This window comes from Anser cygnoides, chromosome 17 (genome assembly GCF_040182565.1).
Source record: "Anser cygnoides isolate HZ-2024a breed goose chromosome 17, Taihu_goose_T2T_genome, whole genome shotgun sequence".
Classification (NCBI taxonomy): domain Eukaryota; kingdom Metazoa; phylum Chordata; class Aves; order Anseriformes; family Anatidae; genus Anser; species Anser cygnoides.
The window spans coordinates 12,411,919-12,655,711 of NC_089889.1; the positions used below are offsets into that span (position 1 = coordinate 12,411,919).

At 50.1% G+C, this 243,793-nt stretch overlaps 2 protein-coding genes and 2 long non-coding RNA genes across 13 annotated transcripts in view; all 4 read right to left on the reverse strand.

Moving 5' to 3' along the window:
- Positions 1-10,942, reverse strand: part of LOC106031375 (uncharacterized) — a 21,997-nt gene extending 11,055 nt beyond the window's left edge. For 2 of the 3 annotated variants that reach the window (XR_010825559.1, XR_010825561.1), the window contains exons 1-2: positions 10,464-10,934; positions 7,937-8,166 (exon numbers count right to left, since the gene is read on the reverse strand). This is a non-coding gene — a long non-coding RNA (uncharacterized lncRNA). Of the gene's footprint in view, positions 1-7,936; positions 8,167-10,463 lie in introns of all 3 variants that reach the window. The other variant, XR_010825560.1, reaches the window with a different exon arrangement.
- A 22,854-nt stretch (positions 10,943-33,796) lies between these two features.
- Positions 33,797-54,220, reverse strand: LOC106031377 (uncharacterized). 3 transcript variants are annotated; one of them, XR_007163402.2, is made up of 6 exons: positions 53,928-54,220; positions 52,929-53,118; positions 49,968-50,104; positions 49,195-49,338; positions 36,430-38,321; positions 33,797-35,323 (listed from the first exon to the last, which is right to left on the reverse strand). It is a non-coding gene; the product is annotated as an uncharacterized lncRNA (long non-coding RNA). The 3 variants fall into 3 exon arrangements; XR_001204270.3 differs by lacking the exons at positions 33,797-35,323; positions 36,430-38,321 and adding an exon at positions 42,950-47,707; XR_007163403.2 differs by lacking the exons at positions 33,797-35,323; positions 36,430-38,321 and adding an exon at positions 47,779-47,858.
- A 26,088-nt stretch (positions 54,221-80,308) lies between these two features.
- On the reverse strand, positions 80,309-206,441 carry TBX5 (T-box transcription factor 5). 6 transcript variants are annotated; one of them, XM_048064008.2, is made up of 9 exons: positions 206,358-206,441; positions 114,437-114,612; positions 113,337-113,431; positions 110,652-110,771; positions 109,925-110,072; positions 107,633-107,785; positions 100,019-100,110; positions 89,325-89,551; positions 80,309-81,359 (listed from the first exon to the last, which is right to left on the reverse strand). In XM_048064008.2, the coding sequence occupies exons 2-9, from the start codon at positions 114,581-114,583 to the stop codon at positions 80,776-80,778; spliced, it is 1,566 nt and encodes a 521-aa protein (XP_047919965.1). In that variant the 5' UTR covers positions 114,584-114,612; positions 206,358-206,441; the 3' UTR covers positions 80,309-80,775. The 6 variants fall into 6 exon arrangements, with proteins under 6 accessions (XP_047919965.1, XP_066835072.1, XP_066835070.1 ...); XM_066978971.1 differs by lacking the exon at positions 206,358-206,441 and adding an exon at positions 121,860-121,879; XM_066978969.1 differs by lacking the exon at positions 206,358-206,441 and adding an exon at positions 119,592-119,919.
- Positions 206,442-215,909: 9,468 nt separating this feature from the next.
- TBX3 (T-box transcription factor 3) lies at positions 215,910-229,120 on the reverse strand. Its single transcript, XM_066978725.1, has 8 exons — positions 228,704-229,120; positions 227,648-228,092; positions 225,516-225,783; positions 224,067-224,213; positions 222,086-222,162; positions 220,627-220,784; positions 218,588-219,285; positions 215,910-218,165 (listed from the first exon to the last, which is right to left on the reverse strand). Exons 2-8 carry the CDS (start codon positions 228,040-228,042, stop codon positions 217,719-217,721), a joined length of 2,190 nt encoding a protein of 729 aa, XP_066834826.1. The 5' UTR covers positions 228,043-228,092; positions 228,704-229,120; the 3' UTR covers positions 215,910-217,718.
- Positions 229,121-243,793: the final 14,673 nt, after the last annotated feature.

The window sequence follows — 243,793 nt, forward strand, 5'->3', positions numbered from 1 at the left end:
GGCACTGCAGCTCGCATTTCCAAACCCTCATCGCAAGGAAACTGCTGATGCCCAGCTCTGGATCTTGCTGCCAGCCCTTCAGACACGCGACCCCATCAGCCCCCCAACCCCAGAGGGTGGAGGGGAACAGGGAAGAAGTGCCGAGCCCCAGGGGCTTCGCTGCGCTTCAGCTGTGAAGGGAGGGGACAGAAAAGCAACAGCCCCGAGGAGAAAATGTCCCCACCACCCGCACCTTAGACATCTGCCTGAAAAATGGAAAAGGAAAATTAAAAATAAAAACAATGCCCAAGCCTCATGTTAATTGCTTTCCTGGTGCAGGCTCCTGTTTCCTCACTTGCTGCTCATTGAGCAGGTCAGTGCTGGAGAGCTGCAGCGGTGCTGCTCCCCCCAGCAAGGACGATGCCCCCATGCCGCCAGCAGCCCCCAGCCCCGATGGGGATGGACGAGCGATGGGCGCCTGGTTATCGCTGCCTGCCCCCCATAGCCCGTGGCTACGTGCCCGGCTACGTGCTCTGGCCCTGCTGCAGAGCTGAGCACCAAAATGAGCTGATTTCTTCCCAGGACTGTCAGCGTTTCCTAGGCCACGCCACACATCCATTGCAAATTGAAACTGGCTCATTCAAAAACCTAAAATGCCTAAAATTTTCTTCTTTTCAATCAAAAAAAACCCCAAAACACCAAAACAAACAAAACCAAAAAAACCAAACCAAACCAAACCAACATCCTTCAAAACCAAAACCACAGCAACCCAAGCCCCACAGAAATTTTCCTCTGTGTTGGATATAGTGGAAAAGGGATTTTTTTTCCCTACCAGCTTTAGCTGTGACAAATTCGCTCACGTTTTCCCAACGTGGGCAATGCCCTGATGATACTGTTAGCCCTTGGTCCTGGTGCCACCACGGGGATGATGATAATCTGTGTTCCCGAGCCACCAGCATCGCCTCTGACATTCCTCTGAGAAAGTCCAAGAAGCTGGGCCATTCACTGCTCCCTCCCATCTGCTTCCAGCAAGAATCCTGCCTCCCCAGCTGGGTTCATTCTGGTAACCCCAATTCAAGGAGTTTAGCCCCAGATGCTCCCCTAGGAAGGTGCTGTCACACAATACAGGGCAAGATTCGGGTTGAATTCATCCCGCATCATCGCGGTGGCTCACGAAATCCCAGTCCTGCAACACAGGTGTGCAAAAAGCATCCTGTACGTGATCAGCACACAGAATTATTTTCCCTCCCTGTGCCATTCACACAGCACAAAAAAAGACCAAGGAAATTCATTGCGATCACTGCTAGCAGCCCGCTCAATCAGTTTTCACTTCCCAGGCTCTTCATTATGGCGCTCAAAGCCTGCTGCAGGCTGCTCCCCCTGTCCCTCTCCACCTCTGGAGCACCAGTAAATCCATTTACTGGTCACATCCCGGTGCCCAGACTGGGCTGGCACAAGGAATATCCTGCCCCAAATAATGACCAGCGCCAGCTGCCTGAAGGCTTCAGCCACAAACCTTTGTGGGGCTGCAGGGCACCTCCTCCTCCAGGGAGCCAGCCGCAGCACTTCAAAAGGAGACTTCATGCATGGGTAAAGGCCCTTTAAAACGGGATTAAAAACTCACATTTTTGCCCCATATTTTTTTTGACATTTCTAATCAAACCTATCCTGAGACGGATACAAGAACTGGTTTGGCTCACCGGGTTTGTGTGATAGGACCATTGGTTTGGGGAGCCTTTGGTGGGTATTTCTAATACTATATATAATATATACTTTTAACTCTCCTAAGAATACCCTTGTACAGAACACCTGACTAAAGTTAAAAAAAAAAAAAGTATTTAAAACAAAATTGAAAGCTTTTCATTAATTATATATGTGTATATAAGATGTAAATACTCATATATTAATGCATATAAATGCATCAACTATATACAATATATGGGATATATTACATAAACTATATACAATATGGTACATATTACATAAACTATATATAATATATGGTACATATTACATAAACTATATATATATGGTACATATTACATAAACTATATGGTATTTATTACATAAACTATATTTATATGATATAAATAGTATAATATATCCTATAATATATATAGTGCACATGCAAATATGATCATATATGTACCCTTATCCTCCCCCCAGCATTTCAGATGATGCTTTCCCACCAGTCTCACCCGAAATCCAGCCCCGCCACCTCCTCTCCTCTCCCCCAGAGCTCTCCATCCAAAACCCTGGCTGGGCTCAGACGATGCCCAGGAGCCCTCCGGGGCCCTCTCCCCGTGCCGGAGGGGCGCCAGGACCCCCCGGGGGTAGGTGGGCGCCCTTTGATCCCCCGGGGCAGCGGGGCCGGGGGATGCGGCGGTGCGCAGACGGGCTGGGCAGCCAGCCCTGCTCTGCTAATTCCCTTCTGAAGTGCTGGAGCCACTGTCACGTCTCATTACAAGAGGCCAGTGCCCTTGTTTTAATTTCTAACCGGAGCGAACGGGATAATAATATTAACCCCAGCGGGGGGTGGCAAGAGAAGGCACCTCCTCGCTTCAAATGTTTGGACAAAAAATTTGCTCTCATTAGGGCAGAAGGCCAGGAGATGCTGCCTCTGTAGGGAAGGCAGAGCCACGGGACTTTGTTGTGTTTGAAGTGCACCTCGGCTTCTCCCAGAGAGCCTGGGCTGTAATTGGGGCTGGGCAGGGACTTGCTGGGACCAGAGGGAGACAAAAAGGGGAAGCTTTAGGTCTTCCCAGCAAAGGGGTTCTGCCCTGTAGACCCATACTCTGCTGGAAAAGGGGCTGCCTTTTCTTGAGGAAAGGAGCTTATCTTGCAGGTTACCCAACATCAAGTTCAAGGATCGTAGCATCTCCCCAAAGACGCACCAGGGTCCAGACCAGGAGCTGAAACAAGGGTGCAAGGAGACACTTGGGAAAAGGAGCACCATGAAGCAAGAGCTGGCACAAAAGGGGCAAAGAACTGGCCAGATCAAGAAGGAAAAAAAAAAAAAAAATCACCGTGCACCTTCCCTCTGCCAGGAAGCACATTGTTAGCCAAAGAGATACGAGATTGGTTCAGTCTTGGGTAAGGGGGGAAATTAAAAGAAAGTGTTCAATTAATTCCTCATTTATGACCAAATACTAGGAATATTGCTTCCCTCATTCACCTAATTGCCCACTGTCAGTATGTTTAGAAACAGGTTGGAAATGAACGTTCTTCCTGCGGGTGGCTGCCAGGAAAGATAAGGGATTTCTGCAGAGGGTCACTTTTTTTGTTATTATCATTACTGCTACGTGAAACCCACAAAGCTGCTCTGGGTGCTTACAATTCCAGAACCCATTGATTCAGACCTGAAAGAAGAACCTGAGCATGGCACCGAGCTCCTGAACACGAGAGGACCCGTTCCCACAGAGTTTTTGCTTAAAGCTATTGAGGCAGCATTTGGGTTGAGATCTTGTTCTTCCAAGTTAAGAAATATATAAGGCTATTTACTTGCCTTCAGAAGAAATGAAGATGAAAAAGTCAGGTTCCTAACGCTCCCTTTCACCTTTAATCATTTTTAAATTTCTCCGCATACCAAAAACTGAGTTATTCACTCATTCTGTTCAGCCTTGCTGAGTACTACAGAGATTCCCCCAAAGGTGAAACCAGGCACTTTAAAAATAAAACAGAAACCCGTGCTTCAGCCCTCAGAAATTCAGCCAACAACCCACCCGCTGCGGATCTATTGAAGGTAACTCGATGGGACAAACCTGACCCGTGATGGGACAAGTGACGATTGTCATGTTGTCCTGAGAGCGCTCCTTCTGACACCGAGATCAAGCAGAGCCTCGGGGAACGGGATACAACCTTCGTTCAACCCCGCGTCCTCTCCAGGCCGGTACCCTCCCTCCATTTCTGAGTGCTGAGCGGAGCCGGAGGGACGTGGATCAAAAGCATTCGGTCAAAAATATTATTGATGGAGGCCAGTCTTCTAAAACCACATCTGGATCCAAATCAGAACTTTTTCGCAATAACTTGACATTTCCTACAATTTTTTTTTTTGAAGTGAGAGGGTCAAAGCGTTCGCTTTGACTTTTCCAAGGGCAGCGCTGGAGCATTATATTTCATTTTTGACATTATTCTTTTGGAACATTTTCTTTAAAATATACTAAAATATTTAATGACATATTATTACTTATTAAAGGCAACAATGTATTTTATGATGTTAAATTCAAAATACCTATACAGGAGTCCAAACAAAATATTTTCTCTTATTAAAATGTCAGATTTTTATTTAAACTAATGGATTTTTTTTTTTTCTTTTAAAAGTGTCAGGAAGCATTTGAGAGTTCCAAAAAAACTTGTTTGCTTTTGTCCAATTTTTTACTGCGTGAAAAATGCTGACTTTAATTGTTTTTCAGAACGCGCAAGCTTCCTTCTCAGTTCTTTTCAGGCTAAAAATTGCTATTCCCAGTCAGCTGTCAAGTGACTGAAGTTACGCAGATTTTCCCCCCAGCCCTCAGAAGGCAGCGGGGAAGGAAAGATGTTTGCTTTCATCCATTGGTTTTTGAGTCACCAATCAAGCAAAAACTGGGGCAGTTTATAGAAGAGATTTCAGCTCCTGACAACCCAAAAAAGTGGAACCAGTGACAAGCATTTCTCTTTTCTTAAAAAAAAAAAAAAAAAAGAAAAAAGGCCTAAAATCTGCAAGTGCAAAGGATCTTTGTCCATCTGCATCCGGATGGATATCTGTCCACCGGTAGGGTCTCCTGATACCATGACTCCCAGCCCAGTTCCCTTATTTCCAGCCCCATTTTGCAGGCTATGGTCCAGTTTGGATCACCCCCAAACCCTGGATGCCACTGACCATCAGATCCATTTTAACCTTTCTGGGACAGAAGACATTGGGGCCCCAGCCAGCCAGGGCTTTAGCTGCTGATTCCTGATGTTACCTGGGGGAAGGACAAGGAACAAGCCCTCGGTGCATGCTTATGGTTGGGAAAAAGAACAAAGAAATGCTACAGCTCCTCGTCGGGAGGGCAGCCTCTGTGTGAGTCAGTGGGCAGGGGACAGGTGATGGTTATCAGCTGATAAATGTGCTTACACCAGGGCTGCAGACAGCCCTGGGGGCTTTTCAGGAGCGGGGATACAGCTGGCACATGGGGAAAATCTGTACTCGTGTCCCACCTGTGGGGGTGACACCAGACTCCAGCTGCAAGCTTGCAGTGCTGTTTTCCATCCCTTATCTCATATAAATGAAGCCAAGAAGAGAGATAAAAACACTGGTGTAACTGTCCCCTTGTACCCGCATCCATGCCTGCTCGCGGATGAGATTTCGCAGAAGTGAAAGGCTCCTAAACACCCCCAAAATGTGTAGTATTTCAATAGAATCACAGAATAAATCAGTTCAGAAGGGATCTCAGGACACCTCTAGTTCATCCTCCTGCTCAAAGCGAGACTGACACTGAATTAGGACCAGGTTTCTCAGTCTTTCTCCAGCTGGTCCTTGAATACCAAGGCTGGAGATCCCATCACCTCCCTTGGTCCCACAATGAGCATTCCTCAGAGTGAAAACTGCTTTCCTCAAAGCCAGCCAGACCCTCCTGCCCCAATTTACACCCGCTGCTTCTCATTCTCCTTTCACACACCTTAGCAAGGGGCCTGGCCCCATCTTCCCCACAACCTCTGGCAGGGACAGAGGGGTGCTCCAGGACCCCAGACCTGGCCCTGCTCCCCCAGACTCTCCTCATGGGGCACATGCTCCAGCCCCCAGTCCAACAAATGTAAAACATGGGGGGAAAATCCCATTCCTTCATTTGCTGGCTGTGCCCATGGTCATGCAGCCCAGGATGCCATCAGTCTCCAGTACTGCTCAGCTACCATCCACCAGGGCCTCCAGGTCCCTCTCAGCAGAGCTTCAAGATACTCCTCCAACATTTTCAAGCCAAAAAAATACTAATAAATAAATAGAAATCCTCAACCTTTCCCCATGTGGTCATGTTCATACATGGTTTTCATTCACGACTAATGTGTTTCTTTTTAGCGTTTTTTTGGTCTGACGGGGACTGCCGGCTCCCCAGACCACCAAGCACTACATGACACCACACTCAGCACCCCACCCAGAACAGAAGATGACCCATCAGCAGCACCGTGCTGTCACCCAGCTTCGGGTGCCTGTTTTGCTTCCCTTTTCACAGCCCGGCTGGTGATGCTGTTTGCCAACATCAGCCTCAGCTGGGGGAACTCCATTCCTCGCCCCCAAGCAGCTGGGAAACGTTGGCATCACCCTGCTCTTGTTCTCCAGGGCAGAGCTATCGCTGTGTGCCCACACAGCACCTAGAACCTCTGTACGCTGTGACATCCTTACACCAGGATACGGCTCTCTCTGTACACACACATATATATATATACAAGGATATTTAAGGAAGCGAGGAAAAGGGCAGAAGGATAGTGATATCCTTGGAGAAGGTCAAGCTTTGCTAAAGAGCTGAACTGGAGTCTAGAACCAAAGCAAACCCGAGTTTCAGCATCTCCACCCTGACATATCACATCCCCATGCTCCTCAGAAAGCTCCCGCCTTGGACCAAATTAAACTAGGAGGGAAATTATTGGCCAAAAAATACACAAGTCTCCACTTTAAATGAGGTGAAAGAAAGCAAAGAACTTGTTTTTGAACGGTTTTAGGATGGAGACCTCTTGAATGTGTCCAAGGAGGACATCAGCCCCAGATGAAGAAATATTCCTAGAGCTAGCCAGAGGGATATCTATGCTCCTGCTCCTCTTGGGGTGCTGGCTGCAGGAAGAGCAGTGCCCACAGCCAGGCTGCCACTAACACCTTGGGGCTGGCGGGTGTCTACGCTGGATAGAAATGGTCCTCACAGCCTTGGCTAGAGGCTTGATTGCCTCTCGGTTCCACCATGAGTTCTTGAATGTTTTCATTATTTTTTCATTTGTAATTTTATTTCATAATAGTAACAAGACGCCCCAGGGCAATGTGTTTCCAGGGGATTATTGCCTTCAGCTTTTTGTTTTATGACACATGCCATAATCGCAAAGCAATGTACAACCTGTCATATCTCGTTATTTAACCACGGGTCATATATCCATGTACTAGGCGCGAGGGATAGGCCAGGGACATAAAATTATATGGACATTTGGTGGCAAGAGTTAGTTTGTGTGAGCAGTTCTCAGGAACAGCTTGCAGCTGGGATAGCTCAGCTCGGAGCCATCCTCAACTGCAGAGCACTTGCAAGTTGTTTTTGCACTTACTGTGCCCACAGAGCCTCTGCAGAAGGTGCAACAGCTAATTTTACGGTCTCCCCTTCCCCTTGGCAAGGTGTGCGCTGCCTGCAGACACTGCCAAAAAACCTTGCAAAACTCAAAATCAAGGTGAAGACAGTGACAGCAGGCTGGAGGGGACTGCCTTGGAAGGCTGCAGGGTGGATAACCCTTTGTTAGGGGGGCTGAAATCCTTTTGTGAGATGCCAGTGGATATGAGAGACAGCAGAAGAAATCCCTCGTATCCATATAACTGCAGAAGGCAGCTATCAGATGCTGCAGGAGACACTCCTAAGCCCTTGCCGTGTGCCCACAAGGGCCTTTCTCTGGCTGGGGATGCTCACAGTAAGGCTCTGAACACTGGACCTCCAGGAAGAGCATTGCAAGAGGTAAATTCTGATTCACGGGCTGCCTGGCAGGCTGAGCTCTCGCCCCTTGGCTCTGAAAGACAGCTCTGTGCTGGCCCGAGCAGCCCACACCGCTGCAGGTCTGCCAGCCCAGTCCACCCTGGAGGCAACCCAGGACCGCGGGGAGGCTCAGTCCTAGCTCAGCTGGGCTAGGACAGAGACTTGGGTTGGAGGGAGTCTGTGCCCAACCACAAAACTCAGCAGAATCCACGACCTAGCCCTTCAGAAACACAAGAAAAATTCACAACGTGGCCTTTCGGCTCCGGGGACATTCTGCTTACCTGGGCTCCAGGACAATGACACGGGGACGGGGCTGTTCTTGGTCCGGGCAGTGCTGGGACTCTCAGTTTTCCTTGCACTGTTCCTTTAAGCTCGTTATACTTCTGCCTTAATTTCCAAACAGCAGCCTTTTTGTTCTCCGGGCTGCTGCAACTTGCGGATACATGCACCATGCCCTCTTCTGCAGGGAGATTTTTTTTTTTTTTTGATCTTTCTTGCTGTTCTTCATAACCTAAAGCAAAAGACATTCAGGTTAGAAATAAATGGCTGAGATTTTTTTTTTTCCAGGCAGCTTCCTCACCCCACGGAAACCAAAGGCGCTTTCTCAGTTGAGCAGAATCAGCCTCCCCCAAGTGCCAAATCAATTTATTAAGATATAAACTACAAATACACACCACCGAATGCTCCTCTTGGATACATGAAGACAAATCCCATTTGCTGCCCTCCTTGGACGGACACCCCACAAATAAAGTGCCTACCTCGCTGCTGCTTTACCCGCTCACACTCAAGTTTCCCTTTATTCTCTGCTCAAGAGCAGCGAAACATAAATCTCGGTCTTCCCGGTAGCTTCTAAAGGTTTTTCTCTGTGCCAAGTTTCCTCCCAGCTCCCGGAGGGCAAACAGCAGCCACACAGCCCCTTTTGTGCTCCGGGGCTGGGCAGGCGGGGTGCCCTTGGCACTGCTCGGGGGCTGGCAAGGCATCAAAGGGGGCTTTGAGCAGGAGCTGCTGCTGCTGGGTCTCTGATGGGTGAAGGAGCAGGAGGGGGCTGCAGGGTGGGTTTGGGCAGCCCCGGGGTGCTTGGGGTGCCTGGGGAGATGCTGCTTGTAGGTGGGAGGCAGCGGGGCACAGGAGACCCGGCTGGGTGGGCAGAGCTGGCTTCTCTCGCTTGTTTGAAAAGAGAAAAAGGCAAAGCTGAGTCTCACCTGGCCCAGTGAAAGGGATGAAAGGCTACAGCTTTAGAAGTGGGACTTCTTTGCCCTCCGTCTCCCCGAGATGTACAAATTCAGAGCCAGATACAGGGTGTGGGCAGTTCCCAGCTCCTCCCGGCATCCCCCAAACCTCCCTGTTCTGCTCTGCCCATGGAAGGGGCCACGAGGGCTCTCCCTGTATCGCAAAATCCACCCAGGGGATCATCAACAGCAGTTTAAATCCACTTTAAAGGATGCTCCCGTGCCCTTCTCTGCCAGCACGCCCATGAGGGCAGCACCTTCCAGGAGGGAATGGTTGTACCAGCACCCGGCATCCCAGAGCAACTGCAGCCCCCACAGCTGCTTGGAGGGCTCAGACAGGGCTTGGGCACTGCTGCTGGCTGCTGAGCCAGTGCCTCTGGATGGTGATGGCCACTGGGGTCTACCCTGGAGATGCCATTTGGGGCAGCCGGCAGGCTCAGGAAGCCTTTGGTTATGATTCTTCTGAGTTTCCGGCCCTGGGAGTAATGTATTTATTTATAAGTGGAAAATGAGCCCAATAACGTCCGGGATGAAGCAGGTCCTAACAAGTCACACAAAACGGCGCAGGGACCAGAACAGCAGCATGCAGCCCGGGGCTCTGCTGGCGGACAGATTAGCTGCAGAAGGACGCTTTGGGAACGTGCTCCGGGAAGAGCAGGGTATTTTCGGTTTCCAGAGGGTCCTTGTGTATTATGGTAAAAGGAGAGGGCAACGAGGAAGGTGGACAAATTGTGCCATGCACGGTCCTTCCAGCATCCTCAGAAATACACGGTGATTTTCCAGCCTCTCTCTTTCCCCTGCATTTCCCAAGACCCTTCATGGAGGGAGGGCCTTCTATCAGTCCCAGATCCATTCCCTGTACAAGTATTCCCCCATTCCCAGAGCTTGTCTTGCTTTTCTGGTCCCCAACTCCTGCACAGCCTCACCACCTCCCTCTTGGCCACATCATCAGGAGAGCGCCAGGTTTCTTAAATGTGCATTTTACCAAAAAATAAAAATAAATCTTGACTGGCTTCAAATGCATCTAAAATCAAGCTGGGGTGCATTCCGAGACACACTCCCTGCTTCAATTATCATCACAAATCTCAAACCTGAGATTCCCAGCTTGGGCAAAACCACCCCCAGCCAGGGAAACAACCCGCTGAGAGGCTCAGGCGCATCCCTGCACGCCCGGGGGCTGCGAGCCAGGTGCGTTTCCCACAAAACCTCGAGAGAAAAATAAAAAAATACCCCAAATACACCCACCCCAACCGAGCCCCGCGGCCAGCTGTGCGGGGGGCAGCCCAGCCCAGGCGGGACGAGGCGGTGCCGGCTGCCGGGGCCGTGTCCGCAGGGACCCCGCAGGGACCCCGCAGGGCTCCCCGAGCATCCCCCGGCACGGTGCGCTCCCGGCCCGGCCCCGGGGCCGCTAGAGGGCAATAGCGGCTTGTCCCAGGCCAGCACCCGCCGACAGCAGCCCAGGGGCAGCGAGGGATGCTCGAGGGATGCTCCGGCGTCCGCAGGGAAAGCATCGGGGCATCTTTTCTTTCCCGGAGGTAATAAAGGCGTTTGGGAGGTTTTCTGGGGGAAGGGGAGGCACCTTCGTGTTGGCAGGCGGCAGCCAGGGCAGCGCGGCTGCTCATGAGCTGTCGTGGTTCCGAGCCATCCCTCCAGCAAAGCAGAGAGCTGCGGGCCCAGGTGAGCAGCCTTTTATCCCCCGCTGATTAGGCTAATTAGGGAAAACCTGTTCCCGTCCACGATGGGCAGGTGCCAGCAGTCAGTTTCCCCTTGCTAGGAGCACCAGGCTCTCCAGCACGCCTCCCATTCTCCCAGGGATGCCTTTCCTCGCTCCCACGATCCACCAAATCCCCCATAGGGCATGTTCCCTTTACCCCAGGCCTGGAAGCCCTCTGCCACCCATCAGGGAGGGGTCTCTCCTGCTGCCCCCCCATCCCCACGGGCTCCACACCTCCACCACATCCGCAGCAAGGAGGAAAAATGCCGCAGCCCCTCCAGCTTCGCTCCCATCCCCAGCTCCGGGCGCTTCTCCTGGGTGCCACCAGCACCTCGGTTTATCAGGCCAGAGCAGTGGGAGATAGGGAGGGAGCCGATAAGCCCTCAAGTGGCAGCGTGCTGTAAACATTCCCACTGGTGCTGTTAGATTACAGCGCTGGGAAAATGCCTCCGGCCCCCCCAGGCCACCAGCGCGGCGGGCAGGGCCAGGGGGGCCGCAGAGCTGTTGAAAAGCTCGGCAGGAGGAGCCGTGTCGGGGCTGAAGTGCTTCTCCGGAGGGCTGCGGGGCTGCTGCACCTCCCAGGCTCCCAGGGAGAGCCCAGGGAGCTCCGACAGCTCACTCCCTGCGTGCTGGGGGCTGGTTTGGGGAGGGAGCCCAAAGCCTTCACCGACCAGTTGTGGAGAAGGGGCTCTCTCCTGGCTCAGTTTGAGCCTTCAGAGCCCACAGTGTCCGTGGGCTTCACGGGGTTGGGATGCCCAGGTTATAAATCCCTGGGGATGACACCTCTGCAGGGAAAGAGATGTGGGAAGGGATCTCCTGGTCTCCTTTAGGTGGCTTTCCAAGGACTGATTCAGGCATGGTGTCACCATCACTTGTGCAACAGACCAGCCCAAGGAGGTCACAAGCTGGGCGGGTGATAGCTGTAGGGCACAAGACCATGGGCTGAGGGTCATTATGAAGGAGGGGACACGCTCGTGGCACCCCCAGGAGCTGAGCGGTGGTGGCCTCATACAGCTCTTACCCATGTCTATGCTTGTGTGGCCTCCCACTGGGAATCAGCCTCACCCTGCACCCTCGCTTTTCAGAGGGGTGAGCAAGGAGCCCAGATCTGGACCCAACCCAATCCTGTGGATGGCAGCTCCCTGCGCACCTTTTCCTTTCCTCTTTACCCTGGGAAAGCCCCTGGAAGGCTCAGGCACATCCAGCAGCACTGAAAGACGGGTGCTGAGCAGAGCAGGAGGCAGCCTTCCCTCCCGCACCCATCCCCGGCACCTCCTCAGCTTCAGGCAGCTTTTGGAGCTCGCAGGCAGGCAATGCCGAGCCACGGGAACCTCCCACTCCCACTTTCTCCGTTATATTTCCACAGCAAGTAAATCTCCATCCTTTCAGGGCTCTCAAATCTATTATTTTTACATTTGCAGTGGATTCCCTGGCCCTGTTATTAATGAAAACCTCCAGGAAAACTCCTCAAATACAGCTTTGACATTCTGCCCAGGACCTGTGGACAAGGAAAAAAAAAAGAAAAAAAAAAAAGGCAAAGCAACATTAATAAAGCAGGAGGTTTCTATTAAGTCTGAGGGACTGGACTCTCTGGCTTTCTTGGATGCTGAAATCCTCTAGTGCAGGATAAATCTTATACACTTCATTTTCCCAATCTCTCTTTCAATATATTTTAAGGGAACGTTGCTGGTATCAGAGTAAATAACGTCCTAGCTGCGAGCGTGGGGTCTGCAGTGGCGTGGGGTCAGCCTGTGGGCTGGGGCAGCCTCCTCTGCGGTCTGCTCGTGGTCTCAGCCCTCTGGCAATCAGCGGCTCGAGCGAGGAGAGGTTTTAATTAGCTGCCCATACAAAACCCAAGCGATTCCTCGGAGGCTGGGGGAGGAAGCGGGTGAGCTAACGGAGAGGAGATGCGGGCTAATTCCCCAAATGTGCAAATGGCCAGGCGCTGCAAGCAACGCCACCTTGGTGCCAGCGAGCCTCCGCCAGCCCTTGCAAGGGCTTTTTCCCACTTGGATGCGAGGGAAATCCCTGCCAGCAGGATCTGCCAGCATCTTTGTGCAACACCTGCTCCTTCTGCCTCTCGGTACCTCCTAAAGATGCCGGTTGTCGTAGGGAAAGCTGTTATCTGCAGGCGTGCATGCCGGCTTTCACTGCGGAAGGGAGCGAGGCCAAGGCTGGGTGGGATATGCCTCACCTCTATATGCCTCACTCTGCTTTTACGCCTTTCGTTGCTCCACAAAGCACGCTGGAGGAGAGCTAAGTGCAGTGCTGGTGGTGTGAGGGGGGTGGAGGAGCCCCTCGGGGGCTCGTTTCAGCACCGAGGGCTCGCACGCAGCCACCGAGCCATGCAGGCTGTGATGGATGCTGCAAGCACGGACCCCAGGGCTGTGGTTTTTTTTGCACTTCTTCCATCCCTGATTGCTGCACGGAGCTGGGGATGGGGATGCTGTGCTTGCAGGAGACGTGAGAAACTGACTGGTGCCTCAGGTTGTACTGCAGAATAAATGCAGGGGACTTTTGCTAGCTGGAAATACACAGCCCTCCTTGGGAGCAGCAGCTTGCGTGCTCCTCGCTGGTGGTTCCGACCCAGCAGGACTCTTAGGTGTTGCTGCAACACAAATACCCATGCTTTTTGATGCACGGCATCAAACCTAGCTTTCTCCTTCCTGAAAAATGCCAGGCCAGCCCCATCTGCACAGGCAGCAGGGTTCAGACAATGCAAAGCCGAGGCACCAGCAGGAGCCTTGAACCCACTGCATCTCACTGCTGACACACGTGCAACCAAAGCCCCCCGCAGAAAGTGGTAAATGAGAAAAGGGGATGGCACGGAGTCAAATTAATAACATCCATTGTAGCTTATAAGAGTGACCTGGGGCTTAAAAAGCTGCTCATGAAGGACTCTGGCCCAAAATGGGGAATGTGGGGCTGGAAAGCACCGCTTGGACGAGAGGCACCGGTCCACTGGCAGTTCCGAGTACCCAAGAGAGGGATATTTGGGGCTATTTATCCAGTTCAGAGGCCACCTAGTCTGCAAACACATCCCAACCCCCTCTAGGGGATCAAGGCATTCAGATCACAAGGCAGGTTTAAATCACGCTTGGAAAGCCTGAGTGGCCCTGCCCCGGGATGTGCTGCCTTCGTCCTGTATAACACCAGAAACCAAGGTGTAACCATAACTTTTCGGACACAAAGGTGAAGAAAGACCATCTTCTCCAGCTGAACTTTCCTCCGGTGGAAAGAGGCATCCAGGAACAGCACTGGGATGGGCAGTTGTAGCTCTTGGATGGAGATGATGCATTCTAGGGCTGGAGCAGTGTGGATCCGCTCCATTCCTAGCCCTGCCAAAATCGGAATAGGCTCTGGCTGCTCCTTGTCTGGCCAGCACTGGGAGAGGCTGAGAACCGAGCCTGTAAGCAGTGCTCTGCAAAAAGCGCTTGGTTTTGGGGATGGGTTTGCAATTTCAAATGCTGTGTGGCTTCAGACATGCAGTCAAAGCTCCCTTCCATTTTCCTGTAACCAAACGCGCCTCCCATCCTCGGCTCTGTCACCATCCATCCTGGTAAATCAGAGTGTCTTCTCAATTAAAGAAGCACAATGGTAATGGCATATTTGTTACAGCCATCCTCTTTGCCCCCTGCCTTACCTGAGCCGTCACAGGTCAAACCCAGCACCACCAGGATGAAATACACGTCCTGCTGCTGCTGGGGATGCGGCCACGTGGGCGCCCACCCTGGGTTGAAGAAGCACAGGATGGAGCCCCGCGTGGATGGGACTGGGAAATCGTCCCACCACATCCCTGTGGTGGCTCGGCCAGGTGGGACTGGTGGCTTGGAAAGACATTTCCTCCCCACAGGCTGCGGGAAGCCCTGCGAGGAGCTGAAATCGCTCTGGCTCCATCCCCCTGCAGCAGTTTTACGGGTCCCAGCAGGGCCAGCATTCAGCGTAAGCATGTGAATTTAGGGGAGGGGGCAGACAGAGAATAACTCCCCGCAAGTGGCCAAATGTAATAAACACAGTCACTAACCACTTTTCAGAATACACACATAATAATATGTGGTATTTATATTTTTACCACCCCAGCGGGACTTTGGCAAGTAAATCGGATTTTCCCACCCTGACCCAAATAAATGTTCAGGAGTGGAAATAACAGATTGCTTTTGCCTGAAATAACCACGCACTAGTTCCAGGGGGATGTCAGCTGAGCGATCCTCATTTCTCTGGACCACTTGGACCTTGCAAAGTTTCCCCCTCTCCTCTCGGAGCTGAGCGAGGACCCACTCGCGTTGGGCCTGATCCAAATTCCACCGAAGTCAATGGAAAGCCTCCAGCTGGCTCACACACATCTCAGCAATCCCCCAGCCACTGAAATGCTGAAAAGGATGCATGGGTAGAGTCCAAGCAATTCTGGACCTTGTCAGAAAATCTTCATCCGTGTTTCAGCCCCCAGCCCTGAAATGTCCCTCTGTCTTCTCTGGATTGGCTTGAACAAGTCACCAGTGGGAACTCTGCTTTCTTCCTCCCTTTCTTTTTATATACCAAACCCAAACCATGCTCCTCCTCCCTATGCTGCTTCATATAGAGCAACGGTTGAGAATTAAAGCAAGATTAGGCAGCACCAGGTTTTTCTGTCTCCCAAAGGCTCTGTAACCACGTGCGCTGGATGCACACATTGTGCATGTGTCTGGCCTGCAGCTCCCACGCAGGTGCAGTGCCTTCTGCAGACACGCAGCACACGGCTGTGTTTCCATTGGGACCTTCCCCCTTGATGCTTCTGGTTTTGTCTGAAGACACCGAGCAGAACTGCTCTTACCCCATCCCACTGTGGCTGAGTTCCTCCCCGGTGCTGTTGGAGTGGACCTGTCCATTCTCTAAAGCACATGGGCTTAGTGGGATGACCAAAAAAGATTTGCAAACTTAAGCAGTTGCTCTGTGAGGTCCCCTATAAACACTTGAACCCTGTTGTTACCTCCTGAAACCCATGCTCTGCTTAAGCTAGGTGTCCTTTGAAGCCTTCAGGATCTCCATAAGTTTCAAAGCCCATAAGTTTCGGCATGGGCAAAGGTAGAGGATTAAAGAGTGAGAAATTGTTGCCTCTGTGTGGCACGGAGACCTCAGCTGGTTCATCTTCAGCCTGGTGGTCCCCTGCTGCTCCTGAAGCATCATCATCTCAGTTTAGGTTCCATAGCGCTGAAGGTTCCTTAACACTGACAACAGGAACAGCTGTTGTCCCCCTTCTTGCCCTTGATCAATAGCGTCCCAATCTCACGTTCGATGGCATAAATTATTTATCTCTAATTGGATCGGATGCATCCTTGGTCCTAGAGAATCAATTAATGAGTATTTGCCACCAGAGTTCTCGGTGCCCCCCAGGGAGGCTTGTCACAGCAGCACTGGCAGGAACTGGTGCTGGAAAGGCAGGGGGAGCAGAAGGGGAATCTCTCAGGAGTTCTTCCTTTGGGGGACACTTGGCTGCAATCCGGTCTGGAAAAGGAGTTGCAAGAAACCTTTCATCTCAGTGCAAGACCTTTCCTTGAGAACCAAAGCTCCTTGAGATCCGTGTGAAACACAGAGGAACCTCAGGTCAGCCTTGCCGACACCACATCTTCACCACCTTCCTGTTCTGCCTGTAAATTAACATTTTCCACCCCAGCTTTTATACCATCAAGGTACGTTTCAAGGGCAGCAGCCATCTGTCCTACTCGTCTCCTAACATGCTTGGAGTTGATGATCCAGACGAGGATGTGCTCGCACTGATATGCTTCTGGGTAGCAGTGATCCACTGCATGCCACCAGCTGCCTTTGATAATGAAGGATCTTCCTTTTCAAAGTTCCCATTTTACGCTCCGTCAATGTTTAAGCATGTGTTAATGGTTTAAAGAAGCAACCCACTAGAGAGTCTCATTTGTCAGGAGCAGTTCCTCTAAATTTCATCATAACCAAAGTAAGGCAAACCAGAATGGTGCAAGCTACAGCGAAGACAGGAGCACTGATGGATGTTTCACACCAGCTGCTAAAATGGTCCTTTGAAAGCTCCTCGAGCTGAGGTTCTGCAGACCAGCATCAGTGACTCCTGAGCAGAAGCAGGCAGCTTAGGAGGAGGAAGGCTGGGCTGGATTTCCGAACTTATTGGGCAGACCTACACATCAACACGATGCCTGATAGCGACGCCCCTCAACACACCGAATCATCCACATGCTCTATGAAATCAAATGATGTGCTGCCATGGATGGCGATGACTGGAGAGACTCAGATATCACCTTCAGAAGGGCAGCGTAGCTTCTAGAACTGCTTACTTAAATATAGAAGCAAATCCACCACGGTTGCAGTTCCAGGAGATCTTCAGCTAAGAGCCTTTTCTGTATTTTTAGCAGCGAGGCTATGAAATACCCCTGCAGTCCTGCTTTTCCTGATTCCTTGTACTGTGGTTAACTGAAAATGCTTTAAAAAAAATAAATCAGAACACCAGGTCTAAATTATAGCTTAATGCCCCTGTGACTGATACACGTGAGAATCAGCAAATACCCCACAAGGAGTTGGTCCTCCAGGCTATAAACAAGGAGGGCCATGGAGATTAAGTACTAATGAGGCTAGTCCAGGAGGGAAACTGAGTCAGAAAGTCACTCCTAAATTTGTCCACAAGCTTGGTTCCTCTCTGAGGAAGCCGAGAAATCTGAGGCTCTCGTGGCAGCCAGGGCAAAGGAGGTCTCAGCGCAGGACAGGATAAATAGTAAGAAGATCCTGTACCTTTTTGGGCTTGTGAGGAATCAGAGCATTTTGGTGTGAGCACACTGAGAATGGCCACTTGGGTACACTTTAAAATTTCAAAACATAGGAGATGGCACCTTTGTCCCCCATCATGGCAAGCGTGGTGGTGGCACACATCCAACTTGCTGTGCCCTGCGAGGAGCTGCGCCCACACTAGCAAGAGACTACGTGAAAAGGGTGAGAAAAAGGGAGAAGACCCACCTGAAAGCACGCAGCTGGGCAGCCCTGGGACCTGCAGATGTGGGTGACCGACATCGTCACCAACTGCATCGCACGTGCACGGCACCTGGGGAGCTACAGCAGCACCCAGGAGGGCAGAGGAATTGCTCTGCCTGTGGGGGAACACGTTCCCTGCTCCCATCGCGAGGCTTTTTAGCATCTGCACCAGCCCTCTCCATGCTGATTTTCAACAGATGTTGTGCTAATGAATAACAATGTAATCTCAGTGCCTTAATATAGTGCCGGGGTGTGATAAGTCCGAAATTGCTGTCATCATTGGTGTGAGGACGATCTGGTCATTGTTCAGAACTGTCCTCCTCTGATGATTACATGAAGGGGAATTTATTTTCTTCCATCTACTCCCACTCCGCTTCCAAATTTAAAGCTATTCAGGCATTAGATATAACTATTTTTCTAAGGGCTTAATAAGAGGCCAGGATGCAGATGTTCCGATAAGGCCATGACAAATTGCAAGCGGAGAAGCCACATTAAACCTGACCTACTGCAGGATGCCAGACTCAGCTCTGCCTTTAGAAAAAGGCCCCGGTAGCTCTCCTAGACCAGCTGCTACCACCATGTGCAGCATCCTGGTGAGGGCAGAGGAGATGGCTTCCAGCCCATGCAAATACTGCTACTCCCAGCTGAAAGCCAGAGCTGAAATACGGGGCTTGCGGAGGGAACAGCTCAGCTTCTTCACTGGTTCTGGGGGTATCACACACCCCAGCTCGGATGAAAGCCTGGGAAGGGTTGAAGAGATGTCTCCAAATACTTGAAAACCATTCTCTCCACTAGAAATTAACAGGTTATAGCTTCATTTGCAGCAAGGGTGGTGCAGGTGAGACCCCAGAGAAGCCGCCCTGCAGGCAGGAATCACTTGGGTCTGAACATCTCCCACCCTGGGGGGCTTGGGAAGAGATATTCCAGACAGCTCTTGGCTCCCAAGACATCACCAACCCTGCTCTTGTGCCCATCAGCATGAGGCAGAGCCTCACCATCCATCACAGGCTCCCCCACCCCATTGTGATGGCTCCGCTGGACTTGCCAGTGCTTTTCTTCTACTGGGAGCCCTCAACTGGCTGATGTGCTCCAGCACAGCCCCCTGTATTTGGGGAATGGTCGCAGACCTCAACCTGCTGCCTGTACACTTATACCACCCAGCTCATCTTGTCTGAGCAAGGACTCACCGCCAGCTCCTGCTCAGCTTGCTGTGCACAAGAAGCCAGAGAAGATGGCCCCAGCCTGCCCTGCCATGGGGCTGAGTCCCTCCTGCAGGCAGGGGTTTGCCTTTACTGATCTTCAGCCTGTGGAGGCCCTAAACAGCAGCCTTGTCGCCCCGTGTAGTGCCTATTTCCCTCGTGTTTGGCACCAAGAAGCAAAAAAAAAAAAAAAAAAAAAACAAACCAGTAGGCACTGATATAGTGAACAGCTGCTCCAGGAGGGTGGCTGTGGGCTGACAGCCTGGACCAGCCCAAAAAAAATCCAAAAAGAATGCCAAAAATCCCAACTACTGAAGGAAGACAGGGCCTGAAGGGATGACTTCTGTGCAAAGTCACCTCCAGAAAAAAAAGGAAAAGGTCCATAGTCAAAGGAACGCACTGGCCCTGCTGCTTTTTGCATAGCAGATGGTGCCACCATGCCAAGAGCTGCAGACGTCCCTGCAAACACTCACGTCCTTCCCTGCTGCACCCGTGGCAGAGTCTGGCCAAACCCAGGGCTCGTTTCCATAAGGGAGCGTGGGCAGCCACCTGCCACAGGCTGCTCTTGGGTGCCAAACCCTCCCACAGGAGAACTGGCTGGTCAGAGAGGCCGTGGGCTTCCTGGGCCACACCAGAGGCTGCTCTTGGACAGCAAGAGAGCAGAAGGGACTCCTCAGAGTCGGAGCCAAGCCACAGAACTCAGGCTGCAGTTTGTCCTTTTCCTAAAAATCTGCTGCTAAAAAAATAAATAAATGAGGAGGCAGAGCTCAAATACTCCAAGCTCTGGTGCTCAAGACATAACTTGCATCCACAAGCTACTTTTCTTTAAGAAAAGTCTCCCCGGACATTATTTCCAGTCTGTATCTCCCAATTCCAGTTGCACACAGACCAGCTCTCACCCAGAACACAGACAGTCAGTGAGGACTGGTCCGTATCCACCAGCATTTAACAGCTTAAAGGTAAGAAGCCATAAAAATACATACACAGCCCCAGAAGCCCAAATTCACCCTGCCAGAGCAGCCTGGGAGGAGGTACATCCACCTGCAGGCAGCTCTGGGGTCCGTCTCCTTCCTCTGCAGCTTCATGTGGACAAGAACAGCTTCACACCCGACGTGCTGAGCCCACACCAGCTCCCCTTCCAAACTCCAGAGCCCCGAATGTCATTCTGGAAGCCAGCAATTAAAAACCCACAGCCTGGACTCCCTGCAGCTTTGCCAGCAGCCCCCTGCACAGTGAGGGCAGGGTGGCGGAGGAGCCAGCAAGCAGCCCAGACATGCCTCTATTACCCAGGGAGGGCAAAAAATTGGAGATTCATCTCATTCTACAGTCCTGGGGACTGGGGAAACGCTAGCTGTGCTCCTTTTCTTCCGGACTCCGCTAGACAGCTAAATCCCATTCTAAGCTTATGAAATATCACCTGCTCTTTACTTATACCTGATGTATTTGCTGACGGCCAGACCCGACATCTCCGCGGAGCCCTCTTCCCAGCCCCGCAGTTGTTGGTTTTGAGCACAGCCCTGATGGAGCAGATGAAAATGCAATGGTAACTCAATCTACCTCGCTCGGTGTAAAATGTAATAAAAAGAAGGCCCAGAGCCCAAGGCTGAGGCTGTAAATTTTCTGCCAGCACCACACCTGTCATCCTGCTCGGGGCTTCTGCTGCATCTCCTCCCTGCTCTGCCTGGCCCCACGTGCTGCTGCTTTGCCTCTCCGAATCAGGCATTTCAAAGGAGCTGAGGCAATAGGGCTTTCATTCCGGCAAGGGTAAAGTGACCAGAGGAAAAGGGGGGGAAATGGGGTAGGCTCAGGCTGTTTTCGCCAAGACGCAGGTGACTGAAGCAGATCTGGCAGGGAGCACGGGCTGTGCTGTGCTCCGTGCAGACAGCAGGGACAAGCTTGGCAGCGCTCATCCCTGGCTTGTCTGCAGCAGAGGAACGCCACAATAAGATGCTAATTAATTTAACGTAGCTAATGGGTTCATTATATACTGGGGAATGGAAAGCCACATGTGCTACACACTGTCCCAACTTCTGTCTTGCATCTGTGTCTGCTTTGGCTTGTAAAGAAGTGGATTTAAGTAATAAAGCCTTACCTGCTGCTGACTCCATGTTGCATATGCTCTTACTTCAATACCCGTTTTCACCTCCTTTGCCCAGAAGTGAATCAATACCACATCAGTTCACACCTTGTTCTGACTGGGCCGTGTCATCAGAGATGGCCAGCATGTGTTGGCAGCTGCCACGATGGGTCAGGGCTCGGGAAGTCACGGCTCAGTTCCCCAGGCTGCTGGGGACACCGCTGCCACCTTCCACAGGACCTGCTCAGGCAGCCCTGCATTGCCAGCAGCACCCCAGCGCCTCCTCCCCAGAGGAGCACCTGCAGCACGAAGCTCCGTCTCCAGCCAGGAGAAGAAAAACAAAACAATTGTGGAAACCCTCACACTTTATCTAGAGCAAGTTTTTTATCTGTTTGACTGAAGCTTTCTTGCAGCCTGCTGGATGAACGCAAGGGAAGGGGGTGCTGCTGCTCAATGCAGTCACCTTAATTATGCAGCAGAAGAGTTAAGAGCTGGGGACCCTGATTAGACAGTGGAGAGAGAAACAATCAGCTTGTCAGCTCCCTAACACCCCCCTTCCATCCCATCTGTGCCTAAAATCCCGCAGGCACAACATCCCAGCACGCCCCTCCCCAGGCAGGGGCAGGGACCCCAGCCCACATCCCTGCAGGTCTTCCACCAGCCTTGCAGAGATAGAAGCACCTCTCTTCCCCCTATTCCTGCACAAGGGTTGCTCAGCCCTGCTACCAAGAATCCAGTCCCTGCAGCTCCCCTTCGCTACCAGCCTCCTCCCCTGTCTTATCACATCCCTGCACCCAGCTGAGCCCTCTCCAGGGATGGTGGCAGTGATCCAGGGCTGCGATGCACGGCACCTGCCTGCACCCACCCCAGCCGTTACCAGCACCCAGGCACAGCTGTAACTGGGGAGAGAAGGAGCTGGGAGATTGAATGTCCCGAATCACATCATCCCCATTGCTTTGCATTAAAACATGCCATGACGCACAGGGCAATAAACACACAGCTAAAGAGCTGTTTTAAAACGTGATCCCTGCAAGCTGTTCTGAAAAGGAATTATCGAAGCAGAATGCTAGCTAGAGTCACCCCTGGTGCTCCATCCTCTTCTGCCTCCCTTGCTGGTATGGCCCTGGCCTGGTACCTCCTGATTTACAATGCTCAAATACATGATCAGCTTCATTAGGAGAGCTGGTTTTAAAGCCCTTCCTTTATAGCAACACAGATGTCAACCCCAGATTTGACCTCCAGTGCTATGACAATGCCATCTCTGGGTACAACATGTTTTCTGGGGGCTAAATACCCATCCAGAGGGGCGCTGGGGGTGCAGGAGCATTGGTGGTCCCTATCCAGGAACACCTGTGCTGTCCTCAAGTCTTCCCTGCCCTCAAATGCTCAGCTCCATCCTAAAGGTGATACAGTGGTTAACCAAGAGCTGGTGAAAAAGGAAAAGGAAAAGGAAAAAGGAAAAAGGAAAAAGGAAAAAGAAAAGGAAAAAGGAAAAGGAAAAAGGAAAAAGAAAAGGAGAAAACAAGGTCCCTTCTGAAAATGGGGTTTTGGAGGTGGCAACTGATTTTCTACCGTAAAGTGTGCTGATTGACCACAGTTTTTGGTTTCATCACGCACAGCTCTGCTGGAGATAACAGGGTTTGAATTGATACTTCATAGCAGATTGTAAAGGTTTGATTTTAATTTTTTTTATTTCTGTTACTGGACACATAAAAATTTCTAGCTGGAGGGTATTTGGAATAAAAGTTTGGCTCAATTTCTGAAATGTGCTCTTTCTCAGTCAAATCCCTGAAGTCAAAAGCATTTGATTTAAATGAGTAGTATTTCTGAAACATCTACAACTTCCATTTAGTAACCAGTCATCATGTCATCTGACCCTTTTGTACCAAAGAACAGAATCCCATTTCAGTTCAGAAGTGGGAAATACAAGATGTAAAAAATAAAATAAAATAAAATAAAATAAAATAAAATAAAATAAAATAAAATAAAATAAAATAAAATAAAACAAAATAAAATAAAATAAAATAAAGGTATTTTTCCTCATTGCCTTTCTTATTCTGTCTTTCCACCACATAGAAACACTCCTAAAATAAAGAATAGAACCTGAATATGTAAATAAATAAATAATCTGGAACACATCTGTGGGCCCAGCAGCCTGAAGGCTGGGCAGAAGGAGGGCAGTGGGGTGAAGCTCAGGAGGTCTGGTTGTCCTTCCCTGATGAAAGTGGGCACAAACCTGGTGTCTCGGCACAAACCTTGGGTCAGCCCCTAGGAACAGAGGAACCCAAACGTGGTCGCTCCAGCTCCTACCCTGCAACCACCAGCCTTTTGCTCCTCGGTGTCGCAGAGCACCCCGCTTTTCCCAGGAGGATTCCCAGAGCCTCCTCTCCTTTCTGGGCCACCCTCCTTGTCCACCAGACCAGGCACTGCTAGGGACAAGGCCGATCCCCGGGGACAAGGCCGATCCCTGGGGACAAGGCTAATCTTTATGGACAAGGCCGATCTTTAGGGACAAGGCCCATCCTTGGGGACAAGGACGATCTCTCGGGACAGGACTGATCTCCGGGGACAAGGCCGATCTCTGGGGACAGCACCAATCTCTGGGGACAGCACCGTCCCACCACAGCCACCTCCACCTCACAAAGACCAGGGAAGTGGGCCCAAAGCCCCGCGGGCTGCCCCGCGCCGGCGTGCCTCTGGAAGCCCATTACTGTTTTATGGAGGTCACCCTCACCTAATTATGCCACTGTTCCTCCCAGCCCCGGCCTGACCCTGCCTGATCCTGAAACGGATTAACATGTCTTGGTCACTTGAGCGTGTGGTGTGTGTCTGCTCCGGGAGGGCAGCGGCTGAAGGTCTGGCCGTATCTCAATGTTATTTTGACCCCGGCCGTTTTTTTCCACGGCAAGCCCTTCGCAGACCTGTTGAATGGGGCTTTCATTTCGCTGACCCCCGGGGTCATCTGTTTTCGGAGCATGAAATATGGCTGCCGGTGGACAGGAGGGAAGAGATAAACTTCACTGAGGAGCCTTAACAGGCCAATGAGCCGTGACTAATGATGATTGTGGTTTGTCTTTTGAGGGCATAATTTATTGGGCTGCTGACCACTTAGTGCACTGGCTGGGGAATTAACTCTTTCGGGGGAGCACTGGGGCTGATGGAGCTGTGCCCCATGAGGGTCGGTCTGCACGCTGCTCATCCTTTCCCCTCTCTGCAAGCATTTCTCTCCATGCATTTCTCCTGTTTTCTTCATGGCTTTTTTTTACTCTGTGTCATCAAAGGCTGGCTCTCACGGCTTTCCTAGCGCAATGTGCTCGCTGATGTCCTCCTCATTTCCTGTGGTCAGAAAAGGGGCCATGAAGCACCATGACCCAAAATTATGCCAGAAAAGGAGGCCAAGTGTCCAACGTTGCTCTCACACCCTCATCACAGGGCTCCTGCAGACCCACAGCTTCATCTTTCAGGGAATACCAGAGCCTGACAGCATGTTCCCAACTGGACCAGCAGAAAGAACAGGGGATGCAGCTGCTGTGCAGACAGCCCAGGGAAGGATGGCAGCAGCCCCACAGCCCTCAGGGTGTGCAAGAGCAGGCTCCAGCATTAGGTCCAAGCTCTGCTGTCACCCTGCTTCTAACTTGACATTCAACTTTTGGAGGGGTTAATTGCAAAAATGGCCACTGGATCGGTTTCAGTCAGAGGAGAGACTAGGATAGCAAGGAGTTCATGGGAAATAAGTCACTTTATGCACATCAGTGTTTGTGAGACACCTGTGTTTTCTCCAGCACTCTTAAGATGTTAGGAAAAAATAAATCAGGGGCTATAGGAGTATCCTAAATCCTTTAACTTATTTTAACAGAAGGTTAAGATATCAGGAATCCTGGGGGAAGACTGGGAGAGTTCTCCAATGACTTATTTGGGTCCAAATCCATTCCATCCTTTAAAAAAAATATAAGTATTACCTATGAAGAGCCATCCAGGCTGAGGAACTCTGTGCCTTTGGAGCCATGGGGCTATTCCCACATCAGCAGCACCCTGCAGCGGGTGTCCCTCAGGCCAGGGGGAGCCAGCTGCCCTGGCACTCTGCAGGCTTGCTCAGACTGCATATCACTCCTAGGAGATATCCCCATCCTGTCCAGGCTTGCTGAAGGTTTCTGGGAAGGCACAGGAGGACTGCAGCCTCCCAAATGATCATTTAAGGGAAGATTTCACAGGAGACTGGGAGGCTCAACCACTTGGAAGCTAAAGCAAAGGCAGTTGGAGTTATAAGCACCTCCAGCTGCGGTGAGGGCATGCCATGAAGCTGAAATTCTGTGGTTAAATGGGTTTTGGGGGGGGGGTTAGGAAAATGATGTTCTACGTGAATAGTTAGGATAAGTAAATGAAATATTATAAATAAAAATAAGATAAAAAATAAATTGTTGGCAAAGTCTAGCAGCTTTGGTACATGTGTGCCTTAATTTTTCAGATTTTTTTTTTAAACTGCTACCCCAAAACTCATATAACTAACCCTGGTACCTCTCCTTTGCATATTTTTTGTTAAAGGACAGGCAGCTGGGAAGAAAGGCAGACCGTGCCTCCTTGCTGCCTGTGCTAGCACCTCCTGGGCTGCCCTCTCAGTCCCATGTTCCCCCTTCTATTTGATCTCTCCTTGCAGGAGACCTTCCTCTGACTGTTATTGTTATCCCTAAATAGTGCCCGAGCAGGAGAGACAAAATTACACCACTGGGCCCGCTCGCTCCCAGGTGGAGGACCACACACGAGCACAGCCAGCGGCACAAGAGCTGTGCAACCTGTGTGCCAAGGGATGGGGCAGCCCACGGGGATGCATGAGACATGGCAGGCATAGAAACAGCGTGAGAAATGTTAGACTGAGTCAGCAAAGGCAGGAAAAAAAAAGAGAAAAAAAAAAAAGAAAAGTGGAAAAAAGAGCCAGGCAGGCTGTGAAAGTGAGCTCAGTGCATCCCACAGTAGATGGAGACCTTTAGGACTCCGATCTGCAGCCACGGTGATTAGCCAAGACATGATCCAGCCTTTGCTGGCCTGATCCAGGGTAAGAGGTCAGCAGCGGACTGATAAAACAGAGTGTCTTCAGCTCCTCTCGGGGGGTGAGATGGCTAAAACCGGAGCTGCAAATGTCTCTGGACAAACAGCCCTGCGGTCCCTGCCATGCAGCCCCAACAGCATCAATGGCCATGGGGCTTGGCTCTGCTTTTGTCCCCGCATTTGGGAGCTGGGTCTTGCAAGGAAACAGGGCAGCTGCTTCTTCCTATGTCGTGCTCAAATGCTGTTTGCAGAGAGTTTAATTTAGGGGGAGTCAGGGGGAAGGGAACAATTTTGTCCTTTTGAAGTGATATCGTTACCTGCTGTCACGCAGCCTTAATGGAGGGGAAGATGGCTCTTGGCTGGGCTGAGATTCCCAAGCCCAGCCTTGTAAAAGAAGAGCTGAATGTAAAAGAGAGGGGGAGATGTTTAACAGAGCCAAGACCTGGGGATCAGGAGGAGAGAGGAACGTCCTTGCACACCCGGTTAACCCTTACAGTACCAATCCCTGCAGCTCTGAAAGCTGACCTGGGAAAATCCCAGCCTAGAAACACCATGCAACGAAGCAAGAAAAAAAAAAAAAAGGCCTTCCACAAACATCCCAGCTTGGTTTTGGGGAGAACATCGTCTTTCCCCTCACATACTCTGAGCTCCACAGCAAGCGGGTGAGCCACATTGCTGCAAACTCATCAGCTCTGCTACAAAGGCTTTGGCGAGTTTGGATAAACAGCCTGCTGTTGTTCTGCACATGTGCGTTACTGTAAGAGTTGGTGAAAGGTTCTGGATTTATAGCCTCGGAAAATGATTTATTTGTTTTAAGCCCCACAGCTGATAAAGCTGGGGAAATGCCAGCATGTGATTTCCCCGTGCTGCCTCTCGCTCAGGCTCATCTGGGAGAGGCCGGGGCTACAGAGGGGGGACAAGAACATGAACAAAAAAAGCCACAAAGTCTGGTGTTCACCGCAGTGGTAAATGCTGTTTTTACAGATCCGTGTCCATCTGGGCACAAACCCAGCTGATGTGCTCCATTTCCACCACGGAGCCATCTTCAGAGAGGACCGCGAGCAGGCTGCAGGTGGGACAGATGGAGGTCTCTTATCCTCAGGGGGGGATCCGCAGCAGCCACCTTCTGGCACCCCAGATGCTTCAGGATAACACATTCAAACCTCTTTCACCTGGGCAAAGCAGTTTTATGGTCAGCCTGTCCCTCTCCTTAGAGCACCACAGACCCTCTCACACACCCCTGTGGCACCCAAGGGTTCTCCCCTGCCTTCACACAGCCCCGTCCCTCCAGAATATCCTGCCTTAGGTCCTGCTGTCTAGAAGCAGAATATGTGATCTCAAGATTGTGCTGGAGAAGCTGCCCAGAATCTGCTTGGCACGCAGCATGAAAAGAAAAGCCTCACACCCAACACCAGCACACCAGAGGGACATCAGTGCTTTATCCATTTGCAGCACTGTTATCGGGGTCCTGAAATGCCGGAGCTCAGGTAAAACCTTCCCCAAGCTCAACCATAGCTAAAGACACGTTGCCATGGAAGTTTGCCAAATTACGCTCATTACAGATGAGAAAAATCTTAATTAACCACAAGGTTGTCTTACCTGCCCAATTCCCCCTCTGCCCCGTGGGAGCACCGGGAGGTGTTGCTCATTAGCGCCGGGTAATTTCACCCACCCCAGACTGCAGCACTCAGGTGACTGTGGGAAGCTGCTGGTGCCTCTGTAATTCCCTTTAACCCCTGTCTCCTGCAGGATTGGCTGCATTAAATCAGCCCACAGGTTCACTTACCTTGGACACAGCCCCTGTATGCCAGCCAGAATTACCAGCTGTGGGAAGGGTCTCCTCCCTCTGCCCCTATTCGGTAGGGATCCAGCAGAAAGAGCAAGCGAGAAGGTGGAGAAAGTCATTCCCTATCTGCAGAGTCCTTGAGGGAGGAATTTACACTCAGCAGGTTCTCGGTGTGTGAGGGAGAGCAATGCTGCCGCAGAGCTGTTGGGGCTGGGCCTGTCCCCCCAGGACAGACACTCTGGGGATGGGCTGCAGCTCCCTCCTTGCCCCATTTAACTAAGACACTGTCATCCCAAGATGACAGCTGTATGGGCATGATTTTATTTTCAAGGAACATGGCACACTTTGCATCTAACAGATAATTCCTGGTGAAGAATCTGGTTCTCCCACCCTAGAGCATCCTACACGAAAGGGGCAGAGATGGGGGAACCCCCCAGGAAAAACCTTTTAATCGCATCATTCCACAGCTAAACCTTTCACCAATTTCATTTCCCTTCCCTGGCCTCTGTAACAACTTGGGAATTGCTGCAGCCACCTCGAAAGTAGGTTCACCTCATCAGTCCCAGCTGGGATAAAAGGTGGCAAAATAGCACTGGGACCTACTGGGATGAAACCGGTAACAACACTTGGTGCTACGCATCAATAACCAGAGGTTACCAAAGTCCTCATTAAGCAAAGTGGGGTTGGCTTTCCAGAAGATGGGATGAAAGGCAAATGTCTCCCTTTACAAGTGCAATGTCCAGAAGAATAATAATCCCAGCCTGTTCTAGATAAGGGAAAGAGTAGGTATGTCTTAAATATTTCTATTACTTCAAAGTTCATAAATCTATTGGTTTAAAACTGTCAACAAGAAAGAGGAAATATGAGCTAGAGACATGGTTATCACCAGGAAAGGAATTTCCTCCAAAGGGAGAGCAAGACAGTAAGTCCAGGAAAGAGGGACAGATAGGGAAATACCTCTATGAGATGTTAGGAATCTCGACGAGCCTGATCTATGAACATCTTTTCATTGACTCCAGCAGACTTTGTCTCTGCCGCAGTGCAAGAGGGATGGCCGGGGAAGATTTGTTTTCAACTCACCAGAAAAAGAGTAATAGAAACCGTATGGTTTTGTTGGTATTATTGTGTCTTTTGGAGAAAGTCTTTGAAATATTTCAGGCTTTTGTCAAAGGAGGAAAAAAAAAAAAAAAAGCCCTTGCCTAGTCGACCTGGTCTTACCTTGGGGTAGACTGAGCTGGTGTCCCCAGGGAGAAAAGCCATATGCCAAAGAGGGTGCGTGGTCCTGGAGGCACAAAGAGAGGGCGGAAACCCTGAGAAAGAGAAGGAAGACTCTAAAGAATGAACTTTTGGTCTCTGCCTGTAAGGTGGGACAATGCAAACAGGAGGAGGAAGAGAGAAGAAGAGGGACTGAAGAAACAAGTGCTGCACTCAGTGCCTGCTTTCGGTTTGCACAGGATGAAACAGAAGTGGCACTGACCCTCAGAGGCAGCTGTTTCACTCAGAAGCATCCGAGTCACCAGAAAAGCTCAGTTTTGTGCTGCAGCATCAGGATCTGCCCAAACACCCTCCCCATTTAAGACCCTCTAGACTCTCTCTGAACCCACTGATGCTCCCCATCCCTCCCCAGCTGTGGAACATCCTTGAAGCATTGCTCCTAGTAGCAAAGGTTATCCAAGATACTGAAACAGTCCCAAATAGCGATGGGAAAAGAGCAGGGCTTATATCATGAGCTGCACATGAAGCAAGTTGTGTGACAATCATTGCTCCCAAGGGCAATGTGGTACCTGTGTAAAGGTGCTGAGGCCCTGTGGCCCTACAGGTGCATCAGCAAATCCTCAGGTGATGGAAACCGTCTCTATTTTGTGCATGGACAACGACTTGCAATCCCCACGGGTCTGTGGCCTGCACAGCCTCCCAGTAATAACGGTCCCAAAAAACAGGTATTTGAGAAATTGACCTTTTTGTACTCAACAGGCTGGGATGGTTGTGGGCAGAGCCCAGCACCTCCCCATCGCCCCTCGCAGTGCTGCCTGGCGCATCCCTGCTGGGAACGCAGGGAGGACTGCGGTTCCCAGAGCTGTCAGAGCAGCACTAAACCCACTGAGAACATGTTCAAACAAACACGTTACAACAGATAAAGGATCAGATAGCTCGATGTGTCCGTCTCCTACCTGCGAGCAGCACGACACTGCAAATTGCACCCCACCTGAATTTCACCCTCTCTGTGTGCATCTCCAAATGGCTCTTTAATAAGCCCCATCCTTCCCTTCTCCTTTTATCTAATTCTGCCCAAAATCACCATCCTGCCTTAGGGCAAAGTTCTCACCGCTGCCCACCCCTCCCCTTTCCCTTGATAACTGAAGCATTTTCAGCCTGATCCGCCTGTGCTCCGCTCTGTGGGTAAGCAGTAACTTGCTCATATAAGAATGTTTACATTTGAATATAAGTACAATTACACCAGCCGATCTAATAGTCTTCTCTGTATATGTTACCGAGTACTTAGGGCCATTTTTTTGAAAGCCATTATGCTCATGTGATTTTCCTCAAAGCCTTTCGAAGGGATTTTGTTTTGACAGGAGGGCATTAAGGGGGTGAAACTGATAGCATAAGTACCACTTACAGACTTTGATCAGCTTGGGTCATAATTCTCCTAGAGAAAGTCTTGTATATATTAGAGAAGGAAATTAATTTTATTGCCGCTGTGGCTTTTTTTTCTCCCCGGTAACGTCCAAGCCCTTGTGCTCACATGTTGGTGGTTTGTTTTTTTTTTTTCCTCCTCCTTTCCAAGTCCTTCGTGCACTGAGCTGATGCACAAGGTGGGCTGCCCTCCTTCTGGGGGGAGGCGCTGGCTATGGGCTGTCAGCATGGGCTGTGCCCTGGTCTCTGTGCCCAGGCTGATGGTTCGGTTCTCACCACCACCACCAAAAATACCACCATGGGGTAGCAGGAGAGACTTGCAAACCTCTTCCTTCACATATGCTGGATTTAAGTGATGTAGGGATGAGCTACAGCAAAAATATCCTTTTATTTTGGTCTGTAAGCATTCAAAGATAAGCAAGTAACCAGACCTCATGGATACCTATGAAATATTATTTGGGATCTCCAATTCTCAAACTAATGGTTTGAGAAGAGATACTTGAGACTAGCCTAAATATTTCAATGCTTCTGTCCCCCTGATGCAAGGAGGATGGTTTGCTTTGCCTCCAGCCCAGCTGGGACACACTAGGGAGAAGAGAAGCAGAACTGACTGGCACAGAAGATTTGGGGGTGAATATATGTTTTCACACAGCTTCCCATAACTTGAGGTCCCTGTAACCTTGAGTACTGTTAGATCCTTGCCACAGGCTTGGCCAGCAAGCCACAGGAGCTCAGATGAATCTCTAAAACATGGCGAGTTGGATTTGGCCAATTAAGTAATGCCAAGGAACAGCTGAGCCAAGGGGGAAATGGTGGCACATCAAAATACTGCACACATGAGCTGGTCATAGAATAATAATAAAAAAAAAAACCTCTGAAACTTTCCCTTTGCATTTTTGCTGGTGTTTTTGTTGCCTGGTCAGGCAGTGCTTCAGCTGTCACTTTCCCTTGGTGCCACTCAGTGAGACAAACGGGCAGGGGATGGGGACGGGACCCTCCAGGAGCTGATAGCCATCTGCGGTTGTCACACATCGCAGCGGCACCCTGTCAGCAGGTAGGAGCTGGCTGGGATTGGTGGCCTGCAGTCACCAAGGACGTTCCCTTCTTAAAGGCAAGCTGGTGGTGTCACCCACAAGGGCAGGGCTACGTGGATCTGTTCCTTCCTTCCCCAAAAATCCGACACCCACCCACACCATGGTCTCCTCCAAGATCCACATGCTCACCCTGCAGTCACTAATGCTTCTCCTCAAGATGCTTGGAGGGGAATTAATCTCACTTTGCTTCAGCAACCTAAAAGTGATGTCTAGTCTAAGTTAATGTTTATTCTCGCTGTAATGAGAGGACAGACGGGTTCCCCAAGGCCTTTCCACCTCCTCAGCCACCTCTAGAGGTGCCAGCCTTTTGCCAAGGAGGACAGAAGCAGCAAAGGAACCGCTGAAGCAGGTGCTTGCCTGTCCCTCAGCCGGAGTCAGAAAGGTTCCTGTCCTCATTTGGTATCTCATCTGTCATCCATGAACTACATCACAAAGAAAAAAGTATAAGCAAGCAGGTATTGTGGCAGAACACCATCCCAAACACACACAAGGCAGAAATGTCACTTATTACCCTTGCTGGCCTGCTCAGGTGAGCTACAACTGCACTGCAACCCAGCTGAATCCTGCTGACTTTGCTCGCAAGGATATTCCAGTCCACATTGCCAGATGGAAGATGCCAATGGGCTACAGCCTGAATGACACCCAGATGCACTTCTGAACTAGTCCTGAACAAGACACACACACCCTGAGACACCCACTACCACTAGTGGCTGTAGTTAGGTTAGTGCAGAAAAAAAGTACTGGTATGCCACTCCATTTCAGGTCTAAATCAGCAGCTATCAATCCCTAACATGATTCACGTGTGAACATTTCTCATTAAAGGTTTTTCCTTTAATTCCACGCAGCCAGACAGAGCAAACCCAGGTCTAAGCACTCTGGAAGCAGATTGCTTCTAGCAGCGCTGGGTCCTTTGACAGGGTGAGACATCCCTGATGGGTAACCAACAGCATAGCCCCTCTCCATCCTTACCCCCCGCTCCCTGCCAAATCCAGATTGGAATCAGGAGTGGAAATGTTTGTGCGTGGCTTGTGAAACTGGTTGGAAATTTTTTTTTGTCAAAACAGATTTCCATCAGCAAATCACACCCTGTTGGCTTTGGCAAATTTTTGTTCGGGAACAAAGTAGAGAGAGAAAAAAAATGTAAATGTCAGCGTGCCCTTTTGACATTTTCCCAATGAAAAGGATGGACTTTCTTGCTTCGAAGTGACTTTTCTTTGACATTCATTTTCTGCATTCAATTCAAAACAAATCAGTTTTTCTACAAAAGTGGAAGTTGTTGACTGCTCTAAAAGGCATTTTTTCCTTTTGGAATTGAATGTGCAGAAATTCTAGGATACTGGCTTTTTTCCTGATTCAGGATGGGATCAGAGAAAAAAAAAAAAACAAAACACTTTCTTCCTCATTTTTCACAGCAGCCCTCATCAAGCTCTCACCTACATTTATCCATTCATTGCTCATCCTGGAGTGGCACCTACCTGCAATTCAGCAGTTCCCTGAATCCTCATCTCTAGCACTGATATTTTTTCCTGCTTTTCTCCTAATCCTATGTCAGCCCCATCTAAAAAGAATAAAATAAAAAATAAGCAAGCCCAGGTAGCACAGATTCAGCTGGAACCCAGCAGACGTGAAGCATTTACCCTGCAGATCACCATTACCTCTGTACTCCCACATCTCTCCCAGGGTTCAGCCGTGTCTCTCAGCCCAAGAAGAGCAGCAGCAGCTCTCAGTGCCTTCTCCCAGTGCTGCTGGGATGCAAGCGACAGCCTTTGCTCATTCTGCCTTCACCCTCACTCCCTTTCTCCATCAGGGGCTGCTCATCTGCAAGGATTCCCCCCCAGTCCCCATCCTCTGCAAAAGAATAATACACATTGGGAGAAAATTATCCGTGTTTTCTATAAAACCAGTTCCAGTTTTTCATCTCAGGCATCATCTAATGAAATGTGATCTACTTTTTCCTTTAAGCAATAGGTTCCCAAAACGACTGGAATTTAGTTCAAGAGTGTGTGTAGCGTAGATGCATTTTGCTTAAGCTTAACCATCTGCAGAGAAGTGTCTCATCTCAGCTGACTGCGTGGCTGTCCGCTGCCATCAGGCAGTAGATCTGCAGCTGCAGGGAGGGCCATCCCCAAAACATTGCTCCGTTGGCTCTAAGAGACACACGGTTCGCAATTCAATAGCGAACGTAAGCTGTCTGTAAGTTAGCTAAGGCAGACAGCACATCATTTCTTACCTTGGAGAGCGGTTCTGGACTTGGACCAGGTTTGGCAACGGGTGAACTGGGACTCTGCTCTGTCACCACTGTTTCACAGTCTTTGCTGTAAAAGAAGAATAAAGTCTCAAATACTTGCTTGTCTAATCTCAGCAAACACAACTCCCAGCTACTGAATATTGACATTGCAAGTAGACTCTGTAATGAACCTGTAGAACAAGCAGTCATCAACACAGTACCCAAAACTTCAGGATTTTTGGACACAGGTGCTGCTAGACTTGAAGGTAGCACACACATATCATAAGTCAGAGAGCAATGTGGCTCAGGCAAAGCAGAAGCATGGCGTTAGTGTGCCATCCTACACAACAAAGCTTCCAGCCTACACTTATCAAACTCTCGTGGAGCCACAGGCACAAAGGGATCCACGAGAGATGCCCGAGGAGAGCAGAACTGATCAGAAACTCAAAATGCCTGTGCAGGAACCCAGAGGAATTGTGTGTGCGGAACCTACAACCCCAAAAGGGCTGAAAACAGCTGGACTAGAACAGCTAGGCTGAAAATAAGTAGTTTTTTTAAAACCTGACTGATGTTGTTGAAATGTCTCCTTCCTCATCCCCACGCCTCTCCTCCAAGCAGCAGATACATCTTGCTGGAAACAACCCGAGTGTTCCCACGGAGACTTTTCAGCACAGGTCTGCTCTCCGGGAAGCGAGCCTGCAAAGCAAAGCTGAGCCCACGTCCTGCCTTGCCCAGAAGCACAGGAGTTTTTGGAGACAGTGCCAAGGGTTTCCCTTGGGTTTGCAGCTGATGCAAACCGAGTTGGGGCCAAATTCCAACCACATTCCTCTGTGGACAAGACCAGGCACCTTGCAAAAGAGCACGCCAAGCCCTGTGGGAAGCCCTGGGCAAGGCGCACTCTGGGGAAGAGGATCCTGAGCTTAGGGCTGAAGTGTGGCTGCAGCATTTCGTGGTCAGCCCAACGTGCTCTGGGAGAGGTGGATTTTACCAAGAGGCCACCAGGTCTCCCCCAGCATGAGGGAACTCAGCTGCTGGAGGCAGGAGAAAGCATTTTAGATAACAGGTCAGCAGAGAAGGGGGGGAAGGAGCAAGCACGCTGGCTATTTGATGCTGTCAGGCACAGATCTCACAGGGTCCCCATGGAAGAGGCTGCAGCTCAGAGCCACGGATGTCCTCACCCCTGTCCCCCCAGGCGGGGCAGCCGATGCTCTCTGCTCCGTGCTGCACGCTCAGGATCCTCCTTGCTGGCTGCCCCACACCTCCCGGGGGAAAAGCGCCTGCAACACTGCAGCCAGTGACCCTCGGCGACACAAGGAAGCTCAGGCTGACAATTTATTGATAACATCAAGCGACACTTGAGCTTCTCCTTGGAGCCGAATGCTCCCTGCTCAGAAAGGCATGAGCAGTGGGAGCGAGGGATGTTTGCTCAAGTTCCACCTGGCCTCACACTTTCCCTGCTGCCACTTCCAGGTTCCTTCATCGAGGACAATCGATGTGTCCTGGTGCGATTGTCACCTTGTTCTGCTCTCCCTCCCCCAAAAAACAGCCCTGGCTTCTTCAGCACCTTGCTCGGGTGCCAACACAGGGGCAAATGCTGTGCTAGCAGAGGCAGAGGAGGGAGAGGCCCCAGGCTCTCCATACAAAGCAGCCTTTCAGCACTGTTTTGTTGACTTGTTCCTTGCTGGAAGAGAAGAAAGAGGAGGAATAAGGGTGAATAATTATTTGAACAAACACATGTTTCAGCAGATCAAGTCAGCTTCCATGAATCAGTCCAGGCTGCAGATTTGCATAGCTATACTGGGTGCTACCAAAAAGAATCTAGTACTAAACACTATTTAAAATATTTAAGTTAAAAGTCATTTCTCTCCCCAGATCATCACTGTTAGAATTACATAATTCCAGCCCTCGCATAGGGAAAGTTGATGGCAAAGAGCTGTAATCCCCTTGCTGCATGCCCCCAGTGAAAGGCACTGACGGTGGTACCCACAGGCTCGCAGGGAACCCTCTGCACAGGCTTGGCAGCATCACAAGGGCACATATGGGAGTGAGCCTGGCCACATTCTGTGTTTGCATCTCAGGAAGAGCAGCGTGGCCAACTGAGCTTGTACAGCCCCATTCTCCTCACCAGCAGGGCAGCACAAGTTGCTGAAAAGTCCTTGACTTAGTGTCAGCACTGCTCAGCAACTGCTAAAACATCAGTGAGTTATCAGCACCGTTTTCCTCCTAAATCCAAAACACAGCAACATAGCAGGTACTATGAAGAACATAAACTCTGCCTCAGCCAAAACCAGGACACATTTCCAGCCTTGTTAGCAGAAGTACAGGTGCTTCATGGCTCAGGACCTAGGCTCTTCTGCATCGAGGACACCAACACCAGCCCGAGCTGGCCTTCTGGAGCTGCTCATCCCTCTCCAGGGGCTGTAGGGGACACATGAGAGCCCAGCAGAGGGGACATGCTGCTGCCTCAGGTGGCTTCAATTGCAGGAGATGAGCCTGCTGGGGAGCTGCATGAGGTGGGCAAGCTGGGAGCTGAGGGTTATCCCAGGACAGGCAGCACCCTTGCCAAGGGGATGCTGTCTGCAGTGCCAAGCACAGCAGGGCCATTGGCAGCCTCAGACAAGGCAGTGATGAACCAGGTCCAGAGTCCACCCAGAGCAAAAGAAAAACCAGAGACAGGGCTGGAGACAAGGCTCAAACGTACTACAAGGGCTCAATCTAGAAAATAAGAGTGGAGACACTGTCTACAGCAGAGACTCTGGGTCCAGCCAAGACAGACAGGTTACTTACAGTGCAGGTCTGAAGCCCAGCCAGGAGACAGGGCTAGGGACAGACTCCCTACAGAAGTTGTTCCAGGTCTGGACAGAAAGCATGGCAGGAGATGAGAACATGTCCAAGGTCTATCCAGGAGGCAGGGCTAGAAACACACCTACAACATAGCTCAGGGACAGAGGGAGGGGTAAGGCCGAGGGCTCTCCTTAAATACAGGTCCTGGGCCATGGGAAGAGCTGGTGGCTAGGTGTCCCAGGTGAAGCTGGTGAGTGTAGTTAAGGCCAATTAGTGCCTTTAGGGCACTGCCAGAGGCATGTCTAGGAGCAAAAAAAGGGATGGTGACCTAACAACAGGACAAATTTAGGACCACCAGAAGGACACCCAAGGTCACCAGCTTGTGCCTGCTCCCATGGTGGTGCCTGCCCTGGCAGGGGAGAGGCTGGCGGGACACGCACTGGGGGTCCTGGTTGGGGCTGGAAAACCCCACTGAGGAAACACTTCCAAGGGCACGACCATCACCACAAGCAGATCAATGATCCTGCCCCACCAGTAGCCTCACAATACTGGTTGCTATCCCTGCCCATCCAGCCTGGGCGGGTGCCCACACAGTAGAAAGGAGAGGTGTTGCCATCACCACGGCATATGCAAGAGAAGTGCTGATGCACGGGGGATGCACAGTTGCTGAAGGCACACAAAGCCTCCTACAGCCTGAGATCTTCACCTCTGCATCACATCTGTGAGAAGCGCAGAGCAAAGGCAGTAGCAAGGAGGGGAGGAGAAATTCGGACCGCTATCTGCCGATGGCGGAGCCGCCAGCCACGAGGGCAGCTTCCAGGAGCACATTGCCGTATTGTGCAGCAGAGGGAGGCCGTCAGAGCACGCTTTGACTTCGTGCCAGGCCTAGGCAGTGTGCTGCTTTGTATTAATTTGTGTAACTTCATGAATAAACTGTGCTTGGCTTGTATATGAATTTTAAATGAATTGTTAACACATTTTTATGAATTGGGGAGGAGGTGCTAGCCGGGGAGGTTGACTGTTGTTTAAAGCAGAGGAAATCAATCATGGTTTTTCGCAAAATAAAACTTTATTGAGCTGTAATAAACAGATACTTCTAAAAAACATTTAAAACCACATAAAAAGCAAGTGGAAGGTGCTTGACTGCTTCAGCATGAATTGCAGGTCAGCAGATATCTATTAAGCTGCCTCATTTTTTTCCTGACATGCAGGAGGAAGATGCGTTAATGTGCAACATCGGCGCCTTCGTGGTGGGTGGAAGATATGTCTATGGCTTGATGCTGGGTGTCATCAAGACCCCGTGCAGCAGCTGCTGGGTGCCAGTCTGGAGAATTATGGATGCAGGATGCTTCACTGTGCCAGAGGGCTTTATAGTGTGGAAATACGCCCATGGGCTATGCTTTCTGCTCCCATCCGTCCCCTCCCTTCCTTTCCAGAGACTTTTGACTCCTGAGATGGTTGGGAAACACAGCCTCCCACGTCTATTTCTTCATCCTTCTTTTAGCAGTGGCAAAGGGGATTCTGCTTAAGGTTGTTGCTGAGGAACAGGGAAAACAGAAGCGAGGAAGTTCTGCAGGATTTCTGCTTGGTTAGTTGTTTGGGTGGTTGGTGTTATTTTTTTTTTCTCCTATGAAGAGCCAAGCAGCTGTCTCTACGGTGAGTCCCTCTCTCCTGCTATCCATCCGGAAAGTGGGGTCACAGCCACACTAAGGTCACTCTGGTGGCCTTTACAGTGGAGTGGCTCCTCTTCCTCCGTCCCATGGCCTCAAGAATGGAAAACTTCAGATGTCAGTATGGGTGCAAGAGGGCCAGAGAAGAAAAACGTGCGTCTGCATCTCCAAGGCTTTGGCTGCTGCATGGCAATCAGGCCTCCAGCAGAGGGAGGAGAGCATCTCCTGCAGTAGAAAGAAGGGAACTTCCTGGTTATGTAATAGAGGTGTAAATAATAGAGGATAAAAAGGAGATCCAGCCCGTGAGAAACCTCAAATGGAGAAAATCCACATTGCTGCCTGTTCCTGCCAGCTGAGGTCTTCAAATCCAAGCTGGTCCAGCCAGGGGACAAACCAGTTCTGCCGTTACCCCCCACCAAAATCAAAGTTGTTCCTCTTGGAACAGGAAAATCGGACTGGAAATCCAATAGGCTGGATTTGGGGCTTTCATTATGGGGCTTGTGCTACAGCATTATTTGTAAAAAGTCCCGCAGAACAAAGGACTGATTCCTGGACTACTTCCAAGGATTATTTAAACTTTTCCGTATTTTGTAGGCCTCGATTTGAACGTGTGATTTTGGCCATTGCAATGATGGATGTTGCTAAAAATGCTAGCAACCCAGCATCCAGAAAGTATGTGTTTGGGAATGTCTCTGGATTACTTCTAATCGTGTGCTTCTCGCTCGCTGGAGATCACCGGTGCTTGCTGTTAAATTAAGAGGATTGCTCCAAAAAGCAATGCCCTGGGCCACTGCCCATGCACTCTGGCTACCATGATGGGGGGCTGAGGACAGAGTTAAAATATTTGAAGCTCATCAACAGAACAAGGAAAACACCAAGTTTCTCCTGCGTGTCTCGTGGCTGCAGTCCCTGCTGTCCCATAAAGGAGCTGGAGAGCTGCCTGGGATGGGATCACTTCATCGCATCTCCATCGTGCTCATGTTCCTGATGCTTTATTGTGGGTGGGACCAGCAGAGTTCCTCCCTCGCCTCCGGGTATCCCTGCTTCTCCATAGTGCATCCCAGCATCAAATGATCGTCTTTGTCTCACCTAGTGGTCGCAAAGAGACTGGGAGGTCTTGGAGCTCCTCCTGGACCAGAAAGGTGCATTTAAAAGGAATGGGGAAACAAGCTGAAAAGACTGGACAAAAGATTTCAAACTCGGGCCAAAGAACATTGTTGTGTGGGACAGGCGCAGCATGGGATCACGGTTTGCCTGTAGCAGGCAATGAAGAGATGCTCAGCAGAACTCAGCTCATAAAGGTCTTGGGCCCTTCTGGCAGACAATTAAACCCAACCAGCGTAAAATCAGGGTTTTCTGATGGGGTTCAAAACAAGGGGTGGATCCAAGACGTGCTCATGCAAGACAAGTCATACCAGCAAATGTCTGTTGCATACAGGTTGGGATTTACTACCTTTCTACTTGCCCTCCCTGCCTTTTGCACAAAATTGTGCATCACCAGGTAGAAAATAACAATAAATTATCAAAGTGTCCGGACCTGAGATGTCAACACACCTGAGGCACAAACGTGGGATCATTTGCAGCATTGCAAGACTCGAGGGATAGAGAAAGAGGACTTCCAGCAAGCCCAGTCTGCAAGAGCAAATTGCGAAAACCGTGACAAGAAGAAAAAAAAAAATGAATAAAGGTGGGGTTTTCATTATGTGGCCTGTGAGCTCATAAGAGGTCACATTTTTCTGCCTCTTCTTTGAAGATATGACTGTTAGAAATGGGCTTTATTTAAAGAAAATGAAAGCTCAAGTAATTACATGGCTCCAGGAGCCAGGGCTCTAAGAAAAACAGTGAGTATTTAGAGAGTTGGCAAGAGCGCCCGTGGAAAAGCAGTGAGTCACAGTGTCTTTTTGGACTCCTGGGTGAGGGAGGGAAAGAGACTCAGCTGCTCACATCCTGCTGGCCACATCCCCAAAGCTGTTGGGATGGGATAGCAGAGGCTGAGGTGGTCAGGACCAGGGAGGCTGAGCATGGGGTACACACAGACCTTGCCATCTCCACCCTGGCACCCACCTGGTTTATTACAGGTTTTGTTGTTGGCCCACAAGGTGCAAGATCTTTATCCACCTTTGCCATTTCACATCAAGTTTCAAGCATTTTCTCAGTACCCACAGCGTGCCTCAGTTTCCCCGCCTGCCAGCTGGGAGCACAGCGCAGCAGTTACACAGGAGAGGCCAGAGGGAGGATCAAGACATCAGACACAAGCAGCACAGTGGGGGCAGGAGCACGTTATGCCTTGCTGGAAGATTGCAATCAATATTTTAGCAGTCCCCAGGCTGGTTCACTGTTTTTCTTGTATCTAATATCCTTCCAGCCTACTGCCTCCGTAGTCCTCCCTGTCTTCTTTGTCCTGCAAACATCCCTGGTCCTGGTGCTTCTCAGACAAATCACTTTTCCAAAACCAGTCCCCGCCAGTCAAAGAGCCCCCCCCAGCCCAACTGCACGCTCATCCCTGGGGCTGGGTTGTTGTTCCTTGCTCAGGTCTGCAGGAAGGACCAGCCCCGTGCCAATATCTGCCTCTGCATCCCCCAGCCCCATCCAGTTTGATGCTTTTTTGTTTGTCTGGGTGTAGGGAGCTGCCAGCATCCCCTTCCCATGGCTGTACCAGGGATTTTCTGCCCCAGCCCGGAGAGGAGGCAGGGAGAAGCTGCTGGGTGATGCTGCACACGCAAGGACAGTGAGAGCTGGGCGAGCAGCCAGCCCCCACGAGCCACCAGACCATTACTTACATGGGTGGGATGCTCTGGGTGCCTCCCCGGGCATCCAGCTCCCCGAGGCTGTGTAATCCATCTCAAGGACATGTGGAGCTGCTGGTTACAGGGATTGCTTCCAGCCAGGCTGCTGCACGGGCCAGCAAGCTCCCCATTGATTTCTGCTTGCCCTTACTCCCAGCGGAGGGAGTTTGGGAGATACTTCTGCATTGATCCAACCTCTTGTTTCCATAATGGGGTTTTTGCCAGACAAAGCTCGTGTTTAAAAAACAAACAAAAAAAACCACCATTACTTTCAGATGTGTGGAAGCTCCCACTGCTCCAAGGAGCAAGCAGTGGCACCATGGCAAAGAAATGATCCCACTCCTTGACAGCCCAGCAAGCAGGGTGACAGCTTCACTGATTACCATTGCTGATGCTGGCCTGCAACATCCTGAATTCCTTGGATCTGTTGCAAGCAATGTCCACGATCCCATGGCTACACCAGTGCAGAATCAGCCCAGAGAGCCCCAATGCCCCCACGATGCTCTCTGCACAATCAGCTTGCGCATCTGTGCTAGACCTGGTGGTAAAGGAAGACACTGAGGACAGGACCCTCGGTGGGGACGGGGTCTCACAGCCTGCGACATGGCAAAACAGAGCTCTCCAACTCCTCTGGGACCCCAAGAGGACCCAAAGGAGCCCTGGTGACTCCGGTGGGTCCCTACAGGTGAGTAGGGTCCTCCTAGCAGAGCTGCCGGCTGGATCGAGTCAGAAGAACATGCTCTCCAGCCAGAGATTTAATTTGATCCTAGGAAGCCCACCCTCAAAGTCATGCAGTCATTCTTTACCCAGACTAAACTAGTTTCTTTTTCCCCCCGTTGCCATTTAATTATCTCCATAGGATGAAGAGATACTATTAGTTTCTGTCTTACAGAGCCCTATGTCTGCTCACACAGCAACTGAGAATGCTAATAACTCCAACTAATTATAGAGTGAGTGATCCCTGTTAAGGAGAACGGCAGATATGCTGGTATTATTTATGTCACCTGCTTTGCTCCACTCGATGCTCGAGCCAGCTCCACTTGCTTTTTTTAGCAAGCACATTTCATTTTTCACTCCCCACTGTCATCCCCTTCCTTGTCTCATTCAGAAACTTCTACCGCTGCCTGTCTCTCTGCTACCTGGCGATATAAATCAGCATTAATTATTCTAGTAAAATCCTCTAAATCACTCATTGTCCTCATTATTATTATTTATCTTAGCCTGAAGGTGACACATGTTAATGCAAGGAGCTCTTCTGCTCCCCCAGTAAGGATTTTAATGGGCTTACTGGCTTGGCACCCCAACTGCAACACCTAGTGCAGAGTTTCCTAGTGGGGCTCTGTTCTGTCCCCCTTGGTTTGGGTCCATTAGCTCTCTGTGGGGTGATTCACAGCCTGGTCCAGCTGTGTCACTCTTGGATGGGGGCAGGATGAAGCTCTCGGGGGCACGTTTCCCTGTGAGCATCAGGGATCGCTCCCCATCACTGCTGCACACTGGACTTGCATGTGGGATTGCCTAAATAAAACCTGTATCCCCACATATATCTGCAGGAAAGGCCACCCAAACTAATATTTTCTGGGATTTTCAGGGCAGTTAACTTTGCAAGTGTTAAGATTTTTTTTCCTTTCTGGGTTATCTCATAAACAGAAGCAATTAAAGCTGTGTAATTCTGGGCTGCACAGCGGAAGCGGTGCGTGTAAATAAACAAACAGCCCAGCCTCTCTCCTCCTCTGCCTCCCCTCATCAGGAAAGACAAATGTAGGAAGTAAATTCTCACTAAAATAAAGTTGGAAGCCAGCTCGTGCTCCTGGAGAGAACCCAGATCAAGCACAGAAGCCAAGGTGGGAGCTGCTGGTTTGGAGAGGGTCCCCGAACTGCAGCTGATGGCACGCAGCCTAAAAAGCCAGCTCCCTCCTCCCCTGCTGCCAGCCAAATGGCATTTCTCTGCCCTAGGACTCTGGGAATTTTATTTTCCAGCCTTCCTCCCCCACAGCACAACCCAGGACCTGAACTCTACCCCCCACCCCCCCCCCGGATCAATAACGCACAGGAGCATCGATCCCAAAACTTGCCACTGCAGGTGGAGGTGCCACAGCCGCATCCCCAACCTCCCGCTGTGCCTGCAATCTGTAACCTCCCACCCTCTCCTCCTGAACACCGTGTCCAACAGCCTATTAGCAGAAGAACAGCCTGTCCCCTGTCAAAACACACAAGGTGCCACGGTCCCCGCGGGAATGCCGGCGGCTGCTGACAGCGCTCTGGAGTGCCTGCTCCCCTCCCTGCCCGCACCGGGGGACAGCAGCCCTGGGGTCTGGGCTGCTCCAGCCAGATAGCAAAATGGGCCTCCTCTTCTGCAGCCTGGGATTATTTTCAAGCATCAATGTCTCAAAATGGTACCAGGAATATTTCTGTAGCTTGTTTCAGGGGAAAAAATGCAGGGAGTTGGAAGAGGTAAGCAATGAATCCAGGTGATTTATTTCTAGCAGGCACCTGAAAGTCCCACAGCTTGAAAATTGTCCATTTTTTAAATAAAGCACCCTTCCAACTCTCCAGAATAAAGAACTCTTCTGGAGCTTAAACCACTCCTGCAGGGCAATTCCTTTCCCAGGCAGCAAATCCCACCCCAGTGCAGGGATATTTTGGCCAGCACGTTCCCATGCCCACGCATAGGTAATCAGTAAGTCAGTGCTCATCTCCAAGCTGTGGGGCACACCAGGAGGTGAAAGCTACCTTCCTAGGCCTGGTTTTGGTGGGGCCACAGTGAGACAAGCTCCTATCTTATGCGCAGTGACGGTCCCATGTGCTCAGAAGCTCAGAGAGCTTCTCCATCCCTCCAGCCTCTGTACCAGACAGATGCCAGGGCAGCCCCTGCAGTTCATAACTCTTGTCCTAAGGTAGGTCTGATGCCTTCTCGTGGCTCCATCTCTCCTTTCCTGGTCCTAAATAGTCACTTACTATGTCCAGGCTTACTATATAGTGTGTTAAACCCTGTTAGAGTTGAAACTCCTTCACTGTTTTCCTTCATGTGGGAGCTTTCTTGCCCAGCTTCCCTCTGGGGTGAAGCACACCAGGTTTGATCTCAACCCAAAACTGATTTCTCAACTATTCATAAAGAACCGTACCGTTCCTGTGTGTCCCTCGGCTCCCTCCAGTCATAATTCCTGAAATCCACGGTTCCATTTCAATCAACTTAGATGGAAAAAAAGCCTCAGAAGCATTAGGAGTTCGCTGGGTTTGATGGCTGTAGGCAGCTGGATGGAGGAAAAAGGCTGTATTTCTGCCCTCGCTGGGAGAGGGGCCGCAGCTGGAGCTCAGTGGGGCTGTTAGACGCTGGAAAGGGCACTTGGGAGAGAAATATTCGAAAGGCCCCAACCTCAGGAAATGTTTCAATCAGGGCTCACACCTTATTAGGCATGCGATAATCCAACCGCGAGACACCGAGCCACAGGAAACCGAGCTCCATAAGCCCCACTCCTCGCGGATCAGCCCAGACCTTAAGAAAACACCATGAAAAGCCCTCCACAAACCAGAGGCTTCTGGAGCAGGCTCTTCCAAGTCCTCCTGCCATAACCGAGCTGAGCACCGGGACTGCTAGGAAATGCAAGCACCACTACTGAAACAGAGAGAGAGGCGTTACGAGAAGACAAAGAGGATTTCCATCCAGATCTAGAGAGGATTTTAGGTGCTAGAGTCCAGTTTAATGAGACTGGGGAGCTAAAATCTTTGAGAAGCTCTACCTAATTTAGAATGACTTTGTTTGAAGAACAATTCTTGCCCAGATCTTTTATTCTGATTTTATCCTATTTCTATGAAGGTTGTTACAAGACCAATAAAAAACTTTTAATTCCTATCAGAGCTCCATTTCTCTACCTGGAGAAGATTGCCTTTGCTAACTTGGTAGCTAGAAGCCAGTACCTAAGTAGGTTTGATCAATTTGAACTTGATTAGGGCTAAATGACTTTTTTGCCACAGTTATATTTTGAAGCAAAATAAAAGGCAATTCAATCATTTCAAACCATTCTATTATACATTTTTAAACACAAATAATTCTGAAAACTCAGCAACAGAGAAAACCCAAACGTTGTGTTTTATTTTAAAGCAAAGCCTCTAATTACAAACCAGTTTTTAGTTAAAAATGTCTTTCCATTTTCTGTGAAAAATGGTTCTCGAGATCTCCTGAATGCAGAATGAAATTCATTTCAAATTGAATAGAAGGGTCTTGGCTGGAAAATATTGTTGCTTATTTTCTAATTCATCCCAAAATGTAGCAGCGCCACCAATTATTTTTCTGTGAACTGAAGGGAAACCAAACCTTTCCTTAGCCCTGCCCTGAAGTGCCAAGAAACCCAAAGCCAAGGGCTGAACAGCAAAGACTAACAAACTTTTAGGGTGGCCAAGAGGGATTTAAGTTCTACTTTTAATACTGCTTGTTCTCCTAGCTGCTATGCGTGTATGTAAGTATATTGTTTTGCGAGGGAGAGAACACACAACAGCATTTTCATTTAATATATCACTGATCTGAGAAGGCTTATGAATCATGAGCTGCGACCTCCTCTGTCACACAACGCTGCAGGCAGGTCCCAGCATTCACCAGACTGGCAGCCACAGCCAGGAATTCCCTCTGATTTCCTACTCGAGCCACTTGATTCCTCCTGCTTCCTTTATTATTACGTCTAACGATCCCTGACATGCATTTGGCAACCTCCTCAGAGATAATCAGGTTGTAGCGCTTGAGACCAGCTCCGCTCAGATAAAGAAAAAATGAGTGATAAAAGCCAGTGATGTATTTGCAGATCAGAGGCTGGGCAGGGAGAGCACGTTGTGTTTCAGACTTTTGATCAGAAGAGAACGCGCGTTCCTCGTTAGTGCTGTAAGACGGCAGTCACAAGATTTTTCTCTATCAATTGTCAAGCTGGGGTTAGAGCCGGAGCCTGCAGCCCTGTCTGCAAGCCTCAGCTCCTTCCCTGGTGTATTGTACACAGCTCCTATTTTCTACTCTCACAGACATTTCCTAGCACAAACCATGCCAAACACATTACATCCTTGTAGACCTCGACTCTCTTGCAGCTACCCTTCAAATCACAGCCTTCCCAAGGGTTAAACCCGAAAAGTTTTCAATAGAACAGAAAACTTGGAGGGAAAGAGGGGGGCATGATACCACCACAGCGTCTCTGGATCCACAAAGATCTCCACTCCAACCAAACAATAAGCAAACTCTATTGATTTCATTACACTTCTGCTGCCTGACCCATTAAGCATGGCTCACTGGTAAGGTGCAAGATATTCAAGTCACACTTTGTTACATCCTGAGACATCTCTTGTGCCTGGAGATGCTCAACACCTCCCCAGCTTTTAAATGTTCTCAGCTTAATAGCAAAGTCACCAAAAACTCCAAGTGAGAGGGATTTGTTCATAACCTAGTTTGAGAGTGCTCCATCCCATCTGCATCTGGACTCAGGCTTGATTTTGTCTGTGAATCATTTACCCGACTTTGGCCATCAAAATTTGGCTGTCCCCAGGCCATGGCTGTAGGCAGTGGGAAGAGACCTGAGAAGTCAGTCCTTCTCCCCACCCAAAAGTGGCAGCTGGTTTGAAGGATGACCTCTGGAGGTGCTAATCACTCTCCACTGACTATGGATGGAGTGTGGACAGCAGGAACCTCGTCTGTAGATGGGGAGAGCAACTGGGGGAGAATCCCTCTCCCTGGGCATAGCATCTTCCCACGTCCCTCACTGAGGGGGCTCCAGAGGTGCTCCCAGATTTTGTCAACCAGAATACATTGGGACACAAAATAGGGTTGCACATAACAGCTTTTCCTTACAGAGTTCCAGTTAAGGTCCTTTTTGGGGAGGGACCGATTTGCACCGCCACTTTTCCAGCAATGTTTTCTTCCTGCAAAGAACGGGCGCTCTTTCTATGCCCACATCTTACCCATGTGCTCTAGGATGTCATTGTCCGCTTCTCCAGGACACCAGGCAAGCTTCAGCACTTCTGCAGAGAACGCTGGACCCTCTGCCCCCTGACAGAAGAGCAGGGCAAGGGGTTATCCGCTGCTTTCCTGGGGAGTGCACAGAGAGGCAATAGGCTGATTCACATCCTTCCTGGGCTCTGGCTCTGCCCAACACCCTGGTAATGTCCAGATGCCATTTAAAAAAGGAAAGGTATGGGGAAAACCTCGCTATAGACTAACTCACGGTCATCATTCCTGGTGTCCAGCTTCCTACACCCCCTGGGTGCACAACCACACCCTGCAGAAGGACGTGCCTGGATTCGGTACAGACTTGTTAGGACTGACACGAGAGAAAAGGCAGCAGATCAACAGGGAGGTACCGAAACAGAAGGAAAGTCCACCAGGCACAGGTCTAGCTTGCATTAAGCCCTGCCTTTGCAAAGGGTTGACATGAAATCTAATGCAACTCTGGTATCCTGGATACTCCAAGGGCAGTAAATCAAGGCCTTCTCAGTGCTGTGATGAAAACTTCACTGGAGAAAACTCCTCCGCACGAAAGCACTTTGGAAACACCCGCCCCAAGTCTGCAGCGGGTCCCAGAGCTTCCAGTGGGAGAAATGGTCTGTCTTTCCCAATTTTCATCCCAAGCCTCTCTGTATGCTTTCCAATACGTGTTGCCTTTTCCTGGAAGATGGTTAGGTCAATGGTTTTCCATATAGCTGATAATTCAGCCTCACGGGTCAACGCACAGATCTTTATCTCAGCAATGAGTTCCCATCAGCCTGGCAGCTGAAGCTCTGACTGCCCGTAATGGATGTGGCCTTAGCTGGCGTGTCAGTTCCATCCTGCTTTTCACCCAAAGTGAATTGCAAGCACTAGCTCAAATAAGAATAAAAATAAATAAATAAATAAAAAGAAAGAAAAGTAAGATGCAAAGTGCATTTATCCCATGACGATGACTGTGTCCTTTCTGGTGCTGGGTCCCCTAATAGAAGGTGCTGGCTAACTTCAGGATCTGGTTTTTGGCTGGAAAAAAAAAATTGCTGATAATACCTCAATTGCTAAAGACTTCAGAGAAGCAGTTACACAAATGAGGACTAGTTGAGAACTGAAGACCTCCTGTAATGCACATTTACCAGCGCATCTCCCACTTACTGCAGAGGAGTAACAGGGGTGTTTTGCTTTTATTCCTCAGGCAGCAGAGAATAAATAACACATTATGGAAACTGCTTATCATGGTTCAGGATCAGACGCTTTGCAGGAACAGATGTTTCCAGGCAAATATCTTATATTTCCTCGTTGTCCCCCTTGTTGGAAAGTCTCTCTCTTTCTTCCATTATTTTGGAGCTTCCATTGCTAGTCTCACCCACAACCAAAATAACAACAAAACTTTTGGAGTCTGATGCAAATGTCTGCTGTGTCTCTGGGTGCAGTTTGCCATGGCTCCTCACTTAGCCCTCCTTAAACGCCCAAGGAATAAGAGGGAATCCACTGATTTTGCGACACCTGCTGTAATCCGCTCTGGAATGCTCCCAAAGAGACGCAGGAGAAATTCTTAAGATATATTTCCCTCAGACCACAATATATTCCATATGCTCCAGAAGTGGAGGAGCAGGGAAGCGGTACAGCGAGCTACCTCTGGTAAATGTATCATTCCCAGCTGGGGGGACCGGCGGGCAGGGGGAGCTTATCAGTGTTTTCTCTGACTTTACAGCTGGAAGAAATTTACAGCCAAACACACACTCCTGTTGGGAAGGAGGGATAAGCCCTCCCCAAACGTGCTTACAAGCCACTGTTGTTATCAGAGGATCAGGGGCTTTGGATCACCTTTCTTGCACCCACCACGGGCTCTTGTGGTGTCCACGCTTTGCAGAAAAGCCACCAAGGGGCTGGGATGCTGCCCTTTCAGGAGCATCACTCTCGGCCATCCTCTTGGAAAGCACATTGAGGAGATTTAGGTAATCCATCCATGAGCAAACACCTTTCTGAGAACTGCTGCCAAGGTTTTTTGTCCCCTCCCTCCAAAGCTCTCTCTTTTGGAAGTCCACAACCAAAGAACTTTGCCTGCACATGACAAAACCACTTTCCACCCAGGAGCTTGTAGGTCCCTTAGTCATGCAGAAGGCTGGGTGCATCACTGTGGCTTTCCTCTTCATGTGTGCTAAACACTAAACACGCCTGAGACCCAAATGTCTTCCTAATTTGTGGCTTCCCTGGGATCTTACTGTTGGGCAGGGAGCATTCTGCATCTGTAATTCACCTCCTGCTTTTACAAACTAGCAGCCACCAAGCTACAATCTCAGTTACTGAACTACTGATAGGCATTAAAAATGCAACTTGATAGGCTTTTTTCATTACTTACCATTCAGCAGCTTGGCTCAACCTTCAGTTTTTAAAGCCGTTGTTGAGCTCTCAGTCCCATCTCCTTCCATCGAGAGGCTGAACTCACCTCTGCTCAGGTGATGGGGGTTGAGCACCTGCTTCAGAGTGGCTGGGAACTGGGGGCCTAGGGAGAGCAGAGAGATAATTAAATGTTATCCAAGCAATTAATTACTCATAATTTAATCAATCTTAATTGATCACTCAATTAATCATCAATTGTTATCTAATTCAAGGCAGGAGTGCTTAAAATCTCCGCATTTAATTTCTGCTATTAAATATAGGACTTCACTAAAACCGAAGAAGCAAAAGGAAAAAAAAAAAAAAAGCAAAAGATTTCACATGTGCTGTTTTTCCTTCAGAAGAAATTTTTCTGTATTTAATTTTTTCCAGCTATATAAAAATACTTCATTGCTGATGAGTGACTCCAGAATGACAAACCCGGTATATACCTGCACAAAAAACCTGTTCGCTATTAAACAAGGGCTCACAACCCAGGCCTTGTGAAAGGCAAATACGAAACCAAAGCATGTTCATAATAGGAGGAGAGAAAGTCCATGAGGCAGCAGATGTAAAACTCCGGCTTTCAATAGACTAGCAAATAACCAATGAAAGAATAATGACTTGAAAGACGCCGGGCCAAGCTCTGTGCTGGCGCAGCTCCATCAAAGCTGGTGGAGATAGGCCAGCAGCGGATGTTTCCCACTTCGTCAGCCGAATGTGAAGAGTTTATTTTCCAAGCCACCCTCCTCTTACTTTAATTCCCTGTCGTTGATCGATGGGTGTCCCAAAGATGCTGAGTGGAGAAAGCTGTCTCTTACAGAACTGGTACTTCGCTGAATGAAAACAAAAGGTCTCCAGTCTGGAAATGGCAAGGAGATTTCTTCAAGCAGCTGCCAAAAAAAAAACAGATAAAAGAAAAATTATAAGCTAGAGGCTGCGCTTTCTGAGGACGCTGCCAATTTTTTAAAAGGATAATCCCAGTAGATATGGCATTATGCGACAAAAGTCCTGTTGTGGAAATACTGCCAATTTTTTACATGTCGGCATTTAATCTCTTGGCAGTAATGTGAGTCAAACTGCGCTTTTATTTTTATTTTTTTACAGTCACTAATAACATATTTGCATACTTTGCAGCAGCAACATATGGTCTGAGGAAGGTTAATTTGCTCTGCAATTAATAGTCAGTGGTACATGAAGCCACGCAAGGCTAGTAGGGACCAGACCGACAGAAAGCTGCTGATGTTGGAGCATGGAGAGGAGGGGAACCTTTGCCAAGCACCTGACTCTGCTGCAACCTGATTTTCCCTTCAGAGCAGCTGATAAAGGCAACAACAGGTTAAATGCCTTTTTTTTTTTTTTTTTTGAGGCAAGACTACTGGATTTTAACAGCCAAAACATTGTGCTATTTGCAAAAGATATTTAACTCCTCCTAGCTGAACCAGCTCCGGGGCACTCAGGCAAATAACTCACCCTTAGTTATGAGTGGCTTTAAGGAGCTGAGACCTGAACTTAGGGCAGGGCTTCCCCAGGCAGCAGAGCACAAAGTCACCAAGGGGAGTGGGGATGCGCTGGTGAGAGGTGAGATGCAATGAGAGGCTGTGGGATGGAGCCCAGGTGGAGAGCTCGGAGTGACCCTGAAAACAGCGATGGGGGCACTCATGTCTAAGAACTTTCTATTATAGGCGAAACGTTCAAAGTTTGGTAATACATAGGGATACAGCACTATTGCAAGGCTATAATGACAGGGAGTGACTCAACACAGACAGACACCTTTTATCTGTAATATATTCCTCCAGAAAATGATAGCACGCCTAATTGCAGCTGGTTCACAGCATCCCAGCACCGCTGCACCGTCCCACCCACCGCCCGCCCAGGACAAACCCGGGCATTCATTACTGAGCCCCAACCCTCCCATCCAAACAGGAAATGTTCACCTGTCACGTTATTTTGCTCCAAGGCCTTTTTACAAGCGGGCAGGGCTGGCTGCAGAGAGCTGGGCTTTGAAAATGGGGGGGTTCCCATGGAGGGGAAGGAGGGGATGGATCCCTCCCCTGTGTGCATCCCACGGGGCTTTCGCCTGGCAGCAAAGCAGCAGGAGTTGAGGAGCAAGCGAGTGGAAGGTCACCAGGGTTTGAAGACAGAGTCTCTGCAGGAGGAGAGGGATGTCACTGGCCTGCCTGGCTATGGGATTTCCTGGGTATTTTATAATGATGTGTTTGCCCAGCATTGTCCGACTTTAATGAAGCAGCTCATGCCTGGTTCACTAATCGCTTTGGGGAGGTGTGGGGCTGTCTCTGGCTCCTGTCTCTTGCTCTGGGGTTGGGTATTTTCCATCTTGACATAAGGGAAATGAGGTGGGTGAGACTGTTTATGGTGCACAGCCACTCCCTGAGCCCGGGTGGTTGTGCAGAAGCACAGCAAGCAGTCCCCAGCAGACCGTGAATGTCCCTAATGTCAAAACACCCAATTCACCTGATGTAACTGAAATTGCTCGTCTCCAGTCTACCAGGAGAAAGGCTCCTTCAGAGACAGGCTGACCCTGGGAAAGAACCCTTGTCCCCTTCATGAACCACCTCATGACACCAGACATTTGTGCTTTTCCTCAAGGCCCAGCTTCTGGAGTCACGTAATTACAGGGTAACTCATCCCTAATTAGAAAACCAGAGCAAAGTTCTTCTGGATGGGACAGGAGCTCACGGCCACCGAGGGGAGCAATAGGATGCAAACCCAGAGACAAACCTCACTAGGGATTTCCACCATCCACATCTGCTGGGAGGGAACCGAGGCAGAATAATTCCCCCAAATGCAGGTTTCATCACTTAAAAGGACCCCCTGAGTGGCAACTAATCCAGGCCACGCTACGTGGCATGGAAAGGGTCAGCAGAGATGGGCACCATCTGCCTGACCTCGCAGAGGGGCGCAGGGAGGGGACGAGCACCCAAGGGAGCACGTCCACGTGCACAGCTGCTGACGGGAGTAGCTGCCCCGCTACCGTGCGTCTCCAAAGTGAAATGGATTAGCAGCTCACTTTCAATCAGGCTGAATTATGAGTGCAGCGATTTGCTGGACATGTTACATGAACCAGAAGATGTGTTATCTGATGAAAATTGCTTAATTTAATAACCTGGCCTGACAAGCAATGAACTGTACATCTCCTGGAGAATTTGCCAGCACAGATGATTTTACTTAGCTTGAGGGATTAAGCAATCAGGCCCCCTTTCTTCTCCCCAAAATTCAGGGCCAAAAGCAGCCCAGAGAAATGCTCAGGAGCTCATGGTGCCAGGGTTACCACCACCACGAGGAAAAAAAATAAGTTTGTTTTTTTTTTCCCCATCAGAAAATGTTACAGAATTACATGTCCCTTGTCACTGTCACCCCAAAAGTCACTTGCTGGGAAGGGGAAGTGGCAGTGCCAGGAAGCACAGCAGATCCAGCTCTCTGAGCTGCCTGGAGGACACAGCACATGTCCCCTGCTCTCTGAAGACCAGGCTCCACAGCCATGGGACCCAGATCCCCGTCACGTTGCTCTGATAGATGGAAGCCCACTTGGGAGCTGTCTACGGGGTGGACCAGAGCTGAATCGGGCAGTTCAGGCTCACTCTCATCCTCTTTGGGCTTTTCTCTTCCAGCAAGCACTTGTTAGTCAGTCTTGGCACAGAAACAAACAGGCAATGGTTGAGGTTGGTCCTCAAAGCAGGCATAAGCTCTCCTTACCTTTCAGTAAGGATCTGGCCAGCAATTAATTTCCCAGCGGAGTTCTGCAGCAGATCCAGGCTTTCCTACTTGGTCTGTGAGTAGCAAGCCCAAGGCTTGTGCTTGTTTTCACAAGGAAGCTCCTTCAGGCTGCGCCATAGCTGGGGAATCAGTGGGTAGGTTTGAAAGAACTGCAGAATTGCTCAAAAGCCTGCAAATTCACGGAGAAACAAAAGTCACGGGAAAAGCATCCATTACCCTGACCTTTCCCCTTAAACACAAGAGACCACAGCAGCCTGCAAAGATGGATAAACCTTTCCTACTAGCTGCTCCGGGGAAAAGAAAACAGATGGACAGCTCTGTATAAACCAGACCCTGCCAAAGCACATGCCATCGGGCAGCTGAGAGCTGAAGAATCCTGAACGAGCCCCTCTTGAAGATCTTGCCATAAACGAGTTGCACGCATCCCCTGCACTTTGGTATGAGGCTCCCATTTCCGTAGACATAATACACAAAATGTAATTATGCAGACTTTATCCATGCTGGCAATCTCATCCAAATGCAAGGCTTTTATGATAATTGAAGACTTATGATTTATGGCCATATTTTTAAACTGCACATAATTAAGTGGTAGAATTCATTGTCATGCAGCATCGTGGAAGCCAAAAGCGCAAATGGGTTCAAACAGCAATTAAAGAAATTGAAAGATCCATCAAGGATGATTACATACAAGGATGCAGATATGACTCGGAGCTCAGGAAGTCCTTCGGCTGCAAATTGCCATGAGTTGGAAGGGCCATGGGAAGTCTCACATGGGGCTTGCTGTGAGCTTATATTTTGCCCCAAATATTTGCTACTGGCACCATCAGAGACAGGATATTGGGCCAGATGCATCTCTGATTTGAGCCAGCATGTCTATCCCGATGTCTACATAGCGAGACCTCTGACAGACCTACTCTGTCCAAAAGGCACAAGGCCAGCACAAGCCTCGATTGTGGTTTAGGCCCGCGAGATACAGACCTGACTTAAAAGCTGTGTCTTCTCCATCTAGAAGACGGAGCCAGAAACTCAGGTCAGGAGATTGGCACATCTTCCAAGTTTCAGTCCCAGGAAGGCCTTCAGAAGGAGAGCTTTCGTTAAGGGAGTTTTTCATTGGGGAGAAAAAAAAAAAACAACTTGAAAAACAAATGTTGCAACCTTTGCTACAGTTTTCTGATTGCTTAAGTTGGCAAAAAACAGATTTAAAAAAAATAAATATCAGGGGAGAACATGAACACCCACCTGTTTCATAAAACATGCAGCTGAGTTCCCAGAATTGTGGTGATCAGCAGGGTCAGCAAAGCCAAAGGGCAAGAGATGAGCTCCAGCCTGGGGAAAGCCCCCTCGGGGGATGATGCCCATGGGGGGTTTGCAGGATTCATCAGAAAGTTCCCCTCAAGAGAAAACCTGACAGATATTTGGTCTTACCTGCTTCTGGAGATGGTTTTATGTTGTCCTAGGCAGACACGATGACCGAAACCAGTTTGATGGAGTTGTTCATGGACTTAGGATAGCGTTGGAGGAAAATCTCTCTAATTTCAAACAAAGTAACCAAAGAATGAACCAGCCAAGCCCTTCGCTGCACTGAATTGACACAGCCAGGAGTAAATGGAGGGAACTACAATTTTTCCTACCTGCTGAAGAGCTGCCTCTGGAGCATCTGTTCCAAAACATCTGGCCTGGAGGTGACACTTTGATGTATGTTAGATGGGGCAGAGCTCCAGACCCCCTTTCCTCTGAGCAGTGACTTACCAGGAAGCCCCCGTGGCACAGGGGAATTTCAGGTTGCTGTCACAGGGGCACAGGATAGATAGATAGATAGATAGCAGGAGAAGGGACTTCAGGACCTATCATAGGTGATTTGAAACACCATTGCTGGTAGTGAAGAGTCACTCCAAGGGATCAGTAAAGGAGAAAGCCTAAGCATTATTTCTTAAGTGAAGGAGTAGCTCGCGATACCTCATTGAGTCAAAGACATTCCTGTTCAATAAGCTCAACTCTTTATAGGGCACAGCAAGGGACATTCCAACTGGGTCCACATTTCCACCATGGCCAAATGGAGCCGACTTCTCAGCAGCCACCTCTGATTGGATTAACACTGATGTTGGCGCAGGAAGCAGAGACCCACAGGTCTCTTGCTGGTTCCTCAACGTGGCACAAAGCCAACACTGAATGGTCAGCAGCAGCAGGAGAACTGCATGTCTGGAATTTCCCAGGCCTGAGGACTCCTCCAGACGCTGCAGACACTCTTGTGTAACATGGATGGGATGAAGCAAAGCAAGTCAGACCCAAATCTGGTGCTGCACGGGCATCTAGCCCCTGCTGGTGAAAATTAGGTGCCTAAAAGCCTTTGAGATCTTTGACGGGATCTGTTCAGCCATGTAGACATTGCATAGGAGAACGGAGTGTGAAACCAAGTGTATTTACAGGCATTTTTCAGAGCTGTAAATGACGGCACAAAATAAAACAAAGGAAAATCTGTCCCTAGGATTCAGGCCTATGCCTTTTAGCGGTGGGGCATTTTGCAAGGACAGAGAGATGTCATAATCAAAATTAGCTCTTCAGCTTGTTCTTAAATGGAAATCAAAAGGACCATCATCTGAGAAGTCTCAACAGTCAGTCTCTGAAGATTTTCCACCCACCCACTGATTTTTTGGCCAGCTCAGGCCTGGGGAGGACTTCCCTGCAGTGTCTTGGGCTGGCTAAAGAAAGCCTTAACAAATAATAAATGTCAGGCTTGTGGGCACGGAGGGGTGGGATTTCACAGCACCTCCCTGCCATGAGCCTGGGAGCATGCACATCACATTAGGCAACATCAAAGGGAGCTGACAGCGCTGGAGAGGCCACAGCGCAGGGTGGCAGGGGAAGCTGGCAGGATCAGAGGAGGGATAACAGCAAACTCAGGCCACGACTGAAGAGAAGCATCCGGCCAGAGCTTGGGCAGGAAGCAATGACATGAGTTGTGCAGGAGGGTGTAAGTGGTGGCGAAGGGGATGGGAAACATTCAGGAGCACGCCAGGGAGGTAATGTCATGCTCTGGTTTAGCAGCAACCAGAACAGTCTCAGTGCAACCCAACCAAACCCTGAATAGGTCCTCAGGAAAACACTGAGGACACCAGCTGGTACACGAGCAGGCAGATCTGAGAAGCCCTGCATCATCCAGGACATCATCCTAAATCCCTGTACTTCTGTGCTCCACCACATTAGCTCTATTGCATCTTCCAGGTGGGGCTAGGACACATTTTCTCTGCCTCCAGCCCAGAGCCTGCACCACGAAGCTCTCCCAGGCTCCTGCTGCAGCCACGATGATCCAGGCTGGTCACTGAAGCCAGCAAACCAGCCTCCTTCTACCCAAACCTGCTCCAGCAAATTGGGCAAGTCGCCCACCTCTATTTATGAGGGGTATCACCTGGACAGCCAGGCACTGCTGTAAGGAGGTAGCTGTTGTAACCCGGCACACCAAGATGGGAAGCTTTTATTTCCCTTTTGCCAGGGAGATTTGGAGAGGCTGCTTTTGTCAGCAGCTACAAGACAGAAGGTCAGGCTAGAGAACAAATGTTTTGGCAAGTGAACAACTGTGGCACATAGCTGGAAACTAAGGTACTCCAAAAAGAGAAATATTTTAGGCTCACGAGAAGGCGGGCTTCTTTTCAACTTTCCAGACAGAGAATATTTGCCAGTTCACGTACCATTTATCACCTTGCCTAGCAATTTACAACCTGCAGGGTTTGCTCTTTTTGTTGCTCTTTTTAGCCCAACAAAAGGCTCTTGGCTTTGTGTGCCTCGTCTGGGTGAAGTCACTGAGCACAAGTCAGACTGCTCTCTGCCCACACAGCGGTGTCTATGTCTGAGCAGCAGCCTCAATTTCATCACAACGAATTTGCTTAGCTAAGATTTCCTATTGCTGCCCATTGCAGGGAATCTAACTGCTTCTATATTCATAGCTTCAAAACATCTTCTGGATGAAACATCCCTGTTCGGAGAAGGAACAGGAGAAATGATTTTTTGTGTGTGTGGGTGATTTCCTCCCCCATTTCTGATTCTACTGAACATGGGAGTGTGCTCACGTTGTCGGAGGTGACTTGCTTACCCGTAGAAAGACTTTTTCAAAGGAGCAGCCTTTCCCCCAGGCAGCTGAGCTATGACTTTACCCACTCCTCTCCCGAAATCGATTGTACAGCCAGATCCCTTCAGCCAAGAATGCGGACCTGTCAAATCTCAGGCACCGAGCAGGAGACACGCAATCTGCTTTGACCCTCTGCTCCCTTCCAGCACAGCCCCCTTCTCTCGCCTTCACCCCTGCTCTGTGACCCCGGGTGCCAGACATGGCCCCACTTCTCTTTGGCCAAGCACCCGTGCCTGGTGCTGGGGGTGGTGGTGGCTGGAGAGCTGTTGGGGCCCGCTCCTGCTGCTAGAGGATGCTCAGTGCTCAAATCCTTTATGAACATAGCTCTCCCCGGTATCTTTTCCCTCCTGGCACGACCTGCATGAATCTCTCCTTGCTGTATGACTGAATGCAGTGTGGCCTCGATGCTGGAGAAACCTGAGATTGCTTCTCCACTTCATGGGCACTTGTGTCCTGGCTTGCGCGGGGTATCCCAGAAGAATGCAGCTGTCTCAGCCCAGGATCGTTTTTGTAAAGCAGGAGAGAAGATAGACTCTTCCCCTTGCTTTTCCTGATTTATTTATTCATTGCATAATGGCTTGTCCACAAACATCCCAGCTTGGTTAAATCTTTGACATGTAAAACATTTCCAGAAATTCTTGCTGCCATCCAACAAGAAAAATGGGTAGGACTTGGCTTTTTTCTCCCTTCTCTCTCCCTCTTAAAAAAAAAAAAAAAAAGGAAAGAAAAAACACAACTCCTCACTTTTCTTCAGTTTTCTTCTTTCCAGCGCGACTTTGTCTCTGGCTTTCCCGAAGCAAGGCGCTCATTTATCAGGCTTGCGAGTTCTTACGCATTGGCAGACTCCGCGGCTTTCCGCTTGGCTCAGGGCTCCCAGCCACCATATGGAACGAGTTGCACGTTTTCACTCCTTATCGCAGTTTAAGATGGAAATATTTCCTTGATTCTTCTCGGGGTATTTCTGCAATTGCACACATGCTGGGAGTATTTAACCCTGACATTGCTGATGAGTAGCTGTTCCTATTAAAGTGCCATCAGAGATTGAACTGAAAATCTTTTACAGTGAACTATGCCAGCAGTTTGATCCCATTCCTGGTTACAAATAGTTCCTTTAATAGTTTTGGAGTTACATGCATATAACAGAGAAGAATCTGGCTAGCTGTCTATTTGTCTGTCTGCTTGTCTCTCTAAAGAGACAACTTTGTCTCCCTCTCCGCATACTGATCCAGTTTTGCTGTAGGGCTGCTGTAGCTGCGATAGTCTAAGGAGGTAAGAAAAGTCATTCCCTCTCCATCCTGCCTTTATTAAGCTAGATGACAGCTGAAGACAGACAATTTTTCAGGCACAGATCTTCCATGCACGAATCTTCCACTGCTATGTATCTGGCTGAGGGATTTTTTTTCCTCTTCCATGCAATAACATGCCTCATACTCAGGGTTTCTTCCAGCACCCTTTTCAGCATGGGCTACCAGTTGGCACAGTAAGTGGAGTGTGAGCCCATCAAAGTCAGGATCAAGGCTCAGAAGGTGTAAATATGTGGCTGACCCAGCATAGGTGAGGGGAAACAAGGTGGGCAAGATCTCTCCTGGTCTTTCCCCTGTGCTCTCTCACCAGGAGCAACCCCATTTTCTGTTTTAACATCACTTCCAAAGTCTTTCCTCATTAGATATTCAAGCCTAGAAGCTCTTGGCATGTGCTGAGTTACACATCTTGGGTAGGCTGAGAAGGAAAGATGAAGTCATAAATCCACTTTCAGATGAGAGCTGCAGCAAAATTTAGGGCCTAAATATGCTGCAAGGTCTGTTTTTTGCTGGATGCAAACCTCGGTGCCTCTTTTTCAGCATCTCTGTCAAGGAGTTAAGGAACTTCCACAATTTCCCACAACAAAGGCTGCAGTCTGGATCCATTCAGCCTGCATTGCATTTGACAGCTTGCTGCAGCTCAAATACAGCACTGGGCTCTGCAAGAACGGACTTTTCACACTTGTCAATTCTGCTTTTCTCATTGCGATTTCTGGACATCTAAGGACTAGCTCATTATTATCCCAAAACTCAGTCCACAGTGGTAGAATACATAGGCCTTCAGTGGGAAGGGAATTGAGTGTGACTTTAAGGTTAAGGAAGGCTGCCAGAAGGTTGTAAAACAATGTTATTATAAATGGAAAGCAGGGTCTGCTGTCCATACATCTGAGATTGGATATTAGCCCTCCATTTGGTTATTCTTGGTCAAGTTCAATATTTTCTTCCATATTGGCTTTACCTGCTTGTATGGATGGCCTTACAGCATTTCAATACGAGCACCGTGTTTTTCCATCAAGTTCAACATTGGCCCCACGCTGATTTCCATGTTAGATCCTCTGGTTTCAGCTTTAGCACCAGAAATTCCAACACGAGCTTCAACTGTTTCAACCTTTACTGAACGTACATCATCATCAGTCCCCAAAGTTGTTTAAAATAAAGGTTTCCATGGAAATCATTGCTGATACTAGTCTAGGTGTCTTTCTTTTCTGTGCCACATAGCAGGAAGAGAATCAATCCTTATTTTTCAAAATCCTACTGTAGCTGAAAAACAAAATGTCTAAAAGATTGAGAAGAGGGAGGGAGTCTGATATCCACATCCAGGATCCAAAGTTGCCAGCATCTGAAGCCCCAGTAAGGCTGCAACAGGGACAGGAAGATTCTGGCTTCCCTACGCATCCTGCTACCTTGGGACAGATGCACAGCATCCATTTGTCCATCCACATTTGCCTGGATCCAGAGACCAGGGAGGTGGGCAATACCATGACCTCCATAGGAGGTGGAAGATCTGCTCATGGCCAGAGAAAGGCACTGAGGTTGCTGGCAGAGGACAGGTTGGGTAGAGTTGGTGCAGACTCACTGAAGGACTAGAAAGCAGGAGCCCACTTGTGCCAGCCTTTGGAGCACATGCACCACCTGTGGCAGATCCAACTGCACAGCTTCCCCCTTTGGATCAGAGCTGCATGCAACACTGCCTAAAAATAGTCAAATCTGGGCTAGCCAAAGGATCTTTCCTTCTTTTTGCTTCTAACTAATGAATCCATGAGAACACTGAAATCATGGACCACGTTGGACACTAAGGCAAAAGTCATAGGAAACAAAATACCAAACCATTTGCCAAACTTTAGCCTCCATTATGGGAAGGCCAAGTGTTTTAAAAGTCTCATTCAGCTTCCCATGTGCTTGTCTCCTCCCACACCAGCCTGCCCAATGCAGAGAGGCAATTGACCAAAGGGAAATTTTGGGTCGAGTCCCCACAAAGCAAAAGACATTTCCCCATCACGGTAAGCCTGGAAAGGCACTACGTTAGCAGCATCCAAGTCAATTTTTTCCTTATGTTCAAAGGAAACCCTAGATATGTTTTCTAATTTGCTTTCCAGCCCTTTCAACGAACAGGAGGCTTTGAAAACACGCTCTGAAATCCTTCTCTTCATCTCAACGCATCTGTTCTTTTTCTCCTCCATCTGGACAGCAGCGCAGGTACACAGACTAGACCCTGGCCTTTGGCCGACAAGATCTTTCCAAGTAATTTTTGGACATGGAATGAAAAATCAATCCAAAGCTCACTCTGCAAAGGAGTTTTATTTCCATTTGAGTCCACTTCAAGGGGCTGCAGTGGGCTTAGTTTTGTTATTTTTGCTCCCCCTTCCAAAATAATAACGCAGCAATCCAAAGTTTGGATTTAGAGGATTATCGGACTGTTGCTGAAAAAAAGTGAATAGCAGAAGCCTCTTCACTTGCATCTCTAGAGCTGAGTCTTGACCACTAATTGTGCACGAGATTAAGTCCTCGCTGTCATTCTCTAATTCAGAATCAGGCTCCTGGACTGACTTCAGACAGCTGCATTAGGCAGAAATAAGAGCTGGCACAGCCAAGTGATGCCATTATCCATCCAGCAGGAATAGCAGGGCTCTGGAAGTGACATTGGCTGGTGCAGAGCAGGCACCACTGGCAGGCAAGATGTGACTGCAGACTGGGAGAAGGTTCATGGAGTGAGGACAGAGGGCTGAATTTGACTCATCCTACGCAGGTAAACTTCCAGGTAAACTTCAGCAATTAAAATATGGTAAGGGGAGAGATGCTGTTGGCAAGAGAGGAAGAAGAGATAACTAATAAGGCATCACACCAGGTGCTTCAGGAGGGAAAGTATCATATTTACCTGCAATTAAAAAAAATAAAGACGCCAGTCCAGGAAGAACATTTCTGCCAGCTTCCTGAATGATCTGAGTTCACTGAACAGGTGCTTTGGCTTCTTGCAAAGCTCTTTGGAAACTCATGGAAGGACCAAGCGACCCAAAGTGTGGGAAACAGAAGGAGCCAAGGCATCCCAGCAGGGCAGCACCACAAGGAAGTCAGGAAGAAGAATGCCATTTATTTCACCATCCTCTGCCAGGCATCTTCTTGCCAGCCAGTGGCAGTGACAGCATTACCCCAGGGTAGAGGGGCAGGACTGCTGGTGCACAGCTCTTCATCCTCCAGGAATGCTGCCTGGAAAGGCATGAAAGAAGAGGGGCTGGAAAAGGCAAGGCAAGTGAAGTGCATCCGTGTGCAGATGAGAGTTGGAGCTTGCTTTTCCAAAATAAATGCTTGGTCTTCCAAGCTTGACATCCTGCCTCCCCAGGCAGCCAGGACGTGATTCCTCCTGTGTAAAGAGCCACCCTTCCCATGCACAAAAACACCACTCGGTTCTCCCTTTTCAGGGCCAGATGGGAGGAAGTCTTTACTGATGGATTTGAAGTGGACAATGTCTTTTCCAGTCATGGTAGATGCTGTCATCCCCCCATGCAGAATGCATAGCCCCTGCCATGACCTAGAATTAGACAATTTCCTCTTTAAAGGCAGTTTCTACCACTTTATTTTTTATTATTTTATATTTTATTTCCCCCTTTGAGTTAGGGAGGGGCATAAGAGGAAGAACAATGTTGGGATTTTAGCACAGATTAACTTCAGATCTGGATGGAGCTAGTTCTGCTCAAATATCAGTTGCCTATTCATTGACCTATGCAGCAGCAAATTTTTACTGCTAGTTCCCCTTTCCCACAGTGTACTGCCTGCTTTGCAGAGGAGCTGTTCATGCATTACTCTTGTTGATGTCCAGGTTGAAAACTAATGGTTAATCCAAGTGCAGCAAGATTGGGAGCCAGGTCCTAGAAAGATTTTTGTGGTTTTTACACACAGCCACCCCCTTTCTTCTCATGAATGGCCTTTCAAGTTCATCTCTGATGACAAGCAAGACCAAAAATATTCCAGTTCTTGACTCTGCAAAGCAAAATTCTCTCTCTCAACTCACTTGGTCCAGCAAGAAAGTTTCCAAAGATTTTCCTAGGTCTCTTCCCTAAGGAGATGGCTAAACTATCCACAGAAAGTGGCCCTTTTATTGCATGCATGCTGAAATGTTTGCTTTGGAGGGCAGAGGAACATGCATCAGTGGGATGGAAAATGGGGATTGGGTCTTCTTATGTAGCTGTTGGTCTCCTGGGTCCACCTCTTTGGAAGAGTTAAACAGGCGCATAACTGAGCTCTCCTCAGGAAAATGAAGGTGCATGGTGAGGTGTGTGCTGGACCAAGAATGAGAACATTGCTGGTTAATATGCTGTAGCACAGGCTCTGTGCATGCCCGAAGCCAGAGGCTGTGTGCACTACTTGCCAGCTTGTGCAAGCGTATGCGGTGACCTCACCTCACTTACTTTGTGGCCAAAGGCTGGATGGTCCCCTTGAGGTCAATGGATTTAAACAAATGCTTGAAATTAATAACTAGGGTATTTTACTGGCCTAAAACTTGGTGAAACAAGTGCTCCCTAAGGCTGGTCTTTGGGCAAAGATCGTGGCTGTACAGAGGCCATCTCCCTCCCCTGTGCACCTCGCCAAGTACAGGGAAACCAGAGAGTCTGGCACTCTGTTGGTCCTGCCTGTCCAAGCCCGCATCTGCTGGAAAAGTTCTCCACTCCATCACCTAGCACGCTTGCCAGTCTCTGTAGATGTTGGTTTGGAAGGGATTTGCCATCTGTGGGATGAACCAAAAGCAGACTCTGAGGAACTATAGGAGCCCAAGCAGGGCCACATCCGACAATCCACAAGCTGCCCAAGGTTCCTCATCCCTTCCAAATGGGAGGAGGAGGAAGAGGAGGTGTTTTTTTTTTTTAAATTGTCATCATATATAGGTGAACTGTGGGAATTTTTCTGATACAAGATACCAAGTTCATCAGGATATTTTCTTAAGGAATCCATTGTTTTTCTACTACCATCAAGTCTACAGCTGCCTTATACCCAAAAAGGAAAAGAAAGTCCTAGACCAAAGGGCTTCAGCCAAAACTTGTTTTTTCCAGGGGTATACATGCCATTTACCTCACTGATGTCTTGATCCCAGTATATTTGGTTAAAGAAGGGCTGTCTCCATTCTGACTAGCAGATTGAGCTACTGCCCGTCACAGAGAATGGAAAATTTGTCCTTCGTTTGCAGGGGTACATCAGGCTCCTGGGTGTTGAACCACCATCAGCCCCGGGAAAGCCTGAAGCCAGCCAGTTTCCTTTTGTAGCACTGTATCTCTTTCTATTTCTAGTGCACTTTAAAGTACAGGAGGCTGTGTGCTCCTTATCACTCCTGAGCAGCGCTATAGCACAAGCAGCGAGCAGCAGACAGTCCGTGCCAGAGCATGAGTTAGGAAACAGGCCCAGTGAGGATTTTTGTTGTTGCTGCTGTGATTACTAGAGTTTGTTGTCTGTCTCTGCTTTAAAACAATGTAAACACCACCGAGAGCAAATATCAGAATAGAAGCTGATTTTCTGTTGATTCAACCACCATTTCTCACTCCTATTTATCTTTCTGTCTAGGCATGAGAGACTCAGAACAGAAACCTGACTCTGTGCCAAGGCCATGTGTTCACCCAAAGCCAGCTCACTGTCTTGCACTGCTGGGGCATCCCCACAAGCTTGCCCTTCATCCGTACTTCTGCTGCGGAATAAAACCTGCAGTGTCCCTAGGATCCAAAAGTTATGTGCTTTGCTTAAAGAAAAGCATGGATAGGTAGCATGGGTAGCATAGGTTCCACACCTACATTTTAGATTGCTAAAATTAGATGCAAGGACAAGCTCTCCTGGACACAGAGCTTTCATCCACAAGGAAAGCATATTTGGGGATGGATTTGCATGACTATGCAATGTGAAAGTTCCCAAATCTTTGATGATTACGGTACTTGTAAGAATATATATCAGCCAGATGCCAGTACAAGATGCAGCTCACAAGCTGGCTCCCCCAGAAAAGGTTGTACTCTGCTTCAAGTGGACCTGCTTTACCTAGGTCTTGGTTCAACACAGCATCATACACAAAGAGCCGAGAATGTGAATTTACTGGAAAAGCCCCTCTCAGGTGGCATTAGGGTGGTCAGGACAGGTGTACAGGTAGCTCTCAAGAAGGGCTGTGAGTGTCAAAACATCCCTGTTGCACCTTATCATATCCTGTCCCACTCCTCTCATACTCCCATTCACTTCCTTCTGAGCTCTCCACACAGTTCTTTTTCTATAAAAATGGTCTTAAAAGCATATAAGACCTTCGTAGCCTTGTTTTAACTGCCTCCATCATTTTACCACCTTACCAGGGAATAAATTTGTCTGAAGTTCCTTTCTGGAAAAATGGCCAGACCATGGCCCCAGTGGCTTTGAACCTCCACCCCAACAACAGTGTGAGCCATTCCCCTCCTAAATAGGAAAAAAAACTGTTTAGGTCCCCTACAAGAGAAACCTTTGGCCCTGGACTCATCCTGATTGCCCCAGGCCATAGGTCTGTAGCATCCTTCTCCACAGCCACAAGAAATATAATCATTATTTGAGGTGTGCTCACCTCAAACACTTTCCCAAGGTGGTGCAATATCCATAGTCTGTCTTTAAGTCCCCAGCTGATGCCTTAGTAAAGGAAACCCTGAAGTCCCACATGCTTTTTCAGGCTGTCTTTTTCCCAGCCTTAGAGCTGAAGGCATCCAAAGATTTGTGATTTATGCAAAGACTTTGTGCTTTCCTCCTTTGCCTTTTGCTTTAATAGCTTGGCTTCTTGATATGGCCTTGCAAACATTCTGATGTCTCATCATGTGTTTCCAAATGTACACATTTTTACGCCAACGAGAGTGACCATTGACCAGGAATGAACAAAGTCTTGTATTTTAGGCCATGGAGAGCAGAACAGAAAGAATGGCATGGAATATTTCAGTTGGAAAAATCATCTAGTCCAACAGCCAGAAGCAGGTTGGTACCTTGTGTCTTGAGTAGAGCGACAGCAGAGCCTATAAAGCTGCCTGTCTGCCTCCCTCCCTTTCAGAGGCATCTTTGAAAGCTGCTCCTCAGAGTGAAATTCCAAGAGCTACAACCTTATCAAAGGAGAGGGAACACAGCCCAGTCATTGTCTTTCCCCAGAGAACTCAGAATGACATAAAAACAAAGAAACTCAAAGATTACAGACAACTCTGATGTATTTGAAAGACAGCATATGAGGCTGCATATTCCAGACCCTTGGGCATTGCAAGCTCCATGGATGCTTGAACTCCCCCATTTTTCCAACATTAATAAAACATAGCTTGAGGTCATTGCTGACACCAAAAGCCAAAGCTATCCAACTTCTCTTATCAGTTCTCCTGTCTTTATCCAGCTGGGAAACACTGCATATTCATTTTGCCATCTCTCAGACATCTTCTAGTTATTCATCAAATCATAAAGAGGAGGCTCCAGTGCCTCAGAGCACTGAGCACTTGAAAGAGGAAGGTTGAACTTATCGGAGCTGTGGTTTTCCACTCGTGGCCACTGCTCTCTGGGGGCTCCCTGGCTTACATTCAAAGGGAAGGGCTGGTGCCAGTGGGCCCGCAGCTCACCCCTGCATGAAGCTTTTCAGAGACCCTGGAGAGAAAGGTGATCAAAACAGAGGTAATGGAAGAGGAAAAGGAGGGGGTAGAAGCCTCTCAGGAGATACAGACAGGAGCAGAGATGGGACCAGAGTACAGCCCAGCTGTATCTTTCATTTCCAGTGAAGTTTATGCTTTCCCTCCAGGGGTGCCAGCCTGTATGGGCAGCCAGGAGACCTGCAGAGCAGGCCTACAAAACCACAGCAGATGAGGCAAGATCCTCAGCTCTCTTGGAGCTCACACTCCCTTCAAAACCTTCCTGGGGGCCAGGTCCAGGTCCCCAGGCCATAACCCATCTTCACTGCTTGTTGCATGAAGCCCAGCCAACATGCCAGCTACTCAAAGGGCTGCTCACCAGCTGCTCTGTCTCAAAGCGCTGGCTCCCAGATTCCAGCTCCATCAGCCAACCCCCAGGAAAACCTTCCCTCTCCTCACATAAGAAAGCTCAAGTCCCACAGGGCATCCCCAAAATAATCTCCCAGGTGAAGCAGCCTTCCCTCCACCCCACTGAATTGCTCCCAGCAGGGAGGAGCAAGAATCACCAATGTTGGTTGAGTAAATAGCTAGATGGACAGACAGACAGACATACCTACACTGGGTTGGATGTATAGAAAGAATTGCAGTGTCTTGAAGGAAATTTCTGTCCCACAGCCCATTCAACCTCATATTCAGTTTCTCCCTTGCTAGGCTAATAACCTCACTCGGGGAACCTTATCAAGTGCTGTTTGACAATCCAGTAACTATATTGCATCCAGGAGTTTCTTTGTCCTGCACCATAGCAGCAATACCTCCAAAGAACTCCTACTAAAGCCAGGACCACTCCTCATAAATCACAAACACACTTCGGCTGTCTCTTAATCAATCTTCCCCAGGTGTTCCCTCAGTCAGCCTTACCATGATCTTCTTGAGGCTTTTTCTGGCAACGCTGATTTTTTTTATTATTTTTTTCCTCTGAAGAAACTGCCTGGCCATGTTCAGGGTCCTTGGATTTTTTTTTTTTTTTGCTTTCTCACTAGGTAAAGCATCCTGCTTTACCACATCTCCCTTTGCAGAAGTCTCACTTGTCCATAGATACCTTCTTCAAATACCCGATGAAGTTGCAGTTCCCACAAAGATATCACGTTGGCATCTTTACCTCAGTGTTTAGTTGCCCACCAATCAAATAGATTAGAGATGTAAGGTGTCTATAAAATATGTATCATCCCACTTCATTTCTTTTCCCTATCATCATGGCAGGCAGCTACATATCTCCATGAACTCTTCACTGGTACGCAGGGGAAGCTTTTCCTCTTGAAACTTTGCTTCAAGGGAAAATGTAGTTTTTCAACTGAATGATTATTTTTAAGTTAAATTGTCTGATATTTGAAGACAGTTGATAAATCATTCAAAAAAAGTCAAACATTTCTCAGCATTGAATCATCTCACAGTGAGAAAGATGAGTTTTGCCATAGCTTCATTTATGGACAACTTTTCTTTTTGCTTTCATATAAGTCTCACAGGGAAAACCATATAGTTTGCTAATTAAACCTCTACTATTCATTTAAAAACAAAGCATCAGACATTTTTAATTCCTATTTTTGGTAATAGCTCTGGCTTAGCACCATGCTCACAGAGCCACATGCCTGCTAGTGCGGAGCTGGCTGACATCCAGCGAGCCGAGGGGGCAGGCAGGGAAGGTCACGTCTGCTTCCAAGAGACCACATCAAAATCCCTTGAAATTCCTCTGAGGTCCTTTGCCTAAATGCATGAGGGGTGTCCAAAAAAGCCTGAGATAGCCCTGATGGCCTTTTACGGCCAGGTGCTCAGAAATATGCCGGGGCTGCTCCTGGCTTTGTCCCATCTCCCAGCCTGAACCAGGCTTTCTGCTCTTCTGCAGCTCTCCCCGCTCCCCAAACACCATTTTCATTAAGGAAACAGGGCCAACCCTGCCCAGACACCACCACTTACTGAACAGGGATGAGGGTGCATGGAGGAGACATGCTAAAAGCAGGAGCATTACTGGCAGCATCCTTGCAGCAGCACATTGCTGGCTTGACCTGCCTCCCCCAGCGAGCACGGGGATTCCCGGACCAGCGGGCTGAGAGCTGCTTGCGGTACACAGACCACTTCAAAGAGGTATTTGAAGTGCTTGAACACAGCCCCGGGGAGCTAAGTGCCTTCTCCAGGACAGCACGTGGTCCCCACGCAGTAGCTGCTGCTACTGTTGGCCACCGCTTCGGATTTGCACAAGCGGCATCGCAAGGCCTGCACCGGGCTAGGGACCAGGCACTGCCCTCCCTGGCCATGGCAAAGTTTTGGGGGCTTAAGAAATACAAATACTCCCACAAGGAAGGGAATAAAGTCCTTTCAAAGTGTTATCTCTGTGTTACTCCTCCGAATCCCTTTGCTTGGGTCAAAAATGGACATTTGTCAATTCTCAACTTTTTTTTTCTGGTTAAAAATAAAAGCTCACTGTGCATAGGAAGTTACCTCTCCCCTCCTTCTTCCAGAACCATTTACATGACAGTGCTGCTCTCAACCATCTTCATCTTGGGATGCTTTAAAACAGAAGACTTCCCCGAGGGGGTGTGGGAGGGAAACATGTTTCTAGGCAGCTTTAATATATAGTCAGAGGGAGGCCAGCTCCTCTAAAATTGAGCCTGTTGTGCCTGAAGTGTTAGCCACTTTAGATAGCACAGAAAAGTCATGGTCCCTGCCCTTTTTATATCTATTGCCTAGTTCTGGAAACTATCTGGTGAGTAGCCACTTTGACTTTAATAGGATGAATCACTGTTAAACCCATCATGCGCTTATAAATGTTTACACGAGTGGGCCCTAAATGGAGATACCACAGCAGGGGGAAAAAAAGAAATGAAGCTAAAAGCGGCGGTCAGAGCTGAGTAAAAGACACTTGTCTGGAGGGTTTCAGATCTGCTGGTACTTGCTTTGAAAGCAACCTCCCCACCCAGGTGTGGAATTACTACTATCCCCAACATCTGGGAGATCCCTAGCAATATTTCCTTTGTTAATAAATGACACCAGTAGCAATACTGCCTGGTACTAAGGTAGCAGCAATAGTGAAGAAAGTTCAAGGGAATAAATGTCACCTGGCACTGGGAGTCACAGGCTGGGAACAGCTCAGGGCTAAACCTGCCATGAAAAACCCATGTCGACCCAAAAGAGATGACTGAAAAACAGCAAAGGGCAGTGTCTTTCCCCTCAAGAGCATCCAAAGCACACATGTACACACATTTCACTCCAGTGAAGGATTTTGCCCCCTGCCATCTACCTTCAGGAGAAATCCCCAAGATACCCCAGCCATCACTCTGCTACATCTTTCTTGCTTTATCCTTTACTCAGGGTATCACATTGTTTTTGCCTTTGTGAGAACAATCCTAACCTTGGACCAAAGTTTAGGAGACTTTGAGATTGCTTCTTGTAACCACAAATTATTTTTAAATGACATGTATACTCAGGATACACAGCTGGCCAGATAGGCAGGGTATGTTTAAGGGCATGGTCAAGAAAAAAAAAAAACATGCTCCTCTGGGTTAGTGGTAAGATTCCCACCAAGTGCAGCAGCTCTCAGATGGAGCCGTTTATGAGATAAACTTCAGGACCCTACCAGACTTCTCTGGCATGGGATCTGGGAGCTTTGCCATTGGCTTTGAGACTTTGAATCGGGGCCAAATGATTGCAGCTCCTGGTTTAGGGGAAAGAGGAAGCAGAAAGGAACTACAGGCTTAAAGGATTAGAAGGAAGAGCTAAAAATAAAGTACCAGTAATGCCAGACCCCAAACTTTTACTGCTTTCCTTGCAAAGGGATGGGTTTTCCTGTTGTTTTACTGAGGGGAATCTGCCTCCTGTGTGACCTGGGGGAGCAGGACACTGATGGAAAGCTTTGATATTTCTCTCCAAAAGCAAAGCTGTTCCTGTTGTCCTTCCTTCTTCCTGGGACTCATCCCCTGGCTAAACACTCAGAACAAATGATCCAGCCTCTTCCTGTAGCCATTTCTCAGCTGCTTCAGCTCATTTCACTGAAATGAATTGCAATCATTAAAAAGAACTGCAATTATGAAAAGAACTTGAGTATTTCTACTTGTGCAGCCCATGACGGGAAACTGAGAGCAGGGAAATATCCCTGCCCCTACTTCCTCCTGCATTGCTGTCCATCAGCTCCTGCCTTTTCCCTCAGACCTATGCTGTCCTTTCAAAATCACAAACATGACACTGGAGAACAGGGATGGAAAACAGAATGGGGGGGGGGGAGGGCAGTAAACTGGGTGGCACCAGGGTGTTTGGAAAGGACGTGGAGTGGGAGGATAAGGAGGGGGAAGATGCATAGACGATGCTGTTCTTGAGATGGGGAAGGGCAGTCCCTCAGGTACCATGAACTGGGGGAATATTGTCCCTAAAGATCAGCAACTAGGCATGATTTCAGCTGCAGGGACAAGCAGGATCCAACAGAACAGCAAGCCCAGCTCCTGGCTGAGCATCAGCACAGTCCTGGGATGCGAGCACGGCACCTACTGAGCTGCTGACTTCCAAATCCAGTGCTGTGTGAGGGCTAGCTCAAGCCTGGGATTACTGAAACCCTACCAGAGCCTTTGGACTAAAATCCCAGTTTTCAGTCTAGTTGATCCAGCCTTGGAGCCTGGCTGACCTTTTGGGGTCCTTTGGGTCACATCTCCCACCCAATCCCATCCCAGGGGACCCCACCACAGACAGGCAGGAGCAGGTGCCACAGGGACAACCCTCAGCCAATTAATACTCAACGGGGGAGTTTTCTGGGAGGAAAGGAACAGCAGAAAACAATGTTCAAACTTTCCCTGAGCAGACAGTTCACTCTTGAGAGGGATCCCAACGCTTGGACCTAAAAACTATACAGAGATATGTTACATATTTATTCGAGGCAGAAATTGGCCAGGAAATGGCTATAAAACACACATTTTGAATAAAAGGAGGGAGATTTATGGCTCTTTTGCGAATCTGAGTCATATCTTTCTGCATCCCCCAGGCAGGAATACCCTAATCACTAACATACCCCAAACATGTACGCACAGTGGGCCGAGAATTGCTTCCTTCTGGCCACAGCTCCAGCTAAAGACGTGATAGGGATTGAGCTACTTTATCTGACAGTTGGTAAATGAATTGCCAATTCATTCTGAGCTTGGAGGGGGATTTTTTCCCCTTTAAAAAAAGGGTCCTTTTATATGTGTCTTTGATCAGTCAGGGCCTTGACAAATTATTTTCCAAGGAATTTCTCTAGCTCTAATGCCATGAGGAGGGGGGGAAAAAGAAAGGATTTGCTCTCAAAGAAAAGCTTTTATGTCTCAAAAAGTTACAGCAATATAAGGGGCTTTCCTCCATTTCCCCCTCACTTTTCCTGCTTCAAGAAATGGAGGCAGGTAGCCTTAGGATTTTTCCATCTCACTAAAGGGGAGGAGGAGGATGGAGAGGAAGCACTGCCAGGTCTTCCAGCCCCATCTCTCCTGGCATGGGGTAGCACTGTGAGCTCCAGCACAGACTGCACAGAAAGGCCATGATCATCATTGATGCTAATAAAGAGGTGCTTTGGTGTTAACACAAGCAATAGGAGCAGAGAACAGCTCAGCATCATGTCAACAAAAAGCCACTTGCTCACCACAAACAGCAGGATGAGGCACTTTCGAGGGGCTGAGATACCAAGAATCACCTCCCCACCCGTACTGCCAGATGCTGGGTTCACTGCCAAGGGAATAAAATATGTTTTTCTTCTAATAGAGTCCAGGGCAGGCAGGTTGTCTCCTCCATTTTTGCCACATTATGATTTTATCCTATTGATTAGCTCTGCATACTCCTCCTCTCCAGACAAGCATTGCATCTTTGACTGGACCCCAAGCAGTGTGGGCAATGAGTGGCACAAGCCAAGCACGGGGCATTGTTATTATTAACATACAAAGAGCTTATCACCCACTTATCCCCCTTAGGTGTCCTCCTGGAGGACAGACTCCCAGTAGCACAGGACCCCAGGAGTACAGTCCAACAATACCGAACTTCACCAGGATAGCTCAAGCTCAAAAAATGTGCAAGATTTACTTCCAGCCTAACCCTGTGTAGACTCATACAGAACTTGTCTACAGAAATATTCACACTGGAATCCCAATAGCAGCCCTGCTGCAGACAAGGCTGGTGGATAAAGCCTTTTGGTTAGGGGCCAGTTGGTCCAGACATCCTGTTGTAGCTGCATTTCCCAAAGAAGTGAGCCTAATCAAATCACAGCAGCTGTCCCTTGGGAGCTCTCCAACTTCTGGAGCCAAACTGAACCACCTTCAACATGAAGCTGAAAACTTCAGGCTGAGCATCCTCAGCAAGAAGATGCTGAGCTTGAAGAGTTTTACGAGCTATTTTGCTCTCTCAAGAGTACATGTTGAGCTTGTCTTGGCTCACAAACCCTTCAGATTTAGGTTATATATCACTACCTGCACCTCTCAGACCCAGGGCCACCTCTCCTGCGCTTGGAAGTTCATCCTCCTGGAAATTTATCCTCCTGAAGGGAGCAGCAGCCATGTGTCAACAGGCTGGACCCAGCTAATGAAGGCTGAGCCCAGGGGGCTCTTGCCCCATCCATCAATAACCAATCAAGTTGTTAAAGCTGTCCTAAAATCTACCCCAATCAGATGGGGAAGGAGATATCATACACAGCTTTCCCCTGCTTTATTAGCAGCTGTGTAAATATGAGTAAAATTCAAGCAAACCGACATTAATAATCCCATGGAAGGATCAGCAGTGCCCTGTGTGGGTGATAAGCCTGCTCAGACTTCCTTACCAGCAAAAGCCTTCAAGGGTTGGCATGAACTGAAGCACCTTGTCTGGAAGATAAACATTAGGAAAATATTTAAGACTTGTTTTAGATTTTGTTTTTAATGCTGCAGCACAGCTAGGAATGAGGTGACCCTTTTGGTTACTGATGCTGACTTTGCTGTTTTTCTTTTGAAATACCGGTTGAAGCTGAGCAACATTTTGGATGTCTTCCCACACACACAAGAAGAGGCATATTAGATCAAGTTCTCTTAACAAAAGGATTCAGCAACTCTTATAAGAGCTACCCTCAACTCCCATCCCAGCAGCAAAGTTTTAAGTCCGTGCTTAAGGAGCTTGGATGTTTCCTATTCAAGGTGATGCTTTACTTAGGAACATACTTTATTGTTTCAGGTGGTACGTTTAAAAATGGAGGGGAAAGTACAGTTATTTCTCTGGAATTAAAGTAAATGAGGTCATTCGAGCCCAAGCAGTGTTTGGATGCTGGTTAAATACACACACACACACACACACACACACACACACCCCCCCCCAAAAAAAAAAGTTGCCCATATTAGTCCAGTAGGGGTATCTAATTTCCTTTCTGAAGTGTTTTTGGGGGCTTTGAAGGTCACCCAGCAATGCAAAGTTGCCAGACGGACCTGCAGCCCATGCCCCTGGCTGTGTGATACTGCCTCCTTCCCTGGCTACACAGTCTCCACGGGAGACACTTGGAAACAAACCAGAACAAGGTTTTATGGTTTGCTCCCCACATGGGCAAATGCTGCAGTCACTGCCAAGCTGGTTTTGTCATCACCACCTTGACTGGCGTCGACCCAACAGTAATATTGGTGCCTGTCACTCAGTGAGGCTGTTAAAGTGTCTGTGTACGTGTGTGCACTCATAACTCACTGACCAGCTCCAGACTGATTACAGCATCATGGACCATCCGTGGTCCATTGCCCCACTGCCTTAAATTACAAGCTCTCCCAGTCTGGAATCACCTCTCAACCCCTGCCTGGGCACAAAGAGAGCCAGACTCAGGCAGGGTAGCCAACACTACTCAAACAGCAGCAAATACATCATGCTAGTCCAGCTCTCCAACCAGCTTGACTTGCGCCCCACAAAAGCCATCCTGTGTTTTAGCAAGGCACCGTGTTTCTAATTAAAAGCTCTGATAAAGAAGGTGCATGCAGACTCCTATAAGGTTTGCAGTGATCTTGAGATGGAAAACACTGGGTGATCCCCAGCCCAGCTTTCTGATGAACGTCAGGACCTGCAACTGCTAACAGGGAGACAGAGAGGCACCTGCCCTCAAGTAGGCAATGAAACATTAGATGAGAGTACACAAATCTTGACTTTTCTAAGCCTTTGGCAGTCTCCTATAGCATTTTCACAGCCAAATCAGCAAGCTATGGACTGGATAAGCAAACAATTAAATTGGTGGAAAGCTGGCTGGACCATCAGGTGCAAACAGTGGTGATCAGTGGTATCTCTCAAGGGCCAGAACTGGAACCAACGTTCTTTGGCATCTTTATTATGCCCAAAGGAAAGAGGGCAGAGCACACCCATCCAGTTCACAGATGATACCAAAGCAGGGAGCAGTCAATATGCTGGAAAGCAGAGCAGCTGCTCAGAAGGATCCCACCAAACAAGTAGGATGGCAGGAGCCTCACAAAGCACAAGAAAGGCAAAAGTGAAGTCCTGCCTCTGGGATGAGCAACCCCACGCAACAGGACAGACAGTGGAACTACCTGGAGTACCGTCTTACTGATCATAAAGGATATACTAGAAGTCCAGACGCCAACAGGAGGAAAAGAGGAAATAATACTCCACTGTGACCATCTCATTACACCTCTCAATGAGAGTGTTCCACTGAAAACCCCAAAGACAACAAACACATTTCTAATCCACCACAGCCCAGGTCCAAACAAAAGCTGAAGTGAGATACTGATGACTTGTGGTACCCTAGAGCTAGCAATGGGGTTAGCACAAAGCCTCACAGTGCTGCAGACACACACTGATAATTGCGTCCTCCACATGCCAGACCACACAACATAGAGTATGAGCAACAGTACGTTATTATTGTCATGATAATAAAAATAATATGCATGTTTGGCCTTACACAACAAAAGCATCTCAAACACCAGCATTTATTAACATAAGTACAACCTGAGCTATTGGTCCCATGCTATTAAAGAGCTCTATGTGCTGCAACACCAATTTAGGGTGGAAATCTGCATCCAGAATTCAGGTAATTTTTTTTTCCTTGAGACAGGTTAAAAAACATTTGTTAGGGCTGAAGGGGAGAGCAACCCCTCTGCACACACACAATTACCCAGCCCTGAGTGAGGGTGCTGCCCAGACCACATAGAGACCCAATCATAGAGACCAATTCCCATCCCCACATCACATCCCCATTTTTTACTTACTTAGGCTTAAAACATGCTCTAGCACAGCACTGACATGAGCAGCCAGGCTCTCTGCTGAGCTCACACATCCACAGGAGCTCTGGCTACCAAACCTCTGCCTTTAATCCCCGTGGTGGAAGGGCTCATCCAGGTGATGGCTCTCACCACGGATGATGCTGGTGCAAGCCTTGGGCACTGTCTCCAGCTGCTGCTGCCTAATTCAGGGCAGCTGCAGGTCCCACTGACCTCTCCGCATGCTGATGGGAAAGCACGGACATCACCCAGGTGTTCCCAGGAGGGGGAAAATGCCAAGAGGACACATGGCCAGGACACCCCTGCCAAGCAATTGTCCCACCAACAGCCCTTCTGCCCCAGTGTACGAGCCATCACAACTAAATACATATATTTATCTGTTCAGGGAGATGTGACACATGCAGTTTGTGGGCTTCTCGCTATCCATTATCATAGCTGAGTCCTCCCAGGTGCAGGGTGAAGCCTGCAAAAGTGACTGCAAAGCAGAGACTGAAGCAGCCGCCGGGGCCGAAGGATTTGTTTCAGCCAAACAAAGGAAGTGGAAGGCCTGGGAGCTGCCGGGCGCAAGGGCTTCCAAGTGAAACACATCAGGGTTTCAACCTGAAGTGACTTGGGACGGAAAAATTTCCTTTGAAATTTCAAAAGGGTAAAATGCTCTAAACATAAGCAAAATATTTCTCCATTTTTTCAAGGGGTCAGGAATGTATTCAGTCCATTTTCTGAATGTTTTCCATTCACTTAAACTTTGAAAACTTTATTACTTAAAAAAAAAAAAAATGAAGCAAAGGATTCCACTTTTCCAGAGAGAACGCAAAAAAAAAAAAAGAAAAAAAAGAAAGCAAAATATTTTTGTCTGGTGATGAGCTCTAGTCCCACCTCCAGACAAGCCATTTCTTTTCTCTGCCTCACTTTCCTCTCCAGTAAAATTTCCAGCCTTATTTTATAGCCTAAAACTCAACAAAGAAGATGAAAAAGAAAATAAAAAAACAGAAAAAAAGAGAAAAAAAATAAAAACCCTCAGCATCCTTTGAGAGTCTCATATAATCACAGGACTCCAGGAACTTTAAAAGAGAGGAAAAAAAAAAAAAAAAAACACTTTGCAAATCACATGAGACCCATCATAAAATTGTCAGAGTCGGCAGCTCTCTAAAAATCTATGGTATTGTGGGCTGGATTTATGGGCAAGAATCCTGAGGCTTTGGGTTGTTTTCTTCCCTCAGCCCTGGAGGCTCAAAGGGTGGCGGGGAGGGAGGACAGCAGCTTCGGCGGAGGCTGCCCCGCTCAGGTGGCCTCGTCCTGAGGAGGAACCTCTCTGGTCCCAGCTCCCGAAATGCCAGCTCCCAAAAAACGCCCCGCATCCTGGCTGAAACTCGAAAACAAGCTGATAGGGACTAACAAAGAGGTCTCTGTTTGCCCGCCTGGGGCATCTGCAGCCTTCCCGGGTACAAAGGATGGCAACTGCAGGAGGGTTTTAGCCCAGGAAGGCAGCTGAAAAAACAGCTTCTGCGACCACAGCCTGCGAATTGGTGCTCACTCTCTGAAAGATATTTTTTAGTGGAGCTTGGGTTTCTCTCTCTCTCTCTCCTCCTCAGGTTGAAGGAATTGCACAGCCTGCATTTATTTATTATGGTTCGTATAGAAAGCCCTGTTTTTCTGCCTGGCGATGGTTCGTGGCTGCTTTCCATGCCGCCAGAGCAGCTCCAAGGTCATCACTGAGAGGTTCGTGGAGAGGGTGGGCCACGGCCACCTCCTCCACCCAGCTCACCGGGGGACACCCTTAGCCCTCCAGGCCCCTTTCAGGATGTGGGACCAGCAAGTCCAGCTCTCCAGGGTTCTTCCTTCCATCACCTCTGTCCCCAGGCCCTGGGCAGAAGGACCCTCAGAGGTGCTTGTGGTGGTGGGAAGCCACCAGACAACTCCAAGGACCTTTTTATTACACCTGGGGCTTGCAGGCAAGAAGGGAAGGGCACATGGTGGCCATAGATAGTCCCTTGTATCAGGTGGGGATGGTCCTGCTCAAGTTTCATGGCCTTTAATGGCTGAATTACCAGCTTAGCTCTGAAAAGGGTAAAATCTGCAACCTCTTCTGTTTCTTTCAATGACATTAACTTGCACATGATTTTCCCCATTTTTCTTTATTATTATTATTGTCATCATCCTCTGTTGAGGAATAAGTCCCTAAGAAGACAAATGAGGGAACTCACTTCAGGCTCTTTATATATAAAACCACAACCAAAGGGAACAAACACCCCTCTCCTTGCCAGTTCCCCATATTGTTAGGTCCCTGCATTCAGCTGATGAGCTGGGAAGATGCACAAGCTATTTCTCCAGGCTCCGCACAGGGAAGGCATGGTCACAACCAGGCTGGGACTCACCATGGGCCTCTGGAAGAGTCACAGTGGGCTACACCGTGTCCTCCTACCCATCCTGTCTTTGTCCCCGGTGTGGCAGGCCCACCCTGCTCCCACTGATCCCCTCCTTGCTCTCCAAACCACGGTGCACCCCAAGGCTGCTCAGGACCTACCCCAATATTTGGCAGCCAAAATCCAGCCATCAGATCCCATTGCGGCACTGCAGAACCCACCGAAGAGCCCTGGCGTTTCCCCGCAGAGCTAAAATAATAATGCAAGGAGCTCAGAGGAAATTAGTCAAGTTGAAGGCTTGAGGCTTTTACTTCTGAAGCTTGAGAAATAGTTTACCATGTGGACTTAGTTTCCCTAATGCTCTTTGAGATGCATGGCACACATTTCTGGTAAGACCTCTTTACTTATGGAATAACCACTGGCCATTTAATTACATGTAAATTACCATATAGTGATAAGATGATTACATGATTAGCAGTGGGATAATGAAGCCTGGAAAGTACAATGTAATTGACAGCTAAATACAGTGTAATTTTTTATTCCTTAACTTGAAACACAATTTACCCCATCATTAATCTTGGGTAACTGCATATTCCGGGGGAACAGCATGTGATTTACTGAGCAATGTGACATCCGAGTCCTTCCCCGGGGGTGGCCCCATGAAGACAGGCAGCTTTGTGTGCAACTCCACATCCCGGCCGTGCCCACAGAGGGCATACACGATACTCAGGTCTCCTGCCAGCAGGCACAACCGGTACCCCCGTGAGACTCCTGTGGGACTCCCGTGGGTGCACTGAGGTCAGTAGCAGGATACCATCCCCAGGTCCCAGGTGGGAGCATCATCAGGTAAGGGGAGCTTCAAAACCTGTTCACTTTCATGTTAGGACATGAACATTCCCAGCACCTGATCATGCTGCTCACTGGGGCAGCCAGGGCCATGTGGAGGACACCTTCAAGCTGGACCTCCTGGATGCAGCCTATTTCAGTCCAATCTCTTTCTCTGGCACTGTTTTTCCATCTTCTTCCCATTCACAAAGCGTGCAGCATCCTGCCCTCCCTCGCTGAAGCTGGGGCACAGTCCCACAGCTCCCCTGGGCCAGACGTCCCCACAGACTCCATCCAGGTGGGAAGAGGGGGCAGCTCCACCTCCACCAGCTCCTCCTGGTGCCATCCCTGCACCCACCTGGGTTTTCAGGGTTGCTCCTAAATCTACCTTGGTGGGAAAGAGACCCTGAGAACTTCTTTTGCCCAGAGAAATTGTGGATGCCCCACCCCTGGAGGTGCTCAAGACCAAGCTTTGAGCACCCTGGTCTAGTGGGATGCATCCCTACTGATGGCAGGGGGTTGGAAGTGGGTGGTTTATAAGGCCACTTCCAACACAAGCAACTCTATGATAAACCTTAGAGTTGGCAAGGGAAGGTGGTTTGTGTGGGAAGGACCTAGGTAGAGAAAAACATGCAGCTCAGGATGCAGCAAGCTCAGCCTATCACTGCCTAAAAGCCTTCCCCACCAGGATGGTGTTTATTTCACCGTAAATAAATAAAAAAAACAAACTTCCAGGCATCGAGCAGAAAGAAGAGAAAAAAAGGGGAAAAAATGGTGGGCAGGTCCCTTGCACTTTGTAGCATGTGGTATTTATTAGATATAAATTGGCACACAAGAATAGGAAAGCATAGCTAGGTAGGGATTTTTTTCTGAGCTACATGGTTTGGGTATCTGTCTGCGGTCCCTCCCGCACACATACCGGCATTCCCACTCATTCACACCCACATTCTCCTCTGCTGACACACAGGTATACCTCTTCTGTTCATTAGAATTGCTTTTAATTAAAAATATATGTAAATTATATAGAGAGTGTGGGCACAGCTTGGAGAAAAAAAAATGAAGAAAACAAAGTTCAGTTTCAATAAACCATGAGTCCCTCTGAATCAGCTGCTTTGCTGGCTTCGTGACACATTAGGACTTACTCAAACTCCCATGTATAAATAAATAGTACCAGTAAATTTTACACCTGAAGAGTCCTTGCAGTAGGCATTTTTACTTACAAGCATTCACTTTTTCCTTTCTTCTTGCTTCCCCCACTCCCAGCCTCCCATGATCATTTTCTGCTCCATTCAAACACATTTACTAAATGTCTCAGCATACCCAGACAGTTATCCCTTTCTCTTTATTTATTTTTGTTTTTATTTGTAGAGGGGAAGGAAAAGAATGACCGACAAACTGAAAGTTGAGGATTGCAAGCAATTGCCACCATCATTCTTACTGATTTTCCTTTTGCTCCCTGCATCCTCTCCCTCTCTCCTCCCCTTTGCAGCTGGCTCACAGTCTCACTTTCCACGTGCCGGCAAAAAATTCAGCAGCAGACGAGCTGTGGAGGTTTTCAAGTTAGAAAGATACTCCACATTTCTGACAGAGATAGCTGATGGACGGAAAAGACCAGGAGGTGGGAAGGAATGAGGAAGGAGAGAAATGGGAGTGGGCCAGGGGTTGAGGTTCCTAGGCTGGTTCCCACAGAGATGCATTTTGGGGGACATGTGGCAATTTTAAGGAAATAGCAGTGAGCGATTTCACTTGTGGTACAACACCTGGGTGAGGTAGGTACCTGATTTTTCTTATTTGTGGGTTCAGAATACCTCTTTTCTGTTGAAAAGCAACAACGATAACACTAACGAAAAACAATAAAAACACCACTCCAAGCTCCACCCTTGGTAAAAAGGGCCCATGTCTTTTTTTCTTGAGAAAATTGAAAGAAAAAAATATATATATTATTATTTATTATATAACATTGTCAACATCAACACCACAAAAAAAAAAAAAGTAACATCCTAGTTGTTTTCATTCAAGCACTCTGGCCGTGTTGAGAAAGGCAGCAGGAGTCTCGTGTCCATTTGAGAACAAAAAGAGCAGGGGCTGGGGAGGGGCGATGGGGAGGGGGCTCGCTGTGGCAGCAACACAAGTCGGGTGGGGGGCATGGCGGGGGGCAGCCTGCCGATCTGTTGGTTTTTCACTTATGAACCAAAAGAAAAAAAGGGGGCAAGTCACGCCGAGGCCGATGACTGCTTCATCCGTGGTGTCAATCAGCATCCGTCCCTCTCGAGTGCTAACGGTGAACATTCACTTCAAGGAGTCTTGCAAAACGCTCTTGTTTGTATTACCAACGGGGTGTTTTTTTCCTTTTTTATTTCTTTTTCCTCCATTTTTTGCCGTGGCTGATGCTGTGGCCTCGGCTGCCTGGTTAGCTGTTCTCGCTCCACTCTGGCACCATGCCCACGCCGTGCACCGAGTGGTACTGGTGGGGCGAGAGGGTTCGAGGCACGCCGTGGGAATAGAGGAACTCTGCGGGCTGGAGGCTGCTAGGGGGGGACTGGATGCCCGTTTGGGGTCCACACTGCCGGACAATGGGTTGGTGAGAAACCGAGGTCTGGTGCTGGAACATGCTGTGGGTGTCTCCTATCTGGGGGGAGGTATGGTTGGCCACGCTGCCGAGCCGGGGCATCAGCGGCCCCGAGGTGAAGTGGGCAGAGAAATGCTGGTAGGGTAACCTGTCCATCGGCTGCATGGCAGACACTGTGCAACTGCTGTAGGAGGGCACGCTGGGCCACGTGTTACAGCTGATGTCTTCCAGGCTGGGCACGGGGTCCGTGGGGGGAGCGGAGCTGGCGTACATGCACGCTTGGCGCTGGGCTGATTCAGTCCTGTATGAAGTGTTCAGTCCCTGCTGCTGGGGGTAACTGGACCTGTAGAAGGGATCCTCTTCCGCTGGAGAAGTCTCCATGTAGGGCTTCTTGTAGGGATGCTCGGTGGTGGAACATTCCTCATCTGTTGGGAGAGAAAACTCCTGGTAGCCAACACCAACACCGTGCCCTGCAGCCCGGCAGGATTATCCTCCTCCTGCCAGGGGCACAGCCTGCACGCAGCAGGTCCGGAGACGTCCCCTGGCTGTGTCACAGCCCTTCCTTGGGATCGGTCTGAACGGGTCCCACTAAAGCTGACCGCTGTTTTTGTCCCTGGACTGGGGAAGGAGGGGTTAGCTGGGAGCTCTGCGAGCAAAAGCAACGCTGTAAGATGCCAACGGGACCTTGAGACTTAGCTTTTTTGGTGATACCCCCCACTCAAGCCACCACATCACCAAATTGATCGTCTCCTTTTGCTGCCAGCACTTTGGCCGGAGCAGCACCTCCTGCCTGCAGACACAATACCCTAGCAGAGGTCCCCACACCCAGAGCCTCTGAACCGATGCTGTTAATTAAAAAGCTTTAACAATGATACATTATTTTTTTTGTGATAAGTGACAGAAAAATAGAGATCACAATAAAAATCCCACCGGGAGGGCACCAGCTACGGCAGAGTTGAGGCAATCAAGATTTGGAGTTCTACAGCCTTCAGCTGTGCCAAGGGGCACATAAATCCATGCAGAGCTACGTGCTGTGGCCAAGCAGAAAGAAAAAGAAAAGTGAATTTCCCGTCTCAAAACAACAAGGCGCAGCTTGCAGAGCCCTTTGTTTCCCACAACAAACCCGTGCCAACCGAGGGAAGGAGATAAACAATTTAGGTGAAATCTCTTGGGGGCAGCAAAATGAATAAATGAATGTGTGCTTATTTATTCATTTGCAGGGTCATCAAATGAAATCCAGCTCTGCTGGGATGGATGGCAAAGTGCCCGGGGACAAGCAGTTCACCAAGAGATTTTAAGGACAGCAAGGCAGGCGAAGGCGAGCTTGTTCTGACCCAGATTAACTTTGCTGCTGCTGCTTCAAGAGCAAGATTCCTGGTGCAGGCAGAAAAACATCCCACTTCGACTACAGCCTCTCGGGACAGAAAGCTCTGAACCCTTTCAGCAAGGGTAAAATGGGAAAGAATACTGCAAGAAATAGCCCTCTTCAAATTTCCTCAACTAGCATGATTTCGAGCATGATTTGAGTTGCCTTTTCTTTTTCTTTTCTTTTTTCTTTTTTCTTTTTTTTTACCCCCAAAATACAAAAGAAACAAACAGCTCCATAAAAAGGAGGACAAAAGCATCTGCCCCCACCAGAAGGCACTTGCACAAACTCCTGTGGTTTTGCTCTACGTCTCAGCTTCAGGAGGTGCAGACTGGCACTGTTTGTTTCTGGCAAACTTGCACGTACCCTTGTTGCTGTAAACAGCCATGTGTTTCTCCAAGCTGCACCCTCTCTGCTTGTAAAATAACCCATTACTCCCACTCAGGTGCCTACCAAGGGCAGCCACTACAGCTGGGCACCAGCAGGACAGGAGAACCAAACATTGCAATAGCATCTTTAATGCAGCTGAAATGGTGAGCAGAGCAAAAGCATATCACTGCCCTTACTGCTGATCAGGTTTGTTTTTATTTTTTTATAGGGAAAATGATGAAGTTCCCTGAAGGATGAAAGCTGGAAGCACTGCCTTCAGCTCCCTGCTGAGCACGGGTCTATCGCAGGAGGTACATATGGCTGGAGTAGCTCTAGCTTTTACAGACAGCCTAAAAGTTTTGGATCCCTAACCCAACACTGAGTAATAAGAGCACTAGGGTGGAAAAACAATATCTTGTAAAATGAAGCATTGTTCTGCTAATAAAGTTTTCAGCATTAAACCGCATTACTCTGCTGGCATTGGAAGTCACTGGCTTGGGGTTTGACTGTTTATTTTATTTTTTAATATATACAACACAAAACAGTCGAACCCTGTTTTTCCATTGTGCAAAAGTGTGCCTGACTTACAACCTGAGGTTGCTGATTTTTCCATTTAGCCCAGACATTTTTCTCCCTGCCACAGCACAGCCAGGCAGAGCCACAGAGCCAGGGATCTGCTTCCAGAGCACACCGCAGGTGAAGAGAGAAAAATAAAAACAACCAGCACGTCGGTGGAAACCTTATGGGTGCCCCCTCTTCTTCCCTAAGCTCTACCAATTGCTCTGCTGGCCTTTCTAGACCCATTCTCTCTGATGTTGAGCATGGAAAGGGCACTGTCACTCCAGGTCTTAAGGTGTTTAAGGGCAGCATGCACGTCTCCAAAGGGGATGCTAACAAAGGACCACAGCCTATCCTAACCCTAACACTTCTTGCCCACCCTCTGGCCCCTCCTCCTGGTGTTTTTCCCACCTGTGTAACCTCAAAGTGCTCAAGAGAAGAGAATGGTCCATCCTGAAGATGGAATGATGCAGAGCAGAGATCCTCAGCTGATGGCTCTGCACCGGTACATGGTCTCTACTCTGACATGCCATTACCCCACCACCGCTCAAAGAGGAAATCAGAGCCAGTACCAAGCAGGTGAAGGTCATCCCCACAGATCTGGGGGCAGGCAGGAGACTTCTTCAAGTAAGAGCGTGGCAAAAAGTGGAACAAGCCAAAGAAAGCTCTCCTGCAATGCTGGAAGGAGGTATTCCCATTCCATTCTTATTTAGAGTCATCCCCACCTGCTCTGGAGCCTGGGCACTGTATCCCAAGGCTACGTCCTCTTCCCGAAGGTCCTCTCACCTCCTCAGCATCAACAGGACATAGCAGAGAAGTATCCACTTTGCCCTGGTTTCTTTCTTGATCCTGGCTCCTTAACAGCCTTCCATTGTCCTTCCCCTGGTAGCAAAGCCCCAGGGGGAGCTGTGCACCTTTGGGAGATGCTGGAGGTCCTGCAAGATGCTGCCCATCCTCACTGCTATTCTTGGAAGCCGAGAGGGGCAATCAGCTCCTGCGACTAGCCCCTCGATACTGCACAAACCTCAAAAAGCAAAGGGCTCTGCCAAGCAGGGGGAAGCTGCCAGCACCCGGGAGAAGCTGCTCCGAAGTGGGTCCAAGGAAAACGGAGCCTGCAGAACGGGGTGGAAACTGGCTCCCATGCAAGGAATTTGATGATCTATCGAATGAAGGAGCTTGAGCGAGAGCGTAAGCAGTTCCAAGGTTTCCGGTATTTACTACTTCCAGCTGGGTTGTAAATACCACACAAATGGCTTTTTAAATGGAATTTTCCCAATACCAAGATTAGGGCCATCCAGGATGAAATGCAAACATGCAAAATCTCTGGACTTCAGGGTGTCTAGGGCCCACCTCTTCCCTTGGTGTAAATCAGGGGAGCTCTTTTCCAATTCATGACAATCAGCTCCCTGGGATGGAAGACAATGCAGAACGGGACACGATTGTTTGAGCTTTTAACGCTCACCCACACTTCCAGGACATTACAGTAGGTTCATCCCAACTTTGTTAGGGAGACACAATGGATGATTGTCATTAACGCTGTTGTTTTGCCCAGTCTGGTTTCTCATATGAATCTAGCATGAGCATGAATAGCTAATCACAATGTGCAAAGCTGACAAGGGTTGTCAAAGAAGAAAAGAAAAAGATGGATTTAACCAAAATGTGCATCTTTAAAGGGCAAGCAGGACACATGTCCTAGGACATGAAACCTATGACAGGTTGTGGCTATGCTAGTTGTTCTAGCAGTCACAAGGTTTGCAATGGCTGTGATGCATTGCAGGGGAGCAGAGGGGCAGAAAAACCCAACACCAAAACCTGGAGCCACTTCCAGGGGCAGCAAATGGCTGCACTGCCTGCAAAGGCACAGAAAGCATCTCCTGATGAGACAGTGGGGTGTCTACATGAAGCTACTGAAACAACAGCCCCACCAGCAGGGCTGGACACACACCAACCCCCTGAATATCTCCCCACCATGCAGGCATGTTACTCCTCACCCTCAGTGCCCGAGCAGCCCCCTTGCTCCCGGCTGCATCTACCCAAGCTGCGGACACCTCTGGCCACAGTGTAGCTCAAGGCTTGGCAAACTCATTGCATCTCCTAAACCGTTGGCAGGACGAGCAGCGCATCCTCCAAGTAGACCTCCCAGACCTGACTCGTGTTCAGCCCTGGTCCTGGAGCTTCCTCAAGTGACAGAAAAGCTGGGCAGGAAGAAATCAGCTTGGTAAATGAAGAGGTCAGTCCTCCCTAACAGCGCCTGTTTTGGAGAAGGGGGAAAGGCATTGCTGCATCTCCACCAACCTCAGCAGAGCAGGAAGAGGATGAAAGATATATTCTTCCCCATGGGCAGGGTCACGTCCAAGCTAAGAGGCTGAAGGATACAGTCCTCACTGGCTGAAGCCGGTGGATTCTGCCACATCCCTCTTCTCCCTCAGAGTGCCAACATGACAACTTTTATAACCTCCCCGGGGAAAGGCTGTTCCAGTTGCCTCCTGTTCAGCATCGCAAGCATCCCAGAAATCTGCCAAGTGGTTGAGATTGTGTAAGGCCGGGAGGGAGCAGGGGTTTAAAGGGATGACTTTTCAGTTCACAGGAAGTCTGAGGGGAGAGGATAACACAAGGGAAAACAAGCCCCGATGCCCTAATTGGGATGTGGGGCTAAAATCAAAGACAGAAAGCCAGCTGCCTGCTGGAAAGTCCTTTTGGGCTCCTCCAAGCACAGCAGTGAGAGAGGGATAAGTGGAGAACTAGAGAAAGAGTGAAGCTTTAACAGATCTTTGTTGCAGCCTAAAAATCCACATCAAGAGTTGAGGCCACTCCTTAGTAGGACAGAGTTTTGGAGTTTATACATCCACCCAAGTCCAGCCTGAGTGAAATGCCATAAGCGATCTCAGTGTGGAGCTAGGACACAAGGCAGGACAATTCCTGCCTCAAGGACTGCATTTAGCATGTCCAGAAAGTGCCTGGAGCAGCAGCCTCGTCATGCCATGCTGGGGTCATTCCCAATGCTGTGACCCCAGGTTCCCAGCCAGGCACCAGAAATTGCCAGAGCTGTGTCTCTGGGATGTGTCCTTCCTTCCTCGCCTAGAGGAGGATCAGCTCCCTGAGACAGAGGAGCCTTCGGAGATAACATCCCCTCACAGCCCTGCTGCTCTCCCCTAATGTAGCTCCGTATCAGATCCCCAGAGCGAATCCATCTTGACTTGACAGCTAAGAACAACACTGTCAAACACGGAACTAAATCTTGGTCCTCAGTCACCAAGAAAGTAGAAGTCAAACGAGGTTCTTTTTAGCTGCTCGAATACAGATCTATTCTTAACCAAGCCTAAACGAAGACTTGCCCTCCTGATTAAAAGGGCTCCAGAGAAACATCACGAGATGTCAAAGCTGGAAGGAGCAGTATTCGAGAGACTATCTTGGAAAACAGGGGTGGTGTTTGTTTCAGAAGATACAGACACCAGCTGGTCTCGAACCCAGGCGAACTGCCCTCTGCCCCTGCAAGCACTTACCCATAACCACAGCCTTGTGGAGGGGAAATAACTGCTGAGACAAATCCTAAACTGACTGAAGAGGAGCCAATGTTTGGGAAGTCGATGATCCAATGAAATCAATAAAATTCCCAGTCCAGAAAATAGACAGAGGTACGTTAGAACTCAACATGCTGCTACATTTTTTTCTGAGATCGTAAGGCTTGTTAAAAATTGTGCAGAAAGATTAAAGCAGGAAAGCGGGAGAGGTGTGAGGAAGAGCTTAATATTTCACTGGAAAAGGGGAGGCTGGAAGAGGAAGATAAAGAGAAATATTATAGGTAGGATTATTTTCCCTCATTTAGTAAAGACTCTTGCTCAGCACTAGAAGAAAGTGCCACGCACAGCCTGAGTCCGAGACGAAACCTTGGATCACGTTCTGATTTATCTGAACAGAATTGCTCATCTCTAGTTACTTTTTTTTTTTTTTTTTAATTAATTTCACTTCGCAAAGAGCTGCTTGGCAGCTTACGTTGGCTCTCTGTTTCCCATTAACTTTGTGTTTCTTTCCTTTAAGCCCTGGTGGCTGTTTTCGATTTGCTTGGATGCGTGGGGAGGGGAAAAAGCACAGCGAGGAGAGCCAGGGCTCGGGCTCCTGAGACAGCAGCCTCGCGGAAGAAGCCGGTGGTATCGGACAGGACGCTGCTTCTCTTTGATTAAAGCATTTGGCGGCTTTGATAAAAGGCCCTTAACTGCTTGTGCCACTCAAGCCATCGGTGAGATAATGAGGGGCCATCAGCCCTACAGACAAGGACATGCTCCGCCGGTCTCCTGCACTTTGGCAAGGGCCACGCAGGCCAGAAAAGGGCCAGGGAGCTTATTACGGGGCAGATAGTCGTCTCTTTTGTGACAATAAGAGGAAGTGAGATAATTGGGGGATTGAGGGAAACCACCCATGGAGACACCACTTAGCGGGAATCCCAAAACTGGAAGGAAACCTCTGCTGAGTCCTTATCGCTTTACAACGCGGAGGCGAATGATGGATTGCCCCGCGGTGCGGGGACACGCAGCAGTCGGAGGTTGTCCAAAAGGGCTGCTGCCATTTGGGCAGCTCGTTTGGGTTAGTTTTTGTCAAGGGGAAGAGGAACCGTGAAAGCTCAGCTCCCAGGGCAAAGGAGCACTGAGGCAGGAGCTCAGGCTAAGGGACACCAAGGGTAAACGTGACCTCCTGCCCCATCACCACCACAGATGGGGTTTTGTGTCCCAGCATCTTGCATCCATAGCTCTGCACCAGTATGGGGGGAGCAAGGGTGACTCGGCTCACCTCTGACCTTAGGGGACACCCTGGGAGGCCACTGCTACTCCTTATTCCCCACCTGACAGCTAGCCCAAGCATAGCATTGCCATTTCCCACCGCAGCTTTGACGCAGGTTTTATGAGCACAAGGATGCAGTACTCAGAAAATTACGCCTCCATTTTCCACCATTTGCTTTTTACACCAGGAAAATATTATAATTCCTCAACGTTTTGCATTTATACACGTACACACACACCCACAACTGATGCTACAACACCCAGAGGGTTCCCCAAGGATGTGAGAGACCCCAATTTCCACTGCCCTGCTGCCCCATCTGCCAGCACTTCCCAGCATCCGCTACCTTCGCCCTGAGCCTGCTCTGCACGTCCCAGTGCCCCCGGGGTTATGCTGCTAAAAATAATGACGTGTCTGATAGGACCATGCAGGGAAGCAGGAAGGGATCTGCTGTAGGAAGAGGCTACCGGGCTGGAGCAGTTCTTGGTGCATTTGCCACGGTGCACGCTGTCTCCTGTTGGCTTTTCCTGTGCTAAATAGTGGAGGAAAGGGAAAAGGGGCAGGCAGCAATGATCTCATGCCCACCCTATAGCACTCTACCCTGGATATTCCCTATTCTTCTGAGGGTCTGGGCTTGATCTGAGGATTTTGCTACCTCAGCCCTGCAGCTGGGCACTCCCATGGCTTTAGGAGAGGAAGGGAGAACCTGCCAAGTGCTTCTCCTGCCCAAGAACAATTACCCCCTCGCTACCCCGGGTCCTTCACGCCAGGACGAGCTCAGCAGTCAGCGTAAAGCACTCACAGTTGGATCCCTCAAGCTCTGTCAAAGCAGGTCAGTCACACCGGAGGGGAATGAACATGGATATCATGGTTTTCAATCCCATGCCCCGCTCATTAGACCGGGCATTTAAGTGGAAATGCTTTCTGCATATGGGCAAATATCTCCCAACCGTGAGACTCTCAGTCCAAAACTGTGCAAAATCCAAGCTGTCAAGGTATCTACACTCAGAGATTAACCCCGTCTGAGGGACTATGGAGCCAGATAAGCCAGCTTTATCTCCTGCCCCAGCTATCTAGCTGAATGTGGATTCAACGGGGGTGGAAGGTACGGCCACCCCTCCAAACAGCTCGCTCCCAGCCCAGCAGCAGGGAAGGGGATTTAGGCTCACACTGGTGAGATGAGTTCCCCAGCCCAGCTCGGCAGATTGCCTTCACCCCTTGTGCATCTTCAAGTCTAACAGCAAGGGGAACACCACAGAATAATGCTGATGGTCATGCTAGGAAGAGGGGGGAAGTTGCTAAGCGAGAGCATCTGGGCTCTGACCTTTTCTCTTGGTGCAGTGGTAGATCTGGCTGTGCTCCTGGGAGATCGGGTAGGGGTTGGCGGGCGGCAGCAGGTCCTGGGAGGTGCTCGACACCCCGTTCTCGCACTGGTACTGGGAGCCCAGGTTGGAGGAGGCGGAAAGGACCCTGGTCTCACCACTGAAGGGGCTGTGATTCGAGGACACTTTCTGTCTCACCGTGCTCCTGGGAACAACCGGGTACTCCTTACTGAAAGCAAACAAACAAACAAAAAATACAAAGCAGAAAAGTAATCAATTAATAAATAGATCAGTGAATTAATAAATGAAGGCAGTACATTAGTGTCATGGTGTCTGAAGAGTCTTTCAGGGAAATAGAGACGTCCCTCCCAGGAGACTGCAGCCCCATCATGCTTTATCGCTGCAGCACTCTCCCCTTTCGCTTTCCGTTTTGTATCTTCCCTGTTACGTTCTTGCCTCTTCCACCACTGCTGCTGTTTGACACACACACATAAAATAGATACACGTACTCTTAGCAAAAGACACAAGATTAATACATGAATATTATAACAGCATTTATAAATTACATACTATTTATATTGTGTATGGGAGCAAGCGTGTAAATAAAAACCTCATCTCTGCCAAGTTGCTTACAGGGAACCAAGCTGACTTGTGGATGGATTAAATATTTAGATCTACTTTTCCCCCTTTTGGTTATCATCCCCATTCCTTTTCCCCAGGCTCCTCCAGCCTGATTCTCCTGAACAGGGGATCTCTGGGCCAGAGAACAAGCTCCCTTCCAGAGCACTCAGGGAGAAGAAATAAATAAGTCATCGAGACCTAATGCACGCCAGAGCCATGTGCATGAATGGAGACGAGCTGGAAGGACAAGCACTGATAGAAAGTCTGGTTTGTTCCCTTGTTTTGAAATTTGGTTTGGAGCAGGGATGTTTTGCCAGCCCTGGCTACAAACCCCTCTCCTACAAGACCCTGCAGTTCTGGAGACATTTCTCCAAGCACATCAGTTGCTGGACAAGGTTGTTCCTGCTTTGTAGGACTGAGAAGTGAACAGGGGGTCTCAGAGACCTCAGGGGAGATACTAACCTCCCTCTGGTCTTCTTGCAAGACAGCCAGGCACTCATCGAACCCAAGGGCTGCTGAAATGCCTAAAGAGCAGGTTGCACAGCAGCACCCTGTGAATTGCCACCAGGCTCAGAGTAGCCAGAACCAGAGCCCAGGTTACAACACAAGCTCTCCTCTTTGAAGCTGCAGCCTTTGGACCAAAGAGGCTTTGGGGTACCATATTCACCTGCCCAAGGCTGCTCTGCTGGAATGAGGACAGATCCTCAAATCCACCTTGAGCAGGCTCACTTGGCCACCTACATGTAGAGGAGAAGCCCCAATTCTCCTTCTAGGCCCCTTAGAGAGGACCTATCGCTGTAGAAACTCAGAATTTATTTACAAAATTTAACAATACCAATTATATAAACCTACTCACAGTAGGGAGCTTTCATCCAAACCACTGCTGCGGTGACTGCCAGAAATATTAGCAACCGAGCTGTTACGGAGGGGAAACTCACCCAGGAGCTCAAAACCAAATGAATGCGTCTCTCATTGTGCCACAAAAGCTTTCCAAACCCCGGGCACTGGTGGCTTGCCAAGCAGAGCCTACTCAAAATGGGGGTCTCTTCCCCTGGAAGCCCAGCAGCTCCTCCCTGCAGGAGCAGGGCTTTCCACCCACTTGGGCTGGCTGACCAGAAAGCTTTTTTGTCCAGAAGTTCAGGCTGTGCACAATGAATAAAAGAGATGGACTGGGAGGAATGTGGGAGGAAGCAGAGACTTGTCCTTCTCATACACAAGCCAGCAACAGATGCCAGGGGACGCAGTGGGCTTCAGGAGACCTCTCCATCAGTGGACAGCCAGAACTAGTGTTTCCATCCCAAAAGCTCCTGCTGGAAGGTGCAGGAAGGTTGAGAACTATGGCCTTCAGACCTCCCAAGTGATCTCCAAATCTGCTAGGTGCTAGGAGGTCTCCCAGCCCTACCAGATCACGGTTTTCAGTTGTCTGCTCCAACCATGCTCCACTTTCAAGCAAGGATATTCATGGAGATGATACTCCAAAGCTGCATCCTCACCACATTTCTCTTACGAGGAGACAAGCTGCCAAAAGGTGACACACACCCCTCCCAAAAATGGCATAGCCTTGTTTATTTACTTTTTTTTTTTTTTTAAAAAAAAAAAAAACAGTGTGTTGCCTACAAGCTGCCATGGAGGAGGAGGGGGACACACTATGGCCTGATGTCACACCTTGTTTTCTGTGGCTCTTTTGGAGGATGCCAAGGTAACTGCAGTCATAGTTTCTCACTGCTTCAGTGCTGGGAGAATTGGATGTCCCCTTTGGACAGAGCCATCCTCTCCCCTTTTGCAAGTGGGGTTAGATCTGCATGGGCATTTCTTACAGTAAACTCTCCTGGTAGCTCACAGGGACCTCCACCAACATCAGCCCCTCGCTCTGCAGAGACATCCGAACACTGAGAACAGCCCCCATCTGGACACTGCTCACCTAAATCAACGCTTTCTGACCCAATGGAGAGCTGGGGGAAGCAGGGGAAGAAATAAAATAACACAGTTGTTTCTCACTGATGAAAAGCATTTCTTTTCTATAATAGAGCTGTATGCCTTAAACTGCAATGTTTTTACCCTGGAGTGCCAGCACAGGTGGTGTCAGGGTCCCACACTGCTGCTGCACACTGGGAGCCAAATTTTTCCCCGACTGCATTTCCCCAGGGAAACCACAGCCCCCCGTGGCTGTCAAAAAGAGCGTGGAGCAGCCAGACCCCCGCTGGAGCCAGCACAGGTTTGAAGCACCAAGTTTCCAAGCAGCAGCTCCCAGGAGGCACCGCTAGGACTTCTCTCAGACCGAAATATTTCCATTTCAGTCAAAACATGTTGGGTGCTATTTTTGCCAAAAAATGAACTATTTGAAAGGGAGAGGAAGGAAAGTATTTTCTAACTAAATATCAAAAGTATTTTCTTCCTTTTGCTTTGTTTTTCTGTGCACAAAGGCAGTTATCTCCACATTTCTACATTTTTCTTCCTTACAGGAGCTGTGCTCTAATAAAAAGATTGCTTTGGTACCTTATAACACAACAGTCATCTTGAAACATTTATACTGTTTCCTGAGCACACAATATGGAGTGTGCACAGCTACCATTTTATATTGTCCTTTGGTCTTTAAAAATGTATCAGAGTTTTTTTTCAGTGCCTAAAATTCACTATTCCCAAAATAGCTGGTTGAAATCCTGGGCCACAGTTTAATGGAATGAAAGGTTTTGTTCACTGCTGGCACAACATGATTGTTGTGTCCAGCACAGTTGCTGTCCAAAAAAAAAAAAATAATAATAATTGCAGAGAGGTTGGGAGGAGAGAAAAAAAAGCCTGATTTAACACTGGCAATATAGGCAGTTGTCCACACAGCACAGGACAGACTGCTGTTCCTGGGCCAGAACGCAAGTTATGGTTTCATATTTATGTGATAATGAATGATTTTTTTTTTTTCTCTCATTGAAAATTACAAAATTGGAAGAAAAGGAAAAGTTGGTTGGGAAAGGATTTACAAGGAAGGAAGCTGTTTCTGGTCTATTTAAAGTCTGTGAGAGGTTAATGATGAATATATGGATACCGTAGATCGCGTACTATGATAGCAGAGGGGCACTGGGAGGAAGGGAGAGTTGTACTGGGCAAGGTGGAAATCTGTCCCGTTTTCACATCTCGTGACGTCTTCCCCAGCCAAATGACGCCTTCACCAGGACAGACTCGGGAGCTGGATGAGGTCACTTATGCCACACATTCACATCTAGCAAAGGATTCAGTGGAGGAAGTTCAAGGAGGTTTTGTAATCTCACAGCTGGAAACCTCAGTGACCTCTGCAAACCAATAAAAACTGTGAAAAAATTAGAAGTCTTCAGAGAGCGGCATCCAGCCCATTTTCTTGCTTATCACTATGTTGTAAGAGACTAATAATTTTCAACATATTTTCATGTGCAGACTTGAAGTTTCCTAATGTACTAGCCAGTGCATAGTAAATGCAGCTGGCAGACAAAAGAAAAAAGTTTAAAAGCTCTTCAAAAATCCACAGTTTATAACTGGGAAGCTTCCATGTTGCAACACCCAGTCCCTAGTGGCCCTAAGCAAATGGTTTCAGAAGGTGCTTCTGATTTTTCCCTAACAAAGCAAATATACCAAGGCTCTCCAGAGCTGTTGTAGCTCATGGTAACAAGACTTCAAAAGAACTATTAAATATCAGCCCTCAAGGACTATGCCAATACCTCCATGAGGGGCATGAAATGGAAGGGGATTTCCCCATGGTTGTGCTGCCCTGTTCTCACAGCATCCTTTGGAGACCCTAATCCGGGTGCTTGTCTAGATCTTATTCATGATGACAGTTCCTAATCTAAAGGCTGGTTTACGGTGTATCAAAAACCAAAACCAGCCATTCCCCTCCACTCTTTCCAAAGTGTCATGAGATTTTTAACTCCTACGGGTGCTTGCTATGGAAGGACAAACGCCTGCTGTCCTACCAGCCCTGCACTCTCCATCCGCTCAGCACCCACGGCTACACATCCGTGGAATCACACCCTTACTCCAGATGTTCAAACATGACTCAAAGGCATTTGATTTTGTATTTCCCAGGCCACCAATTTTTGTCCTTCCTGCTGAGACTTAAGAGTGGGAAAGAAATGGAAGTCAGCCACAAAAGATATAGAGAGGAAGAGAAAAAAAATGTGACTGGAATAAATATAACACCTCCCAGGAAAAAAATAAACCAGCAAACAATTGTCAGTTGTCACTGTGCATTCATTTCAGCTTATTTCCAACATCTTGTAATAAAATCGAACCATTCTCGGGAGACTGTCTGGAGAGCTTGAGGTGGATAATCTACAGTGTGAGAGGACCTGGTGAGAAAGGGACTCCTGAGTACTTCCTTCACTCTTACCTCAAATCAAATATGAGCTCTCTGTGCATGGGGACCGCAGGCCAGCCCCACAAAAAATAATGCCCTAGGCTGGGTGTCTAGGAAAACAATGCAAAACATCCACAGAGAAACATGGAAGGTTGTGCACAGCATGCTCCAGCAACATATCAAATGTCCTGAGCTGAACACATGGAGAGGGTTCAACTGATCTGGGTGCACATTACGAACCAGTGTTCCCATTTCTCGAATGAGCAGCGCAGCCCAAAGAAAGCACTGCAAGGAACCCAAAGAGAAAATGCTACAGACCTAGGGCTACCATAGTAAGGCAAGTGAAAAGCTAGGGTCCCGCAGACAAATTCTGCTGACCACATAAGAAGAACATGAGAGTAGATGGAGGGTGGCTGTTGGCCAGAGATGAAACCAACAAGCATTGATGCTGGGCTGAGCTGCTGCAGATTGGGTCCTGCTGGACAGAGCCAGCAATGGAGGATATTGCAGCTACCCTGCATTTCTTGAGCTGACTCTCTCACTTTAAAAGAGTTGTGGATACCCTCCAGTGAAATCCATAGAGCCTTATTTTGGATTTCATCTGATTTACATCAGATTCTACAGAATGGTGTTCAAGTCTACAGTTTCCACTGGGGCTTTGACCAGGAAACTTTCCTCAGGGCCATTTGCCGGGGGAAAACCTCATCTCTCCAACAGATGTTACAACTCTAAGTCTCACACTGAAAACATTTCAGACAGCATTTGACTCTTGGGAGATTTCAGTGACAAAACATGGGAAATGAAAGTGGATGTAAAGATGCAATGAGAAGATGCGATGAGAGCAGGGTCATTTTGCAGTGGACTGAAACCCACTTGCATTAGGCAGAACAGGACCCGTCAGTCCAACGTGATAGCAGCATGACAGGGTAGATGACACTTTTAGAGCCCAGCAACTCATCGATTTATTCTACTGGCAGCCAAAAATGCACCAGCTTCTCCGCTGTGCCAGTTCTGAATCACGGTACTGATTTTATATCCTTTGGGTCTGGCCCAGTTTCTGTTCTCAGTTACACCGGGAAATACTTGGAATAATTCCCTTGGAGCCAGGAAGATTACTGTGGATTGGTGCCAAAGGAAGCAAGCTACAGCTCGTGATCTTTGACGGAGAAAACACATACATAGCGTTGAACTATACTGCCACTTTCCTTCACTTAGCACATCGCTCTGGATCTGGCTCACTTTGGAAAGGCCCGGGATAGCCATCCAGGGAGCCAAGAGCCACCCTTTCATGTAATCGTCTTTCTACTCAAAAGCTTTCCCAATGAGGAGCTTCAATGACTAATTGCAGTAATTTGAACGAACAGTAACTAGGGCCTGAGACTTCCAGAAGCTCTTCAGCACCCATAATAACCGCTCAAGACAATGGGAGTTGCAAATGAACAGCAAAATTAGTTAAAGGGTTTAACAGAATTGCTCTTTCACATTGCTCTAGCCCCAGATGCACAAACATTTGTCCCCTGCTGTCTTTTGGCAGTTACAGATTAAAAATACATATATATAACTTGCATGCAACCCTACCCGAATCACTCAATAGCTAATAGCTACGCTTTATTAATACAGCTCCGTTGACTCTCATGCATGGGGAATTTTTTGGGGAAAAGTTCTACACTGGCATCTGCAATGCAGGTCTCATCTTCCCTCTGCAAACTTCACCCTCTGTGAATTTCTGCTGCCCGTTTTGCTCTTATATTTCCAGCATCACAACTACAAAAATTTTACCTCATTTATGCCTTTCACTTGCAGCATGACCACAGGATACAGATGCAGTATAACTCACATTCCTCTCCATTCTCCTCTAACATGTCTTCCTTATTTTTTCCCCTTTTCTTTTTTTAAGAAAAAAAAAATCAAGAAAGCAACAAACTTGATCTGGAAACTTAAAAAGCATGCTGCCCCAGAGCACTCATCCTATCAATGAAACTGCTGAAGGGGTCCCGCATGCCTCAGGAAAGAGAGGGGAGGCGGGGGGAAGTGAACATGTACCAGAAGGCTGCCTTCACTGGAATTTGGGTCTCTCTGGAGCTCATGGCTCTTCATTCTGAATGAAATCATCTGCTGCTGAAAGGCTTAATAATGCTCCTCAGTGAAGTCTTCTACCTGGACAGACTTATTAACTTCTCTTCTGGGAAACCAGAGGGGAAAAAACAACGTGGAGGCCTTGCAAAGGAGATCACGGAGACGGCTGTGCTCGCACACACATCCACTAACACACAGCTCTTCCTTGGCCACAGTATGCAAAGATATGCAGAGAGAGAGGAGAGAGTCCTCAGCAAGGTGCCTGAGACCTCTCTCCTGGTGTCAAAATTCACCTTTCTTCCCTGCGTTGTCCTCCTTCCCTGCAGCTTCTGCCACTTGCCAAGGCTGGGTGCTAAACAGCTGAATCGCCCTCACCTAGGGCTGCTTCTGCTACGCTCACTGCACGAGCTGGGATGCGCAGAGGTAAATGGTGCTGGGCTCTGCAAGCTGGTGTCCTGTCGTGCCTTCTCCTCTGACAGCCCAAGGTGCAATGCAATCACCAGTACTGGCTGGGTACAACTCTTCTGCTCAGGATGGGGTCCCTCTCCTGGAATTTCAGCTATCTAAACACCAGGTGTCTGCTCTAAGGAAATCATTCAGACTCTGCAGGCATACAGAAGGTTCCTCAGCCCACCCTGCACCCATCTGATAAGCTGATTTCTCACAGCAAAGCAGTCCTGCTCTCTGAAAGCACCCTTTGCACAGAGGGAACCCAGAAACCCAGCCCAGCCTGGGGACATTGCTCCTAGGTGGCACCTTCAGTCAGTGCACACCTGATCCCACCAGGTCCATGTCCCAAGCAGCGCATTAGGACCTGAAGGATTAGTGCTAGGAGCATGTCTTCACGGGGCACATGCCTCCTAAGCTGCTTTGAGGTGTGCAAGTGCTGAGGAGGGGATGTGCCTTGACCACAGCCTTTAGTTAAATGGGTTTTCCCCAAAACCAGGATGCTGTAAGCCAGCCTGCACACCCTGCAGGGCAGCACTGCCTCCCAGACTTCTCTGCTGGGGTTGGCTTCTTCTGGGTCTGCTATCAGCTTGGAAATGTCCCTCCGTGACGGTCCTACGCAGGGACTTAAGGCACAGTTAAGATTCAAGTAAAGAAAACAAAGGTGCTTTCCCCAGCATGAAAAATTCATTCCCTCCGTGGCTGTACCCCCTAATGAGATCAGTGACCTGATGAATGTCAGGTCACTGGTTTCCAGCACTAAAGGCTGTGCACTGTTTTGTAAAAGCATGTTTTTTTCCAGCTACCTTTTTTCTATAATGAAGGAACTGCTCTAAAAGTGTGTCCCACCATGTTCTCCAAGGACGTATACAGCCATCACTACCCCAAAGCCAATGGAGCAGGATCTGCCAGCCAGGGAGCGGGTTCATGGAGAAAACTTCACTACCTATGTGCACACACATATATTAAAGTGTATTTAATCATGTTTTAATATATATATATTTCTATATTAAACATAAAGGCCCAAAGGTAGGTCATACTTTTCCAATATACAAAATGCTGAACGTTTCTTCCTTATATATTTTTTTGTTTTAATATATTAATAGATTTTGTATTAATTCTGATATATAAAAATCCATGAAGGTGAGCTTATATTTGTCTACGCTTTCAGCCTTGAATGGGTCTTTATTTTAACACAATAACTTACCCTGCTTTCCCTTAAAAAAAAATAAATAAATCTTTGTAAAGGTATAGAGTTATTTCCCTTCTATGTGCACAGAGGATAAGTTATTAAGGAAGTGAGCATCAAAAATTACCCTGCAATGTCAACGCTGGGGATTTTAACCCTTTCAACCGCATCAGGTCTGAGCACGTGCATTTATATATTCCAAGTGCTTCTGTTCACTGTATCATTGACTCTGACCGCAGGCCCCGCACAAAAATGCCAAGCAATTTTTAGCACAAGCTCTGCATGGCTGGGTGCCATGCTCTTCAGATGGCATGAAGCCCTTCTAATAGTCCTCGCTGTTCTGCCTCCTCCCTCCAAAAACCCCACGATGAATGTAAACCTTCAAATCTTTCCATCGACCATAATGAAAGGGTAGTTTAGCAGCAAAAATGTGCTGGGAACATCGTTACTCGAGTTCCAGCAGAGGTCAGGGGGCTGGCACCGGGGGGTGGGTGGGTGAAGCTATTTCAAGTGGCAGTGCACAGGAAAATAAAGAAATAAATATTGACTTGCAATGCCAGCATCTGTGCAGTCATTGGAAACGGCAGGCAAGCAGGGAACACCAGGCACATTCAGAAGACCACAGAGATGATTTAGATTAAGAAGAGTGTTATTTATATATATGTGTATATATATATTTGCTTGTTTATTGGCTTTTTTGGATCTGAGCCTTAAAACATTTGTAAGTAGGCATGTATTTGCCCATTTGGTTGGACCAGATGATCTTGAAGGTCTTTTCCAACCTTAATGATTCGATGATTTGAGTGAGGATGGGGGTATAAGCATTTGCAGGATAACAGGCATTATTTGTTGCCCACCAGCAGGATTTGTGAGGCTCTGAGATCCACAATCAGGTCACTAAATACAGCAAAGGGAAGAAATTTCTGCATCTGTACTGATATCAGCACTCCAGGCAGCAGCGACCACCTGCAGCCTGGAGAGATCTGCTCCAGCTTCCTGGGCTGGCCACGGAGGGACACATGCCAGCACAAGGTGACAGCGCACGTCCCTGCAGCCTCACACCGAGAGCCAGCTCTGCTGGTCCCGGAGAATAAGGGATCTGAGTCACTCCTGCCCTCCTGGATGGAAAATGCTATATTGAGCCTCTACATCTGTCTTAGGTATAATCATGGGTATGGCAATGTTCCTGCAAAACATTTGCACCAGGAAGTAACTTGACACATGGACGGAGTTCCAAGTTCAGTGAAAGACGTGAAGTTAATTACCAGCAGGGCCTGACATTTAGAAAAGGACTTGAAACAGGATTTTTAAACAGGCTTTAGGTATAGGTTTCAGCTTAAGTACTTACATCCAAAACTGAGATCCAAAAAAGACCTCTTTAGTCACCTGGCCCTGGAGATCCAACATTTTCTAACACCTTCCTTTTTCAACCTGAAACCACTGTGTCTATGCTCCTGCTCCACACATCCAGAACCAACCAGGCAAAGTTTCCCCTCCTGCCAAAGATCCTCTGAAAGCCAGCAACCAGCACAATGCACCAAGGTCTCCAGAGGCATCAGGAGAACCCTTAGCAAACCTGCTCTCGGAGGTTTGACTTCAAAGCACTGCCACCTGGGAAAAAACATCCACCAGCTCCCCTGCAAAAGCCTGATGAGCAGAGCTTCTCAGAGCTAGTCCAAGCCTCCTGCTGCTTTAGACAAGTTTAAACCCATGTACAGCAGCAGACAGAGAGGCTAAAGGTTGTTCCAGATGGAGACAAGTGACAAAGAAATACGAGGTCCCTGTGGCCAAAAGGACAACCAACATAAGATCATGCTTCTGTAACTCCATGGTTAAGACATTAACCTCGGAGCGGGAAGTCCTGGATTTTGGCTTTGCATCCTGCTGCTATTTCACCAGCGTGTCCTAAAATGCACAAGCAGGTGCCAGAGAAGGGCCTGCTGCTAAGTCCTTGCTTAGCTCAAGCCACAAGTGACACGCAAAGCGAAGCCTGGACAGTTGTCCCAGACCCGAGGGGTCCCCGCAATGAATGCGCGCATTACCTCTGCATCCTGGACATCCTGTGGAGCTCCATGTCGTCGCTGCCACGGAAACCTTTGGCAAAGGGATTGTTCTCAATCTTTAACTGGGTGATCTGAAAGGGAGGAAATGCAACGGGTTCATCTCAAGTCCAAGGCATGGCCCGAGAGAGAGGGGATATTGTTTATTAAACCCAAGCCAGTAGGGATGGGGGAGAAAACAGCTTTCAGGAACTCAAGTCATCCTTCAGCTCAGGCACTGACCACTCCAGATGGGTTTTCCTCTAGATCTGTCTGCTGGAAAAATATCACCTGTCAACAACCTCTCACTTCTTTCAGGCTTGGCCCATACCTAACATATGGGGCTGCACAGACAAATATTTCTCGCTGGAGGAAAGCTGGAAAATTACTTACTTTTTGCTGCTGGGATAGAAAGGGCTGTGCTGACCAGAAGACCAGCAATGAGGGCGGCACTGCCCAAACCTCATGGACACCAACAAGTATTGGCTCATCAATGCACAACCCAAGCCTCATATCTTAGACCTTGGAGCCTCCCTCAGGCTGCCAGGCTCACCCTTGCCGTATTTCAGAGCAGTTACCTGGATTGCAGGTGCTCTGCAGCTGATTTTCTTCCCCACCCAGCCCCCACACCTGGAGGCACTGCAGGGACTAACCACCTGAGGCACTTGGAGGGCAACTCCACTTCTGACCATCTGCCTTGGGGGAATATTTCTCTCCCAATTTAGAAGGATTTAAGGGGGACTACTTTGCTACCTTCAGTGTCTAAAGATTGCTAGCTTGAATCCTCCTCAAGCACCCAACTTTGGTCCTCTTGCAATATCTAAATTAAACATTTAAAGCAGCTGCTAAGGAGAAGGTACCCTTACCCAGGGTAAGGTACCTTACCCATGGGGCTGGACCAGGTGTGACTTAGCTGCACTGCCCCAAGTGCCAGCCTCATGCCAGCTGCTGCCCCAGGGCTGGCATGGCAAAGCAAGGGCAGCTCAAGCTCTGGCTCATCCAGCAGAAACACAGCCATAAATTCGCAGGTATAGGAAACAAATTTGTCCACAACACACAGCTGGGGGCAGAAATCAGGGACCCCAGCCTTAGGATGAGAGGAGAGGAGCGGTCTCTGTGCAAAATCCCATACAGCTTACTTTTAATATTTAGGCAGCAGTTCCCCTTCTTCCCTTTCTCCATCACAGCCCGGCAGTCCGAGCCCTCAGCAAGTGCTCGGGAGGGGACACAGCCCCATGTTTGCCCCCGGAGGGACTTCACGCTCTCACCGCCTCTGCTGGGATCACGGTCCTGCCGTCCCACTGACGGCGGTGCCAACGGGAAGGAAAGAGCCTGAGGTGGATGGCTGGAGAACAGAGAGAGGCTCGTGTTCACCAGCCGGACCCATCCCTTCACCAAAATTCAAAGAGAAAAGTCTGGCTCGCCTCGTGTCAACAGCAGACCTTGCCAGGTGTCTGCACAACCAGATTATTTTGCTGTTTTCTCATCTTTTAGCATATTTTTTTCCGAAGGCCGTTCGTTTACTTGCCCTTTTTGCCTAATTCAGCCCCAAATCTCACACACGGCCCCCGTCACCCACATGTGCTTGTCCCCATGGGTGTTCCCATTAAATCAGAATCTGAGTACACAAACAGACATTGTTTTTTTTTGGTCACATATTCCAGATTTCAAAGAGAAGGGTGAACAAACAATATTTTTGGACCAATACGCCATTTGAGATGTATTCTAGCAGTAAAACCGGGACAAATTTTATAATTAAAACCCTGAATAATTAGACAACCAGCTTTGTATTTTGCAAAGAAACTGCCTATCGGTTTTCACTGTCAAGGTGGTGGCTCTTTTATAATGAATAATACGTATTATTCAAACGTTGAATGCTTGTGCTATTTAATCTGCATTCTGAAGCGCACAAAATGTACAAGTTGTCCTCACTTGCTGATCCCAATGGCAATATTTGCTTGCATAAGTGAAGTCCTTCACGGAGTGAGGATTTACAGTATTGGCACGGGCACACCGCTGTACAAAGGGCCAGATTCATCCCAACCCGACCGTAGGCATTTTAACCAAGGCGCCTGCACTAGTCTCCCGGCATTCCTGCTGGAAGGGATGGAGGAAGATGGACACTGCCAGAGGGCACGCGGGCCCTGGGGTGGGCAGCATCGCCTTCGCGGGTCCCAAACTCTCCGCTAACTGAAGGAGGAGACATCAACATGTTGGCCCTTTATGTAAGCACCTTGGTTAAATAGCCTGTTCGATGAATCAAGCCTTTAGTCACCCACAAACGTCAGACAAAATATTGTAAGTGACCTTGATCTTGTGAACATGTTGCTTTAGGAGAAGTCCCCTAACTCTCATTGGGAGCACTCTTAGAAACAATGGGATTAACATGTGTTGGTAGCAGAAAGCCCCAAGTGAAGCACAGCAAACTTTAAACAGCCTAAAATTCAGGATCTGCTACCTTGAAGGTATCAGAAACCATGGTTCTAAGAAGGCTTTAAGTTAGGCCTGCGCTCTTCAGTGTGCTTCAGATGGATTTCAGCGGGAGCTTTCAGAGCAGCTTCTCTAGGTGATAACCCGGGGTACCAACCCTAGCACCAAGTCCAAGCCAGTTATAAAAAAAGTGCACGCAACAAACAGAAATTAACAAGCAACCTGGTGAATCTCTGCTTTAGAAAACAGCCCTGCAGAAGGTATTTTGTTTGGCTTCTTTTTGTCTGACTTACAAACTATTCGAGAGGTGGAAAAGCAAACGAATGGGTGGAAATTACCTTCTGGATCAACTTTGCCACAGCAAAACTCTGTTTAATTGACTGTAACTCACTGGGGATGGGGACAAAAAGCTGTCAGAAAGTCAAATGACAATTACATCATTAAAAATAAAAAAAATACCACGTCCTGCAAGGTCATTAAGACAGAACACCTGGGGGTAAATTATATAGCATAGATTCAATAAAACTGTAGGGCTTTGTTTATTAATTTGTTACTGCAAGAAAGTGATGGCAAAGTTAGCTTCTGACCACTGACTGCTAACGCTGCTGCAGATCCTCCTGAAAAGAGAGCTTTCCCCAGCGAAGCCTTCCTGATTTACACTTCTCAGTGCTTGTCTGACCCATGGGTTCATCTTCACTTTAACAGGAAGCGACAGTTCCCAATGAAATCTCAGTGCCGCTCCTCCACGCGCCTTTCTCTGGGCTAACTGACCACAAAACACATCTGCTGAGACGTTTCCAACGGCATCTTTCGCTCCAGCATGATAAAATTTAGCCTTGCATCTAGTTAGATGGAAGAAACATGCTTTCTTTACTTTTTTTTCTTTGCACATCCAAGTATTTATACAAGTACATGTCTCTACAGACTCATAAATATTGCTATGGCCATGGTTAAAACTATCAATTAATACTGATAAGTTTTTTTCAATTGCTTATAACTCTGCAAAACTTTGTTAGGACTGAAATGTTCCACACCAGGTGTCTGCTCTGGGCTCCTTTTTATGGACTTATTTTCCTATCAGCCAAACCTGATCCTTGCTTTCTGAGCACTGCAGCCAAGGGAAAACATACAGCTCTGCCCCCCGGGGCTCTCCTGGAGGCTATCCCGAAGCTATCCTAAAAGCTGGGCATTTTGGAAAACTACCTGCAGGTGACCATGGCCCTGCAGCCACTGTGCTCGGAGCAACTGGGAGGCCGGGCCTCCAGCTTGAAAGCACAGAGGCTTTTTCTTCTGCGCTCTCACATACCACAGGTGGAAACCAAGTCAGCGTGGAGGAGAAGGAAGCCAAGCCAGGGCAGTGGGAAGGAAAAGAACTGGATGAAGACAAGGTGGCTGCTGAGCCTACGGACATCTGGCTGGGCCACGTGGAGGAGCTGGATGGGGAACGGGGGCTCAGAGCCCAAGGGAAAGGCCAGGGGAAGGGGGAGGCTGCTGGCAGGGGGGAGGATGCCGAACCCAGAAGCCAGTGAAGGAAATGGGAGGGACTGGGAGCCAGTGGCTGGTCGGAGTTACTGGTGTGAGACAGAAGGGCCCATTGAGAAGGCTGTTGGCTGAACTGGGAGGGCGAGCAGAGACAGACCCTGCACAGTGCCTGGTGGGGAGGAGGTGGGGAAGGGCCAGAGTGGAGAGAGGCAAGGTGCCCGTGTTCAGCCTGGGGAGGGGGCCTGGATTCAGGGACCCAAAGGGGCCAGGAGTGGGCTCAACACCCTGTCCTGGAGCTGCTGGACAGACAGGGACAAGACTGGGACCAAGAGGCAAAGCAGCAGCTCAGAGAGGGGCTGTGAAAGCAACAAGGTCTCCTGATGGAAGCATTTTCCCACCAAACCTTTGAGAACAGGGATGCAAAGAGCCCCCACGGGGCTCAGTGAGAGGGGAAGAGCTCAGGTCACCAGGAAGGTCCCCAAGCCACCAAGAGCTACCCAAAATGCTGGTGACAAAGAGGAAACGTGCTCATCACCCCACGGGATGCCAGCCAGGCCCCCATGTTCATGGCCTCTGACGGACCAAAGCGATGGATGCAGCCACCTGCGACCAAAGCCAAGGAGAAGTCATCTCCCAAAGCAACAAATCCTGAGCCCAAAGACCTGCCTGTGCCCTGCAGCACCTACATCTACAATGTCCTGTCAACAGAGCAACAAAGGGCCACGCGCTTGGAGCAGAAAGGCTAAAAGTCATCATTGCCCACCAGCTACTTGGGAATGCACCCGACCTGTCTTCAGGCTCTAAGCATCACTATGGTGTCCACAGCATCCCAGCTAGGGCTGATGTTTCCTGAAAAGAATTTGGGCTACCAAGAATGTTAAATAACTTAGGGGGTTAAAAAAAAAAAAAATCAGCATAAAACCGGATATCCTAAGGGGGGAAAAACAATATAAAGCCCAAGTCCAGCTAACAGGGAAAAGTAGGTTGTAAAAATTAATGAGAATAATTGTTGTGAATTCTTGCTTTTGAAAGAAACCTCAAGAGGGCAGAACCTTAATTATTTCTGTCTATTAGGGTTCATTTCCTGGTCCTAAGTAGAGAGCTAGTACCTAATAAATATGAGCTAGTAACACAATGATTTAAGCTACAGCGAAACGGTACTTAACTGGGGGGGGAAGTTAATATTTGGGAATCAACCTGATTGCAAGCACCCATTGTGTAAATGGCAAGGAAATGAAATGCGCATGTGACCTATTTTAACACCTCCATATTTCTGGGGTCTTTTCTCAGGGCTGCAGAGAAGGGGGAGGTGGCCGACCGAGCTGCTGACAAGCACACTGAAAACTTTACAAAAACTTTCTTCGTAGCTTAACCCTCCGTTTGGGGAGCAGGGCTGGGGTAGGGGAGAGCCCAGTGGGCTTAAATGTCTTTGCAGGCTGCCTAAAATATCAGGGGAAATAAGTACAAGCCCTGTATGGGGATTGCAGCTGTGCTATTGAAATAAATTGACTGATCTGAAATCGGGCAGGTATTTCTATAAGCTGTGTAAGCATAGACTCAAACACACTTATGGGCAAGTCATACAATTAATACTGTGATATAATTCACATATAACATAGCTCTTGAAACCTAAAACATGGGTATGTATAGATTATTGTGTATATATGCGAGTAAAACATGTCAGTGAATAAAAGCTGCGTGTATAAAATGCTTCAGCGTATAAAAACTGTGTGGATAAGAGGATGTGTGTGAAGAGTGTTCTCCAGGTGATGGGTAGAAGTGGGAGCTGTAAATGGGAATAAATAGGTAGTGCACAGACAACGAGATGTGGGGATGGATGGACGGACAGACCCTCCCTGGGGAGCTCTGTACAGACAGACAGCCTGCGACCACTGATGGCAATGGGAAGCAGTCCCCACTGCAACCTGAAAATGTGCTTTGCACAAAAAAATCCCATCTCAGCTGTGAAAGCCGTGCTGGGGTTTCTGCCTGTGGACAACCCCCCACGGCCATCACCCCTCCTGTGCCACTGTGCCGACAACAGCATCAGCTGCGCACCGGTGCTGAGCTTCACCCACACTGGGGCAAGCTGCAGATTTTATTCCCTTCCCTGGAGGGAGATGCCATTTAGGGTAGATCATTCCCTGGTTTATTTTTATGGCCGTATCTTTCTCAATTGGGGCTTTATCTTGGGGCTACGGCCTCGCTTTTACTCGCTCCCCCAAGCAATTCGGTGCTGCAAGAGGAGGAATGCACATGTCGGGGATGGAGGGATGCAAGTGTGTGTAAAATGTGTAGGGGGTGTGTAAAATATGTAGTGGTGTCTGCGTGTGTGCGTGTGCATGTGTCTGCTGGGATGCGAGCGCGTGTGTGTCTGTAGGGATTCATGCGCTCGTCAGTGCGTGTGTTTTGACAGAGACGGATATGCAGATGTCATTTCTTATCAACCAGATGTTGTTGATTTACAATCAAATATTCCTGCTCCTCCTAATATGGCAGTTTTCCCAAACTACTGTGCTTACATGTTTTTGCTTCGCTTTGTTTTATTTGCATGCTCAATTTTTTTTTTCTCTACAAAACAGTCCTATTTTTCTTCAAAGGAAAGCAGTTAACTTCAGGTCTGTTTTCTCCTAGGGAAATGCATTTAAAGCAAGCAGTGTGTCCTGTTTTATTAACTCCCAGTTCTATTAATATTATATTCTTTCTCCGAATCCATCAAGCAGAAGTTAAACTTGATTTTATAGCATCCACAGCGGAGTTATAATTTAAGGCATAATTTGGCGAGGGCTCAACTTGGATTCAGTTTGCCTCTCCTGGTCGTGCCAACAGCTCCTATTTTAAAGGGCAGGGAAGTATTTTCTTTTCTCCCTAGCTACGGTGAAACACTCTTTCTTCTCCAGCCTACCTCTGCTCCCCACGGCTCCCCGGCCAACCGGCGGACGGAGGAAACGCGACCATTTCATGCACGTTTAGGAGCTTCCCTGTTACATCTCCAGGAAAGCATCCAGGGTGTTAAATGACCTTTCTCCATTAAAAAAAAAAATAATAATCACATAATTCACTATGTCAAGCATAAGGGAGCTATCCTACCTGCCTGTAAGGACAAGTAAAAGCCCTGCTTTCTACACCATTAGGGGAAACCATGCGGAGGCACCATGGGACAGCCCCAAATGGCCACATCTTCACATATTTTGCTTTGTTTTGTTGGGGCAGGAGCAAGCGACTGCAGGCACAGAGCCTCCCTTCCTGCCAGGGTCTTGCTGCCAACCCCGCAGCCCTCGGCCGGCGGGGAAGGAGCCGGCCCCGAACAAAGGGACGAAGCGCAGCCAGCCCGGGTTATCAGGGCCCCCTGGCCGCCGAGGGGAGCGCCCGGCTCCCTTCTCCAGCGCCAGATTACGAGAGCCTTTGACCGATGGGGGGAAAGGAGATAAAGCCAACTTCCTCGGTTGGTCGTCTCCTCTCTGAGCAAACCATCCTGTTGAGCTCATTCCCCCTCGGCTCGCCCTAAAGTCTTTGGATGCTTTGTGCGCGTCGCCAGGAATAACAGGGGACGGGACAAAACCCGAGGGATGGGGAGGGCGTGCAGGGAGAAGGAAGGGAGCAAAGAAGAAGGGGAGCAGAGGGCCTCAAAAGGAGTTGTGGCAGGAGGCAGAGAAGTAGAGGAGACACAGTTTGCCCGGCACGAAGGCCAGCCCAGCCCCTCACCTTGTGGTTTTGGTAGGAGGTGACGGCGATGAAGGCTGTCTCGGGGAAGACGTGGGTGCAGAAGGCAGTGTTCTTGGAGCCGAAGCCATTGTTCTCGTCGGCCTTCACGATGTGCAGCCGGGGCTGGTACTTGTGCATGGAGTTGAGGATGATCTGGGCATGGGGAGAAGGAGAGGACATCCCGTGGGAATGGAGGGGGCACAACGCCATGCAGTCCCCAGCCCACAGACACGGAGAGGGGAAGAGAGGGACCAGCAGGCCCTCTCAAGAAAGCTTTTTTCCTCCCCAAAAGCTTCTCCTCTTCAGCCCCCCCCCCCCCAGCACGGATATTACTTGTGCTGGGGGCATCTCTCCCCAGAAAAGCAGCCTCGCCACAGCCAAAAGAGCCCATCAGGGGCTTTTTTTTTTTTTTTTTTTTTTGCCAACCCCACCCCCCCCCCAAAGCAGCATTCCTTTGTGGCTGCAGGGCAAGTTGAGTCCTTACCTGCTGCCCGCCCTGAAGCCCTGGGTTGTGCTGCTGTGTTCCCCCCCCACCCCCCCCCCCAGGAACCCTAATATGTGTTGCCACAGCCAGTGGGGGCTGTTCGTACCCCCACAGCCCCCACCACGGCAGCACGGGTATCTCAGCCCCCCTCCCCAGCAACCCTACAAGATATGGGGAGAGAAGCAAGGGGGTGATTTAGTGACCCCCCCCCAACCCTGCCACCCCCACAGGACGAGGACAGGAGGGTGGCGGGGAGGGAAGCGCTGTTTCGGAGATAAAAAGCGGCCCCTCCTCGGTACCGGGTTAATCTCTGGGGACGGTGGCGGGGGGGTTTGGGGAGGGGGGGGACACTGGCGACAGCGAGACGCAGCGCGCCCCGACGCCGGGCCCCGACGGCCTCGCCGCCTCCCCCGTCCCGGGGGTTTAAGCAAATTGCTTTGACATCCGGGAAAGCCGCAGACATCAACGGTGAACGATCTAATGGGTTTTAATTTCATTACCGCGACGCTAATTGAGAGGCTCCCGGTGCAGCTCCGCCTCTGAAGTCCCTTTTGTCGTCCCCCCCCAAGAGCTTTGGCGTTGCTTGCAGGGACTTTTCCCCAGAGCCGCCTGCTCGCAGCGGGGGGATGCCTTCCCCCTCCACATACACCGCCAAAAAATAAAAAGCACCCCCCCCCCCCCCGAAAAGAAAAAACCGTCCCGGGGGTGGGAGAGGTGCCCCCCGAGCTCCCCACCCATTTCCTGGCACGTCCTGGGCCCTGGAAAGCAGCGCTCGCAAAGCGCCTCTCCCCAAGTCCCACGGTAAAGGCAATAAAACACAATAAAATGAAATAAAATAAATTAAAACACCCCCCGCCTGGAGACGGAACGGGGGCTAGGCAAAGGATGCTCGGCATTGGGGTGGGCTGAGGGCTCCGCCGGCCGCTTCTCAGCCCCCACGTGGGCGTGTTTAAGAACACAAGATTTAACATGAAAAAAAGCGAAAAAAGAGGGGAAAAAAAAAAAAAAAGCTTGGGGAAAAAATGAAACTGAAGTGTTGAAATGAGACTGGAGAAAAATACGCTCTTGGAAGGGGGTGGTGGGATCTGGATTCGGATACCCGCTTAAGTAATTATATATATAATTATATACATATATTATTCATGCATGCACATATACACTCGCTCAGAGAAACACGTATCTTTGGAGACTTTCGAAGGCGAGCTGTTTCTGGCTGCAGAATTCACACAAGCTTTCACGGTCCCTTGGGTCTAGCAAAGCCTTTTTTATGTCCAAGAAGCTCTTGCGGGATGTTTTTTTCTCCTTTTTTATTGTCTTTAATTATTGTTGCCTTTTTTTTTTTTTTCTTTGGATCGAGGGATCCGCATGGCTTTAGGTCCTATTTCCTCGAATAATTACGCCTGATAGATTTTACCTGTTAGCCAAATTCGCGGAGGCAGCGAGCAGATTTTACCGCTCGGAGACTCCCCATGAGGTTAAAACCAGGTAGCTAAACAGTCAATTAAGCCGGGCCCTGGGGTCTGTAATCAATTCCCACGCAGCGCTGCGAAATACTTTTTTTTCTTTTTTTTTTTTTTTTTTTTTAATAATTTATGGAATTTCTGGGGGTGCCGATCGCTGGGGTTCATCCCACCCCAAAAAGGCAGAAAATAACACCCCACCAAGACAAAGGGTTCGGACCGTGACCTTCGTGGCTCTGGGGGGATGCCACGCTTGGGGACACCCACGGGAGCACGCGTGGGTTGCCGGCCGCCCTCCCCGGTGGGAACCCGCATCTCCCGACCCCAAACCACCGTGGGGGGACTCACATGTCCGAAGGGGTCGAGGTGGTTGTTGGTGAGTTTGAGCTTCTGGAAGGACACCAGCTGCCGCATCCAGTGCGCTCCGGTGGCGGGGGAGTCGGGGTGCACGTAGAGGCGGCCGGGCATGGCCGGCTCTGCCTTCCCCGTCACGGACCTGCGTGGGACAGGGACACTGAGCTCCGGCGGAGGCACCCACACCCTTGGGTGTCCCAGCACCGCGCAGGTGGCCCCGGGTTTCAGAGGCAGCCGGGCGGTCTTCGGGAGAAAAGACATTTACAGACACACGCACGGCGCGGAGAATTAATTGAGAGCTTTGGCACTTTTCCCGTCCCAGATCGCTGTTTCCCCGTTTAACCCCATCCTTCCCCCTTCCTAATTACCTACACCCCAGCCAGGAGCAGAGCAACCGCGGCGTACCCATCCTTCACCGTTTCCCCGCCCGCAGATATTTAATTACAATTAAACCATCCGCTCCACAATAGCCAACAGTCCCCATCGTTAAACGGGATTGCAGGTATTGTTAGCTAATTGCAACTTTTTTTTCCTTTTCCTTTTTTTTTTCCTTGTTTATTTTTATTTATTTATTTTTACTTTCCTCTCCTGAGGAGCAACCCGAAGCCCCAGCACCGACAAGAGGTGCTCGCCGCCGGTTCGCGAGCATCTCCCAGCCCGTGCTGCCCAGGTTTCCCGACATGAAGCAACCCTCTGTCCCCTTCCCCCCGGGCTTGCGTACCATTTATTATCTGCAAATTTGTATCTGTGGTCATCCGCTGGTACAATATCCATCAACAGTATGTACTTAGTTTTTGGATTAAGTCCAGTGACCTTCACTTTGTAACTGGGGAACATGCGCCTGTAAAAAGAAATAAGTACATCAGTATAAAAAGGAGAGAAGGGAAAGTTTCTCAAGGTGATTTTGTGAGTGTGTTTGCGAGGACGAGCCCGGGGAGGGGGCATTTAAGAAAGGGGCGATGCCGTGCTCTGGGGTGGCCCCTGCAGCCGGGCTGGGGCGTGGGAGCCGGGCGGGCTCTCGGCTGAGCCGTAGTTCCGAGCCTGGCAGCTTTATTTGTTTACCTGCTCGTGTATTCCTATCTTTATTATCACCTATTTCGCCAATACTTCGATACTCCTTTAAAAAAAAATAAAATAAAATAAACTAATCCGGTCGTGAGATCTTTTGGAAGCAAGTTACTTTCCTGTTTGTTTAAAGTGTTGGAACAGCAGGGGAGATTTGCCAAAAAAAAGAAAGTAAAAATATATTTCTGTAAATGTGCGTATTTCAAATACGTATATTTCAACAAGCCTCCGTGTGTATCAACGGTTCTGTGTTCAGATATGGAAAAAATACAGGCGCTCAGGTGTAACACCGAATCTGTGCGCATACAAAGACATCAGCAAACACACCTGACAAATACTTGGAAACATTCAGATACACGCTGAGGACAGGGGTTTTTCGAAATATTTTCCATTACTGCGAGGCAGAGACTTAAAACACCGATGTTATTTTAGTTTGAGCTTTCCAAATATTTAAAAATAAAGCAGATGAAAACGTATCCCTTGACTTAAACCACGCATAAACAAAAAACCCCACACCTCTAAAAATACTGCACTCCTCTCCAAGGCTTGGGCTCTTATCTCTGCGATAGGGCATCTGGGCTGGTTTTTAAATTCACAGTAAAAAGCCGAAGGGGGAGAAAAAAGGGCAGTAACGGACAAAGTGGGGGGTTAGCCTTAGCGTTTTGAGGGCGAAGAAACCAAACTCCACCTGAACGACGATCTGTAACTTCATCGAAAACACCTGACCAACAAGATCCCGGGCTTCTCCAACAATAAACAGAAGGAATTATATAAATAAGTAAAACTATCCTGTATCTACCCCGGTGAAGCGTGCGCTCTCCCCTGAAGACCCCGCGCTGTAAATGTCTATTTTATTGCTCTCCAGACGAGGTTCCTAGCCGTGGAGATATTTGTTTGAAATTTCTGCAAGGTGGTTCGTGTCTGTCTCCCTTCGTGAGCTGCTTTTTGGGAAAAATAAACCGCTTTTTCGCGAAGTCCCCGCACCCCCGAGCGGAGCCGGCGCCGAGCCACCGGCTGTCCCCAGCTCCCGCACCACCGTTTTTCCTTTAGAAATCGCCATTTTCAGCTTGCAGGGAGCTTCAAAAGCTAGGCGAGCCGTGAGACAAATCTATTTGTAAAACTTTATGCAGCCGGCTCTGGTTTTGTTTTTTTTTTCCTCCCTCTTCAGGCAAATTTTGGAAGACCACAACAACTACCAGATGACAGAGCAAAATGAAAGTTTGGCTCCGCGTGGTTTGTTGTGCCCTCGCAATCTAAAGCTGTTTTTAAATCTATTTCTGTGCCGAGGCGGTGGCAGGTAAGTCGCTGAATTTAACATCGCGACGAGAAGAGCCCCGCGACAGGAGTTTGCGGATGGGACCGGAGAAACTGCTCCTGGGTTTCTGCCTTAGGCACTCCGTTTAACAGCCCTCCAGGACGTCAATATTAGGGATAATGTTAAATCGCCTCAAATATATTCGCGTACACATATAAATATATCTGCGGATCACGTTTACTCAGCCGCTCATGGAATCGATTACGCCCAGTCCCAATAAAGTTGGGTTTGCGAGGCTGTATATTTTTCTACACACCCACGCAGACAAACACACACGTATAGAAATGTGTATCTGGCCACAGCTAGATACGCATGCTATTTATTTGCGGGCACATCTATCTCTGCATCTAAACAGCCACGATATCAGTACATAAACAGGAGCTTCAGACCACATCGACTTTTAAATGGGGTGGCGTGGGTGTTCTGGTTATATTCTCCCCAACGAGCACGTAATAAATAAGAAGCCTCGGGAAACAGCGGAAGGCATTACAAAATCGCAGAAGGACGGGGCTGCTCCTTTAATTAATAATAATAATAATAATAATAATAATAATAATTAATAATAATAACGAAATCGCCCCGCGAGATTCTCTAAACAAGGTTAGCTTTTGGCCAAGTGGTTGCAACTCGCGCTTGCCTGGAAAGCTTCCAAAGGCCTGAAATTGGGATTAACGATCCAACTGTTCTGGTTAAGAAAAGAGCCAGAAGAAACAATTTCTCCTCAATATATCCTCGCAGGGAGGGCCCGGCAGTGCCGGGGCAGAGCCGAGCAGCCCGGGCAATGCTGTGCGGGCTGTCCCGGGGCCGCGACACGGACCCGTGGCCTCTCCCACGGGAGACACGAACATCCCCGGGGCTCGGGGAAGCAGCGGCTGGGCACCCACAGAACACGCGAACACGCGTGGGGAGGCCCGGAGGGGCAGCCCGGTGCAAAGTCATCCCCGCAAACACGCGTGAACCAAGGAGAATCCGGCCCCACGGCCCCAAAAAGGGGGGCGAGGGGCTTGCTGGATGCTCGTTGCTTACCTTCCAGCCTTTGTTATGATCATCTCCGTCCCCACTTCGTGAAATTTCAGCCACAGCTCCCGCTCGTGCAAAAACACTTTGATTCCTTCCATGCCCTGCAAGGGAGGGAGGCAGAGCCGGGTTACCCGGCCGGGGAGCCTCGGAGCACCCAAACCCCGGGGGGAAGCCGGAGTTTGGTTTGCAGAGCCGGGGGGAGGCCGAGGGGGACCCCGGTGGTGCTGAGCAAGGGGAGCCCCGGGGCAGGATCCTCGGTGCGCTGGGAGTGGGGAGCAATACCCAGCTGTTCCCCCCCACACCCTAAACCAAGCACATTTCCCCCTCCTAAATAAAAAGGAAGGCCGAAGGCCGAGCAGGCACTGAGCGTGAGGTCTCCCGGTGAGGATTTACCCACGAGGAACACGCGGGAGAGCTCGGTGGTGAAACCTCTCCTCACCCCCCCCACCCCCCGATGCCCCCAGCCCCCTCCTCGGCAATGCGGGGAGCAGCGGCCGGTGTGCCCCCGGGGGAGTCCACGCGTGTCCCAGCACCACGCAGAGCCCCGGGGGGGGGCGAGGGCTTGTGGGGGGGTGCGAGGGGGACCGCCGGGGGTGCCTAACCCCTCGTGGCTGCTGGGGTGCCCACGCGTGACCCCCCATTCGGGTGCGTGGGTGCGGGCAGAGCAGTGTAAGTGCGCGCCCGGCCGTGGGGTGGGAGCTCGTCTGCGTGTAAATGTCACGCTGAGAGGCACGGGAGTCCGTGGGACGTAGAAATCCGTGCACATGGCCTCAGGGGGGCATTTGCACACCCAGGTGTGGACGCGTGGGACCGTGCGTGTCAGTGCAGGAGGGGGTGCATGTTTCGGGTGGGTTTTCCTCCCGTGCCCCCCCCCCCCCACGCACCCCACGAACACGTTCACCATTCGTTCAGCGCCTGACCACGGCCCCGGATAATGGGAAAGCAGAGAAAAAAAAAAAAAATAAAGTTTCCGACAACCAGGTGGAAATTTTCTCTCCCGTGGGGCCTAAAAGGACTCCTCGCTGCCCAGAGCTGGGGGGAAAAATGCGAAGAAAAGGGGAAAAAATAAAAAGCAAAGGGGAGGCTGGCTGAGGCCGGGTCCTTACCTGCTGGGTGAAGGCTGCCTGGGGAGAGGTGGGGGGCTTGCTGGGGGCCCCCAGCTGCGTGTCCTGCTTGGCGTCAGCCTGCAGCTCCTTGGCCTCCGAGTCAGCCGGCGTGGTGGGGAGCCCAAAGCCTTCCTCGCTATCCGCCATGTTACGAGCTTCCTTCACCGAATCCCCCACTGCAGGCACACATCGGGGAGAGAGCAGAGATAAGAGGCGCACAAGTCAAGGCTGACGTTTAATAAAATAGATATATATAAATATAGAAATTCACATGCACGGAGCCCGGCGTTTGCGGGGCTGGTGGGCGAACCCGCAACTCACTTCCAGCCGCCCGGGGAAGGGAACGAGGCCCTTTAACTTTAGGAGGGGGAGAAATAAAGACTTTTATTTATTATCGCAGCCCGCAAGGGATGATAGGATTTGGGGGGGGGGGGGGGGGGGGGGGGGGGGGGAGAGGGGAGGCGGTATTATTAAATGCATCTTTTGGAAAAAGGTAAACAGCCTCTCTCCCGCAGCCCGATGGCAGGGCGCACCGGGGGGCTGCGTGGGGGCACCTGGCCGGGGACCGAGGGACTCATGGCACGAGTGGCCGAGGATTTGGGGTGTCCCCCCCCCGGGGAGGGTGGCAGAGCCTCCCCCCGGCCCTGAGAGCCTCCCAGCCCCCGGGCCGAGGCCGGGCTCGCTGAGGCCGAGGAGGCTCCAAGCCTCCCCGGTCCTCCCAGGGAGGTGGAAGCCCCTGGAGAAGAAGCTTGGTTGCCACCAGGCAAATGCCCCCGAAACGTGATGCCGTTTGTGTGACCCCATTTTCTAAGAAAACCCAACTCCCTGCACCCCTGCGAAGCGCGACCTTTCTGGGGGGATAAAAAAAAAAAAAAAAAAAAAAAACGTTTATTCGTCCCCAAACCCAACACCCCCGGCCCGAACAGTTGCAAGACAAGCAGCGTCGGATGGACGAGACGACTGGAAAATAAAAGTGCAAGTAAATCCATCGGCCCAGGTAGCGTACAAGGTAACCTGCGTACAGGCTTGGGGACGCGGGTTGCGCTCGGGGCTGAAGCGAGCAAAGCCCTAACGCGAGTAAAACTGCACCAGCAGAGAAAACCGAGCTTAAAAAATACGGCTTACATCCGATGCGAGTAACAACGGCGGGTTTTAAAGGCAGTATTTTGATGGAGCTTTAAAGGCTCCATCAGGAACGGCAAAAGTTTCAAAGCAGGAGAAAAAAAAAAAAAAAAAGATAAAAGCGTTTGAATTATCTGTTAGTTTTTTTTGTTCTTAAGGAGTTTAGAGTTTTAGCAGCTTAAAAAAAATATCTCTCGCATGTTTCAAAGAAGAGGATTCAATTTTGAAAGGCCAACCATATGGAGACAATATTGTTTTTAAGTACACGAGAATGGTCTGAAATGAGTTCTCCTTCTCCCTGCAACAATATGTAAAAACCTTTAAAATTAAAATAAAATGGCAATTCTCCTTTAAATGTAGAGGAAAATTGGGAGTGGGAAGGGGGGGGGGGGGGAGGCGGGAGAGAAAATGATCTTCCCTGCTAGTGGTGGGCAATTTATACATACACCATATATAATTTAAAAGGACAAAAAGCGAAGGGACTCCGGGTCCGCACCTCTGGAGCCGAAGATCATTCCCAGCACCGGCCGTGCCCCCCCCCGCCCTTCCCGATGCTCCTTTCCCACAACGCCGCAGGCAGGCGGGCTGCGCTCGGGGGCTGCAGGGCAAAGCAAAACCGCGCAAAGTGCGCGGAAAGTGCGCGGCCGGCAGCGGGAGCAGGGCCCCGGGCTGGGCACATCGCACGGGCTCCGGGGCAGCCCCGAAGCTCCCGAGACAGAGACCATGTAAGGCTTTTCTCTTCCCCTCCTCCTCTTTTCCCGAGCTGTTTTTTTTTTCCCTTTTTCTTTCAATTTCCCCCCCCCTCTTTTTCTTTTCCTTTTTTATTTTTTTTCCCCCTGGTGCAGCTTCGGAAATCCCAGCTACTCATTTTTAATCGATTTCCCTCCAGCTCCGATCCCTTATTCCCCCCCGAGCCGGCAAAGTTCAGTGGAGGGCGATGGAAAAAAAGCATGTTTTATTAAAACAAAGAGGGACCCAGCTATGGGGAGCCCGGCTCCAGCGAGCCTCTGTGCAGCGCTCCGCACGTCGGTGGGTCCAGGCATAATTAAACAGATTTTTAAAATAATAATAATAATCGGGGAGGGGGGGGGGGGGGTCAAAAAAAATAACCCACCAACTCGGAGCAATTGGCGAGCCGCGGCTTCTAATTTTTTCCCCTTTAAAGAGCTTCTGAGAAGAAATGGAGCTTGACAGAACCAGGCCGCGGCGGCTGTATGAAAAATGCATCTCGCTTTGCTAAAGTAGCACCAAGTGGGTTTGCAATAAAGAGAAAAAAAAAAAAAAAAGAAAAAAAAAACACCCTAAGCCTTTTGTTCCAGCCTGTGCTCGCTTCGCCCCGTACGCCGCGGCCCCCCCAGGCCCCCCAGCCAGCCCCGGGAGCGCTGCAGAGAGCGGCCCCCCCCCGCACCCCGCGGCTCCCGGGGCCTTGCAGGCTCGGCACAGACAATTTGTGTAAAACAATGACCCCAGCCAGGCACTTTCGCTCTCTCCCGGTCACACACGCACGCACACACACATATTACAGACACCGACGGACATACATGGCAATGGAAGAGCTGTTACCTTGCTTGTTGAATTCCATGCAATCAATGCATCTCCATATATATATGTATGTGTATATTTTCCCCTTTGGCAATGGAAATTACAATGGGATCAGGCTTCTCGTGTGCATATTTCCTTTTATTTATTTATTTGCGGATCAGCATGTGAAAACCCAGCCTGGAAGAAAAAGATCTATCCAACGCAAGCTGCTTGCCTGCTTCTCTCTCTCTCTCTCTCTCTCTCTCTCTCTCTCTCTCTCTCTCCTGCTCTCTCCAAACACTTCCAGGTTGTCAGACGCACTAGAAAGGATCCTGAGACCAAGATAAAGCCCCCACCCCCACCCCTTTTCTCAGCCTGCTCTGGAAGACAGTTTTCCCCACCCCACTCTTCCTACTCCCCCTCCTCAAAATAGCAATAATAATTAAAAAAAATACTAATAATTTAAGGAAAAAAAAAAAAAGAGGGAGGGGACGAAAGAGAGGAAAAAGAGCACCCTCCTTTAAAAATAAATAATAATAATAATAATAAAAAAGCAATTTGCAGAAAGTTCCGGGCGGGCGGGCAGGGGCTGCGCGGAGCGGGGCGCGCTGGGCTACAGGGCGCTGCGCGGAGCGCGGAGGTGCCGCGGGCTCGTCCAGCTCCGCTCGCCAAGTGCCGGGCCCCGTTGGCCAACCAGCTGGGATCCTGCTCCGAAGAGACTCGCTCTTCTTCCTCCCCACCCCCCCCACCCCCCAAGCCCTCCCTCCCGCCCCCTCCCCCCCAAAGCTCCTTTTTTTCCAGCCTATTTTTCTGGCCGGCAAACAAGAACAAGGCACAAAGACAATCGCCAAACTCCCCAGCAGCCCTCCCCCTCTGCCTTACCTCCTCTCCCTCCCTCCCTCCTCCATCCATCTCTCCCAACCAAAGAGAAAATTCAGCGCCTGGGAATATTCACCCCCCCCCCCCAACCATCCACCCCCCCTTCTCCTCCCTCACCCCTTTAAATAAATCGCTGGCTCCGCTAACCTCACACCACCCCCGGCCCCCCCTGCCCTCAAAGGCAGCCTGGAGGTGTGGATTTGCGCCCATCTCCAGCTTTGCTCACAGAGGCCTTTTTTTTTTTTTTTTAATTATTATTATATTTTTTATGTGTATGGGGGGGGGGGAGATGTCCCCCGAGTGGACTCTCCTAACCTGGCCAAAGGGATGAAACACGGAGAAGTGGGGCTAAAACACAGCCGAGGGGGGACCCCTTGAGCTTTCCACCCCCTCGAGCCCCTCTCCATCCTCTTCCTCGCCCGGCTGCCCGGCCGAGGGCCGCAGCCCCCGGAGCCTCCGCTGTGCTCAAATAATCAAGCCGTCAGCGAGGAGCGGGGATGTGGCTTTATCTGCATCTTCCTTCTCTCCCTCCTCGCTCTCCTTTTTTTTTTTTTTTAATGTATTATTTTGAGGGTAAAGTTGAATAGGTCAGCGCAGGGTAAACAGCCTCCCTGTCGCATTCTGCAGCCTGAAGAGAACCAGATTGGCGAGTCGGATTTTTGATAAGACTTGGAATAAATGGCATGGTTTAGATCTGCTCTGCCCACCCTCCTCCTCCTTCCCCCACCCTCTCCTCGCCCCCCCCCCCCCCCCCCCAAACCTTCGCTCTTTTCTCCCTCTCGGACATTTCTCGTGCATTTCGCCGAAGTTTCAGCAAATCGAGCCTTTTTCCGAGCCCTCGCAGGGCGCGATAACGCCGCAGCCCCCCGAAAAGTTGGAGGTGAGCAAAAAAATAAATAAAAAGGCACCAGGCGCAAAGTCCGCGGGGGTCAGAGGCTCCGGGGAGGGGGGGGGGGGGGGGCGTGTGTAGGTGTAAATTTGGCATCTCCCAAACCCTCCCCGGGCGCACGCCAGTTCCACAGCGACTCGAGGAGACCCAGCGCACGCTAAACGGTTGCAAATCAGAATAATAAAATAACTGCACTTGTAGCCGCAGAGAATTAGCCAGCGAACGCTACTTAAACAAACAGAACAAAGCTAGTCCCATATTTCATTATTTTTAGAGGGAAACGAGCCGTGGAGCCCTTCCAAACACAAACAAACGAGGGAGCAAACCGGGCGGGTCTTCCCCCGCGGGTGCCGCAGCCCCGGCCTGGGTGCGGGCACGGCGAGGGCTGGAGGAGCCCTTCCATTGCCTGGCCGCCCCTCGGAAAGGTGCAAATTGGGGGAAAAAACAAGAAAAGTAGCAGCTCCCGTCCAGGCTGGGGGAAAGCCGGGCCGAGGGGGAAGCAACGGCTGCTGAGGGAAGCTTTCCCCAAATAGCCAGCCAACCCGAGATTTATTTTTTTTTCTCCTTAAAAAATAAATCCGAGCAGCAAGGGAAAAAGGTTGCCCGCAGCTGGGAGCGAGAGAGAGAACACCACCTTCCCTCCCCTCGCCAGAAAGAAAGGGAAAAGTGTAAATCTCGAAGTTTGCAGGAGCACGGCTGCTGCCCGCTGCCTGAAAGCACTGCTAGCGCAAAGCAAGCACTCACCTCTCCAATGCCACACTAGCTCTCAAACACCTTGAAGACAAGTTGAAAACGATGCAAATAAATCGAATTTATTTCCGTCTGCAGGTTGGGGGGGGTGAAGAAGGAGGAAGAAAAAAAAAAAAAAGCTGGGAAAAGGACCGCAAGTCCAGGCTCTCTAGGACTGTAATGTCAAGGCGAAGGAGCCTTCCAGCTAGAAGCCGATTTGTGGTCTCAGACAAATTAAATATTACTGTTTATTACCAGCCATACTCCAATAAAATAAAGAGAGTTCAAGGCGATAGCTGCTATCTCACGAGCTTTGCTCCTATAGGACACGGAGACGTCACCAACCACGCAACTGGCCTATTCTGTCATGGTTGACTGCAGCAGTAATGGAAGGTTAATTTGTATTATTCTCCTCTTTTAAAGCCCTATCAGTGAGATTCCTTTTTTTTTTCTTTTTTTTTCCTTTCCTTTTTTTTTTTTTTCAAGAAACCATTCGGCGCAACGCACAGTACGCTGAGGCTGGCCGTGCTCCTCTGCGTGTGTACACCCTCCCCATATAGATGCGAGTGCACGTATAGACATGAATATATAAGACACACAATGCACGCACATGTATACATGTGGGTGTGACGGAGTGCGTGTTATATATGTGTGTGTATCACCCAAGCAGGCATCAAGTCTCTGGAAACTCCAGGAAAACCCACTCCTTCTTGGGGCGGAAAAAGGGGAAACCAGTAGCAAAGCTCCCGCTTCATCAGGAGCAGCCCGGTTAATCCAACGGCATTGGCATTATTCAGCCTAATTTTTAAGGGGGGGGGGGGGGGGAAAAAAAAGCTATTAGAGTGAGCAGGAAACTTGTCAAATGAATGCTCAGGCGCCTCTGGAAGCAAACACTCTGGGCTATATATAGTAAATGATAACCTGGTTATTTGCACAGATTCAAGCGTGCTTCGGGAACCAATTATTTGCTGTGATTAAAAAAAAAAAAAAAAAAGTAGTAAATCGAGGCGATTATTTGCCAAATGAGATTGACAAGCGAAGGGAAAAAAAAAAAAAAAAAAAAGCCCCAAACCCCCAAATCCCTCCAGCGCAGCCAGTGGCTGCAGAGGAGCCGCGGCGCTCCCCGCGTCCCAGCGCCTTTCCTATTAACCTGCGGGGATTTTTGCGATGCACTCGCGGCAGCTTGCAGCAAACATTTCGCCAAAGATGCTTAAACCGTTCTTTCCTCCAACAGAAAAAAAAAAAAAAAGAGAGAGAGGAGGAGGAAGAGGAGGAGGAGAAATAGGGAGAGAGAAAATAAAGAGCATCACCTAAGGAAGAACGAGAAGTTGCTGCAGGATCTGGACGCCGGGTAAGTGTTCCCAAAAAGGGCCCCCCCCAGCCCTGCCGACACCCGGGGCTCCTCGGGAAGCAGGCCCTGGCAAAAAGCAGCGGAGAGGATGGCCAAAAAACAAAAAAGGGGGTCGGGGAGGAGAAGCCCCCCCCACCCGGCCCCGATTTGCCCTGCACGGCCCTCAGTTGGGGACACCCGAACAAATGAGCGGGGTGGGGATGGCGAACCCCCCCCCCCCCCCCCCGGCAGCCTAGGGACGACCGTGCCCTTTGCAAAGCCTGCCCCGCTGCTTCGGGGCCGGCAATTGCGGCCCTATGCGGGCCAAACCCATGCACTCGGAGCGGAACGGCAGCATATAGGAGCTCATATCTATATCTATCTATCTATATATATATATGTGACCCAGAAGTGTGCGCGCACGCCCGGGGGCGAACACACGCGCGGTTTGCCAAAAAAATAAACCACGTTGGCACGGGGCCGTGTCCTCGGTAAAGAATTGATGCGAATTTTATACATGGAGGCTGCACGTGGGACGCACACGCGTGCAGAAATACATCGGTGAGAGAGAATATAAGTGCTGCATGGATGCTCGGACACGCGCATCGCCAAGACACACGTGCAAATAACGAGGCCACCGTGCACACGCACACAGCAGCATTTACGCGTGTGCAAGCCCCCCTTGCCCGAGCCGCTACCCACGCGGGACTCTTTCTATTCCCACCTATATTTCCCGCACGCATTTTGGGTGAGCACAAGCAGAAATCCGCCTCCCCCCCCCCCTTGGATCCCGCTGCTCGCTTCCCAGAGTGCGTGCAAAGCCGTGCACACCCAAAAAAAAAAAAGCAGGGGAGAGGACAGATGTGCGTGCACCGCCTATACACTGATCCATAGGCGCTATAGGTTCCCGCACTCGCTGAAACCCCCGAGCATCCCCTCACGGGGGCACTTACCTGCGTGGGCTGGGAGTGCGTGGCCGGGTGGGGGAGCCCTCTCAGCCCCCCCCCCCCCCCCCCCAGCTCGCTCAGCTCCTCTCCACCAGCGCAGGATCAGGCCCCCTCAACCCGGGCCCGGCCTCCCCGCTCCCGAGGGTCGCAGACCGCGGGGAGACCCCGCTTTTGTGGGTGGCATGGCTGGAGCCTGGAGGAGCCCCCCTGCCTCCTCGCCGCCTTCAGAGGGTGGCGGGGGGGCCTCCGAGGTTTCTCCTGGCGGGTTTTACCCTGGAGAGGAGGAGGCAGGGGGGCACGGCCGGGGTGCCGGCTTGCAGTGGGGTCGAGGTGTCAGCAGTAAGAAATAGTGCCGAGCGTGAACTCGCCCCCCCAGCCCTGTTCGCTGCCTTTAAAGCCACTTTTTGGGGCCGCACCACAGCCCGGAGCCTTTCGCCCGCAGCTCCCCGGGAGCGCCCCTGCCCAGGGCCGGGGCAGCGCGCCGCTGACCGCCTCGGAGCTTATAAAACCTATATACTGCGGCATTTTTGGCTCTCTAACTCCCTTTTTTTTTTTTTTTTCCAGCTCCCCAATAGCAAGAATATATTTTTTCCATTTTTAGGTAATTTACTTCTCTCCGACCAATTCTCCCCTTTTTTATTTCTCTCTTTTTTTTTTTTTTTTTTTTTTTTTGGCCTCATACCCTCTTTGGCGAAATACGCACCTGGGAGAAAACAAGTATTTAAAATAATCATCTTCTCTGGAAGTACTTAAGCACTTCGGTCCATTCACTTCCCCCCCCTCCGCCTTTTTTTTTTTTTTTTTTTTGGGCAGTGGCTCTCTCTATTGATTTGAGGGTTCGTCAGGAAGATGTTTGTCTCAAAGTAACGCAAACGCGGTTCTCGTCGTGTCACTGTTTCCACTGCAAAACCATATATTCGGTGGTCGAGAATTTCTGCGCTTAGAAGACCCTTCGGCGTAGATACCTGGGTCGAGCTTTTTGTTTGATTTTTCGTTATTACAGGTGAACAGCATTTTTCTTTAAAAGTTTGTGGGTTTCGGATCTTTCTTCCCGCCCTTCTTACTGCTTAAAAAAAAAAAAAAACTTTGCAATTAAAAAACATCCCCTCCCCCCAGCCCATTAATTTCCCAGGAAAAGTCCAGGCTTTAAAACACTGACGAAAATGAAAAATAACCAGCGGGGCAGAGGCAGGGCTGCAAAACGCGGCGCTGTGCAGGCACCAGCGCTGCCTCCCACGCGTGCCCGTGGGATGGAAATCCCTTTTTTCCCCTTTTTCCCCCCTGCAGGTCCCAGCTGGCACCCGGGGAGCGGGTGAAGGGGTCCCAAAATCAGACTAGGAGTATCCCCGGAGCAAGAGGCACCCATTCTCCCAGCCCTCTCTGCCTCCAAAAAGGCATTTTAACTGCAGCCCGGGGGGTGCCCGCGGCTCGGCCCTCTCCCCAGATTTTCCTGCTCGCACAGTGCAGCCCAGGGAAGGGGAAATAGGCTTTTTTTTTCCTCATTTTCCCCCTTTTCAGGGAGCCAGCCCGGGGATGACTTTTTGGCACGGGGTGCTCAGCATCCCCCTCCCCGCCCCAATCAATGCGTCCCGATGGAGCGAGGCGCGTTATTGATGCCAGAATAGAAACGCTAATCTGCCATCGCCAAACAGGGTGTCAATCAGGGCTTTATCTCGGGCCGAAGGAGAAAATAAAAGAAGATAAGGCCTCACTCTCGCCCTGGGAAGAAAGCTAAAGGGGGCAAGAGGGGGAAAGTCTTCAGCGCCCCGTGCCTTTCGCTGAAAGTGATCTTGCAATGACCTTGGCGGGGGAGCCGGGGGCGGGATGGCCCAGGATGGGCTGGGGAGAAGGGGCCCGAGGCCACCCCAGGGCCACCTGCCAGCTTCATCTGTCCCCTCCCGTGCCCCAGCGCGGCCCCGGCCCCCGGGGGGGACAAGGGACGGGAGCGGGGACAGCACCCGGGGCACGGCGCAGCGCCCTCGCCCCGCCACGTGTTCTCCCTCCCTTGCTTCCCAACACTTTTTTCTTCTTTCCCCCTCTCCCCCTTTCCGTTCCCTCTCGCCTTCTTTCTCCCTTTCCCCCTTTCCCCTCGTTTTTCCCGTCCCCGTCCCATTTCTTTCCCCTGCCCTACATAACGCAGAGCGAAAGTGCGGCCAAGCCTGGCTGAAGGCATCCTTGATAATAACGGGATCCCCACGCGTTTTAGGGTCCGAAACCCCTCCCCAGCACTCAGAAAGGCGGCTGCGGTCCCCAACCCCACTCCCATCCCGGGGACAGCGGCTGGGAACCGGCTTCAGAAGGGGGGAGAGGGCATCCCTCAAATCCGCGTTGTCCTCGCGGTGAAAATACAGCTCCTATGTGTTACCCAAACGGCTCCTAAATGGGACGGTTTGGTGGTGGTGGTGCTCTCCAGCTAACGTTAGTAGCATAATAATAATAGTAAATAATATAAATAATAATAATGTGAAATATTCACAGAATGAAGAGAGCAGGACAAAACGAACCTTTCCTCCCCCATCCATAGCCTTGCCCCTTGTGCAAAGGCTGGATGAGGCCGCGATCTGTAAATCTCAGGGCCCTGCGCTGCGGCACCGAAACGGGTTTGGGGGCTGGGGGCTGCAGGTCGCTGTCCCCAAGGGGTTTTTCTCCCTTCAGAGTTAAGGAACAGGGCTGAACGACTGGGTACAAAGAGCTGCTCAGGGTGGCACTCGGCTGGGTGAAGCCGATTTCGTACACACACTTGCGTGCTCACCTATACGTACATAATATATATATAGAAGAGTATATCGCCATATATTTATACCTGTTTCACCTATATTAAGCGTTCAAGCTGGGTACGTGCTTGTCTGTTTTGGTCTAGGTGTAGCGGTGGATGTACACACCCCAAAAAAGGACGTTTTCCCGTGTTTGAGACAATATCAGCAGCTCCTTTTGTGCCCGGCAGCTAGTTTTTGGAGGCAGCCGGGTGCCTTTGCTTGCTCGCCCGTGCATCTGCAGGCTGCCAGCACAGCCCCTGAGAGCACTTTTTGGGTACCATGCGCTTGGAAACCGTTCATTTCCAAAGAATAAATATTTTATGCTTTGGAATAATAACAATAATTTTTAAAAAATGAAGAAAAGAGCTCAAATCTCCGCGTAAAGCCCTCCCTCGCTGGAGCCAAAAGCCCGGGCGCTACCTGCGGCTCCGAGCCCGGTTCCCCCCTCGGCTGCCGGCCCCCGGAGGCCAGAGCAGCCGCCGTTCGAGACAATGCCTATTTTCTGTCATTAATAACTCGTTTCTTAAAAAAAAAAAAAAAAAAAAAAAAAAAAACTCGTTTGGATCCAAGATTGTTTTTTATGATTCAGTTGGACAAGACGGAACACATGTTAGTTTAAGCAGGTTCATGAAATAGCTGTAAATCAAATAAAGTTTACGAGTTTAGCAGGAAATACTGAATAGATGAAAAAAAAAAAATCCGCCGAGGCAGAGAACAGCAGGCTAAAATAGTTGGTGGAGTTTGTCCTGCTCTGTGTTTCTCTCTGTTCTCTTGTGCATCTTGCCGATTAAAGGCCTCGAGACCCCGTGTTGGCGCCAAGTGGCATGTTATTAATCAGTTATCCGTAGGTTCAGTCCACATAAGAGAGAAATTTAATCACCAGAAACCAGACCCGACATAAAAGAGAAATCTAAAATCAATTCCCGCCCGCCTCTCCACCCCCCCACCCCCCCCCCGCCTCCGAAGCGATCCGAACGAGCAGAAGCAATCAAGATCTCGCTCCCTCTCCCTCTTAATTGCACCGGGCGAACCGCAAACTTCTTAGAGCTTTACCCCGAAGAGAGTTTAGGAAAAAGAAAAAAAAAAAAAGGGGGTGGGGGGGTGGAACCTAACGACCCGCCACCACAACGCAACAAGCTTGTCCTTGATCTCACTATAAAAACGTGATGGGGGAGAAACAACCCAGGCAGAGCCTTTCATAATGGAAAAAAATACATATATATAAATATAACAACGAAACACACTGCTAAAATGATCTTTGAAGGCTCCCCGGGAGGGGTGCCCCCCCCCAGGTGCTGGCAGGGGGTTCAGCCCCCCCGGTTCCCCCGGCAGAGGTGAGAAGCGCTGTCCCCTCCTTGTCCCCTCGCTGTCCCCCACCACACGGGCATCAGTGGTCCAAAAATGGGAGGAATCCACCAAAATCCCCCCTCGGGGGCAGGAACAGTGCTGGGGGGCTCTCCCCCCAAAATTCTGTCCTCCCCCCAGCCCCGGAGCTGAGCGCTTCCTTCGGGCGTTCCCCCCACACCAGCACTGCGCCCCTTTTTTCTCCAAGGAATTTTGGGTGGAATTTCCCAGGTTTTGGTTAGGCCGCGTGGTTACGAGAGGAAATTCTTGGCCCTCCGCTGCGTGGGTATCACGGCAGGCGGGGAAGGTGCCCTGCTTTGGGAAGGAAGGGAGAGGAGGTGACAGCGGCGGGGGGGGGGGGAGGACCCGAAAAATCAAACGTGGGGACCGCAGCATCCCCTTCTCCTCCTCCAAAATAAATAAATAAATAAATAAAATAACCCACTTCCCAGGGAAAGCGAAGAGCAGCTGGGCTCGGCGACTTTCCACGCGTGTTTTGCGTGGGAGGCTCGACCCCTGCGGCTACCCGGCTTTCCCCCCCGGCTACCGGGCACGGCCCGGGGGGGGCTGCGCTGGTGAAGGGCATCGGGGGGAGGCCGGGGCGGGGGGGACGGCCGCTCCGGGGCTATATTTGGAAAAGTATTTCCAAGCCCTTCCAGCAAATGTGTGCGAAAGGTACGGGCCCGATGGGACAGGCTGCCCCGGGGACTGCCCCTTCCCCGTGTCCCCCCGCTGCCAGCCTCCGCGTCCCACCCGCGGCGGGGACGGCGTTTATTCCTCGAAAGAGGGTAGGAAAAAAATCCCGTGCAAAGTTTTGCCTGCCCAAATCCGAAGAGAAGCGCTTCTCCCCGGTGTAACCCTCCAGCCCCGATGGCCAAAATTTAGCAAAAGCCCTCCCCGCGACAGTGGGGACCTCCGTGGAGCGGCTCTGAGCTTGCCTATGCCAGTTCTGCCGTAAAAAAAAAATAGCAAGGGGCTATTTTCGTGTCGTCCCTCCCTCCCCGACCTCGAGGGGATAAGGGGTGAGGAAGACGCCCCACCTGGGCAGACCCGACTAGGGGATTTTAACCCCAAACCGAACTTATGCCCGCCTTTTCCATCATCTTTTCCCTCCACCGACACTCTCCCCTAAAAAGCCTCGAAAGCAGTCATTTGGCTTTAGACGCCTGACCTTTTTTTCCCCCCTCCACGCTGTATCTGATCGTTTTCCTCCAGCCCAAATAGACTGGAAACCACAGAGAAAATAATCAAAGTGCAGCATGTTTTCCCACAGTAGGAATGCATGTTAGCACTCTCTCCACGTCTTGATCCTCTGTTTGCGTGTGGGTATTCCTGGGGAGATGCGTGCAGGGCGGATCTCGCCCAGATGCACGATGCCTTTTTTTTTTTTTAAACCTCCACCCCCCCCCCCCCCCTCCCCGTGCCTGCAGCCAGCCAGCGGCCGGACAGACGGACGGCTGAGAGCCCCTTGGCCTCGGGGTGCCAGCTGCAGGGAGCTGAGAATTTCTATGGAAACAGAAAAAAGGGAAAGAAAAAAAAAATGCGTTCATGGTTGGGCACCCAGCCAACAGCTACACATCCGAAGAGGGGTTCTTGGTACGGACCCGCACCCATGGGTGCCCCCCTCCCAGTGGGCTCACGCCCACCCATGGGTGCCCCACGGGATCCCCGGAGCCTTGCCCTAAGCACGCGCGGGCTCAGCCGGAGCGTGATGCTTGAGGGGGAATGGAAAAATAAAAGGGAAAAGGATGGGGGATGCCCTCCGTGCCGTGACCCGAGCCCACGCGTGCCCAGGCACCTCTGCGAGGGGAGGAAGAGGAGGGGAAGAAGGCTCGCTGGGGAGCACAAAACGGTTTTGCAACCCCCCCAAGCCCGTCTGTAACCCCTCCTCTCCCCACCCTCCCGCAGCTGCGCGGCGTAGGTAGCTCCAGATAAGTGAAAGTGGTATTTTTATAGGCTGATAAAAGAGACTTATCTCGGCTTGCCCGAATCTGACAAAGATTCCCTAATTGGGCATTTGCCCACACCAGCTTCCCCAGCCCGGGGCTTGGCTATTTTCAGCCCTCGAAGGGGGTGTCAGGGCCCCGGCCCCCCCATTTCCAGCCCCATCTTGGAGTTTCCCAGCCCGACGACCCCCGCAGAAATCCCACCTCAGGGCTGCCCCAGCACCCTGTGTCCTAGCAGAAGGAGACTGTAAACTGCCTAAGGGGGCTCCCTGTGACACCTGATTTGTTTCATCAGCTGTAACACTAAATAAATTAATTTAAAAATCACAAAGAAAGGAAACGAATGGGCTAAAGCTCTCTTATGTATAGGTGGGGATGTGCTGTTTTGCACGACTCTGCCTCCTCCGGCCCACCGGGTGCAGAATTTAAATAGAAATTTAAAAAAAAAAACATGAATTTAAATAGAAATATAAATGTAAATATGAATTGAATCTCCATTTGCATCCCCAGGCCCGCCATAGGGCTCGGCAGCCACTACCCAGCCCTGAGAGGCATTGCCAGACCTGGCTCCCCGGCTCACATCAGCTCCACTTTTCTCCTCCCATGCTTTTCAATCACCAGGCTACCAAAAAACCCAAAGTACAGAGAAAACACCCTCAATCCTAAACACTCAGACCTTGCAGCCAAATCACATCACAAGCCTCAAAGTGAGCCGGGAAGTCACCCGCTAAACTTATTTCTCATTTTCCTTCCTTTTTTTTTTTTTTTTTTTTTTTCTGGGGAAGGGGGAAGGGATGGGGGATTAACGGCCCATCTGACCTACCAGTGGTGTACGCACATGAATCAAGCACAATCAAAGGGCCCAGTGTCAACATTAGCTTGACCCCTATGACTGGCGCGGGACTCAGAGCACAGCAAGGCCTGCTCTGGCCGCAGCAGCAGGAACCTTCCCTGGGTTATTAATGCCTGCCAAGGTCTCTGCCCAGCCGGCTGGGTTGGGGTTACAGCCACACAGGGTGCGGGGAAGCACCAGGGGCTGCCCTGGATAGACCAACTCCAGCAACACCAGCAGGATGACCCCACTCGGCGGAGCCCGAACGCATCTCACCGCATCAAACTGTCCTCTTGGAATCACAGAGAAGAGGAAATTGGGTGGGTTTGGTTTCTTGGTTTCTATTTTTTTCATCAGGAAGTACAGAGAACTGTATGTTCACTCTTTTTGTCACTCTGTTTCTCATGTGTGCTTTCCCTGCGGTGGTTTGGAAGAAGATGATGATGCTCAGGTTCCCCTTGGCCACTCTGTGGCTGGGAGCAATACAAACCCCATGGAAACAGGCAAGGGTCTGGCCCCAGGGACTGGGGACCCACAGCGAGATCCAGATCCAGCCTTGAGGCTCAGCAGGTGCTGAACATGGAGGAACTGAACCCTTCTAAAGTCCAGGCAAATACCCCAAAGCCAAACCAGCTTTCATGGGTCTTCATAAAAATGGGTGGCATTTGAGCATGTCCTTTAACACTTTTTCTCACAGAGAGGAATGAAGAGCGCATCACTTCCAAAATCAAGTCCCCAGCAGCAGAGCAGTTTGATTCTGATGTGACAATTTCAGAAAATAGCCCACGATCCCTCTTCTCCCTCAATTTTCCCCACACCCAAGAGGAGCACACTAATTAACAAGAGATCACCAGCAGGGAAACTGTGTGGCGGCTGCTCTGCAGGAGCAGGCTCTGGAGGGGATGTGCACAGTCCTGTCAAAGTTTCAAGTTCACCCTCCATGTAAATGTCACGTTTAACGGAAATAGTGCGACCTCCTCTTCTCCTCACCCAGTCCAACCCGGGCTATTTTTATTTCTTTCATGCTTGCTTGTACTTAACACTGACTTTTGCTTTTAGCCTCTTTTCAAATACACACGTGCACACACACACATATATAATCCTCCTATTAAAAATATTGATGTCAACACTCAGCAACACTTGTCTCTTTGACTGTAATGGCTTAGCTGTCATTAAATCTTGTCATTTTTGGCTTTGCCATGAAAACTGGCTGGGCAAGGGAAGAGCTGGTGGGATCTAGGCAGGGCGATGTGGGCTGGGAGGGCTGGCACACCTTCTCCTGCCGCAGCTCCAAGCAGAATGGTGCTGCTCCTGGTTCTCAGCAGGCACTAGAAGGGAGCCTGAAGCAAGGCTCCCATCTAAGCCAAGCTGCCAGGAAGCTCAGCCTGCTCAGCAGCCAGCCTGAGCATCCTGACAGTGAATTCAGAAGGAAGCTGGCCCTGGATGCCAACCGCGAGCAGACTGGGGGCCAGGAGGAGCCGTGAAGTTGTCTCTCATCTTGAACTCATCTCCTGTCTCAGAGAATCACCACCAGGCAGCCAGGCACGTTGAAAGCACCACTGCTGCTCACAGCACTGCCTCTGCCAGCAGATTTTGGAGGAGAAGCATGCTGCTGGACCACAAACCACAGCCCTGCCCAGGCTGCCTGCGAGCCACCATCCTGGGGGCAAAGCTAAAACAGGATGAAGCAGGGAAGATGTTCACTGGGGCTGCATCCTCACCCTGTGGGAGTCCCCAGCTTTTTGTCCCACGGCTGCGCCAGGGAGTGCTCACAGCACCCAAGGCACTGGAAATATCAGCCCCCTGCACACATTGCCAAAATCACAATACAATCAATAATTAGGTGTCCACTTCAATACCAGTGGGTTGCAAATACCTACAGCCCTGATGGCTTTCCATAACCCCGAGCATAAGAGCTGTGGCTTGTCCCGTTGGGTAGCTCCTGAGTTGGCCTGGTGGTGTCTGTGCAGTCCCTAGTGCATAAGTGTCCTTATTACACCCAGGGCCAGCACACGTCCCATGCTCGCAGGTGGTCCCAGAGCGGTTCCCTGGTGAGATCTGGGCACAGGCTGGTCATGTCAGCACTGATCCCCACATCTGGTAAGGGCAGTTGTGCCTAAGACACCAGTCAGGAGCTCGGAAAGTCCAAGGCCAATGGCTCTGTCCAATTTTGGGCCATGCTTTGAAGAATGGTGGTCCCATTCATAAAATGGTGGCTTAGGAGCTAAGAGATTAAGGGAGCATCTGCCCGTGCCTTCCCAGCACCAGTCTTGACTCTATCTAGAGCATATAGCTGGCTATATTAGTAATGCTGGATACTCAGTAGCCCTTTAATTTGGGTAAGCCTTCCTAGGAAATGCTTTAAAATCTGTATGCTTCTACAGACGTGGTTAAACTGCAGCCTAGATAGCTCTCGCTGCAATTACTGCCATAACCAAGAGTGGAAAGTCAAATCACAGAGAAGAAAAAAAGATGAACTGGGTTGGGACTGCAGGAAACAGAAGCAAATTTGCCTTAAGAACAGGTCCTTCAGTATCCCTGAGTTAGATTTAAGTGGCACTTAAGACTTTTACAAGCCCTGTGCATCGCAGAAAATTTTGTGGGAGGCAGAGAGGAGCTGCACTCTGCAGAATCCACCACTGCAGATGTACCAACACCAAGCAGGGTTCCTCAGGCCAGGACCTCGAGTAAACCCTCCATAAAGCTTTGTCATCCTTTCAAAAGGCTGAGATTGATTGTAAGCCATAAATCCAGTATACCCTACCTGTCAGGGGACCCTGGCGAGAGAAAAAAGCAGCTCCAGCTGAGCAATGCCTCTTCCCCCGAGCTAGCTGGGGTACCTGCAGAGGGGCCTCCAGCCAGGTTGTGGTGGGATGGAGCCACCTTACTCATTGCAGCATTTCTGCAGGAAAAAAAAAATAAAATAGCCTTTCAATTTCTACTTCTACGGGAAGTCCTTAGTGCACATTTGGCGCAGTTTACAGGATGATGATGACAATGTGTTTCTCCTAAATAAAATCCATTTTTAAAGAGTACATGTGCAATTACTTTGGGTTTTGGCCTGTATTCAGGAAAGAATTTCCCCTCGGGTCAGATTTGGCAGGGGCTGGTAAGGTTTTCTTGCTTTCCTCTGTAGGGTGGGCCATGGTCCACTTCCTAAGATCATCTGGACATTTTCACCTAACAATTTCCCTGCTACTGCCGGGACCTGGGACACTGGCAATGCCCTTGATCTCTCCTGCATGTTAGAGTTTTTGTGGCTTTTGGTCTTTTGTACTAAGGGTCTTAAATTTGTTATAGGGTGTTGGGAAGTGTTTTATGGCCTGCAGTGTATGCAGTGGATGTTCTGGAGACCCTTCTGGATTAAGCGGCTATTACATGGTCACCTGTAATTGTGAGCGCCTGTGCTTGGTGATGCAGGTGGTCCTTCCCCGTGCTGTCACCCCTCCCTTACCTTCCAGTAGCAGGGCTCTGACATCAAACTACGAGGGAACTGCGCATGCAGCGAAGTCACGTGTGACACCTCTCCTCTCTTTTATTTGAAGTGGGATGCTTATAAACCAAGGTGATGGGGGATATTAGGATAATAAACAAGGTTGAAGCCCTGGGACTGGGAAATTACAAAACCTGGGCTCCGCTCCTGTCTTGCTACTGGCTGGCTGCATGGGACCCTTCCCTCCTTCACCCTCCCTTGGCTAGGCATTTAGCCTGCTCTGGTTACACCGAGATCCCTCTGAAATCAAGAGAGAGACTGGGGAGGGTGTTTTGTCCAGTCCTAAGACACCTTCTAAAGCAGTAGGGTTGACTTGCCCCTACCCAACCACTGAGAGCACAGAGAGCCTAGACAATCAGCTTAAACTTTCTGATTTTTAGATGTCTTAGCCCTGATGAATGCACATGATGAGCTTAGCACTGTGGTTCTGACCTTGGCTGGGTCTCCACAACTCCTGCAGAGCAGGTGACCAGGACAGATTCATCCCTATTTAGTGCCAGACCTTCGAAACCAAGCACTGCATCAAGTGGTACAGCCTGATGCTTCCTGCTGGGTGACATGGGTACAGATTTCTGTACTCAGTTCATTCCTGGTTACATCATTAATTCATCATCCATGCAGCAACACCCTAGTGCAGAGGGTAGGACGGGTGCTGCTACGGCACCGGTAGTGTCCAGTAATGGAAGGAGACACAAGACAGACAGACATCCTGCACGGCAAACTGGTCTGAAACCACTAAATTTAAGCCCAGGCAAAAAATGCCTATGAATCAGGACTACTTTATGGATGAGGCTTCGTCCTGAAGCTCACACCTGCCTGATCTGGGTGCTTCTCGTGACAGCAGTGCTGCTGATAGCACACCACGCTCCTCAGAGCCCTATTCTTGCTCACAGACAGCACCGGGATTGTCTCCAGAAACACAAAACACCCAAAGGACCGAGCTGCTGTGGCTTCCTTGGGATCCAGGGGGTCTGTGCACAAGCCCTTGGCCATATCCCGAGTTTTGCTTGTGCAGACACACTCTGCACAGCCAGGAAATCTGGTCCGAAATGAGCAACAGAACCCCACTCCCAGCTCCAATGTGCAGCGCAGATATATTTCCCCCTAATCCTCCAAAGAGAAAAACAAACAAGCGCACCAATGCCAAAACATTAACTACACCCCAAATTACTCAGACTACTGCTAATTAGTATAAATTTACAGCAGCTGCACTACTGGAAGTGAGCTCAGCCTTTAGCCCTGGAAATTACTAGGGAGTATAATTTTTTACATTTTTTTTCTGAACTTATAGAAATCTACAGGAATGTTCCAGTATACTAACTAACTTCATCAGCATTTCTAAGCCTTCTTTATTCTGTGCATACTGGGGTAACCATGAAGTTTGCAGGCATGAAATCCACAAATGCATTCACTCTCAAAGACTGCTGTACACAGCAAGTTTAGCGACGTATGTCCGGAGAACCACATAGGAGAGGGTGGGGAGCTCCCTGGCCTGATTTCTTACACCTCGTTCATCAGCTCGTAGTGATCAGCACAGATCAATGCTGAAGGCCTTGGAGGTGTTCGTCGTGTTTGGATTTCATTTCTCCCTTTTCCTTGCGGAATTACTGAGCAGTGATTTTCTGCGTGTGCTACGAAGGCTGGGTCTCAGCAGAATACGATGCAATGCGTTTTCTCGAGCTTGTCCTGCCAGATCTGTTTGTCACTGCTCTTCAGAAAGGTGGGAAGGTGTTCTGGGTAATGCTAGCCTGGAGTGGGGCCTTCCACCTGCCTGTGCACATACACATCTCAGCGAGAGAACTTCTACAGTAAGTAAAATACAACCATGAACCTCACTGACCAGCAGATTATTCTCCTATCTTGTGTCACCAACCACTCCAAGCTAGCAGACTTTCCTCCCTGAGTAATCCTCATATATTTAGATCCCACTTACTGCTCCAAAACCAGAGGTAGGAACATACAAATTTTATTTGTCCTTAAAAAATTGATCCTGGAGTAACAGCAGGTAGGCAGACAGGTAGGCAGACAGACAGACATGATGATAAGCCATACATCTGGCATGCAAGTATCATGGCAGTGGAATTACCATTCCCCAGCCAAGTTTCACGCTTTGGGGAGTTGTTTTGACATGCTGTCAATGCAGCACCAGAATAACCTGATTTATTTCCCTTGTTCTCTTTGAAAAAGTCTATTTGGTGCCATTTATTTTGCACTCACTTACTTGCCATCCTATCAGGAGGTGGGAGGTCAGGGGGGTCACTCCTAAGAGAGTATCATGTTCTGTACAGAATAGAGAAAACGCTCTACATTAGTGGGAAGGGAAGAATTCATGTTGGGGCCTCCTTTCAGCCTCTGCTCTCCCACAGTGGGCTCGTATACCTCTTCCCTTCCCACATCCTCGCTCTTCCTTTCAAATGGAAAAGCCAGGACCACTTTTGCTGCTATCCCACCAGCAGCAGTCCCCCCTGCCTCAAATAGCCTGCTTCAGTTTTGCTTCATTTGCGCCTCCTCTGATCCTTGGCTGGGAATTCTCAGGGTTCCCATCTCCATCCATCCTCCCCGTTTCACACAATAAAATCCTCTAGGCTTTTCTGCCTTCACATATAAAACCCATGTCACGTCCCAAGTGGCCGTAAGAGGAACTGAAGCCGCAGCGGCAAACAGAAGAGGGACACGTTGCTCATTTTGAGAGGGATCATTACAACAGGCCAAGCCACTTTTAGGCAGAAAGGATACAATGCCTACCTGTATTAGCCTATACACACTTGCAAAAAAGTACTCGTGCCTAGTTCACACATCGGCTGTACTCCAAGACAGCAAACCTCACGCACACAGTCGTGACAACAGAGCTGCTGCTGTGGCACAGCGAACCCAAAAACCACAGCAGCAGAAAGTGGGCTTGGTGCGATTGCTGCAAAGGCAGACAGGCGAGAGAGAAACCACGAATGGCTACGTGACCTTTTTCTTCTTCTGGAACGTGACACAGATGGGCAAAGCTGGCGCAGGAGTGGAAACAAGAAGTCAGAGGCTGATAGATGCAGCAGGAGGAGCAGCCCGCTGAAGCGGAGAGCCCAGGCAACAATCCAAGCCACTTGACTCCCACAGCAGAAGCTCAGACCTGCTCAGTAGCAAGGCAGGATCTCCCTCCCACTAAATATCGCCTGTTTTATCATCGCCTCCTGCACACAGCTAGCCCCGTGCACTCTTTACTCACTGTTACATCAGTCAGGACTATTGCCTACACTTCCTATGAGTGCGGCTACAGCTCTAGCAGGACAATTTTACCCAGCGACTCTTCACCTAGCACCTTTGCTTTGTTTAGTTCATTAATTGAGGAACATCTAAGCTCGGTACTAGGGGGTGACTGGCCTGGGCATTAGATCATGGAATAACACGAGCTCCATGTGCAGCTGAGAGCCAGCACTTGACACCTGCCTTCTTCCATCTCCGCAGCCCGGTACTTCTGCTCTCGCAGCCTCCAGGCCTCCGTTCCGTTAATCACCCTCACACTTGATAGCTACTGCCTGGCCAGCTGTCCTAATGTTTCCAAACACATGAACCCACTCCCCTGGTCCTCTGCATCGAGGAATGAGCATTGCACTCGCCACGTTGTGCGTGTCTTGGAAATCAGTGGAGCACTGGAAGAATTATGTACAGCTGAGATAAGCGCAGAGGCAAAGCACTGACATTTATGCAAATATCTCCTTTGCCTAGGCTGAGCCAGCAGAGGAAAAGGCAACCTAGTCGTCTCCAAAAAAACATTTTAAAAATGGGGAAAAGAGCCAATGTTCAAGAATCAAAAACAAATATCAATAGGAATAATAAGAGCACCCCAGAAGTAGTCATATGGTCAGGGATTGGGGAAGTAAAAATAGCCACAAAGTCCAAGGGAAAAGGGGGAGATATTCCAGCATGCACACTGCAGAATTCCCCCTGGAAATGCAGACGGGTTTGCTTCATTTCCTCTTAAGCTTTTGCTGAAATATCAAGCAGCACAAAAGACCCCTATTTGCTCTGAGAATACAACTGTTGAGTGCATAAGCTCTCTCCACATCACGTTAGGCACATTTCCATTCAGCAACCAGCCTTTTTCGACTCCCCTTCCTATTTCAAAAAAGGAGAGAAATCTGAACTGAGGAGCTGATTTTGACAGTCCTTTATTTGCAAATCTGCTTGTCTTTCAAAGGCATTTTAGCTAGGAAACCACACCAAATGAGAACACGAAGCTCTCACCAATTCTTCCATCTGCCTAGAGCAAGACTTCCCCAGAGGAGGAACTGAGCTTGTCAGGGAGTCACTCTCCCCCTGCTCCCCACTGACCTGCCCTCTTCTCCCTTTCCCACTATCCAGCCTGAGCTCTTCCACATCCTTGTTATTTAAAATCCAGCTGTCTGTCCTACCCAGACCTGTCTCCTCTTCCACTCCCAGAGCTGCGTAAGGACCATTTCCTATTCTACGCGTTCCCCTTAAACAACTGTAGTAGAAAATCCAAGTTAGGAGGAACCCAAAGTAGCTGAAAACCAAGAAGGAGGAAGAAAAGCAGATGAGCTTTTAGGTGGGCTTTCAGGCCACGAGTCGAGAGCCACACCTGATGGCCACTGCCGTGAATCAAGGAAGGGCTGAGGGGGTGGCGGGCACCAATTCAGACCCAGGAGCAGCGGTGGATGACAGCTATGTGGTGCTTAAAAAACACCAGGCTGCTGGAGATCCCCAAACTGAATGAATACCTGAATGCACTCACTAATTAATATTTTATTACCATGTTTTAGTTGCCTCAAAGGCTTTGGGAGCACGCGAAGGGATTAGTAAACAATGTTTTCCTTTGTTAACCTTTCTGTCTGCTTTACGCTGCTCTGCCAAGATCCGACATTCTCCAAAACAAACAGAACATAATGAAAAAATACAGACCTCATCAGCCCCGTGAGATATTGAAACAGGAGTGGTGTAAAAAGACTCAATCACGTTAAGCATTTGATGGATACAGGAGAACATCTCCAGCCTTCTCACTGCAGGATCTTTTACGAGCAATCAATATTGTAGGACTAAGGGAGTTGCAAGACCCTACAGGTGTGATTTTGTATGATTTTCTGGGGCTCAGAGGGTATTCTGTGCTTCTTCAGCATGGCAGGGCTGGTAAAGCTCTCAGGGGAACATCAGTGTAATGTAGCTAGCACTGCTACAACTATTTACCTTGGACCATGGGGGATCCATGGAGGACGTCCCAGTAGCCTGAGCAGGGCTGCCTGCCTTGCTACCTGGTTTTAATCTTCACTGCCCTATGCCAAGCTGTGTAATCCTAGGCAGCTAAAACGCCACAGCCCACTTTCCTAATGGGTTTCTGTGAAAGCAAATACCGTTATATGGACAGCTCAGGCATGGAATAAGGCAGTGCTCATGGCAGAGAAGTTGTATTCAAGACAACCTTCCCATGAAATCGTGGGTCTGCGGAGAAGCAGTGACAAGGATGGTCCAAAGGGCCACAGCATAGGCAGCTCCTGCGATGAGAAGGGACCCATAGAAAGTTTTTCTGTTTCAGGATGACAACAGCTTTGTGCAGCTAGGGCAGCACAAAGGCCACTGCACTCAGGGCTAATTTTCTCCCCCTAATTCTGTATTGCTACAGCAGCCCCATTTCTTGCCAGTTTGCAGAGCGAGATGGAGCCTCAGTGCCCAAACCCCGAGGTCCTGCTGAGAGCTTTCTCCTGCCGCCAAAAGTCCCTTCATCATCCTTAAAACTAACATAGAAGCGGCCGAGGTTAATATCAGAGAAGCCAAACTATAAACTGAGAATTATGCTTTAGCCTAAATAAATCATCGCCTGTGAGGCTGGGTGGGGAGAGGAGGAGGAAAGGCTCTGGGATCAGGGAGCACCGGGACCCCCCTGGGGGCTGGCAGAGAGGGATGCAGGATGGCAGCACCAGGGATGTACACCCGGAGGCCTCATCCTGCTTGCTGGGAGAAACCTCCCCAGTGCAGCCCTGCTTTGGGGACTCAGCTCCCTTACAGAGAGCCTCCCCCCCCACCCCAGGGCCGCTTCCTCTCTCCCTGCGGGAAATGCCCCTCTAATGATTCCCCTGCTCTGCAGTTTGTCAGGCTGGCTGACTTCAAGCCATCCTGCATCTGTTTCGCCTAGAGAGCCACGCTCGCCTACATTTTAATAAACCCTATAATTTACACGTTTCCCTCATACCCTGTAATTTCACCACCCCGAGACGCAGCGAAGGGAGAAAGCACAGAGCTGGGAGTGCTCGTGGAAAGAGCTGCCAGAGAATCAGAAATAAGTAGAGGGCTTAAATCTGCAGCAGTAAAATAATCCAGGGGAGGGAGCCAACAATGACTGAAAAATAAACATCTCCCCCTGCACAGCCCGCAGCCAGCCCCGCTCCTCGCAGCCGCCTCTGCCAAGAGATCGGGTGCACTGGGAAACGCGCCGGGGGACTCCGGGAAAAAAAAAATTGCCGTGGGTTATATGGACCCTTTTTATAAGGCAACTGTTAGCGGTAACTAAGTTTAAATTTATATGTTCAATAAAGTCTCTTTTTTTTTTTTTTTTTTTTTTTTTTTTTTCTTTCTCTCCCCCCCCCCACAAGTGCCAGAACCACTCGAGGAAGCCGACACACGCTTCCCATTTGAAAATGTGTTATTTGACCATTTTTATTCTCTGCTTTTGTTCTCGGGGCAGCAGCCCCTCCAAATGTGAGGGGGGGGTATTTCTGCACTGAGATCAAAGGGGCCCTATGTATACACACACTCTCACAAATTATGTATTTGTGATCAAGTAACGCAGCATCAGGAAAAGCTAGGCGGGCATGTGGGAGAGCGAGATATTTACACAGGCCTGGCCAGAGGCAGAGGCATTATTTTAAGTGTTTCTCGCCAGTGCCAAGTCATCTGTTCACATATATGTGTGCGCGCGTAAAGATGATCGAGAGACCATCTCGCCAGAGCCAGGAAATTCAGCATTAAACCCCCAATTCCCCAACACTTCCTGCGTGGCCAGGACTCCTGCCATGCTCCAAACCCGCGTGTCCCCCTCTCCGCTCATGGCTGGACACACACCGGCCCCACTTGCTTCCCCAAAAGTAGCTTTATAGTCCACATAAAGGAATATATATATTTCCCCTATAAAGTCACGGCTTAACCAGAGGATTTCAGGGTTTTCAACATCAGAGGGAGATAAAAAAAAAAAAAGGAAAAAAAGTAAAGAAAAGAAAAAAAAACTAGGTTGTGCTATGGACTCTATAGATGAGAAATGAAATACTGCCTCTCGAGTTTGGGCCAAGAACGGTAAAAAGCAGAGGACGAGGAGTGAGGATGAGGCCAGAGCTGCTGCGTATCCCTGGGGGTGGCCAGGCAGGGGGGGCCATCCCGAGGCACCCCAGGGCAGACCCCGTGGGAAGCCGGCAAGCTCCAAGGCATCGGAAAGAGGAGCAAGAGAGAAGCCAAGTCTGGCAGCGTGTTTACGATGTAAAATCCCGATAAAACTTACGCTGAAAATATTTCCAACCCAAGGAGGGCTTGGGAAGGGAGCTCAAATGGACTCGAAATGTCCTTTGCAGGCAGGCGGCTGCAGGATGGTCGGAGGAGGGGGGATAAATGCCCTCGGGGGGGGGGGTTCTGAAGCTGAAAAAGCCTCTCCTCTGCGCCAGCACCAAGCCGAGGAGGTGCAGGCAGCGTGCAGCGGCTCCAAAATAGCGCGCAAGCCGCGGCGCAGCGCCCCGGAGCTTGGCGCAAGGCAGGGAAACGGGGAGACCCCCCCCCAACCCCCCCACGGGGAGGAAGCCCCCAGGGCGAGGAAGGGGGCTGCGACCCACAGCGGTCCCGTGCGCCCCCTTTCTCTGCCCCAAAGCGCCCCCAGCAGCGCGGAGCATCCCCGGCGACACCGCGCACCCAGCCCCAGCCGGCTGCGGGGCTTCTCCCCCCACCCGCTCCTTCCCCTCAATCTGCATTATTATTAGCAGTATTTTATCCTAGGAAAAACAAACGTCTCCCTCCTTTCCCATCACACGCCGGGGGGGTAGGGGGTGGCAGGCCCAGATAACAAAGCAGCTGGTGTGGAACGAAGTTGTAAGGAAATAATTGATATGTAATAAGGCTGAGTGAATCTATCCCAAAGAAAATATTGCGTAAGCGGTTATGATTAAACATGCCCGGGCGAAAGGCGCTCTCATAAAGGAGTAATGGAGCTAAGGAAACAAATGATCATTGGGAATGTTAAACACAGAGGGGCATTTCATCACACAAACATAAATTCAGCTTGAAAGAGACTTAGGAAAAAAAAAAAAAAACACACCACCACTACCACCACCCCTTTACCCTCAGGTTGTGCGATGGACGCTGTTTGACGGTGCTGGGAGCTGCGGGCGACCCCGCTGGCCGAGGAGGGCCCGATCCTGCCCCTCGTTTTTAGACCTGGCACAAATGCGATTTTTCCACCCCACGAAGGGATTTTGTTCTGCTCCACGAAGGGGTGCCCTCACCCGAGCAGCGCGCCTCCTTCCCCTCTTCTATCGCAAATCCAGGCCCTTACCGAATTTTTGTTAACGAGCAAAAATAATAAAAGAGACCGAGATTATCTCCCATAAACGAAAAATAGAGCAACCAAACGGGCAGGCCCTCCCTTCCTTTTCACCTCGCTCCCCTCTCCCGGACAAATCCCAGCTCCGGCGGCACGGAGCGCATCCGCCCGGTGGGAAATCTGCGCTCTTTATTCCTAAATCTCCGCTTGAATTGTTTCTAGCTGGCGGCTTTACAGGCGGCAACGTGCTCCTGGCTGAAGCCCTGGCACTCGGACACAAGAGCCCGAGCTCGGAAATTCGTTCGGAGAGAAATAATTTGGTGTGGGGAGGTTTGAGCTGGGGGGAAAGTGCCCAAGCACAGCCGGGGACCATTCCTCCGACACTACCGCACCTGGTTGCATACCCTGGCGGGGTGCGGGAGAGTTATCGGTCATTTCCACCCGTGCTGTTATCAGCCCAAAGCAGAGCAGTTTCCCCCCTCCAGCCCCAAAACGGGCACCCGCTCGGGGCTGCGGGACCGGTCCTGCGCGCCCGGTCCCCGGCTGTTCTCGGGAGCGCGGCTCCGTTTGAATCAAAAAAAAAAAAAAAAGACTAGAAAAAAGGGGGGGAGGAAGGAGAAAGGAGGGAGATATTTGTGTAACAACTTGAAATAATTTACCCCAGAAAAAGGAAATCTGGGCAAGAGTTTATCAGGCAGTTCCCTTTGCCAGCATGTTTAAAATGTATAAGTAATTTTAAAGTGTGTCTTCACTTAATATATTTTCCCCTTTCTCCTTCAGATGACAAGGAAGACCAGTGATTGCAAGATGTCTACAGATAGCGCCCTTTAAGAGTTTCCACATTGTATGGTTAGGGGAAAAAAATGTGTTTGTGGTTCCTACGTCCCTCCCGACAACTTTCTTATACTCGTCTCGTTTTATGGCTCCTATTGTTCAGGCTGCGCACGGCGGCTTTTCCATTTCACTCGTGTCCCCCCCCCTTCAAATCGGGACCCCTTTGGGGGGGGGGAATTCTGGGGTGTCCGCTTGTGTCTAATGGGAGAGAAAAGGATTTCCTTTACAAACACGTTAAAGCAGAGCAAAAAAATAAAAATCCCCCAAATCCATGTCCAAAGCGACTCCCAGCAGCTCGAGCTCTACGGGCAGTTTGGGTTTGGATTTGATGAAATATTTCGGGGGCTGTTTGGGGGGAGCTTTAGAGAAAAATCACCGAAGCCTTGTTTTGCTGGAAAATAAAGCAGTTTACAGGCAATATTAGCGAGGGCCCCATTTTCTTCACAGACGTGAAGCCGGGCTGCGAAGGGATAGAGCTGCAGTGGCCTCGATGCGAAAAAACATTATCGGGCTTGCTACGAACTCAAGTGATAAATTACAACGGCTTCATCACACAAGAAAAAGCAAATTTTTTTTCTTTATGAAATAAAAAAAGAACGGGATTTCTCTGTTTTCGACACAGAAAGCACTTCTCTTTTTCTTTCCCCATAATTTAAAACACGAACGCCTCCCGCGCCGCATTGCACTTGCCGGAGAAAACACGACGGTGTGATGGGCTGAGGAGCTTTTGCAGGACTTTTACAGGGCGGAGGGAAGATGTTTCTTTGCAGATTTCCTCCAAAAGCTTTGCTAGCTCTGAGGTAACCCGCTCACACCACCCTGCGCTCGCATCGAAGCCGGGAAGTCACCCAGAGAGCTGCAGGAGGAAAGGGGCTGGTTCCTTCCCTCGGCTTCAGGGTGAATATTAAAGCGTCCCGACAAATTATCTTAGGTTTCTGGGGATGGAGCAGCCTCGTAGGGCGCTGGTAGAAAAATTGTCCTCGGCTTCAGAAAGGCACGGCTCCCCTGGAGCTCGCAGCAGTTACAGCGAGGAGTCTGTGCACAAACACCTCCAGCGGGGGCAGGCAGGAGAAAGCGAAGCCCCAAATAATTGTGCGAGGAGATGCGTGTGCCCACGGGCTTCCCAGGGCATCCAAAGCAACCTCTGAAAACAGCTGCAGGATCGGGCTCATGATTTGCGAGATATTTGGTTAATTTTGTTGGGTTTAGGAGGATATCCTATATAGTTTTTTGCTGGGTATCATTTAGGATCCCGAATCCAGTTTATCCTGACATCGAAGACAAAAGCCATAAGATGCTTGCATTTTAGGCGCATTCAAAACCCCGATTTAAAACCAGCCCCGAACCCCTCGGCGTGCCAGGGTCTCTACTATCGCGTTTCTATTCCGACATTAATTCCCCAGCCACCGTTTTTGCTGCAAATCCGCCCAGCGAAAGGCACAATTTTCCCCCTACAACGATCCGCCTCAGCCCTACCCACTGCTTTAGGGATTCACGAATCCTCGGACGGGCAGGGATGCACCTCCGAGCTTTGGGGCGACGCGAAATCGATCAAAACGGGATTATTCCAGCAAACAATACTTTTCCTAAAACTGGGTGAAAATGCCCCATATTCGCAGTCCCTGCCTGCGGACCCCGCTCTCTCCCAGCGGTAACCGAGCAGCCGTGCCGGGCTTTATGTGAATAACGGTTTTCATTATTTTCGAGGTGGGAGAGAGGCGGAAAGAGGAAAAATGTATATTTTTGCTGAGCTACTTTTTGGACACGAGCAAACGCGGAGTTGCAGCAGAGCCCTGCCAGGGTCGGGGGCGGCTCGGGAGCAGCTCGGCCACGTTCCTCCCCCCACGGTTGTAGGGCTGGGAGACCCCCAGGCACCCGGCTGCATTTCCCTGAGCTTTGCCCCATCCCTTGCAGCTGTCGGGAGGGAAAAGCCAGCCCCGCAGCCTTCGTGACAAGCTGCTAATGCGCATCACCCAAAAATCGTCTTCGAAAAGAGACCAAAAAAAATTAACAGAGCCAAAACGCCCCAAGTTTTGTGCCATCTATAATCAGGGGGTGCTGGATCCCACCGATGGTGAAGGAAAGGGGAGGCGGGGAAAGTGGGTGGGTTTTTCTTTGATGAATTCCTAAACAATTCCTATTATTACTTTCTTCGCCAACCCAGGGTGAATACGGGGTCCAAATGGCAAGATTTGCGTTTCAAAGAGTAACATGAAATCAAAACACCTGTTATACATTAGCCCTCTCCCACTTCCACCTCCCCTGTAAATGAAATCATTTAAATAAAAAAAGAAAAGGAAAGAGGAAAAAAATGAGAGAATAAGCGTATTGTTTTTCTCCCTTGACATATGGGACCAGAGCTGGAGAACCGGGCATCATTTAAGGTGAATACATGAATAATAAGGCATTTGGGAAGCAGCTAGATGGCTTCTACCACTCCATCTTCAAGCGCTTTCACATCCAAACCCTGGCAGAGGCAGCCCCAGCCACTCTGCCCACTACAGACACCCGGAGGGTAGCCACCGCTCTGGGCAGCATCCCCCAAACCCTCCGTGTAGTCCCAAACCTACAGACAACATCCACACCCATGCACGGGCACCCCCCTCCACAGCCAGCACCTGCCCACTCCATCAGCTCCACCCCACACCCACCCAGTTCCCCCCCACATACCCCCCCTCACCCCACTCGTGTCCAACTCCACAGGGCCAACCCCAGGCGCAGCCCTAAAGCCTGTGGCCAAGGGAACCCCCAGGCAAGGGGGAGCCGGGGGGGGCCCAGGGGAGCCCCTTTACCTTGGTGGCAGGCAGGGTCTCATGGGTGCTGAGGCCTGGCAGCAGGCTGGGCTGGCTACCAGCCCTATTTCCGCTTGTAACTACGAGGAGACCCCAAGCCTCTCCTCGATAAGGTATCACAGTGTCTCTGCAGTCCGCGGTCAGCACCTTAGCTCGGAGCTCAGCGGCACCGCTGGCAGCCGTGCCGGGACAGTGGGGAGATGTCGAGGCATTTCTGGGAATAATCACATCACACAAGTGCTTACATTCCGGCTTCCTTTCTCTTTATCCCTACCACCAAGTTTGAAGTCACACCTTCTACCGGATTGTTTAAGGTCTCTGGGTTGGAGTGGGGGTGGGTGGCAAGGAAGAAGTGGGGGAGGTGGGGGGTATTGCTGGTTGTTAATCTATAGGGTTCCTCCAGGCCAATAAAAGTAGCATGGTCAGAAATTTCTCCTTTTCAATAGAAATGTCTCCCTCCCCCCCCACCCCCACCCCCCCCTACCCCAACAACCCCCAGCCCTTTCTGTTTGTTTTGTGCCTGGACTTCAGGGTCTGCCAGGTTGGGAGTCCTGAAAGCTGCTCAGGCAGAGCTGCAAAGTAACAAAAAGACTTTGTTTTCTCCCCGTACAATCACGTAGGGGTTCTGTTATACGCATACACATCATGGAAAACACACCTGGAAAGGAGACTTTATAAAAGTATCTCATACACAGGCGCAGGCACCAGGGTAGGTCTCCCAAAATGCAGCTCAAGGCCTTAAACCTGCAGCATCCGGGAGGCTCACGTGTGCACTGGTACGAAAATAAACCACAGCAAACATCTGTGCACACAAGGACCGAACAGCTAAGTGTGTACAGAGCAGCACAAACACCCCTGTACACTTCTAACACACATTTTGCATATACAGGCAATTATCTTCATTAGCTTTAATTTTTAAAAATCTGAAAGGTGAGGTTGTCACCAGGAGCTGGGTAGCTCAGTGCTGTAAGCAGCTCTGGAAATTCACACCTTTCCTACAGAAAGTCACCCACCAGAATCTTTTCCACCAGCATTTTACTGCATGCTCCCTCTGTTCTCTCTCCAGATCACCTACGGCTGTGTACTACCATCTCCTGTACGCTACACGCTCACCTCTCCATCCCCTTCATTCAAGCAAGGACTGGAGATCTACTCAGAAACATTAAAATCAACCTGGTTACTAATGCGAGTAACAGATCACCAGAAACAAGCTCTGATGCAAAGTGCTGGCGGGTCAGCTGAATCCCCTCTGCTTAGATTTTATACCTGGTGCTTAGCTTGTCTCCCAGGCAGTAGCAGTCCAGAAGACATAGGCTGGTTTATAGCTTTTCTTTTTTTTTTCCCCCCTTAAGATTTTTACATTTTCTTCTCTAAGGTTTTTACTTTTTACAAAAATGGCAACTTTGGGCAGTGGAAGCACTTCTGAGAATATGCCCTGTCAGGGCTGGCCATGAGGTATCCGGTGCTCGTGCGGTTTAATGGGGAAGGTAAAATCAAGCAGATGGAGACGAGTGCTACCTGACTGAGAGGCAGCGGGGACTATTGCATGGCTACTGTCAGAGGGCGAAGCCTTTGGCAGTGCCCTTGATCTCACTGTCACCCTTCCCATCCTTCATTTAGGTCGTTCTTTTCATACTGCAACCATCCTGGGACCGACAACTGCCTCTGCTTCGTGTAGCTCTTGGGCTCAACCAGGACCCCCATCACACTGGGACTCCGCTGTTTTCTCATAAATAATTAGAGCATGTGTGCACCATGCCTATCACCACAAAATCTGGGCTTTGGCTTGGCTTTCTGGTTATCTCCTAATGCCAATAATAATAACAATAATAATAATAATATGAACATTGCTTTGTGGATTCAGACCTGCCAGAAAGGGCAGTAAGCCAAGTATTACACTTGTGGGAGGTATCTTGCAGAGTACTCCAAGGATCTTTTGTTAGGTCTGGTCTTATTTAGTATTTTCATTAATAGCCCTGTAAATGGATTACACAGCCCATTAATAAAATTGGCAGATGCTACCCAGTTTGGGGAACTTGTGAAAAGCAAGAGAAAATTTAAAAGGGAGAAAAGAGAAGGTCAGAGAAAAATGGGGAAAAAGAAGACGACGACAAAGCACAAAATAATCTGTGAAAATTAAATTCAGGGAAAGGTGGCTGAAAGATTATTCAAAATCCAGATTCTTCAATTGTGGTTTTATCCAAAATCCAGTAAAAGTAAATGATTAGTCCCAGAGAGAGTGCAGGGCAGAAAGGGGGTCTGAAGGCTGCAGCAGCAGTGCTGGGAGGCGCAGGTGCCGCGGCAGGAGCACAGCTCTCACGCAGAGGTGGGACACAAGGGACAGGCAGCCCACGGGCATCTCTTGCACCTTATTGCTGGGTAATCACCAAGAAACAAAAACAAAGCAAACAAAAATACACAACACTTCTAAAATAACCCACAACCCAGAGGGTTTGAGCTGAACATAAAGAAAAGTTCATGATGAAAGGGGCAGAAACTGCAATTCTAAGGGCAGGAGACATCAGCCAAGGCAAAGAAGCCCCCATCTTTTGGGATTCCTGTGCCTTCACCATGTAACATCATACAGATCTATTAGAGCAAGTGATGATGATACAGAAGGTACTAAACCACTGCAGATGTGTTAGAAACAAAGCAAACTGAGCAGGAAAGTCTATCTGACTGCCCAACCTTCCCTCTTCAGCTCTGCCATGGGCAGCTTGTGGAGCACCAGGGTTGTCTCACAGCCTGAAAATAACACTTCCCAAACACAAAGGGTCTGTGAAGATAAGAGTACACACGGGTGGTGGTGTGTGGAGGAAATGCACTTGTTCTCCCTCAAGGAGATGCCTGGGATCCTTTGCTGTGGTCCACCTCTTGGCACAGCAGTGACTGGTGGGGACTGAGAGTGCCGCTGGGCTAACAAGAGCTAGGCTATAAGCAGCCCAGGAAAGACAAGAAGGCTCAAGAAAGATTAGGCAAATTTAAGATGAATCAGCAGAAAAATCCTCCCAGAAAGCTCCTGTGGGCTAAGAGCAGTGGGAAGTGTTGCAGCTCTCCACTGTCTGGATATTAAAATGAGATGGAAGCTCATGAACAAGAAGTGAATTGATCAGATACAAGGAGGAAACAAGGAAAAAAAAAAGATGAAAATATAATCTAATGGGTGTTTCTACCTCTTTAGCTTCTGATAGCCATTTCAGGATGTTTAGATGGATGCAAAGCAAGCAGCAGCACAGGCTCTGTGCCTATACACGTGCCAGCAGAAGAGTTGGGACACCCAACCAGGTGTTCAGAGTCCCTTTGTCAGGACAGGTCACTTGATTTAAACCAAAACAGGAACAGCACCTGAGTGTGTTGCACTAGTAGTTTCACTGAAAGGGAATCAGAACAGATCTAGTGACACTGTGAAACCTACAGCAACACCAGATGGGACTGCGGATCAGGTGCATTATTTATTAAAAGGCTATGCATTTAAGTATGTGTCCTGCTTACAGAGACAGGCAGGCTTACAGGTCCAAAGTACCGATGCCTTACACTTTAACAGGTAATTAGATCTTAACTTTTGAGGATCTGCTACATTAAAGACTGTGGTTTGATCAAAACCTACTTCCTTTTGTTATATTTTTTCTAAACAATAATGATAACACTACTTCCAAAGGCAAAGAAGGAGGAGAAATACACTGGACCCAGTTTACTTCTACATTGCACCTGTTTTACATCTCACACAAAAAATGAATTATACCAGTATAAAACCTACCTGTATCAAAGGATCAAATCTCTATTCTAATCATTGAATCCCAGAATGGCTCGGGTTAGAATGGACTTCAAAGATCAACAAGTTCACCCCTCTGCCATGGGCAGGGATGTCACCCACTACTTCAGGTTGCCCAGGGCCTCATCCAACTTGGCCTTGAGCACCTCCAGGGATGGGGCATCCACAGCTTCTCTGGGCAACCTGTTCCAGTGCCTTACCACCCTCTAAGTGAAGAATTTCTTCCTAACATCTAATTTAAATATTCCCTCTTTTAGTTTAAAATTACCCCTTGTCCTATCACAATCTGTCCATGTAAAAAGTCACTCTCCATCTTTCTTAAAGACTCCTTAAAAGTTTTCAATCCTGACTATTTAAACATTTTCTCTTTCCCTTTCAGCGCTTGCTATCTAACTGCTTGGTTTTTTTTGTTTTGTTTTTTTTTTAATACCAGGTCATCACTACAAAATCTTAGCCAAGCTATTTGAAGCCATGAATATGATTATGGCCTGCTAATGTAAACAGGCAGGAAGGGGTAAAAGAGAGTTGGTGTGTGTGTGTTTGTGAGAGAGGGAGAAAGGGAGGGAGGGAGAGAGGGAGAAGGATCCAGATCCAGTTTATAAACATCCATCTCCAGTAATGAGTCCGCTAGGAAGAAATGAAAAATAGCCCAGGCCTGGTAAAGTCAATTAAGTTGCTTTTAAATAAGAGGTTACCCAAAGAGGCCAAGAGTTAACATGTAAAGGCTTATTGCCAGTGCTGTAAAAAATAAAAGGAGGCTTGAATATTTGAAGACATTTGGTTGCTATTATAAACAAGTGGATCTAATAGTGTGGGTACATTCATAGACTAACTGTAGAAGTTGGGCATCTTATAAGGACACATTGAAAGGAAAAACTGCAAGGTTCCCTGGCTAAATAATTCCAAATGGGTCATTATAAAACCACTGATAAAACACGTGTGGTTGGGACACAGGGTATTTATAAGGAAAGCTTTTCAAACCAACCAATAATGAGCAGCTAACAACAAGAGCACAGCCAAAGGTGTATGTAATCTGCAGAGAACACATGGCAAAGCTTTACGGTGCAAATTCTTATAATGACCTGGAGAGCAGATGGCCCTGACACCAGTTCAAGCCGCTTGGAAAAATCAAACAAGGTTTATCACATTCTTGAGATGCAGAATTGGGAAAGTGAGTTTAGTGACGGCACCTTCCAGAGAGAAAGGGGCTGCATTTCAGCAGACAGGAAAAGAAAATAAGTGAAAGGAAAGGCATAAGGAGAACAAAGATGTTCATCTTTTCTCCTGCTTGCTCATCTAAAAGATCTGAATTTTTCTCCTGAAAGACTTCTTTTAGTTTGGGTTTGCAAGATTACAATAAGGGGTTGGCAACACTTTCTGCAAAGTAAATTCTTGCAAAGACAATTAACTTGGAGGTGGAGACACGACATAAGCCCAGGCAGCAAAGTCACATTCTTGCAGAGGTCAGTACCACAGTCCGATCTCCACAGCCTCTCCCATGCAGAAGAGCTTCCCAAAACACTGGGGTCTTTTGCCTCTTTCTTTTGAAAACGATGGCAGTGTGCTCTGTGCTCCAACAGCCCTGTAAGGACTGATCCATTCCAGCGCTGTCTGGGATGCAGCACTTCTATCAACACCAACCGAACTGTGTTTACAAGATTTTCCCATTTTTCAAGGAAAAAGAGTCACAGCTTAGAAAAACTGAGAAACAGCCACACCATCCCTTCCCAACAGAGACCCAAGACATCTGGCATGAGAGCTGACCACCACAGACCCTACCTGCCACAGCCTGGTGGCAGCTCCAAGCTGGCCACCAACCAGACCTCTTCATCTCCCCCAGCTACCCTGAATATCTGAATCTCTCCTTACCCTTCACACAACTGTCATTGTATCACACAAGTAAAGGATGGTAGATGGGGAAAACGAGGTCTGAAAAAGAACAGAGACCATGTTTTAGGATCCTAAAGAGGCAGAGACAGCAAAGGATGGAATTCTCAGAAGCACCAAGATAAACATGAGATTAGCGTTTGGCTGCTCTTGACTACCCAACGGCAGCAAATTGCCCTTACCCTTCTTAGACCAAGAGGGGAGTCTGCTCCAGGTGAGGCTAACGTGAATTCCCAGGAGACCCACTATCCATGCACAGGATGCACCTCGTCAGCATAGCAAAGGGGAATGCTGCCTCAAAATTCCCATTTCAGGATTAAAATCTGAAGAATGGACCCTCAGCACGGATGACATTGCTGCTCCTGCCGGGGAGCAAAGCACTTATTTCCTGTGTGCTCAGTGAGCAGTGGTGCTGCGGACCACGTGCCCTTCCTACCAGAGCCTCCTGCCTGCCTCACACCCGCCTGTCAGCTGCACGGGAAGGCGAGATCAGCAAACACGAGGTCAAGCGAATTAACGTCACCAGAAAGGAAATGGGGTCAGAGCTAAGCACCCTTCCCCGCACTGACTGCAGGCTGGGAGCGTGGATGCAGACAATTAACTCAAGCAGCTTGACGAGGAGGCAACATCTTCAGTCCGCTCTTCCTTCGGAGGGAGGGGAAGGAAAAGGGCAGTCACCAGAAACACTGTCACCTTTCTGCACCTATCCAAAGGGCCATCAAGGAATGCAGCCCCCTCATACCTGGCAGCAGACAGAGCCCTGGTGACCCCAGGGCAAAGGTGGGTCCCACACCTCATGGCTGCCCCGGCTGCCCTCTGGAGCACATTTTCAGATGGCAGGGGAGGAGGAGCGGTGCAAATCTGCCTCTGTTTGCTCAAGCCACCAGTAAATTAGCACTGCAAGTCTGCCAGTCTGCCCCTGTGGTTTCAGCAAGATTTTTTCTGGCTTTCTGGTCTGGTGTATTATATACACAGGTTTCCTTCCTAGCCCTTGATAAACATTTCTGACCAGCTACTCAGGAGGAACAGGGTGGGGGGAACATTCCCAAATCCCAGCACGAAAATCCCAGTGCCTCCCCCCTCATGTAAACACTGCTCTTGCCACTACACAGCTCTGAACAGGGGAAGAGCTCTCCGAGCACAATACCCATGTGCTGCAGGGTGCAACGAGGGCTAGGCTGGGAGTCAGAGGGTGTGCACAGCACCAGGGAATTCCTGAGCTCATTTATGAACTCAAGCCAACACCACCAAAGAGGAGAGCAGCAAGAATCTGGATACACTGCAGGAAAAGGAAGGAGTCCATGGGGCAAAGATGATCCAGGTCTATGGAGGTGCAACATTAGGTCTCAAAAGGTGCCCAAAATTTGGGTCCAGAAGTTGTGCAGAGCCCAAATCCTCTAGAGACCCCACGAGCACCTCAAGCCAGCAGGCACAGCAGGCATGGCGTGGGCAGCGCTCCCCATCCTTGCTTGCCACAAGTAGAGGAAGCACTGGTGGCTCTCCCAGAGCTGCCACGATGGGCTCCACGGACTTCCTCAAGTTGTTTGGCAGGAGAAAAGCCCTGTTTCAGCAATGTGCTTAGTGTCACAACATCCTTTGCTATGTGTCATAAGATCTGGGGTCCCTTCCAAGGACTCCAGCTTGGTGTGACCCCCAGCGGGACAAGACCCCAAGGCTCAGCCTATTCCCCAAAGGAAAGGAGGTGAGATCTGCATGCCCACACTGCCTTACTGTTAGCTCCCTTGTCTCCCTTCACAGCTGGAGAATGTTTTGTCCTGTGTCCACCACATTTGGCAGCCTGCTGCTGCTCTTACAGAACAAAGTTCTCACACAGCATGAAAAAGGAAAAAGCCGGTGACCTCACTTGACACAGCCACACTACTGGACATCAGAGAATCCACAAATGAGATCATCGTTAGGAAAGCAACACTTGCAGCAAGAAGTTCACTCGAGTAGACACCAGAAAATCTCTCTCTGAGAATGCATGTTTGACAACTGAATTTCTTTGGTTTTTGTACTCACTTGCCCTTTCCAAACGTGCTTTTGAGGTCTCCTGTTACATAGTCACTAGGGAAAAAGGGCACTTGCAACATCGTAGGGTTGGTCCACATAGACAGTAGTCTTTCTGCTCATTAGGGAAGAACCACAAGTCACCAGTTTTTCTTCAAGATCCCAAGGGTAAAGCCTCATGTAGTATTGACCATGGAGGTTGGGAGAGTCGTGGCACCAGCGGAGGTCTCACCAGCGGGGCAGGGAGAAAAAAGGCTCAATCCCGCTCTGGCTGCACTGCTCCCAGGTAATATCTGTTGCACAAACTGCTCTATATACACCTCATCCCTTCTTTCCCCCTCCAGCATCTCTCCTAAATCCCCCTTGTACTAACACACAAGAGCAGGAAGGAAAAAAGAAACAGATGCGTATATAAGTTACAATTTGGCTGCCAGGAAGGGCTGAGTCAGGTCCCACAACTGGAAGGGACTGGATGGTGTCATAAATCCTCAGATTCTCCTTCCTCCAGTACAAAAACTGTCTGCTCAACTTCATTCAGACCCCTAACTGCACCTCCAGCCATCCCTGGGATGCTCTACCTGGGTGGCAGGAAGAGCCAGGAGCCAACTTGTGCTTCCTCCTTGGCAGAGCAAACAACTAATCACCCTACTGTGACCCTGGGGAGCCCTGCAGTCCTCCTGGGGGACAAAAATACCCAGGACCAATGCATGGAGCCCCCCATCCACCAGGTGATGTGGCCCAAACCCAGTTTTGACATCACTGAGCACCCCAAGGACAGGGCAGCCACCACCTTTAGCTGCTAAATGCCTGGAAAAGGGTAGGGTTTTATTGCACTTCACCTAGATATAAATAAAATATTTGCCCTTCTTTGGGATGAAATATTTGGATTACATATCTGACATCCACTGCTTTGTAACTGAAATACACGTACTCACTCTGCCCATATATTACTGCTCTGCTCCTTGTCAGGCATCTCCCCCAAGCTGAGGGGGAGGCAGGCAGCTGAGCCACCAATTAAAGCCCAGCTCTCGTTAAAGGCACCATTGTAGGGAACAGGGGGGGAAAAAATAAAAAGATAATTCTGTCAGCACAGATGTCTCCTACGCTGAGAGGTTTGCAAAGAAATAAAACCCGAGCAGCTATTATACCATTTCCCAAGTTATAGGCTGCAAGAAAAACAGAGCAAAGCAGTTCCCCCACCTATAGGATACCACAAGCCAGTGGGCAGCACTGACAGGCCTGAGTCTTGCTGTAACTGCCTTATCTTCCTAATCCTCTGGATTATTAATAGTAGTAGGGCTGTGATGGAGTCCAGAGGCCATGCCATGACAGGGCATCACCATGTGAAGCATCCTATGAGCACGGAGGGAGAGGCTGCTCCTGCCTCTCATGCAGCCGGGGGCAAGACAGGCACACGGCTCAGCGAGGTGCCTGGGTCCACATGGTGCTGCAGTAGTTGCATGGAGAGAACAGCTGCTTTCTCCCAAGCCATTTGCCTACCTCATCATATCTAGAGCAGGATTCTCACCGATCCTGTCTCGTTTTCCTCTCCATCATCCTTTGGCAGCATCCTCCCTTGGCTTGGTCACAGAGTGAAGCCGCTCTGACAGCGGAGAGAGTATAGAGCAACAAGGTGTTCAGTTCAATACCTGATCCGACACAAAATCCAGTCTCTTTGCCCTATTTTCTAGGGGTTTGGTCTGCCATCAGACCAGCCAGATGAACCTGTCCACCTCACCCTGTGAGGTCTGGTGCAAGGGAATTGGTAGGAACTGAGCACAGGGAGCAAGGCGAGGGAAGGATTAGCCCACCCCTCCACACAGCAGCTCGAGCTGAGCTAGGACATCAAACCATGCAAAAAGCTAGGGAGAAAGAGCAACAAACTGAGATTAATTAAACTGCCCACAGTATGGAAAGGGAGTCCCTTCTCCGCTCTGATATTTCCTAATTTCTCTCCCACCAAAATGCCTGAAGTTTGTGATAAGCTGTATATGGGGGCATAGGGAGGTGGGCAAGGAGCAACAGCATCTGCCGTGAGACCAGGCGTGGCGGTCCTACCAGACAGCACATGCAGACCTGGAAAGAGTCATCACCACATGTTCTGACTCTGCCCATCTGCGAGACTGGTCCTGAGGACCGCAGCATCTCGTTGCTGAGGCCAGAGACAAGAATGGGACGGGCTAGGAAGGACAGATGCCCTCCAGGGTAGGACTTCAAGTTCTTAAAAACAAAGGAAAAAAACTAACAGTGTTTTCTAAGGGCCTGGAGTAAGGGCAGCAGTAAGAGGAGTCTGTTCCTGCTTCTCATGTCTCACTGGGACTCTCCAGGAGGATCCCAGACAGCTTCTGAATATTCAAAAGGAGAACCTAAAGTCCAATGGGAGCTCACAGCAATACCAAACCCATAGCTTCTGACTGCCTGCTGCCCACCTCTTCTTACTCCTCGCTGCTTTATGGGGAACCTTTATGCTTGCTCCTAGCTCTGCTCATCCTTCTGGGACCACATGAGCCCGGATGAATCGGGCAACTCTTCCAGGAGTTACCCTCAACCCTCAGAGGGGTCACCAGACTGAGTGCTGGTGCGACATCATGTACTTTGGACACCTCTGCTCCCCTGGAGGCCATGGCCAGAAATCCTCATCAGCCTCCTTCCTTCTGAACCCACTGTCCCTGAGAGCACTCCCCCTGCCTCCTGCTCATTTAACTTGGCTGCCGCGCAGATGCCCACAAAGCCTTGAATTTCCTGCTGGCTCAGGGCTGCTCAAGCTCAGCTCCGTTTCCTCCAGAGGCAAATGGGTGCATTCACCATAGCAATAAAAACCGAGCGATGTTCTGGGCACGGGGCCTAATCCAACTCCCAGTGAGGTGGAGAAGGTTATTCCATTCAAGGGGGGCTGAGGGGAAAGGCAGGAGGATGAGGAGGGTCCAGACAGCAGGGATGGGACAGGGGCATTGCCAACCTGGGGGACCTCTTCCGAGGTCACCACGGGGAAGGCAACAAGTGGTAAATGCTTTTTCCCTTGCACGGATGCCCCCTTCTTCTCATTCATGTTTTCTCAGTGCTACCTTGTGCTCCTCAAGCAAGCCATAAATTCAGTCACACGGGTTTTCTCTGTCCTCGATTTTTATTTTATTTTTTTGACATCCATTTAATGACTTTTCTCTTTAATATATGGCAGGCATTTTCCTTCTAAAATACCTGAGGTTTAGGACAGGTAGTAAATGGAGACCTCTCACAGAACCACTGGCCCAGAACCCAGTCTTATTGGCGCTTAGAAAAGGAGATCCATTTTTCCTCTCTGCTCTTCAATTAGCTGTAATGTTTGCCTTTAAAACATAAAATTAGAAGCCTTTTTGGAGGCACAAAGCAATATTATACTGCAAAACACATTTTTATTCTCCCCTCCCCGCTACAAGTTTAGCGCAGCAGATATATTAGACAGCTGGCTTCTAGGCACTGCTCCCTTCTGAAGATTTAGGGTCCAATGCTCAGTTCCTGCAAAAAGTAATGACCTCCCTCACTTTTGGTCAGTCTGTGCTTGACCCTACACTTACTAGCAGGACCTTTCAGGTTGAATACTACAGGATTTAGTGCTGGAGAGCAGAGGCATTGAGCAGAAGAACATCTCAAAGTCCATCCGACTGAGCCAGTCGTGGAATATATAGGTCACAAGCTCCCACTAATTACTGTCAGGACTTCTCACATATCCAAGAGCTACTTTCACAAGGAAAGGTAAAACATACTCCTCCTCACCCCCCAGACACCTCTCTACAGACAAATCAAAAAGCCAGGATAGGGAAGGCTCTGGTGGGACATGCTGGTGGGGATCCCAGGACTCCATCCTTGAAGAAGGTCATGCTGAATGTGAGGTGGGGCCTCGTGCCAGCCCCTCCAGCCCAAATTCCTGCCCAGACCAGGCTTACAGAGGTAACCTCAGCCTCTCCGTGACAAAGTCCTAACACAGGAGCTACCTCCAAAATACCAGAGAGCTGCCTGCAGCTCACGAATCACAGGTTGGCTGCTCTTGGTTAAAAAGACCAGACTGCAATTTAGCATTTCTGCTAAACCTGAGCTCACACAAACCCTTCCATCTGAATCCCCCCAAAGACATCTTCTGCATCCAGCCCAAAGAGGCTTTGAACCTATCCACCACTCCAGGTAGCTACATGAGCTACAACAACTGAATCTCTTCTCTCTGGCAATCTCTGCTTCTATCACCACTGGGCTGTCCGACAGCCACAGCCACCCATACATTTCTGCGTCTCTATTTGCGTGGTACAACAGCAAAGCTAACAAAACTCAGGGGAACAACTCAATCTGTTGTGCTTGGTGGGGGTATACAGCTGGTCCATGCCATTCTCTTCCTGGCATTAGTGTTACTGTCACAGATTCATAAACAAACACATTTAACAAAAAAAAGTTGACATCCATATTTTCTTAAAGTGGTTCAAATCACCCACGCTGTACGAAGAAAAACACCCCAGGATGGGAGCTATTGATCTCAAAAGGCAGCGAATTGTGCTCCATGTTGGATCAAAGGGGAGTACAAAGCAGAGAATAGCCACTTTCTCCACCACACGCCGATGATTTTCCAGATGTCTTTTATGGGAAATAACAGCACTCAGAGCACTGTTAACAAAAAGCAGCCAAATCACGGGAAAGGCAGCCTTGACTCTTTTATCTCGACAGTGTTGCTCATCCATCTCTAGAGCTAGCTGATAGCAGAATGATTGATTCAGAAATCACTTTCAGGAAAAAGAAAAAAAGCCACTGAAACCTCTAGGACATACTAGCAGATGTACCTAGCCCAAAAGTTCTACCTGTGCCCCCAATTCCCCTTCACCTTCTGTATCTGGTGGGACAGAGAATACACAGTTGGTGACAATCAGCTAAAAGAAGAGGAGGTTGGACAGGTTAAGGGAGCTTCAGCTGTCACACAAGGACCCTATATTTTTAGAAAACCCACCAAACCCTAGAAAAACTCACGAGAAATCATGACCTAAGTATGACAAGGGAATCCTTGATGCTTGCCATCTCTGAGTAACAGAAAAATCCCTCTTGCCCTTTCCTACAGAATTTGACAGTGGGGATGGAGAAAGAAGGTAGTTTTTCTTGCCTTTTCTCATTTTTTACCAGAAATTTTGTTTCCCCACAGTTTTCTGGCTTCTTTAGCCTGAAAAGATGGAAGGAGGTCTTTAGAAAGACAAAATACTGAAAGAAAACACAAAAAACCTGCATACATTCAAAGTGGCGGAGCCCAAGCTTCAGCAGTGATGCTGGCCCTTGGGGTCCCTGCTCTTGTCCTGGGGTCCTACACCCCTCGTTCTTCAGCCTGTCGATCTGTCCCAGCAGCCCCAAAATTCTTGTTCCCGGCAATGGGAGGTGTTTTGTGTGCCGACGGAGCGGATGCTGGGGGAGCCCTTTTGGGACCCGTTACGGGATTGCCTGGGAATGCGGGGAAGGGGCTGAGTGGCCGAGGTGGTTACCTCCAGCCCATCCACACGTCTAACATAAAGCAGGTGTGCTAGCCCCACCGCTCTCAAACCTTTTGAAGTTCACCAAGCACTTCAAGTCCTTTATTTCTCTGAATGCAAAAATACTTTTTGTGCTTCTCCAGGTCTTCTCTAAGAGAAAATAGTAAAGGCAGCTGAACTCAGCAGCCAGCCTGAGTGCCTGAAGTCGCATTTGGGCAGCGGGAGAAAAGGGGACTAGCTTTTAGCAGTGATGAACAAGAGCTGTCTTCCTTGTCTTCACCAAGATTTGTTAGAGCTCAGCACTCCCGAGAATGGCTCCATTTATATTTCAGTGCCTAAAAGTGGCTGGAGATGCATAAATTCAGGTTTGCCCCTCAAAAGTCTTAGCACTAGCTCTACGTTCAAGAGCTCATTGAAAAAACATGGGGGCTTTTTGTGTATGTGTGTGCGTGTGTGTGAACAGTGCTCATTGACATGTCTGAAGAGCTCCAAGTTTTCCACTCCCTCTGAGTTGTTTCAAAACTATGCGTTTTCACCAAAATCATTCACCCAAAACAAAACAAAACAAGTGGACTGTTTTCTGTCAAAGTTTCAAAAACACCAACCCACACCGCTTACAAGACATGGCTTAAGAATAGTCCAATTAATGAAAATGTTAAATCGGAGGGAAAAGAAAAATCTTCAGGAAAACCGAAGAGAAGTTAAAAACAACTCCTTCAGGAAAGAGAATTTTAATTAAAAATAATATCCCTGTGGATAATTTATGTTTCTACATAGGGATTTAAATTGCAGAAGCAGCAAAGTGGATTTTTTTTAAATGCCATCAACATCCAAGAGTGGAAAACACGAGATTTCAAATTCATACATTCTATATTTGAACATCTTGTTTCTATTTAATAGAAAAGGCCTTCTTTCTCCGAGTTTCTCTCTTCCCCCCCCCCCCAAACATATAATTCATCCTAATATATTACAAATGGCACACTAAAAGAGCATGCCCGGAAAATATTAATAATTGAATTCAAATGAGTTTTTCCTAAGAGTCTCTCGAATCGAGGGGAGAAATTCCTGGTACATTTGTGAGAGAAAAGAGGGGGAGAAAACTCGAGACAGTTTTTTTTTTTTTCCAGGCGCTCCACGAAGCAGACCGTGTGCTGTGTGGAGTCTCTCCGAGCATGACAGAAAAGGGATTAAAGCAGGTGACACTTTGAACTTAGCTTAGATAAGTGACCCTCAAAATCAACAGTCCAAAAGTTTAGTACACAGATTCCGCGGACACGTCTAGTCGGGTCTTCGTCAAAACCTTCCCGACTTCAGTAAGGCAAATTAAAATTAAGCAGACAGGTTGCTCGGGTTATCTTCTAATATTGTTTTAGCCACTTATTAGCGCTAATGGACAATTAGTGGCCTGCGTAGATACTTTTTCTAATACGAAGCAGAGAGGAAAATTCTTTGTTTGCTTCTGTGTGCGGGAACCTCTTCTGCGGTTGGATGTATAAAAATAGCAGCCAGAAAAGAAGTGTGAAAGACACTAGTTAAACAGTCCAATTTCCAAAGAAGAATATAGTTGAAAACAGATTCTTCTACAGAGTTAAGAAATCCTCCTGATGCACTTGAAGCATAAGGAAGTCTGCACTTTATAAACAACCAAATATATGCCCAGGATAAAAGGCGAGGCTTTTTGAACTCCTAGCTGGCGTGTTAGGAAGACCTTTAATGACATTAGCAGTTCTTCAAAACCAGAAAGGCCACATTATTTCTGATCCTATATGGTCACCACATGTAGCTTTATAAAGAGGAAAAAAAAAATCCTCTCTTCATGCCAATAAATAACTTGCCAGAAGAGAAAATATTTACCACTGCTTTTCAAAATTCTTTACGCATGCAGTAAAATCCTCCTCGGAGAAAATGAGCCCGTAAAGAAACCCAAGGCGTTTCCTACAGCACTACCGGCGGCGCGGGCCCGCTGCCCTCCGCGGGGCTCCGCAGCCCCCGACGCTAACTGCGCGCTATTTTGCGGGGAGGGCAGTTTGCGAGCTTGCGACGGCTTCCTCCAAAGCCGGACCGAAAACTGAGAATGGCGCGGCTGTTCTCTCCCCTCCGAGCCAGAGGTTGGGGGGTTCAAATTAAATTCCCCATCCCGAGCAGCGAGGGGAGTCCCCTCCCCAGCTCCCTACCCGGCCGGGGCTCTCCACAATTCAGGCCGGGAGAACGGGCTCCGCCGTCGGTTCTCGCCCCTGCACCCTCCCGGCTCGTCGCTGGGCTTTCAGCCGCCTGCAAGAGTACGGAGCATGGATTTAATTCCCCCAACCCTCCCCAAACATCTCCGTCGCGTTTGCCTTTCTTCCTCCAAAACACGTTTTCTAATAATTTTTTTTTTTTTTTTTTCCTTAACTAGAGAAGATCTGTTCTTATAAAACTACAAAAAGAAAAGAAAAAAAAAGGGCCTAAAAGCAGCTTTCTCCCAGCCCCCGGATCGCATCTTTCCCTAGCGGCAGAGCCCAGCGCGGTGGTCGCAGGGCTCGCTGCCGCCGCACCAAAAACCCGAGCGAGTGGTTTCTGCGGGAAGGAGAACGATGAACAAACCCCGAGCAGGCAGAAAACATTATCCTGGGGACAAGGCTTCTTCCCGCCTAGGAATTCACCGTATCGCCTTAGCATGACGCGAAAAAATATAAATATTTAACGAATTAAGCTAAAGTTTAAGGCGAAGTATGGGATTTTTGTTCCTATAAATGAATGCGGAAAGTGGACAGGGTAACAACTCAAGCAGAGCGAGCCGGTGCCCCCACGAGCCCTCAAACAATTGCATTTTTCTCTTTTTTTCCCTTAATCCAGCCATGGAGACGCTGCTCTGGGGAGGGGACCCAACACCAAGGGGAGCGCAGAGGCTCTGGCATCCTCGGTGGGTGACAGCACCAAGGCGCACACGTCCACGAAATAAAGCCTGTATTTTCGGCTTAGTTTGGCTTTCTTTTTTTTCTCCCCCACCCTTTCCCTGAACTCTTATCCTGCAGTTTGGAAGGGAAGGCGCTCTCCCGGCGGTTGGACGGACACAGGTCTGCCTTTAGCCTACGCGCTCTTGGCTCTGCCGTTCCTATAAAATAGCGAGCCGCGATTATTCCCTGTCCCCTGCTCCATCCCAGGCGACCTCCCCCGGCGGAATCCACTTTTCCCGAGCGATCTAGAAATTAAAACTACCCCCGTGCCGCTCTTTTTGGTTTAATATTAACGCGCCCTAGTCTAAAGAGGGGAATGCCCCAGAGCTTTGCATTGCAGACGCTGCAAGTGTTACATTCCCTAACGCCGCTTGCAGAAGCACTAAACCGCCCAGATAATAAATACATCTTTTATCCTCGCGGCCTCCCCCCACGCCTAATTTTCGGGACGTTCTCATTAATTTCCCGGCTGCATGCAGGGCGAAGGGGCGAGTTTGTGCGGGGCTCGGGAGAGGGCAGGGGGCTCTCGCCCTCTCCTTCCCTAACACCCGACCCCATCCTGCCCAGCAAACTCTCCCAGCTACTTTTCAGGAACAAGAGGGAGAAAGCTCTTTGCCAAACTATTCGCGAGAGCACTTCAGAATAAATGAGTTGCCTACTAAAACTTAATGTTATACAAGTTGTCCATTTGTCTATATTAGATTTTAAGCAGCTGTTCGCATGCTCAAATCCGCCGCCACCGCCCCCCTCCCGCGAAGGAAAAGTTTGAAGTGAAGAGGGGGGAAGCAAGGAGATAAAACAGGGCATTGTTTATTTTCCTGGCTCCTCTCGCCCCCCACTCCCCCTCCGCGGTGCTGGAGCGGAGCCTCCGCGCTCAGCTTTGCGCAAAGCAGCGCGGCACAAACAACGCCGACACTGGGCGGGGGGGGGGCTGCGGCTTTCCCTACGGCCGGCTTTAAATCGTTTCTTTGTTCGCCGAAGTTCCCTGAAAAAAAAAAAAAGCCCAGAGCTGGGATATGGGGAAAAAAAAAAGGTGACAAAAGAGGAGAGCGGGGGTCCGCGCACACACAACCCCCCCGCCCCGCCTCGGCAGCCTGTGGCTGCGCAGCGCCCGGCCTTATCGGAGCCCAGTGCTAAAAAGAGATAACTTGGGCCGTGAGAAGGGGGGATGTTCGTTTTTTATTTATTTTTTTCCTCCCCTTCTTCCCAAGCTGCTGCCCGCACACCCGGAGGGGGGCTGCGGGGAGCCCCCGGCCCCGCATGCGGGCGCTCCTGCCGCCGCTCCCGGCTCAGCCCGCGAGGATCCGCCGCCAAGAGGGGGCAAGAAAACGGGGAAAAAACACTCGGTAACGAAAGTATGGGAAACGAGTTTTCGCTGGTAGAAACGCCGCGGAGCCGCGGCAGGCTGGGATCGGGGAACGAGGCTCCCACCCCCAAAAAAGCCGTCCCGACCTCAGCCCCATCCCCACCTCAAGTCCTTTTCCAGCCCGCTTTCTTTCCCTGCTGCCCCGGCCCATTCCGTTTCTGTGGGACAAACCTCCTGGGAAAGAGCTCCCCAAACCAGACTCCAGCATCCCTCGCACAGCATCAGTGCAAGCCCTACATATTCCATACATCCCCGCCGCACATAGACACACACACACACTTCCTGCCGCGCCGAGCTATTCCACTACGATTTACTTCACTGTCTACATCCCTCATTAATCTCGCTTGCCAATTTAAACTGTTTCCCTTCTGCTGCACGGATTTCTGCCTCTTTTTTTGGGATGGGGGGGGGGGGGGTGTTTTCCAAGCCTCTTGCGCACAAACCCGTGTCTAGCCGCTCCCATCCCCTCTAGTTTTGCGGGCAGGAGGATGGGACCCCAAAAATTCTTTCCCCGCCCTGAGAGGCAATAGTTTTTATTAGACCAAATGACATCTCGATGGAGGGGAAGATAAACTCGCCGACACACAAGACCTTCTTCAAGTTTTAAATGTTTGCTCGAAGCCAAAATCCGTTGCTCTTTGCTCGAGCAAAAAAACCTACAAGCAGGAGGTTAACAGCTTAAATGAGAGGCTCGGGCAAGGAATGCAGGATCGGCTCCCTCCCCCCATTAATAGCCTTAAACGACTTCACGTTTTTATACCCGGAGTCGAGTACTCAAGAACTCTGAGCGTGTTTGTAAGACTAGAAAGATCTATTGAGAGCCTTTCTTTTTAATAGCGCATTAATGTTTCCCAAGACTTCGTATTAATTCAAGAATCACTGAAGGTCGATTTGTAAGTGTCTGGACACTATAAAAGTGTTTGTAAAGCAAAGTCAGTTGCGTGCATTAAAATAAGGAGGTTCCTTTGTGAGATTTCATGCCAGGCCAGGAGCCCTTTTAAATGCTATTCAACTGCCTCATTAGAAGGAGCTAACAGGAGTCAGGCCTCCTCTTTAACCCCCCCATCCCTCCCCCCTTGTCCTCCCCTCAAATCAGCCCTTTAATACATGGACTGGCAGATTAGGGGCTTTTAAAGCTGGGTCTGTCCCGGATAGCCGGTTTCCTATCCTGCTATTGTGACAGCTCTTCCCTGCTATCAATTACATCCCACCCCACGCCAAACGCCCTCCCTTTTCCCTCCTCAGAGCACCTCCACCAGCAGGCCGAGGCTGTCCTCCCCTGTACAGGGAGGCTGGCACCGTGCTCACCCTGGCCTCCATCCCCAAAACGATGCGCATCCCTTCCTTTCCCCTTCCAGCCAAAAAAAAAATAATGTATCTATAATGCCTATATGCGCCTGGACCCGAAAATACGTTTCCGAATAGACTAACAACCCCTCCTGTGTTAACACCAGCTCTGTTCTTTTTCTTATTAGATCATAGAGATGAATGGGTCGGTGGGGGGAGAGGGGGGAAGGTTGGTCACCATTATCTGCGCTCCACATGTTCTCTGTGGGTATATATAAAATATAGGAATGGAGTCCCCTTTAAGTAGTTCTTTTATGACTTGTTTTAACAGAAAACACAGAATAAGCCAATGTTTGATATTACAATATAAAACACATTTGTGGTATGCTAGGGGCTGGCTTGTTCCTCCCTCCTTCCCCCAATTCTATTCCTCACCCAAATCTGGTCCAGCCCCCACCCCTCAGAGGGGGCACAAACCTTCCACCCCCTCAAAACACAGCATTCTCCCCACTCTGCACCCACACACAGATTCAGGCCCTTGCAAGAGAATTTGGGCACACAGCTCTTATGAATATGAACCTCCAGTTCTTTACTGTTATTGCTACTAGGCATAATGTTAGAATCATAATTCTCCATTTATATGGGGGTCTGGATTCAAAAAGCCTATTGGAGCCTGATAGAACAGAACAACATATAAATCTGAAATCAAAGCCAAGCATGTCCTAATAAAAGCCAAGCCAATGCAGAAATCTGGTGCAGAAACAGCAAGTCCATTCTCACTCCCATGCACCAAGCCCCCAATCCATAACTACATAACAATAATTAAAGAAAAACCCAAGCCCTCAAGCTGGCCACAAATGCCATGCACAATCTTGGTTGCGTGGGCTGAAATTTCAAGTGTCAAAAGAAAAAGCACAGTTGAGAACTTGCTCAGAGCACTTGCTTTTGCAAGTGCTCCCAGGGTTGCTACCCAGAAACAGAAGCCATTGTGCCCACAGGGTGAGGTCTCATCTCTGCCCCAAACCCAAACTCAGCCTCCCTTGGAAAGCCTGCATGCTTCTGCATGATTTTAATCAGTACTGCAAGGTCTCCCCTTACACTAGGGCAGGTCTATGAGGACTTAGAGACAATTGTGAGCCAACCCACTGTTGTTGAAATTAAATAGGTTCATCTTATACCATTCTGTGGGGTTAGAGCAAGGTCCCTCTTCAAGCAGGGTAGGAGGATTTGCTGGAGCTCGGTCCCATAAGGAAGCAGTGGGAGGATCAGCCACCAGGGAGGTGGGACAGAGGGCATCAAGACAACGGGAAGCTGTGCTCACATTGATTCAACCTTAAATCTGGAGTGTTTCTGTAGCAGAAGGGAACTCTGGTGCAGGGCATGGCATGCTGTAACCAACTACTTAGGATATATACTTGGCTTTAAAAAAAAAAAGTCAGCTCTGTTATAATTCCCAGCCCTTGCAGCAAATAGATACAAATATTTGATTTTCAGGGCAAATATTCCTTTCCAGGCACATGAGCCCAGGCACCCAGCCCTGATGACAGTCATGTCTTAGCCTGGAAGGCCCCAATTTGGAAATGTACCCCATCAGCAAACCACTTCAGCACCTGCTTAACTTTGGGGCTGGATTAAATCGCCCTCCAGAACATGCTTTCAATTTATTAATAGCTTAAAGCATCAGGAACAGATTGGGGGGTGAGGGGGATATTTTAAAAGCCACGCCACGTTAGGATTTCTAGGGGTGGAAATAAAAATTAAAAGAAAAGTGAATTATTCAGGTGAGGCTAAAAAGAGGATGAAAGTCTCCTCAGATAAATATATTTTTAAAAGAAATGCCTCTGTCCACCCCCCCTCCCCCGCTCTGCTAGCATATTTCAAGCACTTTGGATGTTTGTGTCTGTCTTCCTTTCAAGAAACCCTGAGCACATGAATGGGCAGAGCAGCAGAATGAATGGGACACTTCAAAGAAAATGAAAACCATTACTGGGAAATCTGTTTATAGAGAGAATGAATGATTATGAGAGAAGATGCCAGTGGAGAGAGAACACAAGTGATCACGCTCTCTGCACAGTGCGCAACAAGATATCGCAGAGGTAGTCAGAACCTTTCCTTAGCAGTTCCCTTGTATAAATTTGGGGTGAAAAGCTCCCCCTCCCCCCCCCTCAGGCTCCTCAGCAAGGGCAGAGCCCCCTTCAATGCCATGGGAATGGCAGCATTCCCCACGACCCCCATGCACCTGCTCCTGAGCCTCGGGGGGGGGGGGGGGGTGACTCCTCACTCCCTCCCAATGTCAAGATGGGATATTAAAAGAAATTATTTCCATTGCAAGGTGTAGATGAGAAATGGATAAACAGCATGTCACTCGCCTTCCTAGTAGGTAAACTTCATTTACCCTTGACACCACTGCATGGAGACCCTGCCCTGAGAACTGCTGATTTTATCTGAACCTTACAACATTCTCACAGAGTCTCATCCATCTCCACTCTCGCCTCGTGCTCAAGTCTGTAGAGAGTTCTCCATCGCACACGCTGCCTAGGGACCAGAAAATCTGCACTAGGTCCTCTAGATGCAGATGCATCCTGTCCTGATTTCATCCAACCCAGTTGTTGGTGACCAAACCAGCAGCCTATCTTGTAGGGAGGAAATGGGAAAGAAGGGATGTTTCCCTGACAAGCATTCCCCTCTAGGCACCAATTATACAACCAGTGCAATCTTCTGCACAGGGAGCCTAGGGGATTTCCATGCCTCCATTCAGAATCTAAAGCATCTAAGGCAGATCTACCAAGGCAGAACAAATGGCCCCTTGTCACCCCCATCTCCATCAGCCTTGCTCAGCAGAGCATACGTGCCCAGATGCCTGACAGATGGACAGATACATTGGTTACTCCCTAAATCAATGCCACAGCTGTCTCTTGCTTGCTGACAGAGAAGAGAAAGGCAAGTTGTATGGACCACAGTAATGGTGCTATAAGGCCCTATTTAGGAACCACAGTCTTACACTAGAGCAGGGAGGTGGCAGCAGAAAATAGCCCTCCAACACCCTTGTTGTTTTTGGCTTAAAGAGCCAGAAAATATTTGTGCTTCTTTGAATACTGGGAATATTTGTACCATGACCAGCATGGGTTTCACAGTACTCTCAGGAGATGCAGAGATGGATGCTGACATCCCTGGGACTGGGCCAGTGGCATGCCATACACCAGCACTGTAGTCCTCCAAGAGCTCAAGGAGGAGCACTGATGTAACATCAGAGCACTCACTGGTGGAGCTGCCAGTTTTTCCCATGCTGCTGACTTCAGGAGAAGACAAACCTTTCCTAGAAAATAGTAAAGCCCCAACAAAATTCAGTGCTTTCACCCTAGAAGGTCCCATATCCTCCAGTTATGCTCCACAACTTCAAAACATTATCACGCTCAGAGAAAAGCAAAGATCAGTGGGTCACTGATGACTACAGCTAGGAAACTGCCTTCTAAAGTCCTTCCTCAGAGCCTCCGCTGACTTGGCATCACTCTGCTCCTTTCCTCTCCATAGGAGCTCACTGCTGGCCACCTTGGCAGCGAGCCACTCGGATCCACTGCCCACCCAGTTTCCCCAGCACAGCCCTATGCTGCTCTGCACGTAGGTGGGCATTGTCAGCCCTTCACCACTCTAATCATCTCCCATTACAATTTGGACTTCAATAATCCAAAGTGAAATGTGAAAGTAGGCTGAGCTCCAGCAGAGTGTGAAGGCAGCAGCCGTGCCAACTAGCTTTCAGTGGCTCGCTTCATTCCCTGCTCTCAAGGGAGGGATGGGGAGCTCAAGTCGGTGACGGACCAGCTCAGTGTCAGTGACCCAGTGCAGACATCCACTTTCTGTGCCCCTATCTCCCACTTAATCCCCCCGGGATCTCGCCACAGTGACTATCTTTGTTGGCCATGTCTATAAAGAGGGACCTGTTCTTGCCCATTTAACTCCATGTGATTTAAGTTGCCCATTTTACACCTCAAGCAGGTAAAGTGACCTTCCTTTGTGAGCACGGACATGGATAGGCACAAGAAAAGCCCTACAAAACTAGGAATTGTGATTGCCTAGCAGCCTCTTCACAGCATTCTGAGCATGCTGGTACAGCATCCTGATTACAACAATCCTCAACTCCTGCCCTAGGAAGCATCTCCAGCTCCTCACAAAGAGACCCATCAGGTGAACCAACCACTGGCACCCTCAGTGCCAATGCCAGCTTAGAGGTGTTCCTGGAGAAGAGGGGGAAAAAAACAAGCATTTCCCATTCCTTATTTTCAGGGCAACATCCCAGCAGCTTCCCCCAAGGTGGGTGGGTGACTGAAGGAGAGTAGGGATGCTGCCAGCCTCCTGCCTGCTCTCCAGCCCAGCAACACTGGAAAGCACTCAGGCTTCACTCCTATGCTGTCACCAAGCCCCCCATCCACGTATTTAACAAGAATAAGTGACTGGGAACCGTAAATTGCAAAGTTATATTACATCCAGAGAGGTGATATAACAAATGAGACTAGAATAGAGCTCTAGTGACGTAAGTCATCGCAACCCCTGGATGCATGCATACCCTTGGATACAATTTCACCTTTATTTTCTTGGGCTGATTGTGTGGCTTTTCGATTTAAAAGAACAAAAGGCTTCAGTCTTCTTTCTGTGCAGCATGCTTGCCTTCCCACCTGAGGCCCAGCTCTCTTATTTACTACAAACCTTGTGTTTCAGGGGTATCAAGTCTTACCCCCAACACAGTATGCTCTCAGGAAGTCAGTATCAACAAAACCAGGTAACTACGGGTTGGCTGAGAACCAGAAAAGAATATGAGGACATGGCAAAGTTATTAGGCTTGTTCCTAAGCAGTTTGAAGAGATAGAAGAGTGAGGAGAAGGGAAAACACACTTTGTGTTAACCCCGTATTTTATTTTGAACCTAGCTGACTTTCAGGGATGCTGAGCATCTCAGGGTTTCACTAGATTCCTAGACGCAATGGTGAATTCAGGATTACAGGCCACCCTTGAAAAAAACAAGGATTGAAGGAAAAGTTTCAAGAAATGAGTCCATGACTGATGACAAAGCACCACTGGAAGAAAAAAAATCAGTGGAATTTAGGCTTTGAAGTCACTTTAACTCCTGCAAGCTTACATTTACACCTGAACCTGCTGAGGTACATGGATAATGCTGAAGTCTCACCTACAACTTAGGTCTCAGAAAAACAACTTTACAACAAAATTCAACAATATTTGGGGATGCCAAGACTCATTCCCAGGAAATCCCAGTTCAAAGTCAGGTAAACTGCAGCCAGCACCGGAAAGGATCCAACAGCTAAATGTGCAGCAGCAGAAAGTGCCCTGAGCTGGGGCAATTCCTGAACAGGCTGCATGACCCATGCCAAGCCCTGCAAGGACTTTTCCCTCTTGCTTGACTCTCAGATGTTTTCCCCACAGGGCACCACACCAGGCTGATGTACCAGCTCTGGGGTTTCTTCCCCATGCTTCACACAGATGTTCTCAACATACTCAACAGCAGCAGCTTCCCCAAGTGGAGATTGAAACTTAATCCCTCTCCCTTTCAAAGCTGGTGTAAGAGGCAGGAATAGGTCCACTGGGTAAACTGAAGGCTTGAAAGCCTTTGCCCTAAGCTTTTTAAGTCAAAAGAATACAGCTGGGTCCACACCAATGCTGGAAAGTGAATTTACTGACATGGGCTTTTGAATTTACTGACATGGGCTTTGCTTTGCTTTTTTCCTCCCTGACTGCAGAGCCAGTTCTGCGAGCCACATGCTGGCCCAGGTCTTGGGAGGCCACATCAATGCTTCCACCCCCAAGGCAGGCTTTCCATATGACACAGGCACATCCTTTAGCACCTCTGCATAGGTAGGGAGAGCCACAGCATGGGCTAAACACTGCAGAGATTAACACAAGCCAGGTTTGAGACTGAGCAGCCAACGTGCATGAAAACTTGGAGATCTGCAGCTCAAATTCTGCAGCGGGTTCCCGTTCCTCCAGCCAGAGAGCACCAAGCTTCAGCTCAGCCCTGGCCCAGGGCTTCCCAAACCTGTCACTGGCTCTGACCAGCCAAAGGGTTCAAGCTCCTCCAAGCTTTAGCAAAGCCTTACTCCAAGATGCAAGCACCAGGGCCCAGGTTTTGATGGTGCATTTACTGATGAGGTGAAATATGAATCTGGTTTTGACTTTAAAAAGCCAATTGTATTTTGTGGGCGGAGGGAGGGGGAAGGGGTGCTCTGACCTGACCTGCTAATCTCTTTTTCTTCCTTTAAAGTTGTCTTCTAAATCTGAACATTAAAGGTGATTAGATACCTAAGGGACTTCCCATGTCATTAGTTAATACTTTAGAGCTTGTTTTGGTTCCAGCTAGCAGTAATGCAGAGCCCTTTTGATAATACATCACCCTGCTCAAATATGCCTGCATAGTCTCCAGATGATATACCCCACCAGTGTCTGCCTCTGTACAGCTCGCAGATTGGAAGGGTCGGAGACGAGTTTAATTTAAAGATGAGCCGCCCTTGGGCTGCCAAAGGAAATGGCGTGTCAGCTACGTCAAAAATAGATACTGTTGTGCAGATATATGGAGGGAGAGATGGACGCTGCCAGTGCTATCAATTACCTGGATTGCCTTTAAATGTCAAAGCAAATCCTTACCCATTCCTTCTCTAAAACCTAAATCACTGAGAGAGACAAGGTCAACCCAAGCAGGCTGGAATTCTGGGAGAGGAAAACATGTACATAACGGTGTGTGTGTGAGGGGGTAATTTGTGTGCACACACTGACTGAGCTTTAAAAAACATATTGACTCACAAATTTAAATTCCAAAATCGGGTTGCTGGGTTTTTCAGATGTCATCCAAAACATCAGTCCCCAAAAGAAAGATCACTTCCAAGACAATAAGTGACCTCCTGAATTAAATATATTTTAAATTCTCATGTCACTCCTATCTTGCATTGTTGCAGTATTTTTTTTTTCCATGGGGATATAGGTGTCTTTGACAGATTCAAAGGAAACCACACAAATCTAAACTGCCTCTGGGAAAGACCAGAGTAAACTGCATCTCTGTATATATACTTTTTGCTCTCACTGCAGTGCAACTAATATCAACAAAACATATGTGCACCTACATATCAGCATCCTTCAAGGCAGACCTCCTGGGAAACAGCATGAAGTGATCCCTTGGGAAGGGCCCCAGCCCTTTCGGGAACAGGATATGGGGAAATTGAGGAGTGGGGAAAAGGGGAAATCATCAAATCCTACAGGTGGGTAAATAAAAGGAGACAAAGTTTATTACAATAGCAAGGCAAACATAAGGTTTAAGCCTGGTCTCTTAAGCAATGAGGCTTATGCAATCAGTCTGCACGTGGGATACATATATAAAATATAAATAAAATAAACATACTCATCTCCCCTGCCTCCAATAACTTTTGGATTTTTTGGCCAGTTCCAACCCAGCTCAGTGGAGGGGGCAGAGGTCTTACAGTTCCTATAAGTTTTATGAAAATAGGACCCTCTCCTGTATCCTGAGACCTATTAATGCCCACACTGAAAGAAATTGTTGAGCTCACATTGCAGCCTATTAGCAATATTATTAGACACTGGAGAATCCACAGGGGAGGGAGAAATATTAAGAACGCCCCAATGGCAGGAAAAGCTTCAGTTGGAGTCTGCACCTTCTTGGACACTAGAGGATCCAACCACAAGACACCAGCCAGCTGAAACCCCCCATTTCATTGCATCTCCTGCTAATAACCACGTCTACATAAAGATATTTTGAGTATTCCCAGCCTGGCCTCATAGCAAAACCCACACCAGCCAATTAAGCCAGGCTGTAATTTACAGCTCCCTGCTTCCTTCGCCTTCTTCCTAGGAGGGATTAGTTAGCAAGGCTGAGACATGCAGAAGAGGAATGTAATCACAGGGGTACATTTATCACCTGCATTTGCACTGGGGACACTGGGCTGATTTCTATTCTCTTCTTCCTTCAACAGGATCATCTCCTCTAGATAACTCCGCACCAGGCCAGTGACCAGATGTACATTAAGCACTGATTTCAGCACAGTGCATCCGAGAGCTCCGCCACTTCCCATGCATGGGACAAGGGTAAAAATGTAAAGAATTTCAGATAAACGCATTTGGAAAGCCACTTAGGGCTACTGGACAGATGAAGGCAAAGAAGGCAGGGGAATATTTTTGCAATGAAGAGGCAAAGAGGGGCACTGATCTTCTCCTGAAACACGTTAGTGAACTGCTCTCAGTTCTAGACATTTCAGGTTTTGGCTGGCCAGCTGAGCCTCGAGCACCAAAGACTTTAAAAAAAGACACCTTGTAAGGAGGGGAAGGCAAAAGGGGATGGATCAGGTTTGTGTTAAGGCTGTCTTTGCTTTAGTCCCAGTAGTTTGAAAATACAGAGAAAATATTCAGCACAAGCAGGCATACAGCTGCCCTGGTGTGGTTTGGTGTCACAGGTACTGCACAGAGAAACAAACACCTTTAGTACCAACCACAAACACATGAACAAAGACTGTCCCAAGGCAAAAGCAATCCACCTGGAAGGTTTCCCTTCTTGATTTCTAAAGGAAAACTGAGAAAGGAGCTGTGGGGTTTTAGGAGGCAGCCATAGAGCACAACAGGGTCCAGCCCTGATCTGCTCCCAGCCCTACAACCCCATCTCCAGCATCACTGGGCTTCTTCTGACAGTACATCAGCCTGCTTGTTCCCTTTCCTATCCATTCCTGCAGCACAATGAAATGCCTACAGCTCCCTCCCTCCAGGGGCTGTTTTTCCAGCTGCATATGACAGGGTAGATTTTTAGGTTGTTTCTGTGCAAAATGAGAAAATTTATCACTTCACCCACTAACTCAGGATGATGCAGGTGCCTGCAGGAACAAGTGAAAAGCACAGTGATGGCCTTAAGCACAGCAAGCAAAAGGCAAGAACTGCCCACTACTGCTCTTTTACAGAGATCCTCCTCTTCCCACCGAGTGGAGGATCAAAGGAGTTAGAGGAAGGAGAAACTTGTTACTAGGCCAAAGCATCAGGCTGGGAGATACCATGGGGGCCAGGAAGCAATGCCTCTGATTTCCACAGGGCTGGGATCTGTTCTTACCTCAGATTACTCTGAAAAGCCTGGAAGCAACCGCAGCCCACCAGCTCTGCAGAGCAAGTGCCACAAACCCACCTGCCCTGAGCACCCTGGGCTCTGTTCCAGCCTCCAGAAACCAGTGTTGGGGTCAATGGGAAGTTCACCTTGGTCCTCAGGAGAGCAGAACTTGACCATCAATTAACAGCTAAAACACTGCTGCTTCTTATACATGTAAAGTCCCAGCGGTGTTGGGGTCTCTATGAATAATTGATGGCCAGATGGAGCTGTGGTTATCAGGATGACTGCAATACTGTGCTGGGAAGAAATTTCCAGTCCATAAGGAACAGAAAACATCCCATTCCCCCCTCACGCAGCAATGTAGGACCCACTGTCATGGTCTTCTTTGCTCATTCAAGCCCGCTTTCGTCCACCAGACAGTCTCCTGTGATGGTCTACAAGCATCTCACCCGATATGGGCTCGATTCTGCAGCCTCAGAGTTGCAATTTCCCCAAGAATGCCTGGAATTTCCCCCTTTATGCAACACACGTTTGGCAGGTTCTTGCTTTGATGAGTGAATATCTTCATTTACTGGTGGAAATATTCCCACACACATGCTATCTCTTTGAACAGCTCAAGCCACCAGCTTAAACCCAAGGCAGATGAATTACCCATCCTCTTTCTTGAGGCCTCTAAAAACCTTGGGATTTTTATTTTTAGGGGTGCATGTTTTGATTTAAGCCTCACATCTAAGTTGATTCTGCCTTTTCTTCATTTGCTTGTTTGCCACCTTGCAGAAAGCTCTGGGTTTTGCCAACTGGAAAAGAAATCTTTAAGTATTAAATTATCAAAGCTTCACCAACAGAAATCCTTATTTTGTAGGTGAGGTTCCTATTTCTCAGTTTTCTATTTCTCAGTTTATTAGTTGAGAGGGGGGTTGCTTTAATATTAGACTATTTGGTAAAAGACTAGATCAAAGAGGGAAGTTGCAAGTTGGAAACTGAAGATTTGTACCTTGAAAAAAACCTGAGTACCTGTTTTTGCATTTTATACAAACTGAATAGCTTGAAGATACTCTAACTCAAGTGCCCTTTTTTAAATAAAATTGTTTCATTTATTTGTGAATGAAGACTCAGGGATGACAAAGCTCATTTCTCTCTCCTGGGGCACCCTCCCCTTTTTCCTCAAGTCCCTTAGGGAGGCACCAGCTTGCACTGCAGGAATTCCCTTCCCTTTAGACCCTACTCCTCTCCTGTGGTTTGCTGATCTCAGGGGATTTTGATTTGAAAAAGCTGAGGATTGTGAAGGGAAATCCCCTGGGCCAGATCCCCAGCTCAAACCAGCCACCTCTGCTGTGAAGCCCTTAAAAGTTGGGTGAAAAGGCTAGGGAAAAAAAAGGTTTGTGAGCACAGAGCCACCAACACCAATTCTGTCCCTAAAAAGTTCACTCTACCAACACTCCACTTGTCTCAGCCTCAAGCCCTTACAGAAAATCACTAGTCTGAATAATCACTCAGATAGCTTTCCCCTGTTAAAGGTTTGTCCTGGACCACGTCTGAATCCCCAAGTGTGTCCAGGTCTGGTCCCTGGGCTGCAGAGTCCATCAGCACAGCCCCGGGCAGCAGGGTTCAGAGTCTGAGCACTGCCATCAGCAGGGGAAGGAGAAGAACTGCTGGGGACCACGCAGGGATTTAGAGTCTGCACAGTGCTGGCTTTTACCTTTTAGCTAGGTCTAGACTGCTATTTTGCTTGGATAATTCCCCATTTCAGTGCAGCTCTCAATACACTTACTGCAGATGTCAAAAATATTGTCTTTCATTACTTGGACTTTCTGGGCATTGTCCCTGCTCCAACCCCAGCTCTTAGGCTTTTTGTAAGAAAAAAATGATGGCAGATTATAATAGTGTTTCCTGAGAGACTTCCCATCCCCAGAACTCAAAGCATGGATTACCATTCAGTGGGACTCAAATCTGTATCTGGGAGCTTTTGCTGTGACCTTAGTACTAAAAATCAGGCATTGAACAGAAAGAGGCTATTTGGGAGGGGTTCCAGCACAGCAAAGCCTTCATCCCAGTTCAACATGCCAGCAAGAGCAGAAAGATAGCATCAGGAAGATCAGAAGACAAGAATTTGTTACCAAAAGATGCAAGGCTTTTGATTTCAGTTCCACTTGATTTTAAGGAGAAAGGAAAAATAAGGATCAAGATCTTTAAATATTTTCCAGAATGTTAACTCTAAAACATTCCAAGATTAGGTTTTTGACTTCAGCATACATTCCAAGAGTCAGAACAAACTTGTGTCAAAACAAAAAGTCAAAATAAAAGAAACACTTCAGTTTCATGTTGTCTGAATGTCCTCTGAAGGATATTGAACTAGGGCAGGATCCCACACCACCTTCTTCTGCAGACACAGCATCTGCTTCACAGGAAAACCTCTCCTTGTCACTATTTTGGACCAAGAAATTAAGTATTTCCTGCTTGAAATACATTCAGAGAAGCCAGGCAAGTTGCAGCCTCACAACCACGACAAAATACACCTAAATCCTGTAGCAGAGGGATCCTTTTGGATTTGTGCATCCCTTTTGTCTCAGGGGCCCCATCTCCAGCATTCAGGTTACAGAAACCAGGATGCTCCCTCGAAGACCCATGCTGCTGCAGATTAATAGGACTCCCAGATTCTAAGAGCAAATCCAGGAGGTCTGTGAAAGCTGCCAACATTTGGGATGGAAGAAAAATATCCCCGGATGAAAAAAAATAATCAGAACTAGACAGTGACATTGGGGGATTGCTATTCTGATACGGTTTCGAGCTTCAGCGTGCTGAGCTCTGATTTAAAAAAAAAAGGAAAGGGGGATCTTATCTTTTGCCCTGTAAATAGAGCACTGGGAGGTGCTGGGGAAGGCGCAGCCGGCAGCATCGCCCCAAAATCTGCATCCTTTCAGTGCCCTCTCGTGGCTGCCGCCCGGCTCTGCATCCCCGGCCGGCCCTGACACAGGAGGTGGCCAAGTGGAAAAGCGGAGCCGCAGGGTCATGGGGAGAGGGATTTTTCCCCCCCCATGATGTTGGCAGGACCCGCGTGTTGTTAGGGACAACGAGATACAGGGGTGTGTCCAGGCCGTTGTGTTTATTTGGGCATTTTTTCTGAGCACCCATCATGTCTCCAAGGCTGGGACTTGGGTCCTCACACCTCCCAGAGCAGACTTTCCCATCTTATTAAATCCCACATTTAAAATAAAGCCTCTTTTCCACCTGCTTTCTGCCAGCAGCACCAAGGAGCCAAACCCCTCAGCATTAATGCCTTCCTGAACAGCAGCATCTCGCAGCAGGCACACAACAGGAGCCTCACCTGGGCTCTGCAGGCAAAACAAGCTGTTCCCTCCAAGAGCATCATCCTGGGTCTGTACCCTTTTGGGCTTGTCAAGTAGTGACACAGCATGGACCGCATCTGGAGCATCAGCTCTCCATCAGGGAAGGGTGTTGGAGCGGTGCTGAAGGCTGGGGTCATGCCTGGGTACACAGCACACTGCAGTCTCTTTGCAGAGGTCAGGAGGCTGAAGACCACAAGAGGTGCTGCAGCCACGTGCAGGCATTGTCTTGGCTGTAGGGAGAGGCTCAGGATGGGAGCCGGTGGGGAAAGTCTCCCCACAGACCTGCCAGATCTGATAGCTTGGTGAGAAGCACAGCTTGTACACACAGTGAGATGAATCAATACACAGCTCGAGATGCTTGCTCCAGGCAGGAGGATGGCAGTAAGCACTCAGGACCCTCTCCTTCTGCAAGAGCTCTTCCTAAGACCTCAACATACCATCATACCACTTTTCAGCAGTGATCTGGGTACAGGTGGCTCAGTTCTAAACACCCTGAGTGCTGACACGCTGGTATGACCTAGCCCTTTTCCTCCCAGGGTTAGCAGCATTCAAAGCCTCTCATGCTGTGCATGATCTTGCCTGTTCTTCCAGCCTATTTTGATGACTCGCTCCATTTCCACAGCAACAGGCCTGAAAATATACTTTCCCTTTGAATTCCCATGTAATTCTAATAGCATCCCTGTGTGGTCCCCAGTGAACTCTAAATGATCTGTCTGAAGAGTTTCATTCCTCCAGATTCAAGGCAGATGAATCTCCATGATTAGAAACTCTGGACTAAATTGCAAGAGGACTGAAATTAAATCCAAACCTAATCCCACTGTTGGTGCATGTCTCAAGATTTAGCCCCAGGAAGGTCAGACCCATCCTGACCTAACAGGAATTAACATACACAAAATCCATCCCACACAGTCCCTCCTGGACACGGCTTTTTCACTTACACAAATTAAGATTCCTCTCTACTATTCAACTTTTGTATTCTTAGATATTTTTCACAATTCATGACAACTGCAAATTACTCTTCAAAATCAGCTGATCTAATAAATACATACTCCTGCTGTGTTTGTAAACAAGGGGGATGCTCTGGATCAGCTGTCCAGCTGTACAATGAGGCAGTTTCATCTGAACCTGAATATTCAGGCTTTTCCCTCTCAAATCTGTTAGAAGGATCAGTCACATCTCCATTACTCCATTAAGTTTCCCATGGAAAACTATTACAAGCAGTTGTGCAAAACTTGCAGTGATCTTTTTGGAAGAAGAGGCAAAATTAGATGGCCTTGGGATTACCAATTGGGAACAGAACCCTTTTAGGATTTTTAGTTTGGATTCTTTTCTGGTTTTAAGTGGTATTTTCTGCAACCCTCTTCACCTCTCTTTCTCACAATCTTCAAGTGGAAAAAAATACTCCTTTTATTTATTTTTCACTTGCAGGGAAAAAAGGATTCCCATTACACACTGTCAGTCAAGGAGTTTGCATTGCCTCTGAACAGGTGATTTACCAGAACAAAATGTCCCTCTCCTCCCTCCCTGTCCCAAAGCTAGAACAGGGAAAGAATCACAACTTTGTGCCCTCGCTTCACCTGCTGACACTTTGACATCCCCAAATCCTCCACATTCAGCCCAAATCTGGTTATTTGCACTCAGTGGTCAGCAGGGCTGTACAACCACCTTGTTCCATCTGCCTCAAGCAGAAGACAGGGCAGGACTCAGGGCCAAAAGTGTGGAAAAGATTCAGATTCCTCAACCTTTAAGCTGCTCTGGGGTTCAGACCAAGCCTGAAAGCCGGGCACAGGTTTGCTTGTGAGTGACGTGGGCAGGAGGACGCCCTGACACGAGCCTGTTGGCAGCCAGCAGCGAATCCACGTGGGGAGGAACCAGAGCTAGGAGGCCTTGCGGAGGCAGACCTGTAGCACCAGTTACACAGCACCTATGCACAGAGCCAAGCCTCAGGCTACACTCTCACTGCTCTGCAAATTTCCCACTTTTGTGCATTTCTTCCGAACTTTGAAGAAAGAGCTGCTCCTCCGATCCAAATCCCTGCCTGAGGCATCGCAGGACGGAGTGAAAGTTTCTTTCTGAGGATGGATTTCACTGTCTCCAGCCTGTTCCCACTGTCCCACCCACTCCTCAGCCCCTGCCAGGAAGATGGGTTTCTGCAAGCTCATTCATGTGCAAGGCAGAGGCCTGGAAGTGTCAAAAAACATGCTTTGTTCCCAAGGTAAGGGCTGGAGGTGGAACAGGAGGATGCACCCAGGGAAAACCAGCCTGGTGGAACAGACCAGGTACCAGCAGCCTTGCCAAGAGAGACTGAGCTGTCACTGAACTGCCACCTTCTCCAGGCCTTTTCCAGCCACATGAGAGGAATAGGGAGGAGACGAGGTGCTCCCAGGCCTTGCTTTAAGCCATTACCCACAGAGGGTGATGCTGGGGGCAAGAGCAGGATCCTGCGTTTGCTCTCCTCTGCCACAAAGCCAGCTACATGACCTCAGACAAGTCCCCGCTGTGCCACCAAGCATGCAGAGGGTGACAGCAGACCAAGCTCTTCAGGACCAGGACTCTCAACCCGGGCTTAATTCAGACTTTAAACATCCCTGGGCCCATCTTGGGACCAGTTCCCAGGTATAACCATGCAAAGCCCAGCTGCACCACAAGCAGAAGCAGCATCCTTTAAGCCCAGAGTGAAGCAATGAGCCAGGGGGTGCTGAGGGTGCTCCCCAGGCTCTGCACCCATCTCTGGCAGCTCACAGCCATCTGGCACCAGGAGGCCGAGGTGATTTCCTCCCACTCCACCCAGTGCTGGGGGAGAGCAGACACTTCCTCACAGGCAGCGCAGGGCCCCGGGCAGGCAGGCAGGCGGGCATGCTGAGCTCACCCACAGCCCTTCCAGCTACACAGCCAGAGACTTCCCAGGTGAGAGATGAAAAGCAGATGCCATAAACCAGCTTGGAATTCAAGTCCTGTGAAACCAGAGATCCCAAAAAAGGAGAGGGTTGTGGAAGGGGGGGGGGGCTTAGGAAGAGCTCTGAGACCAGACGTGCTCCCAGCCTCCCCTCAGACCTTGCCTCCAGGTCTCTACCACTTGCCTGACATCTCTCCAATACAACTGTCCTGATCCCAACTGAGACAGCAAACACGGGTAACATTCTGGCAGAGGCAGCTCTCTGCTGGAGCTACTGCACTCCCTGCAGGCTAAATGGTGTTGAAGGACAGCCCTGGTAATGAACTGCATCCGTGAAAGAGGAAGTCAGGTTGTCCGTGGATATAGCCCAAGGAGTTCAAGCACCAAGACATTGCAATTGAGTTCACATACCCAGCTATTTGAGGCTTCTTTGAACATCCCTGCCTTTAATTACAACCTTTTCCATGCTTCTCTATTCTCCCCACGCCGTGCTGTGACTCATGGCTGGAGTCACAAGGAGCCCAGGGATTCCCAGGACTGCCACGGCTGGCAGCAGCACCCCCAGTATCACAGGCGTCCAGCTGTACACCACACTGGATGGACAGATTGCCTGGCAATGATACAAACAGGGGGATGCTTTCTTTAAAAGGATGGCTTGGATACAATCAGTATTACAATTTGTCTCAAGGCTCTGTTGGTAACTCAAGCCACATGAACAAATTGAGCTGTTAAAAGGTCTGACTGCTTTTTGTTCATCCTCAGCACCTGGTGAGCACCCCTTATTGGCAGCATGTTCCCATGCTCCTGAAACAGTTCCTTCCCCTCCTGACCTATCCATGGTACAGGTCCCAGGCCGTACACTGTGTGCTGGGAGCTACACAACACAAAAGCAGATGAACGCTCATCTGGACAGCAACACCCAGAATCTGAGCTGTGATCTGAACCGAGCTGGCAGGCACTATTTCCAGCTCCTGATAATGAGACTCCCTAATGAAGTGCCACTTCACCAGAGGATGCCCAAGAAGCACATCCATCCCTCCTCTCACCCACCCTTGGGCTGCTCATGACACATTCCCATGTCCTGCAGGTTCCCAGATAGAGATGTTTGGCCCATTGATTATAACCTTGGACCTCTTCCCCTAACCACACTGCTTCAAAATAAGCTAAGAGGCAGAAATCCAAGCTATTTTCATTTCAAGCTTCAAAGAAGATGCTCAAAACAAAAGGGAACACTTAAGCAAAGCATGTATAAACAGGGAGCATCTGGTATTTTCCCTGGCAACACCAAGTCCTGAGATGTGCACAAAAAAGTTACCAATAAAGTCAGGTAACAAAAAGGTTTACTGTTACTAGCTCATACAAGACAGTGTCTGGGCTGATTCATGCTCTGAAATCCAATTCACTTCCATAACCTTAAACAAGAGAAAAGTCAACACATTTCAGCCCACTCAAAGTTAACATCTCTGCTTCACATCTCAGTGGGGGTACAGCCCTTTGGTAGAGCCTGCTGTGTGTTAGCCTCCCTTTATAAAGCACCATACAGAGCAACGCACACCTGATTCCACTACTTGCATTTGTTTCAGCAAAGCAGCTCTTTGCTCTCCAGATCCTGTGCTCAGACAAAAGAGACAGGCAACCATCTGCTTCTCCAGGGCTACGGATACTCAGCAAGATACTGCGGCTTAATACAAGCGTTCCTCTGGGTCAAGTGGCAGAGCTAACTGCTTCCTCAATGCAGCAGTCTTCACTTCAGAAAGGAAGAGATTCAATTAGCAGCCTGTGAGCAGGGGAAGTCTCCTGGTGAGCAGTCATATCTTCAAGATCATGTCCCACACATGCTCAGAGAGCACAGCTTTTCATGCACCTGGGCGGTCCTCCAAACCAATTTCTGCAAGGGAATCATTGCAGCCTCAGGCTATATGCTGGAGAAACCAGAAAACTTCACAGTGGAACTGTAGTCCCAAAGAAGCATTTGCTAAACCAGCAGGAAAACAAAGCCACTGTGACAAAACATGGCCAGTAACGAGACTGTACCTACTCTACAAGGATGGGCAACAGCATACCCACAGGATTCTTTCCTCTCTGGAAAAGGAGAGAAAAAATTCTATCCTGGATGAAAACTTTAAGAGTCCCATCACTGAAAGCCTCGCTGATCCAGCTTGCTCCCCCACTGTTCCCATTCTCTCAGCTCAGCTACAAGCTAGGGAAGAGATGCCTCTGCCCCGGTGTACTTGAAATTCTCAAGGGCAAAGCTGACCTGCAACCCAATTCATCTTTTGAGGGGCTGTTTGGAAGCATCTCTAGAAATGAGATGCTCTGGCTTTGCTCAAGCCACCTAGAAACTCACTAAATATCTAATTAACTTTATTAGAATACTATAACATTAATTCCTTACAGGACCAGAAGCATTACTGCTTCAGCTCCATCTTAACCAGCAAGTGGTCTGGTCATGTATCTGCAGACCGGTGACTAGATTTCTTTTTATATCAAGGAGCCTTTGTCCCACTGAAATAAGTTTGGAAATCAGAACATGGCCTGCAGGGCTAAGAGCTTGGGTAACACCTAGGAAATACCAATACGCTCTTGACATTACCTTAATAAATAACGAACACAGTATAGGTAAAGTGATTATTATAGACAGTGAGACTTAACTACAGGTGTGTTAAGTACAGCAAACCTGTGAAGTATGATTAAAGGATTTAAAGGTCTGTCTTGTTGCTCAAACAATTATCCCAGAGTAGAAGACAGCATCTGTTCAATAGCAGCTGTAGATGCCAACCTCTTAAAATGCAAAAGACTCCAGCCAAATTGAAAACAAAAGGGTGTTGAATAAAGTAATTACAGATTGCCAACCTGAAGTAGGAAGACTGCTACAACCTCTTGTAAAAGTCAATAAATATCTAATTGTTCACTGGATTCTGGAGTCAAGAAACAGACACCAATTCTGACAGGAGTCTGAAGCCCAGGTTTGCCTTTCCCTTTACCTCCCGGAAGGACCAGCTCAGAAACCTTATGTTGATATTTCAGGGGACTCTGTGCAGAGTTAAATCCATTTCACACAAGTGTTGTGCAACTATTTACTTCCATTTATCACTCCTTGTTAAGAAATGCCACTGATTTTAACGTTGCAAATGCCTGGCAAAACCTGACACCCGTGGCATAAGGGACACCAACTTGCATTCAGTGTCTCAGATGTTTTCTGCTGCAAAGCTGTGATTGTGGTTTTTGGGGTTGGTTTATTGTGGGTTCCCCCCACCAAGGTGAGGAGGGACAAGGAGAGAAGAGGAAGCCTAGGAGGAGAAAAGCACACTGTTGTCTGCCAAATCAGCAACATAGGGTTCCCTAAACTGACAGACTCTACCCAGCATGAGCCTCTGGAACAGCTCCCAACCGGGAGACATGGCAGTTCAGTCAGTTGGGCTAAGCTGGAGTCCAAGAATACATGATAAAAAATTTCACTCATCTTTTAACCAAGACAGGAAACACTCTCCACATTTGGTGGGTTAAAAGTAGACAGCCAAGCCTAAGCTGTGATCCAAAAGACATCCTGTTCTGCTGCCACATTAGCTCATGATACTACCCTCTGAATCTGGAAATATTTCCAGAAGTAGAACAACTTCTATACGGGCAGCCCAGGCCCATACAAGAGCCAGCTACTACGCTGAGGAACAAAAGGCATGTTCCAAAAGACCTAGCCTGAAATCCCAATATACACTGGTGAGTTAGACTTCCACCACACTGCAACAACAAATTGTTTTTGTATCATAGCTTGTAGCTAAAATATCCATCCAGTGCATGGGAGACCCAAACCTAGTTCTCTTTTAAGAGGCTCCCAGATACCTAGCTGCCAGCACAGAGCTGCAGCCACGGTGTAAGGTTTGGTGGGGAGTTAACCAGCTTGTACTGTCCTTCACCTCACTGAAGTCAGCGAGCTTCCAGAGAAAGTGGAAAAAAGCTAAGCCAACACCTCTAATTTCAGATCCTGTCTTATGAATGATAAGCTTTCCTTAGTCTACTCTGTTTAAACCTTGCTTCTTTCCCTGTGAAATACCAAAAATACTTTGTTTAAAACACTGGAGCCTTGAGTGACAGCCAATACCATCCAGCTATTGGAGAAAGATTGCTCAAGTCCATCTAAGCCCTATCTACCAGTAGTTTCTGCTGCCAACCTGCATTGCCGTTACATGCCCACCACAATTCATCACAGATTTGTGCTTTCAGAAGTGCCAGCTTTCAGGAAGAAGCAGAGGGCTCTGAACCCCCTGGAGCATCTACAGCTGGCCTCAGCCCCTTCAAGGATGTTTTCATTAATCTAGATTAAGAAAATCATCAAATAATGGATTTGATCAGAAACACTCTTAAGCCTCGCCTTTTCTCAATCCCCCCAAGACACACACACAGGAGCAGGAACAGGCACCTTATTCCAACTTCTATTTTTGTTGAAAATGATCATCAGTTTTGTTTCCACTAAAAATGGAAAGCCATTTTTAGACGTGGGTTTCAGAATAAGCAGCATGTAAAGAAATCTACTTCTTGCCAGAACTCTGTGCTTCTCTAATAACTTCAAGAAAAGCAAAAATCTAATGCAGAGCCAAAACATACCACTTGGTCTCGCATGGGATCTGATCAAACATCTAAAGGCAGTCAAAATTCCAGGAAGGGAGAGCTTCCTCATTCTTAAGGAATATTACAGAATGTACAGAAGGAATGAATTTGTTTCATTGAAGTCCCTTATGATTTACTCCCTTGATCAATATAACCCAAAAGCTTTGAAATAGACTGAGTATTCCAAGCATTCACCTGCAGTCAGTGGGAGACATAGGACACCATTCAATTAAGAGATAATAAATGCTGAACATAGCATGTTTTGTTTGTTTGAAAGTCAGAAGGGTTTTCAGATCTGCCTGCTTAGCCTATCTCCTACAAAAGCCATAAATCTCCCTCTTCTCACTAAACCAAACCATATTCTTATGCTTAAATCATATGAACGAGCTCAAAGACCAGAGGAATTTGCAAGCACCAGCTCTTTTCTTCCTTCCCAACTTACCCTGTGGCCTTCGACAAGTCTCTAAAAATCCAGCTTTCGGGAGCAGAGACCTCTCATCTTTCATTTGGGGAAATAGCTTCTTTGAAAGACATGCACTCTACTGTTGACCTGCCAATATTTGCACAAGAGTGTGCTAGGACTGAAAAGGATATTTCTTGATCCCATAAATGTTATTCAAAGGCAGGGATATGTCATGCTTGCCTTTGTGATTGCCAATATACATATGAAAGTCATCCTGAATACACAACTGGGTGGAAGAAAGGAGTCACTGATAAACAATCAACTAATGTGGAACAGAAAACTGAGTATCAGATCATGGCAAGAAATATTGAGCATGGGAACAGTGGAAAAAACAGGTGAAGTTCTGGACAGTCTATACCCACGAAACAAGCAGCACATATCCATCCTGGCTGTAATTTCCCTGGGGATCCGAGAACTCCATCATCCACTCTTCCTGGAAGAATACCTTCCCAATGGCACAGGTGGTCCCATAACAGGCCCCAACCTCATGGTGAGGAAGCCTTCCAGAAAAATAAAACTTCCAGCTGCAGCAGGCCCCTTTGGTCCTCACAAAGTCAAGGTGGAAAACCATGCTCAAACCCAGTAGGCTCAGTCAATAATAAGGCCAGAGAAAGCATCCTTCTGCAAAGACCCTGAGATGTGTTTCATTGCACACCTGGCCTGGTGTGCAGGACTCAGAAATGGGGCATCGGTTGTCCTGTTGGGGTTGCTGAATCCAAGGACTCATTTATGTCTAGGAATTAGCTCTGTGAAACTTTGTTGGTAATGTTAAATAGCCTTATCTCACCTTTTAAAGGAGGGTAGTTACAGCCTTTGCTGTTTAGACTTCAAACACTTGGGAAGAAGATAGGGCCTACTTCTAGGCAATCGATGCAATCTACATGGAGAAAATGCTGTCTCCATGATGAAAGGAAGCCACTTGAGCTTGCTTTAACAGTCTTTAAACCCTCATACCCCACACACTACAGTACAGGGGAAGAGGGGGAAAGCAAAGAACAAAGTTGAGAACAAGGCAAAAAAATAGGCCTGTGAACACTTTTGCAATCTTGAGATATTCTTGCTTCCCTGGTGATTAGTCATCCCTCTTCCAGAGGAGCAGCTGTGCACCAAACAAAACCCAGCCCTGAAGCTCAGCAGTGCCAGTGAGAGGTGGTGTCCCCCTTCAGAAAGCTTTGGATGATAACCAGCAAGAACCCTATTTTGAAGCATAGAGGACTGAGTGTTCCCACAGGACTCGTGAATGGCACTGATGAGCCAGAAGGATGCATTTAACAGTTGCTTAAGTTCTGGCACCCACACATTTCCTTACAATAAAGCCCAACACAGGCAGCCTTCAGATGTTGTGTAAATATTGTCAGTACTCTGGCACAACTCCTTTAAATTTGTTTTGCACAATCCCCAGGAGTTTCATAAACACTAATTACATCTCCTGATTCCTCTAAATGAGCTGCAAGTGGTCTAAATATGAGGAAACTAAAGCAAAGTGAGGATTCACTGCTTCCCACCAGTGCATGGGCAGAGGTGAGCAGGCTGAAGGAGCTTCGACCTCCTCCCATGGAAGAGCCCACTACCTGCCACAAGAAGGTGGCAATTTACCCAAAGTCACTGTTGTTGCCAGCTCAGCTGTGTTTCTAGGACTGAGCAGCAGGGTAGCAGTTTGGCATTATGAGCTTCTTAATAGCCATGCAATTTAAATCTTCATCTCCCCATAACGCTGTAGAGATCTTCAGTTTCAGCATTGTGTCGTAAGCCATACCATCTGCTGAACACTTCAAGCTGTTTATGGAGTTCCTAGAAAATGAATCCTATCCCCAACTCCCTAGATATATCTTGCAGATATCTTCAAGGCAGTAACAGTACTACCAGTTCAGTCATGGCACAGGTATTTTGCCTTTGCATTTTGCCCCAACACATAACTGAACAGGCTGAAGATATCACCTGGGTCCATATTTTCTCAAAGACTATTCTATCAATTTTTGTGAGCTTGCCAGGCACTTTTTAGTGCCAGAAAATATCAAAAGAACCAAGAGTACCACATAAATGAGGCTGGAGCCCAGAGAGTTTCCAGGTGAGTGCTACCTATGTGCAAAGTTTTTATGATTAATTGCTTTTGCAAAATAGGAGCAGTAAGCCCCAGCACTGAAGGTACATTTGACTAGAAGTCACTTCGGTGCAGAGCACTCCTCTGTTTTCCATCATCTGCTACTGAATCTACAGCTACATGTTTTGCAAGGAATGATGGGCGTTAGAGATGAGCTGAGAGATTAAACTCAAAAGCATTTTATGGAAGATAACTGGACACGATATACCTGGCAAAGAGAGGGGCCTCAAGTCTTAATAATGTTTTCTCATCACCTAGAGAAGGATATTTACACAGATGGAGATTGGTGGACCATGACCAGATCTGTTTTTCTTCCCCTGTAATGCACGGACCATGCAAGGAGTCCTGCAAAACCATCACATCTCACAGCATGACACTGCCCAACAAAGGAGGGATTCCAAAACCAACAGGGCACAGTTATAGTGCTGGAATTTCTGCATTTTAAAGGGAAAACAGCCTTCAATAGAGTTTTGGTTAGTTTCATACATTTTTGTTTTGACAGAAGAACCTATTGTTTTTTGCTAAGCCTTGGCAATTCCACAAGTTACCCATCCCTATTCTGGACAATAAAACAGTAACAAGCTGTCACTGATGGGGAACACACCCACAGCTCACACACCTCACAGGTGAGCTCCAGTGCCAACACTGCTGTATTTTAAACCAGCACTCTGAGAAAGTGTTCCCTTCAAGCTGAAACAGAATCCACACGTAAAAGTTTTCACACCAGCCTGTAGAAAGGCTGAGATATAACCTGGGTGCTGCTTTTGCAAAAAGTCCTACAATATACCTTCAAATCCCTAAAGAGAATTTGGGCTTATCCAAGGCTCCACATCTGAGCTAATTGTTTTTGCTCTAAGGAAAATGCAACGAGAAATTTTCTGCCAACTTGCTCACTCATTTGCACTCCTGATCCCTTTCCTCCTGCGATCTCAGTGTTAGAGCAGCACTGCAAAAACTTTCAGCACCTGCAGCCAACAGGCAGATATGGCTGTGCCACCGAGGACTCCAAATAAGGCTGTGCAACAAAGCCAGCAGCTTATTTGCAGAGTCTGGGACAGACAGTCCTATTTCAGCAGGAATCTCCATTTTCCTCTGTATTTGCCAGTTGTCCATCACACAGCTGCAGACACCAGCCCATGACCTCTGCAGCCATGTTTCTCCACCAAGTGTGGATCTCAGCCCTTCCTCTTCTTCACATGATGGAAAAACTCATGAAGGATTATCACTTATGGTCCTGCAATGTTAGTTAGGGTTGTGTCTGCCGTAACAGGTGGGTTTTGCACCATTAATCTGGGTTGTAAGCTTTCTGATGAGAGGAGCATCCCCGTAACTTGAAGGGGAAACATGCTGCTATGAAATACACCCAGTTCAGTTAATGGAGTGACAAATATTCCAGAGCAAAGAGTAGTATGTAGTATTTCCACCTCTATTCCATACCACATAATTTGGCCTTTGTAGAGGTCTTACACAGAGATAAATTCCTTTTCTTTACTGAACATGTTACACCTAATATTACACCTAAAGTAAGCATGTGTAAAAGAAAGGGGATAAGCAGCTTCATCCTCACTGAAAGGCAAGACGACAGTAGTTTAATACCCTGCACAATTTATTCGGGCATCAAAATTCTGCAAACATTAACTGTGCTCTGACATGAATGCAGCAGGATTTAGGGCATGGGTCATGCATTTACTATGCTTGGCACAAAAAAGTCTGCTCTTCAACAGCACCAGAAAGATACAAGATGAAGAGGTCAGGACAGTTTGCATCAGATCCATCTCAGAGGCACAATGAGCCACTGAAGATAAAAAATCTGCATCCTGGATTTATAAGTCATTGCTTTATGGTCAGTTTGAGAACACAGATTTCACTGCTGCTCCCAGCACTACTCTAAAATAAAGCAGCCTGTGCCAACGCAGCAGGCAAATTTTGACTGCGTTTGTGAAAAAGCACGTGCATGCCAGTCTGTTTTGTAACTCAGGTGGTTTATTGCATTGTACCTTACATATGGATTAAACACCTAAATTCTGCACTCAGGCAGTTAGCAAGCCTTACATTACTTGTGGCACACATTATACATGCCTCCACTCACATTTTACTCTGCTCCAGCATTAACAGGATTTTGGAAAAGGCACCAAGAGGAAGGAAGCAAATCCTGATGCACTATTATACAATAATGCAGCATGGCCAAGAGGAGGTCCAGCTACTGTAGGAAAACTGAGTTTTCAGCTGTTCCAACCACACATCCAATCTTTCAGTGTTAGCAATACAAGCTGTGGGCTGAAAAACCCTATTGCAGCTTTAGTCTGACACCTCAGGACATTGCTACATATTCTAGAGAAGAACAAGGCACAGCATCCACTTATTTTCATCTTTGAACCATGTAACAGGAAAAATTTACACCATCTTAATTGAGTGGTCTTAATTAGAGATTAAGTGGGAGAGGTGTTCAAGGCATGCAGAGCTGGGCTTTGACACTCCCTGATCTGAAGGCTACATTGGAAAATCCTTAAGCTATAAAGCATGACCTCACATCATCCTCTGAACCGAGCCTGTCTGGCATGTTGGACACCCAGATCTTGGTCTAGATAGGAATTAAAAATGAAGCAAAACCAAGGGAGAAAAATGTTAAGTTGGAGGGAGGTGTTTCTAAGCATTCATCCATTTGCCAAGGGTTACAATCTGAGCACACAGCGCCCTGCAGAGCAGTGGCTGAGCAGAGGGCAGGGAGCTCCTGACCCAGAGAAGCCACCAAAACCAATTTCATCTCAGTGCAGCATGCAATCAAAGCAATAGCAGCCTTCTCAGAGAGGTGCAAGAGACTGCTCTTGCTTCATTCTTCACTCCCTGCAAGCAGTAGTATTTAATGCTCAATGCTCACATGCCAGCTGAGAGCCTGAGGCATCACCATGACCAGGGCTCAACCTGGGCACTGCTGAGAAATGAATCCTTTAGCAGCACAGACCCCAAACAAGCCTTTTACACTGCACAGCCCAGCTCCAAGCAGAGAAGCCCTTGGTGCAAAGCTTCCAAACAAGCAGAGGGTGTTTTACACCTGCTGCTATTTTCCTCCCTGGAAATGCAAATGACCATACAGGCTGGCAGGCAAGTCTCCATCTTCAGAACAATTTGAGATGCTATTTGTTTTGCCTTTCCTGCAGGACACAAAGTGACATGTGGCTTGTAGCATTACACAGCCTTCAAAAGCTTCCCCACCATTGTAAATTAATCTCGAGGAGGGCAGAGCACACCAAAACAAAGAGGCTTCTAAGCAGAAATGCTGCCTCCGGGGAAGTTACCTTGCCTACTTCTCTCCTGCCTCCTCCATCTTACCCCTTCATAAAACTCAAATTCAAGTCCCAACAGGCACCACTTTTAATGTTGAGCTGCACAAAGGAGCAGGGTACACATGCTACTGAGCTCGCTACCCCAACTCCTCCCACGTGTGCCTCCTGTGCACCTCTTCACCCCAATTTCCAAGACATCAAATTAATGAAGACTAATGGGTACACTCCAAATATGCCCGCCCCATAAGCTATTTGTGGAAAAGTATCACCTAATTTCCATATTAAAGGATCATTTTTCCCCACCCTGAGCACATGAAGTTTAAGCAGACAGCACTGTGTGTCTGTTCCATTAAGTCACAGAAATCACCCCAAGCTCCATTTATAAATAGCACCAAACTGGGGCCCTGTTTTTCTTTCCCCTAAAAACAGTCAAATGTGCAAGATAGCTCTAGATAGTCAGTTGTATAGCATCCAGAGGCTGCAAAGGTACAAACAAGTTCTCACAAAGCACCAGTCTACTCAAACAGGGTAAGCACAGTGACTAAGGGACTGATGTTTATCTTTGACGAGCATTTTATGACTAGCTGTATCATGAGATGGACGGAATCTGCTCCAAAGTCAACTGATACTGCTCAAACTCAAATCCAAAGCATCCTCAGACATCTCAGCATACGGAATAGGGGGAAAAAAAGACAAGACAAGCAAGGCTGATAAATAAGAGCTGAAATAAATTCACATTTGTCTAAGTAGCAACACTTGTCTAAATAAATTCATATTTGTCTAAGTAGTAACCATTCTTGCACTTTGCAGAAGCAAAGAAGCTTAGCTTTCCCTTGCTTAGGGTCTGGAGAGACTGATGCACAGCAGATTTTCACCCTTAAACTGCTGGCACTACTTTTAGGGCTATCCTTCCACTTCGATATCATTTGGGGGTACTCACAGGGAGCAAAACAATTTGGTCCTAGCCCTGCCTTGCCACACTCCAACTTCAGCCCACTTCCAACACTCTCAAACTGCCCCTGACCTTGCACTAAGGCAGAACAAGGCTGAAGCACAGGAGAGCCATTTCCTAGATTTTTCCTTAAATTACGCACACATCTCCTTGCCCTGAAGGCCCTCTGCTCCTTGGCTCATAGTCCCTGGCACAGGACTGGAATTAGCTGGCTGGTTCTGCCTCTTTCTGCCTGGAGTGGTGGGAATTTGCAATCTTACCCCAGTTATGGATCAACTCCACATCTAGCCACAGGAAAGAAAAAGTCTTTGCAATCAGTAACAACCTCATGATTTAGAGCACAAAGCCTTGTTTGACTAACAACCATCGCAGAGCAGCCTGCGTGCACCTTTTGGGAACACGCCAGATTCATATTTCTGTCATTTTCCCCCCATCTTGCATGTCCATATATCTATTTATACTTATTTCATTAGCAAGTCACCCCATCTATTTATTTAGCTATTTGTCAGTGTGGCTGTCACTTTAATTACCTCTGTCTACATGGATTGCTATTTATCTGTCTTGTTAGCAATGCGCCATCCACCAAATACATTCTTCCCTTAACTATAAGCACTGATGTTATCTGTGAGCCTGACCTAGAGAGCAATGCTCTTAGAAAGACGAGCTGTTTCAAAGCACAGGTTTGTGAATTTTACTGTCTCAGTAAGAACTCACACTGACAGCACTCCAGGAAAGCCAGCGCCTTCACCACTCCCCTGGACAAAGGAGCCCTATACCATGGGCATCACCCATCTCTACAGGGACACTGGGCTCATGGCCACAGTAACAGGGTCTGGCAGAGCTGTGCAAGTCACTAACTGATCACTCATCTCAAGCAACACAGATGGTTGAAAACATGTGAAGTAAGCTAATTTTGGGTCTCCTCCTCCTGTGCATCCCCTTCTTGCTGCACTTTTATCTCATGCATCTGCAGGATGGAGCAGGGCTGTATGGTTGACACCGCAAGGATGCCCCTTCCCTGCATGGTGTGGGAATGTAGCAGCCCCTCCAAAATATCACCCCCTGCAGTTGGTCATAACCCAACCTGCTGTCTTCACCTTTTACCTAGCCCTATTTGAAGGATTTTTGAAACCTCAGACTTATTCCTTAAATGAAAAGCTTTCTTGCTCCACTGCTTTTCCTTTTTCACCAAGTGGAAATCGAAGCCAAACAGCATTTGAATTCCTCAGGTGCCAGAACATTCAGCTGGATTCAGGAATACAAAGCACCTTTTAGTAATAAACTCACTGAAGACCACCTTGCACACCTCTACTTCTCTGCTGCCCATCTCTCCTCAAAGGCTCCCATGAGGGAAGCATGATAGCAAGCACCATGTGCCCCTGTGTACAGATGCTGGCAGCCTTAAGGCTGCAAGCTAGATTCAGGGCACCAGTTGTGGTGAAATCCCACTCCCAACTCCAGGAAAGGGACCTGAAGCATTCCAGCAATCCAGCAGCATTCATTCGTATGGGTGCCAGATGCTCAGTGGGGAAGCAGCCCAGTGTCCACACAACCTGTTCAGCAAAATTTGCTTTAAAAGGTAAACCCATGCTTGTGTTGCCTGCCTGGGGTGCTTTCGTCTGCTTGTTTCCCAAATGAGGGCTGACAGAACTGCTGGCCTTGGGCACCAGCAAAAGATTTGTAGACAGGCACTAGGGAGAGCCCAACTGCTTTCACCAGACCATTGCAGCTGTGGCCAGCCCACATCCCAGCTCCTGCACACAGCTTCCACCCACAGAGCTGTGCACACAGAAGGTGAGCTCTGCAGACCTCACTGTAATCCGCTTGGAAGCACGCACCTCTGCAGAAACCAGTTCTTAACTCCTTGAAACACAGGTTATAAAACAGCACCCTTAAACTCAGCTCTAAGTCAGACCCAAGGTCCCTCCAGACAAGCACCCTGCCTCCAGCCAGGCCAACAGCCCACACCCAGGGGGCATAATGGGCCCACACATCTTTCCCAGTGTTTTCCCAGCCTCCAGCTGTCTGTGGTTACAGCCTTTGAGCTCACATGCACACCCCAGACATTTCAGCACAGACCTATTGTTGAAGTTGAGTCAATCAGTTATTCCACCCACATTTTCTTGGTGGCAACAACAAGCTGGATCACTGCCTGCCAGCTTCCACACCAGCCTCACACTTGCAGGGCCATGCTATGAAACAAATCACATTTTCTAAGCACTTTTTTCTCTTGCCAGGTTATTCCCCCAGCCAGATGTCCCCTGATGTGCTCCACAACACAGCCCCACATACATGGAGGACACCTTCAGCTGCTGGTGATGGTGCGACAGCTCCTTAAATACCAGCAGGTATTGACTTAAAGCCTCTCCTTGTGATCTCCAGAAGAGAAATGCCTCAAACAGAACAACTCCTGGAAATAACATCCCCTTCACAAGCCAGTCCAACCCTCCAGGACAAGCTTAAGGGTCTAGAGGAGACACCAAAGGCCACAAGAACCAGTCTGCCACAGGGAAGGAGCTGCTGAGATCAAGGGCACAGCCAGTGTCTGAGGTCCTTCCGAAGGTGGGAAATTCTCAGTGAAATAAATGCTAAGCATGAGCTTTAAGGTATGGAAAAGTGACAGTCTTCTCTAAGGAAGGCAAAGGAGTTAACATGATCTTTCCCTGAGAAGTTACATGCATGGGTGGAGGCTGAGAAAGAAAACCCTCAACCCTGGAACAGTGGAGCACTGCCAGCTGTGATGGGTTTACGATAAGCTCGAAAACATCCATAAGCATTCAACTTCAAAAGCAGGGAAAGGAGGACAGGAGCTGCACAGAGTCAAATGCCTGGGGCATCCCATTTTCAGTCAGCACAGGAGGCTATTTTTAGAAAACCTGCATACACCTACAGGAGTGCTAAGGCTGGAAAGGAATTCATTTTAATGGTCCCCTTCTTCACACCCCCCTTGGAAGTGGCATTTCTACAAGAGCAGCCACTCCACCCTCTATCCCCAAGGAAAGCTGCCTGTGACACCCCCCCCCCAAAAAAATCAAAATATCAAAACAAAAGGCTTCAGCACCGAAAAAACATCTCAAATGCAGATGAACTTCTAGCCAGGCCTCCATTTTTCTCCATACACCAGACTCCTGCCCAGCTTCCAGCTCCTGTGGCACTTTGCATTAGCCTGTGGGAAAAACCAGCCAGAATACCCAATGGAGACCTACAGCTATGGTCTGCCATGGGAGATGTGGAGCAGGTGGGAAAGCTGTTCATGGAAAGCAAGCACATGAGGCACCTGAACTGCAACTCCCACACCGGTTGCTTCAGGGGCAGATGAGTATCGTAACCAAACTGACATATTCCAACACCTCATCGCATTAAATAACGGCCGACCCCAAGGGTTACAGCCTGAAAGCACACGCGGTGCTCATGCCAAAGACAGTATTACAGCTGTCTATGGGCTGAAGGGTATGAGGGTCATAGTTGGATTTTGGAGGTTCAGGTGTTGCACTTGGTCTTTTTTCAACTCAGGACAAGTTACTATTAAGACAAAGGTGGTAAAACATGGAGCCAGGTGATCTACCCCACATTGCCATTTCCAAATGTCTGAACATAAATTGACCAAAGATAAGGGGAGACCTGGAAGACACAGATGAACTGCACAGACAGCAGCAATGCCCAGGAGTGCATACAGCCTCAGTGACTGCTGCACCATCTCCTCAGGGTCTGACCATGCCCTTCCTCCTCCCTAGGCTGCCCCCAGAGAGCATGCAACAAGTGTTCCTCCACCTGGCCAGCAACAGAGAGCAAACAGCAGGATGCTACAAGTCTACATGAGATGTCACCTTTCACTCCAAGGAACCAACTACCTTACCTCCCAAAACACACGTTAAGTTGGTCAACTATCCTTTTTCTCCCCTGCACATATATGTTAGCTAAGTGATGGAGTGCCCAAAGTAAAAACATTTTCAAAAATGGACCAGTGCATACAATGATCTTGAAGGCTATGCTTCCAACCCTTATTTTTCTGCTAATCATAGGATGGCTTGGATTGGAAGGGATCTCAAAGACCTCCTAGTTCCAACCCCCCGCCATGGGCAGGGATGCCACCCACTAGGCCAAGTTGCCCAGGGCCTTGTCCAACCTTGTCTTGAACACCTCCAGAAATGGGGCATCTGCAACTTCTCTGGGCATCCTGTTCAATCACTGTCTGCCCATATAAAAATATCTTTCCATCTTTATGTAAGTAATGTAAGTACTGAAAGGGCACGTCATCTCCCTGGAGCCTTTTCTTCAGGCTGAACATCCCCAGCTCTCTCAGCCTTTCTTCATAGGAGAAGTGCTCCAGCCCCCTAATCATCTTCATGGCCCTTCTCTGGATCTGTTCTAATTTCTACAATATCAGGAGAAATCTCCCTATAGCCAGTAAAGCTGCACTCCATGCTCCAAAGCCAATCCCAACCAATATGCTTTGCACTCTAAATTTGTGGAATTGCCAAGAGACCCAAAAATTTCCATTTTCCCTACCAAGAAATTACTGTTATAAGTTAATGAAGTTCAGAACACGTGTAGTCCAGTGCAGTCCATGTGTATGTGAGTCCAGTAATATGTCAAGTTGTTCACAAGAGCTACCCACCCCAAATGGTTTGGGCTCATAGCCACCAGCTCAGATGCACTGGGAGGAGAGCTTATCCAAGAGCTCTCCAGTATCACTGTGACAGCTTTTTTTCAAGGTAGTTTACCATTTCTGCAGCAACAGAACCACTAATTCCTCTGACTCTTGAAGTACAGTAGTGCAAGGTGTCACTGCTCCACCCCATGCCTTCAACATTGCTCCCCGTGTTTCTAGTTTCCACAATTTCTACCATGAAAAACAAATACTTGCTGAAGAGCAAGTTACTGTTCTTTGTCCTTGCAGTCATTGAAGGTATAGGTACAGTGAAGGCGGAGGAGATAAATGAGGAATAGAAACCCATCTCCTCCCCCCCCATCATCCCTCAAAACTGATCTGGGACCAACCCATCTTCCCCTCCCCACTGTCCCTTCCACCACAAAGGAGCAGGCCAATTTCTTCCCCTCCACGTGACCAGGGAAACACTCTTCAGAAATTCCATCTATTTAAGATGGCAAAGAAAGCTTTTGTTAAAAAGTTTGGTAGCATCCCTTTAAGTGAGCATTGTGGTTTCAGCTCAGCATTTTCTTGTTTGCATGCTAGACACACACTTGGATGGCATCATGTTTCCCAGCTGAACCCAACCACATCCCTGCACCTGCATAGCTAGCAGCAACATGAGAAGTCTTCAGCACGCAATTCAGATAGGGATCTCTCCAAGCAGCTTTATTGATGTTAATGGAGTTACTTGGGATTTACACTCACGTAAATCAGAGCACAGGTGGATGATAAATACTTGCAACTGGCAACAATATAGGGAAGGCCAATTTCACTCCTGGTGTAATGCTGCTCATGTCAAAAGCCATGCACCAAACAGCAGCTGTGTTCATCACACACCACCTTAATCATGCAAATCAGCTCATTGCAAATAAGCCTGTATATTCACACAACATCCCTCACTAGCTCCAGCAGAGATTGCACAGGTTCAGGACTCCACCCAAACAGATTATGTTGCAAGTTTATTGCTTTAAAATATTTTAAAGTGTTTAAGATAACATTTTCAGTGGACTTGGGCAAGCAATAGGCAGCCAACATTTGCTCATAGTTGTCTCATCCTTTGCAAATGATGTCACCTTTGGTGATAAATAATTCTGCACTGGTTGTTCGAAGCTACAGGAGTTGCTGGGCAAGGGACAACCCTAGCTGGCCTTCAAAAGTGGCCTGACAGCCTGACATGCAGGCATCATGATGGACATAAATGCTTTCAACCTGAGGGACAGACAAGGATGAGCAAAGGGTTGTGGCATTCCTATGCACACCACTGCCCTTCCTGCTCACCCCTTGCCACACAGCTGACCAGAATCAGGATGCTTTTGCATTGGAGGCCTTTGCCTTGTCACCTTAGGGTTGGCCACCCACCTCCCTGCAGTCCCCAAGGACCTGACAAGTGGGCAGCAGCATTTCATTTTCATAAGCCTGTAATAAAACCCCATTTTCTTCCCTCTTCCCTGAACTTTTGTATGACCACAGCAGCACGAAAAACACCTTTCAGTGGGAATCATTAGGACACACAAGGAGATAAGCAGCAGTTAACCAAAGCCCTCCAAGACCAGCCATCAGGGGACCCCAGGGTAATGATGACCTTGGCAGCAGAGGCAGGAAGAGGTGAAGGTCAGATACATGGGGGAAATGGCAAGTGTCCAAATTGCACCTTCCTCTCCTGGACACAAGTCCGAGCCTCAAAGCAAGAGTCAGAACCACAGAAGTCAGTTAGGATCTGCCTGATTATATCTAATAGGGACAGCTAGGAACACACATAGGAGCAGATTACAGACAGATTATTGTAGTGGTTTTAAGCTATCAACCCTCCCAAACACCAACAAATAAATGGCAGGTGGCCTCATGTAAGGTGTCCTCCCTTCTCTGCCTGGCCACCAGGGTGTATTCACCTCCCAGGGCCACTGCTCACACTCCCAGGGCTTAACCTCCCACCCTATTAATTGTTTGCCACCCTGCCACGACTAATCTGGTTTTACAACCCGGAAAGCAGTAGGGAAAAGAATCTGATCAAAAGGACAATCCTCACAGCCAGAAAACAAGAAAGGGCTGTGTAGCCAGTTGTTCCAGGACACTTAATCCATCGAGCCTTTGCCTTTCTACCCTTGGGCTTAGGCTGAGTCAGTTGTGATTTGCTTAAAACCATGAGAATTCCCTCCTCCTCAAAAAAAAAAAGCCAGTTGTAAAGTTTGACAAGAAAGGAAAACCAGGGGCTCACAGTACACTTGTACATTATGATTCAGTAGCTAATGATCAGCCAATTGGCAGTTTTCCATCTGCAGCATCTCCATGCCTCTGAATGCCAAAGCAGACACTTCATTTTACCTAAAAAGCTTTGCATTCAGCTAGACATATTTGTTCTTACGCTGACATTTACACTGCAGGTCCAGAACCACAGTGTCCCACAAGAACATTTATCTTTCGGAGCCAACTACTACAAAAGCACCGAAGTTGAGCCCTGTTGCAGTATCACTTGCCTACTGGGGGAAAAGGAGAGTCTAGGGCCCAAATACTTTTTCCCTGAGAGGAAGAAAATAGATGTATTGTCAGGCCAGTAGCAGTGGCCATGAAGCATCAGTCACTAAGGTTCTCACTCTCCTTTTACCTTTGAGGATAAATCAAATCACCCAGAGGAAATGTCCCATTTATAAACTGCTAAAGTACACCCAGTAGATGAGGATTTACCTTTCTTCTATCCCCTAAATCCCAACTTGTGTCACTTTGGGCCACTCACCCAAGCCCTAAGATCCAGACTTGCTGAGACTTCTGTACTCCCAGGAGCTGAGAGATTCCCTTGGCTTCTGGATCTAACATAAGCTGAGCTCAACCTCTCTGCAGTGTTCCCCATGCTTTGGAAGCGATCCAATATCCCCTGGACTCAGAGGTTTTCCATTGGTTTTAGTGAGTTCTGGAGAAGGGCCTTAAAGATGTTTTCTTTTTTCCCCCCCCCTGCAGCTTAGCAGAAGTCAGAGCCACTTTGCCTGCAGTTTACGAGAGGCAGCTGGTGAAAGGTTAGATAACCAGACAACATAGCCAAGCCCAGGGGAGTCTAAAGAAACCCCTATTTGTGGGCTTTCATGCCAAGTTATTGCTTACAACCTTCTTTTTTCAGGAAAGGGCTGTCTATTAAGCCAGAAGTTCCTTTCCACTCTATCTGATGATCAAGTACCTTTTACAAGGAAACTCAAAGGCACCAACCAGATGTACAAACTATCTGCATCTTAACAGCAAGTTCATGGGGGGGAGGGGGGGCAATAAACCACTTCAGAAGCATCAAGTAGGAAAACTGCCTAGCTTGCAAAGTGGGATCAGTCTTTCTTCACTCGCAACCTTCAGGATCATGTTCATCTTGAGCCTGCTTTTCACTGAAGATTGGACAATGATCTGAGGTAAGTAGGTTGCACTCTCTCAGTTGAGATGCTTTCCTGGCTCAGCAGGAAACACAAACACCTCATAACCTCCCCAGAACCCCTTCTGATTCCTTAGCAATGGGACAGAAAAATGCACAGCACCTCTATACACAGAGCAGGCAGAATTTTAGGATTCTCAAAGCAATGATGCCCACTAGCCTGAAGAGGTAATGTTTTCCAGCAGCTTCCTATAGGAAAAGCCCCTACTGTTTTCCCAAGAAAAAAACTCTTATGGAACTAATCAAGGAGTCTACAAAGCAACAAACTTTTGGGTGCCTTTTCAGGGAAGACACTCAAAGCCCATTCTGAAAATTGGTTATAGAGTCCACATTTGGCACATTGTAGGATAAAAGTGGGGGAATTCAAAGCCCTTACAGGCATCTTACACAGATGCTCTCACTGAGAAAAACAGTAACTTGAAGAAAAATAAACAAAATGGGATGAAATGCCAGGCAAGAGATCATCTCACATGAATTCTTTATCAAACTGAATCCTCTTTTCTGGATGACGAGATCTCAAATGGGACACCAGAGATAGTTAGCAAGGCCTTTCCTACAACTTCCTCCACCTTCTGGACAGGCTCACACTCTCCAGTGTAACAGGGAGAGATTTAGAAGAACTTACTCTAGGAGTTACAGGCCACTTGAAAAACCTGCCCTAACACAAGTCTATTATTGTACACCCTGTTTACTTAAATTCATTCCACAGCCTGGGAGACTTTGCACAAGGAAATTTACAGCTCAAGTTAATAGAGCAAAATGTAAAACTGCTGGCTTTTGGCTGAGGCTGTGAGCAAAGGACAGGCACAGGTTGTGACTGGGGGTGTTTTCACAGGGCCACTGACACAGAATGTGTTTTCAGGGAGTATTTATTTTAAATAAGGAAAGTTTATACAGCTTGAGAAAATTATTGGGAAGGAAATTAAATCTTGTTCTGTTGCTCTTCCGTCTCACCTTGACACTTGCTGTTCTCCTCCCTCCCCCAGGGCTTGGTTAGGGCAGGTTTCACTTGCAGAAAATTGCCTTCCTCATGCATACTGATTTACAACCAGCCCATGGACGAGCTTTCTACACATTTCAGGGAAGAAAGGGCAAGCAAGACCCATTCCTCCCATACCTTGACCCCAGGATGGGGTTCAGGAGGACAGGGATATGTGGCATTAGGTGGAGGTTGCATCCCATCCTGAGCAACCCACAAAGACAGGACCCCTCCCAAGCAAAACTACCCTCAGTTCATGGGGGGGGGAGGGGAGCTTTCTCCCCAAGCTCCTCCAGAAGCTGAGCCAATGCTACCCCAGCTTGGGAGCAACTCAGTTTGGGAAGCTGTGGCCCCAGCAGCACTGTTGGCAGAGATCAGCATTCCTTCTTCCAGCCCAGGCACAGCTCAGCCACACGGGGCCAGCACAGCCTGTTCTCCTCCTGTCCCAGACCTCCCCACCCTGGTGAGCCAAACAAGAAGCATCAGCACCAGCTGCACAAGCAGCCATGCAGCAGGGTCCTCTGGTGCAGCCAAGCCAGTATTTACAGGCAATTTTATTATTTTCCATCTTAGCAAGAGTTTCCTCCTTACCTCCCAGTGATATTTCCAAGCACTCCCAGCATAGACTTGGACACTGGGCCCAGTTGCTGTCACACTGGTTCTAGAGGGTGGGAATGACAAAGTATAAGGCCACAAGGAGCCATCTGAGGCAACACCTCTCCAGTTTCCTCCAGGCACAGACAACCATGCAACTCTCCATCCCAAAGGGCCCATAGAATACCCACTTCCCCCTGCTGCATCCAACACACCACAAAATACTTAATTCCTCCCATTGCTAAAAGCTTGAAATTCAAGAGCCTCAAGATGCACCCTGCAATTACCGCTTGGCACATTTGTAGCACATATCCCCCTTAGCAAGCAGATCACAAGGATCTCAGCTGACCACCACTGCCACCTAATAAACTCACCAGCAATCAGGCTAACAACATCTGAATAAAGTCCTTGCAGCAATGCATTGGAAGGCTCACTTGCCTGCCCCCACCCCACAAAACCAAGGGTCTGAGCAAACAGTGAACTGTTGCAGCAGGACCTGCAGCCCACAGAGCAGGTTCAGCCAACCCCAAATGCTCAAATCATTGCTCTTCTGCATTTTGCCTTCCAGAATTTCCTCCTCCCACAGGTAAAAATCCTGGCTGAGACCTTCAGCAGGTGGCAGGCAACACATTTCCCTTCCCATCAACACAACAGCAGCAGGACACTGATTCAGCAGCTACTTGCCATGGTTCAACTGGAACTAAACAAGCAAAACCCCAAAATAGCAGCTTCATGGGCTCCCCAGCCCCAAAGGGCTCAATATCATGTTTATCTGTCACAGAGGAAGTTTTTTCAGTGAGCAGCTTTTTTTTTCTTTATGATGCTGTCTAGAAACCAGGAGGAAAACAACAGCTTTAAATTGATATTTCAGGATGGACAGAAGCAAGTTGAAGATTGTCAGGGAAAAGGCTCCTGCCTACTGAACCAAAGCATCTCAGGCTTGTCCATCCTTTTCTGAGCAATGTCCTGCTGCATTGATCCATGGTTACCCAGAACCTCTTTTCCTAGTGGGTGTTAATTCAGCTCACTTCTATATTGAGACCAAAAATGGGGCAGATATTTGCCCTGTGGATAAAACATCCCAAAAAGTAAGGCTGTGCTTGAACTGGTGTGAATTTCATAGGAGGAAAGCCATACTTCTCACCAAGACCTGTGCTTTATCTCAGGGTTTTTCCACTGACAGCCCACAGCCACATTTGAAGTAGCAGCTCGCCCTGAGGTTTACATCTGAAGGCAGGTTTGCTGTTAGATCGAGCAAGAGGTCTTGTGGGAGAGTTATCATGCTTTCTCTGACCAACTCATAAAACAAACCACACTTATGAGCATAGCTACTCCCTCCTGTGCACCATTAGTTTCTGCTGGCATCAGCAGGCACAGACAGCAGTTAGGATCTTTTGATGGCCTCAGCTTGTGTCCTTCAACAAGCAAAGTCATTCAAGGTTTCTTGGTCTTTCAACATTTGTCACCTTCTTTGGAAGGCAGAAGACAGCAGCATCTTGGAGACTCAAACAATAGGTTACAGTTTTTTTTCAGAGCACTTGAAACCTGGTGAGTAATTAACTCTGACACCCTTAGGTGTTATTAATCCCACTAAACATAGGAGGAAACCTAGACAGGAAACCAGACAAACCCTTGGATCCACTCCAGTTTGCCTCGGGAGCAAAGCTTGGCTTGGAGGAGCAGCACTGTTCGCCTGGGGCCCCACAAGAAGTCCATATCAGAAGGAAGAGGGCTGCAACTTCCCTGTCTGCAAGACAGCAGGTACTTCCCCGGCCCACAGCGAGGTGCAAGGCAAGGATGGAGCCGCAGCAGCCCCAAGGGGAGGCTGCCCTGCAGCCTTCAGCAGCAGCACCCAACCTGCCTGCAGCACTGTGAAGCCTCTGAGATCTCATTTCACTGCAAACTTTTGTGTCAGCACGTCCCAGCAAGCTGGCTTTGTTACAGGTAGACAACTTATCCTCTGCTCCCCCTCCTAAACAGATTAGGAAGCAGCCCGCTCTTCCTGAGGGACCACAGGGCCAGGCACAACAGCACAGTCCATGGCAGGGCCCTTTTGCTGTTTTATACCTCCCCAGGTTCTCCATATTCCCCATCTCTCCACCACCAGTGAAGCTCCAGTCATTAAATCCTCAGAGCTCATCAGCACCAGAGAAGCACTGCTCAGTTGTTAGCACTCAAATCCTTCCCGGTCCCCAGAGACTGAGGCCTCAAGTACAGACCACAGGCACATGGCAGGCACCACACTCCCCTCCTAGCCCCAGGAGAAGACCATTTTCTCCCTTTTAAATTAGCACAGCTACCACCTTCCCCTCCAGGTGACCTCTAACACCCAGCCAGGTTCCTGGTTGAAGCAGCCGCCATAGCCAGGGTTTTGTATTTGGTATCCCCCCATCAGGGCAGCCTCCAGCATACCCACACAGTACATGATGGTTTAGGAGGGAAGGACAGCTTGTTTCAGCATCCCAGCTAAAAGACAGTCCTCTGGGCCCAAGCCCCAGCTCTCAGGCCAGCAGACACCAGTGGTTCACCCACCACAAGGCTTTGGGCATCACTGACCCTCACATGGGACCTCACACAGCTTGTTTTTGGATGGAGGGTGCTGTCTGTGGGTTACTCCAAGAAACCTGGCTAATTTTCCAGCCTGTTTTGGTTTGTGGCAATTGGATCCACAACCTCCCCACAGGCTATAGAGCCAGCTACCCCTTCCACCGATGGCTACGGAGATAGGGCACCGGGCTAGAAGAGGCAGCTCACACCATTCCTCTGGGGAAGCACCACACCTGCACACTCCCGTGATGCAAGACCCAGCAGAAGGTGCTGTGAAAGATAAGGCCATGTGGGAGCCCTCACCTTTCCTCTTGTTCTTTCCCACTGCTCGTGTTTCAGCAATTGGACTCTGCTAGCCCCATCCCCTCCCCGGAGCAGGCCCGCAGCAAGGCCAGGTGCCTGCTAGAGGCTGCCCTAGCCTCTCAGTCCCTTGGGCCCCGCAGCCTGAACAGGCTTCTTCCTGGGGCCATCTAGTGGCATATTTTAATATAGTTCTTCAAACACAAGCATGCTCACCTGGAGTTTATGCAAACACAGCTCTATGAGAGCCTGAGGTACATCCGAGAGCAAACCTGGCTCTCCAGCACAGCCATCGCCTCCAGCAGCAGCGCCCCAGCTGCCTCACCAGCACCACTGGCAGACCAGGAACAGCACACGCTCCCCGTTTCTCCTCTATTTATCATCTCTAGAGACAAAGCACACAAGGCTTCTTAGTCCAAAAGATGCTCTCACCAAGAAACCAGGCTGACAGATGAGGCCATCACTCAGCCAAGTCAGACAGACCAGGACTGCTAGCTCCAAGGTGTTGCCTCCTCAAAGTTAGGAGCAAACACCTGCAACTCTGGGCCTCTACATCCATTCTTCTGTTAAAGCAGAGATTTTTTTTCCAATTACATTTTGTACAATTTATATATAGCTGTTTCTCTTCACTGAGCCAAGTGTCAAAAAATCTCCTTTTGCCTAAAGTAGATTTATATTGAACAAGATATTCCTGCATAAGTCTAGGAAAAAAACATCCCCCCATCCAGATGAGGCTACCCCAATATGAGATCAGTGAAATTCTGATGGTTTTCCTCCACACTACAGCAAAGCAAAGGGCTTATGCCCATAAACCCTGGGCCCAAGAGAAGCCAGACCCAGCAGACTAAGTGGCACAAGTCAGAAGGGAGAAGGCAGCCCTGCCCCTGAGCAATGAGGAACTCCAGCAGCTCTCCCCCAGTGAGATGTCAGCAGGGACTGGAGGTTATTTGCAGAGTGCTGTTGGGCAACTCTGCATCACTGAGCACAGGAGACTGATTTCTGAGCCCTGAAGTAGCCAGGGCTGTGATCTTGGCCTCCTCCCCTTGCTTTGTTCCCTGCCTCAGTGCCATTGTAGAGGCCACAAAGCTAATTGCTACTGGTAAACCATGCAGCTGGCTCTTCAACCCTCAGTTGTGAGACATAAGCTCCATCCTCCCCACCTGCTGTTCACCCACATCATGTGGCCTGATAGGTCACCAGTAAGTCATCAGGAGGCCAGCATTTATGCAAGGGATGGGGGACAGGTGTGCTGTTCCTTCCCCATGCCCTTCTGGAAGAAAAACAGGCTTCCAATGTGGATGTAACATTAATTTTGCTTCTAGTTTTCACTGAATTGCAGAATTATACTATTGGGAACATAACACAAGCATTTTCCTAGAGGGCTGTGTTTCACTCCCACACACATCACATTTTCTAACAAATGAAGAATTAATCCAGACCATTTGCTCCTTCTGGAAGATAGGTATTTCCTCAGTGATCAAGGATCTGGTATTGCCATTGCCTTGTAGCAAAGATGAGCCAGCTAGTCCTGAAGATTAAATTCTTAAATTTGAGACTATTCCTGGAATAACACCAAGAGCTACACATGGTTATTGAAGCCCTGCTTTTCCCACGTTGTGTCCAAGTAGCTAATGTGAGCTACAGGGAGTGCTACAGCATGCACCATCCATGTACCTACACACCAGTCCAACACTCCTGACCTTTGAAGGGTACCTACTCTTGTTGAGGTTGATTTTACCCATCCCTTTCCAGTATCAGACAACAGGTTAATTGGATGGAGCTAGGATCATCTTGAAGATTTCTGGTTTGGGGCAGGCCTTCTCCCATTTCCAAGTGGCAGAAGTTTGGTCTAGGCTGCTTGAACTGGGTCTTCCAGATAAAATAGGCTTCATGTTCCCCAATCAATACTATCTCAGTGATCCCCATATCCAAGACAAGAGTAGTCTGTATAACAAAGCCTAAAGAACAAGACCTGCCTTGTCCTGGAGTGCTGTTGGACATAGCCAAGGGGACAGAATATATCCCACATACACAGTGTTTCTGTTCATCTTGGACCCATTAAAGGCTAACACCCTCAAGACCTAGCAGGAAGGGCCCCAGCTAAAGACTTTGCCCTTCTATTTGCCATTCAGGCCTACTTGCAGCTGAAGACTCATGCATTTGTGAAAGCTCCTACAGCCAGACAGCCACACTGCCAGCAGGAAAGGAGACTTTCTGAAAGTCCACAGCTCCTAACACAACCAGCAGCCTGCACAATGCCAGCTTCTACTGGTAGGAGGAGAGCTGCACACACTAAGTAATCTTATGCTCAGCACAGAGAGCTGATCAAAAAAGCTTAGCCAAGGTCATGGAGACCAGTCTTCACTCCACTCCCTCCTGCTTTTCAACTGCCTAATCCTTAGATCAAAGATAACATCATTTTCACATACACCACTGTTTTTCTGCAGTGCTAGAAAAGGAAAGCCTCATGGAGAAATCAGGAGCTCTCATGGTTATTTTCCCCATACTCTGCAAAGCTAGGACAGGGAGCTGGCTGCCCAGTTTTGCAGGACATTGAGCACACTACAATGAGAAGGAAACTGAGGCCACCAAGCCCATCACCCCATCACACCAGTGCAGTGACAATCCAAAGTGAACAGCCCAAGTTTCAGTCCAGCTTTGGAGCCCTTGAATCACATTGCTGCTCTCACACAGCTTTCTCTAGCACAAGAAACTTACTGTGACTCAGTTCCCAAACCATTTTTTTTTTTAGTTAACCCTCCTGTTGCAGAATAGGTTGATGACACAGGGAAACCCAACCATAAAGAGGCAAACAAGAACATGCAGCAACAGTTTAAAGCTACAACAGGGGAATAGCTGGGCTTAAAAACATACACCATAAAATCAGACAGACCCATCCCACCTTTCTCTCCACACCCATCCACGTTTTATTCCCTCTGCCACATTAATTCTCTAGATGGGGCAAAAAGCTGCTTTAAAGTTGAAAGAACACAGGTTAAGACTCTGTCCATCACAATTTCCTGGGAACAATTTTTCAAAATGAGTATGGAAATAGAGTGTTTCTACTCCATTTCAGACCAAAAATATCATGGTATTGAGTAACATAAGCTCCCATCCCAAAAACTACCCTGTTCCTGCATGCTGGTTACTGACAGTTGTCCTGGAGAACGCACAGCCCCAGGTGGCACCGGTTATCAGCAGAATACGGTCCCAGACTGGCTGGGTGTGGCTTGCCTGGAATGGAAAATTACACATTGATGCTTTACCTGACTGAGGTCCTTGAAAATAAGGAAACACCACAGGTAGTTTTGGGGCTTCTCACATAAGAAAGCAGGTGTTGAACAGACCAGCCAGGCTGGCAGATGAAGACAAGATGACAAAAGGCTGCCAGGCCACCTAGAGGGAGTGTGGCACTTGTTTATCAAGTTCCTTCCCCTCCAGCTACGCTCCTAACTCTCAGTCTTTGCTACACTCACCCCTGGGTTTCAACATCCTCCCCAAATGCAGGCCGCCCCCTTTATTCCCCAGCCAAGGAACTCCAAAAATCAAAGAGCACAACAGACTGATTCCACAGGGCCCAGCACACACCTCGAGACATTTCACATCCACTTTGAGGGCACTGTGGATTGCCTACAAGCTCTCTGCAAGGACACATTGGCACCTGGGGAGCAAAAACCACATTGGGCTCACTTAGATCTACCTCAAATCCCACAGACACAGCATTAGGTCTAGCAGAGTCCCAGCAGAGAGGGAATAACATAGGTAGGTGCACATCCACCACAGTTACACATCTGAAAACCAAGGCCCCCTTCTGTTTTACCTGAAGGGTGCTCACAGCCACAAGACAGAAGCCAGCAGACACAATCCCTGAAGCCCTCCAAGGACTAAGGAACACATTTTCAACACATGCTGGACTTCCTCCATGAAAAAATCCACCACATAGCTCCCAAGGAGCAGCCAAGAAGCCATACAGCACCTACTGCCAGCACCTCACCTACATCAAGTCCCTTTTTCTTCCCCCATAGCCTCCTACCTCCACAGGGAATCCATTGCAGGTCCTCTCAGCAGCCTCTTACACCTTGCAGTTCCTCCAATATCACCATCTTCAGGAAAAAACCCTTCCTTGGCCCAAGCCAAGCTTATAAACCCTGCAGTCCCAGCAACTCCGCACCTTAATTTTGATTCTATCCAGCCCAGCTGGGTCCCTCAGCTGATACTGGATAAGAGCTGACACTTGTGCAAACCTGGGGTCTGCAGCACACGAGTGGCACTGGGCTGAGCAGGTGGCAATAGGTCCAGGGGAGAAGCAGGGTTTAGCCCCAAATTAAATGTCATTTCCACTACAGCTCATTTCGGTGCAAGAAAGTGGGGTGAGCCCGTGTGCACGGTGCACCCAAGTCCCCATGCTGTGAAAGCACTTGGGAACCATCACCATCCATCACTGTGTGCTTGGGCCAGGGGCACGAGGGTGCTCTCCCAACCCTAAATGACATGGCCAAACCCAGGCCTGGCTGCTGTTCCTTCTATCTCCCACTGACACCTAGAAACCTTATGGAAATATAATTTGAAGGGAAAGCTCTGCTCTCAGAGTGGTCTCGCCCCCTGATTTCACCGGGGTGATGTGATTGAAAAGGAAACAGAAAAAACAGCGATTGATTACCCATGAAGCAGGGTCATGATCCAATAAATAAGTGATAAATCAGCTTGCCTCCTCTCAGCAAGGCGCTGGAGACCCGAAGTTCCCCTGAAAGGATCTGGGCAGAATATCCATTATCCAAACTGATCACAGCTACTCGAGTGGAAAGAGCAGCTGTGCCTTCATGTTTTTGACACTTTTTTTCTTGTGCATTACACCATCCTTGCCGGGAATGAAGTGATTTGGACTTGAGATAACTCATTAAGGAGCAGCAAGGACTGCTGCTTTCCAGATTACCTAACCCCCATCCATCCAGCTCAGAACCTGACACCCAAGTAGTGCAGCGTGGTCCCTTTGCTACTTCTCCACCAAACCCTTCCACTGCCAGCAAAACTGCTGCCCTTGGAGTTGTGAATTCCCCCAAAACCCTGTTCACACAGCGTCACTAAGCATTTGTGGCAAGACCGGTGCTTCTCTCGCACGACAATCAGCCTGTTGCCTCTGCCTGCTGCTCCTGGAAGCATTAACACCAGGCTCCAAGGGTTTAACTCCTTCGTAAATCTTTCAGGCCGCTGGAACCCGGGAATTACTTTCCACAGAAACCCTGCGCATCACTCCCTGCAAAGCAGCTCTGACGCCTACATGCACATACACAATTCAGGGGCCCTAATGAGAGCGTGCACCGGCGTGGAAAGGGACAATGGGCATCTCTCACCACTAATCAGAGACAGTCAGAAAGTAGGACAGCAGTTTATTTGGAAGCTCTGCCGGACCTGGAAGGCTCTTCCCTAAAGGTCCCTCTGCTCTGGTTCAGAAGTTTCAGTGAAATTTGTCTGCTACCAATTTCTTAGGAGGGCCAGTGTCTTTTTTTTTTTAATTTCCCTGGGAAGGCTTTCTTCCCTATTGTGTGACCGCCGCACATTAAAACACAATCAATATCATTCCCATTGTTTACCCTGAAGTTTGATGCATGTCTTCCTGCTTTTACATCCTTGTTCTCACATTTTAGTGCCCCCAGTTCCACCAAAGCAAGTTGATCTCTCACCCGGAGAGAAGTGTTTCATGCGAAATGGCAGTTTCTGGTGCAGAATAGTTTTGTAATGAGGGAGGAGGCAGAAAACATAAATAAGGGTATAATAAGACAAACTGCTTATGAAGAACAGCTGCACGCGTGTGTAAGAGAGCAAAAAGTGTAAGGCAGGAAGAATATGAATCAAACTATGAAACAAAATGTAAAAAGATGTTTTCTGTGCGTTTGTATACACAAGTGAGCAAAAGGTGAGACTAGCACAAGAAAAAAGATGACAACACAGAGGCAGAATTGCTCAGTATGTGTATGACTGGGGATATGTGAGGGAGGGCAGCAGAAATGCAAGGAGACAAAGCAAAGGAGGCCTTGTGCTGTGCAAACCAGGGGAGGGAGATGGCTCCTTTCTAGAGCCCTGCCTGCCCCCAGAGCACAGCTACTCACACCCGTAAAGCTCTGGGAGGTTTCCTACCAAAATGACAGGCCTGATGTCACTTCTGTGGGGATGTCCGGCACTGGGATGCTCGTTTGGACTTCACTGAGATCACCAGGAGCCTCCACATCAGTGCTGATGGGATCCTTGCGCACATAGCCCCCACAAACACACGATTACAAGAGCGCGGAAGGAAGGTGGGCACGCAGGCTTTCAGGATGAAGCTTTTCTTCCTCAGGCTCCAAAGAAAACACCTTTTCCACTTGTTCACCGCCCCCCGGAGCAGCCTCGGGGACCTTCGCGGCCGTGCTGCGGGGCTGCCCCCACCAGGTGGCGCTCCAGGAGCGGGATAACGGCGGGTCCGGACCCGGCACGGCTCGGCACGGCTCCGGGCACTGCGACCCCGGCCACCGCCTCCCCTCCGCTTTGTGTTCGGGTCCTGCCGCTGCCGCGATGTCAGCGTTTTGGGATTTCGGGACGAGGCATTTGGGATTTTGGGGACGATTGGGAGCTTCCCCGACTCCTTGCTCTGTGCCCAGAGTCAGCAGGGAGCTGGAAAAGCGGCTCTCACGCCGCCCATCCATCCTCCCGTCAGCAGAAATTTGGAGCCGCGGGATGCCGAGGGCTCCTAAAATTATATTTTAGTACCCTAAAAATCTATTTTTTAGCCTCCCTACCCACTCTCGGTTAAAGATTTGGCAGACGGAACAAACCAGAGAGCCGGCTGTAAGAGGGCTGCGGGTAGCCGGGGGGGGGGGTCCCAGGGGTCCCCGCTCCCCACGGGGGGGTCCCGACCCTACAGAGCCGGGGGGGGGGGGGGGGGGTCAGGGGTGGGCGCCACGGAGGGGGAGCCCGGGGCTGCTCGGCGAGCTGATGCTCGCAAGTGGCCGGCGGGGATGAATTCCCCCGGGACATGCGATAACGCGACTCTGAGCGAGGCAGGGATGCTGAACCCGGCGGACTGAGCCCCCCCACCACCACCACCACCGGGCTGGGGGCACGGCCGTGCTCGGGGTGCGCAGCAGCCTCCGGGGAGCTGGCGCCGGCAGGGCTCGTGTGCGGGCTGCCGGGGCCGGGACACGCTGTGCCCGGTGTCTCGTAGCGTGCACGTCTCCATCAAGGCGAAATAAAGGCGTGCACAGCCCCATCTCTTCCCAAAAGCTTTATATACACGCGTGGATATGTATTCGAACTGCGGAAACGTTTGAAATCCAGACAGCGCTTTATGAACGCCTTCCTTCCAGGGAGAGCTACAGCTAAATCAAGTCACATAAAGCCACGGAGCCGCTCCGGAGCTGTGCCCCGGGCTGGGGGTAGCACACAAACCCCCCCCGGGGGGCTGTCCGGGTGCCTCCGGCCGGTCCCCTCCACGCTCCGCTCCGGGGCAGCTCGTTCTGCTCACGGCGGTCCTGCTCCTGCAGTTGTGTTTCTTTATATTTATTTTTCTTTATATTTATTTTTTCCCTTCGTAATTGCTTAAAAAAAAAAAAGGCAAAAATCGCCAGGTTCACTCAACAAAGTGTCTACTGGCCCGAGACGCAGCTTTCTCCCGGAGCAAACCCTTCGGGGTGCAAAGCAAAGCCCATTTTCTCAAAAAAAAAAAAAAAAAAAAAAAAAAAAAAAAGAACCGCCGCTGTTTTTTTTGGTGGGGGTCCTCGTCTCTCGCTGCGCTCCCACGCGTGTCCCCCCGTGTTTCACCCGGGTTCCCCACCGGGACAGGTCATTGCTTCGCCTCTGGCCGGGTTCCTGTTGAGAAATCATATTTAAAACAAACCAAAGAGTCACAAGACCACCGCCAGCACCGTCGTGCGGCTCTCGGGTTAACCCCCCCCCCCCTAATGACTGACGGCTGGTGCCACTGAGACAAATAAATACATCGTAAGGAGGGCAATGGGTCGCGAGTCGTTTTGGCCCTAAGGTGAGATTTAGCAATGACCGCCCATTAAAACAAGCTTTTCACTTTTCCTAGGGGTAGCCCCTGCCCCCACCCGCTGCAGCAAGCGAAGCGGGGGAGCCTCCTGACCTGCCTTACATCTATATGTAAGGTTTGGGGTGGGTTCTTGTTTGTTTGCTTGTTGTTGTTCTTTTTCTTTTTCTTTTTTTTTTCCCCCTCTCTTTCTCTTTGTTTTTTAGCTCAGGCTTGGGAGAAATGGAAGCCGGCTAGAATAGGGCTCGGGAGAGCAGGCGAATTTGAAAAAAAAAAAAAAAAATCCCTTCAAAATCCGCGGGAAAGGGCCTGAATTGACAACAAGGGAGCGCTTAAAAATAATCTTTTTTTTAAAGAAACCCGTCGGAAAGCAGTGCCCGAGCGGCTAGGCGATGCTGCGCGGCAGAAGGGAACGAGCCCCGGCCAGAAGCGGTGGCGATGCCGCAGCGCCGGGGGCGAGCGAGCAGCTGCGGGGGAGATGCGGGGGCTGCTGGGCCGGGGCCGCTCCGAGCCCCTTCCCCGGGAGCGAACAGAAACGTGGCTCAACGTTTTGCACAAAAGTTTCCAGCTCCCTCCTTCTCCTGCACCTCTTCCCCAAGAAAGGCTCCGCAATTTCCCCGACCCCTCAAGCCAAAGCGGTGGGACCCCCCCCGGGCTTCCCTGGATGGAGCAGGTCGAGGGGAAAAGGCACCACTGTTTATTTTTATTTTTGTTATTTTTCTCTCGGGCTAATTTCACCGGTAACTTTATTTTACTGTATTTGCCAGCGGTGCTTTGGCGGCTTGCAAAGAAATAAAGTTTTGAAAGGACTTCGGAAAGGAGAAAAGAGGGGGGCTGCCCCCGAGGGGGGGGCCGGGTGCCCCTGGGGTCGGGGACTCCCCGGCTGCGTTAGAGCCCGGCGAGGCTCGGCACAGCCCAGCCCGCTCACGATCATTTGTTTGTTGCTGACTTTTTTTTTAATGTGTTGAATAGGGTCTTTCTCTGGAAAGGGCTTTATCTGGGGGAGTGATGGAAGCTAAATCTAGTGAGAAAAACGTGAGCTTCAGCAGGAATTACAGCCCCGGTTAGATGCGGCGAGCTCCTTTTCGGCCGAGAGCGGAAAAATAAAAAATGATCATTTTCTCCAAAATCTTCAAATCGTGAAAAATAAGTGCTAGGAATGGGAAAAGCCGAAGGTGGTGCCTGCCCGGCGAGTTGCGGGCTGAGCTCGCCGAGGAGGAGCGGCGGTGCCGTGGGGGCCCCGCTCCGACCCCGCGGCGTGGCGAGGAGCTGGAGCCACGAGTTGCAAAAGTGCCTTGAACGGCCACTTCAGGCTGAGGGCTTCGCCTCGCCGTGTTTTTACACGCCTTAATTGTTCCCGAATAATGCGGGGTTTGGGAGAAAGCACGTGGGAAGTTATGGGCTGGAAAAAAAAAAAAAAGGAAAAAAAGAAAAAGGAAAAAAAAGAAGGAAAAAAAAAAAAACAACACAACAAAACCCCCCAAAGCATGCATCATCCTCCAGAGCTGCCTCCCTGCGAGCTGTTGGCTTTTCTCTATGCCCGGAGTCAAAAAGCTTCAGGTGTAAAGGGGCGCTCTTTAAAAGCTCGGGAGATGGAAAAGGGTCTGGCTGCACGGAGAGGTCGGCGGGTCAGGGAGATAAGGCGATGCCAGCCCCCAGCGCCACGGGCTGGAATGTCCCTCTGCGGGGCTGCTGCCGTGTGCGGGGTGGAAGGGGGCTCGGGGGGGCTCCTGGCAAGACGCCGGAGAAGGGAAATTCGGATTTCCCCGCTCCGGTTCGCCCCAGCCCCGCCGTCGCGGCGCCTGCTGCACGGATCCGTCGTGCCCCCGGTGCCCCCAGGGTGCCCGGTCCGTGGTGTCAAGCAGCAGCGCCCCAATAAGCAATCGCCCCATAAGAGCATCTTCCCCTCCCCGGGACAGCAAACGGCCCGTCCGTCCGTCCGTCCGTCCGTCCCTAGGCAGCCAGGGCCGCTCGGGAGCGGAGCTGAGCGCTTCTTGCAGCCTCTCCCACGGCCACCCCGAGCCCCGGAGTAAAAACCCAGCTGCGGACCCCCGGGGGGTCGCCCTGCCCCTGCCCTGCCCGCCCCCAGCCCCACGCACCCCGCACCCCACGGGGCGGCCGTCGGTGGGCTCCCACCCGGGACACGCAGCCCCCCCCGGCTCGGGTGCGCTCCGTACACACACGGCTGCTCTATTTTAAGCAACTCTATTTTTTTCCCCTTTTTCTTCCCATCTTTTTTATTTTTTTTCCTCCTTCCCTTCTCCCGAGCCCTCTCCCTGCCTTCCTAAATGCGCTTCCCGGTGCAACCCCGCAGCCCGGGGCGAGGGCGGAGGCGGGTTCTGGTCCCCGCTTCCAAGACTTTTTTTTTTTTTACGAACAATCGTTGAAAAGAAGGAAAAACCTTTTTCTCTTCCCCTCGTGCGGAGGACGGAGGAGCCGCTTTGATCTGCGAGGCCTGGCGTGCTGCGAGCCCGCACGACGGCGGGGGGCGGGGGGGGGGGAGCCGTCCGCCGCGGGACCCCCCCAGGCAGGACATGAAAGGCCAAAAAAAAAAAAAAAAAGGGCGGCCAGGGTACAGGGGATCGACCGAAGGGCTTCAATATTTCATATTCCTGGAAGCTGTCGAGGCCAAAACCAACAACCCGCCTCCCTGCCTCCCTCCCGGTGTTTGCAGAGGGCAGGAGCGAGGGGGCCGGAGCGCGCCGTGCACCGCGGCCGGGAGGCGAGGAAAGGGCCGGGGGGGGGGGGGGGGGGGGGGGAATAAATTTGCGCTTGTAATCAATCAATAATTAACTAATAGCGGAGCTTGGGCCAGGCAGGACGGCGGCGGAGCGGCCGCCCCGTCGGGCCCCGCGGAGGTGGCTCCCGTGCCCCTCCCCGGGCAGCACCGGTCCCTTTGGGTCGTGTCCCCATCCCCTGCCCCCCCCGTGCGCCCCCTCCCCACTGCCCCATCCCCGCTTTCCCAGAGACTTTGCACCGGCGGCCAAAACACCCCGGGGTGAAAGCCGGCTCCGTTCCCAGGAAAACCAGCAGCGAGCTCTGCCCCCCCCGGGGAATGGGGGGGGCACCTGTGCCACCCCCCCCCCCCGTTTTCCCCCCTCTCGGAGCCCCCCCGTCCCGCTGGGTGTCCCCCCCCCATCCCAAGCCCTGCGCCCCCCCGGGGGCCGCCCCGCTCTGCCCGCACTGCCCGAGAGGTGGCGCCGCCGCCCCGCCGGACCCCCCCCGCCGCCTCCCGGCCCCCCCCCCAGCGCCGGGTCGCCTGCATCAGCCATAAAACCATTGAGGATATCAAGACAGGCGCCAGGTGAGTAATAGACAGGATAATCCAGAGAGATTGCTCGCTGTTTACCTCCATCCACAAGCGCCACAAGAGTTACTCATTAACGTTACTATATACAAATAAGATACACAGGAGATAAAGCCATTTGCAAGGCAGAGTTACACCTGCGGTACACGGATTTCTTGCTAGGGCATGGGGAGGGGGAGGTCAGTGTTAGGCCCGTGGAAGGGAGGGGGGGAAATCCAGCAGGCTGAGCCCCCAGCACCTAAAAACCAAGCGTGCCCTGCAAAAGCGGCTACCTGATACCTGGGCCGGAGGGGGGGCTCTGAATCCGCAGTGAATTTCATCTCCTGACAGAAAAATCTCCCCCAAGCACCTTAACCGCCCTCCCTTTGCAGGAATTTTTGGGGGGCAAGTACCAGGGGAGCGGAGAAAAAAAAAAAGGAAAAAAAAAAAAATAGAGGTTCCTGACCCCCAAATAAATGGCACCGACCTGGGGTTTGGGGGGGGTCCTATGGCACCGAGAGGTGCCCCTGCGCTGGCTCCAAGGCCAGGGCTCGGCGGAGAGGAGAAAGTTGAGCCGGGAGGCTGTGGGGTGGCTTCACCGCCCCGACGGGGGGGCAGCGCCTCTCTTCCCCCCCCCGCCCCGACCCTCCCGGGTGGCAAACGAGCTCCTGCTGCGTGGGGATGCGGCCCCAAGCCCCCAGCCGCTGCCTGCTCTTTTTTTTCTTCTCATTTTTGGGGTTTGTTTTGTTTGTTTGTTTTGTTTTGCTTCGCTTTTGCCAGCCCCGACGGAGCACCCCGGCTCCACAAACACACACCACCACCACCCCCCCCGCTCCGAGCAACATCAGCTTAACGTGACATTTCCAGCAGCCCTCACCTTGAGCCATCCAAGTGGGGGGGGGGGGGGGCGGGCGGGAGAGGTGGGGAATAAAATCCTGCTCAGCCCAAACCTTCCCCCCCGGCGACCTGGCGGGCTGCATGCCCCGGCTTTTAAATACCCCCCACCCACCCGGGATGAAATGGAAAGGGCCCCCCCCCGACCCGTGAAGGGGCTGAAACCAGCAGGAAAAAGGGGTCGGTGTGCAGGGGGGGGTCACTCCGGGGATGCGGGCGGTGCCCGGCCGCCGCGGGCAGCATCCCCCCAAAAAATCCCTGCCCAACCCCGCGGGGCTCCGGGGCTCGGGCAGGGGGCAGCGCTCGGGTGTCCCCCCCCCCCAGGACACCCCCACCCCCCCGAGGTTGTCGCAGCCCCTCGGAGCCTCTCGCAGCAAGCCCGGTGGAGGTGGAAGGCGACGTCCTCCCCTTCGGGAGTTTCCCCCCGAAAACGAGCGAGGCCGGAAAGTGGAGGCCGGCCGGGGGGGCGCAGCCGGGAGCCCCCTGGCACGGCCAGGAGCGGCGGGGGCTGCTCTAAAAAAGGGGAAAGTAATGCCCTGAAAAGGGGAAAGCAGCGCTCCGCTGGCACTTTCACCCACCGGCCCCCTTTATCTCGCTGGCGCAGGAGCCGGAGGCCACGGGCCGAGGGGCAGGCAGAGCATCAAACAGGATACGGGCTGGAAGCACATCCTTATAATATTTATTACTGGCGGAGGATGAATCGCTTTCCAATATATGGGCCGCTAGCTGTTGAAGGGGGGAAGATGTCTGCGAGCAAGGGGAATATCCACGTCCCGCTAAAGGATGCGATCGGGTCCGTTCCCACCCAGCATCAGCCCAAGAGCAAGAAGGGGTGGAAAGAAACCCCACGCGTGTCCATGGGGTCAGTGGGAAGAGGTGCTCTGCCCGGGCGGGAGGGATGAGCCCAGTAACACCATCACCCCTCGAGCACTCTACCTGGAAACTTTTGAGGAGGGCTGCGCATTAAATTTTAACCGATCTATTCTCCGATTCTTCACTTTTGCTTTATTAATTTATGACAGATAAAAGCATAGCTGAGCCGTTCTCATTAACTTTTCAAATGCCACTTAATATCGTTCCATTAAAAGAGGTGACTTAGTAGCCTCTGGATCTGCTTGAAAAGAGAGAGGGAGAAAGACGCAAAAGGTGCATTAAACAGCTTGCTTAAAACCTGCACTTCCCAGCCGCAACCCAAAGCACCCGAGCCCGAGCCGACTGGTTCCTACCAGCTCCTTCCCCGAGAAAAAAGCTGAATATTGGGGAGGGGATGGGGTGGAGGAGCCAGGCAGGCGGTGGGAGACGGACCTGGCGGCTCCCCCCCACCCCGGCCTCGCAGGCGCTTTCGGGAAGGTTGGGGTGAAGGCATTTCACAGTACGCCCAAGACATTTCAATAAAAATTTATTGAAACTTCAGTGACTTTTAAAAGGGGGGGAAAAAAATACAGGAGGAAAAAAAAAAATTCTCAACATTTATATAACACAAAATATACCTTCATTTTTTTTTTTTCTTTGAATCAGCTCTGAGCACCTGACTTCCAAGGCAAGAAAATATGCACTCACTCAAACAAAGACAACAATAAGCACAGTAGTAAAACTCCATCGTGGTACTATTTTCTTTCTTTTTTTTTCTTTTTTTTTCTTTTTTTTTTTTTTTCTTTTTTTTTCTTTTTTTGGGACACCGAGGAAATGGGAAAAAAATAATACAAAGTAAAGAAAAATCCTAAAATCTTCATCTTTTTCTCTCAAGCTACTGGAGAAGCCTGTTGTCATGTATTAGCGTATAGAACTTTTTTTTTTGTGGTTGAAATTTTAAACGGAAAGTAGCACTTTTAACACTGAAGAAATCGAGGATTAAAAGCTACCGTGGCACGTTGGGTTTTCATTTTCTTTTAATTATTTTTTTTCAAGGTCTTTGATTTTTTTTTGTTTTGTTTCTTCTTCGCCGTTTGCAATCGGCTCCTTTAGAAAAGGACGAGGTCAGGTTTTCTGTGGGGAGCTCCAGTTTAAAAAGTGAGCACTCAGAATGGAGGCATTTCTCTTCTGGGTTGTTCTGTGTGGGTCGGGGTAGATGCTTAAAGGAATTACGAACTTGAAATGAAAACGACTACAAATAAAAACAGAAGAAAAAAAAAGACAGCTGCAGTCGTATTTACAGAGATATGTACAATGTCAATAAATTAAAGTTTAATTTCGAGTATTCATATTCCACGTATTTACAAGAGTTATCAAATAATTACATAAATACTTTGTTTTAATAATAGTGTCCGCTTTTTTCTTCTTCTCAGTATGTTTAAACCTTGTTATTGCATATACAATTAAAGAGGGAAAGCTGTGATAAACCTACAGTCAAGCTACAGAGGTTTTTAGATAAAATAAATTCACTTTTTTTTTTCTTTCCAACTACACTTCTTATTGTTGTTGCTACAGGGAGGATGTTTAAGGTAGAGGGAAGAGGGTCTTATTTTTGTTTTTATTATTATTATTTCTTTTTCCCTGGGATTTGAAACGAGCATTAGAAATAAACAACAAAACCCCACCGAAATAAAAAAATAACCCCCCCCCGAAAAGCAGACTACTATGGAACATGCAAAAAAAGCCACCAACTGGCTCTCAGACATCACAATAATATTTTAAACACACAGCTTCCCTTAATATAGACTAAGAGGGTTATCGTTCACAACCCGTCCAGGAAACAACTGTTGAAGAACCGATATGCGAGTTACTTATACAGGTTTTTTTTTCGGAAAAAAAAAAAAATCACTTTTCTTATTTAATTTTTATTCATCAGTTCGTTTGGTGATTTATTTATTTATTTATTTATTTCGTTTTTACGTGTTGGTGTTGGTTTTTTTTTTTTTTTCTTTGTTTCTTTTTTTACACAGTGAAGAAAAGGCTGGCGGGAGGCCCCCCCCCCCCCCAGCCTCGCCGGAGACCTGGCCCGGCCAGCCTCGATGCTGGCAGCCTCCAGCCCAGCGCTGCCTCATCCCAGCCCTCCCACCTCGCCCCCCCCGATACCTTTTTTTTTTTTGCCGATAAACGCGCACACAACGCCGGGGGATTTTATATTAAAAAAAAATAATAATAATAATTAAAAAAAAAAGGGGGGGGGGTAAAAAAAAATTCGCGGGACGGAGGCTGTGGTTTCTGTCGAACAAAGTGCACTGCGAGAGTGATTTGAAATGAGCTGGCGGCTACGGGGAGCCGCTGCGGGATCTGTCCTGCTTGGGGTCGAGGCCGCTGACCAGGCGCTGGATGTTTTGCAGTTCGCTGGTGGCAGCCTCCTTGTCGGCCCCCAGCTTGGGGGAGAGGGAGACGGAGCCGGACGAGAGGGTGGACGAACGGCTGGTGAGGTCCGAGGCGGAGTCCAGAGGCCCGGCGCCGGGGCTGGAGGCCAGCCCGGCCGCTTTGGCCTCCCCGGAGGCGGAGGCGAGGCCGGGCAGGGCGGTGGTGAGGAGGCTGCTGCCGTCGGGCAGGGGCACGGGCAGCGAGTAGGGGCTGTAGCGCAGCCGGGGCCGCACGGCGTTGAGGAAGGGGTGCCGGTGCACCGAGCTGGAGGCTGCGCTGGAGGCTGCCGCAGCCGCGGCCATGTAGGTGTAGGGGTAGGGGAAGAGGCTGCCGAAGGGAGACATGGCCAGGCCCTGCGGGGGGAGGAGGGGGGCGGGGGGGAGGAAGGGGAAGAGAGAGGAGAAAAGTGAGAGGGGAGAAAAGTGTTAGCAGCGTGCGCCCCCCCACCTCGAACACACATACACAAATGGTGTGAGTGCTGACACCGGCTGCCCCCCAGGCTAAGCTGCTCCCCCCTGTCCCCCCTGCTCCCCCCTGTCCCCCCCAGCCCCACAGGGCAGCCCCGGGGCCGGGCATCCTCCCCCCATGCCCCCCCGACGGCTCCGCTCCGCACCGGGACTGCCCCGGGGCAGCCACCAAGACCCGACGGGGGTGACCCAGGGACCTGAGCCAACCCCCCCATACACACCACAAAACTTTCCCAAACCCTCCCCCCTCCTAAAAAAGCCCTGCTCCTCTTTACACCCCGCTCGGGAGCAGCCCCGTCGGGGCGTACCTGCGAGGCCAGGACGTGCTGCTGCAGGTGGAAGGGCAGAGCGGATGCTCCCGAAAGTCCTTGAGCTGCCGCCGTGGCCATCACTGTGTTGTCCAGCCCCGAAACGCCGGCAGAAGCCCCCGAGACGGTGGCGAGCAGGGGGCCCATGCCCGCGGCCATGCCGGAGAAAGCCCCCCCCATGGCGAACTGCCCCGGGTGCAGCAGCAGCGGGTGCCCGTTGCCCAGCGGGTTGAAGAACTGCTGGCCGGCCAGGCCGGGGGGGAAGCCGAGGTTTTGCAAATGTCCCTGGCTCAGGTGAGCCGTGCTGTCGGTTTGCACCGTCAGGGGGGCGAAGGGCTCTTTGCCCAGCAGCCGGGGCTCGTCTCCTTTAGGGCCGTCCCGAAGGGGGCTTTTCAGCTCCTCGCCGCTCAGCCCCCCCCGGGTGCTGGACGAGATGGTGGCCGGGCTGTGGCGAGAGTCAGGGGGGGCTTTCTCCGTCCTCTCTCGGCTCCGGCTCGCCGCAGAGTCGCTGGGGAAGAAGTGGCTTTTGGGGGGGCTGCCCCCTTTCTCCCGGGGGTCTTCTCCCCCCGCGGCCGCGGCGGAGCTGGCGGGCGCTGGGGTGGGGGCCGTGGTCGTGCTGATTTTGCCCGACTCGCTCGCTTCCAGCAAGGGGTCGTCTTTGCTGTCCGCATCGCTGTCTCCCTCGCTGGGGCACAGATCTGCAACACAAAGGGGCTGGGATCCGGAGCAGCGCGTCCCTAACCTGCCCCCCCAGCCCCGGGGCCGGGAGAGAGGGGCACAGACACCTCCTGGCCGTCCCGAAATTCAGCCCCAAAGAGATGATTTTTAGGAAATAACCACCAGCCCCCTCCCCGGCTCCCACCGTCCAGGCGAGCTGAGGTTTCCCAGCGCACCAAAGCGGCTGCCACAAAAACTGAGCCCCCCCCAGCGGCTCCGCTCCCCCCGGGGGCTGGGGCGCCGTCGGGATTTTGTGCCCTTTTCCAGACTTTTCAGCCCTTTCGACGGGCTTCGAAGTTTGAAATCCCCCCCCTCGCCCCCCAGGCCTCCATCTCGCTGTGGACACCACCCCCCCCCCCCCCCTTCTCCTCCTCCTCCCCGAAGCGTGCACAGCTTCGCTGGATTCCTCTGCACTTCATCTCCTAATTTCAGCGCCCCAGGTGCGAAGCTCTGGTTTGCTTTTCGGGTCCCCTCCCAGCTCCCCTCCCCTCGGCTCGGCAGGACTTTAAACAAACGAGTAAAGCAACAACAAAAAGAGGTTGCTTCCTCCTCCCTCTGCGCTCCCCCCCCCCCCCGCCCCTGGATGGATTAATACATGTGAAAGAGCTGCAGACAGCTTCCAACCCCGCACGGAGAGAAAGCGAGGGGGGACTTTTCTATAACAAAGTTCGGGACCGTATCCAGGGGAAAGATCCTTCCTCTAATAACAGAATCGGAGAGGAATATTAATGGAGTGACTCCAGTTCTGAACTTTTGCCCCGTGGTCTGTCTTTGCTCCCTTGACTCGGAGCTGGCTCTTTTCTGAGCCGCGGAGGGGGGGGATGAGAGGAGGAGAGAGGCCGGGGGGAGAGGGAAGGGGCAGGGGGGGACGGGGAGAGAGGGGGATAGAGAGAGGGAAGGAAAGGAGGTGCGAGGGGAGATAAGGAAAGAAGGGAGGAGGGAAAGAGAAGGAAAAAAAAAGATTGAGAAGGGGGAGAAGAGAGAAGGGAGTGGGAGAAGAGAGAAGGGAGTGGGAGAAGAGAGAAGGGAGTGGGAGAAGAGAGAAAGGAGTGGGAGAAGAGAAAAAGGAGAGGGAAAAGAGAAAAAGGAGAGGGAGAAGAGATAAAGAAGTGGGAAAAAGAGATAAAAGAGTGAGACAACAGAAAAAGGAGTGGGAGAAGAGAAAAAGGAGTGGGAGAAGAGAAAAAGGAGTGGGAGAAGAGAAAAAGGAGTGGGAGAAGAGAGCCCTGTGAGTGGCCAGGAGCGAGCAGGGAGACTGGGAGGCAGGGAGGCCAGGAGGCAGGCAGGCAGGCAGGCTGGCTGCTCTCGGAGGCCGCTCTCACCTTTGAGGCTGGAGGTGCCGACGGCGGGCACGGCGGGGCAGGAGGACTGCGCGAAGCACTTGAAGGCCGTCTGCTCGTTGGACGACTCGTCCGAGGTGGCGTTTTCCTTCTTCTGCCGCTCGTCGTAGACCCGCATGGACTGCAGGGTCAGCTGCTTCCTGCCGGCCACACGGAGCCGCTGGGCGAGCGGTGGGGGCTACGCCCGGCCGCCCCCCCCCCCCTCCCGGCGCCTCCAAACCATCCCCGGGGGCCTCCAAACCATCCCCGGGGCCTCCACCGCGGAGGCCGGCGCCCGGCTCGGTGCCTCCGGGAGGCCGCCCGGGAGCTGTTAGCAGCGGGCCGGGCCGAGGGCAGATGTTCAAGAAAAAGGGGGGAGATGGGGGGGGGGGGTCTGGGGGAGTGAGGGCACCGTTCCCCGGGGATCAGCTTTTAAATGCGAGGATGTTGCAGAGCTACGAGCGGTCCTAATGGTCGCTAAGATGGCGAGGAAGCGGTTATTTTGTTAGGCACTTTATATAATCTTTTCACCAACAATTAACCCGGAGTAAAATCTATTTATATTTAGAGAGAAATTAGAAATCGTTTCCGTCCTGTGGCTCCAGCCTTGGCTTTATTTTCACGCTGACGGACAAGAGGAGCTGGCGTGTGTGTGTGTGTGTGCTGGGTTCAGTCCTGGGCACAGAGAAAGGCCTCTTGTTTTACATCACATTTCCCTTTTTTTTTCCTCTTTCAAAAAAATAAATAAATAAAAAGGAACTGACCCATTTATCCATTATCTCAAACCAAGTGCAAATGGCTAAAATACCGCGTCTCCTCTAACTAAACAAAACGAAGACTTAGTCCCCGTCAAAGAAAAAATCCCTTTCTCTATTTTAGCCAATATTAAGAAAATTAAAATTCTCGAGCCGCATTAAAACTAGTGCTGTCCATCCGTCTACCTGGACAGAAACTGTCCCGCGGCTTTTTGAAAAATAAAGAATTCTCTATCATTAATTACTTCCATATTCGCGGGACACCCCTGTCAAAACAGTTTATTTATGTGCTTCTCCTCCACACTTTTCAGCAGTGCCCGGGAAAATGCATGGGGAGACTCAAGCAGCGATCAGCTCTGCCCTCACTTCGTCCCGTTTCCCTGTCCCAGATAGAAATGGTGGTGGTGTAAAATTGCTGCCTAAATGTTAAGGGGAACTTCTTTTGGGGGGATATTCACCGTCTTTCCCTTAATCTGCCGACAGGGCTTTCGCCAGCCATCCCGTGCGATGTAAAAAGTAAACGTGGGAAGCACGCAAGAATTCACATGCAATCAGTTTTGTGTTATTAACGACGAGATCCTTATTAATTTTGGCGGGGGGAAGTGTGGTTTGGAGGAAACGCGAGGTGATTTTGACCTCTGGTCATGTTCGGAGCTTTGCACACGAAAAGCAAATGAGGTGCCCATATATAATCTCTTCAGACTCACCTTTTTTCCCTCCTTCCATTCCCGGTGTCCCGAAAACCTTTGGCAAAGGGGTTGTTGTCAATTTTTAATTGAGTGATCTACAGGGAGGGAGAAAAAAAAAAGAAAAAAAAAGCGGAGGGTTGTTGGGACAGAAATAAGGAGATTTCGTAAAACAACGAGCGACCCAACCCCTTCTCCCCGGATCCCGCAGCGCAGGCAGAAGCAGCACCCCCGGGCATGGGGCAGGGGGCAACGGGGGCTGGTTTTGGGGTGGATTCCGGCGTTTTCCCCAGCCGGCTCGGGGGCTGGCCGGTGACCCCGGCGGTGGTGGCAATGAAAGAGCCCCGTGTTGCTGCCACCGCATCGGAATGAATTTAGCCGTGCAATGCGATCCATGCGAGTTATGCCCGCGCTTAAACTCTTTAAATGCCATAATTAAACCGCAAAGGAATCATGCCCACCCCCTTGCTATAATAAAATACTTTATATAATCGCATTATGCCCCGCGTGTGTGTGTGTGTTGGGGCGCTGGGGGTGCCAGGAGCGACTTGATTTGGAGGGTGGGAGGGAGGGGAGGGTGGCTACGTTTTTTGGAGTGGGCTCGGGGCTTTCCTCGGGATTCGGGCTGGGGCTGGGAACGGCCGCTTCTCCCTGCCCCCGCGGCCGGCGAAGGGAAGGGGGAGTCACAGGGGGGTGGAGGGGGGGGGTTTCTCCCCACGGAAAGGATGCGGTGGGGCCGGGGATGCCCGCAGCACCTCGACCCCCGGCTGGAGAGGGGCAGCGGGACCCCCGCGGGCGGGCTGAGCCCTGCGCTGGGTCCCCGGGCGGCGCAGCTCCCCCGGGACCTCCCCAAGCCCCCCCCCTCGGCGGGGGCAGGAGGCAGCGGGGAGAAAGCACGGCTGGAAAGCGGCAGGGCGGTCCCGGCTTTCGGCCCGATTTCATGGCAATGGGACAAACACGCTGCCTTCTGGCCGGCCGCGGGGCCAGAGCGGGGCGCGCAGCCCCGCCGGTAATCCCAAAGCAAAGTCTAACTCCCTGGGCGCGCTTTTTGCTTTCCGTTTCCTCGCCAACGGCCGGCCGCGGCCACGGGGCAAAGCAGCCCGAGCCCTGTAGTCCCAAGATTTTGGGAGCCCAGGGCTCGGCCCCCCCTCTCGCCCCCTGATTTTGAGCCGCGGAGGAGGCTGCCGCGGCCGGGCGCTGCGCATCCAGAGCCCCTGCCCTTGGCGCACACGCACGCAAAGTTCAAATTTATAGGCAGAAAAATAAAAGGCCCTTCTTGGCTCTTTCGCTTCCTTCCACTTGACTTAATTATCGTAAATTCGCCATTTGCTAGTCTCCCAAATATACCACCTTCGTTGTGAGCGACAATAAACCCGCAGAAATGGGAACGCAGCGTCTGCAGCGCTGCAAACTTTCTCACACTGGCTCTTTTAGACCTTGCAGCTAAATTCAAGCGAGATACCCCTCTCTGATCAGAGCATATTTCTGCACCACAAAAAATAATAAAACACTGCAGGATACGAAAAAAAATCATAATATAATAATAATAGGAACCAGACGTGCGCTCCAGCCTTATTGCCAATTGCTGTTAAAGGAGCTAAAACAGCACAAAGGCCAGGAAGAATTACAAAATCTCCAGCCACGCTGCTCTCCCCCCTCTGTCTTTCGACACACGGATCCGATTCTTTTTCTGATGCGTCTTAGATTAAATCCACACTGAAAGCAGCGATCCCCACCCCATCCTACCCCCTTTTCTTCCCGAAAGAAGCCCCCCGACCCCCCCCGCGACCCTCGACCCCCCCCAGCTCCATGCCCTGCCCGGGGGCGGCTGGAGCACGGCGTTAGCAGAGCCCCCGGCCCCCCCACCCAGGGGCTTGGGGGGAACCGGGGCAGGGGGGGAGAGGAGCGGGATGGGCTTCGTGATTTTGAAGGGAACACTGCAGAGTAAAAGCTCTCTTAAAAGCCAAAACACGTAAAACAAATCCTTTCTTAATCTCCTTACCTTATCATTCTGGTATGCGGTCACTGCGATGAATTCAGTCTCCGGGAAAACGTAGGTCCTGAACGTGCTGTAGGGCAGCTTGAGGATATCGTTCGCTCTGACGATGTGGAACCGGGGTTGGTACTTGTGCATGGAGTTTAGGATGGTCTGGAGCGGGGCAGCAGAGGGCGAGGAGGGGGGGGAACGACACGGTCAGAGCGGGCAGCACCCCCGCCTCGATTTTCTCCCCCCCTCCCTCCAGCCTCCACTCCTCTCCCCCTGCTCGCCTCCCCTTCGCTGCCTCCTCCCCGCCGAGAGCATCTCTCCGGGCACCACGCAGCCGCCTCCAGCATCCAGCAAAAAGCACTGACAGCTCCAGCTCGGCGGGGGGAGACCGGCCGCCCGGCGGCTCTGCGGGGACTGGGGAAAGCCCTGCAGTGATTTCCCTATGAGCGGAGAGCCGGGGGGGGGAGGGAAGGGAAGCTCGTCCGGGCTCCGGACGAAATGTCTCGTGATTTTAACGTGAAATGAAATAAAATAAAATAATCGCTATATGAAAAAAAAAAAAAAAAGGAGCAGCAGCTACAATAGCAACAACAACACGAGAGCCTTGGCTAGGTCTAATTGCTCGCCCCAATCCACTTAAGGCCTTCTGCGAGAGGCAAAAATGTATCGTCTAATCAAATCACAGGCAGCAAATGCAATCTTCAGCACATTAGAGATCCCCCGACCGCGGCCACCACCAGCACCCCCGGCTCCGAGACAGAGGCTTTCCCAGGAACAGAAAGAAACGGCAAGGATCGCCAGAGCACTTATCAGCACGTTTGTTTGATTTCACTCTTAGGGGCAGCGTTTTATCTCTGCACACCCAGTAAATGTAAAGGAGTGGATAGACATGAATGGGCAACTTGACCTCTGATTTTGGTTCCTGTTTATTTTCACTCCGGCTTGCTTTACATTATCCAGATTAATATATATTTAAATGTTTGCGTACTTGGGCCTTTAAGCCCTTTCTACACACATGCATATCGTTTTCCTATGCCTAAAAAGTGTGACCGTCTTTATTAAAAAAATATTATATATACATATATTTATAAAGTCAACACAGCTCCGAGAAATATCGAGTTGCACTACGCTGGAAATATACCTCTCAGATTAATACTGAATGGCACGGATTGGGCTTTGGAAAGGTTACAGAATAAACTCGATTGTTTAATCCTGACCTCGGCAAGAGAAAAAAAATATCAAGGAATATTAGAAACCGGACACACGCACGTCAGCCGCGAGCGTGGAGAGGGCTATTTATTCCTCATTTTCCACCCATTTATTCCGCCCGAGTTCAAACGCCTGGGAAAGCTCCGGGCCGGGCGGCTGCGCTGCGGGGACAGGGCTGGGGACAGGGCCCGGGGAGCCCCTGCGACACGGGCAGCGGAGGGAAGAGGGGCTAAAGAAGGGGGAAAAGGCACTCACAAATCCGTGCTTGTCAGAGATATTGTTAGTGAGCTTCAGCTTGTGAAAGGTGACGACTTTGGACATCCATTGTTCTCCGGTGGCCGGGCTGTCCGGGTGGATGTACATTCTCTTTGGCATTTCAGGGTCAGCTTTGCCGGCTACCATCCACCGGGAATTATGGAATTTGTACCTACAATCATCAGCCGCCACAATATCCATCAATAAAATGTACTTGGCCTTTTTATCCAGTCCAGTGCATCTCACTTTAAATGGAGGAAACATTCTCCTACGGGCAGAGAAGGGGAGAGGGGAGGTATAGAAAAGACAAGACGAAAAAAAGAAAAAAATAATAATAATTACAGCGTTTAAGTAAGCTCCTGGAGCTTGGTAGCACATCTACCAAGAACTCGCTCAGAAGCAGAAAACTCCCCCCCCCCCCATACACACAACATGAAGGTTTTCCCCCCGCCCCCAGCGAAAAGATTTTTCAAACGCTTTAAAAGTTCCAGGAAAAAAATCGTCCCTCGGATAAGAGGCGGAGGGGAGCGGGGCGTATTCCCTAGAAGTCAGCAGGCACCTACCCTCTTCCATTCCTAAACAGCAAAGCCTAATTTGGGTCTCTCAGATCTCTTATTATTCTTATTATTTTGCCTGCTGAACAAAGAAATAGGAAAATAACACTCTCCGATTAAAAATACTCCTTGCTTCCTTAACCTGCTCCATCTATAAAGAGCGGAGGGGGGATTTTTTTTTTTTTTTTAATCAACAAAGGAGGAGAAAACCCCACGGTGAGGGAGCTGCCGTGGCTCCCACAAGGCTGCAAGGTCCCAGAGCCTGATATTTGTGCAGAGGGCTCTCTGCAAAGCACGCTCCCCTCTGCTCCTAAGTCCAGCTCGAAACTGCAACAGGATACCACAAATTTGCTGTTTATTATATCGAGTGGTTGGCATTCAGCAATCGCAACTTAAAAGGAAACACATGACTTTGCAACATGTAAGAGCACCTAGCACTCGCCGAGGCTTTTCGCGCAAAACTTTTGACCACAATTAACAGAGAAAACTTAGAAAAGGCAATAAAATGGGCCGGGGGATTTTTTTCCCCCCTGCTGATGTTAGTATATTTTTTTTCCCTGAGCCTGTACCCTGCAAGTGGTGCACTGCGAGGAGGCGAAGCTCCTGCAGGGCTGCTAAGGGCGACCTAGGAAGACTTTTCAGGAGTGGCTTCCTCGAGTAATTCTGGCAAATTACACGCGAATTGTTTGCTACCTTTCTAGGGGTTGCGCGTTAGAAAAACAGCCGAGTGCGAAGGGTTTTCTCGCTACGTGTCATCACATCAATAGGTAGAGTTGTAAAAGAGCACAGATGTCAATTAGTAGCGAATATAGAGAGGGGTTTCAGACGTGTAAACCTATAAAATGCAGAAATGCAGAGCGTGTACGCGCCGTGTATGTTCATTCATTCACACGTGAAGGTTATATAAATACAGAGACACACAGCACGCTCCTGCAGGAGCTGCAAAACCTTTCCCTGCAGCTCAAGCAGCCCCTCTGCAGCCCGTGCGGGAGCGCCGGCTGTTTTTGTCAGCTTTTTGTGCATTTCCACATGTAATTAGTCAGCACAAATGCATGCCTGTATCGCCGCAGAGACAGAGGCACAAGCGAAGCAACTGATAAACTGAATATCTCAGCCCTCCTGCAGCTACCACCTCACCCGCAGAGATATGCCACTGCAAATATATATATATAATTTTTGCTATATTCCCCCTCTCTCTGTCTTCAGGAAGAAAAACTCCAAGCAGTTAGGCTGTGATCAGGCCGGCGCCTTTTCCAGCCCCAAATTATTTTCCTTCTGCTACCAGAAAGTATTAAGCTGCTGAACCATGAAGAGCCCCCCTCGCCCCCTGCACACGCACCCGCTGACCGGGGGCTGGGTCGTGTGGTTCAGCAGTTCAGCCTTTCCCTGCAGCGTGGTGCCCAGAGACAGGCTGAGCACCTCAGCTGCCTGCAACTTTTCCTAATTTCAGAGGAACCGAGCTCCACGGAGGCAGCACCGGAGAAAGAGCCTTGCTCTGGAGCAGGCTGCTGGGGTGCAGAGACCGAGGGGTGGGGGAGAGATAAAAAACACAGCACGAACCCCCTGACTCGGACCTACCTTCCTGATTTGGTGATCACCATCTCCGTGCCTCTTTTATGGAATTGTTCCCAAAGCTCTTTGGCCTCCAGATGCACTTTGGGGTCGTCTTCCACCTCTTCTTCTGGCTCCAAAGTTTTTAAAGGCCTCAGATGGGCTGCTGCCTGGTGGCCCAGGGAAGAAAAGGGGATCCCAGTCTCTGCGGCCCCCACTAACTGATCCATGATGGGTTTAGCCAGAGCCCCCGGCAGGGAGAGGGCGGCCGCCCCGTTGGGAGGCAAAGCCAGAGCGGGGAAGAAGGGAGGCTGATGTCCCAGCACAGCGCTCATGGCAAAGTCCGGTGCCCGGTGAGGTAAAAAAGGATGATAAGCCATGCTTGTCCCAGGGATTACTGGATCTCTCATCGGTATATTCATCCACTCCACTCCTCGGTCTTCCTACTGCTGGAGTAGTCCTGGAGTGGGTTCTAACAGCACATCATGAAGAAGAAAAATTAAGATAATAACAATAACAGCGATAAAGCACCAAAAAAATAAAAATAAAAAAAAATAGGGTGGGGGAAACAAGCTCTAGACAGCACAGTACATGGGGAGAGGCAGAACTTCTACAGCCTACAACTTCCCGAGCCGGGGCACATCCCCAGCCCTCGGGACAGCGGATTAACAGGATTGTTCATTATTAGTCGTGCTCTTTTTTTGTTCTGTCTCTGCGAGTTTTTTTGTTTTGTTTTGTTTTTTGTTTTGTTTTTTTTTCCTGAGTGGAAGTCCTTGCGCTCGAAAAGAAACGCCGAAGAAGGGGAAAAAAAAAATCCACCGGGCTCGCAGGCTGCTCCCGTTGCCGCAGAAGGGCTGGACAAGCCGAGATCCTTTTTTTTCTTCTTCTTCTTTTTTCTCGTGCTCTCAGTCCCCCCTCTCTTCTTTCGTTGCGGAGGGTGACGGCTCCAAGCTGGCTTTTCTTTTTGGGTGGCTGGCTTTGCCCCCCCCCTCCCCCCCACCCCTCCACCTTTCCTCCGTACGGTCAGGCTGCAGAGCAGAGGCTGGCAAGGGAGGGAGAGCAGAAAGAAGCAAACAAACCCACCCCCCCTCGGCGACCGAGGACGGCTCCTCGGCAACCTTCAGGCAGCGGCAGCAGCAAAAACTTGGAGGAAAATCTCGTTTCCGCCTCGCCTTCCCCCCTCTCCGAGCAGGAGCTGGTCAGAGTGCCCTGATTTCCATCAGGATCTCTTCTTTCTTTCACCCTCCTCCGCCTTTTTTTTTTTTCCCTTTCTCTTTAAAAAAAAAAAAAAATCGGGAAGAATTATACTCTTGTCTCCGCTCCAGCAAAGGAGAGAGGGAGAAAGAGAGAGGGAAAGAGAGAGAAAGAAGGAGAAAGGAGGGGGGGAGAAAGAGAGAAAGAGAAAGGGGGGGAGAGAGAGAGAGAGAGGGAGAGAGAGAGAAGGAGCCTCTCAGCTCTGAGAATTCCCTGTGAGTCTGTGCTCTGCGTGCACCAGATTGTATGGATGTGTTGTGGGTTACAAGGGAGCTGGAGCCTCCTTGATTGGCTCTTTGACGCTTTCGGACCAATTGTGTGGCTCCATAGGCGTGGTTTTGACAGGTCGAGTGGAAGGGGGACAGAGCCGAGTTATAAAAAGAAGGTGTCGGAAACTGTAACGCTGCAGCAAAGCATCACTAGTACTCCGTGCCGTGTGAATATGTCAACATGAGCACGGAGGGGAGGGGAGCAGGCGAGCCGGGAGCCGCCTCTAGGGGGGGTGCTCGGGGCCGCCTCGCCCCCCCCCCCCGCCCCCCCCCCCGGCCGGCCCCGGCGCGCTGGGCACCGCCGCTCGGCGGCCCCCCCGGTAGGAGCTTCCACCGCTGCGGCGAGCGGGAGGAAAAGGGAGAGGAGGGGTGGGGGGCACATCGGGGAAGGGGGGGGGGGGGGTCCGGCCTCGGGTGCCCCCACCGCAGCTCTGCCAGCACCCGTGGAGAGAGGATTTGGGGGGGGGGGGGATTGAAGGGAACGTGTCCGCACCCCTCGTGCCCTCCCGCCGCCGCTCAGCGGTGCCCCCCCGAAATAAATAATTGGAAAAAAGTTGCTTTTTTTTTTTCTGACACGGAAAGCACCCCCGGGGCTGGGCTCGGGCACTTCGCTCTCCCCAAAGCCCGCTGTTGTTGTCGTGGGCGGCTGCAGCCGGGCAGGGGCCGCTCGGCTCCGCTCAGCCCCGGCTCCGCTGCCCGTAAAGGCTGCGGGGTGGGGGGGTAAAAAGAAAACCACGAGTTTTTTATTTTTAATTTTATTTTTTAATTATTTTTTTCCCTTTCCGTGGCGGTGGGGAGGAGTGCGGCAGCTCGGCTGCCACCGGCGCCGAGAGGGTTACGCTCCCACACCCCTCCTCTTCCATGAGGTGTGCGGGGAGGAGACGGGAAGTGCGGCTTTCCCTGCGCCCGGCCCGACGGGGGGGGGCCCGGCCCCGGCCCCCTCCTGGCCCCGGCCCGCTGGGAGCCGCTTCCCTGCGGGAAAACCATCACGCGTGGGTCCCCGCCCGGCCCCACGGAGAGGGAAGCTCCGGGCCAGGATGCGCCTGGGAAGTTTTTTTTTTTTTTTGAGACATGTTCCTGGGGGGGGGTGACAGCGCAGGGCAGCGAGATGGGGGTTGTGAGTGTCAGATTGTGCCCCCCCCCCTTCCTATCCACACCCCCCCCCCCCAGAAAGCTGCTGCGTGTCCGTGGGTGCGCGTTTGCGGCGTGGGTGTGCGCGTGGGGGAGGGGGGGGTCCGTGGCGCAGGGGGCGCGCAGGGCACGCGTGGGTCGGACGGGATGTCCCAGCACCGAAACACCCCCCCAGCCGGGGATGGGGGGGGGGGGGGCCCTGGGGGCTCCCCCCTTCTTTCTTTAACGAGGGGCAGAGAATCCTCCGGGAGGGGAGCGGCGGAGCGGGGCCGCGGGGGCTCGGCGCTGACGGCGCGCAGATGGGAGCGGAACCTCTAAAGTGATTAGCTCTTCTAGCATTGCATTTTTGACGCACATGGCTAAGAGCGCTTGGCGCCAGCTTGGTGAAGTCCCTGTAGTAACCAGCGTCTAGGATCGCTTTGCATTCACCAAAATATCTCCCCTTTGGTCGGGGGTGGGGGTGGATGGAGAAAAGAGGAGGAGGGAGGAAAGGAAGCGGGAGTAATGCATTCAAAGAAAACGGGGGGGGGGGGGAAAAAAAAAAAAAGACAAGGGCGGGGGGGTGGGACTGATGTGTTTCAAGAAACCAGGAGCCTGGCTGCCCGCGCAGCGCTCGGCGAGCTCTCATCGAAGGGACCGAGCTCCTCCAGCCCCCCTTGCTCCCAACCGAGACTCCGGCTCCTGCCTCCAGCCGTTACACCTTCCCCGTAACGGAGCCCACAGCGAAGGCCGGGCGGCTCGGAGAACATCGCGGCGATTCTCCCCAGCCGGGCCTTCGGGCCGTCGCGGGGAGCAGGAGGGTCTCCCCGTCTCTGGCAGGAGAAGCGCAGCCGCTGCCAGCACCGCCTCGCCCCGCGCCCTGCGCCCGCCGGCCCGGTGCGCACCCCCGGGGCCGCGGCGGAGGCCGGAGCCGTCGCTGCCCTCCGTGCTCGCCCCGCACCTTGCGCCGCTTGCTCCGCACCCACCCGCGCGGCGGCCTCGGAGGGAAAAAAAAATAAATAAATAAAATTGTTTGCCGCTTATGATTCCCAATTTCAGCGTCTGGCTAATGGCGTGCAAACTTCCGCCAGTTCCGAGTGACCTCCCCGACGAAGCCCCCTGGAGACTCGTATTATGAAGGGAGGCTGCACTAATCTAAGATCAAAAGCGGGAAGGTGCGAACAGTCTTTGTCTCCCTTCGGCCGCCTCATTCCCCCTCCTGTGTGTGATAAATCTACCCTGGCGCCGACTGCGCGCTGGATGATTAATTTGCAAGCAAACAAAAGGGACCTGATGGCCAGCCATCTTAGTTAAATATTGGCCAGTGCTTCCAGCTACTTGTTAGCCGCCTCTTCGCCAGAAATAAATAAATAAGCGAGGCGCAGAAATAAATAAATAAGGAGGCCCGCAGAAATGAATAGCAAAGGGGAAGAAAGAGGGTAAGAAAAAAAAAAAGGAAAAGAAAAAAGAAAGGAGATCAGAGCGGCCGATGGCGAAGGGCCGGGAGCCCGGTGGAGGTGGGAATGGGGCTGGACGCGGGGGGAGGCCGGGTGATAGCACGCGGAGATAGCCGGCTCCCCCCGCGCCTCCCGGCCGGGCTGCACCAAGGCCGACACTATCTTGGCTCTTCAAAGAGGCATGAAAGGTCCCCGCTGTCTCCCCGGAGAGCGGCCAGGCCTTTGGCTCTCTAATCTCGGAGCGCAAAGAGCCAAAGGCCGGCCCGGGGGGGAGGCCCCCGCCAGCCTCCGCTCCCGGCTGCCTCCTTTGCCGGCTCCTTACTGCTTTTTTTCCCCGGTTCAACCCAGGCCGGAGGGAAAGCAGAGCTGGCCGGGCCCTGGGTCTGGCTGCCGAGCGGCTGGGAGAGCCCCGCTTGCTCAGATTTCGCCCTCCTAAGCAACTTTGAGCGTTTGCGCGAGAGAGCGGGGCATGCAGCGAGCCTGCCCCGCGCGTGTGTGCTCGAGGTGTGGGAGGAGAGAGGCTCTCGCTCTCTCCCGGTGGCCTGAAGAGCCAGCTGGAGGAAGAAGGCAAGAGGAAAAGAAAGGCTTCCGAGCCCACACGTCCTCTCCCAAGCCTGCGGGAACAGCTCCGAGGCGTGCGTGCGTGCGTGGAGGGCTGGTGTGCGTGCTGCGAGGCCCGTGTGCGTGTGCACCGGGAGGCTGCGGGGGTGGGTGAGACTGAGGGGGGGGGGGGGGGGCGGAATTTGGGAACTGGGGTACACCACAAATCCCTACTCCAGCACCAAAACCTAACCCTAACCCTGCACAGCCCCTGTGCTGGCACCGGACGGCGACAGGCCCTGCTGTGCGGTGAGCAATGCTGCCCTGACACCACGTTGTGGGGGACTCGCACCCTAATCTTGGCCTCCCCTTATCCCACCGCACGTCCCAAGCACCCTGCCTCCCTGGCGCCCCGCACCCTGCAGGATTCACCCACCTCCTCCCTCCCTTCTCCCCCTCCCCCCCCCCCCCGTGCCGCAGCCTCCGCTCCGTCTCCAGCCCTGGGAAGGCGACACGCCGCCGTGGCTGAGCTGTGTTTATCCGAAATAAAATGCACTGGGGCTCGTTTACTTTGGCAGGTTTGCAGTAAATACGCTCTCGAGCGCGGGGGGCGGCTGGCGAGTGGCGATTACACGCTTATTCCGAGGGAAACTCTCCCCCCCCCCCGCTTTCGTAGGCCCTTCCCCATCCCAGCAAAAGGTGTCGGAAAATGGGGGCCGGTGTTGACACAGCTCCATCCCGGAGTGGCACTGCAGGCCGCAGGCATAATGAAGTGGGTCCCTGAGGGAGCGAGTCTATATACTTGGACTACATAAACTGCTGCGGGGGAACGGGGAGGGGGGAGCACTGCAACAGCTCTTGGCCTTCCCTGCGCCACAGCTCTTCCTCTAACTGCTGGCTGAATTTTGCGGAAAGCCCGGCCTGAAAAACTTTGCAAAGTAACCTGCCCGGGTCCAAAAGAGCACGGTGAGGGATTAGAAATAGTAAGCAGGAAAAAAAAAATAACAGCAACACGTCTCTCTCTGACCAGGCTGGGCCCCACTGTGTCCCACCGCAATCACCCGGGCTGTGCCTGTGTCTGGGCACTGAAATAGAGGCAGGGAGGGGGGGGATCAGGCTCCTGGGGCTTGCAGGGCTGGGGGGAGCTGGGGGATGGCTTTACAGGCTTTACACATGCCTCATCGGGACACCGGGAAATGAAAAAAAAAAAAAAAAGTGAAAGCTGTGTCAGGGGAAGGTTTCTCATCCTCCAGCCTTCCCTGGGATGTGTCTCTACGGGAAAGGCTGCTGGTGGGGCTGCTGAGCCTCTGGGGCCTGGCTCCTGTAGGTCCCACAATTGCTCAAAGCTCCAGCCCTGTGGCGAGCCCCCTTTTCCCCTATACCCCATCCCACCCTGACTGTCTCCAGTCCCAGCTGCATGGCCACAGACGGGAGACAGAACAAGCGAGCCCCCAGGTGAGCCCCCCAGGTGCCATCCCACAGCTCCCCACTCCCCAGCCAGGCCCTTTGGGGCCAGGACACAGGATCACCACGTCCCCCTTGGCCTTTTGGAGCACTTTGGCCCCACTATCTCCATCCTCTCCTTGAAGCATCACCAACACACACAACACCAGGCAGCCCTTTCCCCCCCCCCCCGGCCTCACTTCTTTCACCAGTGGGTTTCCAGCAGAGGCGCAATGAGAGCCCCGCTCTCCCCTCGCTCCCCACCCCGATCCTTCTGCTTCCACCACTGCTGGCTGGACTGAAATTGTAAATAGAGTTCGCTATTTGGATAAGGATTTCTTTTTTTTTTTTTTTTTAAATAGCCAGGCGTATACGTACAGTTTGCCGCTCAGGAAGTGGAGCTAATTGTCGTTTCCTATAGTCAAACAGATCTATCTTTTCAATGCTGTCTTTGTGCGTGTGTGTGTCTGCATGCGAGAGAGCGAGCGGGAACGAGTGGCTACGTTTATTCAATTATTTAAACACACACACACCACAACAACAAGACAGAGGAGGGACCAGCCGGCCCGCAGGAGCCCTCCAGATGCGGCGTTGTCCCCCCCCCCGCCTCCAGCAGAACGAGGCACCGGGCGAAAGAAACCCATTTTATCTGCTTTGACCATCAGCCGTGTTCCTCGGCAGCCCAGCCCAGCCCAGCCCAGCAGCTTTTTCCCCCCACCTCCCTAGGGGTCTGCCCCGAGTCCCCCAGCCTGGGGGCGGGCAGGCGGCACCCCCGGGCCCCCGGCAGGCGCCGGGCTGTGGCAGAGCCGGGGCGGGGGGGAGCCGGGAGCCTCTGGCCCCGGCGCTGACACACTTTGCTCCCATTTTCCTCAAGATGCCACGAAGTCACCCGGCGATCGATTGATACCTCGGCCCGGGGGAGAAAAGGGAGGAGGGGGGGACCCAGCTGTTGCAAAAGGACATGGTAAATCTAATCGGGGCTACTGTCAATAGAGAAATGACAGGGAAGAAGAATTGGCTTCTTAAAGTCTGCTGAACTAACACTCATCATGGAGCCGCGGACACGTATTCTCAATCGGAGCCTGGTATCCATTACTATTTGCCTTACTAGGTTTCAATTAGGGAGAGATATAACCCCCGCACGGCACCCCCCGGGCAGGAGATAAATGAAAGGGACGAGGAGGCACCGGCCAGGTCCCGTCTGAGCGCCACGTTTGTCCCCAAAGCCCGGCTCCTGCCGTCCCCAAGCCAACCCACCCGGCCCGGCCCGGCTCCCGGCGGGGGTCCCGCTGCCTCCCCCCTTCTCTCCGCTCCTCGTTTGCCTTCTCCTGTTTTCCCCTGTTATCGAACCCCACTTCCAGCCCCTGTTGCTTTCCGTTTTTCTTCTTCTGTCCCCGATTCCCTCGCGGCAGCCCCCGCGCTGCACGGATGCGGCGTCCCGGCGCTGCAGCCGTCGGGGCTCCCCGACAAGCGCTCCCTCTGCTTTCCTGCAAGAGCTCACCCCCCCATTTCCTCTGAAACCCCCCCAGCTATGCAAGACGAGCCCTCCGGCTCGCTGCCACCCCCGCAGCAAGCGGCCACAGAGCTTCAGAGCCCCCAAAGGCAGATGATCGCGCCGCACTCTTGCAACGGAGGCGCTCCGGCGGCGGCCCGGGAAGCTAGGCACGGCTCAGGTGCAGCGGCCGGCTGGAAGAGACCCCCCCTTAAGCCCCCCACGAGGGTCCCAGCTCGTCGGCTGCGGGACAGACCCGGAGCAGGGGACCCTCGGGGTGACCTTGTGCCCAGCGGTTTCATTACGCTTTTTCCCCTCTCCTGTTATAGCCCAAAGTGTTCCCAGAGTAGAGAATGAAATGCTAATAATTAAATAAAAATCAAAAGAAGCTGCCGATTGCTGGGGGAGAAGGGAAGAGCTTCGCTTTTTCATGCCCCAGTTAGGAGGTTTTTGGGGCGCCTGGGAACGGATTTTTCCTCCCCTGCAATGTTTGACCCCCGGCATCTGCCCGCAGCCCCAGCGCAGGGCGAGGGAAGGGCTTCACCCTCCCCGCGGTCGTAGGGGGGCTGCAAAAAGCAGCGCAAAGTTCCCCCTCGGCCCGGGAAACTCCTCGGTGGGGGAGAAAATTCTCTGTAAAATGTGGCCACAGCGGCCAGCCTGAAGGTGACACCCGACGGGCGGGAGGGGGGAGCGGTGGGCTGCGCCCCCGCGGCACCCCACAAGGAGATGCTGGACGGGGAGAGCCCTCTCCTCCTTCCCTCCGCTTTCCAGCTCTCCCTGTCGAAAGGGGACGAGACCCCGGGGGCTGAGCCGCCCGGTGGGGCTGGAGGGGGTCCGCCAGCACCACCCGCAGCATTTCGCTGCCCTCGGGGCTCCGGGTAGCCCTGCTGCCAGCCCTTTTTCCTCCGGCACGTCGAGGCACCGGCGGAGTGAAGCGCATTTCTCCCCATCCCCATAGACGCACGGCCCAGCAAAACCCCCCCGAGATGGTTTCCGTGGGGAGCAGGAGAAGCTGGGAACATTTTTTTTTTTTTTTTTTCGCAAAAGGGCTCTTCTCCGACTCTAGGGCGTGGGAGGTTTTGCAGCAGCGCCGTTTTAGTTTAGTTTAGTATTTTTGAGCAAACTTTAGCTTGATTTCCGGAAAGCGCAAATGCGCGCACATGGGAAAAGTGAAAAAACCGGTCCTTCGGGGCCAGCCGAGAAGGGGAGACGGGATCTGACCCCCCCCACAAAAAAAAAAAAAAAGAAAAAAAAAAGAAAAAAAAAAGAAAAAAAAAGTAACAGAGGAGGAAGGATCCCGTGCTTTTACAGTTTGGAACTACTTTGAATTATTTGCTTTTAATGGCACACGTGCCTGCAGAAAAAGACAGGCTCTGCTTTCGATCTTGCACTTGCTCCTGGCTTTTTTACACGCGTGTGTGCGTGTGTGTCTACACGAGAACATTTTAGGGCACCGCTCCACGGCCGGGTTTCTCTCTCCCCATCACACCCCCCCGCCCCTTCCCTCTGGACCCAAACCAAGGCGCAGGCCACTCTTGCTCCTGCCCTCATTACTCCTCTGCTGGGCTTCAGAAACGCGGGCAGAGCGCTCCTCCGGAGCAGCAGGGGTGTTGTGCACATTTATTAAACCCAGATGAGCCGGGAGTTGGGGCATACGGAAAAGATTTCCAATTAAAGCCGAGCGGAGCGGGGCGCAGCCGGGCTCCGCGGCGCAGGTGTAAACAATATTTGGGCAGCTCTCGCTCCGCTTCCCGGAGCGGCGCCTTGCCCTCGCTGGGAGGAGAGGGGAAGGGGCTTTTTGCTCGCCCCCGGCAGCCGCCGGCCGGGGTCCCGCTCGCCCCTGCCCCTGCCCCGGCGCCGCGGAGCTGCCGCGGTCGATGCCCGCCCAGGCGCCTCGGTGCCTGCAGCCCCCCCCCGGGGGCCGCCGGCAGCCCCCTACCCCCGAAGCGCCCCCCTCCTCCGCTCACCTGTTGCTGCAGCCGCTTCCTTAATGGCATGGACTTAGAGGAAAACTCAAATGCTGCGGGCTCGGGGAGCGGCGGAGGAAAATTATTCCGGTGACACGGGGCAAGGAGAAAACCCCCCGGGGAGAGCGGGCATCGCTTCCGAGCTCCTAGGTAACGCGCTCCCGGCTGGGAGCGGCGCTTTCTGACAGCTTTGGTACCAAATTCGGGGGGATCTGGGATTGTACATGCAGCCGGGGACGGGCTGCCCGGCTCACCGGCTCCCAAATCACCTCGGGGGCCGGGGGAGCCCCTCCAAGCACCCCTCGCCTCGTTGGTGAGGGTGGGCGCGCTGCGCGCACGGGGCTGCTGAGGTTACGGGTTAAATAACGGGGCAAGCCTTCGCGTGCGCTCAAACCACGTTTTCTTTTAATAATACCATTAGGGCGACCGCCCGGATCCCGGGTCAGGGGAAAACTCTGCTCAGTGGGGACAGGAAAGCGACGGGACGGCAGTCGGAGGGGGGGGGGTCTAAGAGCCACCAAGTGGGTGCACGGGGCAGGGAGCTCACCTTCTGCCAAGCCAAGTCGCGGTTTTTGCCGGCCGCTTGCGGAGCCGTTTGCCCCTGCCCCTGAGCAGGATCCGTGCAGGCAGCGCCAGGACGGATCCTGCCGGTCCTTCCCCGAGCAGAGCGGATTGGGAGGCTGCGTGCGCGAGCTGGGACGAGGAAGAGGGGGGAAAAAGGGAAAGAAAACACGAGAAAAGCCCGTCCCAAGAGCTGCAGCGGGCAGAGCATTACACGCACAAACATCCCAATAAGTTCGGAGCGGTACAAAGCGTCGGAAACTCCAGCGCAGCCACATGAAAAGAAAAGCTAAGTAGGAAGCGGTGTAAAAAGCGTTGTCATTTAGTTTGCCTCCCCTCGCAGATGGCCTGCATAAAGCCCCAGCTCCTCGGCCGGGGGGCGGCCTCCCCATGCCGGGGGTCTTTCGCCGCCGGTGCCCCCGCCGGGCCCGGGGGGCGCTGCTCGGGGCTGCGGCCACCGGATGGCGCCGCCGCCGCCCGCAGCCACCTGCGGGAGCGGAGCTCACCTGCGGGACCGGCCGGGGATGGGGGCACAGACTCACGGCACCCCCGGGGCAGGAGCCGGGGGATGGAGGCAGAGCGCGTCCCGCCGGGCAGCAGCACCTCCGCCTCCCCCGGGCGGCAGAACCGGCACCGGTGTGTGGGGGGGTATTTTAATTTTTTATTTATTTATTTTTTTTCCCACGGAGAGGGAGGAGGAAGCCCTAAACTTCGAAGCTCGCCGAGGAATAATGCGGTGAAAGCAGGGAAACGCGGAGCAGAGGGTAGAGAGTGGAAAGACCGAGCCTTGCGAAGCAGCTAGGCTAAAAGCACCCACCCCGTGAGCTGTAGGTGTGCGAGCTCTGATATTTCAGGGGACATAAGAAGGGAACAAACACCCTGCCAAAAGCGTGTATCGTCCCGCATCGCCCCCCCTCCCACGAAACGCAGGGAGCAGCCCCCTTGTAATTCCCAAGCCCAAAAATCCCAAGCCGGGTCGCGCTGCCAGCAAGGAGAAAAGGAACAAATCGCTGCCCGGCCCGGCAGGAGCAGAAAAGCAGCAGCCGGGGCCCCCTTTGCCCCAGACAGGTGCCCTCAGGTGCAATTTCCCCCTGTCAGAAATCCGCAATCCCCCCCCCGGAGACAAGCGCTAAGGACAGTAGCCGGGCTGGAGCAGAGAAAAGAGCCTGTTTGCTTCTTTATTAGTGTTGAGTCTACACTAATTACGAGAAAAAAAAAAAATCGCTGCTTTCGGTCTGAAACGACGTGTTGTCTTGTGCTTGTAAAATACATTTCAAGTAATTCTTGTCTGTCTATAAAATACAGTGGGGGGAATATAAATAAACCGCTGTCCATTTGTTTAATGCTATTTTAGCCAAATTGACTGGCCGGATTGGAATTCGACATAAAAGCTTTAGTTTGCAAAACATCCGCACTGTAACGTCTGGGAGACAGGGCTTGCGCTCCAGCGCGACGAGCACGTTAACTGCATTAAAACCTCGCCATACATTTTCGAGCTTTTGCTTTTTTTGCTCTTTTTTTTTTTTTTTTTTTTTTCCCTCTTTTGCAGCACATCCACCCGCTCTCCCCGCCTCCGGGCGCCCGCGCCTGTTTTTGTCCAAATGAAGTATTTTACGTGATCGATGGAAGGAGTCATTTGGCCCATAATTAGGTCAATAAAATCAATGTTTATTCCTCTGATGGCCTGAAAGCTAATAAATTCCTCTTTTATATTCGCTCCCTCCGAAGATTAGAAACGAGCTGCCCGACCCCAGCGCCGGCGGTGCGGAGCCGGAGCCAGCCCCGGCCGGCAGCGATCGCTCCTCGCCCTCCCCGGCCCGGCGGCCCCCAAAACGCTGAACCCTCCTCCTGCCCTGCTTATTTTTCAGCACGGGACATTTCCCAGCGAATCCAGATTTGCTCCCAAATCCCCTCCGAGGCGCGCTCCCCGCCCGCCTCGCAGATCGCTTCATTTCGCTCGGTTCCCTTTGCAGCCCCTAATAAAAAATAAAAAATAAATAATAAAGAAAGCGAGGCTTTTTTTTTTTTTTTTTTTTCCCCAACGCCGAGGGAGGCTTGAAGGCGACTTGCAGAAATCCTATTAGAGAGCGGGAAGGCGAAGCCTTTTTTTTTTTTAAAGCCTTTTTTTTTTTAAAAAAAAAAAAAGGAGGGAAAAGAAAAGCCACGCTTTTCTTCTGCGCGCAGCACCAACGAGGAAAAAGCACCCCGGTCCTAATCAGATCAATATAGGGCCACGCAAATCTTTGCAAAGGTTCAGCAGTTTACAGTGGGTCCCAGACCTTTGACATACATTGCGGATTAATTGGGCACTGTCAAGGAGGGGGGGCGAGGGGGGGGGGGTGGAGTAGGTGGGATTCCAGTTAATTAGTCGAGAAATGAATAAAAACTAAACATTATCGGAATTGTCTGCGGGTCCCGGTTTGTTAGTGGGGATTTGGGGATCAGCTTTTGTGCGCCGTAAATTGGATGTGAGTAGCGTGGTGCTGCCTTACACTGTCGTTTTGTGAACTGGCGACAGCTCGGGTCCCTGGGAAAACTTAAAGGGAACCTGGGGCCGGTCACGGAGCCTCATTATCTCATGTCGGACAGCATCTTTCGGGGAGAGCGTTTAATCAGCGGTGGCACACAACCAGCCCCCTGCAACCTGGGCGAAGCGAAGCACCTTTCCCTCCCTCCTCCAACCCAAAACCGCGCTGGGAGGGCAGGACCCCCCCCCCCGGACCCTCCTTCTCCATCAAGGGCTGGGCTCCACGCTCCCTCCCCTGGCTCTCCCCTTCCCCAAAGCGGCTGTAGGGCGGCCCCGGCCCCACAGCCCGGCTGCTGCTCCTCGGTCGCCCCGTGCCCGCAGCCCCGGTAGCAGCGGGACCCTTTGGGCGGGGGGGGGGGGGGGGGCGGTGGCGAGCTGTCCCCCTCGCTGGAGGGAGGGATTTTCCCTGAGCTCTCAGCAAGGTGAATTCCCAGGCACGCTCCCTTCCCTCCGCCCTAAAGGCAGGATGGGGAGAGAAGGGAAAAGGAGACGGGAAGGAGCGAGGCGGCCGGGAGCAGGAGGGGATTCTTAGGGGGAAACGCTGTTAGCATAGAATAATTCCCAGAATAATTCTGCAGCCCCCGGGACACCCCCTGCCCGTGTGAGTTTGGGGGAGCCGAAAGGCAAAAAGCCCCGTTAGCGGCCGGGCGGCTCTGCCCAGCGGGAGCATCCCCGAGCTGCCCGCAGCATCCCCGCCCCGTCCCAGCCCCGCTCCCCGGGGGGGGACAGAGCCACCCGGTGACACCCGGCCGGGCAGCAGCCTCCTCCGGGCCGGTAATTGCGGGTGCTTAAAATCAACCCCGCTAACAACAAGCCCGTTGTCCTCCTCACCCCACCCCCGCGTGTGAAACATTGTCATTAGGCGTCTAATATCTCCGGCGCTTCCAGGGGGGGAATGGGAAGAGGCTGCTCGGGGAAAAAAAAAAAAAGAAAAAGGAAAAAAAAACCAACAAGGCGACACAATGGGAAGTGTGTGAACTCCCAGCGCCCGTACGCGCAGCACAATGCAAAGCGGGTTAATATCAGTTAGCAGTTCTGCAGTGACCTGTAAAGTTGCCTCTCTAGAAAGATTCTTGATGTATTACTTAACATGGCTACACAGTTATCTGTCTCGGCATTAATGCGTCCATTAAATCACTGTTGAGTAGCATCAACCCACTCCCGAGCCTTTCCGTCCCCTGGGAATATGGTTTCTAAACAGGATCAAACATGTGATGCTGACAAGTCATGAGATAAGTTATAATTAATTAGAGTTTGCTACATCCACAGAACGGGTACTTGGGGGAGCGGGGATGGACCGGGCCATTAAGGACTTCAGCCGGGAGGGGGGATCTATAATATCGAGTTGGGAACCGGGAGAAGTAATAATCAAAGGTGGCCGAAGAAAACTGCAACCCTTTAGCTTTCAGAGCTCAGTCAAGATTAAAGTCGTTCTTGATGGGAAACACACCATCCCCTCCTTAATGAAAACCATGGCGAGCCCGATGCCGAGGATGGCTTCTTAGAAAGGGAGAGAAAAGCCTCACTCTGGGTTTGAAGACAAAAAATCCCCAGCACGACCGGCCAGGGGAAGGGGAGAAGGAGCTGGGACCTGCAGACCCCCAGGGGTCGCATCCCCCCAAAGGCCACTTTGGGGTCGTTTCCCAGATGCTCCCCATCTCAGGGAGCCCCGCAGCCCCCCTGTGCTGGGAGCGACAGCTCGGAATCGGCCTGCAACAAGTGGATTTGGGGCTGAGCTGTGAGAGCCCTTATTCACTTTGCTCTAACAGCTGGGAGGGAGAGGGGGAGCTGCTTTCAGGTTGGATGAGAAAACCCCAGTCGGGAGGGGAAGGCTGAGAAGGAGACCCTTTTCATGCCCCAGCTGGGTTTATTTGCTTGCTCTCTGCAATAAACGGGAGCCCTGCAGGTGAGAAGATGCTGGCAGGGTGGAAGGAGAGGACGGATTTACACCTGTCCTTACAGCTTACTGCGACAACCCCTACAGCCTCCAGAAATGACCACTGGTGCCGCCTAGTCTGGCGAAGCCAGCAGGTTCGCTCTGCTTTTTTGTTGTTTCTTCTGTTTTTTCTATTCTTTTCCCACTTCGTCCTCCCTTTCCCCTTCTTTTTATGGCATGACACGTGGCGCAGAGACATTGCTCCACCACAGCCGACCCCTTCTCGGCACCTGCTCCTTGGTCATGCCGGGGGCTCGTGCCCTGTGGCCACCATACCACAGCCTCCCCTAATTCTCAGCTGTCCCCTCCCAGCCAAGAAGGCAGAGAGGAGATAACCCTCCTTATGTCCTCCCCGCAGCGCTCCCACCTCGATGACAGAGGCTGTCCAGATGCCTCTGGAATCTGGCCGGACCCTGCTGCCATCTTCATCCTTGGAGAGGGCAAAGGCTGCATTCCCCACCTCCCCACCAAGGGCCTGTTGCCACCTCCCGGTGCCTGCTGAAAACCCTCCTCAAAGGCAGCTCTCAAGTGGGGCGTCTGGTGGAGCCAGGACCACTCAGCCCCGCAGTCATCACTCCCAGACGAAGGGCTGGCTGCAGCCATCCAGGCTAAGGGCAACGGGGACGTTGCTGAGGGTCCCGTCCCCTCTTTAGAGAGGGGTGGAAGGAATTTTGATAGCCCCTAACCCAAAAACATCTTGAGGGCAACTGCCGCAGCTCGACATCTCATCATCTGACCTTATTCCAAGACCGAGCAGGAGCTTTGTGTGCTCTCTTGCAGCTCAGGTGCCTCAAGTTATATCCAAAGAGCCAAACCCAAAGGTGAGGAAGCGGCACAGAGCTGAGCTATCCCGACGGACACCACCATGCCCACATCAGGCACCATGTTCTCCATGGCAGAGCAGCCAGGCACCGCGGTGCTCAGGGATGGGCTGCACAAGACACAGGATGCCACGCACAGGACAAGCACCAAGTCCTGAGCTGCTCTAAGCATCTTCACCCCCAGTTTGATAGGGGCCACATGCTGCATCTCCAGCAGCAACCCCTCCCCTGCACCACAAAACTGAGCCAAAGTTGCCCCTTCTCACATAAAAACCCCGAGAAGGCTTCTCATCTCCCCGTGCCTCTTGCGGGGCTCATTCCACCGATGATTTCCCAATGACACAGAGTCAAACAATTTCAACAGAAAAGACCGGGAATGCTTCACAGGAGGACTCGCCTCCCCGGGGGCTAGGAAAGTACAGAAAACCTGACCCAAATGAGGCAAGCGTGGGGATTTGCAAACAGGTCCCTCTGCTCACGGCGACAGCCCTAAGCTCTGGGCTGGGGTTATGGCCGGAGGCAAGCACTCGAGATTCCTCTAAAATCTTTGGGAACATCTAAGGGTTCGGCACTTCTGAAAATCTCTTACAGCTTCTTCAGATGCCTGCAGACAGATTTCACAGCTTGCTTTCTCTTAATAGCTGAGTTTCGGTTCTCTGGCCAGAAAAATAGGTGCGCGACTTCAGCAAGATGTCTCCAGGACACACGGAGAGTTAACAGCTCACCACTTCACCTACGATACACGCCACTATTGCACAGGCATCGGGGGTAATCTCTCCCACAGATACACTGTCCC

What these genes read in the sequence shown, in the direction of transcription:
- TBX5 (XM_066978968.1), bottom strand. An exon ending in CCTCCTACCAAAACCACAAG is followed by an intron (nt 100,111 to 107,632) that starts GTGAGGGGCTGG and finishes CCTCCCTTTCAG; the next exon opens with ATCACCCAGTTAAAGATTGA. An exon ending in AGGATGTCCAGGATGCAGAG is followed by an intron (nt 89,552 to 100,018) that starts GTAATGCGCGCA and finishes GTTTGCTTTCAG; the next exon opens with TAAGGAGTACCCGGTTGTTC.
- TBX3 (XM_066978725.1), bottom strand. Translation starts at nt 228,042, where the DNA reads ATGAATATACCGATGAGAGATCCAGTAATCCCTGGGACAAGCATGGCT. An exon ending in CCGCATACCAGAATGATAAG is followed by an intron (nt 222,163 to 224,066) that starts GTAAGGAGATTA and finishes CCCTCCCTGTAG; the next exon opens with ATCACTCAATTAAAAATTGA. An exon ending in AATGGAAGGAGGGAAAAAAG is followed by an intron (nt 220,785 to 222,085) that starts GTGAGTCTGAAG and finishes TGTGGCCGGCAG; the next exon opens with GAAGCAGCTGACCCTGCAGT.